At 41.8% G+C, this 245,325-nt stretch overlaps 7 protein-coding genes and 2 long non-coding RNA genes across 33 annotated transcripts; 3 read left to right on the plus strand and 6 right to left on the minus strand.

Moving 5' to 3' along the window:
- Window positions 1–11,378: 11,378 nt before the first annotated feature.
- On the minus strand, window positions 11,379–55,683 carry LOC105354674 (uncharacterized). Of its 5 annotated transcripts, none has more exons than XM_020705685.2 (14): window positions 55,504–55,683; window positions 48,360–48,511; window positions 19,964–20,090; window positions 19,772–19,882; window positions 19,246–19,440; window positions 18,984–19,161; window positions 17,144–17,327; window positions 16,928–17,025; window positions 16,402–16,764; window positions 15,192–15,284; window positions 14,933–15,094; window positions 14,447–14,634; window positions 12,783–13,006; window positions 11,379–12,195 (listed from the first exon to the last, which is right to left on the minus strand). In XM_020705685.2, exons 1-14 carry the CDS (start codon window positions 55,681–55,683, stop codon window positions 11,583–11,585), a joined length of 2,868 nt encoding a protein of 955 aa, XP_020561344.1. In that variant the 3' UTR covers window positions 11,379–11,582. The 5 variants fall into 5 exon arrangements, with proteins under 5 accessions (XP_020561344.1, XP_011477087.2, XP_020561343.1 ...); XM_011478785.3 differs by having other exon boundaries at window positions 15,192–15,281; window positions 18,984–19,164; XM_020705684.2 differs by having other exon boundaries at window positions 18,984–19,164.
- LOC144994630 (beta-scruin-like) lies at window positions 41,832–48,462 on the plus strand. Its single transcript, XM_078953323.1, has 4 exons — window positions 41,832–42,068; window positions 45,926–46,069; window positions 46,416–46,549; window positions 48,332–48,462. Exons 1-4 carry the CDS (start codon window positions 41,920–41,922, stop codon window positions 48,364–48,366), a joined length of 462 nt encoding a protein of 153 aa, XP_078809449.1. The 5' UTR covers window positions 41,832–41,919; the 3' UTR covers window positions 48,367–48,462.
- On the plus strand, window positions 55,011–122,677 carry kcnt1b (potassium sodium-activated channel subfamily T member 1b). Of its 14 annotated transcripts, none has more exons than XM_020705669.3 (35): window positions 55,011–55,172; window positions 57,927–57,981; window positions 58,570–58,734; window positions 86,813–86,851; window positions 92,476–92,555; window positions 94,017–94,122; window positions 94,447–94,503; window positions 94,610–94,658; window positions 94,829–94,888; window positions 97,496–97,570; window positions 97,820–97,903; window positions 99,163–99,257; window positions 100,926–101,106; window positions 101,346–101,510; window positions 102,498–102,634; window positions 103,023–103,086; window positions 103,335–103,443; window positions 103,525–103,633; window positions 104,536–104,685; window positions 104,773–105,008; window positions 106,484–106,697; window positions 108,167–108,272; window positions 108,407–108,579; window positions 109,296–109,367; window positions 110,631–110,765; window positions 111,012–111,123; window positions 111,198–111,299; window positions 111,396–111,479; window positions 111,555–111,683; window positions 113,114–113,408; window positions 116,133–116,195; window positions 116,392–116,442; window positions 118,734–118,745; window positions 120,072–120,156; window positions 120,528–122,677. In XM_020705669.3, the coding sequence occupies exons 1-35, from the start codon at window positions 55,106–55,108 to the stop codon at window positions 120,646–120,648; spliced, it is 3,837 nt and encodes a 1,278-aa protein (XP_020561328.1). In that variant the 5' UTR covers window positions 55,011–55,105; the 3' UTR covers window positions 120,649–122,677. The 14 variants fall into 14 exon arrangements, with proteins under 14 accessions (XP_020561328.1, XP_078809436.1, XP_020561339.1 ...); XM_078953312.1 differs by lacking the exon at window positions 55,011–55,172 and adding an exon at window positions 55,776–55,950; XM_078953311.1 differs by lacking the exon at window positions 55,011–55,172 and adding an exon at window positions 55,822–56,245.
- A 2,078-nt stretch (window positions 122,678–124,755) lies between these two features.
- On the minus strand, window positions 124,756–129,058 carry LOC144994629 (uncharacterized). Of its 2 annotated transcripts, XM_078953320.1 has the most exons (9): window positions 128,748–129,058; window positions 128,580–128,675; window positions 127,792–128,319; window positions 127,584–127,721; window positions 127,422–127,505; window positions 127,289–127,345; window positions 126,489–126,572; window positions 126,353–126,418; window positions 124,756–126,281 (listed from the first exon to the last, which is right to left on the minus strand). In XM_078953320.1, exons 1-9 carry the CDS (start codon window positions 128,908–128,910, stop codon window positions 124,927–124,929), a joined length of 2,571 nt encoding a protein of 856 aa, XP_078809446.1. In that variant the 5' UTR covers window positions 128,911–129,058; the 3' UTR covers window positions 124,756–124,926. The 2 variants fall into 2 exon arrangements, with proteins under 2 accessions (XP_078809446.1, XP_078809447.1); XM_078953321.1 differs by lacking the exons at window positions 127,289–127,345; window positions 127,422–127,505.
- A 514-nt stretch (window positions 129,059–129,572) lies between these two features.
- On the minus strand, window positions 129,573–153,294 carry camsap1b (calmodulin regulated spectrin-associated protein 1b). Of its 6 annotated transcripts, none has more exons than XM_078953307.1 (19): window positions 152,891–153,291; window positions 151,644–151,810; window positions 146,371–146,633; window positions 142,588–142,749; window positions 141,348–141,428; window positions 140,450–140,509; window positions 138,079–138,220; window positions 137,710–137,849; window positions 137,516–137,612; window positions 137,306–137,429; window positions 136,908–136,993; window positions 136,586–136,673; window positions 134,238–136,488; window positions 134,031–134,167; window positions 133,731–133,945; window positions 132,972–133,074; window positions 132,773–132,885; window positions 132,090–132,208; window positions 129,573–131,244 (listed from the first exon to the last, which is right to left on the minus strand). In XM_078953307.1, exons 2-19 carry the CDS (start codon window positions 151,807–151,809, stop codon window positions 130,948–130,950), a joined length of 4,644 nt encoding a protein of 1,547 aa, XP_078809433.1. In that variant the 5' UTR covers window position 151,810; window positions 152,891–153,291; the 3' UTR covers window positions 129,573–130,947. The 6 variants fall into 6 exon arrangements, with proteins under 6 accessions (XP_078809433.1, XP_023813969.1, XP_023813971.1 ...); XM_023958201.2 differs by having other exon boundaries at window positions 137,273–137,429; XM_023958203.2 differs by lacking the exon at window positions 140,450–140,509 and adding an exon at window positions 141,035–141,067.
- A 1,169-nt stretch (window positions 153,295–154,463) lies between these two features.
- ubac1 (UBA domain containing 1) lies at window positions 154,464–162,073 on the minus strand. The gene is made up of 10 exons (XM_078953322.1): window positions 161,615–162,073; window positions 159,373–159,493; window positions 159,215–159,288; window positions 159,029–159,136; window positions 158,854–158,956; window positions 158,288–158,396; window positions 157,910–158,195; window positions 157,703–157,789; window positions 157,326–157,464; window positions 154,464–156,349 (listed from the first exon to the last, which is right to left on the minus strand). The coding sequence occupies exons 1-10, from the start codon at window positions 161,750–161,752 to the stop codon at window positions 156,234–156,236; spliced, it is 1,281 nt and encodes a 426-aa protein (XP_078809448.1). The 5' UTR covers window positions 161,753–162,073; the 3' UTR covers window positions 154,464–156,233.
- A 977-nt stretch (window positions 162,074–163,050) lies between these two features.
- notch1b (notch receptor 1b) lies at window positions 163,051–214,670 on the minus strand. Of its 2 annotated transcripts, none has more exons than XM_023958197.2 (34): window positions 214,230–214,670; window positions 213,669–213,750; window positions 198,850–199,112; window positions 197,267–197,605; window positions 195,607–195,729; window positions 195,290–195,523; window positions 194,779–194,934; window positions 194,437–194,622; window positions 192,865–192,978; window positions 189,016–189,129; window positions 188,688–188,921; window positions 188,505–188,615; window positions 185,771–185,963; window positions 185,516–185,661; window positions 185,323–185,436; window positions 184,497–184,616; window positions 183,346–183,498; window positions 182,845–183,073; window positions 182,310–182,511; window positions 182,079–182,232; window positions 181,806–181,990; window positions 180,450–180,582; window positions 179,840–180,097; window positions 174,362–174,474; window positions 173,678–174,249; window positions 173,168–173,602; window positions 172,912–173,060; window positions 169,054–169,267; window positions 168,712–168,799; window positions 168,420–168,582; window positions 166,753–167,051; window positions 166,482–166,629; window positions 165,618–165,715; window positions 163,051–165,532 (listed from the first exon to the last, which is right to left on the minus strand). In XM_023958197.2, the coding sequence occupies exons 1-34, from the start codon at window positions 214,285–214,287 to the stop codon at window positions 164,192–164,194; spliced, it is 7,521 nt and encodes a 2,506-aa protein (XP_023813965.1). In that variant the 5' UTR covers window positions 214,288–214,670; the 3' UTR covers window positions 163,051–164,191. The 2 variants fall into 2 exon arrangements, with proteins under 2 accessions (XP_023813965.1, XP_023813964.1); XM_023958196.2 differs by having other exon boundaries at window positions 168,420–168,585.
- On the minus strand, window positions 176,410–177,333 carry LOC144994631 (uncharacterized). The gene is made up of 2 exons (XR_013658218.1): window positions 177,245–177,333; window positions 176,410–176,605 (listed from the first exon to the last, which is right to left on the minus strand). It is a non-coding gene; the product is annotated as an uncharacterized LOC144994631 (long non-coding RNA).
- On the plus strand, window positions 177,371–178,366 carry LOC144994632 (uncharacterized). Its single transcript, XR_013658219.1, has 2 exons — window positions 177,371–177,461; window positions 178,171–178,366. It is a non-coding gene; the product is annotated as an uncharacterized LOC144994632 (long non-coding RNA).
- Window positions 214,671–245,325: the final 30,655 nt, after the last annotated feature.

Below are 245,325 nucleotides of genomic sequence, written 5' to 3' on the forward strand. Positions count from 1 at the left end.
AAGCATGTTTGTTGGATTAACATCACTCTGACAGATGTCTGGCTGTTTGTTGCATTATTTTATTAAACTGGTTTGCATCTTGCTAACAGGGAGGAATGGGGGCCTTTACTGGGCTTGGTGATTTAACTGTGGTGTTTAGTATAATGTTAGTTGTCTGTGGAATTTGTTAGCGGATGTTTTTGGATGGTGAGCTAAATCTGAAAACTCTTTTTAGTTTTCTTTTCTGTGTGGAAGCTGGCACTTCTGTTCCAACAGATTGTTTCTAGTGTTTGTTACTGATTGGCAACCAAATGAACGGTTATAAATGATGAAGGAGAAGTTCATCTCCTGTTTTTCCTTTCAGGAACTTCACAGCTGCGAGTCCACTTCACTTTTACTGCAGATGCCCTTCCTGACCCAACCACCTGCATTTCACTCGAGTCCGGCGCATGGAAACACTGCAAAGTTTCCCCATGTGGTTGTAGTAACTAACAGCACCTGGTAGACACAGGTGGTCCCCATGCAAGGACAAACCAGACCCCTCCTCAGCTTCTGAGCCAATGCCTGTATACTGCATTCACACCGACGCGGTTCCTCGCAGTCAGGCGAGAATGATCAGATTCTCCTCCAAGTTGATTTTGGGACTCTGCCTCTGCTGGCGGCATCCTCAAAACGTCACAGGTCAGAGCTGAATCCCTAATTGGTTTACACAATGGCTCATCTTCACCATGAACTCCGGATGCCTAAAATGCGCTGCGCCCGATGCTCAAAACGAGCCACTGAGCGCCTCTGTACATAACATTCAAACTGGACGCCCCCTGAGGCGCGAATCGTGTTCAGTGGGAGCACGACTTTAGTCAACAGAGGTTCACCAAGCGGGGTTTTGGGTTGTCCGGCCTCGTAGAGAGTCACAGCAAGGCTACATCTTAAGGGGAGAGAGATATTTACTGGAGGCTACATGCGCGCCTCGCACAGATCTGACCATTTCTTCCCCGTAAGGACAGTTACAGGAATCGCTGTACAATCTTAGGACAAAGGCCCAAGATCATGTTTGTCCATGATGCCAGACCTCTTCGGGAAGGCTCATCCATTATTGAGCTAATTCAAAACATAAAAACACTTTCCATTTGTTTTTTGTTTTTCAAGAAGCAGGTGACCATCTGATCTAAAATGAAACATTTTTAACAGCTTTTTGTTCAGATAGACATGAATGAAACAGAGAAAGCAGAATTAAGAATTTGAGACCTTTTTTTAGATCAGCGGAAATAGAGCTGACCCCCCCCTTCACGGAGCATTTCACAGGGTAAATTTGCATTTTATGTGTATTTTGACTCATCCACTTAGCTTTGTGGGATTTCCAGAGTGGAGGATTATTCATCACAAACCAAGGTCATCAGATTCTGCAAGGCCTCCATGTTTTTGCTCAGGACTTTCTGATGAGCAAACTGTGAGGACGAGTAAATAAAATAAAACATAATCATCCATACTTTCTTATAAAAGCGCTGGTCTTTAATAAGTGCTGATGTAGACAGGCAGACATACATGATCAGACTTAACTCTCAAAGGATTTACCCATGAGTGCGTTCAAGGTTCTTTCCAGAAATGTTTCATGGTGGTCCGTGACATAAAAATGATTTAAGAGCTTTTCATCGGTGGCCTCTGGGACAATGAGTCTGGGAGCAAATGTGGTGCAATTGTTTCACTGATTTCAGTGGTTCAGCGAGTCTCCTTCCAGCTTCTTCTCTTCTCATGGTTTCATAGAAATGATGAACGGCCGGCGATTAACATACGCCTACTTTTCTTTCTAAAGGAGATCCAGTTTTTCCTCAGACACTTTTATGACTCGACTTTCTTGCACTCATCGCTGCCACGATCAGGTCTGTAAATGTTGTCTGGTGTGGATATCTGCTTTGACCCTTACGTCAGTCAGGGATGGGTACGATACAAGTCAGCCGTTTTTTTTCAACCAACGTCAAAATACTATAAAAGCTAGTATCAGGTGTTGGAGAATTGGGTCCAGATAGATCCAACAAGAGCATTTCCTGCTCTGTTCTTCAGCTGTTTTGGAAATTACAGGCAGACGTTTAGACTAGTATGAGATCTCTTTGTTTTCTGTGTTCCTATCAAAGGAGGAACCTGGTTTGGGTGTTTTTAGGCACACTTGGATCCATTCTTTTCTGAATGTAAACATTTCTCAGGCTTCTTGCATTACATAGGAGCTCAGAGGAAAATCGATGCAGCTAAAGTGTGTAACTGTAGTATTTACAAACCCGTCTTGTCAGTTTGAATGCCAACTTCAAAAATGCAACTCAACTTTGCAGAAATGGGATTTACCAACAAAACTGCAGTAATGTGCCTGAACGCAGTCTTCTCATTCTGTCTGTAGCCCCGACTAGATGTGGTAATTTCCTGCTCCTTACCCCGCGGAGCTGCAAAAAACACAGGCGCCACTGCCAAGTTGGAGGTTTTGTTGCAGTGACATTTGAGCGGAGGATCAAACCGCTGATGAATAATCCATATCGAGAAGCTGCTCTTTCTGCCAAATGTCAAACAGCAGTGGGAGCCATTGTTCAAGAAACAGACTCAAACTTTTCATTCATCACTACCACAATGCTTCCAGCACAAAGCAGAAAAATGTGCCGACTCAGACAACAACCAAAGATCTCAGGTGGCAGCTCTGGCTTAAACAGCTCCCCGGGCAACTCGCCCAACATGGCGCCCCCTGCCCTAACAAGTCTTCCTGTTTTTTTTCCAGGGATACTTATGGAAAACAAAACAATACAAAATTAACAATTCAATGGAAAAAGGACGTTTGTTTGGGGAAACAGTAGATGTTGCCTCATTTGATCGTGTCGAAATCGTGACGAAACCAAAATGGAAAACAAAAAAAACTTTACAAAATGAAAACAATTACTTCTGGGTGTGTGTGTGTGTATAGGTGTGTGTGGGTGTGTGTGCATAGGTGTGCGTGTGTAGATGTGTGCATGTGTCTACACAAATGTGTCTTATTCAGAAGAATTTTGCACTAGAAAAAATAGATAGATCCCACATCTAAGTGTGAAAACATCAGCTGGATAAATCAGGAAGGAGATGGCCAAACCGAACAACACCCATGCATCTACCCATCCATCCATTCATCCATTCACCCATCCATCCATTCATCCATCCATCCATCCATCCATCCATCCACCCATCCATCCATTCATCCATCCATCCATCCATCCATCCATCCATCCATCCATCCATCCATCCATCCACCCATCCATCCATCCATCCATCCATTCATCCATCCACCCATCCATCCATTCATCCATCCATCCATCCATCCATCCATCCACCCATCCATCCATCCATCCATCCATTCATCCATCCATCCACCCATCCATCCATCCATTCATCCATTCATTCATCCATCCATCCAATTAATCCATCCATCCATCTATCCATTCATCCATCATCCATCCATCCATCCATCCATCTATTCATCCATCATCCATCCATCCATCCATTCATCCATCATCCATCCATCCATCCAATTAATCCATCCATCCATTCATCCATCCATCCACCCACCCATCCATTCATCCATCCACCCACCCATCCATTCATCCATCCATCCATCCATCCATCCATCCATCCATCCATCCATCCATCCATCCATCCATCCATCCATCCATTCATTCATCCATTCATTCATCCATCCATCCAATTAATCCATCCATCCATCTATCCATTCATCCATCATCCATCCATCCATCCATTCATCCATCATCCATCCATCCATCCATCCATCCATCCATCCATCCATCCATCCATCATCCATCCATCCATCCATCCATCCATCCATCCACCCACCCACCCATCCATTCATTCATCCATCATCCATCCATCCATCCATTCATCCATCATCCATCCATCCATCCATCCATCCATCCATCCACCCACCCACCCATCCATTCATCCATCCATCCATCCATCCATCCATCCAATTCATCCATCCATCCATTCATCAATCCATCCATCATCAGAACTTGCAGAATCCCTTTTGGCATCACATGGTTGCTGGAGCCTATCCCTGTTGCTGTTAAGCTAAGGCATGGTAAACGCTGCTCCAAGGCTGGCATTTCATAAGAACTGAGATGGACCTTTTTATGCTTCATCTCCTCTAACCTACAAGCTGCAGCATAAACAGATTAAAGCTGAGCCTTCAGGCTGCTCTTATAATCAACGGTTTTGTCGGCAAGCACATTCATGAGATCACCACCACCAACGACTTCCTTCTCGATTTGTCTCACAGCAAAAGCTAAGTCAACAGTTTAAGTGAGCTGCGGAACTGTGCCTGTTTTTTCCTCTTTCTTTGTCTAAATCTGGCAAACAGTCTTTCTAATTAGAGAAGCCGGGCAAACTTTCCATGCCTGCAGCACCTCTGCCCGTCCCATAAAAACTGTTTTTGAAATCACAAATATGAAGGGAGTTGATAAAACAAAGTTTTCTGTGCTCTCGGTCAGCCTGGCTTAAAAGGAAACGAGCACATGAGACCCCCCCCCCCCCCCACACACACACACACACACAGACACATGCTTCCAGAAACACAACACCTGCCATTCTTTAAACAGATCAAACACAGAAAACACACTTCTGGCCCTTTTTTTAAGAGCTTTAACACTCACATGAATAGTTATTGCACCTAGCTTTTTGTCCATTCTTTGACGAGGGGGGGGGGGGGCGCCTTTTAAAAACATTCCACCACACGGGTGACAGTCTAATTATCCAGAACAAAGTAAACCAACACGTTAACCTATTCCGAGCTGAGGCTCTTATCTGCAATGCTTTTATTCTGAAAGTCTAAAGAGGTTCGAACCAAGTGGGCAGATTCTGTGCGTTGAACATTTTAGTCTGACACTTCAAGGTTTATGTCTCCATGACTGGACCCTCTGCTTTGACGTGGTTTACATTTCTTTTATTTTTCTATTTTAATGACTTTCTTGTTCTTTCAGAAAGGTCACGACACCAGAAACAGCTCCCCAACTGGACTTCCCATTTAAAGAAAAGCTAGTGTTTCACCATTTCCTGTCGCTGTTGGTGATGCCTCTTGGTACGGTGGTCCAGAAGTAAATCACATCAACGAATCCCTCGATGAAAAAACATCAAAACGACAATTTAAAAAGCAAATAAACGTTAAAAAAAGACTTTAAAAATCAAAACAAATTCCAAAGACCAAAATGTAATTCCAAAAAAACAACCTTTAGGAAAAAAGTACTTTATTCAGTACACCACAAGTATTCTTAGGGTATACTACAAGGGAGACAGTATTCTTGAAGTTAACTTTTTACTCGCTATACTTTTACTCAAGTACACCTAATAAAAGAAACTAACCCATGTGCTACTTTTTTGCTGATAGAAAATACAATTTCAAAGAAAATCATACAACATAATAAAGAAATGTTTCCAGAAATCAAAATAAAATAATAAAAAGGGCGAGAAAAAAGAAACCAGTGAAGAGGGTATTGTAGGATGTCACTGATTAGAGGATGACTTTTGTCCACCTTTTTTAAACAGGAAGTTATTTGGCAAAACCTTCCTACAATAGAGATTTAGTAAAGCTTTCTATTGATCATGTTTGACTGATCAACAAACTCTTTTCCACAGTTTGAGCAAACCATCCTTCTGCTTTCCCTCTTCTTCCAAACCTCATCATTCGGTCAGTGATGTCTCATAATACCCAGCTTTTCTGGTTTCTTTTTTTGTTTGATTTTGTTTTTATATTCATTTTCATTCATTGGAAAATACTTTTCTGAAATGTTTTTTTTTTTGGCTTCTGGAATTTTGTTTTGATTTCTAAAATTTGATGTTTTTTTTATTATTTGACATCCTTTTTTAATTGATGTGATTTGAGCTTCTGTGTCCAGGATCCTCTCCAAGCTTCTTTCCTCTGAGTCAGATTTTAGTATTTAGCTTTTCCAGCATTTTTCCTGCATTTTTGTCTTTGTTGGACAGATTTGAGACCAGAAATTTGATTTTCCTTTTTCAATAAAAAGCTTATTTAATTTTCTTGGAATCGGTAGAGCGGCAAAAAAACTAAAAATAGGACAAAATATTTTCTCAAAACCAAAAAGTGTACCCTGTTCACTATTAAGTGTTAAGTGCTAAGAATTAGAAAGTCAGCAACAGAGCTTTTCTGTTTTAAAGTCAGTGGAAATGGACACTTGAGAGGATTGTTTTCTGACTTATGTCTTTGGTCAGAGTCAAGTAATTCAATTCCCAAGACTTTTCATTTTGCTGCAGCACCACATCTCTCACCTGAGAGGGCACTCTGGTGTGACCGCTGAAGCTTTTCCTGCTTTCACAGACAGAGAAGAACTTTATAGTTCTTCTGTACTTATTATTGGTCTTACTTAAAAAAAAATCTGAAGAGTGATGCAGGTACATTTTTCAGTTTATTTTTGGAGCAGCCCCTGTAGATGCTTTGCAGAAACCTTCAAAATGTTTTATCAGAATCAAATCAGAATCAGAATCAGCTTTTATTGGCCACGTATAGCGCATGTACAAGGAATTTGTCTTCGGTGTCTTGTGCTCTCGTGCAAACTAGCAATGTATAAAAAAGTGTGAGGGGGTCAGACAAAAGAAGGATAAATAATAAAAAAGAAAGTATTATAAGGTAGGAATAAATAAACATAACTAAATAAGAAAAGAGTCTAAGTAAAATGCAGCAGTAGTTCCGGTGTGACCGTTTCTGTGGTTTTGTTCCGTGTTCTTGAGTGGTCCGGGGTCAGGAGTTTATTAGAGTGACAGCTCGGGGGAAGAAGCTGTCTTTGTGGCAAGTGTATGAGGGGCCGTATGAGACATTATTTATTCTGAACCATTCACATTCATACATTCTTGCTCTCACAGTCATATATACTCTCTTTCGCATACATATATTCTCTTACGCATACATATATTCTCTCTTGCACATACATATATACTCTCTTTCGCATACATATATTCTCTTACGCATACATATATTCTCACTTGCACATACATATATTCTCACTTGCACATGCATGTATTCTCACTTGGGCATCCATATATTCTCTCTCTCGCATGCATATATATTACTTTACACATACATACATTCTCACTCTCATTGTCACTCTTAAAAAAGAATATATGTATGGGAAAGACAAGTATATATGTGCGTGTGAGGAAGAGTATATATGTGCGTGTGAGAGAGGAGTATGCATGAAACGGAAGTGACTTTGCATGAAAAGGAAGGCACTTTGCATGAAAAGGAAGGCAGATGATTTCTCGTGCTCTGATTGGACGAGAGGCCGCCACCTCCTATTTTGAACAGACGCTAACATGAACCAGCAAGAAGGAGCCACGGTACAAATCGCCGTATTCGCTCACTCTTCCAGAAGGATGTTGTTTCCATTCCTTATGTAGTTTCTTTTTGGAATAATTTAGTTTATCATTTAGAATGTAAAAAGATTTGGAATTTACCAGCAAAATACTTTTTAACCAATAAAGTGAAAGAAATCTCATTCAAACTAATCCATAAATTCTATCCATCCAAACTATATCTGCAAAGATTCAAAAAAGATATTGATGTTGCCTCCTCTTTTTGTCAAGAACACCCTGAAGATGCTGTACATTTATTTTGGTCATGTCCCTTTTCCACTACTTTCTGGTCTAAAGTTTGTCATTTCATTTCCGCCCACATTGACCCTGACTTTCGCCTGTACTTACAAAATGTTATGTTTGGCATCACCCTCTGTCCATCTCGTAAAAAAAGAACAGTTGTACTTCATTAACCTTTTGTTGTTTTTATGCAAATGGCACATTCATAAATCAAAAGTTACGAATCATACTCCTCATTTCTCAATCTTTATCAATGAGTTCAAACAATACATTAAGACAATAAGAAACTCTGATAATAAGAACACCATCAAAACATTAGATCTGTGTGTTAGTTTCAATATATCTGCATAAAATGCATTAACCCACTGGCTTGTTCCTTCGTTGTTGTTGTTCACTGTTTAATATTGTTCTGTATTGAATTTTTACATTCAATAAAGTTTGAAAAAAAAAGAAGAAGGAGCCACGGGGGTCCTGCAGCAGGCCATCGGAACCTTAAGAAATATTTTATCTTCGCCTCACCATTGCCTTTTTTAAGACATGACAGCTGGTTTTCCCACATTTATATGTAGTTATGGATTAAAAAAAAGAGGAACTTGTTTTAATGTAAATGCGTGTTCCGGCGTCTACAGGAAGTGTCGCCCATAATTCATGCAAAGGCTCATGGGGGCTAGTAATAAGGTGGATACGGGTTTTCTGTTTCGGTGGCGCTTCTATTACCATTATTGGTATTTGAGACATTCTTTTGTGCCACTTGAGGTGAAGATAAAATATTTGTTAAGGTTCCAATGGCCTGCTGCAGGACCCCCGTGGCTCCTTCTTGCTGGTTCATGTCTGTTCAAAATGGGAGGTGGCGGCCTCTCGTCCAATCAGAGCACGAGAAATCATCTGCCTTCCGTTTCATGCTAAGTGCCTTCCTTTTCATGCAAAGTGCCTTCCTTTTCATACAAAGTGCCTTCCTTTTCATGCAAAGTCACTTCCTTTTCATGCAAAGTCACTTCCGTTTCATGCATACTCCTCTCACACGCACATATATACTCTTCCTCACACGCACATATATACTTGTCTTTCACATACGTATATTCTTTTTTGAGAGTGACAATGAGAGTGAGAATAATTGTATGTGTAAAGTAATATATATGCATGCGAGAGAGAGAATATATGTGTGTGCAAGTGAGAATATATGTATGCGATATAGAGTATATATGTATGTGCAAGAGAGAATATGTGTATGCGAAAGAGAGTATATATGACTGTGAGAGCAGCAATGTATGAATGTGAATGGTTCAGAATAAATAATGTCTTATACGGCCCCTCATACGAGTGGTTTGGGTGACGTTGTCCTAAAGTGCCGCCCTGACGGGAGGAGGCTGAAAAGGCAGTGTCGGGGATGAGAGGGGTCTTTTACCATTCTGCCAGCCCGCTTCCGGACTCTGGACCGGTACAGGTCCTGAATGGGGGGAAGGCTGGAACCAATAATCCTCTCAGCAGATCTGATGATTCTCTTGAGTCCATTACTGTGGTGTCTGGTAGCTGATCCAAACCAGACCGTGATGGATGTGGTCAGGACAGAATGAATTATTGCCGTGTAGAAGATGGTCAGCACCTCCAGAGGCAGGTTGAACTTCTTGAGTTGTCGCAAGAAGTACAACCTCTGCTGAGCCTTTTTCTGGAGTATATGAGAGGTCCACTTAAGGTCTCGTGAGATGGTGGACCCTAGGAACCTGTGTGAGTCTGCTGAGGGGACAGTGCTGTTGAGAATTGTGAGTGGGGGAGGTGGGTGTAGGGGGGGTTCCTCCAGAATTCCACTGTCATCTCCTAATTTTAAGTGGCCCGATGGCTGTGGTGTCGTCTGCAAACTTCAAGAGTTTTACAGAGGGGGCTCCTGATCTGCAGTCGTTTGTTTAGAGGGAGAGAACACACCCCTGGGGGGCGCCAGTGTTAAGGATCCGAGTGCTGGATGTGGACCGTCCCGGTTTCACCTGCTGCCTCCTGTCGATGAGGAAACTGGTGATCAGGTGGGGAGAGGCACGGCGAGCTGGGACAGCTTGTGGTGGAGGAGCTCTGGGACGATGGTGTTAACCCTTGTGCTATCTTAGATGACCCCACCCTTACTTTGACATGTTCTTCCTACCATGACAAAGGTGGATAAAGGTGGAAAGATTTCATGTAATCCATGGACACCAGTGAAGATCACAAATCACTGAAAAAAAAAGGTTCAGAGCACTGTCTAGTGGGTCTAGATGACCCAACTCCCAATGTTAAAGTGCCTAGGATAGCACAAGGGTTACGTGCAGAGCTAAAGTCCACAAATAGGACCCGTGCATAGGTCTCTGCAGTCAAGGTGGTGCAGGATGTAGTGGAGAGCCATGTTGACTGTGTCATCCCCTGACCTGTTCGCTCTGTAGGCAAACTGCAGGGGGTCTAGCAGAGGGTCTGTGATGACCTTCAGGTGATCCGGCACCAGTCGTTCAAAGGATTTCATGACTACCGAGGTCAGGGCGACTACTCTGTAGTCATTTAGTCCTGTGACTGGGGACTTCTGGGGACAGGGATGATGGTGGAGAGTTTGAGACAAGCAGGGACCACACACATCTGCAGGGAGCTGTTGAAGATCCTGGTGAAGATGGGAGCTAGCTGGTCAGCACAGACTTTCAGGCAGGATGGAGAGACTCCATCCGGTCCTGGAGCCTTCTTGATCTTCTGCTTCTGGAACTATGGACGCACATCTCGTTCACAGATCCTCAGAGCAGGGCAGGGGGCAGGTGTGGGGGAGGTTGGGTTGCAGGTCGATCCTGTGTGATGGAAATGGTGGCTCAGGGGGGAGGTGAAGTTCTTTCAAATCTGGGAAACTTGTAAAAATCCAGACGGATGGAGGAAGTGATGTTGAAGGACTTGTTCTTTGAAAATTCGCTGACAGAAACTTGTAACACTGTGGGATTTCTTTAATAAATGCATAAGCAGGCCGACAATGGGCTCAGTGATCACCTGTAACAAAGTCCTCGCAGAAGGAGCCTGAATCACAGCGTGGCTCTTGTGTTCCAGCTGATGCTCAGCCAGGCATGATGGTGCACATCTGAGCCCACTGCTCAATCCTCCATTACACTTATCAGAACAAAAACACAAGAAATAGGCTGAAAACCGTCTTTATTTTGATGCATAAAAGTTGCAAAAAGGGAGAAGCCTAATGAGCTTGATGTGGAAAAGCAGGGTAACTTCTGCAGATGCAATCGTCAAGGTCTCATTTATCTGTCATCCTCCTGCAGGTTCAGGAAGCATCTTTATCGGGGTTCCACAGAGAGGAATTTACAAAGACTGTAAATGTTTCAGCTGAATCACTTCTGGCAACCCTGAGAGGAGCAGATAATTACCACTCTGACAACCTTTGATCACAGCTCTGCTTGTTCACAGAACATCTGCGTTGATGGAACCATGAGATGACGGCTTTAAAATCCAGATTCTTTTTTTTTTCTTCTCCTTTTCATGCTCTGGCTGTGAATTGAAGCTCTGTCTCGGAGACAAGACCTGTAAAAGGAGAGAATTTGGTGGAGGGTAGCCTTCTGTAACAGTCCTCTGATTTTGTGGAAGCGGTGAAAGGTGATGGCTGCTGAAATGTTCTGACAGGAACGGGCCATGCGTGGGAGCAACATCCACTTGTAAATACCATGGGTGGAATGAATCACAGTTTTTTTTTATATATATATAAGAAGATGGAAAATGATTGAATAAAATGACTTGATGCTGGCGTTAGCTCAGGAAGGTAGGTGTGGAGTCAGGACGCAGAATGTGAAGACCTCGACACACAAAAGAAAGGTGTCTTTGAAAATGCCTCCAGACCGCAGAGCGACCTGGAAGCAAACACGCCTCCTACTCTCCCAGAGATGAAGCGTTTGCTGGCCACGCTTTTAGGAAGGAGGAGACCTTGGTGTGAGCTCATGTGACGGTCAGATGTATCCTAAGAATAAACACTTGTTCAGGTCCCTGCCTCAGCCTCTGCAGGAGTCCTGTACCTGCTCCTGTATCCTGCTCATCAGTCCTGCACTGATGCTGTTCTCCTCCAGGCTCAGGTGGCTCAGCGGGGAGTGCGTCCTGCACAGCAGCGCTCCCATGATGTCATTTCCTCCCACATCGCTGATGTCGTTCCTGTCCAGGTCCACCTGCCGCAGACTGGGGTTCTCCTTCAGCATGTCTGCCAGCAGCCGGACTCCGGGGTCGCCCAGATTGTTCTCATCTAAGATGATGTGAGCGAGAGCGCCGTTTCCTTTCAGACTCTCGAAAAGCTCCTTCCAGGCAGCCAGGTCTGCGCTGCTGGTCTGAGCCAGGCCCAAATACTGGAGGTGTGAGTGGGATCTCATGTACGATGCAATCACCCTCACCCCCTCACTGTTCAACCCATTTCCACCAATGTCCAGCTCCAGAAGAGTGAAAACCTCAAAAGAGCTCCACCCAGTGGGGAGCTGCAGCATCACGCCCTGCTCCGAGGGGAAAAGCAGCGCTTGATGGATGGAAGCTGCAGTCGCTGCGGTTTGCTCCTGGAGTTCGGCTATTCCAGTCAAAAGGGTCAGCAGGCCGTGGTCACGCAGGCGGTTTCCAAATAAACTGCAGGGCGACAAAAATAAATAAATAAATAAATAAAGATTTCTATGAAAATGTTCTCACACTGGATAAAAAAAATAATTGTAATTGGTTTCCTTTCTAATCGTTGCCATGACATTTTCAGGTTAAATATCAAATCCTCGTAAGGAAACCCTTTAGTAAAATCTGCTTATTACCAGAGAGTTGGACAGGAAGAGCTATGCTGTTCCCACAACTGCAGGATGGAAGGAGCACCATCAGCAGCAGGCTAGCTTAGCCAGCACAAACGCACATCCAGGTGGTCAACCGGAGTCCGCAGCGACCCAAAAACACCGCAGCAATAACAAGCAGAGCCTTTCCCTCTGTTAAAATAATGTCTACATTCAACAAAGCCCCAATGTTCAGCTGGGTGCTGTGGCTCATGGCCACTGGCTTATGGGGTGGTTGCCTGGCAACAGCTCATTGCTGGTGAAGAAGCCAGCGAGTCTTTATGTTAAGCTTGCAGTTATGAGAAAGCTGCTAAACTTCTCGTATCTTTATGAAAGCAGGGTGTTTTACTGAGTTTTGATGAAACAGAGCTCCTACAAATGTGGGTAAGGATTTTGACTTACTGCAAGCCTCTAATGTGTGGCTTCACCCTCAGAACCTCCAGCAGGATGTGGGCGCCGTACGGTCCTATGGTGTTGAGGTTGAGGTTGAGCATCTTGACCTGGGATGGGCTTCCCTTCAGCACCGTGGCCAGACTCAACAGCAGGTCATCTGTGAGGCCCGTGTTCCTCAGAACCAGCTGATCCACCTCATCAGATGTTTTCAGGACGCTCATCATGGCATCAAGCTACGTTCACAAGGACAAAGGATTCAAACGGGATCAGCTTAAAGGAAATGGAAAACAAAATGGTACATTTGAAAAGTAGACGTTTTGAATTTGGAAAAAAAAGAAGACGTAAATATTAAAAATGGATGCTGTAAACAGTTTTAAGGTCAAAAGTACACAATGTAAACTTGAAGGAAATGTTGAAAATCTGAGATAAATTGTAAATTTAAAACAAATAAAAGGTAAGCTTAAAATAAATATCAAGAATCAAAAAATGTACATTTAAAAATTGAAATAAAAAAAACTGTAATGTGACCCCGAAAGGGAACAAACAGTTCAGAAGATTAATGAATGAATGAAAAAAAAAAAAAACTAAAAAGAAATGAAAAAAAGCAGCTGTTTTGTGTTTTTAACATTATTTATTTAATCTCTCCCTCTTCGCTTAATTTACAGTTTCTTCTCAGACTTTTTGTTGTCTGAGTTCATCCTAATTTTACGTGAGGCTTGGAGCTCATTGGAAAATGGCAGATATGACATCAGCAAAACCTCCGTCACCCAATCTCAAACATGTCTCAGTAACCAATGGGCTCAAAGTCCCACCCCCACGTTTAAATCAAGATCAACTCCAAAAACAAAAATCTGAATTAAGGACTGACAGCAGGGACAGAAATGACGATGTGCTCTTTCAAATTTGTTTACATTTTTTTTAATGTACAAACTGGTTTTTCATTCACCTTATTTGACCTCATATTAAACCTGCTAATTTTGCTAAAAACAAAATAAAAAAAAGACAGAAAAGCGAGCATTAAGGCCTCCTTTCTCCTCATTTATTCTCAGATCACAGATTCTTTCAGTCTATTTTTTTTTTAACCCTGACCTGGAGGAATTCAGAGTCTCCAGAGAGACAAACGGCTTGGCTGTCGGCCACATTCACAGTTCCACTTTAGCCGACTTTGAGGAATTTTTCAGGAACGTTTTGAGTCTTTTTCTCCGTGATCACTTGGACAGAAACAAGCGCCTGCCCTGCCAAGATAAAAGCCTGCGACTATTTGTTATCACTGTGTGAGGAGCACCAAAACGCTAAAGTAATCTTGCAGAAACTAATTCTTTTGAACAAACTTAGGTCTTTATTTGTCAGGGAAACAGGATAAAAAACAGAAATATACACACACATAAATATAAATAAACATATGTAAACCAATTCTCAGATGTGAATTTCTAACAAACTCCCGCCGCTCTGCAGTAACTATGTCCTAGAAAATGACAGTTTTTTTATTTCGACTAAAACAACATAATCATAATTGAAAGACCGCTGGGAACGCTTTGAAAATTGTTCAGAAGATGATCGGTTGTGGGGACTTTAAACTCTAAAATGAGGATGCTGAAAGACTGTTTGACTCTGATGTGCAGCTCACGGCAGGGAAAAAGATTCGCCGTGGTAAATCTGGGTTGGATGCTCACCTGTGCCTCCAGGTCTTTTTCTTTAACAGGCTCCTCTTTTTTCTCGCTGTGGCGTGCCGTGTCCTCTTCCTCCTCACGCTCACCGTCAGCTTGCACAGGGTTGTCACTTTCTGCACTGAGCTCCACATCTGAGCTCTGGGCTTTGGGGCTCGACGAAAGACTTTTCTGAAGCCGGCACCTTTCCAGGACTGGCTCACAGAGAGAGGAAGATAAACAACTCAGCTGCAAATAAAACTGTCTGATCTCACTTTGTGCTTTTGTTTGAGCAACAGAATGAAGCCTATCTGCAGAAATTTATGCATGCAGGAAAGGATTTCAGTTCGTCGGATCTCTCCAACTTGTAATCAATCTTCTGCCAAGCAGACACTGGTCCATGGACGCTCCTGCAAATTCTGTCTTTTCTGCAGAAGTCTATTATGTAAATCAGCTGCAGCGCTCTGGTGAGCCCCAGTTGTGATCCTGCTGTGCAGAAGTTTCTTTACTCACTGCTTGCCTTCAACCGGTGTTTGTTTGGGCCTCGCTTCAACGCTGCGCTCATTTCCACGCACTCCTCATAGAAATCCCTCAGTCTTTCCCCATCTCTGTTTTTCCCTTCTGCCTCTTTTTCTTTGTTCTCCTTCGTCGGCGCTTCCTCATCCGGCAGTGGATCTATAAAAGGCACACCCATGTTGTTTAACATTTTCTATTTCCACAGATTCTGTTAAATGGAAAATTCACTGAAAAGGATAGAAGGTCATCCAATTACCAATATGGCCTCCTTTCTTTTCAATAACAGTCACAAGCTTTCCATTCATGGAGTCGGTCAGTTTCTTGATCCTGGTTGGCTGCAAATGTCCTGCTTCAGAAAAGCCCAAACCTTCAAAACTGTACGGCTGAATAGCTCCAATATTTGCTCACCAACCTAATGTCAGGTTGGTGTTGTAAGTGGCTGTAAGCTAGCGCCACAGCAAGTGAACAAAGGGATGTTGGGAAGCTAGGGCAGGCTGTGTGCCAACAGTCCCGCCCACAACTCAGAACAGAGCTCCTGCCGCTCTGTAGAAACTACTGTATGTTCTAGAAAACAACATTTTTTGTGTGTTTTAGCTAAAAAAGCCATAATCATAATTGAAAGACCACTGAGAACGCTTTGAAAATAGATCAAAAGGGGTGGGACTTAGCTGGCCATCCATGCAGTCGAGTACTTTGAAGCATGTGACGGAGCGTTGCTTTACTAAAAGATGTCCATTTTTTGGGGGGACCACAGCTTAAAGAAAGTGTCTTCTAAAACTGTCAGTATGTCTGCGAGTTGATTTGGGGTCCATTTTCAACTAGCTCATCTTTAACAATACCGGCCCATACTAACACCCCACCTCCACCTTGCTGGTGTCTGAGTCAAGGTGGAGCTTTGTGTTGTAACTGATCCAACCACGGGCCCATCCCATCTCATTGGTCCTCAAAACCTTGATAGTTTAGGCTCGGTTTTGATGTTTTACCGTATGTGTCTTGTAAAGAGATGCTCGGTTTTTGACCTTTCTTTGGCCGTGTCTCTAAGAACTGAACATCTCGTACTTCTTCACACTCCAGTTGCAGTTTTGGAACATGGCGGCACTGGAGGAGAAAGGCTTCCTGGTGGCTTCACGTTTAATTCTTCTGAAATCTTTGGCAGCTATTTTATTTCTTTTCATCTTTTTGCGACTGGGTTGACAATTTGCAGCAAAACGTTGGTTCTGTGATCACGCCCTAATATCTTTGCTATTTAAAAAGTGCTGCATCCGTCTGAAAGACTTTTTTTAAATTTCATTTTGACCCATTTTACCTGATGAGAAGACTCTACCAAATAATTAAATGCCCCTCCTTTGGCCATGCCCTCTTTTGTTACACAAATCACTTGTCACCTGATGTGCTTTAAATCCAATACGCATTCCAGTTTGTGTACACAGTGTGATGGGACAGAAGCCAACCAAAACAGAGCTCACCTGGGTTCTTGTAAGCCTCGTCTGTTAGCGGGACTGCAGCATTACCAGCTGGTTTTGAATCTTTTCTGTGTCTTGTCTTCTCTCCAAATGTCTCCGTCACTGTTGACCCCTCAGAGCCTTTTCTGTCTTGGCCCCCGTCCCCCTCTTTACATCCAGCCGCCTTGTCTTTGCTCCCCCGCTGATTACTTTGACCTTTGCGTCTTTTCCTTTCTGACGTCTCTTTAGTTCCAGCTACAGCGAGGTCTTCACTGTCAGTGGATGCTCCAATGCTTTCCTTGATGTGTTTTTTTGTCCTTCGTGCTGATTTCTTCACAGGCTTGGCTGGGATGAAAAGAGGGGACGACGGGCACGAATCGACGGCCCCTAGATTCAAAACCATGAAATCAGAGTGGAGAAATGCTGTGTGGGGCGTTTTGACCTTAAACTAGTTCATCCAAACCAAGGACTGGGCCCAGAGTCAACAATGTTGCTGAGCAAGCTTTAAGAACTAATGGAAAATTGAAACAACAATTTCAAGGCTTTGTACCATTGCCAGTTTTCTTCTCAAGAGGGAGAATTACATTTTCCTTTGTGCCGTTGTTCAGCTGCTGGAAGGAGCTGGATTTGTTTCGAAGGCTCGTACATCTGAAAAACAGGAAAAAAGGGCTTTCATCCAGACACATTTTCACCGTGTGGTGCGGTCTCAATTCATTTCCTCCATTTGCCACAAATGGGCGAATGTCCGAGTAGATGAAACCCCGACCTGTAGCAGGGCGTCCCACCAGCCAGCCAAGTCAGTCTGAAGAAGCTCTTCCTGCCCTGCTGAAAGCCGGGAGCATAGCGGTACTCACAGCAGGAGCTGATTCTGGTCACCATGATGCCGTTAATGTATATGGAGGCACTGAAGGGGTAACCGATGTGCCTCTGAGACACAAACTGGAACTGTTCTGAAAGACAAAGTACATGTTTTGTGCTCCATTTAGAGCAAACTGGACGATTTTACAATGTGCTCTACATCTCTTGGGTTTTTAACACATTATTGTGGCATTTTCCTAATGATGGAGGAAAGATAAAGAAAACTAGGCTTACATTGGATTTCTGAGTATTTCTTTATCCAAATCTTTTTGACTCAGGAGCAGATGAAAAAAATGCTGTTGAAAAAGCTTGCAGCAGTGACAAAGGTGCTACGATCAGCTCCATTCTGATGCATCCACTTGTAGATGGCTAGATGTCAGCTCGAATGAGAAAAACAAAGACGTTCATAGATCTATTTGTCTACTAGTGGATGTATCAGAACTGAGCAGAGCAGGGAGCTTGTATTGTATTGTATGAGCGTATTTTCTACGTCTTTTTCAAACAGCATTTTTTATTTTGCCTTAGCAATTTTTTGCTCCCGATGTTACGACAGAGCTTAAGGGCCGGTGTAAAACAGAAAAATTAATACATTTATGAAATAAAGTTGTAAAATTGTGACTTTTTTTCTTGTAATATCACAACTTTATTTTCATAAATGCATTTACTTAAGCCATGCATTTAAAAAAATATGTATAGTCGGTTGTGTGAATCTCTGTTAACATTATGTACCGACTGAATCCATCAATGCAGCCATTTGTGGCGGCTTGCGTAAATGACGCGCTCGCCGGAAACTCAATGAGAGTCAAGAATCTTTTTCTGAAGAGGCACAGTTTCCTGCAAATTCTTTTCAATGTCCTCATAATCACAATAAAACAGTGTTGAATCAGTAAACTTAGTATCTAGACTTCGTATCTCCTTATATGTTGAATGAATGCTGAAGTAAAGGCTTACAATGTGCTCTACATTTCTCACACTGAAACACAATGTTGGTTCCTTTTTGTTGTTGTTTGCTAGGCAAACAGCCTTTTTCCCCATAAATGTACGACTTTAATCTAATTTATAATGTTGCAATAACTTTTAACTTTGTAATAGTAATTTTCTTTTACTTTGTTTTCATAAATTACAACTTTATTTGAGCACATTAAGGATGTTTTTTTCTGATAATATCTAAACTACTTCCTTTTATAAACTCTACCCTAAAAAATCGTCATATGATTCACAACAATTTGAAAAAAAAAAATACTCAGAAATGCAATTTTGAGCTTTTAAAAAAATCAGAATCACACTCTATCTATCTATCTATCTATCTATCTATCTATCTATCTATCTATCTGTCTATCTGTCTATCTATCTATCTATCTATCTATCTATCTATCTATCTATCTATCTATCTATCTGTCTATCTGTCTATCTATCTATCTATCTATCTATCTATCTATCTATCTATCTATCTATCTATCTATCTATCTATCTATCTATCTATCTGTCTATCTGTCTATCTATCTATCTATCTATCTATCTATCTATCTATCTGTCTATCTATCTATCTATCTATCTATCTATCTGTCTATCTATCTATCTATCTATCTATCTATCTGTCTATCTATCTATCTATCTGTCTATCTGTCTGTCTGTCTGTCTGTCTGTCTGTCTGTCTGTCTGTCTGTCTGTCTGTCTGTCTGTCTGTCTGTCTGTCTGTCTGTCTGTCTGTCTGTCTCAGTCACAGAAACTGTTTTGTTGGGACTTGCCGCCGCGAGTGATCAGGCCTTTGAAGACACAAATGTTCTCTCCTCCGGTGACTTGCTGAAGCACTTTCAGCTCATCTCGAGTGACCTCTGAGTTTGATCCTCGATGGCGTTGACCCAGGTAGGTCATGGTCACCGTCACATTGGATTTCTTGGCTTCTTTTTTTGCTTTGAGGTGGCTCTGCTATAAAAGGGACAGAAAAACATGTAAATTTGTTTCAAAAGGAACTAAAAGAGCTCGGTTTACTCCATCTGTTAGTTAGACCTGTTTCCCTGAGTGATCTCCGGTTCTGTGCGAAGCAACGGACGAGAGCGACCCTCGCCGCTTGTCGTACAGGTAAGGGCAGGACTGACTCAGAGCCCCTCTGATGGAGCTCAGACTTGAAGCTTTAGTTGTGATGGCTGGAAGATAAAAGTGACCTTTTCCTGGTCTTTCAGATCCAACTGTTGGTTCATCTAGCTGGAGAAAAACACAACATGCTGCATTCAGCTAACAAAACAAAAACTTGATTTGTTTTCTGCTCAATCATTTTGCCCACTTTGCATTCCACATAAAACAGATTTAGGTGACGAAACACATTTATCTGTTCCAAAACCTGACCATTTAAATCCTGGAAAAGGGTTTAAATGTCCTCAGACAAACTACAGGGAGTTTATATAACTGATGCTGAATTATGAAACAGTTTAAAAGGTTTGTATTATAGCTTGAATGTCAGAGTGTTCAGAAATAGGCGGTAGGGTCTGAAATAAATGAGAACTATTTTTGCTATAGATTTTGCTCCAGTTTTTACCTTGTAGATCTCCACTGTGTCTGGATTTTCCAGCAGCAGCAGTTTACTCTTTGCTCTTATCAGACTGGCGATGGACTGGACCATTTTATCATCTCTTGGCAGAGCTGGCATCTTTAAGAACAAAGTAATTCATCTCAGAGAGAAAACAAGAGGTGATGAAAATAAAAACTACAGGTAACGTGAAGCTCTTACAGGAGTGTCCCTGCCTCCTCCGTGAACTCCTCGGTAAAACAGATGCTGCAGCACAGAGCTGCTGTTTCTTCGGATTTTCCTCATTGATGCTTTCTGATATGGTTCCATTCCCAATGGATTGTTCTGCCTAGAAAAAGTACTTGTATCATACAGTAGAGCTAGACACAACTTCATTAATTTATCCTTTGGAAGGGGGCAGCAACAGTGTCGGTGAAACCAAGCATGGGTGATAAATGAGGTTGTGAAGTATTAAGTCTTTCTCCAGCCTGTGCACAAGTTTTCAGTTAGGACCTAAATTCCTATTATGGTGCCTAATATCTGGAAGGAAAAAAAAAGAAAAGAAAAAAACACCACCTAAGGAAAGTCTATACAGAGGTGACACTGATCTTTGTTTTTCCACTCTGCTCTGACAGGCCTCTATTGTTCTCCTTCAGCGGGTTGGAGTACCTGAAACCTAATCGATGCGGCTGCAGCCGCGTCATCTGCTGGACTTCTGGAAAACGAGACAGCAGGTAGGCAAGCTTCCCCTGAGATCTTCACACCAAACTCATTGGTAGAGATGGACAAATGTGAAATGCAACTCACATCCTCAATTCTAATAGACGTTGTAGCGCCATCTGGTGGCGGCAGATGGTATTACAGTTTTTTTCAGTGGCTTTAGTACAATTCTCAGATCAGAATTGAAGTTTGCAAATACGTGTGTGCATTTCTCAAAACAATTTGTACAAACAGCAAAACACTATGGATTTCTTGCAAAAGCCTGTAACTTGCTCAAAATCTTTAGTTCATCTCTCCAAACTAAGTCTTTATGTCATTAAACATGTCAGTGCCATCAGAACGACAAGTCCTTGTGTCATTGTCTACGAACAAGACAGTCAAATGACTTAGTCATGTTGTCAATATAACTGTGTACTTTAGAGGGAGGTTCTGATGGAAACTATGGCTAAAGTTTGGATGACAATTATTGCAAAATGTAAGTTACATCTTTTTTGTGTGATTGCAAGAGACTGGACAAGATTCAAATTTACACTTTTATTGTTCATATAGTAATTTGTTGACAGACCATGCCATACCAACATAGAAAAAACCCACTGCAAACAGTAACACAAAGGGAAAAGAAAGATAGGACAGATAGGACAATATTCTGTCCAACAGTACAGGCAGTGCAGTAGGAATTGGTGTGGTCTTCCTACACCTCTTGTCGTTCCTGTATGTTACGTAGGACACAAATTCTCATCCACATCACAGCGAATATCCTCTCTTGCAATGCAGCAAAATATGTTTGTCACATTATGACAACTTGGTCAACCATTTTGCAGTTAATGCAGAGTGAACTATATAATACATTTTGATCCACATGACATAAACATTTGATAACGTAGCAAAGAGCAGAGAATTGTACATAATCATTTGCATGGATGTACCAAAGCAATTGCAACTTGTTCAAAGAAGTGAGAAACTGCTTATATGATGTGCACAAGTGACATCATGATGTGAAGATTGAACAAATAGTTTTGGGAATTTCATTCTGATCTGAGAATTGTACTAAAGAGACTGAGAAAAACTGTAAGAGCAGACCTGTTTGGCCTGACTAACGGCAAAAGTGTAGAGAACATTTCTAAACCTACACGTCTCCCAACCCCTTCATACTACTGAATGAACTCATTTCTGCATCTACAGAGGTCATTCAGGGCTTTTACCAAATGTGAAGTTTTGGGAATTGTAGTTTTTGGTGGATTTTAGAAAAGATTTTGATTTCTTCTCTAGTAGTGAGGAGGAGATGCCAAAAACTCAGTCAAAAAGATTGATAGGATGTGGAGGATCAATACAAAAGTTACAGGAGAAAATCACCATTTGTTTAATTTTTCAGGTAGATTTTGGATTGTTTTATTTTGATTGATGTTTTTATTATTATTGTAATTTTTATTTAACTTAAATTAATTTAAGTTATTAAAACTGCTTCTAGTCTTTCATTTCACAGTTGAGCTAATAGAGGTCGTGTCAAACTTTCTGACTGTTTTCCTAGCAAATTTATGGATCTATTTTTAAGAATGATAGATTTGTCAACTTAACATTGGCTGATCGCTTAACACAACTTTATCTGTTTTTTCCCCTCCTCAACTAAATTAATTTTTAATTTTTAGATTTATGTTTAGCTTCTAAAAATACAGTATTTTTCTGGGTATACATTGTAGGTTTTTGGCCAGACAAACGACTTATACTCAGCAGACACTTATGTGTTTTGTTTTGTTTTTATCAATAGAGGCTTTTATATTTTTTCTTTTCCCACTAAAAACCACTAGAGGGCACTGCAGGTGTGTGTATGTCAGTATTTGCTACTGACAGCAATGCAGAAGAAGACAAACATGGAGGAGAATCTGATTGTTCTCCTCCTGAACTTGATGATATTTTTTTTTCATTTGCATCAGGACATTATTATTATTGTTTTTATTATTTCCTAATGCGGACTATAGCAAGTCTTCAAGCTGGGTTGCAGAGACACAGAAGTACCGCTGAAAGCGCCGTCATTCAGATGCAGCTGCTGCAGGAGATGGTAAAGTTCACAGAAAAAAGGAATGAATCATGTCACCAAACATGGACACATATTTACCGGTGCTTTTGTAAACCTTTTCTGTGCACGTAAATGAGATATACAGTCAATGCTTAGCAATGGAGCGATGAGGCTGAATACTCGTCTCTTTCTCCCAAAAGTGTGACATATATTCCAGTGCGCTTACATGTGATTTTTTTTTCTTTGTTATAATGCTTTTATTTATTCATTTTACTCCAGACTGACTTATATTTCCATCTTTGTCAGCTGTTGGTCCGGGGTCTAGCTTTACAGCAACCACAAAAGTGTCTATGACGAGGAGAAGAGCCGTTAAAATCGTGTTTTATTGCTTTCAGTTTAGTTTTTGGAGTTTGGAGGAAGAATTTCAAAAGTTCTTTTACAGATGTGTTAGCTGAAAGGCTTCCCAACAGGATGTTTGGGATTTAAACATAAGTAGTGTTGACACTAGTGGTCCATGCAGCCTGTTAGCTGAGCCTCTTCCTGACATTTTAGGATGTTTGTCGACATGCTTGGAATTATAAGTGTGTGTTTACAGGCCAGGGATAATTTAAAAAAAACAACAATCAGACACCATGTGCCCCCACATGTATTTTTTCTGCAATGTTTATTCCAATAATCCAGAAAGTCTATGTCCCACAGAAATAATGCTAGTAGACGGAACCGGTGGATTGTCCCTAAAATGGGGCTGTGCTTGTTTTACAAAGTTCAAGTTATGATGTGTAGCAAACTGATATTAGCCCTTAGATTGGTATCATCTTGGTTTGACTCAAATGTTGTCCCGTTTTAGCTAAAGGAGTGCCGTCCCCGCCAGAGGGGCTTTTTCTAGGAAGGAAAAAGAAAACCACATCTAATCTGCTTCGTCAAGGAGAATCTCGTGTATCTGAAACAACTAGAGTTTAGTGTTTCAAATACAAAAGGAGTTTATACAAATATACTCCAGGTTCATCCTGTGCAACACAAAAAGAAGATACCATCTATTTGTTCAGCTGCTGGACCTGATCAAGACTAAAATTCTAATGATTAATTTTGTATTACAGTTGGAAAAATATCGAAGCATTTAAAAAGGGAAATGTCTTATTAAATGCGCACAAAGTTTCTTCAAAACTTCTTCAAATACTGGAAAAATAAAGTGAAACTTTTTTTTCCAAACACAGCTGAAACGTCCACAAAGATCTGAATGTTTAGATTTGAATTATTTTCAAATAACATTGAAGGAATTGTGGTCGCTGAAGCGCTTTCACCCTTTATTTAAAATAGCAACTTCTGCTGCAGGCTATTTTCATGAATTACTATAGAAGAGAACAGTATTGTGCATAAAGAGCAGAGCGTTGTGAAGTGAAAAAGGCTGAAATAGACTGAGGCATGCCAGGATATGAATGAAAAAAAGGATCAAATGAGAAAAACAAGGACGAAAACTCCTAAAAAGAAGAATAGTTTTGATTAATAAAGTATTTTTAGTATTGAAGAGGAGAACTGGTTGGCATTGACTTGCTTCCTCTCCCCTTTAATGACCTGTAAAGTCACATTTTAATGCTTGTCTAATTAGAAAAGCATTAAAATGATTGAACTTTAGGATGTGATCTCTCAGATTTACTGGATTTTAAAAAGCACACGCCGCTTACCTGTGGCCTCGTCGGGGTCTGGAGCTGCACGTGGTGATCTGATGCTTCCACAGCCGCTGAGCTCCTGCTCTCTGCCAGCAGGTGACACCTGAGCGGCCGACACCTTTGGCCCCGGGGCCTCCATCGCCTGACTGCTCTTCTACATTCATCTTTTATGACCTGTGCTCTGCAGCTCAACAGCACGTTGCTTACAGGGTTTTCAGCATCTGTCAAGTCATTTCAAATACTGAGAACGTTTTTTTATAATAGGAACAATCTATAATTTGTAATAGGAAATCTATAAAGTACTACTTTAAAATATTACTTTACGATCTGAAAAGATAAAAAATGTCAGACTGGACTAATCCTTTTTGCCACAAGGTCATCAAAATGATTTATTTATGTAGTTATTTGTTTGGTAATTTGCGTCATTATCAGTTTTCCTCTTGAGCTGCCGTGACGGGTCCGTTTCTCCTCAGTGAGATCAATAAAGTTTAATGAAAGCAATAAATGACGTGGGCGGAGTTTGGGATGGAAACGTCAGCCTGATGAACTGAAGGTCAATCATCTTTGGTTGAGGCGTTTTAGAGCCAAAAGTGCTCAATGATCATTTTTTTATGCACCAACGTCTTTTCGCCAAAAATATCCTTCAGTAGGTTTTTTTTTTCTGGCACTCACTTCACATTTTTCTCTGAAGTTTATTTTAAATAGTCTATTTATTCATTTAATCTGTTTGTTTGCTGTTTTAAGTGTTAATTTGCAGCAGTTTTAGGTTGATGTCATCTAATTATTTCATGTCTCATGTGACATCTTTCTTTTTTCCACAATACATATTTAATGACTGTCGTACACGTCTTCTTTACTTTTTCTTTTTTGTGGTTTCTTTCAGTTTGTTTTACGTCTCTGTGATATTGAACTTTTTTATTTGTTGTTGCTGTGATTGAAGCTTTTCTCTGTTTTTCATGTTAGGAAGCACTAAATGCAGAAACTCTGCATTTATAACTGAGGGTTTTTAAAGTTCTTAAAGGTTCGTTCAGATGCTAAAACTGAAATAATGTTGTTAAATACTCAAAACAGTCAAAGAAGAAATCTGAGATCAAAGGCTTGACTTAGATTCACTTTTCGTTTTAGAGATGATTTATAAATGTGTCAGTTTTGTTCTCCACGAATTAAGACAGATTTGAAAAAGATTTTTAAGTTGCAACCGGTAGGTAATCAAAACAACAAAAATATATTTAAAGAATAATTAAATAATTAATTAATAATTAAATAATTAAATAAAAATAAAGAAAACAAACAAAATGATTGTATATCTATGTATTGATACATCAAACCTTGTCAGGATCATTATTCATTTGGAGGAAAATTAAAAAATAATGAATTAAAAGTAGACACACAGAACCAACATATTTACATGCACATATACACGGTGCCTTTATATCATCATTATAAATACTTGTATTATAGGAAATGACAGATGTTCTTATTTTTTAAGGTGGATTTGAGATTCAAAAAGCTGACATTTTCATTGAGTTATTGACCCAAACTGTAAATGTTAAATGACGTATTCAAACTCCTCTGGTGAATAAGGTCACCACGATGAAACAAACCGAATAAAACCGACATTTCAAAGCGTTTGGTCCGTGCAGGCGTCCCGCCGCTTTTCTTCTATAACACGCTTTCCTGCCATTCTCCACAAAGCCCAGCTCTTTCTGTGTCTCCTCTGTGAGCTGCCTGTGCACACGCCTCGGCTCCCTTTCAAAAAGCCAAACACACATGGACTGCATGCCGTGTCCTCTGTACAGTGACACGTTTGGGGGGGGGTATCAGTTTACATCCATAAACTGATAGGGGGTCTGAATGCGTTTGGCTCGTCAGCCATGCATTTCCTTCCTGCCACGTCCACTGAGGCGGTGTGTCAGTTTGCTCGGCACATGCCACCGTCCCCCAGAGCTCGTGGTTTGACGCCCTGCAGGCTGTGGGCGTGGGCTGCACCCAGCAGGAGGTGGGGGTTTGCCATTTCTCTCCGCTCAGCACGTCTGAGGGTCAAGATTTGTAAAAGTCGTCAAAGGTCAGGGTGGAAACATGGAGGATGGATATCCGGGAGTGATGCTGAGCTTTGTGGAAAAGTCTTTTTCTGTTTCAGCTCAAAACAGCACTTTATGTCAACTTTAACCGAGAAAGTGTGTTTTCTGGGGGGAAAGACTGTCTTCAGCACCAGCGGGGCTCAACGAGCCTAAGTTTTGGGTCTCCCTGTGCCGGCCCCCGGCCCGGATGACATCCAGGGTTGAGTCAGGAAGAACATCCAGCTTGAAAAACTCACCATCTGTCAATCAGCTGATTCCCCTCATATCAGCAACCACCAATTATGATATAAATCGAATCGTTGTTTAAAATGCATCTTTACACCTGGAACAGGTATGCATATACATTGATTCATATATTCAAGTTGATTTTACAGATTTTATTATTTTAGATCCAAATGTACGGAAGCCAAAAACGGCCCGCCCTACTTTTTTTATTTTTTACCGTTTTTCTTGTGATAACACACTTTGCTGCACTGAGACGCAGAGACTTTATGTGTTTTAAGTTTCTTTATTTTGTGGTGAAAAACACAGACAGTAGAAAAAAACCTCCCCAATAGTTGTTTTATTTAAGTCTATGTTTTATGCATCAGTCGATCTTCGTTCCTCAGATTTGTCCTCAGAACGCCGGCCCCCTTTATTTCCCTGAAACCCCCGACAACCGGTTGAATGACAGAAGCGCCTCTGCCTGTGGAACCAAAAGGACGCATCAATTTATAACTCATTTAATGTAATTGTGTTCGACATTTTCTCCGACAAACTGCTTTGTTTTGCCCCAAAGTATATTGTATTGAACTGATTTGGGCTGTTTGGGTCTGTTATTGTCCGGCGTCTGAGGAGCACAGCTCTGATTATGAATCAAAGGATTGCAAAAAATCAACAAAAAAACGTTGGGGGAGCATTTCTGTTGTTGAGAGCTGTTGAGAGCTGGGGGCATAAAACAGATAGAGATTTGGCGTTTCAGTGGGAAAAGGAGAGAGGGACGCCACACTATATTCCTTATCGTCATATTATCACGAGGAAACAAATTGTCTTTTTACTAAACGTGATAACGAGATACCGGATCTCGTTATCACGAGAAAACGGTCAAGAAAAGAAAAGTAGGGCAGACTTTTTTTGGCTGCCGTACTGATTACTTATTTTATCAATTTAAATTAAATTAAGTTTAAATATGAATTCTGTTGTTCATGTTGTGTTTGGTCTTAGCAAACCCAACAATTCCCCTTGAAAAATAAAATCAATCAATAGATCAATCAGTCAGACACTCTGCATTGGCCTCCAACAGCTCATCTCATAATTTTTCCACAGCTAGAATGAAACTTTCCTCTGAAGACAGGATGCTTTTGAGGAAAACTATGAGTCTTTAATTAAAATTACATTAGAGTGCAAAGTTGTGAATGTTTCGCAAATCAGGGAAATATGTAAATAATTAGCTTTTTCACTCAAATGCATGCCCAATATTAGCTCCGAAAACAAATGGCAGGCATTAAAATCTACTGCACGTCCGTCGTTTGACCACCAGAGGGTGCCATAAGACCAGTCACAGTGTGTGACTGTGCAGGAAGTTCCTCTGGGACTTGTAACACCTCCACCTCCAGTCCTTCCAGACATGAATACTCTCAAGCACTTCAGAGTGAGAGGAAGCGGTTTGCAGCCCTGCATCAGTTTTAATGTAGCGCTTCATTTGTTTTAACGTTTTAATCAGCGGCTCATTGCTGTGGGAATTAATTTTTTCAGAAAATGAGTTGGGAGGGAGAGCATTTGTGAACACTTTACTTATTAATTTGACAGATTATTCCCGGTGTCCCGCGGCTCTCAACCCCTCGTGGGTCAAAAGCAGCACAGCTTTCTGCAGATTATTTCCTTTCAGGTGACCTTCACCTTCGTAAATTGTCATGGACTAACGTGTCAAAGCAATTGCAAAAGGGTGCATTTTAGGATCATTTTGAGGAATTGTTGGGCCAGAACTACGGAAGCCAAGAACAAACTTCACTTGTGCCAATTTTCTCGTGATAACTTCATCCACTATCTCGTCATCACAAGAAGAAGAAAAAGGTTTTCTCATGATAAACGACCGAGTCCTGAGTGACACGCAGTCTCTCCAGCTGCACCTCTGCTGTTTGATTCTGTAACCGTGTCGACGGTCTGATCCGCTCATCTGGTCACTGATAAGATAGACAACAATCCCAGGATCACTAAACTGTAGCTGCCTGCATAGCCGGCTGCACAGCCGTCTGCGCAGCCGCAGCCGGGCCAACGGTCTCCTCAAATGGCGATGACTGATTTGGACATTGTTGATGACCGACAACATCAGATAAAGTAATCCATTCTAAACTCATCAGTTCTTCTGGAATTCTACATTTTCTCTAAAAAACGGATTTGTTTTGCTGCAGATTGTAGAAAAAATAGATGTGTTCTTTAACTTTCTCATTATTATGAGAAAAAAACTTTTTTTGTTGGGATAACGTGATAGTAGAAGTTAAAATTAATTAAATAAATGAGGTCGTGAGCTTCCTTCAATTCAATGAAGAATTTTAGCTTGATGGCCCATTAATAGTTCATAAAAATATATATATTTTTCATTTACCCTCCTTTTCCACCAATTATTTTGTTTCTTTTGCATTTTTTGTAGCAACACCTAGTGATCCAACACACCATCCACAAGATTTTAGACCAAAAAAGTACAATTTTCTTTGCTTAAAACTTTAGGGAATGACTGTGTTCTTCAAAACTTGGTATATGTTGTAACTGGCTGCAGCTTCCTCAGGTTTTACAGTTGATTAACCCTTAAACACGCGTCTCTGACGGCACAGCACATGACCTGACGTGGCCCGTTCCATCTGTGAGGAGCAGCGGGGAGCTCTGCTCTCAGACGGGGACCGGCACGGCCACATGGCGAGCTGTCACCTCCTTGACAGGGACACAGACTCTCACAGTCTCTGAGCTGTAACTCACACCGTTTGAGCAGTGGAAGCACCAGAGTCAGAAACGTTGGACGAGTGTGAGGTTTCTCCAGAGAACCCTGGCTTTACCATGTCCTTGCTGTGTTCCTGTCTCTGCTGCTGAAGACAAATGTAACAAATGTCTTTTTAATTCCAAATAAATGATTACTTTATGTTGCACGTTTTTACTTTCAATGTGATTTTCAGACGTTATGTTGATAAAACGAACAAAAATCTTTAAGGTTTTATGATCAATTTTAACTTCATAACAAATAGTTTATGGTAGTTAAAAGGATTCTGAGTTGGTAACCAAGAAATTACTCTTAAAGTTTGATCTAGATTCAGGACAATAACAGCAATTTATTTTCTAAAGATAAACTGAAATAACAAAGCATGTTCAGTTGATCATTTTGATCATTTAAGTGTCTGATAAACTTCCAGGTTTCGCATTTTATTTTGAAGTGCTTCCTGTTGTGTTCATTTTGGCTTGAATCATAATCTTGATTGCTGTCTGCTTTATTGTTGGATTGTTGTTCTTGATGCATCTGTTTCTCTGGAAGTCAGGCTGTCGACCCAAACGTTGTGTTCTCCTGAATGCCGCTTGAGCGATGCTACGCCATGAACTTGATCACATTTTGGTCTGGACTCCCGCTGTAGACTTTATCGTGTCTGTGGTCTCTTGGTTCTATGAAAGCTGTGGTGTGAAGCAGTCATAAGAAACCACAAACGTTCCTCCTGTTCCCTTCTCTGCCGGCTCTATTCCTTTCAGAGGGTCAGACAGTACTTTATTGTGGTGTTAGTGAAACTTTGCAAATTTTTGTTTTAAGCTCATTTGGATGAACTTTTCTGGCTCTCCTTTCCTCTTTAGCATAGAAAATGTCATTTTTCTAAATAAAAATCCAAATCTTCTGATTAACAATGAGCAACTTCCCATCCCATCATTTCAATTCTTTCTGGAACCTCAGATGTTTTGGTTTGGATCTTGAAGGGAGAAAAGTTCTTGCTTTAAAAAAGAAACACTTTTTCTGCTTTAATTTTGACATTTCACACAAAGATTTGTTGTTTCTAGTATATTTTTGTAAGTGTTTCGTAAGAGAATAGGGTTAAAAAGCGAAAAGAAATGCTTTTACTTTTGGTCCTGAGCCTTGGACAATAATGGTGCAATCAGTCCACGGCACCCAGTTCCTCACCCGTTATTATAGCGACAGTTTTTGAAATGTCATATTTCAGTTTTGTTTTTTACTAAAATGATCTATAGCAAGTCAAAAAATGTCAGTGAATTCAGACAAAGCTGAATGTCAACAGTAAGGAGGCAAATGGAAAAGAAAAGACGGTTTTGTTGAGGAAAAAGACTAAAATAGAGGGAAAACTGCAGTTACCGAGAAAAAGAAAAACGTAAAGACAGGAAGAGGCAAAAGTCAAACGGAAGAAAATCATAAGAAGGAATCAGGAAAATGTGAAAATGTATTGAAAAGGTGCAACATCAGAATCTTTTTCTGCGTTTCCGTGTGCTTAAACATAATTTGTGAGATGCTCTCTATTCAAGGATTAGCACAACGCTCCAGTTTAGCTGATGTTTGCACCTTTTGTGAGAAGCCGTGTTGCTCCTGGTTTATGGCGGCATGTGGGCCGGCTCTGTTCGGCTCCCCTGAAACATATCTGGGAATTCAATGAAGATGTGAATGTGATTATGGAACCCCTGAGTTTCAGGAATTCACTAATGAACGGCTGCTTCCGCCTAATCCAGACCAGCACACCTCAGCTCTCCACGGCCTGTGAGACGCTGACAGATTACCAAGGATGTGATTACAGCCATAATCTCAACTGTTCATTTAGAAATCCATAGGGATCATGCAGGAAGCCGAATTCAGCGTCTTTGTGGTGTTTTAATAAGAGGGTTATGATTTGGTTATGGGGGAGGGAGAGGAAGCCATGAGGTTTCATAATTATGCACTCTTCCCTGAAGATGGAGGCCGACATGAGCAGCTGTCATGATTTATGTTGGATTTTTCTTTAACACCAATTATTCCTGGTTTGTGTGATTGAAGAGGCAGGTCACCGGTTGTAATTTTCTCTAAATTGGTGAAAATAAAACCCGCCGCCACAAAGTCACGGGCATATTCTGTGTGATTTGCTGTTACGAACTTAAAAAAGCAGATTATTTTATTCAGGATATTGGTTTCCTCTGCGGCTTCTATCACTTTAGGAATAAGCGGATGATTGCAGGAGCATTTGTCATTTTCAGACCTCAGATGGTTTCTCTTTGGAAATCGTTAACAAATAGTACGTTTGGTTTGTCGCTATTTGAATGCGACAAAAGAATAAATACTTAAAAACTGTGTATTGTTTAAGTGAGTAAACAAAAAGTCTCTTATATCTAAATGTTATCTTCCAGTGGGTATGTCATATTTAACCCTTTATTTTTTTTTTCTTCGTGTGAAGGCACGACTTCCCCACAGCTTATGGGGGCCTCAGTTGGCTGGCAGGGGTCATGGACGCTCCACCACCGGTTCAGTTGTGTTTGTTTTCCCGCTTGGAGGAGCAGCCTGTTTATTCTCTCTTGTAGGAGCTTCAAATAGCCTTGCTGTCCTCCCTCCAGGATATGAATACATTGCTGCAACCGCAGCCTGTGTGGGATGGTTACACAATCCTGTTGTGGCGAGTTGATTCATTGTCGGTAGTATTAATGTTTTCAGTCTAGACTGTTGGCAGCTTTAGTTTTACCAGCCACTTCTGATATGGCAGATTCATCTTCATCCACACTGAGAGGACGAGGATGAAGATACAAGTCCATTCATTCATGGTTAGACGGCCTGTCTCTTCAGCAGAGGCAGAGGACCGTAATCTGTTACTGTCAGGCCTGAATTTGCAGTAGTTCTGATTCAAAATGGTTTTTCCTATTTTGTGTTTTTTAGTTTCCATTGTTATGAATATTTTTTGATGCTTTTGGCCTTGACTGAAACTTTTTCTGTTTGACTTCATCCAAGTTGGGAAAACACTGGACTGACATGATCATGGATGGGAAGATGGAAGCTCGGTCTCCAACCTGACATGATGCTCTGGACACGTCTGAACAGGAAAGAGCTTTGAGGCAGACCCAGACAGCCCTGCAGACCCGGAAGCCTCTGCAGAAATTAGACTTTATTTCTTAATGCCATCTTTAATAGAAACTGCTTCACAGAAAGACTTGGCAATAACAAGAACTGAACATTACCGTAAAACGAAATGAAAGAAACAAAAAGAAATGGTGAAAGTGGAGTTGATGCAAACAGAAGAATGAGCACGGTGGTTATAAGAGCTGAGATTCTAATTCCTCTTTGGCCTCTTAAATCTAGGCCAAAGAGGAAAAAAATTGTGAGGGATTTAATTAATGAGTGAAATTTAAAAGAATTCTTACAGGAACATAGTCTTTAATCCCGTTTTTGACAAAGTCCAGTTAGTTTTCTACATTTATTTTGGTTTCATGATAAAATCTCCTTTTTGCTGTTGTCTAAATTAAATTTAATTATTTTAAGTAAAAGAAAAGAACCTGTCCAACAACTTCACATGGAAAATATCAATGTACATTCAAATACAACGCAAACAGATACCTGTCAATCGAAATTTATTCACACACATATGGGACACAAAGTGCTGTGTGTGACCCAAGTGCTATGAAATACAAACACATCAATTTAAGTAATAAGTAATGTAAACGAGAAACAAACAGCAGATTCAAAAAATTAAAAAGTGATTTGAAACTTTTTTTTTCATGAAAACCATAGAAGTGGAAGGAAATATTAATGATAAAAACAAAAACAAATAAAATTCTAAAAATATGCCCATATGTATATATATTTTTATTTTTTAAATAATAAAATATTTTTTAAAAATGACAAATAAAAAAAGTTAAAGACAACTAGATTAAAAGATAAATGCTATAAATGTAAAGATAAGTGGAGAGATTAGAATAACAAAATACATGGTTTATTACATATGTCATAAAATGAGAGAGAAATAATATAATTAAAGTCAGGCTATATAATACATGTTAAGAAGTTGATGAAATAATTCCATAAAAATAATTTAACATAAAAAAATAAAATAAATTATGTCAAGGTTTCAGAATTGTATCAGATAAAATAAGTAAGTTACTGGAAAAACAGCCCCTTACATACCTGCAAACCAGAAAGAGGCAGAAAAATAAGAATGAAAGGCTGCTACATATTTGTGTTATTGAATTGTGCGTTTTATTAGCATCCACTGCAGTGTGTGGCGTGCTGACAACAATGCAGCACATCTGTCTGCTTCCTACGTTCAGGTCCTCCACATCTTTTCCACCTTCTTGTTGTGAGGCGACAGCGTAAACTCAGGCTGTTCAGATGAAACATTTTTAATCATGAGCAATAAAAAAAGCTTGGAGGAAGATAATGAGCTTCGGTTTTTCCTGTTTTATGGGGCATTCGGGTTCTCTTTTATTGTGCTTTTAGAAACATTTGCTATAAAATAGTCGGTTGCTCCCTTTAGAGGTTGATGCAGCGAATCCACACAAGCCATTTGGTTTCAGTTTCACACAACTGCATTTCAAATACAAAACTAAATAAAAAAAGAGAGAATTCCTTCCAGTCTGTTTACAAAGCATTTGTTCCTATGGCATGTGAAAAAAATCATGTCATTTCTTTTTCCCATGTTAAGGCGCCGCCATCCCTCCGCTGACATCCCCCACTTGTTGCGCTGCATATATCTTCCCGCGGTGAGAGTGGCTGACATGTTAAGGCTGATGCTCAGTGACACAGTGCTGTGCAGCCAGCTTTTATTGTTATTGCATGTGACAGGCAGGAAATCTCCAGGGACAGCTGCACGGGGTAGAGTGTCATTCGCAGGCTGGTTCAGGGAGGAGTGGGGTGGTATTTGACAGGACATGCGGCTGTTGTCCTGTCCGTCTTCTGTGCCCAGTTTACAGCATAAATGTCTGATAGGGTGATGAGAAAAACCCTTTTAATTCTTAAACTCCTGGAGGTTTCTTTGTTTCAGCGTTCATGAGTGAACTGTGGTGCTTTCACACTAATTAAGGTGCGCTCACACTGACTGTGCTCACACCAGACTTCATTTCCTTGGACACTCATGAGTCATCTGAACCCTGGTGCTAACCAAACCAGTGAATCAGAAAAGAAAGGCTTGCAAGTGAAGTGAGTCCCGGCTTTGATAAGTTATAGTCTGACCATTTTAGTGAATCAAAAGAACCTTCAAATACAATCAAAGCCAAAATTTGACCAGGCAGAAGTCATGAAAAAAATGGTGGAATTTCTCGTTTATTAATTAGATAGTGAATATAAAAAAGGTGATTTGAATTTGATCATAGTCTGAGGACTAGGACGACTTCCTCTTGCTCTTTTTTCTAGTCGCAGTTCGTTCCAGGATTTCCAGACAGCAGCAGCTGATGTAAATTCTGGATGTTTTTAGGGTTTTAGGCCACGTTAGTCCAGATCACTGAAGAGTCTGAATATAAATCAGACCAAATAAAGATTCCCCAGGTCACTGAGGCAGAACAGGTGGACGATCTCCCTGTACTTTTGTATAGATTTATAAACAGGAAACTAACAACCGGTTTAAATTTCAACAATTTAAATATTTTACAGCATATATGCATGCAAAAAAAGTAAATGAAAACTAATGCTTTTTTTTAAAACACCATAGAACTGCAAATTCTAAAACATGGTAGCATTTTGTGCACAACTACACACTCTAATGTCCACTCAAAACAGCCGCTTTTTCACGCAAACACACATTTATGTAGATCTACACAGACAAACAACAAATACAGGCAAACACAAAGATGATCTACACACACTTGTGTCTGCAGGACCATCTTCCTGGTGCTGCTCTTCTCTCAGTATGACATTAACGTCAACTCCCCCCTGTCGATCTACATAGCCAAGAGGGGCTCGACCTTCTTGGCTACAGTGGTGGACAAAACTGTTGGTACCCCTCAGTTAAAGAAAGAAAGTCCACAATGCTCACTGAATGACTTGAAACGTTCAAACTAATGAAATAGGGCTGGGGAAAAATGATGGTACCCCAGTGACGTGCGGTGAGGTTGATGGCTGGTGAGGCACTGACGTCATCTGTCAGATTTACAAACATATGAACCATACTGAGTAACTTATTCACCATTTGATTGACAACAGTTAACGTGTTTTGTTTAAAATATAATTTCAACATGTTTTTTTTCATATAAAAACTGCAGCATAGAAAAAAAGCACAAACCTTATTATCGTCTTACCTTTACTTGTAAATAAAGTCCATACGTCGCTCCTTCTGAAGAAAATGACTTGCCGCTTGCTATCACTTCTTCTGTTGTTTTTTAGCGTCATAATCTCAGGGCTCACCGGCGCCCCCTAACATGAGGCACGAGAACTACTGGCCTCACTCAGCGGCTTTTTTGCCGGCGTTTAGCGCTCAGCACAAGAAACACGTCCCTCACATACAGTTATTTATAAAAACAAACACTGTACATCATATACATCTGCTAAATTATGTAAACTCAGCTCATATGGTACAAGTGATTGAACCGACATACAGAGAGACAGCAGTACCGTCTAACTGCTTAGGTATTGCGCAATCCAAGGTGAGGCTCAGCGGGCTGGTGCCTCATCGCACGTCACTTCTCAGTATCTGAACGGCAAATGCGGAAATTCAGCGATTTTGAAAAGAAAAAACACCCAGAAATGGTATATTTAAATGGAAAATGACTGCAAAGCACAAATTACTGATTAAATATAATAATTGAATTTATTTTTTCTCTTTTCTTCCCATAATGACAGGTGAGGCACAGCCTCACCTGCCTCTCCTGACTGCACGACACTGTGGTACCCATAACTTAATTTTTGTTGAACAACCTTTTGAGGCAATCACTGCAATGAAACGGTTTCTGTATTTGTCAATGAGCCTTCTGCACCTGTCCACAGGTATTTTGGCCCCCTCCTCATGAGCAAACTGCTCCAGTTGTCTCAGGTTTGATGGGTGTCTTCTCTAAATGGCATGTTTCAGCTCCTTCCACTGATGTTCAATGGGATTCAGATCTGGGCTCATAGAAGGACACTTCAGAATAGTCCAACACTTTTCTCTGAGCCGTTCTTGGAGGTTTTTGGCTGTGTGTTTTGGATCGTTGTCCTGTTGGAAGACCCATGACCTGCGACTGAGACCAAGCTTTCTGACACTAGGCAGCACATTTCTACCCAGAATGCCTTGATCATCTGGAAATTTCATTTTACCTTGCACAACTTAAAGACACCCTGTGGCAGATGCAGCAAAGCAGCCCCAAAATAGAACTGAGCCTCCTCCATGTTTCACAGCAGGGACAGTGTTCTTTTGGTTGGATGCTTCATTTTTGAGTCTACCAACATAGAGCTGATGTTTCTTACCAAAAAGCTCCAGTTTTGTCTCATTTGTCCAAAGGACATTTTCCCAGAAGCTTTGCGGCTTGTCAACATGCATTTTTGTAAATTCCAGTCTGGCTTTTTGATGATTTCCTTTCTACAGTGGTGTCCTCTTTGGTTGTCTTCAATGAAGTCCACTCTGGCTCAAACATCCACGAATGGTGCGATCTGACACTGATGTACCTTGATCTAGGAGTTCACCTTTAATGTCTTTGGAGGTTGTTCTGGGCTCTTTGGATACAGTTCCAACTCTCCGTCTCCTCAATTTGTCATCAATTTTCCTCTTCCAGCCACGTTCAGGGAGGTTGGCTACGGTCCCGTAGGTCTTAAACTTCTGAATAATAATTAAGTCCAGATATTTATGATCCTGACCTTAAAGGAGTCAACAGCACTTTGAAATTGGTGATTTTATGACGATGCAGTTTAAGAAAGCAGCGAGAGGGGACATGTTTACGGTTTATAGGAGACATTCTGGTTGTTTTTTTATTTCTATTCAATGAAGACTTTAATAAAACTCCAATCTTCTGAGTTTTTCAGCTTTAATTGCTGAATAACTTTACAAGCTCCTGAAGATAGTTTGAGGAAATCTGCAGACTAAAGCATGGGTCTCATAGGGGACATTTATAGAGTAGAATTTTCTGAAGTATATCTTACTGTTACCACTTCACCTTAATGAAGCTTTACAACTTTTTAAGCCGGGATATTTACAGGTTCTGTGTCCTGCTTTAATTATGAGGTCTTCCATTACTGAAGAACCTTTCCTTCAACCTGCCTTCTCAGTTTTGTCTGCAAGAACAAAAAAAAACAAAAAAAACTTTAATGAAAAGTTTGTATTCAGACATTCTTCTTTGATAAAATGTAAAAATCTTTCAGAGTTACATAAAAAAATATGTATATATGCCTTCAAATATCGAATTTACTCGTTTTTTTCATGCAGATAAACTCATCTTCAAGAAATGTCCTCTACAGTTGTGACAACACTGGATTTCTATGTGACATGTCCTTCGACCTTCATGTGATGAATCATGAGAGCAACTGGAAGGCTTTCTGCTCCACAGATATAAATAAAGACATCCATGGGTAAATGTCGTCATGCGAGCAGAGAAAAGAAAGAAGCAACGAGATCCGTTGGAGATTTGCAGGAGGGAGCTGGAAGAAGATGCAGTATCTGGACCCCTTCAAAGGAAATGTGCAGAATAAAGTTCCTCCAGAACAAACAGTAATGTAACTCAACGGCATGCCCCCCCCCCCCCCCCCCCTCCCCCTGTACCCCCCTGAATCCTGTTTGGGATTGTAGAAGTGCTGCTGTTGCAGGAGATTTGACTTCACAGAGCAGCTGCGTGCATAGAAAAAACAAAATCCTTCCACTAAAGTGACACCAGCATCTGCTGTGGTGGAAATCGAAAGATAAAAAACCCAGATTAAAAAATAGAGTTCAGATCTGATCCTGCCATTTTTCCCGCAGTGTTATTAAGTAATATAATGATATCTTTGTTTAGAAAGCACTTCGACACAAACTAAAATTTATTCTAAAATAATAAAACACCTAAAAGTCAAAGCAGAACAAAGTCATATTTGTCCAAATGCTTGAATATAAGAATGAGTTTTTGGTTTTCTTTGTTTTATAAGTGGATAGTGAATGATGGTAAGTGATATATTAATACAGAGAAGGCTTCATGTTTTGTTTTTTTGAGCATCGACTGCTTTTTGTCTCCTTGTCTTCGTTGTTTTCCATTTTTCTGTGAAAGGATCTGCTCAACTTCCAACCTGCAGACTCCACTTGGCATCTTCTTCCTGTAACATTTACTGAATTATTGCTCCCAACTTTTACCTTCTTTTACCCCAAATTCAGGGTCCATGCATATTGTAAAATATGCATCAATGTCATTAGAAATTAGTGTCCTAGCAACCCCCGACGCAAACATGCCCAAAAATAAATGACACGAACAAAAGGAAACAGTAATAAGTAAAAGTCCCTTTATACGGTCATAAGAACAATTGAAAGCAATGGCTGTCAGTAGATAAAGTGCTAATAGTGAAATCTTTGCATCTTTTTTCTCACTAGATATTCACAGAAACACTGAGATCCTACGAGGAAGTGAAAGTAGATCAAATGTCCACAGGTCCTGGAAGTGATGGCTGTCAATGATCTTTGGCTTCAAGCTGATGTGGTGGTGGTGGTGGGGGGGGGGGGGGGGGGTGTTGTTGCTAAGAGGAGAAGGTTTTTTTTCCACCTCCAGAGTAACGAATGTCCTTCACAGCTGAACGCTGGACTGTCACAACTGAAGAGTAAGCGTGGACAGCCAAGTGTAGGGTGCTGATAAGCTACAAAACGACAAAGAGGACAGTTTGTGTGACTGCAGAACCTGAGCAAACCACTGAAGAGATAAAGCATGGGGGGGCACGACAAACAAGGGTAAGCCCCTAATGTTACCATGTTGATCCTGAAAAACCGTAAGAATGTTTTGCATCATGAAATAATGACAGTTTAATCACATCCACGTGTGTTTTTGTGTGTCCTCCATGGAGGAACCAGAAAGCTGCAATATGCAGATGACAGCCAGGTCGCCCGCTAATCACGCCACCTCGACCCCTTCTCCCATCAGTACTCGACTCGCCAAGCTCCCTGCAAACGAAGCCCAGGGTGACGTGATGTTCATGGGTCAGTGGCAGCCTCACATGCAGAGATTATCTGCGTGTGTGTTCTTCAAAACAGAAAAATGTCAAGGAGACCCCTGCTGCTGCAGGCCTTTACAGAAAGGTGGCTTGCAGTCGGCATCAGCCAGGTGTTTGCACCTCTGCATGTCTGTGGGAAGCTGTGGCCAGGCTGGGATCAGGAAGGGGAGTTGAGACAGGGTTAACCAGCCTTGCAGCTGCTAAAACCCAATTTACTTCAGTTTCAAAGACTTATTTCCAAAAGAAACTCATTTCTGCAAACAAGCTAATCTAAAAATGAACTGGAACACAATTTTTGGGGGGAAAATACTCTGTTTTTCAGACTAACAAACTAAATAGTGAACTGAAATTACATCAAAAGCGCATTTATTTTACATTATAATTCTAATTAAAGCTGTGAGCGGAATGTATCGTTGTAGGCTGCCCTCGCCACCCCCTCGCTGGGTGAGCGGGTGCTACACTTCCCTTTCTCTGGTCAGAGCTGCATGGGATTTCTTTAAATAAAACAAACACTTTTTTTTTCAATGTTAGCTTTTCTGTTGGTTTTATCTGCATAGCAACCATTTTAATTTTTAGTCGCCTGGAGGAGCGAACTTTTCGGTTTCCTTGGCAACAGTGATTTTGTGTTGACCACGCCCACATTCCTGATATGTTCACATTGTGTGGCACATAGGTTCATTTAGCTCGAGCCAACGACCCACGTATTACATTTTCATAATGTTTGGTACGAGCAGCAGGGAAACGCCACTATTGAGAGCTTGCACGCTAACAGCATTTATCTTGCCAGTGATGCTTAAGGAGCTAGGAGGCAGTAGATCAAAATTTCTAGGAGAAGTTTACATTTGTAGCTGGTAATAAAGTATTTTTTTTTCTTTTTGATATTCAAAATAGCGGCCTCTTTACAAGGTCAAAGATCAACCAAACTTTGGTTGCTGACTTAACCTGATGACATTTCTGTAAAATTATGCAAAGATGGCTCCAACAAAAGTTTTCTTTTCCCATATTGCGGGAAAATGTGAACATTACCAAATTTCACATTTTGCCTCAAAATAGCTGCCAAGTCATAGCTCCCATAAAAATGTTAAAACTTCCTATTGCATGTTCCCAACACGCGTGTTTTGGTTTTGTTATTTGATTTCAAAATGTATGTTTTTTTGAGCCCCATTAGAGATTTTGCTCCCAGTCATTTTTTTGGCCGTTTCTCCCACTGTGATGTCATCATCTTTGGGGGGTGGGGGTGGGGGGAGGGGGGGGTTGTGCACTAAGCCCAAAATTCATTTTCACCAGTTTTTAGGTGCGTGCAAATTTTGATACATTTTTTACTTTGTGGCGGGGGTTCAAAAGTGCAAAAGTATTATCAAAACAATCTGGTCCTTCAGTAGGAGTGTTGTGGGACATAAATCTGCTGTATGACTGCATACTTAGTCTTAAACAACAAGACTGATCCCTGATCAAACTCCCTCAAAGGAAGTGAGCATCAGCCAGGTTTTATCGCTCTTCAGAATGGAGCCATGAGTTGATTTGAATGGTGCACAATTTTTAAACCACCACAGCTTCCTGGTATCCAAATATATACTCAGCAACACATTAAGACTTTGTCATGAAGATACATTTTGGTACAGACCCTTTTAAGACATTTTCCCCTCAGACTTTCTTGAATTTTTAATTATCAATACTAATTGCCTGTATCAGGTGTGATCTAACAGGTATGTTTGAAGAGGTAGCAGGACGGTGGGCCTTAAAGCTGTAGGAGAAGCTTCAAAAATGGACTCTGTTTATACATTTCCCTACGAATGAGAAAGTGGACTGGAACTGCGATGACGGGACGCCAGAAACCTCGGGACGGGACGGACACAGAGCCTTTGTGGGTGGGGCTATGTAGTATGAGGAGGGAGCTCGACACAGAGCAAATAGAAAGAAACTGAGCTAATAAGAACGTTCATCCCAGGGTGGTACTATGAGCAGAACTCATAGTCCTAATGCTGTAAGCTCAGGTGGGAGGCTAAAAATAACAGCATTTCACACAGATTCATCAGGTGATAAACTTTGTTCCATGAAAAGTTTGCACTCTGTTCCCCATATTGGTGTTTGTCAGGGATCCAACATGTATGAAACCAGAACTATTACAGTTACATGAGTCCTATCAGTCTATAGTATTTCTTCAAAAAGGGTGTGATGCTCATTAAATGGGAACATCTGCTTCCCTTTTTGATGAACCCAATTAAGGCCAGAAAGTGCACTCTCTGTGCTGTAGTGACTGGAGACCACTGTGGTCATCTTTTACTGTAATTGCTCCAATCTGTTTGGGGCTGTTGATGTGCTAAAGGGGATTCTCTGTTAATAATTAATGTTTGACTTGCTGGCAGTGCGTGTGAGGAACAGAACCGGTGTTTTGAAACAAACGTTTAAAGTGCGCTTTTGAGAGCAACAAAATGAAGAGCGAATCTTTAAGAAAGGAGCAGAGAAGCATGAAAGTGCTGCACAATAAACCCAGAGGGGCAATGAATGCAGAGCTTCTCTACAAAGAAACAGTTATGGAAGTTTCAGAATGTAATATTACTGGAGACACACATACATGCAGACACAGCAAACGTAATAGGATTGTATTTAGGAACGTGTTAATTTACTTGATCTTTTTCCTCATTGTTTCAGTTGGTGGATGCATGCCGTCCAACACGTCCTTTCTGCTTGAGCGGTTTTGTCCTGACCTTAACGAATGGAGATCGACAGCACACGTGTTCAACAATCGAGCATGTGTAGCTGTTGGTGCACTGGATGGCAGGATTTACACTGCAGGTGGGGAGGATAAGAGGTAAGAAAGGTTAAAGATCCGTCACAGCGTTTTTCCATTTCCCTTTAAACACGCCAACTGATTTTAATCTTCCTGAGTCAGACAGCAGAGCTTCCAAAGGAGGAAGGCTTACTCTTTGCTAGCACCCTGACCATTCTTTGAGTGATCTCGAGTTCATCCAGGAGTTTTGTGATCCACCTTAACATCGAACTGGTGACTCTGGGATTTTCGTTGAGGCTTTCTGGGGTTTTTATTTTACTTCTTACTAGCTATGTTGGGCTGAAAAGCTGAAAGCAGACACCCCGGAGTGGGCAGGTTTTCCAGAGGAAAAGGTTGATTCACGAGGGAAGAGGCCATGTAATTGAAACGTGTGTCATTCTGTGACATGAAAGAGCTCTCAGTTAGAGCCGTAACCTTGGATCCGAGCGCTGAGGACAGGACGAGATCCAGAGAAGAAAAAGTTCAGACCGAAAACCAATGTTCAAGCTAAGATCCAATTTGCATGCGCTATAAACTTGCATTAAGACGAAAAATAAAGTCCCACTTTTAAAAGGAAGGGTTTCTGTGTCATTTGCAGTGACTGTTTATGAAAACTGAACTGAGAGACCCCTCCCCCCCTGGCGTTCCAAACAGGAAGCACCCATGGACTCTAGTAGTTCTAGCTATAACCTGACCAATCAGATTCCTCAGTAAAAGTAGGTGGAGCCTGCTGGCTCCCACATACAAATTTCAAAATTTTTGACACCCTGCGACAGACTAGCGATCCGTCCAGGGTGTCCCCTGCCTTCACCCGCAAGTGGCTGGGATAGGCTGCGGCGTCTCCTTGACCCCGAAAAAAGAAGAGGAATGAATGATTGACAGATTTCTTGTATCCCTCTTTCAAGTGATAGTGGTGTGGACTTCCAACAAGCTGACTCCTGATTGGCCAGAGTGGTTGCCATAGAAACACAGACTCAGACCAACTCGGGCCAATTACTGCTTACTGATGACATCTGGCTCCAACATGACGGCATCCGTATTGTGAAAAAATGCTGGCTGGGTTGATTTCATCTGGTGGGGGCAACTTTGGTACAAAAGTAGAGCGGGTGGACCTCTGATCTGAGGATCGCAGGTTCAGTTTCTGCCCTGCCCGACTAAACGTCGAGGTGTCCTTGTGCAAGACAATGAACCCCACATTGCTACTGGTAGTCTTAGATTGGCACCATTGTAAGGCACTGTGTGCGTGGGTTAATGGGACTGTGACTGTAAAGCGCGTTTGGCCACAAGGTAGAAAAGTGATGTATAGTTTAATTTGGTTGATGAAGTAAGCCAGTTTTTATGGGTGACATCACACTAACTCAGTCCAGTTCTACAATACAGTCAATGGTGCTTTGTGAGTGGATGCTAGTTGACTGTGTTGACCTCCGTAAATGTTATGGTCTTCATAAAAATCCTTGATGTCCTCCTGTGATAATTTAACTCAAATATCTACCAAAAGGTTCTTTTGTTGAGTCTGATTCTCCTATTTGGTATGAATTAAGGTTTAGTGGTGGTTTTTATTTCGCTACATCACGTCAACACGTCTAATTGTCAAGTCTGTGATAAAGTTGCAGTGGGATTTCTAATCCCATTTTCATTTTTTGCTCTTCCCCAAGAATTAATAAAAGTTACTATTAGAATAGATTGTGATATAATACACGTACGACCCACTACTTTCTGGATCCTCAAAGGTAACATTATGTATTCTAATAGTTATTAAAGAAATGCATAATAGATGATTCATTTGATCCCAAAGGTGTCCTCCCTCCTGCTACAGTCATTGGGAAAGTTTATTACTATGGGTAGGAGTCGTCTTGTGCACCAGTTTCAGCTGCAGCATAAATGAAGAAGCATCTGACTCAAGATAATAGCATAATTTCATTAGATTGTGGTGTAGAGAGTGTGTGAGTGGTCACGTCTATTGCTTTTAGATCTTTAGTTTCCTTTGCAGAAGCCCTTAAGTTTTCTATCAATCTTTTCTTCTTTTTTTTTGCACAAAGCCAATTTTCTTTATCAGCTTTGTCAGTTTCTCTGAGTCACCATCGATGATGAGACTGCACTGAACTAATAACTGCCTATAAAACAAATCAGATCTTAAAATCTTGTTTATTGTTTATTGTCCCGGTATATCGCCATAAAACTAAAAAAGACTTTGTATGTTTGAAAAAACCAGCAATGAGGCTGTTTGTCAAACCTGAGTGTTACTGCAGCCTTTGCAGATCGTAACGAGGATTTTGAATCACATTGGACCTTTTAAAGAACAAATCTTGTTATTTGGTGCTGGAAACCATTTTGTCTGTAAAGATTATCGGTTATCCAGATCATGTGGTCACAAGAACTTGTTCTTCAGGGACAACGGCGTAAAAGAGCCAGTGAGAAAACAAAAGAAGACCCTTCAATTCCAAAATAAAAGCATTTAACAGACAAAACCGGGAGTCTTTATTCCAAATATAGATTTACTGTGAGAGTTGTTCCCACAGACCATAATAATAATTCAGAGGATTCAGCAACCAGTTGTTGCTAATAAAGTAGTTCAAACGGTAGACTCATGTTTATTATGATAATTAGAATTATCAGTTTTAGTGAATGTTATTTAGTTTTTTTATTTATCCGTTGTACCGTAAAAATCGGATAAGGCTGAATTTGGTGTCTGATTTTGTAGCTTCCACTTTGACAGAAATGGGATAAGTGGAAATTTACATCACATTTTAATGGTTCCTACATTAAATTTAGTGAGCAAATAAAGTTCTAAAGGCAGCTGCAGATATTTTACAGAGGATGAAGATAAGCTTTACCCTTAAAATTTAAGGGAAGCTGTGGGCTAACAAAAAAAAAAATCATACGCCCACTTCAGTCTCGCAGACACCAGTCTGTGAAAATATGCTTTGAATAATTAAATTGGTTTTTGTCCTGAAAAAGGTTGGAGGCCACTTTTTTAAAGGATCGTATAAAAAAATGTTTTGCTCCTAATTGTGGTAGCAAGAAAGGAGGAAGCTTCTTTAAGCAGGAGAGGATCCTGCAGATCAACCTTTAAAGTCCAGTAATCCTGAAAACCAGAATCCTGTAATAATAACTCCGTGTCATAATAATGTATCGCACCATTGGGGATTCTTCTAAGAAATGGAAGAAAAAGGATAAAACAAACAATAATTATAAATCTTTGCTACAAAGACTTTTCATTCTGGTCCAATGTTTCTTTATAACAGACAAAATAAAGGAAAGATTGACATAAATCCTGGTTTCTTCTACAGTGCATCTTTACTTGACTTTTCATGACTTTTTTAGTCAAATGATCAGCAGAGAGGTTTGACCTTTTGCCATCTAAATGCACAAAACCAGACACTTTTCATTTTTAGTGAAAAAATTATCTAAATGTGTTCTTAAAGTCTGATACAGTTGGTTTTTAACCTACATCCACTTTTCATATACATTCAAAGTGACTTGATCAGCCTTGAACAATATGATAGACAGCTACATCCTAGTCACTCTAGCCTAAAACATCGGGTCCTAATTGTGGTTTGATGCCTGCAGCTCATCTCTTAGAGACGGTTTTTGTAACACGCTCCCAAGGTTTTGCCAATTAGGGGGAAGTGGTTGATCTGTGGTCCCACTAAAAGCTGTATAGTTTATATTTGAACAGCCTTTCAGGCAAAATGAATCTGACTGGCAGATGTTTATGCAGATGTCAACAAAAAGTTCCTGCATTTGTTTGTATCTCTAAAAGCTCACAATAGACGCTTCAGACATAGATTTGTGCAGTCAAACCGTGGTCTTTTTCATCCCTGTAAGTACTATTACCAGCGGCTGATGTTGCCATCCAAACCCCCCTGACCCCGGCCCACGCACTCTTTGATTTGCAGGTACAGCCCAGACTCAGACTGCTGGAGTACAGATGTAGCACCCTTGAGCAGCCCCCGCAGTGGAGTATGTCTGGTGGCGATGGATGGGTATCTGTACGCCGCTGGAGGACATGATGGCTTTACTGCCGTGAATGTTGTGGAGAGGTATTGTAGAGTCTGTGCTTTTTTGGTGTCAGCGCAACATTTTCACCACTATTCCTCAGAGAAAGACAGTCTGAGGGTGAAACCTCTCTGGTGGTATCATAATTTAAGGTCTTGGGGGTGCCTAAAACAAGCTGATTGATATATTGGTTATTTCCAAAAAGAAATGCTACTTAAGAAATCATCACAAGCAGAAATGCTATAAATAAAGAACATTTTCGCATCATTAACCTGGTTAAAAGAAGTTAGATGCATTTGTGTTGGGCTCACAGACCAGAAAAAACAAAACTGATTGCATAACACGCTGCATATATAATGTAGTGACTGCAGGTTTGTTCATTTGCTGCAGGTATGATCCACAAACAAACAAATGGAGCATGCAGCCACCAATGTTGACCAGAAGAAGCCTAGCGGGAGCTGCTGTGCTGCAGGGCCACCTGTGTGTGATTGCAGGAAATGATGGTGAAAGCGCTCTAAGCTCAGGTGGGAGGCTGAAATGCCCGGCAAAAACCTGCTGAATCTCACATTTCCCTGCGCTGTCAGCGTAATTCCCAAATCCCCTTCAAATTAATGATGATAGAGTTATGGGAAAGTAAAGATGGGAGGTATGAAAGGAAGAAAAGCAAGAATAAAATGTGGAAAGAAAAGCAGGAAACAACTGAAAAATAGAAAAACGGCTCACTTTCAACACGAGAAGCAAAGCTGACAGAACATGGTGACAAATGCTCAAAACTCTATGAAAGCAACACAAAACACAATTCAACAACCCATTTGTCATATAAAATTATAATCAGGAGTTTGTTTTGTATCATCTGCCTATAAATAATGTGCAAAAAGTGATCAAATAAGCCTTTTATTAGAAAAAAAGACTGTATTCTTGAATTTATTGTTGTTGCTTTTTTTAATTAAAAACGTTTTTTTTTTTCAACCATCTTTGAGTAAGGATTTTGTTTTGCAAGGCTGGTCTTATTGGAGAGGATGCCATCTAAACATGGTGGTCTGCAAAAAGCCACAATGAACTAAAGAAATTAAAACTAAAATATAAAAATCAAAATAAAAAAAGACCAAAAAAAAGATATCAGGCTGGATGGACAAACAGTTGTACAAAGATAGACAGATCTAAAAAATGCTGCCTCAACCGGGCACAAACCAATGCCCTGCTTGTGCCTGTCCCAAGCCCGGACAATGTAGTGGCTAGAGTCAGGAAGACATAAGTAGATCAAATGAGAAGATAACTATATGGGATAGATGAACCAATAAAATAATAGCAGGTTTTTATTACATTTTAGGGGCTCGGAAGGATCTGACACCCCAAACTCTCAGCACACCCAAACTTGCCCCCCGATAGTCTACCTGCCCTCCAGAGTGGGACCGACTATATTGCCTGATTTTTTCACTTTGCTTCTCATCTTATATACATTTCTGTCAGACAATCAGACAAAGTATGACATAATATTTAATAAGTGTTTGGCTGAGCAGCGGAAATTAAATCAATACAAATGAAAGTCAGAATTTATGAGCCTTGAGTTCAGTTTCACATAAAGTCAATGGAAAGGAGTTTTATGACAACACTTAAGCTATTGAATTTATTTCTGAGCACGAGTCATACTGTAAACTTAAAGAACATTTTCTGATTTAACAGCCATTAACTCTGTGTGTTCAGCGTGGCATTCATTTCTGCATGTTATTTCTCTTCCCGTAGGAGGACGGACACTAAATGGCATTTATCCATTTATTTCTGATTGATAGACAACAGCAAACAGGAACTTGATCATTTGCCCTGATACGTGCGATAAAGTTTTTTTTTTTTTTAATGGCATCAAAATGCTAGTCTGACCTCTTTGTCTGGTGCATCTGGCATGAACTCGCATGCGCTCCCCCACTCCCACACATGTTTCTGCCCGCTGACCCTGCCAAAGATAAACACCGGCTACTCTGCGCCGCTACTTGTCACTAAACATTTCGGTCTGTGAGAAGCATTTATCAGCAAAACTCTCATAACCTTTTCGGGTTCCCACCAAGTTCAGAGTCTATATTTGTCATGTTTTCACCAAACTCTGGAGTTTTATCCAGGAACAACAACAAAAAAGAGCGGGCGTTCCCATCAGTGGCCCTTTTTTTTTAGATCAGTGCATCTAGAAAATCAATGAAGCTTGTTGTCTTGGGCTTAAATAGCCACTGTGTTTGTGTAACTCATATACTGTGTGCAGAATTGAATCCTTTATATATATGTTCCACCTCCTGACACCTCCGAATCTTTCCCAGTGGAGCGCTACAACCCTTTAGACGGTACCTGGTGAGCGTGCTCCCACATGCTGGGCCCCAGGGAGGCAGCTGGCTGCGCCGTGTACCGGGGACACATCTACGATGCCGGGGGCAAAGACGAGCTGGACCTGAAGCTCTGCTCTGCAGAGAGGTTGGACCCGTGTGGGATGAGGTGGAGCCCTGTGAAATGCATGAGAAGCAAGAGGGAAAATGTAAGTAAAAAGAACTGATCTGATGAGCGCTTCAGTTCATCACTGAGTCATGCTCACATGGTGTTTAGTTCAACAGACACAAGATAAATAAAAGGACAGCAATATAGTCCAATATAGTCTAAGCAATATAGTCCAATATAGTCTACTTCCTAAGTGTTATTCCAATAAACATCGAAGCTTTGACTCTAAGTTTTGCTTATGTTCAAACGAATATAAAAAAGACTCTGAAAACTTTATTTCCTTTTCATTTTTGGCCGAATGGAACTAAAATAATTAAACATGTTCAAGCCGCGAGCAGCGTTGTATGGCTTCCCCTTTTGACCCACCACCACTGGCTGAGCGGCTGCCCCCCCCCCCCCACACACACACACACACACTTTTCCTCCTCTTATTTTGTCTCCATGGTCATAGCTGCATGTGAAAGACTCCATTTAACCACTGTTTTTTTTTTTTCAAAATGTTGGCTTTTCTGTTGGTTTTATCTCCATAGCAACCATTTCAGATTTTGGTCGCTTGGGGGTGACGAACAGATCTATATCATTTTTAGAAGAATCTGCTAAATTAAATTTTCAGATTTCCTTGGCAACCGAGGTTTTTGTTAACTACGCCCACATTCCTAATAGGTTTATATTGTATGTCATGTTGTTTTATTCAGCTTGAGCCAGGGACTCATGTTTTTCACATTCCCACAATATTCCAGTGAAAAATGTGTGATCATCTGGGGGGCACCACATTTGCCAGCTTGCCACCCTAACGCCGTTCAGAATCTGCAACTTCTGAATCCAACATTTTTCCCCCAAAAGCTTGAAGTGTTAGGAGGTGACAGATCAAAATCCCTAGAAGGTGTTGGAATTTTTAGAGGATACTAAAGAGGATTTTCTTGAAAATTCAAAATGGCAGCCTCCTACCTGGGTGACTGTTGTGGACTAAACCTGGTGACTTTGTGAAGATTGCTCGAACAAACATTTTGTTTTCCTACATTATGGAATAATGGGAAAATCCCCAAATTTTGCATGTTTTTGCAAAACATGGCCGCTAATCCATAGCTCTGTTGGCCATCCCATAAACATTTTAAAACTTCCTGTGGATGACCCACAAACACGTCTTGGCTTCATTTGTTGGGAAAAAATCTTTAGAGCCCCTTCAAATATTTTGGCTCCGTTCATTTTTTGGCATTTTTTCCTGCTGTGATGTCACCTTTCTTTGGTTGTTTGTTTGTTTTTGGAGGGGGGGTCCCTGTGTCGTAAATACATTTTGATCAGGTTCTCGGTTTTTTTGCTGGGTGTTGCTTCTGTGAGTTGAAAATACTACAAAACAAATCGTAAACTATTAGCAGCATCAGTCTCAACCACGGTCCATTTATGAAGATGCAGCTTGCAACAAGTTGAAGACAAGCAAGAAGGACATCTTTTGGAAATAATCTTTATTAAAAAGAAATATATATATTCCTCATGAGTAACACCTGATATGTTTGAGGAGTGTCAAAACTCTGATCATGCAGCGGTCAACACCTGTTGGATTATGAGTTAAACATTCTCCTCAGTTGAAGTGTTTCTCAGAAAGAACAAATCAAACAGAGATGTGTTTTGCTAAAAGGATACCTTTGATTTAGTTTGTCAACCCTTAAAATTCTGTTAGACTTGAGCAGAGAAAGGGCCACAGAGATTGGTTTTAGTGCAAAACACAAGAACATTTAAGGAAAAAAGACCAGATCTATTTATTTTTATGGATCAAAATGATGGATGTATGTTTACTTTCAACTGCAAAGTTGAATTATCAGTCAAAAATGAAGTAGCATCAGTGATGGAGGGCATCACTTTGCCTGTGCTAGCTAAAGCCCCGGAAACTGAACACGCCTGAAATTGGTGCTTGCATTTTAACGCCGTCTCCACAAACAGTTCCTGTGGTGCTTCACCCAGAAAAATTCCCTTTTTTGGGGTCAAATGTTTCACTACAGCTGCCTGCAGGCTCCATCTTCCCCCAGCGCGTCACAGCATTACTGCTAATGAAGCGTGCAGATTTGAATAAGTGCTATTTGCCAGCTTCAAATCTGTCATGTAAACATGATGAATACATTGTTTTTTTCTCATTTATTTATACACCTTCTTTTAACTACTATTGAATTTTGATGAAGCTTCAGTGAGCAAAACAACAATTTAGTCATTTTGTTTTAATTTCACTCTTGTGTTTTATGTTTTAGATGTCTCTTGCAGTTTTCAGTTGCCTGTTGTTGGCTGTTGGAGGACATGATGGAGTTTCTGATCTGAAAGCAATAGACGTTTATGACCATGAAACCGACTCATGGAAGTAAGACGTCATGACGTTTTCTTTCACCATTGATAATTATTTTTTTTAGGTGATGGGTTTGTACTTAAATTCCCCCTCCAATCATCTTTTGATCTCTTTTCAAAGAGTTCCCAGTGGTCTTTTAATCAAGAATATGTTGTTTTTAAGCAAAATTTTCTTGGACGTAGTTTCTGCAGAGCGGCAGGATTTTATTACATATTCACCTCTAAAGTTGTGGGTGAGACTGATGGCACAGAGTAAGCCCTCCTCCCCTTCCCATCATCCATCTGTTCACGCGCTGGATGCATCAGAATGGGACGGAGCATGGATTTTGTGGCTTATGGCAGCGGTCCCTAACCCCCCGGCCGCGGACCGGTACCGGTCCGTGGGTCATTTGGTACCGGCCCGCACAGAAAAAATAAAATAACTTACATGACTTCCATTGTATTTATTTCGGAATCTGAAAGATGTTTTATTTTGAAAAATTGCCCGTTTCTCTGTTCCATTCGTCTATGTCACTCTTGACGCAGGCCAATTCGCTCGTCTCGGTCACGTGATAGGATGCCGTTAAAATAAAACCCAGGAAATGGCAAAACAGGCTAAATGGGGTTGAGCACGGTGTTTGTATTTGCCTACGGGTCCTTTCATCTGGCAGTTATGTTGTTTCACCCTTAGTTATTTCTTCCTGTTGTGTTTACTTCTTTTTAGCACCATGAGTGTGGGAAGGGGAGAGGATGATGACACCTGTGTGATATACAATGTTTAGCGTGTCAAAATAAAAGTGCAGAGTACGTCTTATCACGTGTCTCTGCCTTTACTGCAGCGTGTGTTCGCCACATATAACATACCGGTCATAAGAATTTTGCCAGACAGCAGACATTTTGCCAAGTCCGTGGCGCAATAAAGGTTGGGGAGCGCTGGCTTATGGTATTTTTTCATCTGCTCCTGATTCACAATGATTTGAACAAAGAAATAATCGGGAATGAAAATTTAATATTCTTTAAATATGTTCTCCGTTACCAGAAAATGCCACAAAAACATTCAATTCAATTCAATTCAATTCAATTTTATTTGTATAGCCCAAAATCACAACAACAGTCGTCTCGATGGGCTTCGAAGTAAAACATGAAATCAAAAGGATCACGAATACAAAGAGTTCAATAGAAAAATACTAAAATGAACTAACAAACTGACTAAGCTATACTGGTATCCCTGCCCTTAGACCCCCCTTCGCGGTAAGGAAAAACTCCCAAAAAAACCGGATTCCGGAAAAAACGAAGAAACCTCAGGGGTGCCCACATGAAGGAGGGATCCTCCCCCAGGACGGACAGGCGATTTACCAGAAATCTTAGAGAAGAATTAACTTATCTAAATCTACAACTACATATATAAAAGTCCAGCAGACGAGCTTCATCCAGCCGTGGTTGTGGGGACAGTCAAAGGCGCGAGTCGAGCCGGAGACAGGAACCACAGCCAGGTGTAGGAGCAGGAGCAGAGACGAGGTAAACGGTCAGGAACAGGAGCACGGATGAGCCAACTGGAGTCTGGAAGCACTCCCACTCCCCAGGAGGGGAGAGGAAAAGAGGGACAATACATGAATCGCACTGCACCAAACAGAGGCATGGAGAACTAAATGATAAATTATGATCAAGAATAGAGGAGAGGAAGGGTAGAAGTAAAAAAGGAAAGAGGACAGAACCCCAGAGCACCATAGTTACCCCAGCTTCAACTTCTAGCAGCCTTTTAAAAGAAATAGTTATTATTAAGTTTAATTTAAACAAATTAACATTAAGTTAAATAATCTCTGAATACTAACTAGTCTGACAATAAGCCTGTCCACAGAGGAATGTTTTCAGTCTAGCTTTGAATGTAGAAACTGAGTCGGCCTCTCTTCCATGAGCTGGGAGTTTATTCCATAAGACAGGGGCTTGGTGGCTAAACGCTCTACCTCCAACCGTACTTTTACTAATTCTAGGAACCACAAGCAGTCCTGCATTTTGCGAGCGAAGTGTTCTGATTGGTTGGTAAGGGACTATGAGGTCCTTAATATAGGACGGGGCCATTCCATGTAAGGCCTTATAGGTTAACAGGAGGATCTTGAACTTAATTCTAGAATCAACTGGGAGCCAATGGAGTGAAACTAACACAGGAGTGATGTGATCTCTTCTGCTGGTTCCAGCTAACAATCTAGCAGCTGCGTTCTGAACAAGCTGGAGACTTCTTAAGGAACTCTTAGGACACGCTGCTAACAAAGAGTTACAGTAATCCAGCCTCGACGTAACAAATGCATGGATGAGTTTTTCAGCATCACTCTTAGAAAGTATATTTCTGATCTTAGCAATATTCCGCAGGTGAAAAAAGGCAGTTCTACATGCCTGAGATATGTGAGCCTTAAATGATAAATCCTGGTCAAGTAAAACCCCAAGGTTTCTAACTGTGGAATTGGGGGCTATACTTATGCCATCCAGGGAGACTATCTGAGCAGACAGAGTATCTCTGAGGTTTTTAGGACCAAGTATAATGACCTCAGTTTTTTCTGGGTTCAAGAGGAGGTAATTAATTGTCATCCAGGTCTTGATGTCACTGATGCAGGCGTTCAGTTTCTCTATCTGGTCATTCTGGTCAGGCTTCATGGATAAATACAACTGCGTATCGTCGGCATAACAATGAAAATTAATGCTGTGTTTCCTGATTATGTTTCCTAGGGGTAACATATAAAGCGTAAACAGGATCGGTCCCAAGACTGAGCCCTGTGGGACTCCATAGTTGACTCGAGTGCACTGAGAGGAATGGCCATTTACATTAACGAACTGATACCTATCAGACAGATAGGATTTAAACCACTGGAGAGCAGATCCTCTGATCCCTATGTCCTGCTCTAATCTATGGAGTAAAATACCGTGGTCGATAGTGTCAAAGGCAGCACTGAGGTCCAACAGGACCAGAATAGAAAGTAGTCCCTTTTCTGAGGCCAATAACAAGTCATTAGAGACTCTAACTAGTGCAGTTTCCGTACTGTGGTGAGGTCTAAACCCCGACTGAAAGTCTTCAAAGTGGCTGTTGTCCTGTAGGTGGCAGTAAAGCTGCTTAACTACAACTCTTTCTAGGATTTTAGAAATAAACATGTTCAAAACACTATTTTTCATTGGATTATTTCTTCAAAAAAAATATCATTCTTGTGAATTTTGCGCCAAAAAATAACAAAATTCAGTTAATGAAATTAATTAGCCACATATTTTTACAGATGTCTGGTTTTTTTTTGTGGAAATTATTACGTAGCATATATTGACTGTCAAAAACCAAGTGCTTCTTGCATCAAGACGGACTGTTTCCTATAGCCAGACAACTGCATGGAATGACTTCATGATTCATCCAGCAGGCTCATGGACTGCTCCTATATATTATATATGCCTCTGGCTGCTCACTGAATCAGAGTGCTTCACTTCCTGAACCTCTTCCCTCATTCAATCTGTTTTTAGATACTTTGGGAGCCTGAAGAGCAAGCATCCAGGCGGCATAGTGGCTGTGCTGAGACCCAACAAAACGCTAATATGAATAAGCACGGATAATAACGTGAAAAAAGTGTCGGAGCTGCTGTCTAATGGATGCGGGTTTCAGTGGTGATGCAGGAGCAGCACAGAGGCTGAAGAGTTCTCCCTAAAATTATACACAGCTGCATTAGTCACAGATGACAGCTAATTCTGCTAAATGACTCCAAGCACTACATCAAAGCACATTAAAGGTGACTAACTTAAAATTTAAAAGTGGGTTTTGTACCTTATGAGACTTTTAAAATTGAATTTTCTCTTTAGATGTGTCTGAGGTCGATAGACTTTAAAAAAAAGATTTGAAATGATTGAAACATTTTATACATCAAGAAAAAATATTTGTTTTTTATTTAGGCTTGTTTTTTGAGTAATATCAATCCACAAGAGAGGGATTTCCTAATTTTTAAGTGAAAATAAAAGTTATAAATATATATTTTCCTTCCTTTTTTTATTTGTTAACAATCGTTGGTGTTCAGGGTAACAAATAAAGCATTAAAGGACACAGACATCAGTGGGAATCCTGATCATCGGTGAGCTACGCAACTGTGTGAAATCCCACTGTTGGCATGGGAAAGCAGAAGTGGTTGTGTGGGCTTTAACATGATGACGCTCAGAGCCCTTTCCCCCTGGAGGATAATGGGCTGAAGTGTGGAGAGGCTGAGCCACAAAGCAGCACCGCTTCTCCAGAGGAAGCAGGGAACTGCCGCTTGTCCTTCTGTGCCAACAGAATGAATATTTATTTCAATTTAAGGGGGACAGTAGTTAGACAAGTGGCAGAAGACAGAGCCGTTGCAGGTACGTTTTAGGAGTAGATTACCTATTTGTGATTGTCATGACTGCATGCTAACTGGATTTTTCAGGGGAAAAATATAAAAAATTGAAAAATTAATATTTTTCAGCCTCGTTTGGACATTTCTTTGGACCAAAATTAAGCAGGCTTAATATAATTCAATATGCTTCTAAGATTGTGTTTCAATAATTCGTTTATTTATGCATGTGGACTGATACGTCCTTTTTCAGAGGATCAAGAATATCTATATCAGCCTGATCTTATTTGACCAAAAAACACACAAAAACAAACCAACAGACATCTGAGATTGACTTGAAGAGAGTTTCTTCGCCTCACCACCAAATCCAGCTGAACTGTTTCAAACTTGTCCGGTAGATGGCGAGACGTAAGTGCGTTTGAATCCGGGCTGAGAAAAACAGCGGCGTCCTCCTGCTGTGCCGAAAGGATGAGAAGATGCTGATGCTGATGCGGAAGCGCGAGAGGCAGGAGGACCGCACGCGCCTCGGATGTCCTCATCTTTAGACGCGTCGGCGGGAGGACTGCAGCAAGGAAAGCCACGAGCTCCGGTGCTCCTCCGTGCTCAGGCGCGTTACATAAGGGCAGCGGATGAAGGTTACTGTGGAGCGGATGAAAGGAAGGCGCGTGGAACCCCGAAAATATGCGCCCTGCTTCCGCGAAGTGATGTAGTTCGGAGACAGGGACCAACAAAGTTGTTGCTAAGCGACGGGGAAGTCCTGACCCGTGTCTCGGGGCTAGCGCAGTGATATTTCCATCAAACTTCAGGTGTGTGGGAACTTAGAATTTTCCAATCACCACTTCCGTTCGAGTCGCCTTGATTGACCTGTAAACTGCCACTTCGACCATTCCGGGGCCAAAACACGTGAGAGGTTGGAAATGACAGGGCTGGAGGGGATTTTCCCCATCGGTTTAAAGAACTTGGTGCGCTGGATTCGGTGTGCGAAGGATGAGGAGGCTCCGGGGGTACACCTTTGGCAGGGGCCGTCGTGCGCGTGACAGCCAGCTGTGCGAGCGCGGAGCTGTTGTTTAGGATGATGGGACCCCACAGCCAGGTACACAGGTAACCAGCAGGAGGGCGCACGCGCACCTTTAACCTCCACGCAGGAACCCATTCATCCCCAGAAGAACATAAAACAAAAATATAAGACTTCGTTGTTTGTAACCTCAACCTTGATTCCGTGTTTTCTTCAATTATTCTGCATCTGAAAATGTTAAAAAAAAATAGGCTGTTTTCATAATTTGCTTTTCTGGTTAAAACTCATGCAAAGTGGCCAATTTTCATTTTATGAATGTTACATATTTATTAGTATCCACTATTCCTATTTTAAAACTTGTGATTTAAGCTATGCCTTGCCATTTTAAAATAATCTTTAATAATTTGATCATCTTCTTTAAAGACCTACTCCAATGAAAATGGTAATTTTGGTGTTTTTATCGTGTTCTTGTAGCATTTTTCTCATGATGATGGACACATATGAAGAAAATTAAAAATTAAATTGCATTTATGAATATTTCTTTGTTGTAAACCAGGAGCAGATGAAAAATTCAGTTTGAAAAAGATCTTATTTGTGACGTAGAAAAATACGTCATCGGAGCTTCCTGCTCAGCTCCATTCTGATGCTTCCACTTGCAGACAAATAGATCCATGCGCGTCTTTGTTGTCCTTGTCAGATGTGGAATCTGATGGATAGCTCTGATATTGCTGAGGGCCTGTAAGCTAGCAGGAGAGAGTGTAAACAGAAAGCTCTCAGCAACGGGAAGAGGAAGAGGAGCGGGGTTTCTGCGTAGCAATGGTCCCGCCCACAACTCAGAGGCAAACTTCTAATGAATTACTGCCGCCCTGCAGAAACTATGACCTTTTTTTTGCCTAAAGAGTGCATAATCAAATTAAAAAGAACACTGGGAACGATTTGAGAATAGATCAAAGATTTTTTTTCTTTGAAATTTCTTTGTTATCTATTTAGAGGAAGAAGTTCTTAGTTTTCATTGTAAAGCTTTTGTTTTACTGTTTGTTCTTGGTTCAGTTCCTTCTTCTGATGAAGGACAGGATTTACGAGATGATTTGCTTTTTTTCTGCCTTTGTGCTCTGACTAATGAGTTGGGGGAGGGGGATACTGCTGTTATTAGTGGGCCTTCCATACACTAATGTGATGACCACACACAAACTCTTTAAAATGTAGCAGTGTTTCTTCATGTAAAGGGTTTCACTGAAATGAAAACCATCTTTGCAGGAAAAGAGTTCGACAGAATAAAACATGCCCTCAATCTTTTCATTAATTGCAATTTGGGAAAACGTGCATGTGTCGTGCACATATTATTATAATGTGTCCCACTTCTAAAATAGTTTCCTTGTCTGTGTTTTGTTTCTTGGGTAGCAAATAGGCTTACCCAATATGTTTGATTGAAGAATTCACCCTCAGCGTGTTTGCTCAAATTAAAACCGTGTGCCTTTAATAAACAAAAACTGTATTCAGTTAATAGCTGGCAAACCCGCCAGCATTTCTACTTTCCTCAGAGTGAACTCCATAAACATGTAGAAATGCATTAACAGTGTAATCCTTTTTTGCTTAAGGAGCAGCAAACTCTGAAAAAGCTTAAGCCACCAAATTGGCTGTAAATGTAATTATGGTGCATTCTCCCTAATTCTTAGAGGTTTGATTTTTTTTTAACGCTTTAATGAATATTAATGAGGCTCTAAACTGCCCTTCCCTGTGTTTTTCTCCTCTGTCAATCAAATCCAGCACAAACTTCAGTCATGAGTCCCCCACGGCGATCATCGAGTTCCCATGGTGACAGGTAACCGAAGCATTTCCCTACATGTGACCCTACAACATACAAACACCTTCTGGTAAATTTCCAGAGCATGCCCTACATAGTGCACTAAGTAGTGAGGGAAGTTGGGCTCAACCATAATCTGGATTTTACACTTCCTGTTTCTAAATTACCACAAGTTGCTTAAATTAAATGCTTTTTGATGGTGATGCAAATATTGTTTTTTTTGCTGGCTCTGTGTCATTGTCTTTTTCTTGTTTACAAAAAACTTTTTTGACAGAGTGTTGTGTTAAATTAATAACGTTCATGAAACGAATGTAAACAGTAGAGCACATTGTGTAATTTTGTACATTTCTTTCACAAATGTTGACAGATTTCATCTGGTAAATATCTGCTCTATGCACTTTCCAGATCAATTACCTTTTAAAAAATTGATAAATCAGAATGTAAATGAAAACTATTACATTTCATTTAGTGATTTAAGTGATTATGCCTTTAAATCAACTAAAACACATTTTTTGTTTGTTTTTTTGCTGCAAGTTCTAGAAACAGTTCAAATGTTGTACGGACTCAGATGGACAGATGCTGCTTTCTCTCCCTGTTGTCCTCCAGGCCCTCCGAGACCCTGCAGAAAAACAATAGCAGCAACTCAGGTGTCATCCTGGACATCTCCACTCTGAAGATGGCAGATGTGGACACAGAGGTGCCTCCTCTTCCACCCCGCTACCGCTTCAGGGACTTGCTTCTGGGGGATCAGACGTTTCAGAATGATGACAGGTAGGAGGAAAAGCACTTCATGTTCTTCGGCGTGTGACCCACCACTTAGATATTCCTGGATGGGTCTATGTATGCGTGTGCACACAGCTATCATGTTTTAATCCTCCTGGGGAAACGCTGTGAGTCCCCTCAGTGGAGCTCGACAGATGTTGTTTGTTTTTTTGCTAAGGAGGAATAAAAGAGCAAAAAAAATTACACAACGAAGATGCTTTTAAAGATGTCAGAGTTCAGTATACGTATTTTTACAGGGTTTTTGAGGTACATGAAGTCTGTGATAACAGTGTTTTATGCAGTAGTTTCCTCCTCTTCTCACACAATGAGTATAACCTTCTGACGTGTTAGCATATAATCTATCAAGGGCATTTTTTTTACCTCCGAGCTGCAGAGATTTATATTTTACTGCCCAGATTTACTGCTCACTACAACTGGAGCTCTCTCCCTGCATTCATCCCGGTGCTCGCTTAACCACAGAGCGGTGCACCTGTGTCTTCCCAGCTGAGCTCCGGGGAAAGTTGTTAGACTCTAAAAGCTAATGCGGACACTGATAAAAACCAGGAAGCATAACATTTTCATTCTTTTCTACTAAAGTCCAAGTGCTCTGACGTACGTTGGTCTTTAGCCCGAGGTTTGTCTTGCATGAGTTTGAGGCAAATTGCCTCAACCGCTGCTGAGTACTCAAGCTTTCCATGGAGCTGAAATGGAGCTCTCTTATGGTTGGATAAGCCGCCGCATCATACATGACATGCAAAAAAGTGACCAGAGACCTCTGCAACATGATGCTGTTGTTATTTCAAACTTAAAGTTACTATTTTTTCATGATGAAATGTGATCAGTTACGCTACAGAATCTATAGAGTGATCACTCGTCGAGTCGTTATTTAATATACGACCGTCACACAACATGTCGTTAAATTCTCACTCCGATCGTCCTTTGATTTACTTCAGAAGCATTCACAGTGGTTTTTTAAGTATGACGATGCCATTTTGGGGCAAAATCCAAAAAACCTATTGATTTTCTTGGACACAGTTTCTGCAGAGCGGCAGGAGTTCTTTAGAAATTCACCTTGATGAGTTGTGCGCTGGATCATTGGTGCGGACCAACCCTGCCCCCCTTCCCCTCTGCGTTACTGTTTACACCTCTAACTTAACATTAGCGGTGCAACAAAAAAGGCGAGCAGTATCGGAGCTATCCAGCCGTCCAGTTCTGATCCAGACTCCAGCTCAGACGAGGAAAACACAGACGTTCATGGATCTGTTGGTCTGCAGGGAGATGCGTCAGAACGGAGAGGAGCAGGGAGTTTGTGGCTCCGCCCAGCGTATTGTCTAGGTCACAAATATGGTCTTTTTTCACCTGCATCTTTTTGTCTGCTCCTGATTCACAACAATTTGAATAAATACTCAGAAGTACAATTTTCAATTTAATTTTCTTCACACCAAAAACACCATTTTCATCAGAGTGGGTCTTTAACACATCATAATAAATATTTTAAAGCAGTTAACAAATATTTAGCAATTCACTGATACTTAACTACAGGTTGTTTGTTATCTAATAATAATTAATAAAGTACGGCTATGAATCATTAAAAAATAGTAACAAGTCACTTATGACTCACTAACAGTTAGTTATCTTTTGGCTATAAGGCAAATGTATGAGTCATTAACAAACTGTTATTAACTGTTAACACACCATTTTAATTCATTAAATACAAGTTTATTAAGGATTTGTTAACTAGCTGTAACAGATATTTATTTTAAAGTGTTACGAACATTTTTCGTAAATCGATCATTTATTTTCTGAGCTTTTAATCTGCTAAACTTTTACTTTTCTTCATTTTTGATTGTGTTTACTGTTGGGACCTTCCAGTCATGCATTTCACACCTGTTGGTTTGCACAGGTCTCATCTGTGGAGGTGGATTTTTTTTTATTTAGATTAACTAATCCATAGCTTATCAAAAAAAAGACATAACCAAAGTGTGTACCGTAATTTCCAGACTATAGAGCGCACCTGATTATAAGCCACGCCCATTACATTTTTAAAGGATAAACCATTTTGTACATACATAAGCCGCGTGTGCCCACATTGAAACATGTGTTGTAGAATGAGGATGTGTATGTGCTGAAACGGTCGCAGTGTGTTTAGAAAAAGGAGGGAGTGAGCGCTCTCACTCACTCTTGCACTGCTCCAGCTCCTTCCTCCCACACCTGCAGCGCGCTGACACACACACACATACTCATTCTACAACACCTATATAGTTTGTTCATTAGTTATATAGTTAGTTGTTACTGTTATTTGTAAATAAAGAATACTGCATTGTAATTATTACTTGTACCTGTATTCATTTGCGACACGGCCACCGGGGGATCTTGTGTTGGGGGGAGGGGGGGTAAAACGCGACACCTCAACTCCTGCTGCGTCATCACCACGGTGATCGAAAATCCCACACCGTCACAGCTCTACTCCAAACAGTGCCTGGCTGTGACGGGGCAGCAAGATGGGAGTGACAGCACTAACAGGGCTGGTTAAAAAAAATACAAAAAAACATACCGGTAAAAGTCACTGGGAGAAGTAAAAAAAGGTCAATGAGAGCAGCAGTAACTTATAGGCCTCTGCGCGGCACCCGCCTCCTGTGCACTGAAACCATGGAAGTCTTCCTCCTCAGTGTTGGATTGGAATAGCGTCAGATATTCTTCACTACGTTCTCTCAGTCTCTCCTTCGTTGTAGTTGTCAGAGTCACTCTCATCCTGAGGTAAATTCTCTCCTGTTCTTGCGCTGTCATCTCCGTCACACAGCAGACCGGCTTTTCCAAACCCGTTGGTGATGATGGATTTTTTCACACTGCTTTTAACTTGAAAGCTGCGTCATATGCATTTCTTCTTGCATTTTCCATGATGAGAATCTGTTCCTGCTATTCATTCACAAAGCAGGAATTTACATTAAACTTGCGTCTTCCTCAAATTATGTACCGTATTATCCCTGTCTCACTCTTAGCCTTTCTTCTCAAAAGTAGCGGCTTATAATCCGGAAAGTGCGGTACTGAGAATCCTAAATTTGGTAAATGAAGCCTTCTGTTCACAGTCTGTCATTCATGTTTCATTTGCGAGCCCCCCACAGAGTCTGTGTGGATTCCCTCAGGAAAACAGTAGAGTTTTGACTCAAAAAGCCAAAGCTTTGTCTCTGGTCCAGCTTAAATGGCCTCTGTTTTGTATGCAAGCATGAATGTGTATTTTATATGTTGACAAAGTTAAAGGGTTTGAAAGACAAAACTAGTATTATTAGCATGTTTTATACCAAGGTCTGGGTGAATACTCGATTCTAATTGGCTGCCGGGTGTGGATTAAAAAGTGATAATCAGCTGATGCTTCATCTGGTTGGATCCTTTCTTTGTTTGTCTTTTTTTTTTACCTGAACAGAATCATTCCAGCCTCCTGCTGTGTTTCTGGCTCTGTTGGGTTTAGGGTTTCTGGATCCGCTCATTTAAAAACAAAACAAAAATGTTGTTCAGATTTTGTCAGCTCATATTAAACGGCTGATCTCTGCATGCTTTCACATTATCCTCCGTCCCTAATGCCAGCGAAAATCAACAGACAGTATCTGACCATCGGACTGGAAATTCAAATAGACCGTGTAACTGGGTCTGTCAGACGTGGTTGTGTTCGATGATGAGCTACATCATGTTTTTTGCTGCCTCATGAAGTGTGAAGCCGGAAAACAACTTCACCTTAAGAGACCTGCAAACCTGCACAGACACACTTTTGCGTTTGCTCATTTGTGTTTTTCTGCAGAATGATGGACATATCTGGGCTATGAGCATTATAGCATAAAGGCGCCACAATTTCACTAAGTGAGGTAGTTATCAGGTGAACAAAAGCAACAAAAATCTATAATGAAGGAAGTGATTTTGTTCATTTTCTTTCCTTACTTTTGTCTCATAATTTAAACAATGGTAAAACAGGTGGTGTAGGACACCACCTCAGTTTATTATTCATTCCTCGTAATACAGTTAAAAAAAAATCTGTTTCAACCCTTGTGCTATCCTAGGGTCTTTACCATTGGGAGTTGGGTCATCTAGACCCACTAGACAGTGCTATGAACCTTTTTTCTTCAATGATTTGTGATCTTCACTGGTGTCCATGGATTACATGAAATCTTTCCACCTTTATCCACCTTTGTCATGGTAGGGAGAACACCTCAATGGAAGGGGGGGGGTCATAGTATAGCACAAGGGTTAAGGAGAAACCTCTAAACGCTAACTATGACTTTTTTATGGTTGTTTTGATCGTTGTTTCTTCTCATTGGATCACAAAATAAGGGAAGATCAGGCTGGACCTGCTGTATGTGACCTGCTGCTCCACCGAGCGGCTGCTGTCAAGAGGATCTTCTGATCGTGGCAATCACATACCTTCTAAGTACTGTCTACACGTTATAGCCATCCCATCCAAAGTGTTGAAAACTAAGCTGAAACAAACACAAGGTCAGATAATGTTTGTTAACAAAAAGTCTCCAAAATCTCCAACCACTGCAGACTACTGAATGAACTCCTTTCGGCATCTACAGAGGACATTTGGGGCTTTGCAACGATACCAAATGTAAAAGGGTGGGGCTCTGAGAATTGTAGTTTTTGGTGATTTTTTTTTTTTTAAACGGATTAGATTAAATGACTTTTGTCGGGGAAGATATGAAAACAATAAGTCCAAGTTTAGTGTAATGTACAATAAAATAAACACAAATTTACACAATATAAACTACATAGTAATGAAATATAAAAATATTAACCATGAAATAATACTAATGACAGCAGTAGTTACTTAAGAAGAAGAAGTTAAAGTGAGAAGTGACAAAGTAGCAGGGGTATCAATCCTAGTCAAACCAGGTGAATCCACTGGTCAACTGTGCAAGAGTCTAATGGCTAAAGGGAAGAATGGGTTTCTGAGACTGAAGGTGTTACATTTCAGACTCCTGTACCTTCAACCTGAGGGGAGATATGTGAACGGTCCATGTTGAGGGTGGGTGGAGTCCTTCAGAACGGAGGCAGCCATCCTGTGGACTCTGCTGCGATACTCTGACTGCAGAGAGGCGGTGGAGCCCTGGTGATGCTCTCAGCCGTCTCCGCCACTCTACACAGACGTTTGTGGTCCATCACAGTTACTCTGCTGCACCACACAGTGATGTAGTTGGTCAGGAGGCTCTCAACTGTGCATCTGTAAATGTTACAAAGGATGCAAAGTATCAAGAAGTGGAAAGCAGTGCTTTCAGTACCGATCATTTCTGTGTTGTTGGTTTTTTATCATCCTTTTGATCCTCCAATCCTTGTTCTTCTGTTCATTTCCTCGTGCTGCTGCTGAACTGTGAGGTTGGAACCGTTCCTTTGGGTCGCCGTTGCTCCCAGGGTGGGGTCTGGCAGCGCAGCGATGACGAGTCTGTGTGGGTGAAACAGGCGTGTGAGTGTGCATTTCATCTGCAAAGCTTTCTGCGTTTGGACTGTTGGCACTAAAGGAAGCGCACCTGAGGACGAATTTCTCACTCCGTCAGTCAGGGGACCCTCCACGCTTAAAGTCAGAAATGGAAATGAGCCACAGGATACTTGAACACGTTCTGACCGCCTACATATCCAATAGCAGAGGAAAACAGAAGAAAATGTCTGGCACTTATCCCTCCCACCTGGCGTCTAATGATGTGGGGGTTTTCTCTCTTCTAATCAAGGCAGGATGCTGATGGAAGTGTTCTCAACAGAGTGAGCAGTGTTAATTGACCGTTTAATCAGCTCTTAATAACCTGTTGTGTTTCAAACTGTGTCACTTGAAGCGGCGAGGCGGCGCTGACACAAAAGCCTCCGACGTGTCACAAACTAACCTCTCGGTTCAGTGACTTTAGGGTTTTTATTTGGTTGCACTGAGACCGGCTGACACTGGTTTGTCCGAGCTGCCTTTGTGGCAGAAATTATAGCAGCAATATGAGGTCCGCATTGTTTTTATCTGAGGGAGTTTATGAGGCTGGGAAGATGTAGAACAGAGAAAAAGGGAGAGATGAGGAGCAGATGAAATAGATGAAGAGTCAGGGTTTGTGCAGATGACAGTTGAGAAAAAAAAGAAAATGTGGCTGCAGTGAAGTTTCTCTTGTTTTTGAACAGCTTGAGATCCCCAAAACTGGGAAAATTAAATGGCTTTTATTTTAGAATTTAAATTTTGGGTCCACGCTGCACGACCTGGGTAAAAACCAATCCAATTTTTTTCATGCAGATCAGGACAGAACGTTCTTAAAAATTAGGTTTTCCTATTTTAATCTTCTCTCATTACTTGAAGCTTCATCCATATGGAGCCAAACACTGACCGAAATATATGGATCTTATAGCCAATCACAGTTGAGCTCGCACCTTTCACTGACTCTGATTGGTTTAGACCATGATATTGACATGATGCGTGTCTGCTGTTGAACTAGAAGAGGACTTCCCAGAGTCCCAGACATTTCTTTTCACACCTTGAATGGCCCGTGACTTTGATAAGTCACGTCCATGACAAATTTAGGTCACATGTTCTAGAGCAGGGCTGCTCATTTCTGGTCCTCGAGATCTACCACCCTGACTGTTTTCCAGATCTCCAAGTCCTGCTAGCTGCTGATTAGCTCAATCAGATGTCTCCACATTCTGATTGAATGAACACACCTAATCAGCAGAAGGCAGTGCAGTATTTAAGCCATCGATTCTGCAAGTTCTCCCACAAAGATGAGAGGCCTGTAAGGTTGAGAACTGAAGACTGGCTAGTCCACTCCAGGACCTTGAAATAAGATAAGATAAGATAAGATAAGATAAGATAAGATAAGATAAGATAAGATAAGATAAGATAAGTGTCAGATAAATGCATCTAGACATTAAAGAAAAACACAATTATAAACAACAAACCACAACAAGAATCAAGTTTCTCATGCACGAGGGAGAGGAGCAAATGTGTTGGAAAAGGTCCACCACGTTTCTCTTCTCAAAGGTCTGCCTCTCCCTGTGCACCTTTTATTAAGAACACAAGAAGGAGGTAACATTTTCAAGACAAAGACAAAAAGTTCATTAGGGGGTGTCGTCAAATGACCCTTTTGGTTGGAATCTAACTTCAAACAGTATCCCTTATCAGCTCAGGACAGTGTGTCGTAAACCCCTCATCCTGGGTGAGGGATGAGAAGCAGATGAACAAACACACAACTGTTTTCAGAAGAGGTAAAAAGGTCAATCTGAGTTAACATTTAAACATACATTTAACCAAATACATTTAAGCAATGATAATAATAAAACAAATTCCTTCACAATAAGATAAGATAAGATAAGATAAGATAAAAATCCTGGTGTTTAGCACCAGGTGGTTAACTTCACACCAGCCAACAAAGTCAGCGATGACCCCCCCTGTACTCCTGCTCGTCCCCCCTATTACACAGCCCACAATGGCACTGTCATCTGAGAACTTCTGCAGGTGACAGTGGTGGGAGTTGTAGGTGAAGTCTGATGTGTACAGGGTGAACAGGAATGGGGAGAGCACAGTCCCTTGAGGTGCCCCCGTGCTGCAGACCACCACATCAGACACACAGTCACGCAGCCTCAAAAAACTGTGGTCTGTCTGTGAGGTAGTTGATGGTCCAAGCAGCCAGATGTTGGTCCACACCTGCAACCACCAGCCTCCTCCTCAGCAGTGATGGCTGAATTGTGTTGAAAGCACTGGAGAAATCAAAAAACATGACTCTCACAGGGCTCCCAGGGGACTCCAGGTGAGACAGGGCCCTATGCTGCAGGTAGATGTCGATAAATACTCCTTACGAAGCCACTCCCTCGTTACCCAGGCAACAGTGAGTTTGGGATCGTTGTCATGCTGAAAGACCCAGCCACGTTTTATATTCAATGCTGATGGAAGGAGGTTTTCACTCAAAATCTGACGATACATGGTCCCATTCATTCTTTCCTTTACACAGATCAGTCGTCCTGGTCCCTTCACTGAAAAACAGCCCCAAAGCATGATGTCTCCACCTCCATGCTTTACAGTAGGTATGGTGTTCTTTGGATGCAACTCAGCATTCTTTCTCCTCCAAAAAGTTATATTTTGGTTTCATCTGACCATAGGACATTCTCCCAATCCTCTTCTGGATCCTCCAAATGATCTCTGGCAAGCTTTAGACGGGCCTGCACATGTACTGGCTTTAGCAGGGGGACACGTCTGCCACTGCAGGGTTTGAGTCCCTGGCGGCGTAGTGTCTTCTTGATGGTGGCCTTTGTCACTTTGGTCCCAGCTCTCTGCAGGTCATTCACTAGGTCCCCCGTGTGGTTCTGGGATTTTTGCTCACCGTTCTTGTGATCATTTTGACCCCACTTGGTGAGATCTTGTGGGGAGCCCTACATGGAGGGATATAATCTGTGGTCTTGTATGTCTACCATTTCCTAATAATTGTTGATTTCTTTACACCAAGCTGCTTACCTGTTATAGATTCAGTCTTCCCAGCCTTCTGCAGGTCAACAATTTGGGTTCTGGTGTCCTTAGACAGCTCTCTCTTTTCTCGGCCATAGTGGAGTTTGGACTGTGACTGTTTGACGTTGTGGACAGGTGTCTTTTATATTAATACAGGTAATGAGTGGAGGACAGAGGATCCTTTTACAGAAGAAGTCACAGGTCTGAGAGCCAGAAATCTTGCTTGTTTGTAGGTGACCAAATATGTATTTTTCCACCATAATTAGCAAAATATCTAAAAAAAAATCCGACGTTGTGATTTTCTTTTCTCATCTTGTCTCTCATAGTTGAGGTAAGTTGATGAAAATCACTGGCCTCTCTCATGTTTTTAAGTGGGAGAACTTTCACACTTGGTGGCTGACTAAATATTTCTGCCCCACTGTACATTTTAACAACTGTGTTAACCCTTGTGTGGTGTTCATATTGTTGTTACTCAGCCAGTGTTCGTGGGTCTGGTGGACCCATTGCATGTTGTGGTTTTTAATGCCTCACAATCAAACACTATGATGTTAAAATACTTGACAGATGTTTACCTCATCCAATTACAATCAGTATATTTGGTTAATATTTGCCCTTTACCTTTGTTAGATCACATTCATTACTCATTATTTAAAACGTGATAAAGAAAATCAATTAAAATCAAGATATGAGTGGAAACAAATTTTCAAGTGAAGCAAGGGTTTTTCAAAACTACTGACTTTTATTTATTTGAATACAGAAACTGAACCCATTCAGGTGCACAACACAAGCTGAACACATAGAGTAAACCTATTAGTCAAGACAACACATCAGCCCCATTGAACACATGGCCTTCTAGCCACTAGCCTGTACAACACATGGGCCTGGCTGCTGACGGCCTGGTCCTGTGGCTGGGTGCTGATGGCTTTGTTTTGGAACTGGCTGATGCTCAATCAAATGGTAAATGGTAAATTGCGTATATTTATATAGCGCCTTTCTTCCAAAAAGGACAAAGCGCTTTACAGTCACGGACCCATTCACCCAGTCACACATTCACTCACACTCCGCTGCCAAACACAGGCGCCCGCCTACCACCAGAGGCAAGGTGGGGTTCAGTGTCTTGCCCAAGGACACTTTGACTCATGGGCGAGCAAGGCGGGAATTGAACCTGCAATCTTACGATCATGGGCCGACCGCCCTACCACTGCTCCACGGCCGCCCCAATCTAATCATCTTCTTCAGAGTCACTGTCAGACTCTGAACTTTCAGAAATGTGATCCTCTAATTCTGAAACCTCCTCTTCTGAATCGTCTCCCTCTACATCATCATCAAAAACGTCTCTCTCTTCTAAAATCAATTCCAGGGCCCTCTGCGCAGAAAGTCTTTTGGCCATTTTGATCAGTTCTGATAAGAAACCACACTGGCAAAGCTATATTTATAGTGTCCCGCCTCCAATTTGTAGCAGATAAAGAGCGAGATATTAAAGATTCCCGCAAGAAAGTCAAATGGTTAAATGTCAAATGTGCGGGAGAACGAGAGCAAACAGAGTTGATGCTTGAATTATTCCAACAATGTTGCAACCTCGTGCGGGAACCGCAGGTGCAGAAACAGAACTCACATTTACAGTGAATCTTTCTCTCTCTGCCACTCTCTCTCTTTCTCACTGGTCACACACACACACACACACCCACACACACCCACACACAGCAGGCCCAGACAGGTGGAGGACAGAGTGTAGGTACATAAAACATCAATTTCCACACTTCTATTAGCCCTGGGTCCAGTGGACCCGAACATCTTATATGTAATAGAAATGTGTTGGGGGGGTATACGGTGTTTGGTCATTAAAAATGTATTCGGATATATGTTCTTCACAGAAAATGAGCCAAGGCCAGTGAGTCTGAGTTTGAAAAATTAATTAATTGTATCATTTTTCGTTTGATAAAAAATGAAAATGGGTCCCACAGACCCGAACACCACATAAGGGTTAAAGAAGAAATCAAATCACAATGTGAACGTTTGGATCTAAATCTGTCTGGTTCCAGCAGTTTGACACCAGCTGTTTCAGTTCCCTCAGGAGTTTATTGACCCTAAACCTGTCGACTCTATTTTATACATCCTACAGTTGAGCCTCTGTCTGGTAGGAATGTTATTGCAGTGGTGGGTGTAGCCTGTCATCGCTTGATGTTCGTATCTGAAGCGGAGCGCTTTTCCTGGAGGTTCACCCCCATGCAGGCGGCAGCATCGCCACACTGATGCTGCTGCATCATTAGAAACGCATTTGCTCCCAGATGGCACTGAGCTGCCTTGTTTCTACTCTCTTCCTAATATAGTTCTTCTGACATCTTTTGCATTTCATCTCATTGGTTGCTCACCGTGCATTAGCAGTAAACTCTCACTCTCACATATATTTCCACCTTACTTCTCTAAAACTGTATCTCAATTTGCTCCTGATGCATCTTTAAACAAATAAACAATGTTAATAAAGTAAACACATTTAAGCTGAATAAGGTTTCTCTATATACTTGAGATTTTGAAGCAGTGGAAGTGTTAAAGCTTTAATGTTTAGATAGAAACGAAAAGCGACTCTGAAATACCTCTGATTGCCTCTCATGTGAAACCTTTAACGCACATTAAAAAACCCTCCCAGTGTTTAACCTCACAGGTTTGTGCAGCTCAAATGAGACATATAATGACACGTAGACCCCAAAGGGGCAATTATGAGGAGCTTTTCATGGTAAATATAGGATTTTTACTCTTCGGTTCTGGGGCTATTGCATCTCTTTGCATGTCTTGGGTGGATTTGCTGATTAACTCCTAGCTTTTGTCCTGCCAACATAATTAGCTCTGATGCAGTTGGACTGTCGGATTTTAATGAGCAGCCGTGTCGATGAGGATGTCAGCACACAATGAGGGATCCCAGCATTGGTTTTTTTTTTGTGTATGTGTGTTTTGTGGATCCCACAGTGTCACTCAGAGGAGTTTTGTGGAACTGCACAACAGATTCAAATGAATGCACTTGAATACATTTTGATCATGCAAAAGGCTTGACTGAAACAGTGTCATTTGTTTCTTTGTTGGCATTTGTTGAAGTGCAGCACCGTCTTTCTCTCTTGGCTAGTTTTTACTGAGTTCCCTGTCTAAGGTAATTGGGTAAAACGTCTCATCACTGCTGTAAATGTGGTGTATTGATTACACATTTGTCCGATTGTGGGATAAAAACTGTTTTCTCAAGCTATTCTAAGCTGTTTTCATGACATAAACACATCAAACACCTGCAAATAAAACGGGTTTTAGATGAATGAAGGGTGTGTTATACCTTGTCTGCAACCTGAGCCTCCCTCATGCCTCCATTGTGGCTCTTAGGCTTTAAAGAAACATGTTAACAATGACAAAAATAATGGGTTTGTAGTTTTGGTAATTGTTTTTAGGTAATTATCCATCCATTCCTTGTCTTAACCCGCTACATCCCTTTCAGGGTTTCAGGGATGCCAGAGCCTGTCCCGGCTACTGTTGGGCGTAGACCCTGGACAGGCCGCCGGTCTGTCGCAGGGAATTACTTAATTATGTTTCTATTTTTAACATAACTGATCAAAATTAGGCCAAAAAGGAGAATATTATCATTGAAATAAGTATAAAGTACACATTCTTGTCTTCTGCTGCACAGCAGGCTGTAGTTGGTGTTCAGATGCAAAGTTCTTAAAGTATATAATGACATTTACATGTATAGAGTAAAGAGGACACACTGAAGTCATAATGACAGAAAATTCCATGTTTGGCTTTCTTACACTTTTAATTCTAGTTCATCTGCAGCAGCAGGAAGATCTGATTTGACACATTTTATTTTGAAAGGAACTAGTTTGTGCTCCTGTCAAAAGTAAAAGAAGTCAAAACTTTTCTATTCAGAAAAACACTTGAATCAAATTATAACACTGATGTAATGTGATTACTGTAAAACTTATTTTATAAATGAATGACTTAATGGCCACAAAAGCATTTTTTTTTCTAATAAACAAAATGGGACTTTGCGGCTCTAATTTGGTCTCAGTCAGTAAAAACTGGACCAAATGTCTCTTATAACTCTTTCCTCTTTTGATCTATTTTAAAATCGTTCTCAGAGGTCTTTTCATTATGATTATGCCATTCTTAGGCAAGATAAAAAAAAACCGTGTTGTTTTCTAGGACATAATTTGGCATGGAGCAACCCCGCCCCCCTTCCCCTTACCGTTGCTTATTTCTCAGAGCAGGGAGCTTGTGGCCTGCCCAGCGTTTTTTCTGCATCATAAATGAGCTGTTTTTCAAACCGCATTTTTTCGTCTGCTCCTGATTCACAGTGATTTGAATTTAGAAATACTCAGAAATGCAGTTTTAAGCTCAATTTTCCTTTTGAATGTCCGCCATCATCAAAAAAATACTCAAAATCTTCATAAGAGTGGGTTTTTAAAGGTTGCATGAAATCAGTCAATTTTACTGTCTAAGCAACACATTGACTCTTACTTTGTTTTCAGGGTGCATCTTTGTTTTAGCAGCTTTTCTTTCCTCTGCCATGAGCCAAACTGACAGACAGTGCAGCTGCCGTGAGCACAGGGGCAAATTTAAAGGTTAGCAGTTTGGACTGCTCATAAATTCATACCCTTGAGGTCTTTGCAGTCCGCAAATATTCTACGGAAGGAAAATTTTAGCACAAAAAATAGAGACAAGGAGCTTGAGAAACTGGATTTGCTGCGAGGTGCAAGAGTTATGAATGTTACTGAAATCGTAACAATTTCCCCTTGAGGAGAAGACAACAGCGCAGTGGTGGAGTCATTAGAGTGGTTCTGGTTAGTTCTGTCTCCTCACATCAGGCTGGCCCCTCATTCAAACGGCTCAGCAGGTGAAACTGTCTGCCTTTTATTAGAAGGTAGTTAGTTGCATCAATGTCTTTCCAGTCTATGTGTCAAGTTGTCCTTGAATGTTCAATCTCAGCCCACGCCTGGTGTTTTTCTTTTTCACATAAAGACTGCACTGGAATCCCACAAATAACTGTGTTGTTGCTGCAATAAATCTGAATGTAGGAACAGAAAAAATTTGATCTTTTTTTCCAACCTGCTTGTGGGATTTATTTACATTCATTTATTAACAGATATTATTGGTCAATTCTTATGAAGGTTTCTGTGAAATGACCACATTTTAATTTTACAAACAATGAAGGTAACACTTCTTAATGTAGTATGGTGGCCGACTTCATCAGACAACGTTTGTCTTTTTAAAATAATCTCGTTTTTTTTCATATTGTTTTTATAGAATAAGTCATTCAAGTTATAAACTGGCCAATCAGATGCCTGAGTAAATGTAGGTGGCGCCTGCTGGCCCTCACGTAAAAAACAGGAGATTTCCTTTCAAGTGGTAGGAGTGAAAACCTCCACTAAGCTCCCTCCTGATTGGCGAGACTCGTTGCCATAGAGATGATGACTCAGACCAATCACTGGCCCCTGGCTCCAACATGGAGCATACACCAAAAAACAAAAAAGGCGACTGAATTGACTTTAATTTGGCTGGAGCCAGAAGTAAACCGTTTTCTGTGGACGATGTCACACTCAGTCTAGTTCTCAGATGCCTTCAAAGGACTAAATCTATGAAGTAAAATTTCAAAATACACTTTTTAAATGTAAAGCATAATGAAATAATGTTAATAGTTCATTCCCAAAATATGCTAGTAGGAGGCATAGTTTAATGAAGATTATTAATGAAGATTAATAAAGCTGAATAAGACATTGCAGTATTTTTTTAGCTAATATTAACTGATATTCAGCCTTTTCATACACTCACAGTAATATTGAATGAAACTGAAAATGAGTCATTAGGAAAAAGTACTGCTTGTGAAGAATGTTACTTTAAAAACATTCTGTATTAGTGGCCTTGTGGTGGCTTGTCGTGCCCTGAGACTGGAAGGTTGTCAGTTCAAATCCATGGTCGAGCCATTCCAAAGACTTTTAATAACATGTAATTTGCTTGACTGACACTCAGCATAAAGAGGTTGGATGGGGGTTAAACAGCCAAATGGTCCCTGAGCACAGCTGTGTCTCCAGATCCCGGCTGCCCCGGGGAATGGGTTACATGTGGAGATCAAATGTCACACAAACCCAGAAGAGTGAAAACTGTTGGGACTTCCATCCATCCATCCATCCATCCATCCATCCATCCATCCATCCATCCATCCATCCATCCATCCATCCATCCATCAATCTCCTGAACCTGTTCACAGAGTCGTTGGGTTGCTGGAGCCAAACCAGCTGCTGTTGGGTGAGCGTGGAGTACACTCTGAACAGATCGCAGCGCCACACACTCCCACATTCACCTGAGAGACACCAATTAACCAACGAAGCATGTTTTTGGACTGTGGGTGGAGAAAACCCCCACATCCACAGGGAGAACATGCAAACTCCACACAGAAATGACTTTACAGGACTTTCACTTTTTTTAAATTAAATTATTTCTTCAACGTTTGGCACATGTCGTCAGCCAGACTCATGGTGGTTTCCAACAGAACATAGAGTAGTGTGGAGATTTGATTCTTAATCATCTTGTCTGCCAGGAGGAGAGCATGCTTGTGTGTGCGTCAGGTGAATGTGCAGGTACACTCTTCTGGGTAAACCTGCCAAAGTCAGAGGCTGAACTTCATCCTCCTCCTCCCTGGAAATGCTGTGCGCAGACTGACAGCTCACCCACAGCAGCACCGATTCTCTGCCTTAACAATCTTTGACAGAAGAGCATCGCCATGTATCTCAACACGGGCCTGCAGTTTTATCATCCAGCAGTGTTTATTAGCTGTTTTCTGGCCCATCTATGTTGTAGGTCTGCTCTTAATAAAGAGAGACTAATCACTAGAAATTTTACTGTGAAATATTGTAAACGTGGATTGGTTGGATGTAGATGTTTGTGATGTTTTAGGAGATAAGTGTTATTTTGTATTCAGAATATTCACATTTTATGACATATGATGACATTTTTAATAAGAATACACCTGGTTGCTGCAGCTCAACAAAGTCTAAGCAATTACAGCAATTACTGCTCCAGGCCTTTATGCATTTATATTTATCATTTTTAGTTCAGCGTTCATCCACAGCTGATGCTTAATGATAGGTGAAAAGGCTTCAGTCCTCTGTTAGATTTCTGCAAACGTTTTTCTAAGCATTAGCTGATGTTGTGTAAAAAGATTCTCTGTCAGACCAAAACCAAATGCTTGATTTATCATAATTATTGTACTTATTTATATGAAACGGGTTACATATACATGTCGTTCATTTTCAACATCATCATTAGAACATTTGTGGGGTTTAGTTTTAGCTTTTAAAAGGTTTTGTCACTTAAGAAACAGATCTGTAAGCATTTCGGGACAAAGCATTACAGTGAGTGGATAAAAATTGTACATTTTATTAAAATGTGGACATATGTTGGTAGGAATGTAGACAAAAACTGTTTCCTTTTAGCTGCAGTTGCTGTTTTCCTTCAATGTTTGATTCGTGTTACACAAGCTGCAGTTCTCACTGTGACCACTAGGTGACTCCATTCTCAAATATTTTTTTTAAAATTTATTTTTATTATTTTTTATAATTTCTCCCAGATTCAATGTACAGTAGTAGTTTACTGTTCTAAAACATAGCTTATTCTAAAATTATTGTTTTTTAATGTATTGTTTATCTCATTTAAATAGTTTAAGATATAGTTTATGGATAATTCAGCAAACAGAAGCCCACATCATAACAGCAGATAATTATGATGAGCAAAAAAATTATTATTAAAAAAAATTGCCCTGTGTGTCCAAGAAAATAAAAGAAGTTAGAGTAATTCATTGTTTTGTATGAATTTAGATCATGCCCAAAATGACCTTATCGTATTTAGTTTATGTGGTGAAATATATTTAAATTACTTCTAAATTACATACCTGGTTTCTGTTTTCTTTTTGATAGGCAGAACAGAAAATAAGAATATTTTGTTTTAAATATGTATCCTTTAAAAAAGTTGCCATCCTTCAATTGATGCAACTAAAAAAGCAATTAAGGCATGTTGAAAAAGACCAAAACCACTGTGGAAAAGTGATCATATTTCAGTGTGTAAGTGCTGGTTTTGTTACAAGACCTCGCTGTTTGCCATATAGCAGTTTGTAAACAAAAACAAATCATTTTCACTTGCGGTTTGTCTGAAATAAAAGTGCTGTTTCAAAATACCATCTGCAATCTATAAAAACCAAATACTCTCCAATAAACCCAGCGTGCACGTATACCGTGATCAGACCTGCCATAAATCATACCTTGTGTTGACAAAGTTTGCCTGAATTATTTAAAGTTGGACAAAAAAACAGCAACAGTTATAGCAACATGGAGGCTTCTCAGAGTCTCAAGAGGCTGCAATAACCAAAGGAGAAGACACAAAACAAACATGTAAACCACATTTCCATTGATTAATGAAGAATGTTGATTCATTGGACTTTCACCAGGCATTCAGGTTGTGAGCAGAAGCCTGCCTTCCCAATTACAAAGTCACTATTAGCAGACCATTTCATGGGTTTCCTGGAGGCTGAACTCACAGCGTCATCTGCAGAAAACACTGAGTGTGCTGTGCTGATCTAAATGAATTAGTGAAGCGAGCTCTGCTACTGTTGTGACTTTGACATTACACTGAAGCAAACCGCCTGTGGGAAACATGCTGTGTGGCCGTGAGCATGAACAGTGTTGAGTTTATAACTCCAGTGACTTTTTTAGAGGGTTGCACGGTGGAGCAGCGGTTCGCAGTGAGAAGGCCCTGGTTCAAATCCCAGCTATGTGTAGTTTGCATGTTCTCCCTGTGCATGCGTGGGTTTTCTCTGGGCACTTTGTGTTTCTCCCACAGTCCAAACAACTTGCTTCTCCGGTTAAGTGTCATGGTTTCAGTTTGTTGTGTCTTGTTTTTCGCTTTAGTTCTTGTCCTGTCTTGTTTGGTTCTGTTTCCTGTTTTATTTTGAAAGGTTTCCTGTCTTGTCTTGTTTCTTGAGTTTTACTTCCTTTGGTCCCCATCTGCCCTGATCGTGTTCACCTGTGTCTTGTCTGCCCTGTCTGTATATAAGTCTTGTCTCTGCCTTCCTCCTGTGTTGCTCCATTATTCCTGTCTGGTGTTCATGTCATGCCATGTTCCATGTTTCTCGTCACGCCACGCCACGCCACGCCACGCCACGCCACAGTGAGTTTTTGTATTTTGTTCTGACATCCTGCTCTACAGCGCTTTTTGTTTGTTTTTTGTATATTAAACCCACTAGCCCTGATTCTCATGCCTCCGCCTCTGCATCTGGGTCCAACCGGCTCTCGAGCCACCCTCCACCGTGACATTAAGTGTTCATTGATGACCCAACAGTGGCCGGGATAGGCTCCAGTCACCCCGTAACCGGAAATGGATTCAGAGGGTTAAGCCTTGGTCACAACTGCCCCTGTGGGTGGAAACCAGCTGTCTGGGGGTGAAAATGGGCAAACTGTGCGGGGCATGTCGGTAATTTACTACATAAAATGCATGAAAAGACAGAATTGACGTAGAACTGGACCAACAAAACTCTTCAAGTGCTGGAAAGGAGATCTCACCCATTTATGAATAAAAATTCTCATCTAAATGAAACATTAGAAATGTGATTTCAGAGATTTAAAATAAAACAGAATGAAACAGACAGACAAATGTGAAAACTTATAAAGAGATCCCTACATGGATGGTGGATCAGTGGATGAAAGTGATTCTCCAAGATGAGTCTCCTGGCAGAAAGATGATGCTGTTAGCTGCAGGTCCGTTAAAGGATGAATTTCCACAAATTTCCACAGTCATTCAGAAAAATTGAGGCAGCTTGTCGTGGTGAGGACCAGAGAAGCTGATTCATTTCCCTCTTGCTGCTGAGAGATCCAGTTCCTTCTCTTGAATGATGTGAAGGCAGAGAACACGCCCTTTTATTGCGAACACACCAGCATTTTATTCTATAAATCTAAATTACTAAAGGTTACGGACAAAATCCAATAAAATGCAATGCAAATAATTTGTAAAGTGATAGAAAAACAACTTCCACGAAACTGTTTAAGGAAAGAGAATATTTACAAAAAAAGAAAAATGACATCCTTTTGTAAGGACAACACAAAAGATTGTCTGTCTGTGGGGTGAGGTGGTGGAATAACAGAAGAATTTAAAAAAAAAACTGAATAAAATGTTGCACTGTTTACAAATATATGTATATATTTAGGATATGTATAATTAGAAATTTAGAAAATGAGAAGCTTAATGCAACACTGACAATCATGATGTTTTTTGGAAATCCTTGATTCTTTTTTCTTTAACTTTTTTTGTCGTTTTGCAGAATTGTTATGTGTTCAACATGTAAAAATGTATAGTGGGAATTCCTACGAATTTTCTTCTACCCACTCCTTTTTTGATCATGTCATCAATTTGTGTTTATCATATTTACTCTGAAATTAAACCATTTAATTTTATGTTTGACGTGAGGCCAAAACTTTCTGTCCAACCTGATTTATTACAGTGAAAAAAAAAGGCGACCTTGGGAGCATTTCGGGGCAGACAACTCTGGCAGGCTTTCCTTCGGCTACTCCCCTAGGGCGGTTCAGTTAATCAACTCACCTGTGCAGCGTCCTATTTAAGTCCAGGTGTGTAAGCTGTTCATCCTTCTTTACTGAGCCGCTGCGTTTGTCGCCCCACCCTCCTCCCACCTGTGAGCTCCGTTAGGGTAGTTATTACCCAAAAGTTTATGGAAATTTGTCTCATGGAATTGCACGGAGTCTTATGCCACGCTAAAGGAATGTGAAATGCCAACTAGAGTAATGTGAAATGCCAACTAGAGTAATGTGAAATGCCAACTAGAGTAATGTGAAATGCCAACTAGAGTAATGTGAAATGCCAACTAGAGGAATGTGAAATGCCAACTACAGGAATGTGAAATGCCAACTAGAGGAATGTAAAATGCCAACTAGAGGAATGTGAAGTTCAAAGTTAAAGGAATGTAAAAGCAAAACAAAGTATGTGAAAGCAAAAATTAAAGATGTGAAAATAAATATCATTACTACTGCATGAGTTGTGTAGCTGAAATGGAAAAATGCATGAAAATATGCAGCAACTCTACTATTGAATCATTCAATTTTAAATTAAAGAATTTTTTTCCCATTTATTCTTTTATTTAAAGTGTCAAATTATCATTGTGTGTGACAGTTCACACACAAACAAAATCCCATCCGTAAAATTACACCTTATCAATTCAAATATAATTTCTGCACCATGTTATTTAAAAAAAAAAAGTTTATCAATTTTATTTGAGTTTATAAAAATGAAACAGAACTTTTTTTAAGAGAAGGGTTGTAATTTAGATAGTTCGTTTTTATACAAATAATTTTGTTTTTCAAGATTTAAGACAAACTGAATAAAATTACCATTTTAAGTAAATAGGAAATGTATTCATTTTGATCCAATTTATGGTCATACCAGATGATTTTGTTAAGGCCATAGTCATTACATTGATCCATAAAAACACTAATCACACTCATAAAACCGATGAATTGATAGCTAAAAAACACTCTTAATGTTCGATAAATTGCATAAAATGTTTTAATTCTTTAATCATCATTGTCAGGAACCTATGAAATTCCATGTAATTATTTTGCCACCTATTGGTTTAGATGTTTATTAGCTATTTAGGCTATTTATTAGTAAAGTACATGAAATTAATGATGAGACGGAAAACTTTCCAATTTGTATTAGATGTTTTTCTAAGAGAGGAAAGTTTTCCCTTAGATGATGAATTATAGGTTAACAGTTGTTATTTTCTCTACATCTACTATAGAACGCTTCCTTTCCTTCTGAGGGCTCACAGAAGGAGGAATAATTCACTCCACTGCAGCCTCTGGGACATAATGGGGCTGCACAGCAGGTGTCTTATGTTTCCATGCAAACCAGAGCGAGTGCCGTTCAGCCCTTATTTGTTTGTGGTTTCTCATCAGTTCATTTGTTTTTCAAATGAATATCTACAATGAAAAAAAATGAAAAAAATGTCTGAAGTGTTTTGTTATTAGTATGTGACTCTTTGATTTATTGCAGACAACACAGTACATACAGACTTTCCCCACCATTATTGACTCATCTGGACATTTCTGATGGTGTGCACACGCAGTAACTTGCAGTAATGTTAATGTGCAATGCCACACTCTAAGGTCTTAGGTCCTGACAGGTGTAAAAAAAGAAGCCTCCATCAATGTTTTCTGAAATCCAACCTTCTGCAGTTTGACCTGGCTGGTACACCCCCACGTGACCCGCCCCTGACCAAACCGCCACTGATGACAGGTAAACTGTCATTCAAGTCCCACTCCGATCATCTTTTGATCTGTTTTCAAAGTGGTCTTTGAATTATGATCATGCAGTTTTTAGACAAAATCCAAAAAACCTGTAATTTTCTAGGATTTCTGCAGAGCAGCTGCAGTTCATTCGAAATTCAGCTCTGAGATGGGACTGCTGGCGCGGAGTAATTTCTACCCCACTTCCCATTATCCATCTTTTTATGTGCTCTCTCACTGGCCCCTCATATCCCCAATCTAACAATACCAGTGCAACAAAATGGCGAGCAATAGGTTTACCAAACAGGATTCAAATGGGCTCAAATGATGAAAAAATATATGCCTTAAAACTGTTAGAAATTGACGAATAAATAAAGCTGTCTTTTTTTTTAAACATGGACAAATCCCCCCCCCCCCCCCCGCAGGAGTCATGGCTGTTTCAGGAAGCTGCAGATGAAACGTTTCCATGTAAGCTCTCTGTGTTGATGATCACTGTGTCTACATGGTCTACATGACTTCGGTGCTGATGGTGGACTGATGGTCAGGTTCGGGAGGTTCTGACTCATAGCCTTAACTTTTAACATCCTCCTTATGTAACTTTTTGAGGAGCGCGTGGTGGTGGTGGCGCGCCGCGCGCTTTACGTTCCATCGTGACGCCGCGTGCATCTCGGACGCGCCGGTGCTTCTGGAGAAGGAGGATGGAGAAGGACTCGAACCCTAAAGGAGAGGCTGACGCTCCGCGTGCGCCTGCTGTGATGCGACAGGGAGGGAGCCGCTCCCCCTCCGCCTCCGCGCGCCCCCTCTGAGACGCGGGATGCGGTTTTTTGGCGGTCCTGGTTCCGACGCCCGGACCGCCGACATCATCGCCGGAGACGACACTCATCATCAGCGGGCATGGCGGGCACCAAATTTACGCCTTCACCCTCGGAGATCGACCCTGACGTGAAGACCGACGCGCAGAAGCCCCCCGAGCCCACCTGGGTCAGCCCGTCCAATCCGCTCCGGAGCATGGGTTCTCTCGGGAGCGATGCCGGCCAAAGGTATCTGCTGCAGACCCGCAGCGCGCGCACGTGCACTCCGCCTCCAGCTCGTGCAGCATCCTTAAGACAACACAGCGCTGCGTGCGCGTGCTGCTTCTACACTTCCAAACAACGTGGCTCGTAATTGTCCAGACTTGAAATTTACATTTTGCGCGGAGATCTGAGTTTTTGAGCGTTCCTCTGGATTTCATTATTTTAAACATTTAAGTAGCTGATTGGTGCGTTTTGGTGTTTTCTGTCCACACATGGGTTCAGCATCTTGTCCTCTCATCATGCTGGTCGTGGCTGCAGTCTGTGCGGATTACATAAGTCACTGGATGCTGCATTCCTATTATAGTTTTATGAAGCTGTCCTCTTTGGAGCTTCAGTGCATTTTCCAGATTCTGCCAAGGAAGTCATTTTTTCTGAATGGAGAGATTGGGATGAAAATGCAACCTTAAGAGACCAGACTGACATACCTTCACACTTTGATGACCCCTCATAATGCAGGAATATGCCTGACAGTGTTAGTAAACATCTAGAAACCCTATGTGGTTGATGAGGGATCTAGTTTAGCAGCTACGGGGACATATGATCCAGTTTTCTTCTACGAAAGGGAGAAACAAAAACATTTAAAGCTGCTGATCTGCAGCCATTCGGCCGGCGCTCCACTGTGCTGGTTATGTCAGGTGGAGGAAGCTGAAACGGAAGGGTTATGCTGGTATGGCAGCATTTCAGAAACATGCAATGCAATATGTTGGTGCTGCAGTGGGTCCCTAGATTCAGATTTAGCTACTAATTGACAAATTTTACCAAACACTACTGCAGCTTAGTCCTTTTGCTTTTTGTGCTGATGATAATTGAAAATGCCAAAATGCCTGTCCCAGAAACGGAGGCAGTGACTGATCCTGATTTTATTCAAAGATGCATTACTTACAGATGTCTACACTCAGTCCTGATGTGAACTAAACCAATGTGCCTCTGATTTTCCTTTGGGCAACACATTCATTTTTGATGTGGCTGCACAGAAAAGACCTGGACAGGCGGTTTGAGAGGATTTGTAACCTTTGTAGAAAGCAGCTAAATTAGATTTAAGAAAACATCAACATACTTTATTGATCCCTGTGTGCAAAATGGGATTGTTGCAGCAGCTCAATTTAACGGAAAAATCAGTGGGAATAACAAAACGATCTGGAAAAATCCAGACTGATAACATATGTTAATTAAAGCTACAAAAATAATGGCACAAAATGTGCACAATCATTTTAACAACTCTCAGAAAATGGAAACAACATCAATCAGAGCAGATGCAGCGTTAAACAGTCTTGCGGAGTGAGGCAGTCTGTAGCGGTCCTTGTGACAGCGAAGCCTGTTGGAAAAGGTGCTCTGCTGTCCAGTATAGGATGGAGAGGATGATCAGGATTATCCATGTTTGTTCAATGTCCTCCTCTCCAAATGTCCAGTTAGCAGGTAATTACAGAGCCAGCCAAACTGATCAGTTTGTGTAGTCTCTTTGTGTCCCTGCATGCTACGCATACGTGCGTTTACATAGACTTTTTTTGTGTGGACGTGATCATTTAAAGCCGCGGTTCCAAGCCCCGGTGTAAATGTAGCTTTATACAACTAGAAAAGAAACAAAAAAAACAGTTAAAACCTGTTAAAGACGGATTTTGAAGTTTTTTATTTTATTTTGAATGTCGTTTTTTTGAAGCCTTAGTCCGAAATATGGGTAGATAAGAGCTTTTTGCAGGCAAGCAGCGGTCAAACCTGTACGTGAACAAAATATCCAGGTCGTAGACCACTTGGTGAACCTGTAGAGAGAAAATCCTCATGCTCATTTTGCCTGACAGATGGTTGCAAACACATACAACACATCAGAGCAAGTAAAGGGGGGTGAAACGCAGGCGCGTCGTAGCAATTTTTCATGTTTCAACCCCCTCCAATCCTATGGACTACTCAAAGAACCGGTGAGTGCTGTTGGCGTGATAAGTGCGCGTCTCTTGCGTGCAGCCTGACTGTTAGAAATGAGGAAATTAGACAAGTTTGTGTTGACATCTTATGGACATCCTACAGGGGCTTGTGTATCACCTTTACACCCTGTGTGTGCAACATTTGCGCGCGGTCAGTAAGGAGCCAGTGCTCACACCTTACTAACGACTAGAGTGTGGCCTAAGGACGCCATACCACACCATCACCTGTACATCATAAGTGTTGGGTTAAAACAACCTGCAACATCATAACAATTCAAAAAGGAAAAGAAAGACAAACAGACCAAGATACCTTTACGAGGAGAGCAGACAGAGATCTACCCAGTAAACAATCTCTCTCCACTCTGGCGCATATTCTGCTGCACTCCCCTTTTAATAAGTTGTTTTGGGTTTTCCCTAAGCTACACATGCGCTGAGCTTTAAGGCGGGGAAACAGATAAAAACACAGCTGCAGCGCTATCAGTAAACATTAATTGCAACATGTCCATCCTTCCAGTCTTCTCACATCATCTCCGGACCTGCAAAGCCTTTTCTCACGGATAAGCCAACACAGAGCGTCCTTCGATTCATTTTGGACACAGCTAACACAGATTCCTAGGAGCATGCTGAAAAGACGCAAAGATAATCGTTTTCTCCCAAGGGTGTCACCTCCACCTTCCTGTGAAACAGAGTTGGACACAAACACTTCTGCAAACATGATTATATCACCAATATATAGCTAGGTGATGCATAAAATAAGCAAATATGAGACAACTTATATACATTATTCCAACAATAAGTGCGTGGAACTTCCGTGATCCTAACAAAAACGTCTTGATACACTTACCACACGTAGAAACAATGGTACGTTCCACTTTCATGACGCCCCTTTAAAGTTGTCGTACGCTCCCTTGAAGATACAGCTGCTCCTCCACAGACCCAGACAACCCAAAAACCTGCAGCATCTGTACAAGTCAACCCCCCGTAAGGGTGCAAGGGACTGAGGCTTTAGACAGTGGTAAAGTAGACAGTATCAACAAATGGAATTATGACCTTATTTGGATGACAAAATAAAGCAACAACTCTGTGTGCGGACATCAGTATCAGCAAAGAAATCAAAGTTTTAAAAGCATTTTTAAGAATTATGATGACATTGATGCAGTCAGTCAGTGAGATGTAGAGCAGCCGCAGTATCCTTAATAAAAAATTAGATAAAAACATGAGTGAGGAGTTCGTCCTGTGAATGGATGCTGGGCTGCAGGTGACTGATCAACCAGTCAGCTGACAGCCACTGTACTCACCAAAGCTTAACACTGCCTTTGGGTACCACTGAGTGTATGCTAATCTAATACACAAAACCATCAAATGGACTGGGTTATAAAACATAATGTATCCATTGGCCAGTTGCCCATGGCAACCAGATATGAACCGACATGGTTTCCGGTGTTGAAATAGGGAGCTTATTTAGGAAATGGATGAATTGCTGGGTGGGTTTGTTTAAACCTTTTAAAAACATTGTGTTTTTTAAGCTAAAAGGACCACTGTTAGACAGGATGCTGAGAGCTTTCAAAACTGTGAAATGTGACCAGCGTGGGATTTGTGTCAAGCTTGCAAGAGAACACGAGGAAGCAGAGTGAGTACAATCAGTGTACCGTCTGCAGAATGCAGCGATTTTATTTGTTAGAGAATCCAGGAATCCCCTGGCTGTTTGTGTGTGGAGTTTCATCTGGACAGCATCAACATGTAAACGCGGGACGCTCTTTATGACTTCTTCAATAAAAAATATTGGCTTTTGTTCAATCTATAAAGACATGTTCATATTACAAAAGAAAACAGAGTTAAACTTTCATTAACAGAAGTTTATATGATGTAAAAAAATGATTTATCCCTATTTTAAGATTTAAGATTTGTAAATGTGAACAGATAAACTTCGTTACAGTTTAAAATAGTTTTGCAACTTTCATGCTGCATTAAAACTAACATTTATGTTTCCAGCAAATTTATAAAAAATCCGTTAAATTAACTATTAATTATAAGAAATCATAAAAGATTAAATTTACTACTTTTTACTGATCTACGTCTTGACTGCTCCACCTACAACATCGTCTGTCAGTCTTGCACGTTTCGATGGTAAAATGTTGGTTATTTTAAATTTTTTATGCAACTGCCGTTAATATTGTAAACATTGCCAAGAAAAGGTTAAAACTGTGGCTGTTGAAACTTTGCAACGTGGCATGTTTTTAAAAACTCGTTGCTTTTGATGTTTTTTTAAACTATAATTTTTATTGTTATGCTTGTTTTAACAATTCTAACACTTTTTATTAATTATAAATCCTGGATTTTAATAACTACTTTTTCTTTTAGTAATTTTAAATAAATTTGTTTTAATTTATTGATTCTAACTATTAAATTATGTACTTTTTATCCGTTAGTTTCAAATTATTTAGCTGTTTTTTTAACTGAACGATGCCCTGTTTATTAGTTGCTATTAAATTTTATTTTTTATTCTTTTAAGGAATGATGCACCAACCCCTAAGATAACTTTTTTTTGTTCAGCTCAGCTCTCACTTATGCTGTTATTATTATTGTTTTATATTTAAAATATTATTGTATTTTATTTATTTTATTTATTTTATTTATTTTATTTATTTTATTTATTTTATTTATTTTATTAATATTTTATAACACTTTTATAATAATTTATATACATACATATTTATTGGTCTTTTAAGTTTGCATTTAGTCAGTTAGCAGATGCTTCTTTTTGTCAAAGCGAGTTTCAAATTCAAGCCAATGTGAACTTTACACCTGCCTTTCCGGCCTGGGATTTGAACCACTGACCAACTGGCTGCCAAACAGCTGATCGACCCTTTTAAACCGCATTTGTGCAACAGCAAATATATACGCTTTTCGAAACCTTTCTTTAAGTATTTTTTTAATAAAAAATAAGTATCTAAGAATGTTAAGAGTAAAGTCCATATGTGCTAAAGATAATGGAGCTGGAGAAAGGCTTTGTTTGCTCTGCCTTTGTGGAAAGCCTGCCCCTTAACAGGCAGATAGCATCTTTATAGTTGTTGATTATGTGCTGTCAGACATTAAAGAGGCAGTAAATCAGACCAGGTGAGATAAAACAGCAGACTGTACCAATTTCTGATTTGTGTTTGTCTAAAATAAATGTTTAAAAAAAAAATAACGTAAAACTATCAATATTAGGATGTTGAGATAAAAATTAAGAGGAAAATATTGTACGATTAGGGCAGGATTTACTATAAAAGAACCTAGAAATAATTAAAAGTTGAAACGTGTTTGAGAAGGATTTTTAGGCCCTTTATCCTCTGGGTTCGGAGAATTCACCCGTTGACCGGTTAAATTTACCCCGCTCATCAAAAATGATGAACAGGAGCACGATTACCCAAATGGATTTTATTTACGTTAGAAACCAAAAAAAAATCTCAAATGAAAGATAGTTTTTTTAAATATTACGTCCATTACTACGGTGGCCCAGAAGGGTCACAACACAACACAATAACTTACTTCACAACACATTAACTCACAACCCATGACAGCTTAACTAAAGATTATTATTTTGATTAAAAACAAAAACAAAACATAAAATCCATATATTATCTGTTAAACCTATAGACGTCTAATAATACTTAAATAGGCATGATGGCACATTTACAAGGATTTTTTTTTTTTTACAAAAAGTGTAATTTTTTTTTGCAGATTTTAAATGTGAGAAATTAATCTGTACATTCAGAATTCTATTATTATTTGAAACACACTTGGAGAGGACTTTTTACCATAAGTGCCAAACGTTTTTGTCACTTGTCAGTTAGTTTGTTTGTTGGTCATTTTTGGTTATTGAGACAAATGTTGAGTCTGTCTGTCGGTTTTCCTCAGGGGCCATCTCAGTAGAAACCCTCTAGACCTTGATGCTGTGTCCACTGGTCTCCTGTAGTTTGCATTGAGTGTTGTATTTGTTGTTTAGTGTGCCGTACGCAGGATTTTACTCACCTGATGTTGGTCGCTGCTACATCTCTGAAGTACCGGTTTGTTTCCCATGAAACTCGGGTGAAGCCGCTTCATCTGAACATGGAAACTTTTGTTTGTATGTCGAGTCAGAACAAGAAGACCTTGGTGGAGAAGTCTTTGTTCAGTGTACTGATACACACCTTTAACCATCCGTGTTACTCTTTTTTATTCCCCCAAAAGGTGATTCAAACCAAAACAAGTGAATGCATGGAAGTGCCTGACCCACCTTGTACCTCCCTTTGTTTTCCGGACCCCCTCCCATCCTAACCTGTACCTATCTGTGTCCATGTGTGCCGCATCCAGGTATCAGGAGGAGTACAGTATGGACTCAACCAATGCCCAGTAAGTCTCTGGCAGCATCATGCTTGCATGGCATGGATTGTGTCTGCTCTGGTAACGGGACTCCACAGAAGCCATGTATGCTGCACGGTTCTCTTTGGGTTCTGCTGACCACATGTACCGGTAGATTATTGACATACATCCTCTCCATCACCTGCAAAGACTCCGAGCTCTAATTATGGCTACCTTTTCACCATAAAAACAGCTGATCTATAAAACATGTTTATTATATGAACACTGGTGGTAAAAAGGTAGTTTCCACGTTTTCAACCTAATTTATTGACTGAATGTGCACGACTTTCATATGTGTCTGATTATGAATAGTGTGAGACCCGAGCCTGAAGAATCCCTCATGAGAAGAGATGTCAGAGCTTAAATTTAGACTTTTTGTTCACAATTTTCTACGTTGGCCTAAAAACATTGAAACTTTGTGTTCAGTGAGTATACCTGCATGCTATCGTCTGTGAAGAACATTTCGATCAGTCTTTCAGCAGGTTTGATCATTTTTGTTGCAGCTTTGAAAAACTGAAAATATGAGGTCATTTTGTTAGAATGCTCTGCGGTGGTGTGTGTTTTAGAAATTAGAGAAACGAATGGCTGAAAAGCTTTTTTCAATGACTTTCATTGTCAGCTTGTGGCTAAAAGGTTGGCTCTGCTCTCTAGAAAAGGCGTTGATGGAGCAAGCTGGGCATAAAACCTCTTTTAGTGCGTCCAGGCCCATCCCTGCATTGGTTAGTCCTAATACATCAAAGACCCCATAGCTCAAAAATGATCGCAAATAATGAAGATTCTACTTGTGTTTGTATGAACTTTAATACATTTTGTGGATTTTTGTTTGGTTTCAAGCTACCGCTAATCTGAAGCAAAAAATTGGATGAAAAAGCTAAATAAGTAGAAATATTTTCTGTGACGGAAGCATTAATTGTACATGAGAACTGGACTGACTGGCCCCTCCCCCCTGGCATTCCAAACAGGAAGTACCCGCTGGCTCCAACAAGTCCCATAGACTTCTATAAAGAAATACTCAGCTGTTAGTCAGTCGTTCTATTGGTCAGAAGAACCGTTCTTGATCTGATACCTTTTTTTAATGATCTCTATATTATACTTTGTTCTGTAGTTCAAGTTATAAACTGACCAATCAATAAAAGTAGCTGTAGACCCCACGTGCATTGTAAAAAACATTTGACAGATTTTGTGCAACTGAATTGACTTCATTTGGTTGGAGCCAGAAGTAAACCATTTTCGGTGGACGATGTCACACTCACTCAGTCCAGTTCTCAGTTACAGTCAGTGGAAAGAAACCAAGAATATGTTTATATTTTCTACTTGTTCCATTTGAAGGATAAAATACAGGACTTTCTGCAAACCAGAGACGTGTTGTTAAAGGTTTTGAATAAGATGGTCATTAAGAAATGCAGTTGACAGAGTGTATAGTTTTGTATCAGAAACCATCAGTGCAGAAAAACTCATCAGTAGAAGCTCCACATTCGACTGTAAAAACATATTAATCTTGTTTAATGTTAACCCTTTACTTGCAATGAGTTTTCTATCAGTACTGGTTTGGGTGCTTTTTAAAATGCTGCTGAAGTTATGATTTAATGCGTTACTGGAACAGCTATGGCTCTAAGGCGCATCTTTCTGTCAAAAAAGTCTATGACACCTTTTCCACTAAAAATAGGCGCTGGTAGCTTCATCCAGTTTTTTTTCTTCCACCTGAACTCAGTAAGCTCTGTTCCTGTCCCTGATATACTGGGCCGATCGGTCAAGCAAAAGCCCGGATTAGACTTTATTAAACTCTTGACACTCTCCTAATATCTTCTCATGATTTAATTAGGTCCTCAAGGTATTTCCATGATCGGTCCTTCTAATTTTAATTCACCTGTTAGTCAACAAAAAACAAAGACCAATTCACTAAAAACGTTTGTCCAAAATCAATCCAATGTGTCTTTGTCCTGACAGAGTGGAAGCATATGGGGTTTTAGTTTAGATTCTTTTTGGATTGGAGAGAACAGGTTACCAAGAAAATGCCTTCCAAGCTTCAAAGCATCAATACTGAATCCCTGCCAAATGTTTTTTGTGCCTACGAGGAAGTAAACACACCATGAGATGCTCTTCAGTGTGTAAAATGATAGTCAGGTTATCCTGGAGGTCAGCTCTTTCTTTGTCATGTGTCGGCAGAGCTGCTGCTGAGGTGGATCCTCTTCAGAAAGTCTTGGAGTTTTATCTTCACCTGTGGAGCCGTTGGAGCTTTGCCGTCATTAACGAGAATATAACGTCAAACGTGATCAGAAAGATGATTGTTTTTCTGTGTCAGTTGTTTATTGCCTGACATAAACAGATTATAAACTGTGGAACTACGATTAGGTGAGTTTTAGGTTTGTTTGTTTTTTCAGATATATCTCCTTATAGCTGCTACTTTATGAAGTTTTTTGTTTTACTTTGTCTTTTCAAAATGGATCAAAGCTAATCAATCTGTGGAACTCTGAACTAGAGGCGCTCGTTTTAACATCAATGAGTAATTTATTGTTAATATTCTAGAAAATATTTTATGTTATTGTTGAAATTAGACATGATAGTCATATAAGGTAGCAAAACATTTTGTGGTTGATATACTTTGCTAAAACTTTATTAATTTAAACTAGATTTTATGTGGTTATAGGATTTCTTATTTCTCCATACTGTGTTTTCTACAGCAGCACAAATGTTTGTCTGTTTTGATATTTTGCTTTTTATTTTTGCTCACTTCTCTATTCTCAAAGGAACATTTTTACCGTCAAGCTTGAAAAGCGTATTGCATTCAGTTAAAAAATTCCAAATAAAGGTGTTTTTTGTGCTTTATCCCCCACTATTTTTTGTTCCATTTTGTTTCTTAAATAAAGTATCTCTCAAACAATTTGGAAGAAAAATGATGGAGAATACTTGTGTCCAAAAACTCTAAAAATATTTATCTCCAAAATAGACTTTTTTCTTCTTCTATAAAATCTGTTTATAAATCTGTCTATAAAACCTAATTAATCTAAACAAAGTGTGAATTAAAATGAGTCAAACCTCTATTTAGATTTAGAAATTCTTGCAAAAATTGACACCTTCTGCACTGTATTCTTTTGGGTTTCGTGTTGAGTTAAACATCGTTTTATATTTAAACTTTTTTAAACTGTCATTAAAAGCTTTTTTAGAGAAAAATTAAGCCAACAGAAAGATTTACAAAACCAGCAGGACTGTCATAAAGTGAGCAGGACTTTAGAATTTCTCTCGGGACCTTAAAAAGTACTAACCGCAGCTATGAATCAAAAACTGTGAAGTGCTGATTCAAAGCTGAGTTTTAATAAATGATCTCATAGTTTCTCATTTTGCATAGTCAGATAGATTATCTAGTGCCTGTGCAGAAATGCTGCATGGGTATTTTCTCTGCAGACCTGTTTTCTTTTTGAGTTGCTTAACTTGCCATGGTTCCATTAAAGTGATTTTTCTCCTTTTCATTACCTGTTTTAAGCTTCTGGTCTACACTTCATCTTTTGCTCACGCTTTTCTTTTGCAAACATGCAGTTTCACTTGAGCTTGAGCCCCATGTGCTCATCGGTATGCCACCTACAGGAACAGAAACTGTGAAAAACAAAGATGCAGTTTTCAGAACAGACGTTTTTAAAGTCTAAGCCTTCATATTAGACACTGTGAAGGGGGCGGCTGGTGAGAAATGTTCTATTTTCAGCTTTTATTTTTCTTTTGTCTGAGAATCAGGTTTGTCAAAAATACAAACCTGCATGAGGACTGTGTTTCTGAGGTGGATGTCAATAAAAACTCAGACTACCGTGTGGTTACGTGTGGTTCCTTAGGGTAAATGTTCTTAATCTGGTCTGCAGGAAAGCAATCAAACTTCATTTCAACGTCTTAAACAAGGGAACACGTTTGATGAGTCGTTGGAAATATCCATCTCTGACACACATCCATGATGCTGGAGGATCACAGTCTCCTTGTGAATGGATGATGATTCTCTCGCTCGATTACAGTTTACAGCTTTGATCTAAATAGATTTTATTTTCTTGAAAGGAACTATGTCTGTTTGTATTTAAAGGAGGATGGTCCCTAAATCCCTAGGAAACAAACTGCAGTTTGCTGATGTTGATTTCCTTCCCCGTTGTTGAAAAAAGCCTGAGAAAATTGGGATGGAGCACTTGCAGCTCGGTTAACTGTCTCAGTGGCAATAAAGTCAAAGGTGGAAGGCAGCGTATGGCTCCTATAGGATGTACCTTTCTTCCAACGGCACTGTGTCGACATATACACTGTGTTCCTCCCTTAAGGCCTGGCTGCTGTAATTGCCCTCTTGCTTCTTCTTCCCCCTCTGTTCCAATACTTGTCTGTTCCAAAGACAGTGTTCTTGTCAGACATGGAAGGCTTTAAGGTTCCCTGCTGTGACCACAAAGCTATCATTACTTTCTCTCTGTGCTCATTAGTGACAACAAGGAGGAACATTATAGTCCAACACTTGTATTTATTTAACCAACCCTAAATCTGTCCTGTTGATTCTCATGTTTTTTGCATTTAAAAGGATGTTCCAATGTTCTGTTAGAGTTCAGTGTAAACCCAAATATTAAGCTCAGTGGATTCTGTGACATCCCTAAATGTTTATGTGCATTAGGTACTATGAGCAAATATTTGACCAGTGAACCTAGAGTGATAGTATTGTTTCAGCTGAGCATTTAGATCCACAAAGCTGAGTTTCTATCGTGTTTTTTTAATGGGAACATGTAAATCAGAACACATGTACTTTTAGCAGAACCTTATGGGAAACGCACATGTCTTCTCTTCAAAGAAACTCCACATTTTCCACAGCGAAATTACAATTAATTCAGTTTTTTTCAAAGGATTAAGGCTGAATACGGAGGCTCACCTGCCGTCTTTTAAAGCTTTTGTTTGTTTGCAGAGAAACATAATCCACTATTCAAACACTAGTTCCTTTTTAACCTGACTACTTTAGCTTTTAAGCTACTTTAACTTCTCTCTTTAATAAACAGCAATATCTTTTCATTGATACAATTTAATTTTTGTAAGGTTTGTTTGAGCTTTTAACCCTTAAAGCAATACAGATTATCCAAGAGACACATTTTGTCTCTGTTTTTTTAGTTTTACAGTCTGTTTCATGGTCTTTAGGTTTCTCTGTTTCAAATGTAATAAACACAAAAATCATTAAATACAATTTTTAAGCAGAAATGTACAGTTTTTTCTAATTTTTAAATGGAATTTCTGGCTTTTGGTAAAAATCAAAAGTAGAATTCAACATAAACAAATTCCTTCAAAGGGTGATAAAGGGAAACGTTCATCTTTTCCTGATTTTCCTTTGTTTTATTCGTGTACTTTAAAACGCAATTGTGTTTTTTGGTGTCATCTGTTTTAGAGCATGTGTCCCTTCTGGATTTTAAAAGCGTTAATCACCCAACTGGTCGTTCTGTGAAATGGAACAAAAAAAACCTGAAAATCAGCCAATTGCAGTTTAAAATTAAAGAATGTGTCCGATCTTTGATGGTTCCTCCCATAATCATTACTCCTGACCACACGTGTTAGCATGGTGAATGTGGATGCATGCTTGCCTGTAATACGTCTGCTCTGACATGTTGTGGCTCCTCCCACAGGGTGCAGGTAGAGTTCTATGTGAATGAAAACACCTTCAAGGAGAGGCTGAAGCTCTTCTTCATCAAAAACCAAAGGTCAAGTAAGTACATGACGCATCTTGTCTTCCCCGAGCAAACCTCAGCAGAGGCACAAAGTGGAGAAACTGTGGTCAGGGATGGTGGGTGTCCAGTTTCTGCATCAAGATTAGCTGCTAATGGGAAGTTGTTGTGGTCCATTTGCTGCAATGAGGTAGCTGTTGGTTTTACGTCAAACTCACACTTATCACACGCGTTTCCTGCTTTTGGGAAATGATAAGAAGAAGACGCCGGTGTCGTTAACAGATCCTCAACTTTGACGTGGCAGCACTGACTTTCCCTCATCCGCCCGGTAGCATCTGAGGCCAAAGCCAGCCGGCTCTAATGAAAATGTCACATCTGGCTCCAGGCTTTGGTCGTTCCATTCGCTGTTTGTTTGTGTAGCTTCCAATGATCTTAACCTTGATGGAGGCTTCATCTAAAGAGGCCACGCCAGTGAAGGTTACATAGCTGCTGAGGTTGATTGGAAAGGTTAGTGACACCCCCGCGGGTTCTACAAATGGTTGTTGCCAAGTTTTCCAGCACATTAGGTTTTACAGGTCAACCTATCTTCCTTTGTATTGTTCAAAGAGAGACGTATAAATCTAATAACATTCGCACGATTCTTAGGTTTCCTGTGTGAAATCATCAGTTCTTCTGGTGTAGACTTTGAGCATGCGCTGCATCTGCCTTCTGTTGTTCTTGAGTTATTCTTGGAGCCTTCAAAAAGCCAGTGGAAGTCCCATGTGACAGAGTTCATGAGCTGTGCAGCTTCATTAGATAATCTTCAGGACTCTGTGCATTTATGCCTTTAAAGAAATGCTGTTCAAGACGTCTTAACTCTTGAAACATTTAAGGTTAGTTTCTCTGAACTGCCAGCAGTAGCCTCAGATTTAACTTTAAGTTCTTTTAGTAAGTTGAAAAATCTGTGATTTAGGGCTGAGCGATTTTATCGATAAATTTGAACGTCCTGTTTAAGACATTGTTCGAAGTAAGGTCAACCGCAGGTAAAAACAGAGGAGCTTATTCCCATAAACAGGAAGTGTTGCTTCAGTTCCAGTTTGGTTTTGTGACTTCAGAATTGGAGCTACAAATCGCACGCTGCAAAATCCGCTCGAAGGCTGTTGGGTTTACGACAAATTTGTTTTAATACCTAAAACTTTCTAGACCCTGTCGAGAAGGAGAAGGGTTTTCTTTACGAGATGCTCACAAAACAGCCACTAGATGGTTTTATAAATATTTTTAGCTCTTTGAGTTTAGGGCCAACTTCCAAATGATATGTTAAAAACTTTAATAAAGTTTTTGTGAAGTGTATTTGGTAAGTATTCTATCATTTGCATATTTTATCACAGAAAGTAAAACTCAATGAAAATTGGAAATCAAATTTGGTGTGAAAATATCTGAGATTTTTTTTTTTTTTTGGGTCATATCACTCAGCCTTACTGTGAATAAAAATAAATCACTGTGTTCGTTTTCTGTCCTTACAGGTTTGAGAATCCGTTTGTTCAATTTTGCTCTGAAGATTCTCACCTGCGCCCTCTACATCCTGAGAGTGAGTCTGGATAACCCCAAGGAGGTCAACAGTAATCCATGGTCAGAGTCACACCTAGAATTTCATCTTATCCTTACTAAATGTTAGGAAGAGGACAGAGGGCAGTTATGTAGAAATGTTTCACTCTTTTCCCTTGAAACTAAATTGATTTGACTTTTTTTTCCTTGAATGAGGCTTTTTGCAAATCCACTTAAATCATGAGCTACAAGTATTTTATTTATTTACTTTTAGATACGATTTAATCTCAGTTAACAGAACATGATATTTATTACGAAGGATTCCTCCGTTTTTTTTCCTTTTATGAAGTTTTAGCTCCTTTTTCCTTTAATTGTAGCTCGGCTGAATTCTCTTGTGTGTCTCTGCAGTGCGATGTGTCGGAACAGCAGTTTCCTCAATGCGACAGATTCACGAGAAATCAACTGGTACGCGTGGACAGAGTTTCACGTTTCTGTCTCAAGTGCATGTAATTGTAAAAAAAATGCTGTGAATCTTGAGGAACTGATTTGTTTTTTTGTTTTTTTTTGACAGGGAGCTCATTTTCTGGGTTACCAGACGGGAACCTGTATGGGCAATACAGGTGAGTGTCAAATCCTGCCGCCTGTGCTGACCCCGCGTTTACCTCCACCCTAAACCTCAGCTATAATTAATCAGACAAAAAAATGATAATAAATGCGCTGGCTGAGAAGCCAGAGGAGAGGAGTGTGCAGGTGAAAGGTGCATTCATCTTCCTCTCCCCCTCTGCTGCAGGTGACAGTGGCCTTAATCAGTTTTTTGGAGACTATACTCATAACATATCTAAGCTACAAGGTAAGAGGCTGTTTTACACGGATGCACATAATTGATCTCATTAATGTGTTGAAACAAACTTCAAAGCACGGCCTGTTTTCTCCCTTCAGTTTACGCTTAGATGCACGACCCCCCAGAATTAAAGATCCAGTTTTTATTTAACAAGTCTTGTTTGGTTTATTGTATCCGTCTCCTGTGGGAAGTGAATTGAAAACTAACCAATATTTAACCAAAAAGCCCAATCTTGTTGGTAAGTGATGAAAACCTATTGGTTAATCAAACAACCATAACATCCTGTGGTGGTAGAAAGGCCATGTCGTGTGGAAAGAGATCATTTTCAAAGAAACTGTAATTGCGCAGCTATGAAAGCAGATCCTTTTACATTCAATAAAAGGCATCAGCAGACTACGAGCGGCGTTTCATCAAAAAGGTAAAAGCATAAAGGAGCTGAGGCCACAGGGACTAAAATGCTCTTTAATGCTAATGCAGCAAAAGGGCCTCACTTTACCGGACCCAACCGTGAAGCTGTGGTTTGATTAATCTAGATTTACTCTGTCCCACTGTGAGAGTTCAAAGGAAATGATCTGTAATGAGATTCAGGAACAAGGCTGGTTGGAGCAGAACCCTATTTGGGGAATTTAATAGCTACAGGAAGAGAAATGTCACAGAAAAGTCCAGCATCAGTCTACATGAGCATCAGCGAGGAGAAGGGAGCAGCAGTCAGGAGATTTAAAAGATGCTGCATCAAAAGATGCAACCTGAAGGAATGAAACAAAACCTTCACTCATTTCACAAAACAAATTTAAATTTTCTCTGTAAAGTGTCTTAGCAGATGTTTTTTCTTAGTTTATAGATCCTCACCATGTCTAGTTCTGCCATACAGATGATAGGATTCTGTTCTACAAGGCAATTAGACCCTAAAGGTTGATCTTGACAAGAAGATGCGTCTTCCCTCATGAATTAGGGTTTATTTGAAAAAATAAAACTAAATTCTCCATCACCAGTTAAAGCTATTGACTGTATAGGAGAACTGGAGTGAGTGACTGAGTGTGACATCATCCATAGAAAATGGTTTACTTCCATCTCCAACCAAATGAAGCCAATTTAGTTGCCATTTTTTTTGCAATATGGATGCCGCCATGCCGGAGCCAGACGTCACCAGTGAGCAGTGAGTCAGTCTGAGTCGATCCAATCCAGAGTGAGCTTGTTGGAAGTCCAAACCCCCTACCACTCGAAAGCGGGCTCTGTCAAACAATTTGTACACTGAACTACATCTGATTGGTCAGTTTATAACTTAAATAACTTGAACTACAGAAAAAACAATGATTATCAGATCCAAAATTGTTATTCTAACCAAAAGAATGACTGAGTAACAGCTGTTTTGTTCTCTATAAAAGTCTATGGGATTTTGGCTTCTTGCTGTCAGCAGGTACTTCCTGTTTGGTATTCCAAGGGGGAGGAGTCACTCAGTCCAATTCTCATTTACAGTCAATTGTTAAAATGGAAGAATCCTGACCCAGGGTTCTCTCCTTCTTTTTCCATTCCATCATCCACCCCAGAGGAACAGAAACACTCACTGGAGCTCAGGTGCTATCTCACCTTTGCACAAACAGTTTGCGTGACTGAATGAAATGTTTCACATGTGTTGGTCTGAATGCATAAGTAGGCCTGTGTGAATGTTAGTGGTAGTATGTCCAGGTAGACTTGTTTGACTTCTGGAGCCAACAGGTGTGTTTGTAACGTTTGTGTTTGTCGACAGGCCCCGCCCATTTTAGATTTTTCATGCATCTTACTAACTAACATCTTACACTACTATAATCACCCCTCTACCCCCCCCCCCCCCCCCCTATCTGTCATCCTTCTCTCTTCTTTCCTCTTCTTTTTCGTCCGGTCCAAAAAAAAAAATTTTTACAAATATAATTAACATGAATAAAGTTTAGCTGAAACTACAAAAGGGGTTTATTTAAATATACATCTGGTGTATCATAAGATTCATAACCCCTGTTGTAAAAGTAAAATATGTCCAACACAAAAGGCTTTCAGCTCTCATCTGTTTGCTCAGCTGCTGGACAGGACAAGTTAAAAAAAAAGAAAAGAATCCTGAGTCAGGTCTTTTCCTGTGCTAAAAATAACTATTTGATTTTTGTTTTAAGGCTGTGAATAGGTGTAAGCAGAAAACTGACTTTTATTCACTTTAGTCTCTGATCATCCACTTGGCTTTGGCTTCATTGTTCTGCTGCACCTATACGATAAACAGGTTTGGCTCCTTTGTTGTTAGAAAGTGTCTGAGTTTTACTCACTGAGGGCAATATGTACACAACATGTTATTGTGGAAACAAAGATTACACAAGCGTTAAAGGAAACCCTTGAAAACAACAACAAATGCACAAGAACAATGAACAATGAATAAAGTTTTCATCAAAAAAATGAGTCATCTTATGTGGATTTATATTTCAAGAATCATCAGCAGAAGCAGCAAATGTTTCATTCATTTTAATGACTGTGAGCAGCAGTCAGACTCTGTGATTGAGTCCATTTAACACACAAACAAAACTATGACAACCTCTGCCAAAGCATCAACAGTCGTGACGGTAAACCTGTGCTGAGTGCCTTGAATCTTCCTTCCAGGGGAACATTTGGGAGCAGTTTTTCCAGATATCCTTCATATTGGAGATGATCAATACCGTGCCATTTATAATCACCGTGAGTATTTGGGTAATTTTAAAGTTTGTCAGTGCCGTGTTAGCCTTAGCACTTATAATTGTTTCAACGTGAAAAAGCGATGCAGTTGTGTGTAAACCACTTAGTTTTATTGATTCTCTAATAACAACAGAGAAACACAGGAGCATTTGCTCTTAGTAATTCTATGAATTATGGATTTAAAATGTTGTCTTTTGAACTTCATTTAAACATTCCTTACACTGACTTGTTTTTCTTTTTTTCTTTATTTAGATCTTCTGGCCTCCACTGAGAAACATATTTGTCCCTGTATTTCTTAATTGCTGGCTTGCCAAAGGTGCCCTGGAAAACATGATTGTGAGTCTGCAGCTACACTTCAATACAGTACACACAGCAGAGGGAGTGCTTGCTGCTTTTACAGACTTAACCACAACAGATACTCATGCCTCAAACTAAAGAGCAGTCTGTACTTTTGATCCCTACAGAAGAAATGCGTCTTTTTGAAAAATAGAAAAAGGGAAATCTGCAGCAGTTTATGTTTGCCCTTTTGAGGTCAGGCCAATACTTTAGCCTGTTGTCTAATTATTTAATCGTCAAAGCAAATTCAAACCATTTAATTTCTGCTTAATAGGTGAGCTGGCTGAGGTAAGGAGGATGCTGTCAGGTGACTAAAAAGTGGTCCTGTCTTTACATTATTCAGCAGACCTCCAACATTAATAGAGTAAATAAATTGTCGGTTGATCTTTATTGAGATTGATGACACTACATTATGAAAATACCTAATAGATGCAGCACCTGTGCATTTGTAAATACAAAGTTGTGATTAATAACTTGCAGAGTAATAAAAAAAAAATGACTAATTTAAAAAACGCAGAAGCAAAGCCCAGTTGATGAATTCTGGAGGAATATAGTTGCTACATGATATTCTCAGCAGTTGGACGGCGTTCAACCAGAGCAGTATGTGCTCTCGCTGTGATTCAGATGAGGCCGTGACAGAGCAAAGATTCATGCCAGAGCGCTAGTTGGCAGATGGAGGAATCTGGAAGCGAGCAGAGAGGAGGTGGCAGGCAGGCAGGCAGGCAGGCAGTACATGGCTGCTGTAATAAGGTGTGACTGGAGACGAGTCGTGAGCCACTGCACATCCAGGAGATCCATGAAATGAGCTTCTTGTTCGTCCAGCTCTGCGCCTTTTGGCCTTCTTGGTGTAAAAATAAACTATTAGGAGTCCAATGTGTGTGATTTTTGTCTTAGTTTTAGTGGATGGAAGGTGTGGGGTTCATTGTGCCCACAGAGAAAGGTGCAGAGGTGAAGTCACTGAAGCAGTGCTGACATGGCTCGGAGCTGTCAGCGCAGGAATTCAGTGTCAAATCATGTTTGAGAGCCAGGATGGTGGGAAATACTCTGATCCCAAAGTATCTGACAGTAAACTCCAGGATGAGAGACCACTAATTAGCTTTGGAGCTCACAATGTGACCAATTTGTCCGAGCAAAAGACTAAATGTGTTCTTCCTCCGTTTTACGAATGTAGAGTTTTATTTGAATGATTCATAACCCAAGTAAAGCTGTGTTTGTGCATCATGAAAAGACTTGCGTAACAATCTCTTCTATGTCTCCAGAATGATTTCCACCGTGCCATCCAGAGGACCCACTCTGCCATGTTCAATCAAGTGTTCATCCTCATCTGCACCTTGCTGTGTCTGGTTTTCACAGGGTGAGTGAACGTCTGCTATCCCAGGGTGATGGCAGCTCCCTCTGATAAAGTGGAGTGAAGTGGGGTGGGGCACAAGTGTCATTCCCCCCAAAAGCAACATTTTGCATGTTTTTTATTAAGAGTTACCTCACATAAATCAGTAGATAAACAGACATATTAACTTTAAATTCAGTCTCAAAGGATTAGTCTTAATTGCTTTTTATTTCATTGTTTAAAAGTTACATGGAGATTGCTTTTGTCAGTGATTCCTCAGAGCCCAGTTGCTATGACAGATAATTCTGAGGCCTCCAGAGCAGGTGAGCAAACAGATACGCACCTCACCTACAGGTGTAGCTGCTGCTCTGCTGCCGACTTTACAGACAGATTCTGCTGTGAGGGACAATCACTTCACAGATTTATCTTTGAGGTCTTGATCATTGAAATCAGATTTTTGAACTAATTCCTGGTGATGAACTTCATAACAGACCTGTACCTCATCTTTTTATTTATCGTAGACATGTTTTAATAATATATTGGTCCACTTTGTCCAAGCGCAGAACAGTCTATTTTTATTTTATTTTTTTCAAATCAGTGCAGTTAGATGGAAGAAAAGGCTTAAGCTATGCAGGAATTCCTTTTCCAAAATAAAAACTTCAGTTGAATCTTCAAAAAAAAATGTTAATTTTATTTTTAAGGTGATGTGGCTGCGCTGTGATGCGCGTTAACACGGCGGATAACACTGTCGTCCATTTTTAGTTTAGTTTAGTTTAGTTTTGTATCATAGTTCAAAAACATAACATCATTTATGACACAAAATGTGTATTTTATGAGGAGTCAGTGAGGAAGGAGAGAGAGGCTATGGGCGTGACAAGATTACAAAAGTAATCTGTTGTTACTTTACAGTAATCCCTGTTTTTTTACTGAAATATTGTGGAACATGAATCTTTGGCTTAGGCTGAACGAAACGATATGACATATAATTTTATATACAATATGCAGCTGGAAAGCTGGATGTCTCAACTGGTTAAACACAGGAAATCAGGGTTCGATTCCCAGGGGAGCCATGAGATTCATCCAGTTTGGGTTCTTGGACATGAACCCTTCGTGTTGCTGCCCACCTATATAGCCACAGGACCCCCTGTGTCGGTCCACGGCCCGGATAAAATAACGGGTTATGTCAGGAAGAATCCAACAACAACATGTGTTCCCTTTAAGATGCTCAACCCAAAAAACTGCAGCACCCAAACGGGTCGACCCCCCTAACTGTGGTCTTTGGCCCTGGACATGGACGTTCTCACCAGCTCTTCATTGTTAATCGATTCCCATCTTGTTAAACAATTTATGCCTTCCTGTCTGTAGTTCTTCGTCTATCTTCTTGAATCCCAGCCAACACTCTCCACCTCCTCGTCCTCCTCGTCTTCACACTGTCTGGTTACACAACCCTGTTCTCTGCTTTTCATTAAATCTCTAATGCGTCCAGAAAAAGAAACGCAAATGAATCACTCCACACAGCAAAAAAGGAACCAATGGAACAATCAATCGTGCCACTTCAAAATAAGAGACGCTTTTGCTGAATTGACTTCTTGGTGGAATTGAACCATCAAAGCTAAATGTCTCAATGACAAATACATGTTTGTTTGTTTTTTGTTATATCAGTGAATCCATCTGCTGTTGTGTTCTCTCCTGCAGAGCTTGTGGGATCCAGCATCTGGAGAGAGCAGGGAAGAACTTGTCCCTGTTTGACTCTTTCTATTTCTGCATCGTCACTTTCTCCACTGTGGGCTACGGAGATGTCACGCCACAGATCTGGCCCTCACAGCTGCTGGTGGTCATTCTCATCTGTGTCGCTCTGGTGGTCCTTCCACTGCAGGTACGGATGCACCAGCTCCAGAATCCTGGAGCTGGTGCCAGAAAACAGGAAATGTGAAATCTAATCGGAGGTGTTTTTGGCTGCAGAGTTCGGTCAAATTCATGCTGGTTTACAAATGAAATGTTCTGTCAACTCTTCCTGAGTTGATGAAGAGTTAGCTGTTTCTGCAGAGACACATAGTGAGAAATCAAAAATGACCCTTACAGTAATTATTCTACCTGATTTCACTGTTTTGTCAGTTTGAGGAGCTTGCGTACCTGTGGATGGAAAGCCAGAAGTTGGGAGGGAACTACAGCCGGCATCGGGCGCAGACGGAAAAGCACGTGGTGTTGTGCGTCAGCTCCCTGAAGATCGACCTGCTGATGGACTTCCTCAACGAGTTCTACGCTCATCCCAGACTCCAGGTGCTGCAGCAGCATTTCATTTTAGGTTTTTAAATGAAAGGTTTTCTCCTTTCCAAAAGGAATGATTCTGTCCCGCAGCCGTCCTGGACTGAAAGGCTTTCTGACTGCGCACCTTGAGTGAAAGTTTCACCTCAGTCACAAACTGAAAAACTCACCAGAGAAACTGAGAAACTGTCATTAAAAAAGGGAGAATTGAACAAATGAAACCAAAACTCACACGGCGAGGATATCCAAAGGAAGACTTACGTCTTGGTGGGCATTTTTGTGGTAAATTTGGTGATTTTCACAAAACAAAACTTTTGTTTCAACTTTTGTTATACACAGAATTTCACACCTGGTTACGTCTACAACTACAGCCAAAGTTTCCTTGACCTTTGACCTCAGAGAGCCTCCTATCTTGAATTGAAAAAAGAATCACCTTTAGCACCTTCTACAAATTTAACCGCCTCCAAGGGATTTTGATTTACCACCTCCTTATTCTTTGAGCATCACTGGGAAACCACTGTGGAAAAAAATGTCAGTTTTAAATGATATAAATTTTCAACGCCGTTAGTGGAAATGAAAAATGGCGTTCCCCTGTTGCTCACACATTTTTCACTGGAATATTTTGGATTTGTATTCCATGAATCCTTGGCTTAAGCTGAATGAAACAAGATGAGATCAAATATGAACATATCAAGAATGAAAACAAAAAACAACAGTTGCCAAGGAAATCCAAAAGTTTACTTTTGCAGATTCTTCTAGAACTGCATAGACCTGTGAGGGTTTTAAAAGACGGAGGCGGGTAGCGCCTGTGAGCAATATAATGCTGCTTTAACTGGATTTATGTTTTCTCCCTACTAAAATATTCACTTTTTCTTTATTTTGTTGTTGTCTGTGCTGATGAGGGGAAATCTCATTTATTGTGTAGCTCTGAGTTTACCAATGTTTTTTTTAAATAAAGAATCCCAAAACAAGTTTTTTAATATAATCTCCTCCTTTTTGCAGGATTACTATGTGGTGATCCTGTGTCCAACTGAGATAGATATTCAAGTCCGGCGTATTCTCCAGATTCCTCTGTGGTCCCAGAGGGTCATCTACCTGCAAGGATCTGCCCTGAAAGACCAGGATCTGATGAGAGCCAAGTGAGGAGAAGCTTTGGACCTTACAATCAGAACCATAAGGTTTAAATGCTGGTTATTCATGGGTTTGATGCAGGATCTCCTGGCAGCTCATAGTCGCTATAAAGCAGTTTTTTACAAGGTGCTACAGGAGTTGAACTTTTATTGATTATCTAATGAAATTAAATTGTACTTCCTGGACTAAGGAAGAGATTTGATGGATGATTCTGGAATTTCTTTCAACCTCCAGTTTTCTCAATGTCACTTGTAAATATGACCAGACAGTAACTCCATTCACTGTGATGTTTACCTCATGGATTTTCTGCTACGATATCATGATTTTCGGTAAATGGTAGTAAAACCTTCCCTCAAACGTACATGTGTTCTGTTTATGTTTGTCCTTATTTTTCAGGATGGACGACGCTGAGGCCTGCTTCATCCTGAGCAGCAGGAATGAGGTCGACAGAACCGCCGCTGTGAGTCATGCGGATGCAGTCTTATCTAATCACAAGCAAACTCCAATATAAACTTAATATACAGTGCTACTTCTCTTAACGCTTCAATTATTTTCTTATTAGCCAAGGAATTTAGAGATATGTGAATTGTATTGTAATTGTTGAATATGGAGCTCATTTAACAGACAAAAGTCAAGGCCCATAAAGTTGAATTTCCACGCATTAACAAGTCACTGGGTCAGTGTAATGAGGCGATATTTTTTCCACAGGATCATCAGACCATCCTGAGAGCCTGGGCAGCAAAGGACTTCGCTCCAAACTGTCCTCTTTACGTCCAAATCCTCAAACCTGAAAACAAATTTCATGTCAAGTTTGCTGGTGAGACGATGAAAAACCTTCAGAGGTAAAAAATAAAAACATCCAGGATTTTTTGTTCAAGATTCTGTTGCATTTCCACAGACCATGTGGTGTGTGAAGAGGAGTTCAAATATGCCATGCTGGCCCTCAACTGCGTGTGTCCGGCCACGTCTACCTTAGTCACCCTGTTGGTTCACACCTCCAGGGGGCAGTAAGTACACAACAGTGTTCTGGACACGTATTTATGAATCACAACCCATAAATATATTTATTCAAAGTTGACCGCAGCGAACGAGATGTTATTTTAGCCCCAAACCATTTTAAATAAACCCGTCTAACACATGATTTGTGTTAAAAACGAGGACATTAACAAATGTCAAACACTAAAGTGCTTTTATGTTTCATTAGTATCTTCACAGCAGGTAGGTTTTCAGGCTTGTGCAAAAAAATGAAATAAAAATGCTTGTTGATGTCTGAAAAGGTCAAATTTAATTTCCGGCATTAATCAAAGCAGAGTGCTTGATTAAGAACTGCAGACCGTGTGTTTGTGTGAAAACGGCAAATTTAGCAGGCAGCAGCTTTTTGTGCAGGTAAACTAGTGTGCAGCACGGTGAGTTATGACAATAACCTCCTCAAAGGGAGAATCCGTGTTTAACAGCCATGAAAGGGGGAGTTGTGCGTTTAGGGAACGTGTCTGAGCATCTTGTTCATCATTGAGGACAAACTCAACCTCGTTGAGTGGTTTCCTTCCCCGTTTTTTTTTTATTTTAATGCGTATTCTGTAGAAATGAGAGCAGTTTAGTGTTTATTGAAGCGTGAATCGCCTGACAGTTTTCATCGACAAAAACTGCCAAAAATATTTTGACCTCTAAGCTTTTTTTGTTCCGTTCATCTTTGCCGGAGAAAAGTGGGTCAGAGGACTTTTCAGTTATGGCCTGTAGGGAAATGTGAAAGGCTGCTATGAATGCAGGAGGCTGGGCTCCTTTCTGTCTGCACTGGAAAAACATCCTGGATCTGTTCAAAACAAAACACCAGGAACTATTTTGAACATCGTCTTTTTTAGGAACGTTTGTTAACACGTCAGTATTAAATATTATGATGATGCTTTCCCAGAGAGGGGCAGTTGTCCCCGGAGCAGTGGCAGAGGATGTACGGACGCTGCTCTGGAAACGAGGTCTACCACATCCGCTTGGCTGACAGCAAGTTTTTCGGAGAGTACGACGGAAAGAGCTTCACATATGCCTCCTTTCATGCCCACAAGAAGTGAGTCAGTCCTCCCTCAAGTTCCCAAAAAGAACTATGCCAGCGTAATATTAGGATAGGCCTGAAGCTGTTCTCGTGGCCGTTCAGGTATGGCGTTTGTTTGATCGGCGTGAAGAGGGAGGACAACAAGAGCATCCTCCTGAACCCAGGACCGCGCCACATCATGGCTGCCTCTGACACCTGCTACTACATCAACATCACCAAGGAGGAGAACTCAGCCTTCATCTTCAAGCAGGAGGAGAAAAACAGCAAGGGTCTGCCTGGCACTGGCCTCTATGACGCCCCCTCCAGGCTGCCCGTGCACAGCATCATCGCCAGTATGGGTGAGACTAAACGACAACAGCAGAAAAGCAGTCCAGATCCGACAGGAAGTTCCTCTGAGGAGAAACAAGAGCAAATCGGAAAGGTGGTGGGATTCCAGAAAGGTTTTCAATTAAGAAAAAAACATATTGTTACTAAATTCTGGAATCCCCAAATAATAATGATATATTTTGAAGGAGAGACACAGCAGACAAAGCAGCACAGTCGCCCTAGAAATACACATTAATTGACATAATCAGGACGGAGCAAACAGGAAGTGTAATATCACAAGGAAAAGTGAAAGTTTCAAATTAAAACATCAGGTGAGTCCTTCAGGTAAAAACCTGTGTCTAGTAGAATGAGCGCGGTTAGAGCGCTCAGCCTGTGGCTTACTCCTCACGCCTGCATAGCAATAGCATAAGCAGACGTCGTTTTTATCATTTTGATGTTGTGACTGAGGCTTTCTGATAACACGTCAGAAAAGCAAAATAGATGCATTTCCTGGAGTAACCTGTCTGTTTCTGACTTGTTTTTTGGCTGACATTGTTGAATTGTGCTCTATTATTAACTTGTTTTTCAGCATTATGCATGATATGTCTATATCTGTGGATGTAAATACATATGTCTGCATCAAATTATAGTTGATCTGATGTTTTGTTTAGAAAGGATTCTGCTGAAACACACAGAACCTTAGTATTAATAGTAATTTTTAATTAATTTTTCTTTCTTTTTGTTTTGTTTTTCTTCTCAAAATGACAAAACAAACCCGCCTTGTGACAAAGCCTTGCTTTAAGATCTGGGCTTTGGTTTGGCTGATGTGCTGCATTTTTTACTGTCTTCCATTCTGACCTCAATTCACTGCAGCGATTTGAATATTTTCCTGCACAGTTACGGGGCTCATAATGCATCGTCCTGGATTTCCAGACACTCTGCCATCCGACGGTTCATTATCCAGTCCATGACTTCAGGGCTTCTAAGTTTTATGGCTGCAGAACAAGTTTGAACTTAGCTCAAACTCCTAATTGCCATGTATTAGAACTTGCATATGAATTCAGCTAATTGCTGAGTTTCTGCTCAGAATTGCGTGGTTTAGCTTTGAGGTAAATTTGCCGGGCCGTCACCTCCTGAGAAAAAGGGCATTTGTTGCAAATGCTTTCTGCTCTCTGGCTGCAGAGCAATAGATTCATTTTATTAAAACATAATTTTGTAACCATTTCTAGATTGGCTGAAAACAATCATTAGGATCATTACTGCTCTTTTACATTTCCTGGAAACAGGAAGGGGCGCTCGCTCTAATCTAATTGAAGCTTTTACCATTTGAACCTTTTTTTTTCTGCACAGTTTGAAAAACTGAGGTTGCATTTATATCATCCCAGGAGCCAAACACATTCTGAACAAATCCTCTCTTTCCTAACATGTACATCGGCTTGCGATGGCACGAGGTTTCCTATAAGTCACCCGCTGCTGCCTGATGGTTGGTCGGGCTTCATTTTTGTAGGGACTGTGGCCATCGATCTCCAGCACCCCGATCCTCCAGAGGAGAGCAGCAAGCTGGCTGTCCCTGCAGAGAACGGCGCCGGAAGCAGAAGGCCCAGCATCGCACCTGTCCTTGAAATCGCAGACTCCACCGCCATTCTGCCCTGCGATCTACTCAGCGATCAGTCAGAGGACGAGACCAACCAGTCAGACGAGGAAGGCTCTGTAGGGTCAGAGTAAGTGGCGAGGAGCTCCGCAGAGCTCAGCTGTTTCTAATGTGGGGATGTTGTCTGCTTTCAGTGGGACTGAGCTCACCTCTCCTGTTTCATGCCTCAGTTGTTGTAGAGGGAGAGATGGATGGCTTTGAACTAAGCATGGAATGAGGGTGTCATGATGCTGTAAGCTGCACAGTGGCAGTGATGGATGTGGGGTGGGGGGCCAGCACTTCTCATTTCATCCTCTCTGTACCGCTGCTCTTTAAGTTAACCAGAAACAGTTGAGATCTGAGGATCTCTGAACTTGTTCTTTGCAGCTTTTGTGAAATTAAATCACTGAAAGCAAAAAATGCTTTTGAGCAGCACCTGTCCCCAACATCAGGGAGTTCTTGAAACACTGGACATGTTGATGATCCTCCTAATCTGCCAGCTTCAGCCACCACAGGACATTCTGCTTGAGTCATCTTCATTCTGCTTGAGTGGCGATGACGGCTCGCTCTGCAGGAAACTGCAGAGGGACAAAGAGTCCCACAGAGCCATCATGTGGTGAATGGATGGTAGCTGGCCATGACAGTGACATTATCAAAGAATACAACATAGAACCAGTTTTACAACTATTTAAAGACACGTTTCCCGTTGAACTTGTGTCATTAGAGTGAAGTGACGTAGTGAAAGTTAGAAATAGGATTCACTCAAATTTGATTGAAGGGACTGTAATAATAAAATGCAACAATAAAATACAAATGATGCAAATTTTGTTTGTTAATGAGACTGTCAGTGTAAGCAACATGAAGGTAAAAAAAAAAAAAAAAAATGTTTTAAAAACTCTCACAAAGACCCCAGTAACAGGAGTAATGTGATGGAAGTAAAAAAACAAAACAACTTTTTACTAAAAATAACCAAACGTTACGGAAACCAACGTCTGTGTAAACACAGAATAACTGTCAGCTCTGGTCTTTGCCAGCTTGGTGGGTCTCATAGAAGATAAGGGTTTTAATTCTGCCATGCCGATGGGATGAGATGGACAGTACAATGAAGGAACGTCTGCAATGAAAGATTGCAGGGAAAAAAGACAAAGATATAAAAGAAGACAGAGACAGAAAACACAATCCAAAAGTTAAAAGATAAAAGTCAGAATTATGGCCTGAGCCGTAACGGAGCATGAGATGGAGTTTCTGTCAACAAAAGATAGGTAGAAAAGGGGGAGAGTCATAAATCTGCTGCTGCTGAGGAGTGATTGACCGTAACGGTGTCGGTTCCCGCCCATTAACAAGATGGCCGTGAGAAGCAGCTGATCACTTATCAGTGCTGTGATTTAAGAGCTGCTCCTTGAGTTCCCCTCAAACTTTATTTCTATTGAGCTTTATGTAACTAATCACAAAGGAAAATGGTCTCAAACGGTTTTTGCTGACTGCCAATCCCTTCTCTCAAGATTTTAATAACTTGTTTGGTCATGCAAGTGATTGTGATCCTGTTTCTGAACCTGCTAGGTTTGTGAAGGGTTACCCTCCAAACTCCCCGTACATCGGCAGCTCTCCAACGCTGTGCCACCTCCTTCCACAGAAAGCTCCCTTCTGCTGCCTTCGCCTCGATAAGGTGAGTCAAAGACGGACGCGTTAGATTTATATAACCCCACCTGTCTCCATCATTTTTTTTCTAGATGAAGCAGAAAGTGATAGTTATTTAGGACAACAGAAACTCCCAGACTGATGATTTCTGTCTCCACGCAGGGCTGCACACATAACAGCTTTGAGGATGCCAAGGCGTACGGCTTCAAGAATAAGCTGATTATAGTGTCTGCAGAGATGGCTGGAAATGGTTTGTACAACTTCATAGTCCCTCTACGTGCTTATTATCGGCCCAGGAAGGAGCTCAACCCCATCGTGCTGCTGCTGGACTACCCGTGAGTCAGTCGGCCACTCTTTCAGCCTGATCTTTGTCCTTTTTAACCCGTGAAGTGATCCAAATCTATGCTATACTGCATAGCAAACAGTAAATATGTGTTAATGCACAAGCTTATATAACATGTTCAACATAAAATGCTCTGTTTTGTATTTATCATTATTTTTGCTGGATGTTTTTGTGGTCTCCATCAGAGATTGTTTGTTAAAGAGTAAATTAACTAACTAGCTTAATTTGCTTTCACTAAAACAACATATTGTTTTCTTCATAAAAAAATTGCCCGACAAACTAAAGAAATCAAACTTAATGAACATCATGTTTTTTTTGTTATTACAAATTGCGTTAGAGTTTTGTGCTCTTTTAAAGTGAAATGACTGTTAAATTAATAACAGCCTGTTTCTTTCTTGAATAATTGTGTGTTTCTGTGTGTTCTGGTGAACTTGTGGTGAGAAAATAAACTGCACACACACACACACACACACAGCTGGGAGAACTGGCCAAGTGGCAACCTCAGGCGTCTCCATAGCAACCACTTTTTGTGCATCCTACTATTGCATAGAGGAATTAAATATTGATTTCCCTCGTGTTCCGGAGCCGACTCCAGTCCCAAACCTCGTCAGGGAGCAAACTTCAGGGATTTATTTAAACATGTTGTAATTTGTCTCTGGGTTTTGGGACGGTTATTAGTTCTCCATTCTCCTTTTCCGCGTTCTGCAGGCCGGACAACCACTTCCTGGAGGCCATTTGCTGCTTTCCCATGGTTTACTTCATGGCTGGAACCATTGATAAGTACGTCGTCTGTGTTCACAAAGGAATCGGCCAGTTCGTGTTTGTCTTCACCTTTTAAACGGTCATCCTGATCCTGAGAGCTAAAGACGGGAGATGCTCGACAGTGTAAACTGCTGTTGTCATGGAGATTTGAAAAAGTAATGATATTTATGCACCCTGACTCAACAGGGGAAACTGTTATGGAAGATTTCTCATGTCGTCTTAATTTTTAAATTCTTTAAATGTCAATGAATTTAGATCCAATGTTCTTCATTTACAACATTGTATTGGAAGCTGCAATGTTTTTAACTGATGCTATTTATTTTATCATTTTATTTTAAATGGCTTTTTTTTATTGTACTTGTTTTTTTCTAATGTGTTTGCACTATGAATAATTTATTTTATTATTTATCTTATCCTCTAACAAAACTTAACTAAACATAGGGAGTCTGTAGGAATAACCAGGAGTGACAGACGAAAATACAAATGAATTATTATTATTATATTAACATTATAGTGATTATTTCTGCAGAAGAAAATGAAACATACTTTACAAACTTGTGTATAATGTTTGTTGGAGGAGTTGATCCGTGAACATTTAGTTAACTTTTTGAGAAGATCTGGTTAATGTTTTTATAATAATCTTGTTATTGTAAAGATCTGGTTACATTTTAAGAAAATCTTGATAACTTTTTGAGAAGTTCTGATTGACGTTTTGTAGAAATCTAGAGTTTTTGTAAAGATCTGGTTAAAGTTTGGTTTTTTGTTGGCGTTTTGAAACACCACTGGCTGAATTGTGCTTAACAGTAAACATATTTCAGATGAAAGTACATTTATCCCTTTCTTCCTAATCTTTTAGTAATCTTTAAGTATTTTTACTTCCATTTTAGCCTTTGAAATACATATTTGTTAGTATTTTTGCAATCCTGATTCGTTATATAACTTGTTGTGTTACAAACGCTGTGTGATGTTGAGCAGATAAAACCCCCATAGAAATGTTATTTTTGACCATAAACATCATCTGAGATCTCTGAGCAAACCTTTCTCACTTTTATATATCTCTGACTGTCTTTAAGACTTTATGCCAGAAAAGTGGAGGAGATGTAAATGTAATGCGGGGGGGGCTGATTTTGCACATTAAGCTAGATGTGAATTATCTGCATCTCTAATTTTTTAAGGTCCTAAAAACTAAAGCCCACGGCTGCAACTGTTGTTGACCTTGAAAAGTTGTGTTTGTCGTATTCTGTCATTCATTATTTCATGATCTGTCTTTTAATGTGCCAGTTTGGACAACCTGCTCCAGTGTGGGATAATCTACGCTGACAACCTGGTGGTTGTGGACAAGGAAAGCACCATGAGCGCAGAGGAAGATTACATGGCGGACGCCAAAACCATCGTCAACGTCCAGACCATGTTCAGGTGACAGATGGATTGGAAATCCCATTTATTTGTTGTTGCCAGTGCAGCTCTGAAGTGACCTTCTACATTTATGGGATGAGCATCATATCTGAGGAATTATGGTTCCTCGCCTGCACAAAGAATGAGCTTATCTCAAAGACAAAGCACCCGTGCCAAAGTGTCGACGCAGCCCACTTATTTAGTACGCTGGATGAAAGGCATTTGTCTCCGCCTCCTCAACATCCTTCTCTTTTTATCTCGACTCAGGCTGTTCCCCAGCTTGAGCATCATCACAGAGCTCACACATCCATCCAACATGAGGTTCATGCAGTTCCGAGCAAAGGACTGCTACTCGCTCGCACTGTCCAAACTGGAGAAGGTATTTGACACATTTGCTCTTACATACAAACAGAGGAAATGTTGGTTACAAACATTTCTTTCTGCTTTTTCCAGATAGAGCGTGATAAGGGCTCCAACCTGGCCTTCATGTTCCGCCTGCCGTTCGCTGCAGGCCGAGTCTTCAGCATCAGCATGCTGGACACGCTGCTCTACCAGGTGGGAGACGTTCAATCAGCTCTGTGACCTCATCCGTCTCCACATGATTGGTTTTTACCGTATTCGTCTGCATCTTAATTCTCTCTCCTGTGACAGTCATTCGTCAAGGATTTTGTGATCGCCATCATGCGACTTCTGCTCGGCCTGGACACCACGCCGGGTTCCGGTTACCTGTGTGTGGTACGTGGGAGGGCTTCCACATCCGTGGGAACGCTTGCTCGCGCCGACGGCCTGATCTCTGTTCTCCATCCTCAGATGAAAATCACAGAGGAGGACCTGTGGATCAGAACCTACGGCAGACTCTTCCAGAAGTTCTGCTCCTCCAGCGCAGAAATCCCCATCGGGATCTACCGCACCGAATCACACATGTTCTCGACCTCTGAGGCAAGATGTTGACCTCTGATCCCTGACGTTCTTTTCCTTTTCTCTTATCACACCAGTCCCATTTTTTTTCCAGTTTTCATTATTCTTATTTATTATTATTATTATTATTATTAAGTGCTTTATCTTTGAATCGCCATTCTTTGATCATTTGCTCATAAAATACTGAAATGCAATATTCCACTTGCAGGTAAATTCTTGCCCGATTCCTAATTTTCTCAATGAAAAACTTCGCAAGTTTTTAGAAGTTGCTTGCTCGAATTAATTTCCTGCTTTGAACCTCGAAACATAAAATGGTAAAAACAACATATTTACCATTTTAGATGCAGGTTTTGGAGCTTTAGAAATGCTTTTCTTCGCTTTGGATGCCCCCATCTTTCATTACCTTTTCCTGTCTTGGGTGTTTCTTTTGTCTTTTTTTTTTCAGGCCAAGGAAATTAAAAAGCAGGTAAGATCCAGCGGCTCTTCACTTCGCTTTAAAGTCTGCCTTTAAAGAAAAAATCCATCTTTTTTTGCAAAATCAAACCATTTCAAGGTTTGATTTAAGGAGCTGTCGGCTTGTTTGAATGGTATGACCTTTAACTTAAAATGACTTCACAGAACAACAGATCTGCAGTCGCCCAGATTTTGCTCTGCAACGTTGAACGACAAAATGTCTAACCCGTTAGTTCTGTTCATGTGGGCGCTTCTTGCATGTCACTGGACATTTTTGCTAAGTTCCCAGCGGGCATGTGGTTAGCATAACCCTTGTGCCATCCTGTGGGGTCCAGACGACCCCACTCCCAACGTGCACGTTGGGAGTGGGGTCGTCTGGACCCCACAAGATAGCACAAGGGATACTGTGTTCACTCCGTGTCGAAAAAGGTAAAATGAGTTGTTCTTCCACAGCTCTATTCCAATAAATGAAAGACTTTGGGTCAAAGAATTCCCGCCGGACACAAACTGCAATTATCGATTCCTCCTCCGTGATTAATTCTCAAGCGAATTAAAATGGATGCCATCCATACGTCTCTATGTTGTTCAAAATTTCATCACGCATTTAATGGACGCAAATCTTGTTTGTAGAACCCTTAAACGGCCACAGAGGCCCGAAACGCACGGAGAAAAGAGAAAATTAGAAAGCCAAATCGTTGTTTGTGTGTGCATCCCATGGGTTTTTTATACACGTGCAGCACTCATGCGGTCAGAAAGGGGTCAGAGCTCGCACCTCAGTGATGACCAGAGTGTGGCGTGAGGGCACCGTACGACGGCATCACCTGTACGTCCTCTCTGCGAACCAAAACCCCCCAGCAGGCCAATCAAGACTCAAAGATAAACAAACAATGCCTAAGATAACTAAAAAGTGAATTATGCATTGCAGTGAAAGTCCACCATTTTTCTATGAAAGTGCGTTTTTCCGTTTTCATGCTCACGTTGCTGTTTCCGGCTTACAGTCGCAGGTGTCGGTCAACGTGGACCAGGGCGAGGAGCTCCGTGAGCGAGGAGACTCCTGGAAAAAAAAGGCTCAGAGGAACTCCACCACAAGTGACCAGTCGGACCACCCCCTGCTGAGGAAGAAGAGCATGCAGTGGGCGCGGCGGCTGAGCAGGAAGAGCAACAAGCCAGGGAGCAGGGCAGAGCGCATATCGCAGCAGAGACACAACCTCTACCGGCGCTCCGAGCGCCAGGAGCTGTCCGAGCTGGTCAAAAACCGCATGAAGCACCTGGGGCTGCCCACCGTGGGATACGGTTAGTGGGACGGCGCGCCCATGGCTCGCCATCGCATCCGCTTTCAGCAACGAGTTGAAAGAGGCAACTTTTTCAACTTTGATCTTCATACTTTTCATGAACGTGGCGTGCTGTTGATAGGAGTTGACTGAAGCCGCAGGTAAAACTGCAGCTCAGAGGCAGAAACCATGGAGCTGGTTGACTTCAACCTGACTGAGTGTGCTGTGAAGAGAGCAGCAAATCATAGAAACACTTCGTCGTGTTGGATTTCCCGTTGTTTTGGATTCAATGTTTCATTCTTTTAGCTCCTGTATTACATTCTTAGGCCAATCTTTATAAATGTTGGTATTTACCGTAGTTAGACCACCACAGGTCAGAGCTTTTGCCTCACAGTAAGAAGGGCCTCGGTTCAAGTCCCGGCTGGGGGACCTGAACCAGAAAAACACCAATGGGGGGCCTTTCCGTTGACCTTCAACAGGTCAACCCGGCCTTAATAACATTGAAGCCAATGGGTGGCGCTGCGAAACGTGCTGTTGCCTTCAGCCTGACCTCTGAAACTCCTTCAGCTAGAGAGCTGACATTTGATCTGCATTGGTATATCGCTCTTGATCAACACGTTTTAAGCTTTTTTGATTGTGTCTCCTGAACAGTACGTCTCAGACTGACGTCACTATCCAGGGCGTTCGCCATTTTTTGGCGGTGTCCGAAAACCAGCAACACGCGGACTAGGTTGTCGAATGCAGACCACAATGGATTGCGTTAGAATGATTTGTCATTGGGAAAAAACTATGCTCAGATTTACTTTTTTATCATCGGAACACAGATTTATAAATTACGACAGAATTTTGGGGCCAGTTTACCAACCATTTTCTTTTTTTAAATTATGACTTTTAAGTCTTAAATTTGCGAGACAAATAGTTGTAGATTAATGAGGAAAAAACTCCAACGCTGTCAGTTTATCAGAGCCTAGTTTAAAATGAAAGATGTGGAGCCTTTTGTGAAGCTTTATTTCTTTAAAAGCAAAGAAATTCTGAACCTTTTGGTGACTCAAAATCAGATTATTTTCAGTGTAGACGGCGTTCTGGGGTTCGGTGTTGGGAAAGCAGAGTGTCATCTGTAAAATAAGGAGCTCAGAGACACGTTTGGGTGTAGAGGACCACTGCAGCCTTTATTTTCCTTTTCATCCACATAACCTGAAGTCCTTTTGTCTCATCACGTCATGAACCTGTCATGCGCAGAACACCAAAGTGTAAACAGTGTTCCATACGCCGCCTCCTCTAGATGAAACGTTCCATTTCAACATGAAACAACAAAGATGAATGAAAATAATCTGTTATATTAGCATTAGAACATAGAAAATGCCAAAAAAGTGCTCCTCCTCCTCAGACGAAAGCGTCACACAGACGTAGAGATCTGGTCTTTGGTGGAGGAAGAAAGGATGAAGGTGGACATCTGCAGGGACACCGACATCTTCATCAACGGCTGCAGAGATCCTGCAAACCCCCCATCAATAAATAAAACATTAATAAATCATAAATCAAACAAATGAGCTTCCAAACATTTGGAACGTTATCAATAAACATTCAGCTCACCTGTTCAGCTGAGTTTAGTGGGTCTGCTCTGCTGCTGCGCGGCGTTCACCTGCTGCTGCACTGTATGCTCACCTCCACTGTAACCCTTGTGCTATCTTAGATGACCCCCCCCCCCCCCCCCCCCTTACATTGAGGTGTTCTCCTACCATGACAAAGGTGGATAAAGGTGGAAAGATTTCATGTAATCCATGGACACCCGTGAAGATCACAAATCATTGAAGAAAAAAGGTTCAGAGCACTGTCTAGTGGGTCTAGATGACCCAACTCCCAATGTTAACGTGCTTAGGACAGCTGAAGGATTACTCTCGTAGTTTTTTTCTCATAAATCTATGACTTCAAATCTCGTAATTTTACTTGTTTTTTTTGGGTGGCCCTAAAACTCAGTTGTAATAAATAGCCTTCATAAAACGTTTTACATTTTTACTTCAGCAAATGGGTGACATCATATTTGGCGTTTTAAAAAATAAATAAAAAAAGGCGAGCATGTTTCTGAATTGGGTTAAAATCCAATGGACAGGCCCGCACTAGTCTTAGTCTTTTGCTCATAGAAGTTCCTATGAGTCATTAAAAGAAAGAAAGAAAAGGTCTACCACTTTGCTATGACGTCATCATTTGTGTAAAAACGCTGTTTTTGCTCCTTAAACAGTTTTCTGGTAGCAGCCGTTTAGGAATCGTTTCTTTCCAGGATTTGTAATTCTAATGTTTTTGTTTCGTCGTTGCTCTCTGAGGTTCTTCTCAACCAGCTCAGGTGTTTCTGCTGTGCTAGCATCCTCTGTGTTCAAACCGTTTGGTTTCATCTCACTTCCTCTGAAGTGACAGCACACTCATTAGAGACCCTCATCCAGTCCGTGGGATCGTTCCACAAACTCAGCGTGAATGAAGATCCAACGTGGAATTCCATCACGTCCTTCTCGCTTCGCTTCTGTGTGCTGACGCTCCACAGCATCCCCCTCCACGGTGAGCGCGGTCATGGGACGGCGTGCCGTGACCGGAGACCAGCCCATCGTCTGGCGGGGATTCTGTGCTCACCGCTCTGCATGGCTTCTTTGCGTTGCTTCCACTTTCTCAAGTGCTGTTTGAAATCCTGTGTTCTGCGTCTGCTTGATCTTCTCTTTCTTCTTTTTCTTCTCCCCCCCATCCCTTGGGCCCGTAGAGGATGTCTCTAACCTCACAGCCAGCGATGTCATGAATCGGGTTAATCTAGGATATTTACAAGGTAACTTGTGTGCCGTTTGTGTCTCATTAACATCCAACTGTCGAGTGGCTCCGTCCATCTTTAGAGAAAGGAGCCGATCCTTTCACCAGCATCCAGGGACGACCTGCAGGGCATCAGATCTGCAGCAGATGATTTTGTAGACTAATGTTGAATGGAGAAAGGAGGACTGACGTTAACCGTGAATGCCGTTGCTTAGAGTTGCAGGACATTTCAGAGCAGCCGTATTCAGAGGGGACCAGGCCGGCAGGTTAGCTGGTTGATCCCACTATTGAACCCTTCTGCATGAGTGTGAGTGTGTGTTCATGTGTGGTTCCTACCAGGGCTGGGCGACGAGGCCAAAACATCCGGGGTTTTTATGTGTTGGATGTATTAGAAAGCGTCTACAGCTCGTAGTTAGTGGTCGTTTTCTCCCCTTTTATAGCTCGGCTTTTTGCTTTACGGTACCGTTCTCGCTTTATTTTTATTTTTTTCAGTTCGTACACGACGGGTTAAAAGACCCCCTCCCATCATCTTCTGACCTATTTTCTTTATTATTAATTAAGCGTGGTCTTTTAATTAACATTCAACCATTTTTAGCCAAAATCTCCCAAAAAATGTGCCACTTTCTAAGATAAAGTTTTTGCAGAGCAGCAGGAAATTCACCCCTGAGTTGTGGGCGGTACTGTTGGCGCAGAGCAATCAAGCCCCCCTTCCCATCGCCCATCTGTATACGTGTTCTCCCTCTAGCTCACAGCCCATCACTCCTCCAAGCTAACATTAGCGGTGCAAAGAGAAAATGACGAGCAACATCAGATCTATCCAGCCGTCCGGTTTGGATCCAGATTCCAGCTCAGACCAGGAAAACAAAGACGTTCATGGATCCATTTGTCTGCAGGTGGATGCATCAGAAAGGAGGGGAGCAGGGAGCTTGTGGCCCCGCCCATCTTGTTCAAACATAATTCTTTAAAATTTGTTCTGATTCACAGCGATTTGCATAAAAAAAGTGTCCTGTGTTATCAGAAAAATGCCCCGAGAACATGTCAAAAACACCACTGTCATTGAAGTCGATGTGGCAGCTTAGAAGTCGCCTTCTGTCGTCCCAGAGGAACTTCAGTTGAATAGAAAACACGGCGTTCGCCCCAGAGAACAGGACGTTTGACGGAGAGAGTTGAAATCTTTGTGGTGCCGCCCAGCCCTGTTTCCTCCCAGAGTCAGTGGTGGAGCAGCAGCCAACCGTTCACCGTCTCACCCTGTTATCTCTGTCCTCCTGGTCTTTGCTGCATTGTGTTCCCGTGAGGTGGCGTCCCAAATGGCTCCAGTCCTGCAGGGCATCAGAGTCTGGCTTACAGAGTGAAGCGGGGTGCATTGTGTCTGTGGATGGAAGGCGGAGCTCTGCGCCGCCGGGCTTCTCTGCCGACCTCTGACCTTTACAAATGTCACCAAACCTCTTTCGACCTCATGCGGCAGTCACTGGTGCTGTTTACACTGTCATAAAAACTGCTGACAAACTCTCACCCTCTCACCTCTCAGTCTCACCAAAGTCAGTAAAATAAGCAAAAAGAGGAAGTGAGAAGTCCAGAAAACTAGTTTTAGTTCTGAACTCATCATTGAATTCATCCAGTGAGTCGGGGAAATCAGGCGCACCCAAATATTTGACCCTGGAGAAACCACGGGGTCAAAGTTCTTTTTATACTTTTATCTCTTTATTTGGGGCTGGTGGTAATTGCTGCTACCCAAAATGAACAGAATAAATTGTCAAATTAACTGTAAAAGCCCAGAAGAAAATCGTTCTTGGGCTCTTCAGGTTTAAGAAATCACTGATGCAAAAATCATTCTGATTCAGAAAACTTTTTTTTATTATTAAATACGACTTTTGCTGTAAAACCCTAAAGAAATCCAAACAGAACGCAGAAGCGCTCGGAGTTTCATCAGAACCAAGATCTGCTGTTCCATAGGATGGGTGATCCGTTCTTTCGTTCTGCTGCATCCGGCTGTGGTTTTTTAAGAGCGGGAACGGACATCTGATGGAAAATCGGAAGAATATTTAAAAAAAAAAATGATTGTGGACGAATAGTTTAACCAAAAAAGTGTGAAAACTGTAGAAGATCCAAAAGTGTGACGGAGGTTCTGTGAGACCCTGAAGTGCAGCAGCAGAACTTCTTCTTCCCCCTCACGGCGCCGATGGGTTCTGCTTCACTCTCTGTTCGGTCCCAGTAGCTCCGCCTTTTGTTCCAGTTGGACGGATGCTGGAGCATGTTCTCCTTCTTTGTGGGTGTGTCACATGTCACCTCGGGGTGGTGTTGGGGGGGGGGGGGGGGGGGAGCTGGGGTCTGTTGGCATGGCAACCTGCGGGCCTCACCATCCCTGCTGGTCCAGTGTGGAATGGCCGGACGTTGTTGCCGCGGACGCTGCCTGCATGTGAAGCTGCGCATGGGGGTCCCGTTTGAGTCGGCGGGCAGCATGTGCCCCCCCCCCCCCCCCCCCCACACACACACCTGTTCACCTGTCAGTAACGGCTAGCCCTTCTGTCTCTCTCTCCCCCCGCCTGGCTTTGTAAAGAGCCACAAGCAGGTGGGTTGTCATGGAAACACACGGCCCTCCTTTCTGTCCTCCGTCTATCACAGAACACAAGCAGGAACCGCAGACGCACACAAACGCACACAACGGGCTGTTTCATGTCATCCTCTTTAAATTGCAGGATTATTTCAGTCCCAAAAACTATACGTTAACTCTGGATTCTTTTTAAAAAAAAATTATGTAGCAAAGAATCTCAAATCAAACTTTAATCATACCACACTTTTTCATTTATGGTAAGTAAGGGTTAATGGGAGACGAAGTGTGCGTTATTACATTTTATACCATGGTCCGGGTGAATACTCAATTCTGATTGGCTGCTGGGTGTGCGTTAAAACCTGATAAGCGCACGGTGAAAAAAGAAGTTCCGGTCAGCTAGCTTAAATGTTTCGTATCACTGCGCCGGCTTCTTTAAAACAACCTTTAGCTTCATCATTTGGACAAAAACAAGCGGTAAGAGGAGAACTTTCTCTCTGAACTGATGCTTTATTCAACCCATGGGAAAGATCCACACCCAGCATCCAATCAGAATCGAGTATTCACCCGAACCATGGTGTAACACAAAATAAATTAAGAAACAGTAATGAAGTCCTTTTAATGTTAATCCTTGACCAATAATTTATCAGTAAACGTTAAAGCCGCCGCTGATTTGCTATTTTTACGTCAAACCGTGAACCTATTATGAATAAATGACAGGACAGAAAGAAGAAACGTACCTTAATCTTGTGGGCGTGGTCAAGCTTGGCCTCCATTTCTGCTTATAGAATTCAATTCAGTTCAATTTAATTTTATAGCCCAATATTACAAGAAAGGTCGTCTCAATAGATTTCAAACCAAACATTCAAAATCCCTGAAAATGACTTCAACAGACAAACAGCTGGTTAAAAAGAAGTGAATTCTGTTCAAAATAACCTTTTACGTTTCTAAATAATGGTTTATTTTTGCTTCTTGCTATTAAAATGTCCTATTTAGTTTATTTGTTCGCTTGTTTTGCATCATAAATAAATCATGCTAATTGATCCTTTTTAAAATAATAAGTTACATAAAAGCCTCAAATTGATCTTAAAATTGCACAAATGTGATCTGAGAAAACAGTTTTTTCCTTCCAACTCCAACATAAATAAGTGAACATAAATATCCTTCCATAAGCGTCTGTTTCTGCTCAGGATAAACGTTGGTTGGTAGTTTCAGCAGCAGCTTTTCTTCACGGAGGTGTGGGAAGTTTCTGAGGCCTGCTTTTGTGGCTGATGAAGACTCACGGAGGAGGAGGATGAAGGAGGGCTCCGGAGGCGCTCTGAAGTTCTCCTCTTCCTCTGTTCGCAGACGAGATGAACGACCACCAGAACACGCTGTCCTACGTCCTCATCAACCCTCCGCCCGACACCATGCTGGAGCTCAACGACATTGTGTGAGGGCGCGCTCTTCTCCTCGCCGCCAAAGAGAAAGAGTCTGAAAGGAAAAGATTTCTGATTCACAAAAAGTCAGGATTTGGTTGAGTTTTGATTTCAAACAAAAAGATTAGCAGGTCTTCTCTGTCCATAGATTGTAAGTTGACAAATCTGCCTCCATTTTCAATGATGGAGATGTAAAAAAAACATCAATTATGGTAAATATTCTTTATTCATGTGTGAAAAATCCGACTGAAATAAAAAGTCCTTCGCTCTGAAGGCTTCAGCGTCAAAGACGTCAACAGCTTCAGCTTAGAAGCTTTAAAATCCAAGATCTCCGAAAAGCAAAAGAGAAACTGAGATTCTGATGGTGCTGGTTCTGTCCTTGCAGATACATCATCCGGCCCGACCCGCTGGCACACATGCCAGAGGACTCACAGGTGGGCCCGGCCCACAGCACCCGGAACCAGCAGGACTTTGGCGCCGAGACCCGAGACGAGACTCACCTCTGAGCGGCCGTGGTATCTCTGACGTCAGAGGGGGTCCTGAGGGACCTGATGCAGCCCCCAAGGATGCATGAAGAGGGCCTCCTCATCATCATCCTCAACAAGCCCTGCTGACTCACCTGCGACCTGGAAGCTGCTCCTGCTCTCGGTTTGTAGGTCAGGCGTCCGGCTCGCCGCGATGCTCCCCTGCAGCCTCGTCTGCGGCGCCTCTCACCTCCCCCCGTCTTTCAGGACCAATGGTCTCTGAAGACACACAAACTCATCCCGGGACGCAGCCGTCCTCCACGGTCTTTGTTGGAAAAGGCCGTTGAGGTTTTCCCTCCGATGTCGTTCGCTCCACGTTTGTCTCATTTTTCTAGTTCTGCTGCTTCTCGATGGACCGTTCAGATGGAGAAAAGCGTCACACTGAGGGTCAGAAAGGAAGTCCAGATCTGACTGCTGTCCATCAATATTATCTGTCATTTATCTGGAATGTTCTTGGCTTGTTTACACAGGTTCCATAATTTTGACCACATGCATTTTTGTGCTCATTCCGCTGTGGAAGCTTCCTTCAGAGCGATTTAGAAGGAAACGAATCCAGATTTTCATGCTGAGCGAGAGTTTTCTGTTTCCTCCAGTTCATGAAACAACAGTAGATGAAATATTATTGATCCTTTACTCCAAGGATCTGCAGGTCAGAAATATTCTCTGATGGAAACGATGAGAGTATTAAGAAACACAGCATTGTTGAAACGTCTGGAGAAATTATTTGAGACAATAATTTTGCTGGATGCAGGATTTTTTTTTTGTTTTGAAGAGGCTTAAAGGTTTTCAGTTGGTGAAAGGTCCAGGCTGGAGGTCCGGTTCTGCTGTGTGATGCAGATGCTGCTCCAAAAACCTGAGGTGACCCTCGTCGCCGTGACCGTTCTCAGACTCCACCAACATTTGTTTCATCTTTAAAAATGTCTGTTCAGCGCTCGCCTTCCTGTTCGCCTTCCTGTTCTACAGTTTTAATTCTGCAGCGAGCATCAGACAGAGGACGGGACGTCTTGGTTTTCCAGGTTTGTTTCTGAAGTCAAGCTGAAAACAAATTCTTTCTTCTAGTTTCATGTTTCAACATTTCTTGTGTTTTGAAGTGAAGCTGTGTGTTTGTTGAACTGGAATCCCTGCGTTCAGTTTTCATTTAGCAGAGGGCGGTTAAAAAAAAAAAACAGCTGACTTTTTCTCTGATTGGCAGGAATCCTTCGTGCTTTTATGGCTTTGATGAGCTCATGTTGGCTTTGCAGGAGCTGCTAGTTGTCTGTGAAATGAAGTGGGACCAGGATGTTTTTCTTCAGAAAAAATGTGAGGAAAGTCTCTGCCCCCGCCAAACAAAAGTTTCTCCTAATTGAGTTTGAAGAGGGTGAACGTGACGTGCTTCTCTGCCAGTGTTTCTTTTGTAGCTGTACAGTGTTTGCGGGTTTGTGTCATGAAAGTGAAAAGGACTTGAAACTGTTTTTGCACTAAGCTCTGCGGTGACGTATGCAGCAACACGACCCTTTAACCCACTCACGTGGGCAGCATCCAAGCAGAACCTCACAGACGGGACGGGTCGGGAATTCGGCAGAACCTGTAGATGTTCGCAAAATCTGGAGGAGGAGATTTAGGCGAAGATGAGCTCAGGAGGAGATGATCTGAGAAAAGCTTCTGTCGATCTGTTCAGATCCTGAGATTTCATCAGCACCTCCCAGAAAACGTCTAAGACACCCAACAGGGCATGTTATCGCTAGAGCGCATGTTTTCTGACAATACAAGCTTGCCAAGAACTCCAAAACGTCGCACATTTAGGACATTTACGTCCACGTGAGACAAAAACACACATGCTTGCAAGTCGGACCCTTTCTTTAATACCTCCTATTTATAGGAATGGAAACGTGCATGTTGTCTTAGTGTGACCAAAATTATGTTTACCTTCACTTTTTCTGTCAAGATGTTGAATTGTTTTGTACTATTTATTATGGGAAGTGTTTTCTGCACACAGATAGGAACAAATAAATGCTGCATGCAGCCACACACACTGAGGAGAGATGTCTTTATTTCAGCTCTGTAGGATAACCAACACAAGTGACTTTTACACTTTATTTACATCAGCTGTGCCTTTTTATGCACTGTTGACCTACTTTTTGGGTTTTATTCATTTTTTGCCAGATTTCTGTGGTTCCGTTTAATGTAACTCTGTTTGTGGATTGTAAAAAAAAAATCATGTTTAAGTTTTTGACTTTATATTCACTTGCTCCTCCGCCCCCACTGACTGGAGCAACGGAACAGATAAGAGCACAGAACAGGTGAACACAGGTGAACGTCGGTCGATCAGCTCACGGTCACATTTCCTGATAGTTCTGCCTCCTTTACGGCTGTTCGAGCTATTTAAAGTAAGGGTTAATAAGATAGCACAAGGGTTAATGCACACCCAGCAGCCAATCAGAATCGAGTATTCACCCGGACCATGGTATAACAGCAGATAACTGCAATCACACGAATTTACGGTTTTCTCAAGAATCGAAACTGAGATACAGCGGCCAATCAATAAAGCAAAAAGAGAAGCACTGATTGTTGTTGTCACTACAGGCAATTAAAATCTTAACGATGTGTGAAAGAATTATTACAACTCGGCCCCGAGTCATTTTCTCTGTTCGATTATTTTATTTTTCATTCAACCCTTGTGCTATCTTACATGACCCCCCCCCCCTTCCATTGAGGTGTTCTCCCTACCATGACAAAGGTGGATAAAGGTGGAAAGATTTCATGTAATCCATGGACACCAGTGAGGTTCACAAATCATTGAAGAAAAAAGGTTCAGAGCACTGTCTAGTGGGTCTAGATGACCCCACTCCCAATGTTAACGTGCCTAGGATAGAACAAGGGATAAATGCAACAGGAGAAGTGAGCGCTTTTTCTGATGAGATGTCTCTGTCTCCAGATGCTTTTCCCAATAATATCCAGTCTGCGTTAATGCTATAGTGCCAGTAGGGGGCGCTGCTTGCTCAAACACCGGGCAGTAAACGGCCGGTAGCCCCCTGTGTTCACACCGGGACAGCAAGCTAGCAGGGAGCATTGTTTTTACTGACGATACCATATTAATCCTCTAAAAGAAGTATCTTAATTTGAAGATCTGTGATGATGTGTAATGCACATGCATGTCCACTAGATGGCGACACTTTTATTATTATTATTATTTGCACAATTGAGACTGAAATATTGATAGTTTCATGTAAAATCTTCAAATATCTAATTTATAAATTTGTTTTTTAAACAAAAATTGTCTTATTGAAGTTGCCATGTTGATTTTCTGAAAAAAATTGGTTCTTCTGTGGAAATTGGAATTAGAAGATCTGTGGACATTTGCAGTGCAGACAAGTGTCCACTAGATGGCAACACCCGTAAACATTTTCTTGCAAAGTAAAAAAAAATGTTTTTGCAAAATTTGGGCTGCAAAAAATACTAGTGGAAAATATCTAGAATGGCTAAAATATGCATTTTTTAAACAAAAACTGTCCTAATGAAGATGCCACATTGAGTCACTGAAAAAAGGCTCCTAAAAGATCTGTGGAAATGTGTAATGCCTATAAGTGTCCACAAGACGGCGACACATTTTTTGTTCTAACATTTAGGCCAGAAAAGAAGTTCCACCTTTCCTGAATAAGCCTTACGTACCTCATCTTGACATTTCTTGTTCGACTAAAATTGTCCAATCAAGGATACCATACTGATTCTCTAAAAAATAGATTAGGGTATTAATTTGAAGATCTGAAAAATTGGAACCTAATTTAAAGCTCAGCGTAAATTTTTTATGTCCATTGGTGTCCACTAGGTGGCGACACTTCTGATCCAATTTTCTTTCTTGTAAAATACGCTGAAAACCCTTCTAACTTTTTGTTTAACCCTTGTGCTATCTTAGATGACCCCCCCCCCTTCCATTGAGGTGTTCTCCCTACCATGACAAAGGTGGATAAAGGTGAAAAGATTTCATGTAATCCATGGACACCAGTGAAGATCACAAATCATTGAAGAAAAAAGGTTCAGAGCACTGTCTAGTGGGTCTAGATGACCCAACTTCCAATGTCAAAGTGCCTAGGACAGCACAAGGGTTCAAAAGAGAATATAAAAATGGTTTTAATGTTGTTGCTTTGCACAATGTTATAAGTAATTTCACATTTCCTGGTTAATTAACAAAGAAGCTCAAGCTCTGCAGTTTATAAAGTTTATTTTCAACCAATAAGTACACGGCTTTGCAGGCGTGCTGCATTCTGGGAAATAGAGGCGTACTCAGGTTTTTGTGCCTTCCAGTCGCTGCTTGTTCAGTTTCGTCTGCTTCCACCTCTCCCGGGTCCAGCGGCCGTTGTTGTGCGCCACCTCATGCAGCAAGTTCAGGAACACGTACTCGTTTCCGGACAGCAGCGTTTCGTCATCCGGCGTGGTGCCACCAGAGGGCGCTTTGGAGCCGGCAGCCGTGTTCGCCGCACTCTGCTTGGCGGGTGCAGCTTCAACCTTGGAGCTTTTGCCGCTCCTGTGTGCCCACTTCACAGCGGAAGTCTGCTGACGTTTTATCCTGATCCCATTAGTGGTTCCTCCTGCAGCTTTTTCAGAGGGCTCCTCTTCCTCCTGCAGCTCCTCTTCCTCCTGCAGCTCCTCTTCCTGCTGCAGCTCCTCTTCCTGCTGCAGCTCCTCTTCCTGCTGCAGCTCCTCTTCCTCCTGCAGCTCCTCTTCCTGCTGCAGCTCCTCTTCCTGCTGCAGCTCCTCTTCCTCCTGCAGCTCCTCTTCCTGCTGCAGCTCCTCTTCCTGCTGCAGCTCCTCTTCCTGCTGCAGCTCCTCTTCCTCCTGCAGCTCCTCTTCCTGCTGCAGCTCCTTCTGATGGCTTACATTTTGATTGTTCTGGTCTTCTTCACTGTGAAGATCAGGCCCAGCAGGAGGCTTTGTCTGCTTCACAGTCTCCTCAGCTGCTCCCCCCGTCCACACAGCAAACTCCTCATCCTCCTCTTCCTCCTTCTTCCTCTTGCACCTTGCCTGCCACTGGGCTGCAGTTGGAGGCCAGGTGGAGATCCTGCTCATGACCTTCCTGCTCTGAGGACTTAGACCTTCAGAGGACTCTTTGTCAGGACCGGGTTTATTGTGCCCCCTCCCGATGGTCAGATAGGGGACCACGTCTGTGCTGATGCCAAGATGCTGCTGGTTCTCCACCAGGTCTCTCCTCTCTTCTCCTCTCTCGTGCTCCTTCAAAGCGTCCATCAAGGTGAGACCGGCCAGGTAATTTTGTCCCACCTCAGTGACGGATGCAGGGTTTTGCTTTCTGTCCTGTGGCTTCGCAGCGACCTCACTCGACCCCTCAGTCTCAGCCTGGAGGGTAACCCGATCTCTTCCTGAAACCCCGAAAGGAGCGGTGAGGATCACCGCATGGGCGGACCTTGCTCGGTCGCCACTGAAACATCTCCTGGACGCCACCTCTGGATCTCTGAGCTCAGAAGATTTTGAGGAGAGGCTGACGGTCGACCCAGACACGTCCTGCTTCCTCTGCTTCTCCTGGTCCTCTTCTGGACATCCAGGCATCACAGTTTTGCTGCAGCGTTTCTGTCGGTGCATCGCCACCAGGAAACACACCACACACACAAGAACGCTCAGCAGCACTGCAGACAAACACAACGTCATTTAGGAACATGGAAGCTCAGCGTCAAACTTTGCAGAAGAACATACACACCAATGATGGACACGAGCGTCCCAAATATTTTAGAGTCTGAAGCCAGAGGGGGAGAGGAGGCCAATTCTGAAGGGAGACATGATTCACAGATGAGGGACACCTGAGAAACACCTGAGAGAAGAGGTGAGGAACGCACCGATGGATCCCGACGGTTTCAGGGCCGTAAACGGCATGAAGCTGGGTTTGGAGTGGACTGATGAAGATGAAGAAACGTGAATTCCTGACAGATCAACAAGAAATAAATCATAAAGTTCATTAAAATTAACCTCAGATGCCCACAAACTAAAGCTCGACTCCTTTACGTGTTCAGTGTGTGACAGTTCAGTTTTGCTGTGGCGCCACCTGCTGGTACAAAGTGTCAATTTCAGATTAGACTGAAGAAAAAAAAACAACAAAAAAAGTTTTTTTATGACAAACATTTAAGTTTTGAAGTTAGTGTAAAAAAAGTGTATTCAGAAGAAGAAAGGCTACATTATATACAGTTTATTATTAAATTTATTATTATTGTTTATTATTATATAAAATGTTGCTATAATAGTTGTAATAGCTGTATACTTTCAGAAGTACAGCTGAGTTGTGCAGCTCCAACAAAACTGACAGTAACAAAAATACAAATCTTCTGCACTATTCAGTTTTACCACAAGATGGTGCTGTTTTGTCATTTATAGCATCTTCATTTTTCAAAACTCCTGCAGAGATCAAACCGTATATAAATCGATGTTCTGCCTCCGAAGGTTCAAAAACATTTATGTTTCAGAAAAAAGAAAAGTAATTCAAGGTTTCTAAATGTTTTACTGCCACCTAGTGAAATAAAATCATGTTTTAGAAAAGAGAACTAATAGTTTGTTCCTCTAAGGGGGGGGGGGGGGGGGGGGGGACAGAGGTTCTGTGTAGCATCTCTGCAGACAGATGGTGTGAGGCGGCGTTCACAGGTACCAGGGCTCATGGAGCTGCTTAAGGTTCTCGGCGTCCATGAGCTGGACGTCCCTTTGGCTGCAGGAAACATAAAAAGATGCTCCTAAATGAGTCAGAACAGAACAGAACCGCTCACAGGTCCAGTCAGATGTACCAGAGGATGCTGAGACGGTCACCAGAGGATCGGACTCGGTTCTGGCAGAATGTTCTGATGCTGAAGGAGCAGAGCTGATGAACTCTGGAGAAACCCACATTTCAGACTGAAAGAAGCAGAGGTGGGAGGGGCCACATGTGCCAGTGTGGGAGGAGCTCGTACCTGTGGATGTGATGACGGTTGTGGGCTCCGTCGTCGACGGACACACGGTCACGTTGAAAAGGGGCTGACCTTTCAGAGTGGGCGGGGTCTCACAGGTCACCTGTGTGGGTTGGACCAGCACAGATCGGTTCTGCAGGTCTGAGAACAGAAGAACCTTCAGGCGCCTGAACGTCAGCGTTCACGTCAGCTCTGGCTTTGTGTTACAAACCTCTCACAGACACGACAAAGTCTTCAGCGTCGCACAAACAGGCCCAGGGGTTTCCATGGAGACGGATGGACTTCAGAGACCCCAGCGACCTGAGGAGTTGTGGCGAGAGCCAGGTCAGCCGGTTCTCGGACAAGTCCACCTCCGTCAGCGAGTCCAGGCTGCTGAAACTGTCAGGGTTGATGGTTCTGATCCGGTTTTTGTTCAGCCGGAGCTCTTTGAGGCTTGTGAGTCCGTGCAGTGCAGTCGCGTTCACAACTTCAATCTGGTTTTCAGAGAGGCGGAGGTGATGGAGGACGGCAGGATCTCCGAACCATTTTGGGTTCATCTCTGACAGACGGTTTCGGTCTAAGCTGACAGAACTGAGCTGCAGGGCGGAGCTGAAGGCGTTCTCAGAAATCTCTGTGATACCCGACCCGTCCAGGATGAGTTCGGTGATGGAGCTGAACCCGTTTCTATGAAAGACGGTGGAGTTGATTGTCCCAACGTTCTGCAGCCCCAAGTACAGAACCTGGTATCCTGGGCTGAACTCTAGGAAAACAAAGAAGTAGAAGAACTCAAAGGGAAAACTCTCACCGTGTTTCAACATTTGGATTAAAACATTTTCATCAGAACCAAACTAGACCGGATTTAAGATGAAAAGCTGCACAGATGACCAGCAGATGAGGACGGTCCTCCATCACTAAAGCCATCAAGGTGGGGGGTCGACTCCACTTTAACCAAACTTTCATGCAGTGAAGGATTTTGATCTTCGTGGGTCCGAGCTCCAAAGAAACCGACCGGTCCAATACCTGCTGGGATGCTGCGACAGATCAGGACTCCGGTGACGTCTGTGCAAGTCAGACAGAACCGCGCGTGTGCCAAAACCAGAACCAGTGCCGCCGCTCCTGACGGGAAGCAGAGCAGCTCTGGTCAAGATTCCCAACTTTTGGATTTTCCCTTCAACCAGGAGGACTCACCCTGCATGTTGAGGAGGAGGACGGGCAGCACGTCTGAGGAGAAGGTTACTGGTTTCTTTAGATACCTGGAGGAGCAACAGAAACGGTTGCCATGGCGAATGGAGGTTTGTTTTGTGTTGGCGTTGAGGCATGGACGGCGCGGCCATGGCGGCCGGTGAAGCATGGGCCTCTTTCCCCCGCCGGGGGCCTCGACCAGTACTCCTAAAATATGAATAATTAAAGGTCCCTAAGGTCGCCGTACATAAAAGTGAAAATAAAATAAAAGCAATAGAATGCACAATAAAATACACATATAAAATAGACCAGGAATAGGAAGTTATGGGGGGAATTAGACAAGTTATCGTATATCATTGACTGTATAAGAGAACTGGAACGAGTGACCCCTCCCCCCTGGTGTTCCAAACAGGAAGTTCCTGCTGGCTACAGAGAAATAAACAGCCGCTGATCTGTAGGTCAGAAGAACCGTTCTGGATCTTTTTCTGGATCTGGATTATTTGAAACGTTTGAAGTGGTAGGGGTGTGGCCTTCCAACAATCTCACTCCTGATTGGTGAGTAGTTTCCATAGAAACTCAGACCAACTTGGCTCCAACACGACCATTTTTCTGTGGACGACGTCACACTCGGTTTCAGAACAGTCGATGATCTCGATGCGATCGGACGCCGGGAATCCGCCCAACACCAGGAGCTCTGCCTGATGCTTTTATTTTGGAGGAACAAGTGAATATTTTGAGTATTTATTTAAAGAAAATATAGAAACACCAGAATCATGCAAAGGAGAAATGCTGAAAATGGAAAAAAGAAATAAAGTCATGAGAAAAACAAAATAAAAAATCGTGACTTTTATTAAGTTGAAAACTGATGTCAGTGCTTTCATTGTAAAATAAATAGATGGGATCAACAGTAAAATCCGCACGGATGAGAAGTCCACAAGTGTAGCAAAAACGGTGAGCTAATACAATCTTTTAGTGAACATAAAAATACTCTGGTACAGATCTACCATAACCCCCCCACAAACACCCAAATGCAGCAAATCAGGAGTGGAGTGGTTTTTGGAGACAGCAGTAGTGTCAGACCGGCTTCAGAGCTCGGCGTGAAGCGGTCTGCAGGGAAAAGTGCTCGTGCAGCGCCCGTTCTGGAGGCCCCCGCTTCCAGGAAAACAAAGCACTTCCCCCTTTGCAGTGAGAACACAGACAGGCGTCCGTCAAGGCTTTGGGGGAACCTTCTTTAATGTCGGTACACAACTCAACCACAACGCCGCCGCGCAGACACAGACCCCGCCCAGCCGCGGGGATCAAATACTGTCATGGGAGCGGGTCGGAGCGGCGTCCCTTCACGGCGGCGGATGAAGACGGCAGAACAACACTGAGGGGAGGGGGCAAACAAGTGTCCATGAGTGCGCCGACTCTTCAGGACAATCCCAGCGTCCCGGTGGACAGAAACCACAACGAAGCTCTAAAGGTCAGAGAACAGCCGGCATGATGGGAACACAACGCGAGAATGATGTACCAAAGCTTACGCCCCCCCACCCCACCCCCCAGGCACCCTTAAAAACAGGATGTTTGAACCCAAAAGTTCTTTTAAAAATAACCCTTGTTGATGTTTTTTGCAGTACACACATCCAGTGCTACACGATCAGCATCTAGTTTAAAAAGCGGTTGAATAAATTAAATCAAGTACCACGATGCGCGAAAAGGCCAAGAGATATGAGAGAGATGTGTCCCCCCCCCACCCCCCCGCCCCACCCCAGGCTGGAGAAGACGGTCCGGAGCTGCGGGTGCCCGGAGATCCCTGGTGAGGCAGAAATCGGCGATGCCAGTCTGATTTGAGGGATGTGAGCGTTGACGCGGGGGGCGATGGTTGCCGGGACAGCAGAGGAGTCTGGAGTTCTTTGGGGCTGTACAAAAGTGGGAGTCCAGATTCATCCAAAGTGGAGATGCGTCCGGAACAGAAGGAAGAAGAACTGCTGCGGCTGGAACCGCGACGGCGCCGAACCAACAGGTTCATCCGGGGAAAAGGACCAGAATGCCACATGCTAGCTTCAAAGATTCGGATGAAAGGATTCTGTTTGGGTCGGGATCTATCAAACGCCGGCGGAGATGCTCAAGGGCGCCCGGGTGTGAACTCTGAGAGCTTCAACAGTTCATTCAGGAAACAAGCGAGACGCAGACAGGAAGACGGCGGCACATCTGCATCCACCTGCTACTTCCCGCTCTTCTTTGGCACGGTGCCTCTCTTGGCTTGCCACAGGTGGTTGTGGATGGTCAGGGCGTCCACGCTGACGGACACCGTTTTGGCGGGGATGACTGTGAACTGCTTTCGGTCCGAGTTGTACTTGTACAGCTTGTCGATCATCTTCTTGCTGATGCTCTTGGGCCCGGTGCCCGTCAGCTTCTGGATCTCCTCGGTGTCGGGGAAGTAGGAGTAGAGCGCCCGGAACTGGCAACCGCCGTCCCGGAACAGGATCATCAGGTGGTTGGACTCGCACTTTTCCAACTCCTGGACAGGAAGCAGATGGAGGGAAAGGTGAGATATCCGACCGCCGTAAAGCTATTCATTTATTTTTGTACCAAAACAGTCTATTAGAGCCATGAAAGCAAAAGCTTCTCTAATAGTAAAAGTACTTTACTGATACACAGCATGTGATTGACAGCAGACAGAATTCAAATGGTAGGGGTGTGGCTTTCCAACAAGCTCACTCCTGGTTGGTGAGACTGGTTGCCATAGAAACGCTGACTCAGACCGATCGTGATGACAATAGCGGAACAGGGATTTGTTAAGATGATGAGGAGGAATTATATCTTTAAAAAAGTATTCATCTAACTTATAGTGCTTCTAAGGAAAAAGAGCAAAAACCTGTTGAATAATTTAATGTAGAAATGAAAACTAACATCCAGTTATTCTTGTTTAAATGGATAAAAATACAGCCGTTATTTCTCATTTCCAATGCAAAAGTTTGTTTTTCTTTTCTAAGACATCACGCACACCAGTCACTGAGATGTTTCTGTTTTAAAATGATGTCATGTTTAGAAAATCAACATATAAGGAAAGAGTTTATCTGCAGTTTAGTTTCATCTGTGAGCTTTTGTTCGTCCGCTGTGATAAAATTCTAGTTCTTCCTGCTTTGAGATGCAAATCCTCCGGAGACGCTTTGCTTATCTCACTGCGCTTCAGTGGACGACTGAAAAATCTCTGCTTTGACTTTTCCATCTGCAGATTTGAGATGAGCAGGTTATCTGCTGTTCCACAGCGTAAGGCAAAGGCTGGCAGCTCTTAAGGAGTCAAATAACACGCTTTCTAAAGCTTCAGGCGTGCCTTCGGTCCATGTGGAGGAGCGGACTCACCTCCAGAATCTGGTTCTTCTGGGGCTCGTTGACTTTGCCAGCCAGACAACAGTGAGAGATGGCGTTGTGGATGATGGGTTTGTTGGATTTGGCACTGGGCTCCTTAAAGAGTTTGGGACCTAAAGAGAAAGAAATCAAACCCAAAATTCATCACAATCATTTTTACAACAATACAACACATTTTTTAGTCATTACTGGTCTTTTTTTTCTTTTATTTTGTGCGTTTCACAGATGGGCCTTGCAGTAAAGTAGAAGACATAAGAGTGGAGCAGCTGCACAGATGGTTATGTTTTAATGTTAGGCCAAAATATTGAAAAATCTACAACAACAACAACAACAACAATGACACAGCACCTCCATTTATTAACGGTGTCACGGTTCAGGGACTTGGATTTGATAGTCACCAAGTGCCCATCCCCCTTTAATTCACTCAAGCACCAACCATTAGAAAATTCATCATTGAGGAGAAATGACTGAATACAGTTTGTGCCCGGATGGACACCGAGTCTTTCACATATCAGAATAGAGCTGCACCACTTTGACATTTGGCACCAAGCCTCTTCCAACCGTAGGTGGGGGACAGCCGCTAGTAAACGGTAGAAAAAGAAGCAGCCCCTCCCTGCTCGTCTGGTGTGAACACCAGGCGCTACATGCACATTCAAGCAGAGACTGTGTGGATTCACCCGTGTATTCAGCCATGGAGGTGATGGAGGACGCCGTGGAGCCGTTGTCCCAGTCTCTCTCTGCGGCTCGGCTGTTGTTCCGACTTCCTGGAAACGACTCCACGGAGTCGCAGCTGGACACACACAGACCAACAAGTGTTTCACGTCAACACAAGATTCAGATCCGAGTTCTCCACACCAACGTAGGGGAGGAGCTTACCGCTGAGAGCCCCCGCCCCCAGAGTTGACGCTGTCCGCCTCATTGGTCGCCGCGGAGGCCAAAGACAGACTGGAGCCCGACTGAGCCGTGATCAAGTTATCAGCTGAGGAACGGTTGCACATGTTAATGTGTCCAGACACTCTAAACATCCCTTATTTTAATCTTTCTGACATTTTTTTATATAACTGCATCTATTTAAAAATGACAGATATAAATGGAAACAACGGAAAATACAGAAACGTGTCTCAGAATAATTGGAATCATCTCCAGCTACACTAATGGCAACAGCAGATTTAAATGGAGCCAGAGGTTTTCTGCACACTTGTGTAACACAGATAACTGAATGTAATGAGAGGAATCAAAGTCGTTCCCTGCCTTCCCTCTTACGCTACATTCACTGAATGTGATTCCTGCAACCAGCAGTGAGTCCAAAACCAGCAAAGAATCAGGTCGTTGCCGTTTGTTCTCCTCCTGAACTTGATATTGATATTTTTCTTACTTGCATCAAGACAATAACAGAAGGTCGTCTAATTTTATTCATATTTTTTCCCCCTACCAAGACTAATGCTCTGAATGAGAAACGTCATTGAGCAATGCCTCTTTAAAATAAATAACCCTGACGGGATTTGTGTCTTCCATGTAGCAATGAGGCTAAAGACTTGGATTTGACGCACAAATCGCAGCATAAAAAACCCCGCCGGGTTTGTGGCGTTGCGGCTGTGGGGAGAACAGAAGCGTGGACGATGTGGACCTCCTTACGTGTGGAAGGGCACTTGGAGAAGCTTTCGATGGAGGATTCCTCTCGGAGGACGGCCTTGTGTTTGTGTTTTTGCTTGGGTCTGGGGGTTTTGGGTTTGGCCAGGCCTTGCTCCTCAAATATCTCCTGCTGCTTCCTCCGCAGATACTCCTGTTTGATGAGCTCCCGCCGCGTCTTCTCCTCCTCTTTACGCAAACGGTCCTCCTCGGCTTTCCGTCTGGTTTGGAACAAAGACGAGACGTTTTCTGTTTGAAGGATTTCCGTTGCTACAGAAGCAGAAATGTTGAAGAAAAAAAAATGACCTGGCTTCGTCTCGTTTGAGTTCAGATTCTGCCTCTAGCTGTTGTTTCCGGAGTCGGGCCTCCTCGGCTTTCTTCTGCTGCTTCAACAGGAACGCCGCTCTCTTCTTAGCAAGTTCATCCTCAGCTTTCTGTTCGTCCTGAAACAGAGGAGAGTTTCAAGCTTCTCTGCAACAATCAAGCACATTTTTTTCTCGTATCGTCAGGTACCTTGAAGAAAAATCCCAAACCAGACTTCTGCTCTCCATCAGCCTCTTCTGCTGTTCCATCCTCAGCACCCTCATCTTCCTCGGGGGCCTTCAGCTCGGACAGATCCACTTCTATTAGATGGGTCTTGCTGCGCTGCCCCTCCTCAGACGGAACGTTCTCCTTCCCAGAACCGTCGGCGGAGTGGAGCTCGGACTCTCTCGGGGAGCTCTGTGGACCTTCTACTGACACTGAAGTCAGATCCACTCGGGTCGGCAGCCGCATGTTCGCCTCGTCGTGGAGGCGGAAGGTGGCGGTCCTGGCGTGGCCGGACCCCGGTCTGTCGATTGTCGCTGCAGCTGTGGGGTTTCTGGGGCTGTCGGGCTGGTCTGTCCTGGGGGACCTGCCCCCAGATAACTGCCTCGGGTTCGGTAACGTCTCCGACCTGCTCTGGGTCGGGGTCCTGGAGGTCGGCCGGCTCTGCTGGCTCTGCTCTTTGCTTATCTTCAGTTCTGATGGTTTGGACCTGGAGCTCTTGCTTGAGGTCAGTTTGGGGGGTTTCCTGGTTTGAGACCCCCCGGCACCGGAGTGGTGCTCCACAAAATGAAAGCCGCCCCCCACCTTGCCGTTTTTGTCAGTGGGGTGAGGAAGGGGCGGAGCAGCGCCCGACGGGGACTGCGTGTTCTGCCGCATCAGCACCTCCTGCTGCAGGGACAGCTGCATCATCTGCTGCTGGATGCTGCCGATGGCTTCGTTCAGCAGCTCGATGGAGCGGCTGCATTCGTTCAGGTCTAGCTCCTCCTCCAGGTAGAAGCTTCCACCGTTTCCTCTTTTGTCCGCTCCCAAAGCCCCCAGAGAGCCGGCCTGCTCTGCTCCTTTCTCTCCTCTCAGGACGTCAACGCAGGTGTCGTCTTTGCTCAAAGCTTCCTTCTCTCCGTTGAACTCGTCTTTGCAGATGTCAGCCTTAAGCGGGTTGGGTAGAGTGTCGCTCTTCCCGCCGCCTTTTTTTACGATGTGCAAAAACGCGGCTTTTCCCAGCTTCTGCCTCTGTCTCGCCGACAGCACTTCCATCTTCTTCTTCTGATGCTCGATCGCACGCCGCTTCTCCTCCAGCTGCATGCGGAGCTGGATGATCTCAGACGCCAGAACGTTGGCGCCACCGTCGCCTGCACGAGCGCACCCTCCCAGCGGAGAGGAGGGGCTCTGGTCTCTTCTGAGCCTCCAGGAGGAGGCGAGCGGCCCGCTGCTCTCTGACCCGTCCGGAGTGGTCCTCTGGGAGCTGGAGGCACTGGAGCGCAGGTCGTGGTTGCTGCCAAAGCGCTGCTGATGGGCTTTCCGCTCGGCAAAGGAAGTCATCCGCACGCTTCCACTGGCAAGGCTGCTGGCCTGCGAGTGCGTGCTGAGACAAGGGCTGGAGCGGCCGCTGCCGCCGTTCAGGTCTTTGTCCTCGTGCTCCTTCAGATTCAAGTCCTCTTGAAGCTTGGCCGACTCTTCCTCTTCGGCCTCCTCAATGTACTCCTTCCTCGGACAGTGTGAGCCTTTTGTGGTGAGAGCTTCATCCAGATCCTCTTCCTCCTCATTAAGGTCTTCCATTTCAGCCCCGTACTTCTGTTCCTCAGAATCAGAATGAAGGTAAAAGCCTTCTGCTGGCTCCCTGGAAGAGGAGGAGGAGGAGTCGACACTGCTGGCGACAGCTGGTCTGAAACCGGCCGGCGGCGGCGGTTCCACCAACTCTTCTTTCTCAAAAGTCTGGTTCAGTCCGGAAGGAGCTTTCCTCCGAACAGCTGCGGCAGATCCGTCTCCTCGCCGGAAAGAGCCCCTTTCTGCAGACCGAAGCACCTCGCCGCTCTCCTCTTCCTTGTTCAGACATACAGACTTCTCTTTAGCCGTTTTCAGAACGGCAGGCATTAGCGGTTCAAGGTAAAAGCCATCTTCTGCGGGTTTGGAGTCCGAGGGGGGTTTGGGTCCTGCTGGGGCAGTTTCAGCCAGTCTAGGCAGGACAGACGCATCGGTTCTGGTGACGGCCAGCATGGCTTCCTCCTCGCCCTCCAAGCTAACGTTGCTCAGCAAGCCGTGGCCGTTCACTCTGCGCAAAGCAGCGTGTGGCGGTTGGTGGAAGGACGTCTGATGTTTGGGGGTGACGTTGGCGACACTGGAAGCCAAGCTGTCCTTGCTGATGGAGCGAGCCAGACTCACGCTGTCACCAGAGGCGCGGTCGGCATCGCTGTCTGTGGCTGAGTGCAGAGCGAAGGGGCTCAGCGTGGAAAGAGGTCGACTGGAAGACAGCAGGAAGAAAAGAAACCATCTGTACTAAACACAAAATGTATACGTTCACAGAAAACACAAGTATAGAATTAACATATGGCAGATACCTTTGCCTCTTATCGGGCCACGCCACACCTGAACCTCTGGAGTGATGAGCATCCATCTGAGTCAGGGAGTTTGAACGGTTTCTCAGACCTGCGCAAGAAAAAATGTTTTAGCAAAAAAGGAGACAAAAGGGAAAGGAATAAGAGGAGAGGGGAAAAAAAGGCACAAAAAGAGGAAAAAACAAGAAAAAAGGCATTAAAGGTAGGTGAAAAAGAGGGAAGGGCTATGATAGGAGGGATAAACTATAAGAGTACCGGGAAAAAGAAGGAAAGACTGTAAGAAATCCTAAAATAGGGAAAAGGAAGGAAAAGTCATTTAAGTGACCTGAAACGTCCTCTCCTTGCTGCCTTTGTTGCCGCTGCCTCAGGGGTAGGAGTGGGTGAGAGGGGCTGAAGGTTGGACCCCCCTTACTAAGAGCACAAAGAAAAGCAAAACTTGAGCATCTCGCTCAAAATGTCTACAGAAGATTTCACAAAGATATCTGTATGTTTTTATCCAAGCATTCAGTTCCTACAAAACAAATATGTGGCTAAAGCCTGCAAATGTACGATTCTAAAATATGTACATAAAGGGAGGAAAGCTGTTGAGATAAGATGAGACCGTAGACATGTTTGTGCATCTCCCCGTGTCTATCTGCTGAGAAGATCAGGATAAGACAGACTGTGAAGGGAAGGTGAGGAAAGACTTACAGGGGCTCAGAGTCTGCAGGATGCAGGAAGTACCTGTTACAGACTTCAGGGCTGCTCTGGTTGTCGGCCACGCCGGGGCTGGCCAGGAAGCTGCGCTTGGTGGCGTTGGAGATGGGCACTGATGGACGGGCACTCTTGGGATGAGCGATGGCTCGCGCTGCACCAAAGATTAAACCCGATGACTATTTCACCTCAACGCCTCTCAGAGTAACACAAGACTTGCTTGCATGTGATCATGCTCACCATCTTTAAACTCCTGCAGATCTCTGGGCTGAACAAACTCAGGTTTGACCGTCTCAAACCACCAGAAAAGTTCAGCGATGAACACCATTACATTATGCTACAAACACAAAAAAATCAGGCAGGACCCCTCAAAAAAGGAGATTTGTTTTTGTATTTGTTAGATGTATCTTCGTAGTAAATTCATGTTTGTTTACCTTGAGCACAAGGGGTGAGTAGAGCATGTCTTCCACAGTCAGGTAGCAGCTTTTATTCAGGTATTCAGTGGCAAATTCTCTGAGAAGCTGGATGTTGTACAGGCAGTCGGCAATGGAAGGAACTTCTTTCAGGCAAATGTCTGCTCAGACAGGCAGAGAGCATGTCGGTTCACCACACAGCTCAATGATCTGATAACTATAAATGTCAGACTGGGAGGACTGGAACATGTCAGTCATGTGTGAATAACTCAAATAGCCTCACACGCCAATGTTAGATGATGTGCAACAGCGGAGGAAGTTTGCTGCAGAAAACTTTTACAGGCTGGCATTAAAACCAGCTTGTTAAGGTGAGCGTGTAAATCGTCGTACCCTCCAGCTTCATGATGTCTGGGCAGTAGTAATGAACCACGGCGAGGAGCGCAGCTCCATCGCAAACGTCCCTCATCAGGTCTTCCAGCAGTGGGAAAAAAGGCAGCTGGCGTCCTGAAGAGTGCTCCCGGCGATACCGTACCTAACCAGCAGGGGGAGATGGTCAGGCTTGAATGAAAAGGAAGCGCCTTTAACAAATAACACCCCCTTACCTGGAGATGTTAGTCTATGCACAGATTTTTCTCTCTGCTTTAACGTTTTGCTCAATTACAGAATGAACCAGGTCAAGGTTCTCCACAGCAGCTTCGGAGACATTTTTTTAATTTGCTCTCAATTCTAAAGTCGTCTTCATCTAAATAGCAGAGAGAAAGTCCAATGGCAGATCAACACCGAAGTGAGGGAGAACCCTTAAGACCTGGGGAACTGTGAGAAAATGAGGTGAAGGTGTTGCAGCGCTGACAGGAACACAGCAGAGCGACAGCCTGAGTCCAGCACCGACAGCTAAACCGCACGGCCAAACAGCGCCGTGAGACGGAAAGTGGGGCGAGAACTGGCCCACTTCTTTGAACATTTCCTCATGAGCCAAAACGGCGTCAAACTGATGCGGAAAAGATTGTTCTGAGTTACTGATCGAAGTCAAGAGCATGAATGAAGCAGCTGTTCATGGTAGAAGCTATCCAACCACTACAGGAACAAACACCTCAATCATCTAATTCCACTGTAATACTGCAGATATGAAGACATGCGTTTGATGCAACTATTCTCTGAATACCAGAACTGGATGAGTGTGATGCATTAGCAGAAAATGGCTTAGTTTTAAACTTAAGAGTAAATGTAAAATTTAGAAAAACCTCAAATATGTAATGTCAAAAATATGTACATTCAGAAACATTGAAGGATAATATCGGAGGCCGTCGAGCGATGTAGTATTTGGGAATAATAAATAAATATATAACCATATGAGCTACAAACATAATACATGAATCAATTACGGTAATTGTTTTCACGATACAGATGCCGCCATGTTGGAGCTACACAGAGTCGATTAGCAGTGATTGGTCCGTTTCTATGGCTATTACTCTGGCCAATCAGGGGTGTGCTTGTTGGAAGGCCACACCCCCTACCACATAAAAGCAGGTTACTTGAAACCTGTCAAAGGTTTTGAATGTTGGAAATAGGGGCCAGCAAGCTCCGCCTACTTTTATTGAGGCATCTGACGGGTCAGTTTGTAACTTGAATACCTGGAACTACAGAAAAATATCATGAAAAAGATTAGAAATAAAATAAAATAACATAAATAAAAGCCTTCAGTTATTTGCTCTGCACAAGACTAAAGCAAAACTGAGCTACAACTCACTGTTACAAACTAACAACATGACTTCATAGATGTGTTCAATAACTGAATTAAGTGCACTACATGAAATTATCCACCATAAACATCCTAAAAACAACAGACTGAAGGAGCTAATAGCAACTGCACTGACAACTTTCATGACAATACTCTCCTGAGAACCAGCACAACAATGGATGACCTCTGTAGACTCCATCAAGTGTGCCCAAGAAGAAAGACAACAACGTCCTTATTTACGCCGATAGGCCTCAGAAGAGAACTTAAAATGAGTCAAAGGACACAAACAGCCCAGGAGGACATAAATGAATGTTCTGGTTCTCAGAAGGATAAATGGGAGAGCATAATTCTGCGTCCACACTGAACACCATCTGCGTATCAAATTCAACTGTTACCCGTTTTGACGCACATAAAAGTCGCGGCCCGATACTTAAATGCGGGAGAAGCTGCCGTCAAAGATTTTTAGATACATTATGGAGGACACGAATGTCGCTGACCGCTCAGGTTCGTTGACTGTGAGGAGCTCTACAAAAGAATTCACGTCTCCGTGTCTGGGTTTATTAAGGCACGGCGAGCTTCACCGTCTACTGAATGACGGCGCTTTCTCTGTGCGACCCAGTTTGATGACCTGCTGTCCCGCATTAGTCCGTCCAGGGAAAAAATTAAAATAAGAGTAAAATTAGGCAATCATTTCAGTATTGTGTCCATACAAATAAAAGTTCAAGAGAAGAGCAATGATGAAATTCTCCTCCATGTTGGTCTTGGACTCCACCCACTGATTACATCATCACAGCGTCACAGGCCAAAGCTGAGTCCCTGATTGGTTGACGTGACAAATTCTTCGCCAAACTTCATATAGTTGATGCTTTGAAAACATTGTGCCCCGATAACACTGGCTTGACATTGAAACTGGACGCCCCCACCACACGAATTGCGTTCAGTGTGAACTCAGCATATCGACCAATGACGGGCCTTTTTCTAAATAGCAAAGAGTTCTCCTCCCTACGATCACAAACATTGTACCGATTCCAAGGGCTCCTGTGGGTCCAGCATGCAGTGGGCCGGCTCAGGCGTGACATCAGGCTGACACACACACGCACACACACACACACACACACACACACACACACACACACGCAGAGCAGAGTTACTGTCAGAGGAGCTCATCGGAAACAGGAGAGGAGAGTGACGAAGCAGATCGGTGGGAAGAGGTGGACTGGGTTGGGTCTGCAAAGCAAAGGGCGTGGATTTGCTCGCCGTTCTCACTGTCTCAGCAAATACCACATGGACTTGTGCACAGAAACCAACATCCTGCCGAAGCTTGAAATGAGGCAGCACACAAAGCTGGGTTGAGGAAATATCTATGGGGTCACGTCACAACAGTGGGAGGAACTTTACACCTCTGTTACATATTTGACACAAGGGGGAAAAACTCAACAAAAAGGGTCCACTTTCTCCCCCTCGCTGATAATTCCTGGTCTACAAGCGGCACAGAATGAGCTTGAATGAGCCATGGTGGAGTGTGCTCGCACATCAACACAAAACTAAGCGTGCAGAGGATCGGGGGAGTTATGCGTGTATGGGGGGGGGGGCTGGCATCCAACTTACAGGGACTAGCTTCCAATACCATTTGGAGGGAGACTATCCAGTTTGCAGGGATAAGAGGGGAGGAAGGGACAGGTGAGAAACAGGAGCGAACAGATCAACAGGTCACAAGCAAAAGGAGGGGAGGGTGTCTGCTTCCAGAGTGACTCAAAGAAGCAAAGATCTGAAAAAGAACACTGACAGACATTTCACAGGAAGAACTAAGGAGGACGTTGCTGGTTCGAATCCCATTTTCAAACAGAAACGGACAGAAAGTCTGCAGTACTTTGTTTCTGTTTGTTACTTTTCTCAATGCAGCAGACGGGATCGGCTTTACCTTCTGGTGACTGGGAGACTCCAGGGGGTGGTGCTTGACTTTGTGCTCCCTTTCTGTCGTCTCCCTCATTTTCATGTTCACCTGCAGAAGATACGTTACATCCAGTTAGTGGTAAACCGTCACCGCGCTTTAGGCGATCCCTCAAGGACTGCAGAGACTGAACCCAGTTCACAAAAAAAAAAAAAAGAAAAGAAAAACTTCCCATCAACTCCTCTGACCAATTGCCTTCTCCTAGCATTCTGGGAATTGAAGTCAAATCACCGTACTTCACTGTTTTGGTTGCTAAATGTACCTTGTAGTCCAGAAAGTAAACTACACAACATAATCAGTGAGAGTGTGTGATCTAAATTAATTTAAAAGACAGAAAACTAGGAGGTCTGTGAGGAAAAGGCCAAGTCTAGAGTAAATTCATCTTTATTTTTGCTATATCATCTCTGTCATGTGGGTGAGCATTAAAGTCGGATTCTGGCAAGGAGAGTTCAGATTTCCAGATATCATTTTTTTTACATTAACTATTTTACCAATTTTACCTAAAATTTGAATGTATAAAAAACCAAATCTGTTTTGCAAAATTGCAGACTTATGTAAAAAGTGTTCATTCGCATCCTTTAAAGAAAGCAAAACCCACAATAGTCAAAGTCAAATAAAACTTAAAAATAACACACACAAAAGAAAAAATACAGAAAATCTACCAAAACCTGATGTTACATATAAAAATGAACAAATGAAATTTGTCTGGGCAGAAATTTTGTTTGAAATGAAAAAAATGTGTCATCAAGATTACAATTTTAAAAGCTCCAATAATCAAGGTTTTTTTGAACGTTGGAAGCGAATAATAAAAAATTACAAATTTATTTCATGTGTGACAACCAATAAAATAGTTTTTTTAATCTGCTACATTAGCAACCTGTAGATAAAAACATTAGACTACTCATTATAATCTGATGTTTCCTAATACTAAAAACCCATTTTATTGTAGTTGGAAGAATTCTTTTTTCCATTAAAAAGCATGAAAGATTCATTTGATTCCTTTTAGTGCTGGAGGCCTTGAAGACATTAAACGGAGAACAACAGGAGCCTAACACACTGCTTTCCTTTGTGCTTCACTCACACACTCTTCTCTCAATGAGATCAACATCACTACTTTTCATGTGAAACCCTCAAATGGCTGTAAAAAAGAATAAGCTGCTTTCATGTCAATGTGCTGCTGATTCCTGACGTTTCGTTTGTGCGTTGGAACCTTGTTGATCCAGAAGACCATGGCGTCCTCCAGGTCAAAGGGCAGCTCCTTTGAGGCACTGAAGGTGGAGAAGCGTTTGACAGAAGCCACCACCTTCTCAATGCTGATCATCTCCACCGTGTACGCCATCATCAGGGCGTCAATCATTGGCATGTGAGCACTCTGGGGGAGAAACAGGGAAGCGGGGGGTTATTCAACATGTTAAGAGCTTCAAGTCCAAACAGAATTCAGGTTTACCAAAATAAAACAATGTTATAATCTTTACGTGATGTTGGAAAAGATCAGTTTTAAAATTGGTTTATTCTGTATCTTAGTGGAAGAACTTTTAATGTGGCTGTCGGTTCCTCAAGCGCTGAAATTTAAAAAATGACTTGTGGCGTTCCACAGGGTTCTGTACTAGGGCCTATTTTATTAATTTTATATACGATTCCTCTTGGGAAACTTATTAATCAATTCAGCCACATCTCATATCATCTCTATGCAGACGATATCCAGCTTTACTGCTCTTTTCCTCCCCGGAAAATGATTACTACAAACTCCAACATTTGTTGACTTGCTTAACGAGCATTAAAACATGGCCGAACAATAATCATTTAGACTTAAACACCCAGAAAACATAAAATCCCTTCCATCAGACAACGCCTTGGGTCTCTGAGCTCTTCTGTCCCGTCAAGCCTCAAAAATCTTGGGGTGTTGTTTGACAGGTCTTTGTCTCTGCAAGGTCACTCAAAACAGATCATAAAAAACTACTTTTATCATCCGAGGAACGTGTCAAAATCAAAAAGTATTTGTACTGTATTCTCTTGATCTGACCTGGAAACAGTTATCCACGCTTTTCATTTCTTCTTGTTTAGATTACTCCAACTCTCTTTTTACCCGTTTTAACAAACGTCCCTCCCCTAAACCGTCTTCAGCTCGTCCAAAGCTCTGCAGTGAGGCTTTTAACAGGAACCAGTAAACGGACACACATCACTCCTGTTTTCTGCTTTACATTGGTTACCAGTCAAATTTGGAATTGATTTTAAAATTCTACTTTTAGATTTTAGAGACTTGCACGGTCCAGCTCCAGCGTACATCTCTGACCTTTTAACCCTTTACTTACTCTTCAGCATGATCCTTGAGGTCTTCCAACCAAAATCTTTTAAGCGTTCCAAAAACCCTGCTATAAGACTAGAGGAGACCCCTGGGGGGGAATGCCTTAAATGTTTCTAATAAGACATTTTCTAACAGAACAATCTTGAAAGGGCATAATGATGATGATAGATTAGGAAATATTCTCACATATGTTCTTAAGGGAAGAAAAGTCAGATTAATCTTGGATTATTATATGGTTTGAAAATCTACTATCAATCAATAAAAGAGTAAATCTTTGATTCAGCAGCTCAGAATCGTTTAATTCAATCTGAAGGTCCTCTTTGGGATTTCTGGGTTAGCAGTCCAAACAGATTTCAGAACGACAAAGTTCTGTTAAACCAACACACAAAAAAAAAACCTGGATTTAATCTGGATCTGTGTTTTTTGCTCAATTAATCTTGAAAAGTGTATTTTTCTGCAGTCAAGAACCAAACAGAATAAAGCTCTCTGTTGTTCTCCTCTGAACTTTATGCAACACTCTGCCGATCTAATCCAATTGGTGTTGGAAGTACGCAGAGATTAAGATCATTACTATAATGAACGAGGCTTGAGGTTTCTCCACAACAAGACCGACTGTGCAGAGAAAATCTTTACAAAATAAATGTTCCCCAAAAAATAAATGAGATAAGACCACACAGGAAGAGAAGACGCATACACAGAAGGTTACTTTTCTCTCAGATACTATTACTAGTTTTTTATTATCTCACAGAGAAAGGTTCACTGGGATGTAAAAGAAATATTTATAGTCTGCTTCCGGCTCATTTTTAGAATACCTGATTAAAATAAATATCTCCAAATAAACACTTGCTTGAGTCAAATACGTTTTATTTTTCCAAGTTTATTTGTATAAAAATTAAGATTGCTACCTTCAATACAGCAATGCTACAGTCCTGAAAGGTATTGTCTGGATTAACAACAAAGGTTTTTGTTTAAAAGGCAGCATTTTTACACCAGACAAACACAAAAGAAAGATTTGTATCGGATAAATATGCATAGCAATAATAGCTATGCACAGCAAATTAGCGTGAGATGTTAGCGTAAAAGGAGGGGGATCAGTTTCTACAAATCAATAAATACACAAAGACAACAGTAGCCTGATGTGCTGTGTTTTTTCTCCCCCAACACCCTGCCAAATCCCCATGAAGACCAGGCTGCCCCAAGCTCTGCGAATGCGCATCGACAGACGCCGCTTCCACGCTCACATCAATGGGTTTGAGCCGACCCCAGATAGCAGGTCGCTTTTCGAGGTTTTATAAACACCCAGCTGTTGTCCCAAACCAAGTCAGGAGGCGGAGTTGTCTGGAAGCATCCCCGTCTGGTACGGAAACACGCTCAAGAACACATTACATGAAAAGGAAATGCAGGTTGCTATGGAAACCACATGCCAAGTCAGCAAACGGGGGGAGGAGGGACCCAGCAGTGCATCACTCAGGATTTTCCATCCCTCACTGGGCTTTGTGTCCGTCTGTGGATTATTTTGACAGACCGCTCAATGCCGGCGCAGACAAACATCACTTCCTAACCCGTCCGCGGACCAGAGACCTTTTCAACTCTACAGCTGGTTACCATGGCAGCAAGAGGGAAGGAAGGAGATGGCAGAGCACAAGCGAGCCTGTTGATGTTTATCCTGTCCAGTGTGATGTGATCTCAGAGACTTGGAAACAGGATCTCATCGTGACATGGAAATTATGATCAAACTACTAACTTCATCTGACCAGATCCAAAAAGATCAGGACGAGCAAGCAGTTCTGAAAATAAGATGGCCGTGTGTATCGGATGACGAGCGATCATTTGTTCTGATGATCATCGATGAGGACTGCAGTTTTGTTCTTTGGTATGGTGAATATTTATCACCATGTTAAATAATCTCACTTGGACAGATAAACTATAAATACGGTAACTACATGGATACCATGTCTTGCAAAATCTTGTAATATGCCAACTCTATAAATAATTAAAGTAGAGCATAATAGAGGTGGGATTCTACATAAACCTGCTTGATCACATTCCCTTCCAAGCACTTTATGAAACATTATTTGGCAAATAAAGACTGTCCTGAACAGAAACAGTCTTTTTTTTTTTTTTAGAGAAAATATAAACCTTTTTTCTTAGAGGTTTGTAAGTAAATACCTGGTAACCTGGTCATGACCATCACTTTTTATTTGCACCCCTAACCCCCCTGTGTAGGTCATTGACCAAGACAGTCCTGGACAGAGTAGCTTTACTAATGTCATCGTCACAACCGTCATCCACCTTCAAATCTCAGCCTTATTTACACAGCAAGCATGATAGTCAAACTCCTGCTTGTATTTGAATAGAACTGATAAAGCTGCGGTGTGTCTGCTCCACCAAACCAAACACACGACTAAAGCTCTTGTGTAAAGTAGTCGACACAGACTTGAGGTTTCAACAACACATTCCTCCGTCCATGTCATTTCAAATCACTCAGAAGCTTCTCAGTGCATCAACCATCCTGTTGCTCAGACTAACGACAATGATGATGATGATGGGAACACTTCCTGCAGTGATTCATCAGATGGAACAGGCAATGCATCTGAACTTGTTTGTTTTCTCATCTTAAAGGAAATCCACACCACAACCCAGCATCGACTGTCAGTGTGGACTCCTGGTTGTTTTATCACCACTTACCATCTTGATGGGCATACTGGCCAGGTCCTCTTCTGTAACCGGTGTATCGTCGCTCTCAACCACATAAATGCCCTTCCTGGCCAGAGCCTGGATGACGGACAGGTGGGACTGAAGAGAGGCCGCCTGCTCCGTCTTGAGGATGAGGGCGCAGACGCGGCAGTAGAGCTCGCAGGAGAGCAGCAGCCGGATGACGGGGGGCTTGATGTGTTCCTGCTCGTACTGGTCTGTGTAGAAGGGGTCCCTCAAGTCCTCTGGAATGTGGTCTGTGATGGAGACATGGGTTCATTATTCCATTATTATGGCACTGAAGGACCAGGATGCACCTATATGACACGTGGAGTGAGTATAGCACCAGTACTGGCCTTTCAGGAGAAAGAGAGCAAAGCAGGCGGGAAAAGCAGTGAAAAAGATAACTGATGTCATCAAGCTACATTCACAAACGGAATTTGAGCAGTTCCGCTTCAATGTTAAGTCAATCTACCGACGCAATCAGGCAGGGATCCTGCTGCACATTCTGAGCGTCTGGCGTGGTGCCGCGTCAACAACCAATCAGGAACTCAGCTTTGGCCCATTAAGTGTTGCTGATGTGATCACAGGGTGAAGTCCACAACCAACTCAGAGGAGAATCTGATCGTTCTCCTTCTGACCTTTATGGTCATTTCCTTATTTGCATGGAGACATGAAGAAAAAATGTCTAATTTTACTTTCATTTATATATTTTTTCCTCCTCAGACTAATGCAGGACAGCCGGTCATCAAACTGGGTCAGAGACAGAAGTACCGCTGAAAGCGGTTGGCATCCAGACGATGGCGGGAGAATCTCTGAATGATGTCATGAACCCAGATATGGAATTGTGATTATCAATGTGTTTGTAGAGCTCTTCAGAATAAATACACCTGATCTCTCAACGTGTCTTCCATGCAGTTACTGGAACTGAGATATACAGTCGATGGTTGGTTGAAGCAAATTCGACACACGAATCGCGTTCGGTGTGAATGCAGCTTAAAACTGAAAAACAATGCCAAACGTGGAACAACTTTTCAATTAAAGCAGCAGACTTGCACAGTTTGAATCACGCTGTAGGCGTTTTTCTGTGTTTAAGAAAGTAAAACATGATAACGGTGCAGTATTGGCAGATATGCAACAGGAATATCTTGGTATCAGAACTGCGAACGTGGTATCAACCCATTCTAACGGAAAATATGAAGCTTTGCTGTGAATAAAATATGATCCTGAATATGAAACCTAGAACACAAAGCAGATTGAGAAGCTAAAGCTCAGACTGTGACAGGTTTAACTTCTTTCTCAGTCAACAGGCTGCAGGAATGCAGCAAAGCAAAAAGCAGAGAGGAGGTTTTTCAGGTGTGAAGTTAGCAAACACTGACTAGAGCCACAAAAGCAGAAAAGCACCAGCAGGGTGGGCTTTGTTCTTTTGGATGGTGCAGTAATTCCCCAAGCCAGAGGAGAAGCCCAAATAAGGGCAAAAGTCAAAGCCGCTGACATCATGGAGTGCAAACTAAATCCATAATGTATTAAATATATCAACAACTGTGCTTTTTAAAACCTAACCCGGGACAGCACAGGTTTGCTGTAGAGCAGTATTTAATCTGCTAGAGAACTAAAAAGCATTGTGATTTTGTTCTAGCAGCCCTTTTCTTATAATCACCGGGTTTTCAGGTTCACTTTTACTGGTACTCGTCTCGTAATTACATTTAGTCAAGAGATCTAACATTGTAAAATGTGTTTTCTCTGCAAAAATGGTCAAATACCCAGGATATTTGTGTTTTTAGATGCATAAGAATGTTTAGCATTTTCATGAAGTAAATAGCTTCTACCTGCAGCCTTCATGTTGATTTCTGCACACAAGCTGCTGTGCATCACCATGAATCTATCACAAAATAATCCACATGTTGGGTCCTTCTGAGAGAATATGAGCACACAGTATAAAGGAAAAAACAAAGGGGGTCTCAGCGTGGCTCATTTTTATGTCTGGCTTCATTCTAGACAGTAATGGGATGTGGCAGCAACCGCCCCGACACACACAGACCTTCAGCAACCCAGAGACGGGGTGGATCGGGAAAACGTGGCCTGGCAACAAGACCCGGGGTGGGCTACGACAAAATCAGCCGGCCGTGAACGATTCTGTACCGTGATCAGCGCATAGAGACGGTGTCAGCAGTGTGCGCGCCATCATGACAGGTTCAAACGCTCATCACCGTGTCGCTAAGGCTGGGAGCAGCTGTGAGGAAGTCCGCAAATGCAGAGATGAAAACCAAAGACGTGACAGCAAAGAAGAGGCCAATGAATACACAGAAAATCCATCTGAATCCATGCAAATCTCTACAATCATCACAGGGTCGTATCAGGATACCATCATGAAACTAGCTTTTCTTCTGTCAGTCAAATCCCAATCAGCTCAGCTCAGCAGCGGACACCAACGGGGAAATAAAACGGTAGTGATTTATGGACCCCCCCATGGGGAACGATGACAGCAGCTGCCTCCCTTTTGGTCTGTCAGCTTCCATTTCCCAGAAAGGCTTCTAACCCCCTCCCAAATAAACTCAGGAACATCATTTCCGCATTTCCTCGTGTGCTCTTCCTCCACATCTTCCAGCCTAGTTAGCCTGTTGTGACAGACAGCAGCATGATCAAGTAAATGCCTGGAAGCCTCCAAAGGAAGAACGGAAGCCAGGACATCCCACTGAACGTTGGAGCACAGAGACGTACAAAGTCAGAGGAGATCACAGTTTTATCATGAACATGAAAAACCAATGAAACTAGAAAGCGTGTCACTGTTTATGTGTTAAGTGATGACCTCAAACATTCAAAAGACCACAAAAAACAAATGTTATCTCATAAAAGTCACAGAAATAATGAGTAGTCATTTAAACAGAGCCATGAGTGATGCAACCGCCATGAAAGCCACTGCTTATTACTGAGACCCAAGAAAACAACAGAGCAATGCAGAATTCAATCATTCAATTGGTGGGAGGCCTGTTAGACACAAATGTCATCATCTGCAGAAGCAGAGGGGAGGGTCCATCAGGTCTGGGACCACGTGACGCAGGTCAAGCATGTCATTCACACGTGTACTAATCGATGGATTGAGGGGGGAAGACGACACAGACAAGACTAAAGGCCTGTTCACACCGGGACGAATTTCGCCGGCGATTTTCGCCGACGTTTAACGCCTCGTGACTAAACAAAGGGCACCAATGAGAGTGTGCACACCGACGCGAAAAAACGCCAGGCGTTAAAGCGTCGAAAAAAAAAAACGCCTCGGGTTCGTTTTTTTTTTCGACGCGTCGCGTCGAAATCTACTCGACCAATGAGAACGGCGCTTTTGCTCACGTGTCTGGAGCTTCTGAAGTTACAGTAAAACACAACTTGGGGGCGCTCAAACACAAAACTGCCTTGCTGAGCACACATACCAGCGAAGAAGATAGACGCCAAGTAGCGTCTACACTGCCGCGAAGCAATAATGACGGACATTCTAAAATATCCCCGAACCAAGCACCAGTTGGAGCAACTGGTGCTTGAAATATTCATGTTTTCTTTGTTTGATTCTGACAAGCGCGTAAATACTTGCTCTCTTCTTCTGAGTGAAAAGCGACTTTAAGAAGCGTAAAGTTGCGCAGCGCCACCTTGTGTACAGGAGTATTTCTGTTTTACATTAAGCGCCATCTAATGTCAGGGAATGAAATTGCATGTTCACTCCACTCATCGTCAGCGAAAATCGCCTGGGTGTGAACACAAAAAACGTGACGAAAAACGCTGGCGAATAACGCCTGGCGAATATTCGTCCCGGTGTGTACGGGCCTTAAAGCTGTAGACCTATTTTTGAGAAATAATAATTTCACTGTACAGGGAACTCTCTACAGCCTCACGGTCCGTTTGTAAACCATGACGGAAGGTTAAAAAAAGCTTTAGCTGAAAAACTGAGCAGACACCCAGCAAACACAGAGCAGTCTTTTATCAATTAACATTCCAGCAAATGCTAATTGTTAGTCAACCTCTTTTTCCTGGAGATCAATTGGTAAAGAGTGTAGAAAAAGAAAAACCTTATAGAGATTTAACTTAACTTGCCAGCACAAAAGTCTGTACACACACTTTGTAGGCATAAGTCGCTTAAAAATTACCTTTCCAAGTGAAAACATGACCAGACACTAAAGTAAAGTTCAAACTCTGGGCAGGGATTTCATCTTCATCTGGCAGAAATCTGCTTAATAGTTCATACGTCAACTAAAATTTGCTTCTGTGCATGTGTTTGTGTGCATGTGGATGTATGGCTTTGAGTTTTTGCACGACATGCTTTTGGTACTCAATCATATTTACTTAGGTAATTGCCGTCAAATGTTAAAAGCAAAAACAAGAAGATGCTGTTCTACGAGAACACATTCTGTCAAACAAAGAGAAAGAAAACTGTCCAGAAAGTTTAGTTAGAATCAAAGCACTGATACAATCTGAACGGTCGGCACAGAAATCAGCATTTTCAATCAGAACAGGTCACTGAATGTTGTCTGTTGGCCCACAGTGCCTCCAAGTCTGTGTAAAATCCCACTGGCTCACAGCACTAAAGCGGAGGTTGCAACGATTGCATACCTGTGTGAAATTATAAGAAGCTGCATGATATGACGGCAAATAAGACAAGCTGTGTTAAAGATATGTAAAAGTACTAGAGAAACACCACATAAGCAAAGGTTACACTACTGTACAGAAGGATATTTTACAAATGTAACTGTTGGTGAGAGGACTGAGCAACAGCTTCAGGATGAACATGCAGGTCTGCTGAGTTTCAGCAGCTCCTGCTCCATCTTTCACCTTCTTTAGGAATTCTGCACGGATGTCTTAGTTTCTGAAGAATTATTGTTTAGATGTTTGTAGATCTCACATTGGAAAAGGAAGATTCTTTAAAGTATATAGTTGCCAACTTTCTTACAACACAAAGAAAGGCAAAAGCACCGATGCTTGAGTGAAAACATACACCAAGTTTCACAGAAAGAAACTGTTTTGTCAATAAAAAAGGGGCGTAACCTTTGTGATGTTCCTTAATAATCGCTCTGATCGTGTATTTATTAGCCTCTGGTTTTTTTTGTGCTGTAAATTTGTTGAAACTATTATTTCCTAACTGGAAAAAAACGTTTTATTGAAATAATTATGCATTATGAATACATACTTAGTTTAAAAGCCATATTAGCAGTGCCTAAAAAACACGAAACAGGAAACCTGTTTTACATTTGCAAAGGATGAAAAAAGACAGAAGTTTAACTCACCGATACCGAAGGCTTTGGCAAACAGCCACCGTAGGTTGGCAGCTATTTTGGCCCTGGCGGAGTCGTACATTTCCAGAGGTACCACATCCATGGTGCCTTCTGCAGCCCCAGGAAGCTCCCCTTTTCTCCTGGTACCGTCCCCGCCAGCACACAAGTCAACATCCATCCTTAAAGACAAACATCATCTTTATTAGTATTATTAATAATATTATTATTATCATCTTCAATGGCAGAATATGAATCTTAGAGCGGCTTTTCCTGAAGTTATGCAAAGAACTATTGTTCTATGGAAGCTGACTTCAGCAGCGTTACATTGCAGTGGTCCAAACAAGTGGCATCTTTGCACACACATTACAGTAATTAAGTTAAATGCCTAATAGCAGGGTGGACACAGTTGGTATTCACAGCGACAGAGAAAAGCTGTTGTGTTCTAAAGGGCGGTCTGGGGACACTGAGCTGAAATTTACCCCATTTGAAAGATTGAAATGTTATGTTGATAACAAACAAACAAAAAAATCTAGTCAACTATCTATACAAACATAACATTGAAGGTTGCGAACCAAAAGTGCTGTAATCTAGTGCACATCCTCATGACGTGTGTAGGATTTGCTTTAAGTCTTTTCTTTCTATGAAGAGTACTTTGTAATAAAGATATCAAATATTCACTCCAGAGTAGTGGTCCCTAAACCAGTTAAAATACTGTTTCAAAACAGCTTCTTTGGTGAATCATTTCATTTTATTGCTTTAATGTCTTGAAAGAAAATATTTAAGTTGCTTCTCTAAATATATATGTATATATATATTGACAACATGCAGAGTGAGATTAAAAGTTTATGAACCATCCCTGATTAATAGAGTACAAATAATAACAGTAGGATGAGTGGATGGGGAAGGGGTCTTAAAACAGCCTCAATAAAACAAAATAAGTCTTTTTTTTAGCCTGATATTCGTTCTATGATGCTTCTAATAATAACGGCCTTAAATGTGGCTTAATGCATTCAGTGGATGAAGAAAATGATACAAAATAAATAATTTAAGTTTTTTATTATTTATTTATTTTTTCCTTTTTATTACTTTAAAAAGCAGCTGGTTTTCTCGCATCTCTTTCTATTCTAGAAGGTCGGTTTGGCTGCGATTCGGCCCCACGGAGAAGCGGTCAACCAACGCCAGCTAACCGTTAGCTTGCTAGCTGTCCAGCCGCATCCATTGGACCCGTGAATGACGTTAGCTAGCCCGCAAGGCATTACCTTGAAAGGTGCGGTGCGGTTCCGAGTCTCCTTCTTTCTTGCCGGGATGGATCAATTATCCAAGGACCTGCCTTGATGTGTGGAGCCCCGCAGCGCAGACAATACACCAGCCACGCATCATAGTCAGCTAATAACGCTAGCAAGACGGCCAATCTGTCAGGTCTCCTCCCAGTAGCAGAACCCGAATCGCGGCCTGCGTGACACCCGCTCCGCGGCGCCCTCAGGTAGAGCCAGGAAGAGGTGGGCTCTCGGTGAAAAACATGGAAGATTCCTCCGTTTGGGGGAAAAGAAAAACCTCTATCTCTGTTTTAACCGCGTCATGGCAAACACATGATTTACTATTTCTTTTGGGACTCGAAGTCCACCGCGCGCGCAGGGAGTGTATTCGCGCTTTGCCAATAGAAATGAAATTTCGATCCAGTCTCTCCAAGCGCGCATGCGTGATTGCCTTCCATATTGTTTATAGTAACAAGAGGCAACAACAATGGAAACTCGAGTTACTTCTGTGATCATATTTCTTTTTTTAATTAAAATTTTAAGTTTTATATACATAGCTAGCAGACGAGTTCTTTAACATACTGTACATTTAACCAAGACCTTCAAATAAATAAAAAAACGTTTGTGTTTCTTTTTTATTTATTAAATGTATTGTAATTTAAAATGAAACAAAAAACCTGTTATTTAATTTAAACCATTTTCTCCTGTTAATAGAATTTGGCTGTATAATAGGAGTCTACTTTTTGTAATCTGGACCAACAGCGACACCTAGCGGTGAAATGTGGCACATGTCATTCACTGCTGTTCTTCCAGTCACGTGGTCTCCATTCAGTCATTTTAAAGGATGGATGTCAATTTAATGTGTGGCATTTTATTTTTTACTTCTGAAAACAAAATCAGATTTTTTTCTTAAAGAATTGAACATTTACACTGGAAGAAAAAAAACGTGAAGATGTATTTATTTTTGAATGTCTCCCTATTTTAAATGCATTAACTCATACAGTGATTAAAAGGTTTTAATTTAAAGCTTGATGGCTAATTTCTTGATGGTATTTCTTATATTTTACTGACTGAATTACCCTGAAACAGAATCAATAAAATACAGCAACAAAAACAAACAGATTTAATGTGAGATGGAACTGGATGCCAGAAGCCATGAGGCATTTGCAGACAGTAAGTAAATATTGCATAGGTTGTTGAAGTGGGAAATTCCTGCATGACAGCGGAGTAAAGGGGGGGGGGGGGGGGGGGTGACAACAACCAGTGACTCCAGCATTTCTATCTTCAGTGTCCTCCGGGAATCCAGCTCATTGTTTCGGCCGTTCTGAAAGCCGTCTGCATTGGCCTGCAGCGTGCACAACGTTCAAATGTTTCATTCAGAGTATTTCAGTGCAGACAGGCTTTTGGAGACACGTCTGGAGCTCACGCCTCGTTCCAAGCTGCTGCGCCGCCTGAAATCCCGCCGTGATCCATCAGTCCATGTTTTGTAACAACACCTTGAATCCTTGATTTCTTCACATTGGTTGATCAGCTTCAAGATGAGTTAAAAATGCTATAAATAAGACCAAGTGACTGGTTTGGCTTCAATATAAATATTGTAATAAGACATTGCTTAAACAGACACGTCACTCTAAAACATTGAAATATTTCAAATATTGCATTTATGAAACCAGGTCTTGTGGCGCTCTTCTCTGTGAGGAAAAGTTCTACACAGTTTGGTTCCAAATGAGCTGAGCAGGGTTTACCACAACAACAATCTGGGCCTCCCTGAGCAGAAACTCACAGCAATACTACACTTTAAATATTGAATAAAAACACTCATAAGCTTGGTAAAACACGCCACTCTCCACTTCCGTTGTTTTCGTTTTGTTTAATTCTTGGTTCTAGCAGAGGCAAAGTTCTCCGAGGTCTGGTAGCTGGAGCGGCCAACGCAAAAGCTAATATCGTATTATAACACGCTACTCATTTCAGTTCACACGCTTCTTAGATATATGACTTTACACAAGTCCTTCCTATTGCACAGAAACACAGTTTTTCCAGTGGGTGGATGCAATGAAAAAGGCAAATTATACATTTGTTTTGGTTTGACATGTTTAAAAAAAATCTCCACTGGTTGTTATTTGTTACTTCTTGAACATAAACCAAAAATATTCATTTAAATTAGTAGAAGAAGAAAAAAAAGCTCATCCTTTTCACTTCTTTAAAGACCCACTCGGATGAAAATGGCGTTTTTGGCGTTTTTAAGACGTCCTCGTGGCATATTTCCTACGATGGAGGACAAAGATAAAGAACATTATGCTCAAAATTGCATTTCTGAGTTTATCTATTTTCAAATTGTTGTAAATCAAGAGCAGATGGGAAAATGCCGTTTGAAAAGGAACATCTTTGTGACGTAGAAAAGGGCCACAAGCTCCCTGCTCCGAGCTCTCAGGGGTGGGGTTGCGCCGCGCCAACGGTCCCGCCCACAACCCCGAGGTGAATTTCTGATGAACTCTCGCGCTCTGCAGAAACTATGTCCCAGAAAAGAGCACGGCTTTTTTGGTTTTCCCTTTAAAAAAATGGCATAATCGTAATTGAAAGACCCCTTTGAAAATAGATCAGTAGATGATCAGAGTGGGTCTCTAACCTCTCACGCCACCTTCAGTGCTGCTGCAAGCGACCAGATTGGCTGCAGGGGGTGTCAAGACATTCAAAAACACGCCAATGATGAACATTCGTGTCTGATGTCATTAACTCTGAACGCAGACAAACTTTAGAGTCAACCGTCTGCTAAAAGGCCAAAGCGTGGAATCTGTTTGAGGGGGTGATGGGTAATAATGCTCTCATGGAGGTAAAAGTCTGATAATAATAATGTAAGCCACTGGGATGAGGAGGACTGAATCAAACCCTCTGATAATGGAAGAAGTCTTCCCACATTCCCCGCTGATTCAAAATCATTTAAAGAGACAGACAAAAGCAGAAAACTGAGTTAAATCCGACAAAATGGGTCGTCTTTCAAGTGTAAACATTAAATTGGTTGCCGTCTGTTTTGACGTGAAGTGATATAAAACAAATCCTGTCTGTCAAACTTAGAAACTATATAGAGGAAAACTGACAATCTTGATTGTAACCGTATAACAATAAAGTTAACATTTGTTTTGTAGAGGTGTTTTTTATTTTAGTTTAATAAATAGTGTAACATCTGAACTTATACTTGGACTCTCCCCACTTTCTTCACAAGGCCAAAAAGAAAAGGATAATTGTGTCCGTGTCTCACGCATACACACACACACACAACCATACAGCATCTCAGTGTGATCACACACACACACACACACAGACACACAGTCCCACCAGGCGGCTGGCTCTATGTGCGGTTGAGTGTCTGGAAGATTCTGGATATCTGGAGCATGACCGGACCGGTCTCCGGGTCGTTCATCCACTGGGTGCTGTTCAGTGGGTTTTCCAGCATGTCTTCAAAAGCTGTAAAAGATAAAAACACGCTCACTTTCTGAACTGACTCACTGTCAGCTCTTGCTTATTCAGATCATGGCTTGTATATAAGAACTGGAACGAGCGACCTGGAGCCAGTAGGAAGTACCTGCTGGCTCCAAGAAGTCAAACTCCCAAAGACTTCTACAGAGAAATAAGCAGCTGTTCCTCCATCGTGACATTTTGCTGTAGCTCCAAGTATTCAAGTTATAAACTGACCAATCAGATGCCTCAATCAGAGTGGGCGGAGCCACACATCCAACAATCAAAATGGTTGAAAGATTTCGTGTACCTGGTGGTAGGGGCGTGGCCCTCCATCAAGCTCAACCCTGATTGGTGAATGGTTGCCATAGAAACAATGACTCAAACCAATCACCGCTGACGTTTGGCTTCAACATGGCGGTGTCCGTATCAAAAAAATAATAATAATATTGCGACTGATTTGGTTTTATTGTGGAAGTATGAGTGATGTCACGCTCACTCGCTCCAGTTCTGACATACAGTCAGTAGTTCTGATCAGACCTAGAGTTCACATTCATCGTTTATTAGCAAACAGGCTAAATAAATTAGCCTTTTTGGAATCATCTGGATGGAAATGGATTATATCAGAATAAAGCTCTGTCTTTTCCTTTTTCCCCAAATTTAGTAATAACCCCAACTGAACTTTTCCTCCTTGTGAAATTTTTTTTTTTTTTTTTTCGGTGTGAAAAAGAAAAGGAAAATAAATATCTGCGAAATGAAATGCATTTTCTGCTAAAGTGTTCCAGAGATTTTAAATAAAGTTGTGTTTTTACACAAAAACCTCCCGAGGGATCGATTCCCTGAGCGGTTTAATCTGAAGCTGATCAGACGCCCACAAAAAGAAAGCTAACGCTAAGCTAACGTGTTTAAAAATGCTTTCAAGAGAAACTGTGGCAAAAACACAGATCATCTAAAATTAAAACCGATCAGTGGGATTGGATGATACCTAGCAGGGTTTTGGGATTGGTTAAGCCCAGCTGGACGACCGGGTTTTCCAGAATCGCTTGGAAGAGCGGGCTGTTGGTGTCGATGCCTTTGTCCAGATCTTCAGGAGAAGGTTTTCGGTCGCCCAGCAGCCACTCGCACTGCAGGAAGTCAAGTGTGGTTAGAATAAAACAAACCGGTAAATCTATACACACATATCCTGAAACATCAAACGTTTCAGCTGGAAGCAGCAGCGTCTCTATCAAACACTGAAGAACAGCAGCTTTCCATGAGGATTCTCTGTTTGACAGAGAGTCAACTTCACTTTTCTACTGAAATGATCAGATCTGATGTGTGTGAGGGGGGAGGAGGTGCAGTGACATTGTTGTGGATACATACAGCAGCGTCCTGTTGGTTGTTGTTGACCCTCAGAGCATCAATCACCTCCTTCTCACCAAAGCCCATTTCCATCAGAGCCACGACGGCCTGAAGGGGAAAAACAGCAGCCTGAACGGGAGACTAAATCCACAGACGACTGAAACTATGAATAAATACAAGATCCTGTCAAAATAAAAAAACCTTTTCAGAGAGCAGAGACTGTCGTACCCTTGAATCTGGTCTGAACTCTCTTTTCCTGCGAATCCTCTTGAAGATCTCCGTGAGTTCGTCCTGCCTGCTGCTCTCGTCTGAGCTGGACTGGCTGCGAAGGAGGTTACAGCAGGCGGCGGCGGACGCTGAGAGTGCCGGCGTGGCGGCCGCTGCAGCCCCGGTCGCAGCTCCCGACGCGGCCACCACCGCCGCCCCCGACGACTCCTGTCCCGGCAGCGGCGCGTCCACAGAGGGGTCGTCCACGTGTTCGATGAGCCACTCCATGGCCTGGGTCACCGACATGCTAAAGCAGAGACAATCAGGACGGTGGTCCAGCCACACACAGCCACTCTGTGCTACAAATGCGTGTTTATGCTGTTCAGAAAACAGAATTACTGGTTCAGTCGGAGAGCTTTGATGGCTCTGCTCTCAGGGAAACCCATCTCAGCGAGCTGCTGCAGCGCCGTTTCATCCACGCGGTCCTCGTCGTCTTCATCCAACATCGCTGTGACGAAGAAACACCACCTTTAGTGCGCATATCACTCTCAGTAAAACTCATGAATGGCGAGCAAAAACTGCTGACTGAACAGTTTCAGAAGGAAAACGTCGGCTCAGATGTTCAAAGGACCAAATTCAGGAGAACTGACCGTCCGCGGCGTTCCCTGCTTCCTCACAGGAGTTACCGTTTAAAATAGCTCCAAGCTGTCATCTTTGATTTTTACAAAACCGACTCCCTGCACACTTTTTCACACGTTCCTCTCTTGTTTCAAATCTCAAAGTTCAAACCTTCGTAGAAAAATACGTCCAGGATTTTGGAATGAAGGCAAAGATCTGAACCCGATCAAAGATTTATGTACATTTGGGAAATGTTTTGTTCTCATTTAAAAAGACTTTTCTGTCTGAAGTCACATTCTCCAGCAGCAACATTAGTGTACAGGCGTGACAGGAAGCGTCCGCCTCACCGTTGGCTTTCTTGAAGAGCTCCACAGCGTCGGGATTCAAGGCTAGAAGCTTCTGAGCAACTTCGATGAGAGAAACCAGGATTTTCCTCAGCTCGGTTTGAAACTGGAACAAAGAGCGGAAGCGTAAGGCGGCGGGCGGCTGCAGACCCGGAGGCCGTGGAGTTTGAACGCTCACATCTCTGATGTTGTGCTGCGTGACGGTGCGGTCCGTGTGCCGTGTGGGTAAGCTGGCGGTCGCTTTCAGGATGGCGTCTTTGTCTGGAGCTTTGGTGTCCTGTTTCTTCTGAGAAGAGACGAACAAAAAAAACTGCTAATAAGGAGCTTAACATGCGGAGCCTTTTCATAAAAAGAAGGCGTTTACCTTTTCATCTGAACCAACCTCTGCCGTCTTCGGAGGCGTCGGCGGCGGCCTTTTCTTTATGAGCAGCAGGACCTCTGAAACCAAACGCACAAAGCAGATAAATGATGGGAAGTCAGCAGCAACGGGAGCGAGAAGGTTGCAAACGTGACGCCGCGTACCTTTGTCCTTGAGGTTTTCGTCAGCGACGGTTTTGGCGTCCGTTAGGACTCGCTCTGTAGCAGCGTGGATGAGCTTGTGGTGGGTGAGAGTTTTGGGGTCTTCTAGACTTCCATGAACGTACTGCAAAATCAAACAACGAAAAAACAAACAGAAGAAATCAAATGTGTGTATCTGTTGAGTACATGTATATTTGTGTATTTATCATTCTAACCTAAAGGGTCAATGGCGTCTTCTTATATAGCGCTTTATCATTACAATAAGACCCAACGCTCTTTAGTCACAGAACTACTGTTTATTATGTTTATTACCTTTTCATTCAATGGACAGTAATTATTCTGTTAATATTTTGATTTACAACAGACTTTTCCTAGATTACTGTATTCCACATATTGTGTGCACATTTGTGTGCATGTATGTCCGTATAGTTTTTGCATCTTGACATCTTTAGTCTCATTGTTCATGCGGACGGTGACAATAAAGGTTTTCTGATTCAGTGGCAGCAAGTTGTGGAGGAAGTCAACTCCAAGCTGACGTTGTCTTTTCAAATTAAAAGCATTCATATCAAAACGCTGCTCAAAATGTTGTTTAAACAAAAGGAAACCCAAGCAATTTTTATAAGGTGTATTTGAATATTACCTCATTGGTTTTTTGATTATTTTTTAATGATTTTGTTTTCTCTACACCATGTTTGTCATAGAAATAATAAATAAAAACTTTATTTTTTAAGGTGCTATACTGATCTTTAAAGAAATTAAAGTGTTTTTTTTACTATATTGCTTTTTAATTTATTCTCCAATTTTCTTATTATTTATGTTTCTGTCAGGGTAACTAGGATTGAAAGTTTCCATTTTACACAAACTAAATTGACGGTTTTTGTGGAGAAAGTAAAACGTACAACGAGGATCATCTTTCAAACTACATTTAACTGCAGCGTTTTAGCAACAACAACAAAACGTTTAATAGGGAATAAAATCAAAATAAGAGAAACTAGATTTTTTGGCCAAATCAAAACTTTCTCCAATAAATTTGTCAGATGAGTCGCACAACTAATAAGTAGCACATAAAGCACAAATAAACCACTAATAAAACCACATTCTCTATTAGAAATTTTAAGACTGACCCACAGAATAAAAAAAATTCTTTAAAATCTTCTATTTTGTCCAAATAGTAAATTAAAACAAATAACAATTCGTCAGATTTAATGTTGGAGCTTGAGAATAAGTTGTTTTTCCAACACTTCTATGATTCTATATCTTTATTTAGGTTACACCTTCTCTGACGTCCGTTCATAGCCATAAATCCAGGACTTCATTTACCATCACCTGGAAAGGACAAAACAATGACTATATGTTTTATAAATTCAGGTATGAAGGAGTTAACATTCAATATTTTCTATTATAGGATTTAACTCACCGATTGATTATTCTGTCAGTGTTTCTTTCTTGTATAAATGTTTGATTGATCAGGCTTGTGGTATTTTTACTAACCAACACTGTTTTATCTTCACTAAAACCCATCTTCACGCAGTGACAAAGTTTTTCTGGATGCTGAATTCTTCCAGCAGTGAAGCTGCCGTTACCGTGGTTACCGTGATCAAAGTTACCCATTTACCAGCTGCGGATGTCGGTCGTTTTTGTCTTTTTCCTGATATTTTCTAAATGTTGTTTTGCTCTCATTCATTTGATGCAACAACGAGATTTAGTTACTAACTTTAAAAAAAAAAAAAAAAAAAAAACCTTTCTTCACCTGGAAACAACTGTTTGATTTGACATAAATATAATCGAGTAAAAGTCCAAATTCTCCAGGAATAAAAAGTATAAATAAATAAAAACCAACGTTTTGTTCACCGAGTGGAGTGAATTTGAATTAAATAAAAGTTTCTTTCACGATAATTCAGTGGGTTGGATGGGAACCCAAGAGGAGTCAGTCAGCACAGAAGTAATAGGAATCTAAAGTATTAATAAAGGAGAAATAATAGACCCCCGTTGAGTTCCTGCCAGGGCCATATAAGGAGAGGAGAGGTGAGCGGGGTAATAATAGAGCAGGACAGAAAAGGACAGTTTAGCTGCAGAAGCTGCAGAGAAGCTGCCAGCCTCTTCAATTATAAATAGCAGAGTCTACCCAGTTACTATAAATACACAGCTGGAGACGGTTTACCCCGAGGGCAAAGAGCAAACACCCCGGCAGGGCAGTGACACGACAAAACAACAAAGTAGCCCAAACAACCTCCAACAAACCTACATGTTTCAAGCACTTCTCCTTCAGTTTCTCCACCGTGGTGTCCTCCGTGACTTCCTCCAGCCACTCCGCACCGTCCATGGTGCAGATGTGGATTTTCAACACTTTCCCCGCGAATATTTTCTCCTCCTGGACGAACATGGCTGCCGCGGTCTTCGGGGCCCGGCGACGCTGGCGAACGAACGGCGGTGGCTGTCTGCTCCCCTCGGCTCGTCCCAGCGAGCTAGCCTGCTAGCCTGCTAGCGCGAGCCCCCAGCTAGCCGCCGTGGGTAAATCCACCAACAACCGAACGGCACCGATCAGCTGGCGGTCATCTTCGGACTCTCGGACCGGCGACAACCGAGGGACGAGCTCCGAGGCCGCCAAGCTGTTTGTTTTTTGCCGCTAAGCACACAGGGCAACAACCAGCGAATATCCTATTTTTACTGTAACGTTTGAACTCTGACCCGCAACTGTACGAGTGCTGGTGCATTATGGGACTTTGAGTCATTATTTAATCTGGACTTGTTTAAGACTGTTATCGAATTTATTGGAAAGAAAGGTTAAACGGGAATCAATTAACATTAATTAACAGTAGTTCAACATTTTTAACTATTTCAACAGCACCTCAGCTGTTTTCAACATTATTTAAACACTAAATCAACCGCTTTTCAAAATTTCAAATAGTCCTTTTACATCATTTCACCTGTCTTCAGCATCCTGTAACTGTTTCTGAACAGTATGTTTGCTGTTAACACAACATTTCAGCTGTTTTTACACTACTTTAGCTGATTTTCCAGCACTATTTTCATTGTTTTATTGTCAAACAGGATTTCAATTGCTTTTCCAACTGTAGTTCAACTGTTTCCCCTGTACTTTAACTGTTTTTCAGAAATTTAAACTTTTTTTAAGAGCAATTCACCTGTTTCAACAATACTCTAACTGTTTATGATCAGTCATTAAACTATTTCAGTGGTGTTTCAATACTGAGTCCTTCATTCATCTGCATCTGAATTTTACTTTATTTTTACCAGAGTGAATAAAAGGTAAATTGTGGCTTTTAAATTCATGCCACTAGATGGAGACATGGAAAAAATATCTTCACAGAGGAAGATGAGGAGAAAGAAGATAATCTGTGAGTCTGTAGGTTTTGAATGACCTTTAGTTTCTTCGGTTACCTGCAGGTCCCGCCCACAAAATGGTGATTTAAAATATCAATTTGACTTTTAAAATAATTTAAAGATACCAATAGTCATATACATTTATCAATCACTAATTTTAACAGTAAATTTGATTTTTTGCACGTGACAACCATGAAATCTTTTAATGAAAACGGATTATTTGCTTTGTTCATTTGCAAATAAAAATTAAAAAAAATAAAAAAACGACAAGAGTACACAACGTCAACTAAACACTCATTTAAGTTTCTTTTAGGACTACAAAAACCCCAAACTGATCACTTTGAGAATCGCAAGTGCCATTTATTATAACAAGACATTTTTACAGGATAAAAATCAAAGTAAAAAACATTTCAGGAAAAGTCAAATTTGACAAAGAAAACAAACATTTTGCTGTTTTTTTTTTTTAACAGCTTGGATTTTTTTTTGAGAGAATTTCACAAAGAACATCATGGAGAACTTCACCAACAGTTTTCTCAGTGATTTTATGGTGATTCACAACTTCATATGAACATTTTAGAACCATACTCTTTATCTAATCAAATATATTTAATCTGCTTCCTTTCAATTTTTTTATTTGCATTGGGGGTTTTAATATACAAAATATATATTCTCCTATACTTTATACTTTAGAAAGCTACTGTTGGTGCAAATCCCATCCAATCCACGTCCAAGTATTCGATTTCTTAAACAAAATCTTGCTTACGAGGGGAATTTGAAGCGTATTTACAGAAGGAAAAACAGCCATAGGCTCAAACTAACCGGAGGGATGGAAATACGGCATTTCCTGTTTCCTCTTGGGGGAAAAAAACAAAAAAACACACCAACATGGCGACCAACGGGCCGGTTCTCCAGCGGGACTTAACACAAGCCTGCCTTCACTGCCAATCTCCAAGATGGCCGTACTCTGTACAACGTATCACATCCACGAATGCAATAAAAACGAATGGCTGCTCCACCCGTCCGGCAAAACAAAAAGGGAAAAGAAAAAAAAAACACATTCTACTCAAATTCACAGCGAGCAGCAACTAATATTTCCCGACATTGTAACACTGAAACTGAAAAATGTGCTCTAGTTGAATCAGGGTTTCAGATCATACAAAAAAAACAACAAACAAAACAGGGATGAAGAAATAATATACAAAAAAAGCAAAGACTACAAGTTTTTGAGAAAATAAATAGCCAGTGTGTAACGCTGCCCCCTCCAGGCAGAAGGAGGTACTACAGGAGCAGCGACTGGACTAACGCCACAGGCGACAACAAGCAGGCACATAAATAATAAGGAGACATTAATAAATAAAAAGTAAAAAGGATGCAGATGTTGTTAGTATAAAAGATTATAAAGTCCTATTAAATCTTGTTTCCAGCTCGGTTTTATTTAAAACTATACAGCTGCCCGTGCGGGCGTCACACTACCAGCCTCCTATTTGAACTGCTCTGGTAGGTGCCCCATCTGAGACTGCATGCTCGTCGCTGGACTCGAAATGCCCTCTGACCAGTCGGACATGTTGGAATGAGGAGACGAGCTGGACCACTGGTCCGGGGAGCCGGGGGACGGGGTCAGAAAGGGGTTGTCGGGAACCTGCACCTGATGGTTTGGAGTGTTGTCCATTGGGCCTGAGTAGCTGTGCTGGGAGGGCGGGGTCAGGAACTGGGTGCTGGGCATGGACTGGTTGATGGAGGAGGGCATGATCTGGTTCTCCTGGGGGAGGATGGTGTGGATGGGTATGCTGGAGCTGCCAGAGCCCGGCTGGAGCTCTGGAGAAGTCAGATCGCCGCTGATGAAGTTCTGGCTGTTGGTTGTGTTTGAGTTCTGGTGCTGGAGCTGGAGGTTCTGCTGCTGGAGCTGCTGCAGGTTCTGGAGTTGCTGGATCTGCTGCTGCTGCATCATGTGGACCGGAGGTCCCAGTCTGGTGCTCTGGATTCCCTGGTAGGTCATCATCTGGGACAGGCTGGAGCCGGGGTGGCCGTTGTGGAGCGAAGTGGTCATCATCCCGTGCTGTGCCCCCTGGTGGGGGCCGCCTCTCATGGGGTTGAACTGGCCCGTTTGGCTCATGGCGCCATGCATTCTGGAGAGCCAGTCACACTGGCCGTTCATTGACCCCTGACCTCCAGAGCCGGGAACCGGAAGGTGGGTCAGACGGGGAGGCAGCGGGTCGAACTGCATCCGGGCCAGCTCCTGCTTGTTTGGCATCACCATGTGGCCGACAGCCAGGTGGGGGTCAGACATCCCCTGCAGGTGGTTCAGGGTCACGGACGGGGACTGCTGGAAAGGGGAGGTCATCATGGGGGGAGAAGCCACGTCAGAGACGTAGCCATGAGGAGACTCCAACGAGTCCACCGGTGACAGAACCGCAGAGCTGTCCAGTAAGTTCACAGACTTCCCGTCCTGGGAAATCTTCTTCTTGACCTTCATGTCTTTGCTGTCTTTGCAGCCGATGCCCTTGGCGCTGGGTTTGCGCGCCTTTTTGCCCTGGCCCTGGCTTTGAGGCTGCGGCTGCTTCATGCTGCTCAGGAAGCCGTTGGGAGAGCAGAGAGGAGGGGACAAAGTCGTGCTTAGGGAGCCTCCGTGCATCGGAGGACTTCGTACCACGTTGTACTCGTCCATCAGCCGCACAATGTCGTGATGCATCCTGTCCTGTGCGATGTCTCTGGGTAGTCGGTCCATGTGGTCGGTTATTTCTCTGTTGGCAAAGTGCTCCAACAAGACCTTTGCGGTCTCGTAGCTCCCTTCCCTCGCAGCCAGAAACAGAGGAGTTTCCTCCTGGAGAGAAGACAAAAACAAACGGTCAGGTTTCCGGTGTTGGTCATTCAGCTGGACAGAAAACGGCGGGAGACTCTTCCTGAACCTTGTTGTTCTGCATGTCCTTGTTGGCGCCGTTCTTCAGCAGCACGATGGCCGCCTCCACGTTGTTTACCGCTGCGGCCCAGTGAAGAGCGGATTTACCTGGAGGGACGAGAACGGGGACGTTAGGCAGAACACGCTCTTTCAAAATCAAAATCCCCCTTGACCTTTGAGCACAGAGGTAAAGCCTCTTTCAAAAAAAAAGAAAAAAAGGTCAAACCCGAAATAAAAAGGTCATAGACCGGCTCAGTGAACCCTGCTCGTCTCCAGAGAAAACAGAGCTGGGTGTCATCAGCATAGCAGGGGAATGCTTCATTCAATTTCTCTGAAGATATTGCCAAGGGGAAGGAGGTTGATGATAAAGACGAGCGGGTCTAGGACAAAGTCTTGTGGCACACAAAAGGTCAATGGGTAGGGGTGAGACCGGAAGGAGCTGAGTGTGGCCAGAGGGGTAGGATTTGAACCAGTTTTGAACCAGTTTTTAACGACATCCCACTTGGTGGCCATAAAAGCCTCAAGGGATCTGTAAGACACAACCTCCTCTCTACGGCCCCTCCTCGGGCCCGGATGACCCAAAAACCTGCAGCACCCCTACAGGTTGGCAGCTAAAGCCTAACCCTTGTGCTATCCTGTGGGGTCAAAATGACCCCACCCTTACAGTGACGTGTTCTCCCTACCATGACAAAGGTGGATAAAGGTGAAGAGGATTTCATGTAATCCATGGACACCAGTGAAGATCACAAATCATTGAAGAAAAAAGGTTCAGAGCACTGTCTAGTGGGTCTAGATGACCCCACTCCCAATGTTAAAGTGCCTAGGATAGAACAAGGGAAGTTCATGCAAGCAGCAAAAAACAGTGAAGTCTCACCAAAGTCATCAATGGCGTTCACATCAGCGTGACAGTTGATGAGCTCCTCCACCATGCCCTCCGCAGCCAACCTGGCAGCCAAGATGAGTGGAGTGGTGCCGTCATGCATGCGGGCGTCCAGATCCGTGGCGCGGTTCCTTATCAGAATCTGCACACACAGACAGGAATATGTTTCTGGTATTTTTTTAGTTTCGAGTCATTTCCTCTTCCTGTTTGAATGAGACTAGAGGGGAAAAACCAAAAGCTGTGCCTTGAGCACCGAAGGACCCACCTGGAACACTCCCTGCGCGTCAGCGGCCACCGCGGCGTGCAGCGGTGTCCTTCCCATGTTGTCCTGGATGTTGGCGTCGGCGCTGGCCTCCAGCAGGCGTTTGGCGGCATCGGAGCGGGCGTAGCGCGCAGCCAGGTGCAGGGCCGTCTCGCCGGTGCGGTCGGTCTGGTTGTGAAGGTTGGCGCCCTGGTAGATGAAGTCGTTTATGACGTTAGCCGAGGCGTCTTCCTCCTCCTCGCTGTTGCCAGTCTCCAACCCCCCTCCACTGCAGGATGCAATCATCAGGGGTGTGAATCCATCTGAAGGGCGAGAGCCAGGAGGACATAAAGGCGTGTTAGTGTGCTGTCAAAGTAACTGAAGGGAGCGTCAAACAAATCAAACGGTGTGATAATTCTGCCCGAGCCGAATCGTGACAGCTCCGTCCGTCTCTGGATAATTCATTCGGATCAGGGGAGCTTCAGAGGGAACGTGAAGCCGGGGGGATCGGGCTGCTAAAGCTCGACTGCTGCAAAAACCAAGCGTTCATTTCTTAAGAGAGGCCGCTCTGTCAGTTCGCTTGGATAGCTTTTCTCCTCTTCAAAAGAGCAGCAAGCCCCAGATCCCTCAGATTTGGTCGATTCAAGCGTATCGACCCTCAACCGGGGGGAAAGTGCGCGCTCACACGTTGGTAAACCTGCTTCTTTGATTTTTCATAGCGTTTCCCTCTGGGATTTTTGCCACTTAGTGCAAAACAGTTTTTATGCATCTGAGGCCTTCATTGGCGTTTCTGATATGAAGTATTCAGACAGAAAGGCCCATTACTGGCCCAATGATTAGGCTGATCAGGAATCAGTGTTTTCCCCGAGGCACCGGGCCGCTTTGAAGATGATCCTTCACCCCGAGGACACGGAGCTTCAGCAGCTCCTCCGTGCACGACTGCACATGCACTGGAAACACAACGACACCTCAGAAAAGGTTCGCTCAGAAAGGATAAAATGTGTTTCCCGTTACGGTGCTTCGTCCTCCTCGCGGGCTGTGGAGCTCTTCCTCTCAGTAGTGGTCGTTGTCACGGGAACAGCGATACTTAACAAACGCTCTTTGGTTCGTTAATAAATACATGAACTTACAGAGAAAGATTTAAATAAAGAAGTGCTTCATTTAAATTGCTAAATTAATTTGCAGCTAAATAAAACATGCTCCACTCATTAAAAATAAGATTATACATTTATGAGAGTGGTGTAAATGGTTAAAATGAGGATAAACATTTTTTAAAATGTTGATGTGAAGCTTAAGAACATTCTGGTTTGTGCAAAATCAGAGAAATAAACAGAAAAATAACATTTTATTGTGAAAATCCTTCCACACAATAAAAACTCAAAGTTTCACCAAATATATTTGTTTTACTTTATATTTTATTCTGTTTTGAGATTTATTTATTTATTACAAGCAAATCTAAGTTGTCTTTTTTGGCACATGTTTTCTAAAATTAGCTAAATTAAAAACATTTTTTACTTATTAACTTTAGCACATTTTATTTTTACATTTAATTCGTTTGAATTTAGACTTGGATCATAAATATCTGCCGCATTAAACAAGCATTTTCTCCACGATTTCAGCAGAAATCACGCATAGACAACACAATTATCAATTTGTTCGATTTGAGGGTGATCAGCGGTTCAGTCACCCACCTGGTCCCCTCACGTTCACGTCCATGCAGTCGTTCTCGATCTCGCCCTGGGGGGGAGTGGGAGCGATGGAGGGGACGCGCAGGTCGGCAGCGTCCAGGTGCTGCTGGGTCCACTGGCGGTGGTCCGTCTGATCGTCTGCATCCAACGCCGCCTGCTCGTCAAACTGCTAAAACACCCACACAGAAGTCATTCGCAAATTCAACCAAACTCTTTCCCAAAATAATCCGTTTTTTGAAATTTGATTTAAAAAAACTGTAAATTCTTAGGAGAAAAGAGAAGTTTCCTGTTGGACCTTGAAGTGTTTCACGTCGGTGGGTTCGTCCTCCCCCCACTCGGTGGGCACGTCGTCCATCAGCGAAATGTGCGAGTTCTTCAGCGGCCTGCCATGAAGCAGAAACCTGGTAAAAATGTTTCTTCATCCGAGCCGCCAAACGTCAATGACCACAAACATAAGCGTTGGTTAAAACCTTTACCCCCCCCCTCCCAAGGGTTTAATTAATTCCCACCTATTGTAACATTACTGTTAATGGTCCGAGCGGACCCCCTCCCTCAGTCTGAATGTGACCCATCAGCTGCATCCTTCAGGACTCAGGACAAACACTTCCACATCCACAAGGACGGAGCGCCGACTTACTTCAGCCCCACCGAATCCTCTCCAACCGGCTCGCGCCTTTTCTTCTTGCTGGTTTCCGTGGTCTTGAAGCCCTCAGGAAGCCAGAGGCGCCCGTGCTCGTGGCGCCGCTTCCGGGCAGCCACCATCCCCACTCCCAGGAAGGCCAGTACGGCCACGCCGGCGAGGACTAGGTAGATCGGGTAGAGTCCCTGGGCGTTCTTGGGCTCCACATTGCCTGGCAGGGAGACAGACAGCATGCTCAGGAGGGGCCGAGGCGGGGGTCCGGTGCTCCTGCGCCCCGCGGTTCCCGCTCAAAAACGCAGAGCAGACGCCGGCAGGAACTCATCGGCCATCCCCACCACGAGCGTCTACAATCTACGCGGTTATAATCAGAATTGCTAACAACTTTTCATCAAAAAGAGGGGACGGGGCGTGATAAAAGCAAAAAAAAGAAAAAGAAAAACCCCAATCACCTCCTCCTCCTCCTCCTCCTCTCCCCTTTTTCAACTCAGAGTACCAAGAGACAACTTTACCATTTCTTCTTTAAGAGAAAAAAGAAGGGGGATTAATGAACTTCAAATTACTGCACGCGCTTTAAGCTGTAAAGACCAAGGATTTATTAGGATTTTCAAGATAACAAAGACTCACAACTTCTAGCACACTCCCGATCAATTTTTCCCTTTCTCTTTTTTTCCTGCTAACGATTTTGAAATGATAAACTCCCCCAACCTAAACCCTCAGAGATACATTAAGTCCTGGTATTACATTCAGCGAGGTGAAGGTTGCAGCAGCCCCTCACACAGTGGGATAAGGCGTGTGTGTGAGTGTGTTATCAAAAGACGCATACGTCTGAGAAAGAGGGAGATGGAGACGCGTAGATTCGGCGAGTGAAGGGGTTGGATGAGTTGATTTATGGCAATTAACCATTTTGGAGCCTGAAGCCATTGGATTTGCACACAGAAGGAGGGATTGATTGTTTAGGCCATGAGATTCAAAACCGCGTTTGTTCACGGCTGCATAACAAATACACAATCAAAGAGTGAACACCCAACTGGAGGCACACACTTCCCGTTTCAGCGCCGGGGCGGAGACGCCCGCGCCAAACGTGGAGGTGAAGGTTAGAGCGTTCAAGAGCCACTCCAGCTCAAATGGAGTTTTGGGTGTTTGAACATCTTTTTTTCTGATAACAGAGGTCACATTTAAAGAAAATCCAGCTTAAAAATCGCATTTCTGAGCATTTCTTCATTCAAATTATTGGGAATCAAGATTTGAAAAAGATCGTATTTGTGATGTAGAAAAAATGCTGGGCGGGGCCCCAAGCTTCTTGCTCCGCCCCTTTCTGATGCAGATCCATGAAGGTCTTCGTTTTCCTCGAATGAGCTGGAATCTGGATCTGAACTGGACGGCTGGATCGCTACGATTATGTTAGGTGGTTGGGGGGGGGAGGTGAAATTCTAATGAACCCCTGCCGCTCTGCAGAAACTATGTCCTAAAAAACGATTTTGGCGGCATAATCATAAGTAAAAGACCATTTGGAACACTTTGAGGGAAAGAAACCAGGATTTCTATTTTTTATGTTTACCTTAATCACTTTACACTCTGCTGCTAAAGAAAGCTGCGTTTAGCTTTAAAACTGAACCAAAGCCGTTTCAAAGAGTTTCAATTTTGATTGACATGAACTCGTGGACGTCTTGACCTTCATCTCAGATGGACTCCAGGGTTGTGTTTAAACTGATCTAACCCACCTCTGTGTTTGATTTGGCCGCTGAACAATATCAGAGATGCAGCATCCCCCCCCCCCGTGACATTTTAACAACCCTTCTACACCCTGTGGCCCCATCTGAACCCCTCTAAAAATCTCTGTCAAATAGAACAGAAGACAGTATTCCCTTTCTACGTCGCACTTCACCTTTTGTGGCCTCACCGATTCTTTTAGTGCGATTAGTGCTGCTGCTTTTTCCCCCCAAAAAGCGCACCCTGTTCTGTGTCCTGATTGGCTGGAGACCCTGTCAATCAATCTCCTCTGTGAACGCATGCAGCTCTCGTCGCGATCAGATCTTTGTTTTCCTTCTAAGAACTTTTTTTCTATGAACTCTGAGAGTCGAGAGAAAAGTCTGAAAATGTTCTTGTCTGTCTGAGAAAAGCGTTGAAAGTGTGTAGTGGGTTTCATTTTTAGAACGTAACTCCGGCAAAAGGGCGAGGGACCGCTGCTGTACTGATGACATAATGCTGCAGCAGAAGAATTTGCCTTCACAGCTGTGCATGAAGTTCAGCACAAACTGTGAGATCTCAAATGGACAGAATATATATACTTATATATAAGAATCAAAAACATAATGTAAAAGTACAAAGTGGAACTTTTCACTCTGACATTTTTGAAGAGCACGCCAACATGGCTGACCATGTAGACCGCGTGATCCGACTTTTCTCACGGTTAATGTTAGGAACCATTTTGGCCGACTAATGTCCAAATTCCCCACTCCTCACACACGACTTAACATTTATGAGGAACACAAACAGTGTGATAATAAAAGAAATCTCTACCGTAGACACGTTTTCCCTGAACTCAACCACCTTAAAGAACATAATAATGTTACTTTTTATTAATAGAACAGTTTTAACAGGATGCTCTTTAACTCAAGTCCAACAAAATAAATAGAAAACTACTAATTCAGTCAGACGCACGCTCACTGCTTTTTTTCCTAAACATCACATATGATGAAGTAAAATCCTTTCAAACACGAACATTTTATAAAGAATACTTCTGAATCCACTGTGTTCTGAGGATGAAAACGTGGATGCTTTATTCAAAACATACATCCTCGAAATGACTAATCCTTCAAACGCAATGCATTGTGGTCCATGTTTGCTAACCTAGCATGCATTGAAGCATTCTTCTGGGAAGTTTCAGGGATTCTGTAGATTCTGCCCCCCCGACAACGCACTAAGTAGTGAGGGAATCCAAACAAAGCTCCTGCCCCGCCACTGGACAGTAGTTTTGCTCCATCAGTCACCAATAATACATCATAAATAGATTTAAAATAAAAAAGTGCAATCATTAGATAAAATGTTGCAAATGTAAGTTTTCATTTATGCTTTCATTTGTGGTTTAAGGTACATGCAATGGTTGAGCCTTTTGAAGGCTGTGATTATATATACCGATATATATATATATGTATATATGTATATATATATATATATATATATATATATATATATATATATATATATATATATATATATATATATATATATATATATTTGTTCTAGTTTTACTTTGTAGCTGCACAGAGCCTCAACACAAAATCTATCTCACCGTCGATTCATCAAAGACAGTAAAACAGAAACAGAAAACCTGAGGCTCATTAAAGTATTTTTGAGTCTGAGCAGCACAAACGCCGAACAAACAGCTTCAAAACTCCAAAAAGTAGCTTTTTGAAATATATTTTGCTCATTTAAAAAAAACACTTTTTTTGTTCTATCGAATAAATTCTATTGAAACAGAAGCATAAGAAGGCAAATTTTAAATCAAAGGTAAATGAGTTCACATTTGTGTTATTTTTTAACCTGTAATTCTATGTTTAGATTGCACTGCAAACAACAGTTCATTAAAGTATCATTGCTTTATCCTTTTACTACTGTCAAAGTCTGAAAAAGTTCTTAACTTAACTGATTTAAACAGAAAAAACACTTAAACATCAGAATCTTCTGCTGTATTCTTTCAAATTCAATACCATATTTTGAGAAACCTATGGAAACGTAGGGAAAAGTTTACAGCAAATCATGGAGGTAAAGCCCAAATGATCTTTTTTTTTCTCTTTGCAGGTTTTCCCTGACAGGGCTGTAAAGGCGGTAGTGTTCTTCAGCACTAGTACTCACTGTAAACGGCTTCGATGGTAAACGGAACGTCTAATTTGCCGCTGGACTCCAAAGCGCCAAGAAAGGCGGCGGCGTCTGTGGTGCTCTGGAAACATTCGCTGGACTGCTGGAAGCACTGCCGGTTGTCCATCTCCAGGTGAACTACGGAGCTGCAGATGGAGAAGATTCACTAAATGTATCATCTAACCACACGTTCTTCTTCTTTTCCTTCCCACATTTTTACTTTAGATGAACTTGTGTGGATTTCTCTCCTCACCCTTTGATCTGCAAATGATCCAGCTCCCTCTTCGTCCTCCTGCTGCTCCCCACAGCTCCGTACAGACTCCTCTTCATCACGTCCAGCACCTCGGCAGGAGCCTCCATCCAGGAATCCACCGAGCGCTTGACGTTGTACTTCTTCAGCTCGTGCTCGTCGCCGTAGTACGGATAGACCATGACCTCCCCGTTGGAATCCCTCCTGAACAGCACGTTGGTCCGGAGGACGCGGCTCAGCTCGCGCAGGAAGGTGGAGGACGTGTTCAGGAGCTGCTCCGGACGGATGTGGACCACCAGGACCAAGCGTCCCACGGCCAGCTTCTCTGGGAGGTTCTTGGCGCAGTCGAGGCCGTCCCACTCACACTCGGCGTTGTTGCAGCCCTGGTCGCAGTGGTTGTCGGCGTAGTGATCCCTGCAGTACTGGTCGTACAGCGGGCTGCAGGAGGACGACACAGGCGTTTAATGCAGGTCTCGCTGTGGAACATACGTTTCTTGAAGAAAGACTTCTTACTTGCACTGTCCTTCCAAGTTCTGGCAGTCGAAACCATCGTAGAGGCAGCCCGCGTTGTCACACTGCGAATCGCACTTCCCGTCGTTGAAGTAGCGCCAACACTGCAGCGAGGCGGAGCAGTTCTTCCAGGGGTCATCAAAGTTGAGCGAGCAGTCGCCGTTGTCCCAGCCGCACTCGTGGTTGTTGCAGACCGTGTTGCAGTACTTGTTGTGCTTGTACGCCTCGCACTGCGGGATGCCGCAGGAGGCCGTCACCTCGGGCAGCGTCGGCACGCTGCTGCCGACGCCCCCCGGGAAGCCGTTGTCCAGGATGTGGCAGAGAAGCCCGTTGAACTTGAACGGGCAGATGCAGCGGTAGTACGGCGCCTCGGGGGTTAGTTCGCACGTCCCGCCGTTGTAGCACGGGTTGGAGTTGCAGGCGCTGTCTGTGGGATGCCGGCACTCGGGTCCAGTGAAGGACGGCGGGCACAGGCATTTGGGACTCTTGTGACCAGAAATGCAGGTCCCTCCATTACGACAGCGGAGGCTACCACAGGTTTGAGAGTCATACTCACAGGTGGAGCCGGTAAAACCCTTCAAAATAAAAGGCGAGGAGTAGACAGGATTTAGGAAACACTGCCAGAGGACCAGCAAACATTCAAAGAGCTGAAGGATCGGTACGCCGAGGCTGTATGCGTGAACTCACAGGAGGACATCTGCAGATGAAGCCGTGTGGCGTGTTGCTGGCCACCGCGCAGGTCCCTCCGTTACGACAGGGTCGACTCTTACAGCCGTCAAACACGGTGTCGCACCGCTGACCTGCATTCACACACGCCACGTGGTTAGATCGCGACGCAAACACATTTTCACTTTGGATTTTATGATTTTATACCATTTAAGTTAATAAACTCAGGTTTTTTTTCTGCAGACTTACAGCAAAAGCATAAGTAAAAGTATGCAAGTAAAAGTATAAGGTGGTATTCTTAAGAACTACTGAAAATAGTGAACTGTGAAAAAATCATTTTCCCCTAATCTTTTTAAAATTTATGCCACAATTCCCTCAATACACCCTGATAGGGCGGGACTGTCATGTGATCTGGATTTTAACAAGTCCACAAGTCACCCATTTACAAAAGTTAAAACCTACAAAATATGAACATTTTACGAAGATTATTTATAAATTCACTGCATTCTAATGATGAAAACTTAAAAAATAAAATAATAAATGCATATACAATCATTCAAATGACAAATCATTGAAATGCAATGCATTGTGGTCCATTTTCTCCAATCTACTGGTTTTTCGCAGACTACTGGGAGCAGAGGATTTTGTAATTATAAATTCAGACACCCACAAAAAATGTAGAAAACCACCTGGAAAGTAGTGAGACGGCAGAGAATTAGTCGGTAATCAGGTTAAGGATAAAGTTCTACTGGATATATTAAATAGACTTTTGGTTTAGTCTAAAACCACAAACATCTGAGGTTTCCGATGCTGTTTAACTGACCTATGTGACCCTTGTGTCAATGTCATTCAATTACAAATAAATAGTTTTGCACTGGTCTACACAAATGAGTATAACAGTAAAAATAACATTTTCTTTCCAAAAAACAAAATAACCACATTTTTTATATATATAAAATGTATAAACACATTATATATATATGAAATGTGTTTTATTTATTTTATATCTGTGAGAGGTTTGGATGCTCAACAGCAGTAGGTCTGTTCGTTTTCTGAACTAAACCTTAATCATTCGTTCAAACAAACTTTATCCAGACTAACAAACATCTATTTAGTTTATAATGCGGCTGCTCTAACTAGTAAAACCACAAAAAAACAGCAACATTGGGTTAAAAACGACAAACTTTTTAATTATTGTCTCTCCAGCTTTATGTTCGTGAACCAAAGATTGTCTATTTGCAAGAGCTCTCGGTAACGCTTTCTTTTACAGTACAGTACTTACAGTGTACTTAAGTGGTATTTACATGGTACTTATAGTGTAACTACTGGGTACTTTCAGGGTACTTACATGGTACTTTTTATGGAATTTACTGGGTACTTACAGTGTGTTTACATGGTACTTTCTATGGGACTTTACTGGGTACTTACATGGTACTTTTTGTGTCTACTCTGTACTTACATGGTACTTACTGTGTATTTATATGGTACTATTTGGTTCATACCTATGTGGTACATACTGGGTATTTATAATATGCTTACTGGGTATTTACATGTTGTGCAAAGGTGTCTTTTATGGTACTTACCACATGTAAGAACAAGGTAAGTACAAATAAAGTACCTTGACCTTTAGGTCTGCACTCGCTGCACGTTTCATGGTATTTACCATGAATTTACCACAGAAACTACCCCTTAAGTACACTGAAACTGTAACTGTAAAAGAAAGTCAGCCCTATTTCCACTCTATTACATGGTACTTTCATTACTAAATACCGGGTATGTTAACTTGAATAGTACTTGGTACTTACCCCTTAAGTACAATGAAACTGTAACTGTAAAAGAAAGTCAGCCCTATTTCCACTCTATTACATGGTACTTTCAGTAGTAAATGCTGGGTATGTACACGTATTACCATCCCGTACAGTGTACATACACACTTGGTCTTCTGACCTCACCACATGAGACAATGCTAACCTGTTGGTAAGGGTAAAGTAACTACATTGTAAAAAAAATATACTGGCCTGATTACTTCTTGTAACATGAGGCAAGTTTAAAGAGAAACAAGACAGCAGTGAAAACAACAATCTTTAATATGATACGTGTCTGCAGCATACAAAGTGTCATCACAATGAAATAGGTTTTAAGTACAAAACAGTACAAAGGAGCATTCCAAAAAACACATTATTGGCCTGAGGGTCGTGCTTTTTGTCCATCAAAATTCCTTCAGCAGAGTTTGGTAACGGTGCAGGACTTCTTCAGGGTTTGTAACTGCAAGAAAATTCACAATATGAGCTCAAGTGAACATAAAAAGCATAACGACTTTGATGAAATACAAAATAAATTTTACTTATTTAATCATTTCTGTAATGAGTTTGATAAATCTCTATGAATTTTTTTATCGCTTTGACTGTAATGCTTGAAATTAATCAAGTATTATCCTCATTTAAAAACATAATAAATTATTCACAACTTTATATTTTAGTTACATAAACAAGAACAACAAAAAAGAAATCAAAGAAAAAAAATCAAAATTGCCATAAAAAATCTAATTTTATTTAGACAAAGAATGACAAAAGTAATGTTTTAATTGCCAATTGCTGTGTGTATTTCTTCTTTATAAATATTATTCGCACCTACAATTTGCATTAGCATGAAAGACATTGCAGTGTAAAAGAAAAGGAAAAAATAAATAAATAGGCAATTTCAAATTCAACACAGTTATTCACAAAAATATGTTTTAATTTTCAAACAGTTACATTCACTGTTGGGTGGTATTGTTGTCTCTATCATATTTGAAAATAAATAAATAAATAAAAATAAAATCGGCAAAAGAAAAGAAAATGGGGAAAAGGCAGTTAAACTCTTCATTAATGTAAATAATATGTCCACTTGGAGGATTTAACTTACTTTAGCTTACTCTCCTGTGACTTCACGGATTCGTCTGGAATGTCTTCTTCGCCATTACTGATCTAAAGCGGTAAAAAGACGGAAGTACGTCATCATTATTTTAAATAAACGCCTTTCTTTGTTTTTCCCAGAAAGACGTGCGCTCAGTCAAACGAGCACAGAACAACAGACTTTATCATTTAGGCTACGTGCTTGTTTTACAGGTGCCACTCTCCTGGTAAGTAACAACAATGTTTGTAGATTTTCATTACAAACTTTGAAAATGTATACATGTAATAACTGAAATTAGGTACTAAGGTAGACAGTAAGGTAGACATGCTCTTACGTCACGTTTCAAACACAGAGATAGTGGCTTGAAATCACGAGGTTAGCTTCTTTATAAAGTTTTATCAGTTTAAATATTTACATTTAATTTATCCAATATTTTAAAAAAACAAAAACACTGGCTTACCTGCCAGATGAAGAGAAATTCAAACTGTTGCGCGCGCCTCGAGGCTCTCCGGATTAATCCACGTTCACTTTGGGGGTAGTTGTGCTGCATTCAAGTGCGCTGGGAATTTGCAACTTTACTTGCCCCGACTTACTTAACAAAAACACACACTCGGGGTGTTTTTAGTATTAAAAGTAAATATTTAGCCTTGTTGTTTTACATATTTTCCTGACATTATATAATATATATTAAAACAAGTTCATTTTTAGAACAATATTTAAAAAAAGTTAAGTTGTGAATAATTTATTATCATGTTTTTAAATTAGGATAGTACTTGATTAATTTCAAGCATTACAGTCAAAGCGATAAAAAAATTCATAGAGATTTATCAAACTCTTTACAGAAATGATTAAATAAGTAAAATTTATTTTGTATTTCATCAAAGTCGTTATGCTTTTTATGTTCACTTGAGCTCATATTGTGAATTTTCTTGCAGTTACAAACCCTGAAGAAGTCCTGCACCGTTACCAAACTCTGCTGAAAGAATTTTGATGGACAAAAAGCACGACCCTCAGGCCGAAAATGTGTTTTTTAGAATTCTCCTTTGTACTGTTTTGTACTTAAAACCTATTTCATTGTGATGACACTTTGTATGCTGCAGACACGTATCATATTAAAGATTGTTGTTTTCACTGCTGTCTTGTTTCTCTTTAAACTTGCCTCATGTTACAAGAAGTAATCAGGCCAGTATATTTTTTTTACAATGTAGTTACTTTACCCTTACCAACAGGTTAGCATTGTCTCATGTGGTGAGGTCAGAAGACCAAGTGTGTATGTACACTGTACGGGATGGTAATACGTGTACATACCCAGCATTTACTACTGAAAGTACCATGTAATAGAGTGGAAATAGGGCTGACTTTCTTTTACAGTTACAGTTTCATTGTACTTAAGGGGTAAGTACCAAGTACTATTCAAGTGAACATACCCGGTATTTAGTAATGAAAGTACCATGTAATAGAGTGGAAATAGGGCTGACTTTCTTTTACAGTTACCGTTTCAGTGTACTTAAGGGGTAAGTACCAAGTACTATTCAAGTGAACATACCCGGTATTTAGTAATGAAAGTACCATGTAGTTGAGTGGAAATAGGGCTGACTTTCTTTTACAGTTACAGTTTCAGTGTACTTAAGGGGTAGTTTCTGTGGTAAATTGATGGTAAATACCATGAAACATGCAGCGAGTGCAGACCTAAAGGTCAAGGTACTTCATTTGTACTTACCTTGTTCTTACATGTGGTAAGTACCATAAAAGACACCTTTGCACAACATGTAAATACCCAGTAAGCATATTATAAATACCCAGTATGTAGCACATAGGTATGAACCAAATAGTACCATATAAATATACAGTAAGTACTAAGTAAGTACAGAGTAGACACAAAAAGTACCATGTAAGTACCCAGTAAAGTCCCATAGAAAGTACCATGTAAACACACTGTAAGTACCCGGTAAATTCCATAAAAAGTACCATGTAAGTACCCTGAAAGTACCCAGTAGTTACACTATAGGTACCATGTAAATACCACTTAAGTACACTGTAAGTACTGTACTGTAAAAGAAAGCGTTACCGAGCTCTCCTCGACCCAATTTATAACATCCCTAATCAGAGAACAGTTCAAGCTTCTGAAGAGTGTGAGGCATCTTCACTAATATACAATCTTTGCTTTGGTGAACAGTTTCTCCGACTTTTGGAGACCCTGAGAGAGCCCTGTCTAAAGTTCAATACAGTTAATGGGGATTAAACATTTGTAGTGTAAGAAAGTTGCACAAATAAAAGAAAAAAGAAAGGGCTATCAGCATTTCAGAGTTAAAAAAAAACATTTAAAAGTTTTGGAAAATAGCAAAATTTTACAGTAAACATAAAAATATCTTCCTATTCAAGGAGCAAAAGCTCGTCAGTAAACCTATGAAGGAAGACGAAGCGTTTCTTTGAGCAATTTGAGAAATGCTGTCAAGCATTCTGCAAAATAGCAGTCCTAGAGGATTTTGAGCATGTTGAGACTGTTTCCTGAGCTGGACATGGAGCTTTTCTCCGTTTACGACATCATGAATGTCGTTTGAACGTCTCACCACAAGCACACGTGGACTTCTGCCTCTGCCGTACCTGTGTATCCGGCGCGACACTCGCAGCGGTAGTTGTTGGTCAGCTGGATGCAGCTGAGCGTGCCGCGGGGGTCGCAGGGGTTGGACAGACACTCGTTTACGTCCCCCTCGCAGCGCTCCCCCACATACCCCGAGGGGCAGATGCAGTGGTAGCCCCCCACTCTGTCCACGCACTTGCCCTTGTTGAAGCACTTGGGCTCCTTGGTGAGGGGGTCGGTGAAGGGGCTGCAGTCGTCGACGTTGACCTCGCAGTGCACGCCTGAGGGGACAGACTGTGTCAACTCTGCAGCAGGACAGGTGTGCTGCTTCCGGGTCACCTGTGCTTAAGGTGGACCAACTTCACTTTTTGTGAGCCGGACAGCAGAGCTGCTCTCGGTTCGAGTGACCTGCAACAAATGGCCTCCTTCATGTCTGAGAGAAATCAATAGTGTATTTGACAAGTAGAGGAAGAGTTGGAGGCAAACTAGAAGGTGGGGTTTTTGTGCTGTGGGTGCAGTTAAGCCCTAATTAATGAAGCGTGGAGGAGAGGAGGCGAAGCCGGAACGGGGGGGGGGGCAGTGTGGGAGGTGTGTGTGTGTGTGTGTGTGTGTGTGTGCGGGGGGTCTGCTGACCTTGGGTTCCTCTGGGACAGGAGCATTTGTAAGTATCGATCAGGTCAATGCAGGTGCCCCCGTTCTGGCACGGCTGAGAGAAACATTCATTGATCTCCACCGAACAGTTGGTCCCCAAGAAGCCGGGCAGGCACTGGGGGGGGGGGGGGGGGGGGGGGGACAAGTGAAGAGGAGAGGAAGAGGAGGAAGAAAGAAGAGGAAGACAGCGGGACAAAAAAGGGGAAGTGACCTTGATCAATGCCTGACATGAAAGGCAGATATTTTTTTTGTCTATCTGGCTGTATTTTAGGCTGAGGGAAGATTAGCAAAACCCAACAGTTCACTTTCTATTTATAACAAGACTCTTCATCAGGAGAAGTTAACTCAGCCAGAACGCAAGAAACCTTCACTTCTTCTGCAGAGCAATGCATGCTTCATTCCAGAAAAAACAACCCAGTCATGCTCTGTAGACTCCTACCTGCTGTTCCGCTCAGGAAAAAAGGGAGAAAAAAAATCATGCAATAGTTCATTTAAAAGGAATATTACACATTTAAAAGCATCTTTGCAAATCCTCCTGACAAACAGCTAAACAGGTGCTAAATTTGTCTCCATAAAAACAAAGTGAAATAAACAGAAATACAATGCAAACAGAAATGAAAATTCGAAATAGATGAGTTTACTGATGGGTAAAACAACCGGCTACAACCAAATAAAGTCAATTCAGTCAACGTTTTTCCCGCGATGCGGACATCGCCAGACGTCATCAGTGAGCAGTGATTGGTCCGAGTTGATCTGAGTCAAGGTTTCTATGGCAACCACTCTCACCAATCAAGAGAGCGCCTGTTTTTGGAGTCCCCACCCCTACCACTGACGTGGTACGTTCAAACATTCAAACGTTTTGAATGTTGGACATGGTGGCCAGCAGGCTCCACCTACTTTAATTGAGGCATCTGATTGGTCAGTTCATAACTTCAATAACTTTGACCACAGAAATATAACATTAAAAAAATGAGGATTATCAAGAAGATGTTATAAAAACGTAGATCCAGAATTGTTATTCTTACCAATAGAATGACTAACAGCTGTTCATTTAGCTATAGAAGTCTATGGGATTTTGGTTTTTTGGAACCAGCAGGTACTTCCTGTTTGGAACGCCTCACTCAGTCCAGTTCCCATCTCCAGTCAATAGTTGTGGGGCACCATATTAAAATTTGAGTTGCTTCTTAAAGCAGATACAAGCTGATGAGCCAAAGGTTTTTCTGAAGGACCAGGAACCACTGCAGCCAGGTGATCATTTAAGGTCTTTGAACTGTTACAAACATTGCTAACAATACAATTACAATTTAAAAAAGCCAAACAAATGTCTTTTTTTTTTACCTTGCAGCTGTATCCACCCAGAAAGTCTGTGCAGGTGGCGCCGTTCTGACAGGGGTTGGGCGTACATTCATCCACCTGCTCTTCACAGTAGCTCCCGGTGTATCCAGCCTGGCAGTGACAGCGGTGAACGTTTCCTGCGTCCAGACACCGGCCGGCGTTTCGACACAGCTGGGTAATGTCAACCCCTACCAGAGAGGAGGGAACGGAACGCTTTAGGGGGAATCCTTAACCATTTTCACGTGCAGTATATGTCTAAAGCCTCTGCCTTACTACCTCTTTGTTTGGCCGCCACTTCACAGGAAACACTGGGCACATCACAATAAAGGCCTGTCCAGCCAGTTTCACAATTACACCTGTAGGTTGTGCCGCTTTGCGAGCAGGAGCCCCCATTTTTACAGGGCGAGGAGTTGCACCAATTAACCAAGTCCTGAAATGTACATCAGATTTTTCAGTCTTTTTCTGCAACGGCGTTTAGAATAAAATGAGGTCTGTCTCTGCTCTGACCTGACAGTTGAGCCCCGTGTAACCGTGCGGGCAGGTGCATTTGTAGGTGCCGTAGCTATCCTGGCAGGTGCCGCCGTTCATGCAGGGCTTCGAGTCACACTCGTTGATGTCATGCTGGCAATAGTTCCCGGTGAAGCCTGGCGGGCACAGGCAGGTGAAGGCGTTGATGCCGTCCACACAGGTGCCGCCGTTGAAGCACGAGCTGCACGAAAAGACTTAACGGGTCAGAACAAATCTGACAGTGTACACAAATAAAAAGATTATATATCATAATTCATTTGTTTACTCACACAGTGAATAAACCAACACAAAGGAAATGTTCAAATGTATATGTAAATTTGACAACTACAGGAAACAGACTCATTGATAATCCTACATGAGAGAGTGATGCGTTCAAAGTCAACCTGAGTTTTTAACCACAGGGGGCAGCAGTGTGCAAGAAAACAAAATCTACAAAGTAGCAGAAAAGGAACCTGTTGACCAGAGCTGCGCTACGTTCGACACCCATCTCGTCTCCTCCTGAGTGAGCGTGTACCTCTCTGTGCAGTCAGGGGTGTTGTTTTCACAGTTTATCCCGCTAAAGCCGGCCGGGCAGGTGCAGGTGTAGCTGTTGACGCAATCTGTGCAGTTGGCTCCATTTTTGCACGGGCTGCTTTCACACTCGTTAATGTCCTCCTCGCACGTTGTGCCCCGAAACCCCAGCAAGCAGGTGCACAGGAAGTCGTTCACCTCGTCCTTACAGAGGCCTCCGTTGTTGCAAGGGTCTGTGGGAAGGAATGTTAAGACTTCACTGTGAGCTTCTCTGGTTGGCACGTTTGCCATCGTTCCCCTCTTTGAAGAATAATAAGTGAGGAGAGATGAGCTGAAAATCAGACCAAAATTCTCTGTACATTAAGCTGATCAGTCCGATCTACCCCCAAGATCAAAAAGTGGATCAAAGTTAAATCTAACTCCAGAACCTGACAGTTTAGATTTGATCTTTGCAAATTGTTCTTGACAAACCAGACCAAACAGCTGTAACCCCCCCAGGACTTACTGGGCTTGCAGTCATCCATATTGGCTTCACAGTTGCGTCCGGTAAAACCCGGTTTGCAGCTGCAGTGGTAGCTGCCCAGAGTGTTCTGGCAGGTTGCTCCATTGAGGCATGGGTTCTTCACGCACTCCTTGATGTCCACCTCACATGTCTGGCCTAGACAGGGTCATGAGAGGGCAAACTATAGACGTCAGATCGGGTAACAGGAACAGAGTTCTTGTTACTGTTTCAGAAATGTACAACGTTTGCTACACCCAAGAAAATATGGTTAAAAACACGTTTGTGCTGCAAGTTTCCAATAGACATAAAAGACACAAATGTTGTGGATGGATGGATGGACGGACGGACGGATGGATGGATTGAACAGTGGATAAATGAATAGATGGATAGCCATGGTACAGCGGTAGGGCGGTCAACCTCTGATCGGAAGTCTACAGGTTCGATTACCTTGCACACCCATATGTTGAAGTGTCATTGGGAAAGAAACTGAACCCCACATTGCCTCTGGTGTTTATAGGTTGGCGCCAGTGTTCTGCAACTGAGCCGCCTCCAGTGTGTGAATGGGTGAATGTAAATTTACCACTTATATGATGGATAAATGGGTCAATTGATGGCTGGATTATGGATGAATAGGTTGATGAATAAATACATGGATGGAAGTGTCTAATTTATTACACCGTCTTTGTTTTGACAGGAAAGTCTAGTAATAAAATGAGCAGAAATCAGACGTGGACAAAGGCTGCATCTACTTTGATTCCCATAACGCTGCTTGTGAAGCCAATAGTGTCTTTTTGAAAATCTCAGGTAACTCAAACAAAGAGTGTTCTGTAATCAAATTAAAAGGTGGTTTAACAAAATTATAAGAGAAAGTACAAAAGCAAACTAAAGACTACTATGTTGTACTTAAACTTAAAAAAAGTAACAGATCTGAAGGTATTATACTTTATAAAGCTACATTTGATAAATAGCCAATTTTGATCTTTTTTGATATCAGTGAAATGTTTTATTTTCATGACTTATGGGTAATATCAGCTTTCAGCTAAAACTGAATATATTTTAAGACAGTTGCTACAATGGGACTTTGGGAGTTTGGTGTTCTGATCTTCTGGTACCAACCTAAAAGCCCCCACAGGTATGCAGACACAACAGCTCACCTTGCCATCCTTCGGGACAGGCACAGGAGAAGCTCAGGTAGTCCTCCGACTCACGACACACTCCCCCGTGTTTGCAGGGTTTGGAGTGACAGGGGGCCATCAGGGTTTCACAGTTTTCTCCTGCGATACGACAAATGAAACTGCGTTGTATCATAGAGTCATGAGCTTGGAGAAAACCCAAACCAAATGGACACAGAATCATCTTTCAATCAGTCTTATCAGAAGATAGTAGCCAGGCTCTGTCAGAGCAGGAGGCCTGCGGAGACATGTCTATCTGTTTTCACAGCACACAGATCTTACAGGAAGCCAGCTCCAGTTTCCGGCCATTGTGAAGCCATTTGCTGTTCTGTGAGACAGGAAGCAGGCAAACAGGAAATGTGTCAAGCGCCCCGTTCCCAACCCAACACAAGCAAGAAGCTTTTTGTTATTTAAAGTCAGGTTGGAGGGTTTTTTTTCTTTCTTGCAAAAACCATTAGAAAAAATTCAAGAAAATCTGCCGTCAGCCCATCAATCACTGCTTGTTTATTGAAATAATATTTTGACATGACATGAAATCACTTTCCAGCTCATGTCGGGGACGCTTCTGTATCACAGAGGAGCAGATGGAATCCGAGGGTTTGGAGTCTGAGGAAGTCTTGCAGCTGAACTTTACTCGACAGTTGTTTCATCAGCGGCACGTTTTTCCTTTTTGCCAATTCCTTTAAGAGCACAGTATGTGGAAAATGCCCCCCCCCCCCCCCCCCCCCTGTACCCAAGCAAGAACATTCCAGAATACCAAAATAAGATATGGCTGCAGTATTACATAGATTGAATAATATTTTCATACCGGTGTAAGGCAGGACACAGTTGCACTTGTACCCTGCGACATCGTCGATGCACGTCCCCTGGTTGAGGCAGGGATTGGAGGCACATTCGTTGATATTTGTCTGACAGTTTGGTCCTGTAGTGAAAGCAGACCACAAGTTACACACACACACACACATCCTTTAGACACACTCTAGACAAACATAGTTACTGACCGGTGAAGCCCATGCGACAGGTGCAGACGTAGCCGCTGGTCATGTCCTTGCAGGTGCCTCCATTCATGCACGGGTTGGATTCACACTCATTGTTGTTGATGTCACAGTTTTTACCACTCCAACCAGAGTCACACAAACATTTATAGCTGACAGGAAGACAGTGATAAAGTCAGTCTGATCCTGGATGAGTCACAAAATATCAGGGTGGAGGTTCACTTTGGCTCTGCCTTTGGTGTTTGTTGAGCTTTTTCTCACCCGTTGATCTTGTCCTCACAGTGACCGTGGATACAGGGATTGCTGAGACACTCGTTGACCTGGGAGAAGCAGGTGGGATCCTGGTAGCCGTCTGGACACTTGCAGGTAAAAGCATTGATGCCATCGATACAGGTGCCGCCGTTACGGCAGGGGTTTGCAGCACACTCATCAATGTCAATGTTGCACATAGTCCCTGAAACATCACATACAGACTCTTCTTATCCAGAAGAAAAGCAGTAAAACGCAAATGTTGAACAACAAGAGGTGAAAACAGGAGCCATGTTTCCAGCTAGTATAAAACATGGAAACATTCACGTGTGATTAGTTGATCTGACTAATACAGCCAAAATCTAAAAAAAATGTTCCAGTCAAAACAAAAGTTTTGAACTGGAAATACTTTATTCTGCAACCTCAAGTGAAACGATTTTAATGCAGTGTATCACTTTTATGTTAATTAGGTTTATCTTTGGTCTAAACTAAACTCAGAGCAACAATAAAACAAAGCACACCAATTACCCAAAATACCAATACACACAGAAATTCAAAACTTTGTAGTGCAATAATATCTTTAAAAAAGCTCTACAAATGTTGATTGTTTATTTGGTTAATTTGTAGATTGATTGGTGTATTAATTAGTTGGTTGTTTGGTTAATTGGTAGGTTGGTTGGTCGGTGTATTAATTAGTTGGTTGTTTGGTTAATTGGTAGGTTGGTTGGGTGGTGTTTGGTGTATTAATTAGTTGGTTGTTTGTTGTAATAATTAGTTGGTTCTTTGGTTAATTTGTAGGTTGGTTGGTCAGTTGGTTGGTTGGTGTATTAATTAGTTGGTTGTTTGGTTAATTGGTAGGTTGGTTGGTCGGTGTATTAATTAGTTGGTTGTTTGGTTAATTGGTAGGTTGGTTGGGTAGTTGGTTGGTTGGTGTTTGGTGTATTAATTAGTTGGTTGTTTGTTGTAATAATTAGTTGGTTCTTTGGTTAATTTGTAGCTTGGTTGGTCAGTTGGTGTATTAATTAGTTGGTTGTTTGTTGTAATAATTAGTTGGTTCTTTGGTTAATTTGTAGCTTGGTTGGTCAGTTGGTGTATTAATTAGTTGGTTGTTTGTTGTAATAATTAGTTGGTCATTTGGTTAATTGGTAGGTTGGTTGGTCGGTGTATTAATTAGTTGGTCGTTTGGTTAATTGGTAGGTTGGTTGGTCGGTGTATTAATTAGTTGGTTGGTTAATTTGTAGGTTGGTTGGGTAGTTGGTTGGTTGGTGTATTAATTAGTTGGTTGTTTGTTGTAATAATTAGTTGGTTGTTTGGTTAATTGGTAGGTTGGTTGGTCGGTGTATTAATTAGTTGGTTGGTTAATTTGTAGGTTGTTTGGGTAGTTGGTGTTTGGTGTATTAATTAGTTGGTTGTTTGTTGTAATAATTAGTTGGTTCTTTGGTTAATTTGTAGGTTGGTTGGTCAGTTGGTTGGTTGGTGTATTAATTAGTTGGTTGTTTGTTGTAATAATTAGTTGGTCGTTTGGTTAATTGGTAGGTTGGTTGGTCGGTGTATTAATTAGTTGGTTGGTTAATTTGTAGGTTGGTTAGGTAGTTGGTTGGTTGGTGTTTGGTGTATTAATTAGTTGGTTGTTTGTTGTAATAATTAGTTGGTTGTTTGGTTAATTTGTAGGTTGGTTGGTCTGGCAACTCTGAATAATTTCTGGTCGTATCAACTGTAGTGAATCCAGCCTAATGTTGTTTTGTTCTCAGAGATGTCCTCCTATAAGTCGAGTGTAAAAACAAAACTTCATGAGCCACAGTTTTTTTATGGAAAAATAAACTGCATCCACCGCTTTCTGGTACAAATACCCTATGTTGAAGCATCCAACCATGAAGAACAGAGCTCTTGCCAGATACATGGAGGAGGAAGAGAAGATAGAAAAACGGGTGGAGACGCATGGTGGGTCTTCATCCTCGATGCAGTAAAGTAAAACATGTTTGTACAAAAACTTGTCTATGATTGTTGTCTAGATTTTTACTATTGGTGTCAAGTTTCTGAAGAACTTCTGTGGTACTTTGTGTTATTTATCATCAGAAAGATGATCAATTTGGATTTGAACTTTAGATTTATTGCAAACAAATCTTCATATTTAACCTAAAATAAGATGAAATACCCAAATAACCTTTGGCTGGTTCAAAGACAAAAACGTTTGATGCATTATTTGAACAAATCTGACAGCAATTTAAGCGGCGACACACACAACCTCCTCACACTGTCCTTTATACAGCACGGCTATGAACATATCGGTTTTCAGAAACTTTGTGGGCCGCTTGAAGCATTGAGGCCGTATAGAACTGTGCCACAGATAGCATAAAGGCGGCCTATTTAGCTGTAGAACAAGGGACCAGCTTCCGAGCTTTTAAAAGCTCAACTTTCAGGAATCTTTCAGGGAATCTTTTCTCCTGCTCAAATCCCCCTGGCTCTGTGTGCGTCTCTTTGTGATGGTCGCAGCTTGCGTGTCCTAACAGCCGCCGGTTGGGGACAGGGTGGAGCAGGAAAGTGACACCGCCTTTAACTTTTGGAGGAGTGTGCTCGCTCGCTCGCTCGCCATCTGTCACCCCCCCCCCCCCCCCCCTTTCAATCAGGTCCTCAACTCTTCTGATTGGACCTTCAAACTCTCAATTAGGCTTCTGGAGATGCGGTATTGTGCCGTCACACCGGAACAGAATAATAAACAGTACTTGTATGGGTCTGAATATTTTACCTGTGTATCCAGGTTCACAGGCGCATTCGTAGCCATTGATCCTGTCGATGCAGGTTCCATTTTTGCAAAGATTATTCTTGCAGTCGTCAATATTGATTTCACAGTTGATTCCTGGAGGAAACGCGACTTAAGTTTCAGCATGAATTTTATGATAACAAACAAATATAAATCTGCGCAAATGACCTCCTGTGCCCTTGGGACAGCTGCAGATGTAGGCGTTCGGCCGGTCCTGGCATGTGCCTCCGTTCCTGCAGGGCAGACTCAGACACTCGTTGATGTTGGTCTCGCACAGCCGACCGGTGTATCCGGGTGTGCAGTCGCAGCTGAAGGAGGCCAGGCCGTCCTTGCAGGTGCCGTAGTGACACGGGTCAGAGGAGCACTCGTTGATTTCTGTCTCACAGTGCTGTCCAGCATAACCTGGGCAGAGATCGGATTTGGTCTGGGATTATTTATTGTCAACATACCTGGTAGTTTTTTTTTTGTTTTTGTTTTTGAATAGAAGGTTTTGTACCTTCGGTGCACTCGCAGGTGTACTTGTTGGGTCCGTCCGTGCATTTGGCGCCATTTTTACACGGCGTGCTGGCACACTCGTCGATGTCTGTCTGGCAGAGACTCCCGGTAAAGCCTGGCAGAAAGACAGGAGGTTGTTACTGAGTGTGTGTGTGAGCGTGTTTACACAACTGCGTTCTCAACATTTTCAACCAGTAGCACTCCTCAGAACCCTGAAGCCCCTCAAACTCACAAGTCCAAAAGGAGAAGGGGAAACAGTTCATTGAAAAGAGGGGAGGAATGGGGGGTGGGGGGGTGGGGGGGTGAGAGTTTGGAGGCCTCCTGACCAAGGGGTAAGAAACAAAGGAGGGCCTGTCTGCTCAGTGCAGCGCCAAACAGAGCTGGTTGCCTCCTTTGTCCCCCAAAACTTCTCCATCATAATGTGCATTCTCTCATCTTGCTTTTGCCCCACCGCCACTACTACCCCCTTCCACTCCCTGCCCTTCTCGAAATAAAGAGCCAATTTGACCTTTAACACGGCACTATTCAGACCCTTGTGCCTTCAAAATCTGCCAGCAGGCTTCCTCCTTCTCCTTGACATTATTCTCAGCTCAAGTCATGAACTGTAAGGACGTTTCCTGCTGAAGCGACAGCAGCTGAAACATTTCTATAGTCGCACAACACAACAACACAACGACAGGCAGATGTTTGACTTACCGCGCTACCGTTTCACATAAAGTGAGGATCTTAAATTCTAATGTTTTGGGTTCAGATTATGTTAACTTTTCTGCCATCAACCTTTTTTTTTCTTTTTCTCACCATGTTTGAGTCTACTTATTAATTTCCGTCATATTTCTGCATTTCAGCAGTCATCATACTGACATGTGATAATTTATTGATTTAAGCCAGTGCTGACCGCTTTGTTATGCTTCTAATGATTTAAAAAAGGGCACTTCTTACAATTTCTTCTTATTTATTGATCAATATTCTAATGGTTAACTGGTTTAATGACAATTTGAATGTGAATCTTTTATCTTTTTTTTTCAGATTTTGTATTTTTTTATGGAGAGCAATAATAAACAACAAACAGGAGTGTTTGTTTGTAATGGGTCAAGAATTCACAAATGAAATGTATAATAGCCAGTGATTCATAAAATTAAAATGATAAAATCAAATACTACTTTGGTACACATTTTTCACATCTGTTTTTTTACGTAACAAATGAGTTAAAAAAAATAAAGATACCAGTAATATCAAATAAAATCTGCTCTGACGGGTAATAAATACAATCATTTGTGTCAAATTTGGTACATTTGTCTTTTTTGAATTCTTAATTGGTAAAACAATGTTTTCCTCTTAAATATCTCTTAGACAATTTCAAACCATTGGTCTGGCCGCTCTGCGTCAACAGTTCCCCCCACAACGCAGAGGGGAGTTTCTAATGAACTACTGCTGCTCTGCAGAAACTATGTCCTACACTGTAAACAAGAGCATTTGTGTCAAATGAACATGTGAAAAATAAGTAGATGTATTCAAAATAAGGACGTGGTAAGTTGTTTTTACTTGGCACAAGCTTATAGAGCCTGCACTTGTTTAAAAAAAAAATACGAATAGGACTTTTTTGTTGTTACTGCTTCCTGATACATTTAGGAAGTAGTGTAGATAAAGTGAATTGGCCAATTTGAACAGGTGGCCTGTTCAAAGTTCAAATTTCAATGCATTAGTGAAGTTGCAGCCCAAGTCTGTAAAACAAATTGGGCTGCAGTTTTTTTTCTACAGATATTTTCTATGTAGCTGACAGTATTTGAGTTACATCTACTCAGTTTACATGCTATTGGTGCCAAGTCACTTCATTGCAATAGAATAGAAAATATTAAGAAGACTCACTCAATAAGCATGTTGTGTTTAGACTGGTTTGAGAGCTTTTATATCTACTCAATATTTAAAAGTGTAAAAATGTTCCACTTGTTTAATTAAGTAATGTGTAGTTTTCGTTTTTTAGAGTGTAGAAAACGACACCGGTTTCTTGATTTTGGTTAAAATCGGCATAGTCTTACCTAACGGACCAAAGGGAACGCTTTGAAAATAAATAAAAACGATGATCGGAGTGGGACTTTGGGCGACTGTTGATAAAAAGTGACTTATGCATAGGTCAATGTCGTCCACATGTTTCTTTTACTAACTCGCAATGGCTTTTTTCCTGTATATCAAACCTCTATGTGAAGGTCATGTAAGGACTTCAGTATTTTACTTAGCTCTGCCTTTATGCTTAAAACATCAGACTTAAGGAGAAAATAACTCATTTTGCAGACAACTGTACCTTCTTCCTTTTATCTTTTTCTTTTACAGCCGACAGGAAGCAGACAAAAATAAAACATTTAGAAATAAAAGGTCTCTCATCTGTCAGTTTTGAGTGATTTGTTGCTTGTGTTGGTGAAACAGAATCAAAAACACAGTTTTATGCTTTAATGTGGACACATTAAAGCATAAAACTGCATAAGCATGTTAATGTGTCCACATTAACAGTGTTTTGAACAGTTTTGTTTTTAATAAATAGTTATGTTCATTAAAGGAAGTGTTGAACACAACTGCACGCTAATGTGAATAAATACAAATCAAGTTTAGATTTTTTTTTACCCAAAAACGTACAGTTTCTAGTTGGCAGTTGTCAGTCATCCCTGCTGCAGATCCCAGAGATACCCGGGGAGATGAACACGCAACGTTCCTTCACAGTTCAGCCATAACACTCCATAATACCCTCCTGACTGAAATGAAAAGCCTCCAAAAACCCCTGTGAAGGAATCTCTTAACCAGACGTGCGCATGCATGCATGCATGCACACACACACCCACAGACGTGTGAAGGTGGACAGATGCACGTGCGCGTCCCCCTCCAGACTGCAGGAATCAGGCATTTCAATGGCTCTCCGTGGGGTTTCCATGGCTATTCCATGTACAGAGATGAGCGGGGGGCTCGCCTCTGGAACAGATTTACATCTCAAGCAGGGCGGTTAAACTCCCTCCCTTTCTGCTACCCTTCAGAGTAACGGTCCCCCCCAACAGCTTCACCTCCACGTTGAGCGGCCTCCCCTCCCAGCTCTGTGTCAGTGTCACACAGTTTTTTAGTGTTAAGCTCCTCTGTTCACTTTTGTTTATTCTAAAGACTTCTTTCTCAGATGTCTTTTTCTCTTGCTTTTCTTTTTCTCTCAACAGGAGGAACCCGGCCTCCTCTCTTTGATCCACCCCACTTTGCTATTTTCCTTCCCGAAAAAAAGAAAAAAACAAAAAAATCACTTCCACCTCAGTGGCTGCAATGCAAGAATGTACAAAAAATAAAAACAAACTGTTATTCAAAGACTCACTAGTAGCACTCCTTCTCTCCTGAACGACGCTGCAGACACTTCTGCTTCAAATAATTTTAGGAATTTAAAAAAGCAGCAGCTAAAAGGAAATCTCCTCCACATAAAACATTTGTAGTTTAGCAGAAATACTCTGACCTTCATCACAAGCTTTGTCACGTCCCAGTTTCAATCAAAAATCTTCCTCAGATCCTCAACTTTTTGCTCCATCATCAGGGTTGGTAAGAAACTTGTTCAAAAACTTCCCGGAGCTTTTCCCTACAGATTTCTGTTTTTTTTTTTCCAACCTCTCCCCCTCGTGCTGCGGTGTTTGTGCGGCGCTGCCCGGGCCTGCGTAAGCCCGCCTCAGGGCCGGGATTAGCGCCCCGTCCGGAGAGCTCTTTGTGTGTGTTTGAGCGGAGAACAGAGGGAGCACAGCGGAGGTGGAGAAAGATCGACCTCTCCACCCTCTGGCCCAGCGCCCCCCTCCCTTTCATCCCCGATTCCCCTTCCGCGGCCGGGCGGGAGCCTCACCTGTGGGGCACTCGCAGTGGAAGCCGTTGATCTTGTCGATACACTTGCCGCTGTTGAGGCAGGGGCCGTTGGCGCACTCGTCCGTATTGATCTCGCAGAATTCCCCCTCGTAACCTGGCCAATTAGCCAGAGAGAAACAGGAGGGAGATGCTTAGACGGTTTGAAACTGTCAAAGCTGCTAAAAAAAAAGACTCAAAACACACAAAAGGCCACTGTAAACAGACAAAATTTGATTTAGGTGGTTCCTAATAAATAGAAGTCACTGCCTCAGATGTAACTAAGAGAGAGCAACTCACTTCTAAAGGCTTTGCATTCCCTCTTTCTTGTAGTATTGATTTAAATTGATCAGTGCTTTGTACCCGAACTTTTACTTTCTGTTAATTTCACAAAGGCTGGAAAATCCTTGCAGGTTCTTTCTGACAGGATCTACAATACCCCAACCAACAGAAATCCCCCACTGATCCGTCAGATATGCTGTGCTATTGTGTACAACAGAGAAACGTTTCATCAAACAATTTATCATACAGTAAGGACAAAAGGTTGTATTTTATGGAAATCCCCTTTCTTCCAAATGTATTTTTAATTGTTTTGTTTTGATATTGATGAGGGCTACAAAAAGGGCCCTCAAGGCCCAAAGGGCACTAATTGAGCTGAAGGATGCTCCGCCTACAAAACCATCAGAAATCACACACACACACACACACACACACAAACTAGGCTATATGTCACTTTTTTAAAGAATGATCACACTTTGTAAACACCAGAGCTTCGGCTCTAGTGTTGGTGTTGCATTTGCAACAATTATGCTCAATCTGTTGCAACACTTCACACGCATGTAAAGCGTTGCAACTCTTTACATTACGTAAAGTGCTGAGTGGGCTTTAACACTTTAACATCGGAGAAGTCGCAGGTGACACCATAGCTTGTCTCCTCGACCGATGGCGCAATCAACGTAAATCATCAGGTTCTGATGGGGAGAAAAGCAACACATTACTTTAGTCTTTGCCAAACAGCGTGGAAGCCGATATAAAAAGCGTCTTTTCGCCGCAACAGAATCTGCTGATTTACTGAGTTTAAAAACGTCACTGCTGTGCAGTGTTGCATTTCAGCACAGGGCTGCTTTTCTCCACTTCTGAATTGGCTGGAATGACATTAGCTGCATCAATGGTTGAAGAGTTTTTGTAGCCTAAAACATGTAAACACTGGAGCTAAAATACATGAATTGCATAAACGATGGAAGAATTCCGGTAGTGCAAAGAGGTTGTTTTTTTTTGCTGTTGCCATCAATAGCTCCAGTATTAACCTTCCTCCCTGAAACTGAAAACGTATTTAAAAAAAAAAAAATTCAGCTGTAAACTACCATAAAATGAGCTTCAATATCTTCATTAAATGAAAATCTGTTCCTTCTGTGGTTACTTATGAACAAGATTTGGTTGGTTTCTTGCTGACCAGTTTGGGACATAATCCTACTTTCATTTTTGCTGGATTGTTTGAATCTCCAATAAAGAGGAAGGACAAAAAAAACAGACTGGGCTGTACTTTCGGTGTCATTTCTGGTTATAGGAGTCTCACCTGGCATGCAGATGCATTGGAAGTCCCCTATCTGGTCCAAGCAGGTGGCCTCGTTCTTACACGGGTTTGATATGCACTCATTGACGTCCATCTCGCAGCGTGGCCCGACATAACCTCGCTGGCACTTGCACTGGAACGAGCCCTTAGTGTTTAAGCACTTCCCTGCATGCTCACATGGGTTGGGACCTGTTTAAAGAGGCCAATCATTGATCAATACTACCAAACTATCAATACATGATCAACAACATGAAATCGTTTAGTTTGGTTGAACATTGTTGCACAAAATCAGGCAAAAGTTTCAATTTTTGACAAAAACTGTTAAGGAAAAGTACTTTGAATTACCCAAGGAGCACTCGTCCACATCCTTGTCACATGAGGGTCCAAAATACCCGGGGGGGCAGGTGCAAAAGTGGTTCCCGGTGATGGGGTTGGTATCGCAGTTAGAGCCTTTCTGGCAGGGATTACTGATGCAGGCGTCGTCCAGCTGACAGAGGAGGCCTGCAGAAGAACCATCGATGAGGATTTTTACCAAACATCTGCTACAGTGCCAAACCCCAAAATGTTCAGTTCAGATTTCATGCTTTTTTCTTCTTTTGGTACTTTTATAAACTCAGGAAGCAGTTTATAAAAACGACGGGTTAAAAGACAATTTAGGGAAGAAAACGTATTTATTTGTTTTATTGCGTTTACAAAAAAAACATATATTAAAAAAATGTATATTCTGTGAGGTTCCTCAAGCAGTAGAGGAGCATATTCTGTATTAGCATGATCATCTAATACATGGATAAAATAATGTGCAGCATTTATATGACATAGAAAAATAATGTGCTGACAGTTGAAAGGGAAAACTCACCGGTGCGGCCCTTGGGGCATTCGCAGTAGAAGGAGGCCACGCGGTCGTGGCAGGTGGACCCTTTGTAGCAGGCGGCGTCGGCGCAGTCGTCGATGTTCTTGCTGCAGTCGTTCCCGGTCCAGCCGTTCACGCACACGCACTGGTAGCTGCCGTACGTGTTGTGGCACGTGCCACCGTTTTGGCAGGCGTTGGGCATCAGCTGGCACTCGTCGACGTCGTCCATGCAGAGCTGACCTACGGGGCGACACGGAGGGGTTGGAGTTCTGCTACAGCATCAGGTCTGGAGTCATCAGCGAGGGCATCATTTCTGCACAAACCTGTGAACTCTGGTTTACACTGGCAGTTATAAGTGTTGACGCCATCTACGCATGTGCCTCCATTCTGACATTCGTGACCTGGACAGTCGTTAATGTTGCTGCTGCAGTTTTTTCCTGTAAAACCTGACAATGAAAAAACCCTTTTGTTACATATTTCCACTTTGGCAGAACATTTCAAATCTTCGCTTTTCTCCTCATTTGAAGAGAAAGAAAAAGAAAAAAAGAATTCAGTCTTCAGTTAAATGTGGTCAACTGTTTCCCTTCCCAGGAAAGAAAGCAGCTGTGCCCGTGTGAAGCTGTGGCAACGTTGGTGTATAATAGCACCCACCCAGTTATGCAAGAGGCCACCCCTGCATTGGGTATCGGATATGTTGCAGTGCACAAAAAGAAGCCAGTGCAAGTCATAACTGACTTTTTTACCAATAAAAGTACATTTTCCTACATATTTATCTCATGAAATTGTGAGAAATGCAATCACCATTGAATAAAAAAAAGCCGCTTTCACAGTCAAAATTAACTCAATTTAAGGAAAATTGTAAAAATAATTTTAAGAATCTTTGAATCATTTTAAAATTGATATCAGACAGACTGTATATGAGAACTGGACTGAATGGCGAGCCAAACGGGAAGTGCCCTCTGGCTCCAAGAAGCCAAAACCCCATTGACTTCTACTGAGAAATGAACAGCTGTTACTCAGACATTCTATTGGTCAGAACAACCATTCTGGCTCTGATGCCTTGTTCAACATGTTTATTTTTTCATAAGCAGTAGTACAATTTATTCACGTCGTAAACTGCCCAATGAGATGTCTCAATGAAGGTAGGTGGAGCCTGCTGGACCTTACGTCCAACGTTTTCTCTCGAACCTGCTTTCAGGTGGTAGGGGGTGTGACCTTCCAACACGCTCACTCCTAAATGGCCAGAGTGGTTTCCATAGAAACAAAAACTCAGAGCAGCTCGGACCAATCACAGCTTAATGACGACGTCTGGCTCTAAAGTGGGGACGTCCATATAGGCAAGCAATGGCAACTGAATTGACTCCATGTGTTTGGAGCCAGACGTAAACCATTTGCTATGATGACACGCTCACTCAGTCCAGTTCTTATGCAGTCAGTGGTCCAAACACATCTGCAGAAATAAAATTCACAGAAGCTGTTCCCCCAAGGAAAATATACACAGGTACTGTTACCAATGCATCAACCCCATATTCTGTCCCCACCCCCTCCTACAAAATCTATTTGGGCACATTTAAATCAACAAAAACAAAAGTCAGTCTATGTAAAGGTGAGGGGATCTGGACCAAACTTTAGTCTACCATGTGAAGCGGATGTTGTCCTTTGACCATTTCCTCAGGATAAGGCTCCATGTCTTCCTGCTCCGCTTCGTTCACACACACAACAAAGCAGCAATCACACATGTATGTACACACACGTATGTACACACTGAGAACACAGGCAGGAACAGCCCTGCCTTCAATGACTTCACTGCTCTACAAACAACAACAAGGGGCTTTGATGGTTCAGGCATGACGTCCTCCAACCACATAGTTTCACTAATATGAGAAAACCAAAACACAACTCAAATATCCATCTTTTCTAAACTAAACTCGCTTCATGTTTTCCCATGAAGGACAAAAGAGTTTGGGATTTTGAATTCATTACCTGGCACACAGGAGCATTCATAGCTGGTCTCTCCCTTTTGAATGCAGGTGCCTCCGTTGAGGCAAGGCGACGGGTTGCAGGGCAGGTAGCGCGTCTCACAGTGTTTCCCATTGTACTCTGCTGGGCATTGGCATCTGTAGCCGCCCACTTCGTTGATGCACAGCCCGCCGTTTTTACAGAGTGGCGGTTGAATGTCGCACTCATTGATGTCTTGTTTGCAGGTTTGTCCAGAGAAGAAAGGCGTGCACGTGCAAATGAAGAAGGACTCAAACAAGGAGCAACGGCCACCATTCGCACATGGATTTGAGGCACACGGGTCGGCCTTTGAGCAGTCTTCGCCTGAGCAGAGAGAAGGAAAACAGCATGATATTTTGGAAAATGTTGCTTCCCTGTGTGAAGTTAAATCTATTTGAAATGAAATGATGATGGGAGTTTGGTCAATGATATCTTGTTAAGCCTTGGTCGTATGATAGAGAGGAGTGGCTGCAACTTAAGGGTATAGTGCAGGTGTGTCTTGCAGTTCCCTCAAGGGACTTCATGAAAATGGAACGTACCATTGTGGTGCGAGTGGCAATTGTATTGTGGTGTATTCGTAAGGCTAATGGAAGTTCCACGCGCTTATGACCTACGGCTGAAGCTGTTGTATGGTGTCCGCACTCTTGTCGTTCCCGCTGCTTTCTGATGCAGCGGGAATGTTCTACGCATAGGAGGCCCATAGGATAAACTACACATTGTCTAATTTCCTCGACTCTTACAGTTAGGCTGCAGTACGGAGCGCACACGTATCATGTGAACAGAAGTACGGGACTACATACATGGTGCAGTGCAATTCATGTACTGTCCCTCTTTCCCACTTCCCCGTAGGTGCTTCCAGATTCCAGCTGGCTCATCCGTGCTCCTGTACCTGGCCGTGTGCCTCGTCTCTGCTCCTGCTCCTACACCTAGCTGTGGATCCTGTCTCCATCTCACGCACCCAGCCGTCCCCTAACTTCATCTGGATGACGCTCGTCTGCTGCACTTTAAATATGTAGTTGTAGAGTTAGATAAGTTAGTCCATGAGTTCTGGTACATCGCCTGTCCGTCCTGGGGGAGGATCCCTCCTTCATGTGGACACCCCTGAGGTTTCTTCGTTTTTTCCGAAATCAGTTTTTTTTAGGAGTTTTTCCTTACCGCGAAGGGGGGGTCTAAGGGTGATGCCAGTTTAGTTAGTCTGTTTAGTATTATCCTATTGAATTCTATGCATTTATGATTCTTTTTGATTGTATGTTTACTTTACAATTACCGGTACAACGCCCATTGAGATGACTGTTGTTGTGAATTTGGGCTATATAAATAAAATTGAATTGAATACACAGTCCACAGGATTTGGGGGTATAAAAAAATGAAAAAGCTGTGCGACACGCCTGCGTCTCACCTATTTCCCACATACTCAGCCTTACGTGTTGTTTAAGTGTTCACTACGACCTTTCATCCGCACCATGCCCGTAGAAAAAATGTACAACAACATTTTTTTTTTTTTATTTCTGCCCATTTTTTAGACAGTCTGTATCCACCGATTCGGGCAGCTGTGACTAAAGTTTTACCTGCCAATCCAGGTGGGCATCGGCATCTGTAACCCTGGAGACCCTCTGGCTCACAGGTGCCCTCATTGCGACACGGTGAACTGAAGCAGGCAGTGTTTATGGGCGTCATGCAGCGGCGGTCCGTGAAGCCCAGTTTGCAGGTGCAGTTGAAGTCCACCGTGTTGCCTTTGGAGACGGCTCGGCACGTGCCGCCGTTCGCACACGGTGAATTGTTGCATGGGTCATGAAACTGGCACCTGCTCCCAACGTATCCGTCCCGGCACCTAAAGAACGCAAGAGGGAACATTGAGCTCCAGGCTTTGAAAGCAACACACAAAAAATATAAAAGAAATGCATAAAAGACCCTACACAATTTAAAAGTTTGCATTGACCATGAGACCAGAACAAAAGTAGTGGAATAAATCTAACCTTTTGCAAACAACAGGTAGAAAATTGACCAAAATAATCATCTAAATACTGAGTCTTATATTAAAGATGTTTAGCTCAACCCTTAATTCATCCTTCAATCCTTTAAAATGAGCAATAAAAAGACAAACTGTACTTGCTATACCGATCCAGCAAATGCCCAAGAGTAATACATTCATTTATTCAACTTCTAATCTGCCTGTTCCCGTTCGGGGTCACAAGCTGCTGGAGCCTATCCCGGCCACTGGCGGGCGAAGCCTGGGGACACCCAGGACAGGTCGGCAGTCTGTCGCAGGGTAGAGTAATACATCACACTAAAATAAAATAAACTCTCCTTTTCCAATTCAAGATTGGAGATTTCTTTATTGTCATTTCAAAATGCAAGAAATATTGAAACAAAATGATGTTTCTCATCAGCTTTCAATCAAAAGCAGCGCTATTACGAGCGTCAGAATACTCGGATTTTCACAACCTGTTCCTAAAAATCGAGCACTTCCAAGATCTCTGTTTCACAATCTTTATAAGTATTGTAGAGTATACTAAAAATACACACAGCCCAACGAAAGGAAACCCTACACAAGTAGATGGAGAGAACATGCAGATAGATAGGCCATGCATAAGAACTTCCATGCATGCCTATAATTGTTTTTTTAAATCATCCTAAAAGTTCATCCATCACTGACGATTTAGATCAATTCTGTTGATAAATAAAAGATTCCTCCAAATATTATTTAGCTTTACGTTCAGTAAAGACATTTAAAGAGGCTTAAAATACCCGACAGGAGTTGATGTGTGGTTCAGCCCTGAGGCGCTGGCAGTAGTACGTCCCCAAACATTCCCAGGGTGTCCAGCATGCATTTGTGTGCTGTGGGGGTCAAACTGTGGCCCCCTGTGTGGCAGTGTCAGGCCTGTGTTTAGACAGGGTTTCCCTCTCAGGGGATTATGCAGCCTTGGGACTGTGGTAAGGAAAAGAAAACATCTCATGCTAGGCTGCCTGCTGCATAAACAGTAGTGGAGAGTGGTGGCATGTCCCAACACCCAGAGCAGAGAGCACCCCACCTCAGCTGAGTGTTATCTGGGTCAATCGAGAAGGTTAGAGGCCTCTGGGTCAAATTGGTTACAGAATCTCCCATAGTCAGTACCCCAGTAAAGTAATAAAGGAAAAAGAGAGGACTTTAAGTCTGTCACACCATGCAAACAGTTATGATTATAGGGCTGGAAGGTAAATAAAAAGCATTAATCAATTTTAATAACCCTTGTGCTATCTTAGATGACCCCCCCCCCCCCCCCCCCCCCTTCCATTGAGGTGTTCTCCTACCATGACAAAGGTGGATAAAGGTGGAAAGATTTCATGTAATCCATGGACACCAGTGAAGATCACAAATCATTGAAGAAAAAAGGTTCAGAGCACTGTCTAGTGGGTCTAGATGACCCAACTCCCAATGTTAAAGTGCCTAAGATAGCACAAGGGTTAAAAAGTAATTAAATCCACAGGATTTGGAGAGGTGAAAAATCTGTATGACACGCCTGTGTCAGACCCACTTACTTAACCTTACGTGTTGTATACGTGTTCCCTACCACCTGTCGCTCACAGCATGCTTGAAGAAAAAAACGTACAAGAATATTTCCCCTGTATGAGCACATCGAGCGGTCTGTGACCTTGATCTTTTTATTGGGGCCACAGGTTTCACCACTTTTCTGTCTTTATTTTTCACTCGGAGACAATCTGTATCCACCTGAAAGGGCAGTTCTGACTGAGGCACAGTACACACTGGGTAGTACCTAAGAAGTACTGAACCACAACCACAGTCTGTTGGTCAGGACACTTGAAGGTAACGTGAATACAGTGATTCATTTTAAACATAAAACAGATCCTCCATATCCATTCCCCTCCCACAAAGACCTAATGTCTACTTTATCTAAGTTAGAGACTTGACATGATTTCATTCAGTTAAACAGGTTGTAAGTGTTTATTTAGCACAGCAGCATCTGGCTCTACTCCTGAACCTCCTGTCAACAATGACCCCAAGCTTTTACTGTAATAACACACATATCTATTCATGGCTGCTAATGCATCCCTACATCAATCGTGTTTATTGTGTCTGGTCTGTGTGCAGACTAACAGAAGTGTATTTAAAATACTTTGCAATGGAGTAAACATGTTCTATGGTGACCATGACAATGATATATAGTTATAAGTTATTTTCTAATGAGCTGATGTTCCTGTTGGAACATTTTATTCTTTTACTTTTGTCTTGAATCATAATGAATATTTTTGTTAAAACACTGATACCAACTATACTAACAGGACAGTAAAAGTATATTTATGATAGTAATGTAAAAATGGGGATACAGTGGTCCCTCATAAATATTTTAAGGCAGCAAACCCCCATCACTTCACACTTTATACATTTATATCAGACAGACATAAACATTTTCACACTTTTCTCTTGTTTAAACTCTCAAAGTTAAAACCTTCATCGAAAAATAGGTCCAGTATTGTAGAATGAAAACAAAGATTCAAAAGATTCTGTATTGATTGACAATGCTCCACAACCAATCAGAATGCAGAACACCATTGCAGGAAAACAATATATAAATAAGCATGAAAAGCTGAACTAAAAAATCAGCAAAATATTAAGACCTTGAAAAGTTAAACACAATATAGGGTGGGAACACTGTACCCTTCATTAAAATTGTAAAATAGCTTGTTTTTGGAAACCAACATTCTGTCAATATTCATAACTAAAGCAAAACAATTCAATGAAGTTCATAGTGTCTCCAAGTTGGAAGTGTGGGCTCGCTTTCGTATCTCCACCGCCCACGCTTCCATGAACCGGGATGAGGGGGCCTTCCTGCTCTCTCACACCTGGAGTAACATCCTCCAGCAAAAAACGGACATCAAGGGGCGGAGTCACTTGTCAAAGTCTGGCAAGTGACTCCGCCTTAGTCACAATCATCTGTTTTTAAAGACGTCACATCACCACCACCAGGTGGAAGGTATTCCGCCGAAACATTTTAGGTACGTTTGACAAAAACGTGTCTGAGAAAAAAATAATTTAAGAAGACTGTTTAAACCAAAACAAGTATTTGGGGAAGTCTTTAGGACACGCTTTCCCCAGTGTCTCCCCAAAAAAGGGCAAATATTTGCTGAAATCTACTGAGCTTAAAGGTTTTTTGAGAGAACCAAGTTCAGTATCATTTCAAGAGTAAAAGATATTTGGTGCGTCACCTATACACTGATGGGTAACAAAGTTAAAGAAACTTTCCTCCTGATGAGAAAATGTTCGTACTCTCAGAAATTTCCACCTTAATTCCATCGAAATCATAGCTTTACATTAAAAATATTCAAAATTATTTCCAATAACTTACAATGACATCAATTCAGTCATACAGAAGACAGCAGAGTCATGAAAGAACTGTTTAAGGGGGGCAGTAAGTGCAGATATGACTGCTAGAAGGCCAGTCGAGCTCAGCCCCAGCAGTGGCGGCGGCCGCGGCTGCCGAGGTCGTGAGGCGCCACACGAGCTCGCTGGAGAAAAGCTGCAGGGAGCAGGTGCGCATGTTAATGAGGAGAGAGCAGCTGCTGGCCCAGTCGACCTCCCCCTCCGCCTCCTTTCTCCATGCATCCCATCCTACTGCCCGCTCACATGCACAGCACCGAAACCAACCCTAAAGTTCTGACATCTCAACTATCACTAAAGGATCAAGTCAAGGATAAACTGTTTTTGTTCTACTTTTAACTTGTTTTGCGATGTTCTCGTGTAAACTGCATCCACTGCTCTCCGGTGAAGTTGAGAAAAGGAGTGTGGCAGGAGGAGAAACAGGGGCAAAGAATGAGTGGCTCCATTGTTGTCTTTTTCTCTCCACTTTATTCTGAGCTGACCACAAGTCGGGCGTATTCAGCTGTCAGACCTCTCCTCTGTCTTCATAAGATATCATCTTCTCTAAATCTTTATTCCTGAACTCTCCCTTTAGACTTATTGATTTGACCTCCTCAGTGTGAATCTGGCATCAAGGTCCTCCATAAGCCCTCCTTACCTCCAAAACTCACTCACCCCTCGTCTGCTGATCTGCCTTTTTTCATTTCCGAGACACCCCACTAAGATGTCGTCAGTCTCCGCTGACTACAGCTCACTCCTCTAAAACCTTTATTCTCCAACTGGCTCTGCAACTCTTTTCAGTGGTCTCCAATGTTTGGGGCCAAGCGCGAGGCAAAAGAAAAGCGTAAAACACAAAACACACACAAGCAGCGCGACCAACAATAGAGTCTGAAAGAAAGGGAACTGGAACAGGCTTGGTTGGGTATTCAAAAGCAGAGAAGCAGTGAGAAGCAGAGAAAAGCAGCGGGCTCCAAAGGATTTTGTTGTTTACTCCAAAGAGTCTACGGGCCTGATTCTTAACCTCAGCAGACTCTTACTTCAAAAAAAAGGCCTTCCCCGGTTTTTGAAACTGGTATCTGCTCTTGCAAAACAGCTCAGCACCTCACACCCAGGTCCAAAAGACAAACAGACAGAGCCCCAGCACCCTTACCTTGGAGCACGTGGACGCTCTGTCCAAACACACTCCAACCGAGGTGCAAGCAGTAAGTCAACTATAGCACACGCTGGCCAAGAATCCTAACAGTTTGCTCTTTAATTTGGCATCATCCCGTCAAATGCACACTTGGCAGAAAACGGCCTCATTGACGGCCTCAACGAGAGCTTAAATGTTTAAAATAGGCGTGGAAGACAAAAGACTCTCAACAACTTCTTTTATGGCGTCTTTCCTGTGTCCAAAGCAAACAGAGAGAAGGCAGCTGCTTCAACAAGAGAAATGTGCCGGTAAGAGGAGCAACATCTCAACAGCAGCAGGTAGACCGGGCAGCTGTTGAAGGTAAATAAAGAAGACATGAAAAGGCGGGCACAAATCAGAAGCTGAGCAAATATCAGATGTGCAGGGCGCTATCAAATAACTGCAGGGCAGCAGTGGAATTATGTTGGTGGAGAAGACGAGGAAGTTAATGCCCCGCAGTCTTCACGGTTTTCTTTTGAAGGCCCACTTCTGGCTCGTTTCCTTTTCAAAATGCTGCCGCAGCAGCGCATGGCAACAGGTTTGCATCCAGTCACCGGCTCGTGTCTGCAGCAGATGTTGAGGTGACATCTGACCTGGGGCCAGGCATCCCTCTGAAGGGGTTTTTCCTCAGTGACACCCCCAGACTGCCATCTGCCATCTTTCTGAGGTCACACACAGATGGAGAGACGTGATATCCGGGACACACGCGCGAACTGTACACAAATAAAGAATAAGCATGCAGATTCTGGCAGCTGCGTGGATCTCACTTTGAATGCGTTTAAGAAGCTTAGGGAATTAGGTTGTGCATTTATTCAATTACTGTGCCGTGTAAATCTCTGTGGGATACAAGGTCAGTGCCTGTGTTTTACATTTATCTTTAAATATCTAAATAGAAACATCTTAACAAAAAAAGATTATACATGCAATACAACAGCGGTGTTTCAAGTCTACATGGTCATCTCAAACTGACAGAGCAACACTATGTGTAAGGCTGCCATTGGGTGGAAGCAGAATTAAACAATATTATATATTGTTCCAGCTATTATTTTTTTTATTATTTATATTGTGTTTTCTGTTTGTTTTTGTCAGAGTGGGAGGTCTTTTGTCTTCTGCCATCCTGTTTGCAGGTTTTCCTTAATTGCCCAGAGAACCTGATGGGGCGAAGATTGGAATGTGGCCATGTGTTTGTACTGATTATGTAAGCTTTGGCCCTTGTGACATTTGTTTGTTTTTTGTGAATGGTTGTTTTTTTTTTGTTTGTTTTTTGTGGTTAAAATAAATCCCAGATAACTTTGATTCCTGTCGTATTTGGTGAGAAAGTTTGAGCCACTGAGGCATTTAGTTGGGGGCTCGTCCGGGATTTATTTTCTTTTTGTTATGAACTGTGTTTAAAGGCATGTTTTCTTTTCTTTGTTTTGATATATGGCTTGGGGGGAGGGGGTGTTATTTGGGTTTTCTTTGGATGGTTTGATTAACCTTTTTAATTGGGAGATTTTTTGAGTCATTTAGGCATTTAATTTGTTCTTTTACAATCCACTAAACTGCTGTGTAACAATATTTCAAATGCTTCTTAAGAGCTAATGCACATTTTTTTAATGAATCATTAATTTTAAATTCTTTTGTTTCCTAGTAATAAGAATTTAAGGAATGGGTCCAAAATATCAACCAGCACTCACGCACACACGCAGACGCACACATACTAAAGAGTAAAATATAAGAGGGAATTGGATTCATGAGGCCATGGTTGTTGTAATTGTCCTGATATATAAATAAAACTCTCTTTACCTGTGACATCTCTGTGAAGAACATTTGCATGACTTGCTTTTCCTGGACTTTTTCTGACTTTCTGCCTTCCACTGACTCTTGCCTTAAGACTTTGGGATGATGCCTAAAACTCCAAATCCCAACTAAAAATATAGTGTCATCAGGTCCAAATTGTGCTCATGAAGCATGCTTATGGCCTAAAACCTGTCCCTCCTGCCCCCCACCTCCCTTTCTCATTTCCTGTCTGTTTGCTTCCGTTAAGTCCCCGTCAGCCCAGTCTGATCTGTTTTAAAAGCTTGGCCCAAGGGGAAGGGGCCTCTTTTTCCCCTAAACTTCCCTCTTTTTCATCAGCATGGACAGTGGCTAACGACAGTGACAACCAGAGAAAATCCACACAGAAACGCACGTTTCAAACGTATACAAATGCATTGTTTCTAACCGCATTAAAGCAAGAAGCAGCTGATCCAAAGCTGCAGTGTTAGATCAATCCAACAATAAAACTGCCGGGATGAAAATAGTTTCAGGAAAACCACAGGGGTGATGTTTGCTGTGGAAATGAAGCCAACGTTGCTGCAGAAATTACAAGGGGGGACTGTCCACCTCTTGGCCTCTGCTTATGTTCATCCTTCTTTTCCTTCCTCTGTAATCACACAAGAGAGCTGACCTGGTCAACCCACATCTGGCAGCTCTCATTAGAGCAACATGCTTTTGAGAAGATCACGGACGCAGCCCGTGGGAAAGAACAGGCTCCCCCTGGGACCAAACACTTAGCGTGTGAGTGTTTCTAGAGAGTCCTAATAACTTCTGCCATTGCCTCCTTTACGAGCCTGGAAACCACTTAAAGGCCATCCGGGTGTCTGAAGGTGTAGCTGACATCAGGCTGTTGGGTTGTTACGTTTACGTCTCCACTCTAAGACTTGAGCATTACAGAGAAAAAACAATGGCATGTCAATTCATCCTGCCGACACCACATGAGGTCATTTTATGGGGTAAATGGTTTGACAGTGTGTTTATTTCTCTGGAGAGAAAACTATATCTGCCTTAAATATAAAGCAGCTTTAGACACTAATATTTTGTTCAGATGAATCAGTTGATCTTTATCTACTACTCATATTTACTCATCTACCCTAGTGTGCACCGAATTGACAGATAACGGTTTATTTATTAATTCATGGAAAGCTGCCAGCAGAACAATTTCATGCAAATAAACCAGCGACAGTCCCAGAGCGGACGTTTGAAACTCTAGGAAAAAGACTGTACAATTAACCTTAATGGACTTGCACTGGTACGGGTCAACCCTGATACGGGTGCTGGTGGTTTTTGGGCTGCAAGGGCCTGTGGAGAAAGGTGTGGCTGCATCTTTCAGCAAGCAGAGGTGTGTCTCACAGTCCCCTTGAGGCTTGTACTACCACCTTAAGGAATGTCATGACACCCCCTGAGAAGTACGAGTGATGCTGTCATACGGTGTCCTTACACCACACTCTAGTCATTAGTAGGGTGCGAGTACTGGCCTCTTACTGACTGCGTACGAATGCTACACGCATGAGGTGTTCCATTACACAAACGTGTCCGTGGTATGCCCATCGAACGCCCACAGGGCGACTCTTTACTAACAGTCAGGCAGTATACAATGAGCCCTCAAGGGGTGTGCACTTATTTCTTGAACAGAATTAATGGGCTCCTTGCACAGTCCTTGCAATTTTTTTTAAATCCATACGACATGTCTGCGTCTCACATACTTCACCCTTACTAAGTGTTACCTGTCGCTCGCAACATACCCATAGAAAAACATGTGAATGAACCTTTTTCCGGCTAGGGCCTTACTGAGCAGTCTACCACCTTGGTATTTCCTGCAGACCACTTGCATATCCTGTACAGGTTTGCCCTTTTCTTGCCCACATACAGCCCTTGCTAGCTATAAGAGCTGTGGTGACAAAGGCTTTGATCAAGAAAATAGTTTTCTGAAGGTCTATGTTTAAACTGAAAACTATCACTGTAATTGTCATTAAATTACTTCATGACTAGTAGAGTAACGGAAGAAAAAGAATTCATGGCTATTCTTGGTCAAAACGATATTTTCCACTTTTCCTAAAACCAACATTCATCTGCACAGGAGACGGGTCCAAGTATTATTAAAACTAAGCAGCATCTCTAAACTTTAGCCATCGTCTGCTGCAGTCACTAAAGGTTCAGTTTGACCATTTTGAAACCATCCTGAACTTTGTTAGGGAATGATCTCCTGAAATCCTTCTTTTCCTCTTGAGTGACAGACGCCTCGGTTGGTTTCAGAGCTACAACCGGCCAAACAGACAAAACCTTCGTGTCTCGTGAGCGACTATAAACTCAGGCAGTGAGAGTGACTGAAGGACAAAAGCACACCTGGCAGATAAAGTCAATCTGTTTATGTCTGAACCTGAATGGACGAACGCCACAAGCACGAAGCATGGTGCAGTGTGGGCGAGCGCATGCCCCTCATAGTTGTTGTATTATAACCCACAGGCAGGTGGTCTGGCTGGAGAAGAAATGAAAATGAGGAAGTCTTTCACTCACACATGCTGACCGTGAATAACTGCGATCAAAGGCGTTGTCATTTGTCTTGGCATATGCCAAACAAGGAGGCTCAAATATCATAATCCCCTGCTTGGGGATTCTCGGCCACAAAGTCAGTTCTTATGGCCAGAAATCTCCTCTCACCCGTCAGACTCTCGCTAAAGGAAACCCAACACTGGTGACGGCGACCGTATAAAAGACTTGCACTATGTGCCTCTCGGTGTGTGATGATATGATCAGATACGGCACCTTTTCTTCCCTTGGGCCACACCGAGGCTGCTTCCTGACTCTGAATAGCAGTGCGGGGGGGGAGAGGAGAGCATGCGGGAAGTTAGGATGGACTCATCTGACTGGAGCACACAGAAGTGCCATTGAAGAATGTCCAGAATCGAGAGACAAGGGCCCACTTTCATGGAGGTAAACCATAGCAGAGCCACATACCAGCTCAGATAATAACTCATCAATTAAAGTCCTCAACATATTTTCCATATGGGCCAAATAGTCCTTATGTAAAACGTCAAAATTAGCCAAAAATGGCTATCCTACACACACAAATGCAAATGCAAGAACATAAAAAAATCCAGATTGTTTCCATTTTAGTTTTTGTCTGTTCCTTCATCAAAGGTAATTTTTCTCTCATGGTTTCCTTTACGTGCATGTAGTACTGGTGATTGCAACAGTATATTTTTGGATGTACTACCTTACATAAGTCAGTAGTAAATTCCATTAAGATCCTTTATTAAGTAAGAGGTTTGTGTTTGCTTGCATTTAAACTAGGGAAGTAACGAGTATCTAAGTACTCGGATATCTACGATGTGTTCCAGAAAAATCAAGTATGAATATTTGTGACATCCAAGATTTTTGAACTTTAAAAATACAGTCGACTAAAGTAAAAATACCCTTCGTTATAAGTAAATAAATCTTCAAAGTAAAGCTATAAAGTGTTTTTCATAGGTGCAAAAAAAATGAGACTGAAGTTCAGTTTATGGAATTCTTTTTAAACTATAGTCGACAATTTGAATGAATAAAATATATTGAATATGAAATAAAAGCACTGCAAAAATCTGTGACGTCATATGACTGTGCAGGAATGGTGGAGAAACCGTACCAGAACGTTTCAGCAAGGTGTTCATCCAAAATGTGGACATTTTTTTGTTTTTCTACTAAAGAAGAAAAAAAAGTCAGTTTGTGTTGTCAGTTTAGACTGTCAGTGTTTTCTAGTTGCTCCATTTTTACTGAACAACTGCTGAAATTTTTTTTACTGAAATCTGCTGGAGCTGTTGTCAGCTAAACTTTGATAGAAACACATTTTCAGGATGTGTTGGTAAATGATCCAAAACAACAGGTTTTGTTTACTGCTGAAGTTAACCAGGACGTTGACAGAAAAACGTTTGAGCTTGACATTGTTTAAAGTGATGAACAGCATTTCTTTCTTTCTAAATCTATGTTTTTATCTTTTATGTTTAGTTGATTCTAATCTCCTGTTCTAAGCAAAGTATACATGATTTAGATGATTAAATACATGTTTCAGTTTTCATACATCCAGTAAAAAGACATTCCTACACCAACCATTCAGACATAATGTATTAAATGGTGGTTCGATCTGTGAATCGCTGCTATATCTTTTTTAAATATCTTCTTGGTGTAGCACCTCAGGTCTTTGGTTAGGGTTGCGGTTTATCAGTCAACTCAATAAGAACAAAAAATTTGAGGAACGAATAAATTTAGCCTAATTAAAGAATTACAAACGGGCCTTTTTTGAGCACACCTGAGCTTACTCTCCTTCAAGGAGAAAGTATTAGTTGCTCTGTTTTGAAAGCATTTGAACCAGCACCCCATCAGTAACGTGGACAGTCATTTCTGTCCTTTGTACTGGACTGCACACGTAAACCCTTAAAGCATCATCACATTACTCTCCCATCAACGTGCTGTCAAAGAAAGTATGCCGTCTCTTAGCGGCGTCCGTCCTCGCCTGTCATCCAGCCGACCCGCTGTCTCTCAGCCCCGCAGGCACAAAGAAGCTCTGCTGTGAGCTGCTTTTGGTTCTGACCATCCATTGTGCCGCTGGAATCTGCAACTCACTGGTCTTAGGCCGGACTGGTCTCGCTCTGTCACCGCACTCTGGCCTTGCCAAGCCTCCACAGTAAACGAGCGGCCTCACTGAAGCAGTCTGGATGTCACTGTGCCAAGCCAGATATTATGAGCAGATGGTATTTACGGTATGTCAAGTGGGTATGTACTGGACAGACTACAAAGGACAAAAGCATCTGACACCACTCACTTAACCTCAACCTGACACTAGAGTTCAAGCGTGGCAGCTGTTTGGTTAAGGTAATACCAAATCATGTATGAGGACAAGTCAGGAAAAATAAATCCTGTTTTCCTTCATGAGGAAACCATAAAATACTGCCCAGTTCATGTAAAACGTATACGTGTTAACCAACATGCCTAACAACGTCAGACCTTTAACACCATTAGCTAAAAACTGGATCCACCTGCCTGGAATTACTCTAAAGTTCCTCTGATGTAGCGGCCAGCTGCAATGCTTCACCAGCAAGAAGATAAATCTGGTGTAGAAGAAGCTGCTTCAGAAACCAGGTTTGCCATGAAAAAAGCATAAATACAACTTGGTTTCTGTTTGCATCAGATTTTGATTTCAAATTCCAAGAATTGCTCGATTACATTAAGGTGGTTTGAACCCAGAAATAAAGAAAGCTTGATAGAAATTCATGAAGCTTAAAATAACACCAGGATACAAGCAGACTCCAGTTAAAATCGTAACATATATTAAAGATCCTCCAACAACCTGTTAGTTAGTTCACCGTTTTACTGGGGTGCCCAAATCTACAATTCCAAAATCCAGAGCTCTGGAAATTTCCCAGAAAAAAAACCATTGTGCATCAATGCTCACTAGATTGGTAATAATATACCACAATGCATTGCGTCTGGAAAATTTTTGTGAAAAACAAATATGTATTTTTTAATAAACCATCACTGTTTTCATCATCAGAACACAGTGGATTCAAAATGAGTCTTTGTAAAATGTTCATAGTCATTAGTTCTTTTACTTTGGTAAAAGGGTGACGTAAGGTTTTGGCTTTAAAAAAATAATACATTTACCTGGAATCATTAAACTCTTGCATTATAGGGGATGTAGTTTTCCAAACCCGTAAAATATTGACTCTGGCCATTGACTGTATTTGAGAACTAGACAAAGGCTGTGTCCAAATTCCCACTCTAATCCCCAACTACTAAAAAACTACCGTATATAGTGCGGGACTACCTAGTGCCCCGGATTTGAAAAGCACTTCGGACGCCATGCTCACTACTTTTTTTTTTCAAATGGCGAATATGTTGTTACTGAATTCACAAAGTGAATTTCTAATCGATGCGAGTGTTATAAAACAACTATTTATGAATCCACTGTATTCTGGTGTTGAAAACCTTGATAGTTTATTTAAAAATATATTTGAATAATTTTTTTTCGCAATTATTATTTAAACGCACTGCATTGTGGTCTATATTTGCCGATCTAGTGAGCATCGATGCACACTGGCTTCCCGCAGAGACTTCTGGGAAATTTCCGGAGCACTCAATTTTGGAATTGTACATTCGGACAGCACTACAAAATGGCTAACGCACTATACAGTGCACTATGTAGTGAGTAGTGAAGGAATTCGAACACAACCTAAGTGAACTCCCCCCTGGTGTTCCAAACAGGAAGTGGCCCCGGGCTCCAAGACGCCATAATCCCCATTGCCTTCTATTGAGGAATAAACTGCTGTTACTCAGTCATTTATGTGGTGCAAGTTATAAATTGACCAATCAAAGGCCTCAATAAAAGTAAGTGGAGCCCCCACATCCCATGTTCAAAAGGTTAGATTTTGTGTAGCCATCTTTCAAAGAGGTAGGGGCGTGGCCTAACAAAATCCCTCTTGATTGAAACATTGACTCAGAACAATCACTGCTTACTGATGATGTCTTGCTCCAACATGGCGGCGTCCATATCAGGAAGAATTAGTGACTACATTGGTTGGAAACCATTTTCTATGCGTGTCGTCGCACTCACTCAGTCCAGGTCTCAGATACAGTCAATGACTGACTGTGTTTTAACCATTTTTCTACTTCTTTCATATATCACTTTGGATAAAAGAGGACACTTTATAGCTAGAAACTATTGTAAATACCTCCACATGCATCTACAGTACATCAATATTCTTCTGAATGTGGAGCTAGGATTTTGTTTTGCAGGAAAAGCAGAGTCAATGCGCGTCATCCTCCGAGTCGCTTTGTGCTAACTTGGCTTTCCAAGTTAAGGAATTTCACTTGCATTCAACTTTCTGCCACAGTAACTCGACCAGAAATAGACAAACAGAAGCTAACTTAGGCTGAAAGCTAAAATAAAGATTCATTAACAACACTGAAGTCATTGAAAAACCTTGAGTAAGTAGAAATGTGTGTTTAGGTCTCTTAACTCACATCTGGATCAATTTACAGATCCTGAAAAGCATTTAAAAAAAACTGAATTATATTTATAAACCACAACTACAATCAATGGGTTTGTTACTGGAATTTGATTAAACAGTCAAATCCCAAAACACACAAGGACATTTTTTTTATAGTTTGTCCTCTGCACCTCCTCAGCTGTGACAGTTACCATAATAAAAACGACCAGATGACACGCTCAGCCTTGTCTGCGCTTTTCTGATCCACATGGAGGCCCATCTCCATTTTTAATAGGAGAAGTCTGAGGAGTAGCAAGGCACAATGATGGCTTTGTGGCGAGGTGGCGTGCCTGTGTGTGTGTGTGTGTGTGTGTGTGTGTGAGGGAGGAACGCAAGACCACACCAAATTAAGATGTGGCAGGCGGCCACGATGGCTGCCCACTTGTTGCGTTTTTGACCGAGCTGGTTTTTAATCCAGCCACCACCAGGCTCTCCGTTGAAGCAGCTAGTTGCATAATAATCTGGGCATCCGTTTTTATATTTTATTCCCCTTTTAGAGAAGAGCACAAGTGTGTTAGTTAGCAAATGAAACGTGCAAAAAACAAAAACCTTCCTCCAATAATTTCCCCCATAAAGACATGTCTCCTTCCTTAACCATCTGTCCAGGTTCAATCAGAAAGAGTGAGGTCCATTGAAGGAGGGGACAAAATCCCAGGAGGTGGGAGGAAGCGGCAGGAGGACGGGTTTGAGGGTCTCTCTGGGAAGCCTCACCCAGATTAGTCACACAGAATTAATCGCAGCACAGAACAATGGTCGCCAAGCTCCTGGCAAACCCAGCTGTCGCTCCGTGAAAGAAAAGAAAAACAAGATTTAGGGCTACGAGACTTTGGCTGGTGAGTGAGTGTGCTGGCGGTGTCCCACACACACACACACACACAGCACACCCTGTCCTCATCAGTGTCTGCTCCTTTCTTTCTCATCACCCTCTGACCATTTGCCTCCCAGAAATAGCGATGGTGAGAGCGCCCACCCAGCGGGGGCTCCTGGTGTCAACCAAAAACTCTCACAGTCATTACAGATTCCACAACATGTTGCACTTACTTGCACTCTCCGTTGCCATCTGGAGTTGCTTCACACCTCCCCTGGTTCAAACATGACTCAGTGGGCATGGAGCATCTCAGACCTGCGAATAAGCAAAGTGTACAAACATCTGCGTTTCTTCCAAACCTGAGGCGGTCGGTGCAGGAAAAAATAAAGCTTTATTCCTTAGACATGACACAGTCATTACTGCACAGAAGTCTCTCCACCCAGTTAAATTGTCTATTTAAAATTGAATTGTGTCAGCTGCACTAAAAGTGTGTAACATTTGCAAAGGTAGCCCAGCTTTGCCATTTCCATGAGAGGTTCTCTGACTCCAAGAAGAAGAGAAAAGGTTCTTTAGGAGTTTGCTGGAAACAGCAACAAACTTCATGATTTGAGTTGTGGGCTTAAGAAAAACGTCTAGAACAGGTGCAACAGATGACAGTCCACCTGATGAAAGCGTGTTTACTGCAGCTGCAGGAGCTTCCACGAGGAAGTCACAGAATGTGGAGTTGATGAGTTTCAATAAAGTTTTGAACTGTCTGAGTGTGAAGGAGTGAGGGAAAAGCGGCGGCTGCTCACCTCGCGATAAGCCCAACAGCGACAGCAAAAAAGTTATTTTCACAGACAGAATATGCATTCCTCCTGCTTTGACCAGATTTTACAAATCCACGCGGGTTTTTTCATAGATCCGATATGGTATTTCTCTCTTCCGACAGGTAAAAAAAAATACACAAAATAATGTAGATCCAGAGAGCAGAGGGAGGCGGACGGAGATGCTGTCACTTCAAGTCCCGGGTTGGAAATGATCCGAGGAGGGCAGGTCTCCATCGGCGGCTCCAGTCCGCTCAAAGGGGGCGGTTTTCCCGCCCCCCGCAGTCGCAGGCGGGCTCCCCCCGCCTCAGGAGGAGTTAGCTGGAAGTTGGTCTGTTTTTTTCCCACGGGGGGAGCGCTAATTAGCATCTTTGGTTAACGAGCCGCGCGGGTTTCTCCCCGTCCCGCCACAGGAAGTTAGCTGCGGTTAGCTTCCGATTGATGCTAAAGGAAAACTATTATGACGTTTTGAATTTAAATGATATGCTTAAAAAAGCTTTAGATTACAAATATATAATTCATTAAAAAAATATATTTTTTTGTTGTTTAAAATATATTAATTGGTAAAAACGGAGAAGAATGTTGTTTATTTTATTTTGAAAAATTAAAAATTTTATGTTAAAAAATACAATCAAAACTTTAAAACCTAAGTAATAAACATTTTACACAATAAAAAAACAATCAGTATTTATTACCTTTAGTTTTTACTAATTCTGCATCTTTTTTATCACAAAAAACCCTCAAAGTCAATTGCAAAACAATAAAAAGGATAGGTTTACCTATTTAAAATAAGTTTAAAATATGGATTCCAACTAGGAATCTATATTTTTTATATATATAATCAACAGGTGTGCAGACTTGTAGAAGCTTGCTGCTGTGGACCAACCAGTTTAAAAAAAATAAAATAGAACAATGATCTTAGAATGTCATTATTACTATATTTATGACAGAACAGGAACACTTTCACAGGACAGGAAAGATTATTTTAAGAGGAAAAGACCCAGGACAGTGTTCCATTTAAAAAATAAATAAAATGCAGTAAATTCACACAATTTGTGAGAAAATTCAGGAACATATACTAAACTGTATTTACATCTGAATTAACGTATTAAAATTGATCGTGTTCTTGTATTTGGTCATGCAGCAAAACATGTAACTTTGAAACTAAGGAAGACACTATCGTAAAACGTTTAATTTAAATCTATAAATATGGAATCAGCAAATACGAAGGCATGACGTGGTTTCATCTGGCTTGCATTCAGAAAACAATTGTCCAGTACTTAGTTCGTAAAGATTTTTATCTGTTTTTCTTGTTTTCTGGTTCACACAACAGGACAAAGCCTGGGAACCCAGGTGAGCAGTTAAGATTTCCATCATTGATAAATAAATGCTGACGCTAACTTTTACAAGTCTGCTGCAGTCAGTAGATGAGAGAGCAGATTCCCTTCAGGTGGTTTGCAGAGCAACCTCAGGTGTCAAACGCACAATCCTCTGTGAAACTTGGCCAAAACTGAACAGCTCACAGAGGATGTAAATAAAAACGGAATCAATTTTGTGGATTTTGTCTCAATTGTGTTTGGATAAAATCGTTGAAACAAAACGGATTTTTTAGAAATATCATTGTTTTACAGTTTCCCCTTCACATGCACTTCATGTTTCTCCTGACTCATTCAGAGTAAACAAGTGTGATATTAATGCGGGACTACAAATATACATTGAATAGTAGCTGAATAATTTTCATCGATGGCCTTTCTCCCTTAGCATAACGGGTCCAGTTTGAGTCTTTAGATGTTTAGAGTCAAAAAAGATCAATTCCTTTCATTTCAAAGTCTGTCTAACCAAGTGTGTCAAACTTTCCGTTATCAGGTCAACAGTTTGAGATGTTCCCTCCCGTCCTTCCAGGCGCTGGAGTTGCTGTTTTGGTCACACTTCTTTGTTTTTGCTGATGGAAAAAGCCACGCTGGAAATATTCTTCTCAAAACATGTTCAAAATATAGAATACAGGATGTTTGTAATTATTATAAGAGGAAAAGTTTGCCCATGGAACTAGTAGAATTAGTCTTGGTAAGATGTCATAAAAGAAGTTGTCATGTCCTGCCCTTTTAGGACAAAATGTAAAATGGAAATTATATATAAACACTTTAATTTAGGTCTATTGTACTTGTTATTAGAAATATTATCTCCTAAATTAAAGATGTACTGCTCAAAAAAAGTTTGTGTTTCTTTAAAGGACACATATTTACACACTGACATACATGATTATACTTTTTCCCCAAAAAGTATTCTATTTTATGCACTACAGCAGTCCTACTATCCCTATTTTTAGACCATGAAACAAGATCAGAATTTTTAGGATTTTAAGATGAACTTGTCAAAATGATGTGTAAATTATGAATCAAAACAAATTGTTTCATTAGAAATTTTAACTTAAAATAAGATGTTGTCAAGATCAAACTTTCCAATAAGACATTCTAGATTTATTGTCTTAAAACAAGTCGTTACATCTGACTGAAAAGTTAAGTCAGTTTTTTCTTATATCAAGGGTAAAAAGATATTTTAACTAGAAATACGATTTTTTTCTCGTAAATTTACAGCTTAAAAGTCGCAATTTAAAAAAAAAAAATTGTTTGTAAACTGGCCTTAAAACTCCATTGTTTAGATGTATTATAATGTTCATTTCTCATAAAAAGAAACCTCAAAGCGGTATTTTGATTCATTCACACATATCCCGTCTGCTACAAGCCCCGCCCCCAGGCTAACACAAACACCAACTTTCTCCGTGAAGCTAGCGGTGATCGGCAAAAGCTCTTTCCTTTTATATGAACAATTTTCACAATCATCTTTGCAAAAGTTTGGATACAGTTTGTTTTAATGGGCAAGACGCAGAGAGGACCGGCTCTAAGTTGACATCATGAAATGGGCGACACCCACAAGGAAAGAAAGGCGGAGCCTCAGAGATTGAGTCGTCTTACTTCCGGGTTGGAAAAGAACTGATATTTATTCTAAAAATTGTTCTTTTGTGTGTCAAAGGTAATGTTTTATCACATACATGAATATTGTTAACTATAGGCTTATGAATAGCATGGCATAGGCCAATGTCAAACCTGTAATAAGATGCACAATAAAATGCACAAAAGTTTAACTTCTAACTTTTCTTTGTTGATTTTGGGGATGTTGGGACACAAATATTTGGGGATATTTATCATTTTAGTTTAAATTGATCTTTTTTCACTGTAAAAACATTAAACAATCATCCTTTAGTTACAAGACGGTCCTCATGACCCGTCTACTAAATTCAAAGTCAAAGTAAGGGACTAAAACCCTCCAATGTAAGGTTCAGCAGTCAGCTGACCATGGATTTTTGGAGGAATGTTTACTGATGTCCTTTATTCATAGACCTTACTTAGATTTACCTGACAATAATCTTTAGCAAAGGCTTCACAAAACATTAAATCAATAGACTTGCTTTCCAAATCCTTTAACAAAGTGGGATTTTTGTGCTCCTTGAACTGAACTTCTGGCATTTAAATGATAACAAAGCTGGTCTTTATTTGGATATTGAACAATTCACTTTAAAACTGGCATTTTTTTTGTTTGTAAAATCTTTAATAACGTTGTCATCATGTCTATTTTTTACCCTGCAATGTGAAGCATGAATCTGTGGACAAAAGAAATTCAGGTTGCAAACAACAGAACATACTAAAAAAAATTGAGGAATTGTCTTTTTTCATTTGCAATAAATAAAGTTTGGAATTATGCACATTTGAACATGTTTAATGATTAAAAAGAGAACTGCCATATTTTAAACAAACAAAACAAAATAAGTTATTCCAGAGAGAGAATTTGCATCTTTATTGGCCTTCAGGTCCAGATTTACAGCTTCTTTAGGGTACAGAAATGTACAGATGACAGGGATTTACCTGTCTTCAGGTGTTAACTCGTTTTATCAGTGCTGACCTGGTTTTCGTTTTGTAATGAATCTCCAGTGTGATTCAACTGTGAAGTTACAGGTAAACCATTAGTAAGAATGAGAAAAAACCCAAATTGTTGGCCATGAAGGGCTGAATACTGAAAGTTTAATGTTAAAAATGTGACACTAAAGGAGGGGAAACGTGTCCAACCTACTCTTTATGTCCATATCAGTGATTATAATCAGATTAAAGCCATATTATACGGGTATTGTCATGCAAATGTATGCGTCTGATTATGGGATAACGCCCTTAATCACCTTTGGTCAATTAACTAAAGCACTTAAATCGATTTGGCTGTTTTTGTCCGCCTGCTGTTTGGTCTCAATAGCATCTTTGTTCTCAGCATTGATGCTCCAACAGTCTAATACCAGGCGCTGCTCGACATGTTAAATATCAGACTTTCACACTCAGTGGGTCAGAGTGGACACACTTTTTTAGTAAATGTTGCTGATTATCACCCAGTTTAAATAGATTGACCTCATTGCTACACTGAGATCACAAATACTCCATGTACTTGTCCTGATAACTAATAAAACGACTCTTGTTCCACTTTTGTAGGTGAAACCTATCCAGTTTTGAGCATAAAAACAAACAGAGTTTAACTTAATTATTTCCATGTTGTTTATGTTGATGGGAAAATGCGATGGTGCTGTTAACTGTGTGAGATTGTTTTAGGTAAGTAAACAGGATTTGTGAGATTTTTATCTTTATGGTGTCAATCTGGGGTTTGGGTCTGTCCCCACAACTGGTGCAGCACAGATGGAAAGATCTCATCCACTACATGAGCCCTAAAAACAGAGACAGCTGCTCAGGACTGGATCAAATACTATAAAATTACCACGAGCTGGTTGTCCATGCAGTGGCCCACATCGTCTGACTGACGCCTGACGTTTTTCTCTGTGAACAGTAAGAACACAATGAATGACACGCATTGTGCTTTTCTAATACTGTCCTGGCTTTATTTTTCCTTTAAATGGATCAGAAACCTGTAAATCCAGCACATGCCCAACTGTCCTAATGTCACGGTTTATACTAGGCACGTCCAAAGTCCGGCGCATGGGCCAAATGCCGCTTGTGTTCACATTTCCTCCAGCCTTCAGACTCCTTTCATAAAATCAGATACGGCCCAAAGCTTTTTCTAAAACTTTGCGTGTGATTTTAAAAAATGATGTTTGAAGCTTTTGTAAACCTGTGGCAACACCCCGTCACAGGACCGTCCTGTAATAGTTTGGAGCTCATTTCTAAAATGTCAGCTGTAAATTAGAAATAAAAGTTGCCAGCGATGGAAGCCGCTTCCAGGACAAGTAGAGTTTTTGTTGTAAAATATGACACAACTGTGTTTGTCTAATGTGCCAAGAGACCGTAGCTGTTTTAAAGGGGTTTGATATCACAAGGGACTACCAGAGAAGACACGCCAACTACGACACGCTAACTGGGAGCGAACGGGGCAAAAAGCTGACAGTAATTTAGGTAAAAACGTATTTAGAAGACTCAACCACAATATTAGAATCCCTCCAGAGAATCTCAGGTTCTTGCAAACATTTATATCTTTATCTAAATCAAAGTCACAAACCAAAATGATTTCAAGTTTATATAATAACACGATGAGGAAGGCAAAACACATAAAATAAATAAATAAATAAAGGGAGTCTAACAATTTCATAAGAAGAAAGGTCATTTCAGCTGCAATGGGTCACAACCGGCTCAAATTCTTGGCGTGAATTCTGCTGGAAAGACGTCACTCCGGTTCAGAAACGGCATCAGAGCAGTGGAGGTGAATGCTGGAGATGTGGAGGCAAAGGGGCTTTTCAGACATTCTGGAGCTATTCAGTTATTCAAAAATACTGGGTTAAAATGAACTTGTCTTTGTTTACATTTGAAGCTATGTATCTTTGTAACTAAACGTGCATATTAAGGCAATATGGATAAAAACAAAAACAAAGAGAAGGTAAACAGGAACCACCAACAATAGAGAAGTGGATCTCTATCATCATGATATCTACATTGTGGAAAAACTTTCATTCCTAATTCTCATTCAGACAGAAAAGGTTTTATATAAAAAAAAAAGAGGTCAAAATGCACAGAATATGTTAAACTTGTTCAAACAGACCTTTTGTAAAAATTAAGTTCTGGATTGTCTGACTTTTAAAATGCATTGACAATTTATGTTGTGAGGTAAAAATGTTTTTCTTTCTCTGTTCTTTTCTTTTTTGTCCCTTTGACTTTTCATGTTGCTGGTCGATTTTGACATAAATGCATATTTTGCACCGCAAAACTGAATGGGATTTGCCATTTAAAGAAAAACAGAATTATGGATGTATTTGTTTTTCATGGGAAGAAATGAAAAGTTGGAAGAAATTGCTTCTGAAATTGTTCATTTGCATTTTAATACAATTAAAATAGTTCAAAGAAGGCAGGCCTTGAAACCTTGGAGACCCCCGATTTACACTATTCACAGTCCCTGCAAACACAACAACAATCCACCGAAACACAACGTACCTTAAACCAAAAGTCACGTGTCGGTTTTCCTTTGTATCTGTAATTTTTTTTTCCGCGTTTTAACAGTTTTATCGTTAGTCAATTAGTTATTGACTAATGCATTTTTATAGTAACACCTTAATTTTAATTTCTTGTTTTTTCCTCTTTTATTAACTTTTCAGGCCAACCGTTGTTCTGCAACTTGTGGATCAGCATCTAGAAATACATCCTGACGAACATCGATCTAAAAGTGAGTCAGAAGTGTTTTCTTTTGACAGCGTCTCTGCGGTGGGAGTTTTTCCCTGACTGGGGTCTTTGACTCCTCTGACAGCCGGCAGTGACACAAGTCTAACTAGGATGTGATCATCTAGTTAGTTTCACCTTTTTAACATTGCTCAGCATGAAAGCCCTTTGGTGAGAGTGGAGTGTGGGTGGGCAGCAGAGGGATGAGTCTGTGCATGTTCCTGCAGCACAAAGCCGTTCAAGTCCTTGAGGCCTGTTTTTGTAGTGCTATTGTAATGTGACTCAAGGGCATCTCTGCCTTTAAACTCCTCAAAAAGGAAGAAAACTAAAAAATTGTAAGAATTCTCTGTACTTCTGTTTGTAAATGTGAGTTTTTTTCTGGTTTAAAAGCTGTTTCAGCCGTACCAGAAGACAGTAATTACACGCTCTACAGCTGCTAATGCTGTCACTGTTTTACTGTTTTATAGTTTTATAAAACAAACTGTAATTATATTGTAGGTAGAATGAAAACATCAGTCCTGATTTATGCATTTATTCCTAAGAAGAGGCCGATGTTTTAACCATTTTCTCGTCTGTCTTTCCCTGAGTTTGGATCCTGCTGACTTCCTGCCTTCCTTTCTTTTGCAGGATCTCCGTCTGTGGGCGGGAACAGACCGTTTTGTTATTTCGTCGTCCTAATCTAAAGATCTGCGAGGATTCAAAGTCAGACTTTCCAAACCCAGAAATGTCTCCCGTGTTCAGCGTATCCAAATATCCGGCAATCCCAGAGATTTCAAAAAAGCACACATCTGCTCATTGCTTGTTTCATTTCCCAAAGAAATATCCCGACTCACCGTTTTTTGAGCTGCATGAGCTGTTTACTGCTGAAAACTCAAAGGCCCGCATGCAGAAAGCTCTGGAAAAATGTGTCTCTTAAAGGTCAAAACCTCACATTTCCCAGGAGATTCTGACCAAACCGCTTTATGTGGGTCAATGAACGACCACAACAGGAAGGTGCCAGTCATAGAAAACGTTGATTTACCACTGAGATGTTTGCTTTAATTTATGTCTGTTTATGTTGCGTGGAAGGAACAAGCAAGAGGTCTTTCTTTTACATTTTTAAAAGGCTAACACAGCCTCCTAAAAAAAAAAGGAAAAATGGCATTCGTTTTCATTAATTTTAAAATCTTTCTTTAATTTTCGTGGTAATTTTTTCCCAAAGCAATTTAAAAAACTTGTGAAAGTAAAATAGATATAGGGTAAAATGAGTTATATTACAATAAAAATGAGTTTAACAACAGCAGCAAGTTGTTTCTTGTTGTATTCTTATTACTTTTCTTACTTATTATCATCTGGCCTTTAGCTATCTTTATTTGAAAGTGTGATGCAGGGTTTGATTGCTCCTTTTTCTGTTGTGACGCAGAGGTTTAGCTGGTAACCCTTTAAAAAAAACTTCTTCTTACTTTTTATTCCCGCATTTGAGGAAGTCAAATGACTAATTCGCTTTCAAAAAATGTTTTCTTTTCTCTCTCTCCACAAAACAAAGTGTTTCTGTTGAGGGAAAGAGGTCAAACAAACCTCCCATCAGCACCGACAGATCTCATCTGTGAGCATGTGTCCGAAGCATACCTGAGGGAAGGAAAATGGACCATTGTATTGCAGCCGTATTATTTCCTTAGTGTTTCAAAGGTGGATTAATGTATCCTGGCGTTGCTGTATTGTTCTTTTCAAGGAGGAGGTTTATTAACTTTAAGGCTGACTTGCAGTTTGTGGTTCCCAGAGCAAAGAAGTGGAGATGCAGGGTGGGGTGGGGAATGTTTGGCTCCTGCTTTCCTGCAGTAACAAGGTTATGGGAAGCTGATCGTCTGGTGTAAAAAAAAACAAAAAGCTTGAATAAGAAAAAAAAAAACTCAACTAAAGAAGTTTCTCTAAAGGCATTCCTGATCTGTGAACGTTTAAACATTTTCTTCTTTAAAGACAGCAGAACATTTTAATGGATTTTTTCAAATGAGAGCTTCTTTGTCATGTCAGAACATACATGCACTTTTTCTGGGTGTCCCTTATCCGTCTCAAACTCGTCTTTTTTCTCTCACGATCAGCTGTTGACGCAAAAAAAATACACTTGAGTCGCAGTAAACTTTTTATTCGTTTTGCATACATGCTGCAGTATGAGGGACTGTAAGCTAGCAGGACAGACTGTGAATAGAGAGCTCTCAGTAACGGGGAGGGAAGCAAGTCAGAAGTGAAATATCTATTGAGCTCCTGTTGTTCTGCAGAAACTATGTCCTGGAAAATGACATTTTGGGTCAAAACGACAGCATCGTAATTAAACGACCCCTGGGAACGCTTTGAAAATGGATCAAAAGATAGTTGGAGTGGGACTTTAAAAAGTAATAAAGTAAATAGAGGTTTTATGACTCATTATTTAAAGAAATTATGTAACTTTTCCTAAAGGAACTCTAACTTTAGAAAAAGTGATCCTTAAGTTTCTGCTGATGTTTACATTTGGGCTGTACATCACTAAAGTAAAAGGATTGTCTTATGAGTCATTTTTGACCCGTGGGACAAGGGAAGTAAACAAATAAGGTCACACAAGGGTTCCCATTAATTTGACATTTTTTTGTTTGTTCATTATAGCAGAAATAAACAAAAAAATCAACTAAATTTAAGCCATAATAACATTAATAAAAGCAATGACCAAATTTGACCCGATGGATTTTCCGGGGGAGAAAAACAGAGGAAAGCAGCACTCATCCTTTTTCTATCTGTCATTTTGGGAAGGGGTTCTTTCAAAATAAGATGTTGTGCTGAAGCTTGACTCCTAAGAAAGGCCATTTGGATTGAAATGTGTGACATTGATTGAAAAAACGGTAAACTTGACTCTCATAAAGATTTTTTATTTTTTACCCACAATGCACTGTGTGAAAGCTACAGATCCACCAAAACAAAAGTTTTGTCTCTGAAAACGTGTTCAACTGATTCCAGTGAAGGGAGCTGCTGAAGGCCATCAGCAAAGTGTTTTTTTTGTTGTCATTTTAGTGTCGCCTGCAGCTGCTTCCCAGTATTGTGGCACCCATCGCGCATGTGGCCGTGTGAGCACAATGTTTGACAGCCAGACACAGCAGGCCACTGGTTCCCCAGCCGGGGCTGGAAGAGCCGTGGGAGGTCCAGAGACCCCGGTCCTGTTTTTGGACACAAAATCACAAACAGGAAGTTGCTCCAAAGCGGTCACACAGCGCCTCTTCCTCCCTTTGTTTACCAGGAGATTGAATTAAAGTCCAACACAAGGTTGTCCCGGCGTTTGCTGCTCCAGCCTCATTCCACGTCGGCGGTCGGTGTCAAAATGCCCCCCCCCCCCTTCACCTCAGTGTGTTGGTCGACAAAATAATCAATCGTTTCTACAAAGATTTTTTCAAGTCAATATTTTATTTACTTCCTTTTCAAAGATTGTTGTCTTTTTTAGTCCGTTTAGCTTTTCTGATTTTGTTCACACCAGGGGGAGATGTTCAGTCATCACAGCTGGTTTCTGTCAGTGACCCCCTCCCCAAAGGTTAAAGCTCCACTCTGATCATCTTCTGATCCATTTTCAAAGCGTTCCCGGTGGTCCTTCAGTTCTGACCGGTGTCGTTCCCCAGGACATAGTTTCTGCAGAGCAGCAGTTCATTAGAAAGTCACCTCTGAGTTGTGGCCGGGACCGTCTCTCCCACTAGCTTGCAGCCCCTCGGCCCCCCAATCAAAGACGTCCATATTTGTCCGCAGGTGGATGCATCAGGATGGAGCAGAGCAGGGAGCTTATGATCCCACACAGTGTGTTTTCTATTTTTTAACGTATCTTTTTAAGCTGAAATTTATCATTTTTTGGACACATTAACCCTAAAATTTGTAATTCAAGTCTTACTTTTTAGGTTAATTATGGTCTAGACATGGTTGGACTGTTGCTTAACATAGAAAATCTTTGAGGGAAATGTACTTTAGAGATATAAAACTCTTCTTTTGAACATAACATGCCAATTTTAGGACATAATGTTTCTAATAACCAGAGTAACAGATTTAACGTTACTCATTTCATGATTTCAATAGTCTTCGAAGGCAGGATGTCACAATTTATTTTAAGAAATCTTACAAAGTTCCTCTGGCAGATGGAAGACCATCTTATTGTCTAAAATTTTACTGTGTTTTGAGAAGGATTAAAATATTCCATGTCCCCTTTTCCTGTATTTGAACTCTAAAAAAACGTTTGAAATACTTTATGAACATTTATAGAGAACTCATGTGCTCAACCAAACTGTGCGAGTGAGCGCTCAGCTTCATAGATGAGTAAATAAAGACGTCAAAACCCTAAGAACAAATTGGTTGAGTGTGTTCCAAAAAAGTTTTCTGTCCTGTTTTCTTCCAGCACAACCTCTGTGAACAGCCATCCCACATGTGAACAAACCACACGGCGCAGAGCTGCCTTTGAAAAACAGGCATTTATCTTGTTGTGGCTTAAGATGTCGGGAGACACACCTCCAAGCCAACGTTCCCAGGCAGAAAACACCATTCCTTTGTTCCCTAAATATTGGATAATTACTGGACTCCCCCCCCCGCACGCTGCTAAGCGTTAAGTTTAACATCCCTCCGTTTGCGCCGTGTGAAGTCCCAGGCTCCACGCCGGAGCTATTTTCAGAAGAACGTGTACATTAACGGTAATATCAGAGGCTGTGATTACAGGATGAAGAAGCTTCTCAAGGGGATTATATGTTACTTAAAACATTATCATAGCCCGGAATAAATCTGTTTTAGTGAGTTTGGGAAACATGCGGCCTTTCCCTTATTTGGATTTCCCAGGGGAGAGTAATTCCACCTCACTTCCATGACTTCCCTCAGCTTTCCTATTTAAATGAATTTGTTGAAACTTTGTTTTATGTATTTTACTGTAGAGGGTTTCAGCTCTCCTCTGCTTTGTTCTCTTTCCGTCTTTACTTTTCAGATTCTGAGTTGCGTTTCTCCATCATAGCTACTGACCTCTCCGATCCTCAGCCTGATTCCCAGAGGCGACTTCAGCCGCTTTAAATAGTTTTTTTCCATCACAATTCCAGTGGAAAATAAAAACTGCCACAGCTGCAGTAAAACGCAATAGTTCTGAGTTTAGAGGCGCTTGCACTCTCAGACGAAATATTTGATTTCTTTGAAATAAAAATCTACATTTCAGGCACAAATAATAAATGGTTGCCGCCATTTTTTTCTCAGTGCAGTCACCCTGTGATTCTTAAAATTAAAGTTTGAATCATTTCCTGCTCCATCAAGAGTCACTTTCCCATCTGGACCCCCCCCCCCCCCCCCAGGTTTCCTTTGAATGGGGCAGCCCTTCTTCTGGATGGTTTTTATTGACATTTTCCCCTTTAAAGTTGAGCGGCGAGGAGCCAACGGCCACGGACTCATCTGGGTCAAACCGGAGGCGGAGCCAAAGTGTTTCTCTAAATTTTTTGTGTGTTGATGAACGGAGCGTTGTGCTGCTCAGACACTGTTTGCATGAAAACAGGCGGAGGTTTTACTCTGATGTTGGTGCTTCATCTGGGTCTGATGGAAACCGAGAACTTTGGAATTTTGCAGAACTTCCGGAAGGAAAGTTGGCGTGCTTTCTCAATTAACAAACAAACTTTATTTGTCACATACACATTCATACAAACTATAATATGTAGTGAAATAGACTGTGGCGATGTTCCTGTGGCTGAGCTGGCTCCTGGTATGAAGAGATTCCCAATATACTGACCCAATAGACCTAAGTTTGTTTTAGAAGTTACTTATATAAGTTTTTAACGCATGTGGGGTCATGAGGTATGAAGAATATTGTTGTCATATTGGGTTAAATAAATAAAATGGCTTTGAATTTCATTGAATGAGCTGTGTGTTAGAGGCAGGTTTGAAGGGTGGGTTTGGGTTTTATTTGATTTTTCTGTGTCTGTTTTTGTTTTTCATTGTAAAACGCTTTGAGCTGTGCGATGGATGAGAAGCGCTTTTTATCAATAAACTTTGATTTGATTCGATAAATGACAGAGTTAAGCTCACAAAGTGCGAAAAGTGTCCGTGTGTTATACGAAAGCGTATAAAGTGACAATACTGTGCAGTTATTGTATGGAGCAGCGAGCTTCCTGTTAGGAAAACAGCAGGAGAACGGAGGTTTGAGCGTCTGGGAGGCGGGGCCAGGGAGACAGGTACTAGGTGTTCTGGTTAAAGGTCCAAATGGCCGGCGGGGAAGACTCTCCTCCTCATCCTCTCTGTGTTTGCCTTCAGGGAATGGAAACGCCTTCCTGACCTCGACAGAGAGACGAGTCTGTTGTTGGTACGACTGAGGTCCTTCAGCATCTTCTTTGCACCGGATGCAGCGCCGCTGGTTTTTGATGGTCTCCAGGTCGGGGAGCTCGGTCCGGATGGTGCGCTCGGCGGATTGGACCACCCTCCAGAGAGCTTTTCCTGTCTGGTTCTGTGCTGGTCCCAAACCAGGCTGTGATACCTCCTGTCAGCGTATGTGAAGAACGTCTTTAGCACCTGAAACATGACAAAGTAAAGAATGCAAGAAATAGCCCAGCAGATGTTTTTAGGCGAACGTACTCAGTCAGTTAAGATGACATCAGAAGATCATGCAATCCTCTGACCCCCCACCGTCTGCTTCCTGGGGTACGATCACATAAAAAATGAATATTTATTACACTGAAGTCCTCATAGTTTGACCTTTTTTTCGATCGAATAAAGGACGTCATTTTCATTTGAAGACCACTTTAGCAAAAATGTTGTTGGACTCTTTGGTATTCATGCTTTTTTCTTCCCAAAAAGTTTGTAAAGCTATTCAGAAAAAAGCCTCCTCTACATTGCTTAACCCAAATCATTGTGGTTTTTTTGATGGTTTTAACACAGTTTCTTGCCTTTATTTTGTTTTTTTATGCGTCTGTTAGTTTCCCGGGGTTGTCATCCATCTGTGTGCTGATGGATGTCCAACGCCAAACCCCCAGCAGTAAAACGGATGATGGAGACCACACAGCGGGAACAGAGTGGCTCTGCAATCCTGTGGGATTGTGGGTAAAAATCTGTGATCCAGCCATGGGAATGACACAGCTCCACATCAAGTCTGCAAAGCGGGATTTCTGATTGGCCTGGACCAGTCCGAGGTCACGACCGGACCTGAAGGGGACTTTCTGCCTCTTCCTCATTAGCAACATGTTTTTCCTCATCATCTGCAGAGCTCACATGCATTAATGGTGTTCCTCCTGTTCCCATTGCATATCTCTGCAAGACAAACATTTGCTAGATAATGAGTGGTTATATGAGACTTTGATGCTGTCGGAGTTTATTGTCGTTAGACTGAATCTCCTCTCAAGTATTGAGAGTTTGGACAATATAACTGTAAGACCCAATAAAAATATTATGAGCGGCTCTGTGTGCTGATTGTTTGTGAACCTAATCACATAATTGCAGTTTGTGTGAGAGAAGGAAGGGAGAGGTTTACTGCGCCTTCACATGTGGGACGCCTGCATGAGAACAGTGGGAGTTTGTGACACACAACCACACAAAGAGCGAGGAAAGCAGGAGGTGGAGCTATACGGCCCTTGAAGGGTAAAGAAAAGAAAAACACAATTATGCTGATATTTTGCATAAAAAATTAGAGGTTGCAGCGGTGGATCAAAACTCTGCATGTAAAGTTTATGTAATTTATTTTGGAACTTTATTCAATACTGTGACAGTTGAGATGTAATGGGTGACCAGCCAGTGACCCGTCCAAGGCTGGTGACCCATTACAGGCTGGTGACCCGTCACAGGCCGTCACCGCCCTTTGACGGGTCATCGGCCTGTAACAGAGTCACAGGCCGGTAACAGGGTCACCAGCCAGTAACGGGTCACCAGCCTGTGACGGGTCACCAGCCTGTGACGGGTCACCAGCCTGTAACGGGTCACCAGCCTGTGACTGGTCACCAGCCTGTAACGGGTCACCAGCCTTGGACGGGTCACCAACATGTAACGGGTCACCAGCCAGTAACGGGTCACCAGCCTGTGACTGGTCACCAGCCTGCTACTGGTGGCCAACCTGTGACGGGTCACCAGCCTGTAACGGACACAAGAGCAGCTAAAAGCAAGTTGGGGTCACCTCTTGCGTCCTGACGTCTTTGGTTCTCTTTTCTTGGCCCAAAATTCAATTTTAATGTCAGAAATATTAAGGTGGAACAGTTGGACTGCAGACCAGGTTAGGTTTTAGCAGACAGTCAAGCTCTTTCAAGAAAACTCTCAATTAGGGCTCTCCTTCATTTTTCTGTCCACTCGAGGGTGAGACCTGCAGAGGTTACGTCCTCACTGTCACGATGAAAAACACAGCCTCTCAATGGTGGCAAATGTGTTTTTCTCTTGAGTTCAGTTAAACCTGACACTGAGAATGTGTGGGACCTGATCAGATTAGGATTTTACACCTACAATCCAAACTGCTGATCAGGTTTAACTAAAGTTCAAAACAATGACTCATCATAAAGGGATGTTTGTTTCCTTCACCTGGACAGAAACACGCTGAGCTTTCACATTTAATGACTCCATTAAAAGTTTGCTTACTTATGTTTTTGTTCAAAACGAAGATACAGTGGAAAGTATTTTAGGAGTTTGTTACATATTACTAAACATCATCCTGAAAATTCTGTTCAATGGAAAAAAAATTACTTGATTAAATAGATTTAGCAGAATAAAACTGACTTTCTCTAAAAAATAATGCTGTCTTTCTGACATTTGTTGGAATAGATTTTAAGTGATTTAATTGAGGCAATAATTTCATTTGTAAAAGCTGTTCTTTTTGTGAGAATCTGATAAAAACATAATAAAAACAAATATTTCAGATGATAAATGCAATTTCTTTAAAAATGAAATAGCACATGATTTATTGTATTTCTGAATTAAGAAAAATGTAATTCTCAGTTTGAGGATTATAAGTTATCAGTATAAAATATATGGAGGTATGTTTGTGCCAAAACTCAATTTCAATTATAAGTAAGACATTACAAAGAGATTTTCCTTTTTAACTTTTAACTTTTCATAGATATGAAAAATAATTACTTGTGTGATTTGGCACAAATGTGCCTCCATACATTTAAGATCTGATTAGTATTCACCGGAGGAGCTAAATTACAAAAGGGGTTTATTCAAATATACACCTTGGGTGTGAGAAAATTCATAGCTCAACGTTGTTAAAGTAAAATCTGTCCAACACAAGAGGCCTTCAGCTCTCATCTGTCTGCTCAGCTGTTGGACAGGACAAGTAAAAAATATAACCTCCCATTTTTGGAAACATCATGAATAAATAACTATTGTTTTAGTGTGTCTTTTTTCGCAGTAAATGGAGTTCAGAGGGTTGGGGTCCATGTCTGTGTTTGGCTTTTGGGCCACGTTTGTAAGGCAGTGCCCTGCTGTGTTTTAAGCGCCGAGGCGAGACAAGTTATTGTGATTGAAAATTGTTTTGATTGCACACATTTTCCAGTTACCTGGATGGAAAAGATGGCTTCCTGTGACTTCAAATTCCCATCAAATCTTCACTTGTTGACACCTATTAGCACTTGTTATGACCTGTAGTCATAATGTTTGCTGCACAGACATCATGAAACCAAACCACCTTCAGCCTCCTCACAGACTCTTATCAGTCTTATCAGTTTCCCACACTGAGCGTTTATAGCGTTTCTTTGTGTGAGCTTGTTGTGTAAATGCTGAAGCCGGGTGATGGAGTGTGTTTTTGCAGACGGCGCAGGAGCTGTCACAACCTTTCCCTGGTTCAGGTTTATCTGACACCCCGTTTCAGTCCGGCCGACGGTTCGTTTCCCTCTTTCAGCCCTGCAGCACGGAGGGAAAAGTTGTTAGCCGTTGTTTACCGTATCTTTGCCTCGACGCATAAAGCTGTTGGTGAGATTTTCTTCTTGGCAGTCGCTCTGGGAAAAGCCCTAGAGCAGGGAAGGATGCTTCCCGTGTTCGGACTGAAACCCTGCAGCTTCACATTTGCATTTTTTGCTGTATTTTGTGTGACAACAGGCAGGTGGGCTGCAGGAGATCCTATCAGCGCTCTTGGAGGATCCACCTCTGGCTGCGAGGAGACAGTTGATCACATCTGCCAGAGAGCGTGTTTATGTTTTCATCTGCACAAAGCAGGGACGGACTTTGCATAACAGCGTCACGTGTTTGTTTAGAAGGATTTTATCTACAGTTTGCCTTATTTCTCCTTCATAATTGTAAACAGAACAGGTTTGGAAAACTCCAGGGAACCTGAAGCTTTCTCATGTTTTAGGCATTTAAGTCCTAACGGCAGGAGATGATAAACAGATATAAAACCTGCTCAACGATTTTAAGCAAAACAAAACGTAGTTGTTTTTTTTTCAGCTTCCACTTTGAGTTCACTGGATGGAGGAAAAACTTTGTGTGAATCAAAATTTAAACAATCGAGCATCTTAATGAAAACTCAGGGAGAAATAAATTACTTATTCAGCTTGTAGGTTTGTGCATTTTTATTTAAAGAATTCATGTTTTTGTGTTAGTGAAAGGTTACAGCAGAAACTGGTCCTTTAAAAAGTCCCTTTAGCACAAAAAGTTGTTAAGTTAGTTTAACTGATTTTTTTTAAATTAAAATTTATCTCATTCCGTGTGAGTCATTACCAGGGGGTAACACGTATTTGAATCATTTTAGGTTAGTTTTAATTCTTTTTTTTTTAATACACACTAATAACGAAAGTCATTCAACCATTTTCAGTTAATAAAAGCGTCCATTTAACAGAACTTAAGTAAAAAGAACATGTTTGACAAGGAGACAGGTAGAAACTGGTCTGACGCATCAGACCTATGTTCAACTATGACAACAGTATACACACACAACTCATAATCAATATATATGTGATGCTATATATCAATATGTCCAGCGCATCATTACCTGATCATACATGTTGCGTACAACCATGGATGTCACAAGAACAGGCAGACGGCTGGATCCAGATCAGCAGGTTTATCAGCTCAGCTAAAAGTCCACAAAGCTAAATCAGGGTCAGGCAGGCGGGGGTCAATAACAGGCATGAGATTATCAGAGGACAGACGGGGCAGTCAGGATCCAGGCGAGAGCGGGGCAGGCGGCGGGCAAATCGAGTCAGAAAAAGAAGATCAGCTCCAAATGTAACGTACTGAAGGCAGAGTAGCACAAAAAATACTTCACACTGAGTGAGGCTCAGTTCAGAGCTTAAGTAGACTGAGGTTGATGGAATGAATGAGAGTCAGACGCGTGGCATCCAGGAAGGTTAGGTTCTGAATGTAGTTTACCTGTGGTTACTGTGATGCAAAATCTTTTTATTGTTGTTCCAGGTTTAATTGCTTGAAAGCTCAATGTCCTCCTTAATCTTAATCCTCCATCTCTTGTGTTTATCTAACATATATTTTCTGCTCTTCTTTTCACTCATGCAGGTAGAGAAACAGAAAAAAACGGGGTTTGTCTGTTTGTGTTGTGTTGTGTTGTGTTGTATTGTATTGTATTGTGTGTGAAGACTTTGGGAAGTCCCAGAGCTTTTCAAGCTGCTGTCTTTGTCAATGTTCAAACTGCTTAATCACGTTTAAGACAAATGTCACCTTGAGATTACATCTATTAAAATGTAAAATTATATCTAGAAAAAATTGTGTTTTTGCACAAAAAAAAGTGTTATTGTCATTTTGAGGATGAAAAACGGCCCTGAAACATCACTGCAGGAAACAGCAGGTGAAGTTTGCAAACGTTCTTTTTTTTGACGTCCCGTGAGGATCTTAAATGTGGAGCTTTTACTTCTTAAATGAACAGAAACCAGAAATGATTTGACATGCCGGCGAAGCGGATTTCAAGATTCTTTTTGAAGAGCTCAGACTGAGCCTAGCGCCTGTCAACACGTCATCTGTCTCCTCTAAAGAACACGGCAGGGATGGATGACGAAAATAAAAGGCACCAGACAGATCCAGAGTTTTATTTTGGTAGGGCTTTAGACAAAAACTTGTGACAGCAACCTGTTTCCTACCCCGTGAGCGGCCCCAGCCGGGCTTTGAGGAAACCTGAGCGTGCTTTGAAACCGTTTGATGTCCGTTTTTTGTGGACGTTTGAAGAAACTGGATCTCCTGTAAAACATCAGCTACTGAATTCTGGGTAACTGTTAAGTGCCGTCATGGCGGGAGAAGTGGGGCAACCGTTTGATTCAACCCCCCAGCGGTCCACACAGGAAGTACATGCTGGCTCCAAGATGCCACTTGATATATTTTCTGTGCTTCAAGTTATTTAAATTATACGCTGACCGATCAGATGCCGCCATAAAAGTAGGTAATAATATGAATAAAAAATGCATTTTGAAAAAAATCTCAAAGCGCTACATCCTACAGCAGCAGTAAAAACAAAAAGGCTTAAACGTCTTTGAGCCTTTTTTTGAGGTGTCAAGGCTTCGTGGGGCCCTGAGGGATTCTGGGAGGTTGCTCTGGAGTCGAGGAGCAGCGGCCTGACAGGCTCTGTCCCCCGTTGTGGTCCGCTTGGTCCTTGGTTGGTGAAGGGAATGAGTGAAATTTGAGCAGAGGAGTCGTGAAGTGGCGTGCGGGGAAAGGAGCTCACTTGATCCATGGACGGATTGGTAGGTGAGGAGGCAGAGTTTGTCATGAATTCTGGAAGGGATGGGCAACCAGTGAAGTTACTGAAGGACAGGAGTGACGTGGTCACAGTGGTGTCCCCCCGTCAGGACCTGGGCGACTGGAGTGTGGCCTTCCAACAAGCTCACTCCTGATTGGTGAAAGTGCAGACATAGAACGCGCATTGAAAGCTAAACCAGGTTAAACTTTGACCAATCAGGGACTTGGATTCGGTAGTGACGCATAGATGGCGTCCCTTTTTCAATTCACAGAAGAACCAAGTGTTTGAAAATCGATCACGGACGAGAAATCAGAATTGAAACCAAGTCTTTCATATATTGGAATAGAGCTGTGAAAGAAAAAGTCTGGAGCAAGATTCCACTTTGACAAATTTGGCACCAACTGTAGGGGCGGCCATGTGTTGGTAAATAGTAGAAAAAGAAGAAGCCCCACCCTGCTTGTCCAGTGTGAACACCATGGGCTCTAAACTTCTGTTTCTCGTTTTATCCAGCGTCACATGCCGAGTGTGTCTGTAGCTTCACTGTTGAAGAATGATGTCTCTCAATCAGTCCAGTTTTCTGATACAGCCAACAGTACGGTGGCCGAGAGGTGCAAGACACGCTTACGTTTAAGATACAGCAACAGCAAATCCCAGTACCAATGAACAAATCACGAAACACAACAGCAAATACTGAAACACAACAGCAAATCACGAAACACAACTGCAAATCACGAAACACAACTGCAAATCGTGAAACACAACAGCAAATACTGAAACACAACAGCAAATCACGAAACACAACTGCAAATCACGAAACACAACTGCAAATCGTGAAACACAACAGCAAATACTGAAACACAACAGCAAATACTGAAACACAACAGCAAATCACGAAACACAACTGCAAATCACGAAACACAACTGCAAATCGTGAAACACAACAGCAAATACTGAAACACAACAGCAAATCACGAAACACAACTGCAAATCACGAAACACAACTGCAAATAGTGAAACACAACAGCAAATACTGAAACACAACAGCAAATACTGAAACACAACAGCAAATCACGAAACACAACTGCAAATCACGAAACACAACTGCAAATCGTGAAACACAACAGCAAATACTGAAACACAACAGCAAATCACGAAACACAACTGCAAATCACGAAACACAACTGCAAATAGTGAAACACAACAGCAAATACTGAAACACAACAGCAAATACTGAAACACAACAGCAAATCACGAAACACAACTGCAAATCACAAAACACAACTGCAAATCATGAAACACAACAGCAAATACTGAAACACAACAGCAAATCCCGCAACACAACAGCAAATACTGAAACACAACAGCAAATCATGAAACACAACAGCAAATACTGAAACACAACAGCAAATACTAAAACACAACAGCAAATCCCGCAACACAACAGCAAATACTGAAACACAACAGCAAATCATGAAACACAACAGCAAATACTGAAACACAACAGCAAATCATGAAACACAACAGCAAATACTGAAACACAACAGCAAATACTAAAACACAACAGCAAATCCCGCAACACAACAGCAAATACTGAAACACAACAGCAAATCATGAAACACAACAGCAAATACTGAAACACAACAGCAAATCACGAAACACAACTGCAAATCACGAAACACAACTGCAAATGCTGAAACACAACAGCAAATACTGAAACACAACAGCAAATACTGAAACACAACTGCAAATCACGAAACACAACTGCAAATCGTGAAACACAACAGCAAATACTGAAACACAACAGCAAATCCCGCAACACAACAGCAAATACTGAAACACAACAGCAAATCATGAAACACAACAGCAAATACTGAAACACAACAGCAAATACTGAAACACAACAGCAAATCACGAAACACAACTGCAAATCACGAAACACAACTTGCAAATCGTGAAACACAACAGCAAATACTGAAACACAACAGCAAATACTGAAACACAACAGCAAATCACGAAACACAACTACAAATCACGAAACACAACTGCAAATCATGAAACACAACAGCAAATACTGAAACACAACAGCAAATCCCGCAACACAACAGCAAATACTGAAACACAACAGCAAATCATGAAACACAACAGCAAATACTGAAACACAACAGCAAATACTGAAACACAACAGCAAATCACGAAACACAACTGCAAATCACGAAACACAACTGCAAATCACGAAACACAACTGCAAATCGTGAAACACAACAGCAAATACTGAAACACAACAGCAAATCCCGCAACACAACAGCAAATACTGAAACACAACAGCAAATCATGAAACACAACAGCAAATACTGAAACACAACAGCAAATACTGAAACACAACAGCAAATCACGAAACACAACTGCAAATCACGAAACACAACTGCAAATCGTGAAACACAAAAGCAAATACTGAAACACAACAGCAAATACTGAAACACAACAGCAAATCACGAAACACAACTGCAAATCACGAAACACAACTGCAAATCATGAAACACAACAGCAAATACTGAAACACAACAGCAAATCCCGCAACACAACAGCAAATACTGAAACACAACAGCAAATCATGAAACACAACAGCAAATACTGAAACACAACAGCAAATCACGAAACACAACTGCAAATCACGAAACACAACTGCAAATCGTGAAACACAACAGCAAATCACGAAACACAACAGCAAATCATGAAACACAACAGCAAATACTGAAACACAACAGCAAATACTGAAACACAACAGCAAATCCCGCAACACAACAGCAAATACTGAAACACAACAGCAAATCATGAAACACAACAGCAAATACTGAAACACAACAGCAAATACTGAAACACAACAGCAAATCACGAAACACAACTGCAAATCACGAAACACAACAGCAAATGCTGAAACACAACAGCAAATACTGAAACACAACAGCAAATACTGAAACACAACAGCAAATACTGAAACACAACAGCAAATCACGAAACACAACTGCAAATCACGAAACACAACAGCAAATGCTGAAACACAACAGCAAATACTGAAACACAACAGCAAATACTGAAACACAACAGCAAATACTGAAACACAACAGCAAATACTGAAACACAACAGCAAATACTGAAACACAACAGCAAATCACGAAACACAACTGCAAATCACGAAACACAACTGCAAATCGTGAAACACAACAGCAAATACTGAAACACAACAGCAAATACTGAAACACAACAGCAAATCACGAAACACAACTGCAAATCACGAAACACAACTGCAAATCATGAAACACAACAGCAAATACTGAAACACAACAGCAAATCCCGCAACACAACAGCAAATACTGAAACACAACAGCAAATCATGAAACACAACAGCAAATACTGAAACACAACAGCAAATCCCGCAACACAACAGCAAATACTGAAACACAACAGCAAATCATGAAACACAACAGCAAATACTGAAACACAACAGCAAATCACGAAACACAACTGCAAATCACGAAACACAACTGCAAATCGTGAAACACAACAGCAAATACTGAAACACAACAGCAAATACTGAAACACAACAGCAAATCACGAAACACAACTGCAAATCACGAAACACAACTGCAAATCGTGAAACACAACAGCAAATACTGAAACACAACAGCAAATACTGAAACACAACAGCAAATCACGAAACACAACTGCAAATCACGAAACACAACTGCAAATCATGAAACACAACAGCAAATACTGAAACACAACAGCAAATCCCGCAACACAACAGCAAATACTGAAACACAACAGCAAATACTGAAACACAACAGCAAATACTGAAACACAACAGCAAATACTGAAACACAACAGCAAATCACGAAACACAACTGCAAATCACGAAACACAACAGCAAATACTGAAACACAACAGCAAATCCCGCAACACAACAGCAAATACTGAAACACAACAGCAAATCATGAAACACAACAGCAAATACTGAAACACAACAGCAAATACTGAAACACAACAGCAAATCACGAAACACAACTGCAAATCACGAAACACAACTGCAAATCGTGAAACACAACAGCAAATACTGAAACACAACAGCAAATACTGAAACACAACAGCAAATCACGAAACACAACAGCAAATACTGAAACACAACAGCAAATACTGAAACACAACAGCAAATACTGAAACACAACAGCAAATCACGAAACACAACTGCAAATCACGAAACACAACTGCAAATCACGAAACACAACTGCAAATCATGAAACACAACAGCAAATACTGAAACACAACAGCAAATCCCGCAACACAACAGCAAATACTGAAACACAACAGCAAATCATGAAACACAACAGCAAATACTGAAACACAACAGCAAATCACGAAACACAACTGCAAATCACGAAACACAACTGCAAATCGTGAAACACAACAGCAAATACTGAAACACAACAGCAAATCATGAAACACAACAGCAAATACTGAAACACAACAGCAAATACTGAAACACAACAGCAAATCCCGCAACACAACAGCAAATACTGAAACACAACAGCAAATCATGAAACACAACAGCAAATACTGAAACACAACAGCAAATACTGAAACACAACAGCAAATACTGAAACACAACAGCAAATCACGAAACACAACTGCAAATCACGAAACACAACAGCAAATGCTGAAACACAACAGCAAATACTGAAACACAACAGCAAATACTGAAACACAACAGCAAATACTGAAACACAACAGCAAATCCCGCAACACAACAGCAAATACTGAAACACAACAGCAAATCATGAAACACAACAGCAAATACTGAAACACAACAGCAAATACTGAAACACAACAGCAAATCACAAAACACAACTGCAAATCACGAAACACAACTGCAAATACTGAAACACAACAGCAAATCACGAAACACAACTGCAAATCACGAAACACAACAGCAAATGCTGAAACACAACAGCAAATACTGAAACACAACAGCAAATCACGAAACACAACTGCAAATCACGAAACACAACTGCAAATCATGAAACACAACAGCAAATACTGAAACACAACAGCAAATCCCGCAACACAACAGCAAATACTGAAACACAACAGCAAATCATGAAACACAACAGCAAATACTGAAACACAACAGCAAATACTGAAACACAACAGCAAATACTGAAACACAACAGCAAATCACGAAACACAACTGCAAATCACGAAACACAACTGCAAATCATGAAACACAACAGCAAATACTGAAACACAACAGCAAATCTCGCAACACAACAGCAAATACTGAAACACAACAGCAAATCATGAAACACAACAGCAAATACTGAAACACAACAGCAAATACTGAAACACAACAGCAAATCACGAAACACAACTGCAGATCACGAAACACAACTGCAAATCATGAAACACAACAGCAAATACTGAAACACAACAGCAAATCCCGCAACACAACAGCAAATACTGAAACACAACAGCAAATCATGAAACACAACAGCAAATACTGAAACACAACAGCAAATGCTGAAACACAACAGCAAACCACGGAACAAATGACAGTCCTGAAACACAAACATAACATTTAAAAAATCATACACAATTGATTTGCTGTTGTGTTTCGTGATTTTATTTTTTGTTTTAATGATTTGCAGTTGTGTTTCGTGATTTGCTGTTGTGTTTCAGTATTTGCTGTTGTGTTTCGTGATTTGCAGTTGTGTTTCGTGATTTGCTGTTGTGTTTCAGCATTTGCTGTTGTGTTTCGTGATCTGTTCATTTGTACTGGGATTTGCTGTTGTTGTATCTTAAATGTTGCACCTCTCGGCCACCGTACAACAGGGGCAACAAACAAGTTGACCCGAGTTGGTTGCCGGGGTAACGAACCGGCTAAACCGACTCCAGATCACTCCTTAGACCTCTTCTTTTGGATATAATGAATGACGCAGACTGGTTTTTTGCTTTTTCAAGTCAAAAAATTTGGCATGAAAAGTCTAGAAAGTGAACAATGAGGTCTGTTTAAAATGTTTTCTACATTTAAAGAAAGAAGTTCAATTCAAGCATTGGAGATCTAGATTCTCCTGAAAGTGTGAAGTGTGGAGCGCGTGTCGCTGAAACCAAGTCATCGTGACGGAGTGGAGCAGCAGCTGCAAACCTGCGATGACGGCCGCGCGCCCGGCTGCCGTCTGGAGCATGCACACGCTGCCAACAGCTGCATGCGCATGCGTGTGCGTGTGCGCAGCCGCACGGCCTTCGCAGCTCAAACACTCGGACAGGATGCCATTGTTAACAGCTGGTTGGAGCTTTACAGCTGCTGCGTTTTCAGGCACGCCAAGGGAAGAGAAGATAATGCAGCGTGGCAACCCCGACTGTCAAAACTGTGAAGTAAATGAAACAATGCGGCACACATGGACACAGTTTTCTGCAAACGGATCCATAAATCTGCTGCAGAAGTTTGACAGAGAAAAAAAAAATGGAGTAACAGTCACATCAGCCATAAATGAGGCTGTGTGTAACAAACACTCTGATTTAAACAGCTTTATTCTTGGTAAGATAATGATGGCACAGATAGTAAATCTGTCTTTTTCAGTGAAATTTGGAGCCAAAAAAAGTCAAATTTCAACTCAAAATGACCCAACTCCCAATGTTAAAGTGCCTAGGATAGCACAAGGGTTAATCTGATTTTAACACGTATTAATTGTACATCCTTTCAATAAAAGATGCACTTTTTATTTAGATAAAAAAGAAAAAGTTATTTTCTTGTTCCAACCATCCATCCCTCAATTCAACCATTCATCCATTTATCCATGGATGGATGGATTGGATATTGGAGTTCATAAATGTTTTGAGTTTTTGTTTCTTTCTTGTTTACAGTTTTCAGCTAAATGTGACACATTAATAATCTTCGTCTCACTTTTGTTTTTTTTAATTCTGATTTTCAACAACAAAAATGAAGATTAAGAAATTGATTATCCTTCTTTTTCACCAGATAAAAATGGAATAAATCAATCTTTGCTACAGGACGCAACATGAAAACGACGTGAAACAAACAGTTTTAAAATAAAAACGTTCAAAGGAGACCAAAAACATCAAAGATTGCTCTGGGTTTTGTCACTCTTGAGTCAGAAAAACAGTAAAAACGCTCTTGCAGTTTTATGAGGCCAAAGCACAAAAAGATTTCTGATGAAAGAGTGGAGAGTAAAAATGAAAAGACGGAGCTCTGGAGAGGCAGAGGCCTGTGGAGGAGATCCAGCCGTGGAGAAGGAAAGGATCAGTTTTTCCAGCAGTCTGTCAGCCGCAGAAAGCTGTCAGGAGACGCCTTTATCTCTCCTAATGCTCCGAATTACACCGGCCTCTGGAAAAAAAAGCTCCGTCTCCGTGCAGCCGGATCAAACAGATCCGCACCGGAGGCCCTCCCCCCTCTGAACAGATTAGGACCCTGTGAGCAGTCCCACATCTGAAATGTTCACTGTGATGCCCTTGACACCCGTCAAGGGTGGCACCGAGAGCCTCAGAGGGCCCCGGAGCCACGCCCACGGACCCCAATCAGAGCGGATTCAGGGTGGGGGGGCAGCCTCCTTTCAGGCCTCTGGAGACTCCTTCATGTCTCTGCTGATGAGGGAGCTTGTTTGGGTTCAGGTTCTTGCTGGGAGTCCGAAATAGCCGAGGAGGACTTCCTGGTTTGTTGGGAAACAGAGCTTTGGGAATGACCATCAGGAAATGACATCACATCCTCTGTGACAGAGGAAGCGCAGACCACAGCAGAGCCAGAGCGACCCTCCAGGACATGGAGATGGTTCTGTTCACACAAACGTATTCCAACCAGAATCAAAAAAAGGCTTCATGTCTAAAAAAATGAGAGGAAACTGAGTTAAAGCTGGTCAGTCCTCTTCCTTTCTTTTGTGTTTTCTTCCCGTCAGCCCTTATCTTGGACTGATTGGAGGGGGCGGGGCAACAGCCTGGACAGACCCCCCCACCTGAGCACCACCTGGCATAAGAAACAGGTTTATTTAATCACCTGCTCGCGGTGCTCCGGCTGCACTAAAACCTGGTTTTCCTGGTCTGGATTTTGATCTGAGGTTGAAGTAAATCCCGTTTCCTGTTTCCATCAGGACTGTTTGGTTTACTTAAAGACCCACTCCAATGAAAATGGAGTTTTTGGTGTTTTTATCATGTTCTTGTAGCCTTTCTCTGATGATGGAGGAAAAAATACGAAGAACACTAGTAAATAAAGAAGGGAATGTTAGGGGGGTAGGAGGGTGATCATTAAAGGGGGGTTAATCATAAAGCAGCAGAAAGTAACAAGTTGCTGGATTTTTATGATCATTAGTGTCTCTCTGCTCCATTCTGATGCATCCACCTGCAGACAAACAGATCCATGGATGGGGGGGAGGGGGCTGCGAGGGACAGTAAGCTGGCAGGAGAGAGTGTAAACAGATGAGTGATGGGAGGTGGGGCGGGCTTACACAGCCTGTGAGTCCCGTCCACAACCCAGAGGTGAATTTTCTAATGACTCTGCAGAAACTTTGTACCAGGAAACGACACAGATTTTTGGATTTTGGCTCAAATGTCATCGTTCAAAGAACAGCGGGAACGTTTTGAAAACAGGTAAAAAAAACTGTAGGTAAATGTTTCAGGAGAAGGTTTTTGGTGCTTTTCGGTTATAAGCGACCATCCTGTAGCACCTATGTCTTAGTCCCAATGCCCTCACAGGTGGACTGTCTGCAGGGGAAACAAGATCAAACCCAAACTTTTCATTTTTGTGCAGAAACACCCCAGTTTCAGTTGAGAGTTCTTGCTTTTGTCTAAAGCATTGCATGGAGTTCTATTTTCATGACAGACAGTTGTCCACATGGAAGGCCGTTCCCCACCGCAGCACCTGTTGCCCCCGCCAGGTAAGACGGCGCTGATCCAGCAGCTCCGGGACATTTAGAGCTCTGTGACGTCTGGATCTCTGATAACATTGTCCGTGGCTCATGAGCCAGTGTGGGCTCAGCTTGCGTAGGAGGTGAGGGGGACAAACAAAGGGCAGTTTCTGCAGCTGGGTGGTGTTCTGTCTCTATCTGCCCCCAGGGCAGGGCTTCCCTGTCATTGACACCCTGATACCAGAGCAAAAGGAGAGATCTCGCCGCCGCCTCTGATGTCGACAAGCGGTCGGAGTTTGAGTCACTTGTCTGCGTTTGTCTCAGATGTTTAGCTTTGTGGAGGAAATCTGGTGAGTGTGCTTTGTAGAATTGGAGTGCCCTACTTAAAAACCCCCAAGTAAAACCACCACCGCCCCCCTCTGGCCACGAAAGGTACTGAACAGACCAGGTACAACTACTGTAGTCCGGTTTTTTGTTGCAACTCTTGTGATTAACTGACTATTTTTTGGAAATAAAAAGCACTTTGATGACATTTTCCTTAAGTCACAGATTAAACTTAATTTCCAGAAAATTAAAAGTGACAAAAAAATGTGTACCTTAAATATAAGTTTTTATTCCTATTATTATCATCTGACATGCTTTATATCCAATTGTTTGACATCACGAATAAAAAAACAACATTATTTTGTAACGTAAGTAAATAATTCAAACTTGAAAAAAACAAAACATAAAATTCTGCTTGTTTATAACTTAACTTCAAATCCCTTCCTAAAGTTGAAAAGAAAAAGACAGCAAAGCTAAAACTTGATAGGTTTTAGCATTAACCCTTGTTAAATCATCACAAAAGCCAACAGCCAAACGGTAGCAACATTTTCCAGTTAAGGATTCTTTTTAAAAGGAAAGTCTGCAAAATCAGCAAAAAACGTGGATTTACCTCACTGTAGATGCTTCCTTTTTCTAGTTCTGAAAATAATAGATTTTTCTTCCTGAGTTATGCTAAATCTTTATAAGAACTCCATTCAAACTGTCTTAAATGTTTCTTTTGCGGGCCAAGAATCATTGGAAGGGGCTGTGTTTGCATACGGGCTGCAGAGGTGCGTTCTGGGCAGTTTGAACCCAGATGGCAGCTGTGTCAACACCACGGCCCGCGCCTCATCCCTGTTACCCGACTTTGGGTTACTCAGGCCACAGATGAGGCTTCAATGGATCCTTGAACACTTTCACTTCAGAACGTGTTGAAGAAGAAGAAGTTAAAGTAGTAAAACCCTCCTTTGCTCTGTAGGTGTTCAGTTTGTCCTCAGACAGCGGGATTTATGTGAAATCAATTCCCCTTTTTCAGATCCCCATGATCCGCTGCTTCACTCCAGGAGTCAACAGGACAGAGGTCACTCAGGGTCAGCGCAGGGCCATTATACATCCTCACACAAAGGACGGAAGTCAAATTGTCAACCACTGACAATAAACTCTTGTGGATTTATTAGTTAAGTCGGAGCCTTTTGTGCATTAGAGGCTCAAAGTCCTCCATGGACACCGCTGCAGGTCCCTTTAAAGGGAGCAGAAATACGCAGAACAGTAAATTCTTCCTGTTTCAAGCCTTTAAAACGTCTTTGCAATGGTGACGACTTTTAACGAGTTTTTGCGATGCAAAGACAGATTGACAGGCTTATCTCCTCAACCGGTTCAGCTGCTAAAGTGGCCTGAAGGTCAGAGGTCATCTGGAGTGTTCTCACGGGTCAGTCACAGTTCCCTTGAGAACATCAGTTCTTTTGAGTCAAAGACGAGAAACCTGGATGAAGGTTTCCGCAGAAAAAGCCAAAATAATGCTGACACATCTCATCACCTGTGGATGCAAAAGCTCAATACTATACATGTCAATCTATGTGATGACATCATCGATGTGACTCTTAGCGGATGATGAGTTTATCCGTCTAAATAAACTTAGATTGTGTCCAACGGGTATGATGGGGGGTCTTCAGAGAGGTCCACATAAAAAAAAGGACTAAAAAAAGATTTTCTCTCTGACTCTCATATGTCGGGGGGGGGTTGTTCTGATTCTAACTTACACAATGGTATCAGCTCGCCGCCTGTGCTCCCACATCCACTCTCTGTGTGCCGCTTCCTGGGCATTCGGCGTTGTTGATGAACTGTTTCAGTGCAGAAACGTTTAGAAGGAACCTGAACGCAGCGACGGCGGCCGTCTGCCTGCAGAGCTGAGCTGCTTTCAGGGACGGGGGGCAGACCGGATGGGGCCAACCAGGAGGCAGCTCTTTCATGGGAACCTTTGGCGAACCTTTGGAGCAGAAGGCACAGAAAAATGAATCAAAAAAAGGTAGAAAAACTCAAATTTACGTTCTAACATGTCAAACTAGCACTGTTTTTTTTTTATGGATTTATTTTATAAACTCTCTTTGCATTCATGCGTTTAAATAAAGTTTTTTACAGAGTCCACCAGTCATCTTTGTGTTACAAAATACAAGGATTATGAAAAAGCTTTTACTCTCATCTTCACGTCAAGCCTAGCTGGAAGATGTTTGCATCATTGATCCTATTTGTTTCCTGCTTGTTTCTCACTGTGTGAGGGGCAGTCTGAGCCCCCCAGGGAAGAAAAGGCCTGCACCTGCTCCTGACAGGAAGAGTACAGCATGTCTGAACAGGAGGTGAAGAGGGCGGCGAATCCGTCGTAGGGAAACGCTCTGATCTTATCTGACCTGACGTCGTTGAGACGAAACCACGCCAAACCTGTATGCAAACGACCATAACCACACAGGGAGGCGGAGCCACGGCTGGTTGGTTTTCATTTTTAAGTTGAAGTACAACAAAAAATACTCCGTTTTAACCATAAAGTAAATAAAAGTGTAAAAACATATAATGACCCCATGAGTGGTTCGGATAATTGA

This window comes from Oryzias latipes, chromosome 9, assembly GCF_053564925.1.
Source record: "Oryzias latipes strain Hd-rR chromosome 9, Olatipes_Hd-rR_3.1".
NCBI lineage: Eukaryota > Metazoa > Chordata > Actinopteri > Beloniformes > Adrianichthyidae > Oryzias > Oryzias latipes.

Bases quoted from the DNA above. Each gene is read 5' to 3' on its own strand.
- LOC105354674 (XM_020705684.2), bottom strand. From the start codon at position 55,683: ATGAGGACATCCGAGGCGCGTGCGGTCCTCCTGCCTCTCGCGCTTCCG. The intron at 19,441-19,771 runs GTAAAAACTGGA...GTTTTTCTCCAG, and splicing joins ACACAGTGGAGATCTACAAG to CTAGATGAACCAACAGTTGG. The intron at 13,007-14,446 runs GTGAGCATCCAA...TTGTGAACGTAG, and splicing joins AAAAAGACCTGGAGGCACAG to CTTGATGCCATGATGAGCGT.
- notch1b (XM_023958196.2), bottom strand. From the start codon at position 214,287: ATGCATATTCTGTCTGTGAAAATAACTTTTTTGCTGTCGCTGTTGGGC. The intron at 169,268-172,911 runs GTGAGTACTAGT...TCTCCCTGCCAG, and splicing joins TACCATCGAAGCCGTTTACA to GCAATGTGGAGCCCAAGAAC. The intron at 167,052-168,419 runs GTGGGTGACTGA...CTCGCCCTTCAG, and splicing joins CGTGAACGTGAGGGGACCAG to ATGGATTCACACCCCTGATG.
- LOC144994630 (XM_078953323.1), top strand. From the start codon at position 41,920: ATGCCGTCCAACACGTCCTTTCTGCTTGAGCGGTTTTGTCCTGACCTT. The intron at 42,069-45,925 runs GTAAGAAAGGTT...TTTGATTTGCAG, and splicing joins GCAGGTGGGGAGGATAAGAG to GTACAGCCCAGACTCAGACT. The intron at 46,070-46,415 runs GTATTGTAGAGT...CATTTGCTGCAG, and splicing joins GCCGTGAATGTTGTGGAGAG to GTATGATCCACAAACAAACA.
- LOC144994629 (XM_078953320.1), bottom strand. From the start codon at position 128,910: ATGCTTCACCGGCCGCCATGGCCGCGCCGTCCATGCCTCAACGCCAAC. The intron at 126,573-127,288 runs GTACCTGTGAAC...TTGATCTGTCAG, and splicing joins AAGCAGCTCCATGAGCCCTG to GAATTCACGTTTCTTCATCT. The intron at 126,419-126,488 runs GTGCGTTCCTCA...GTCTCCCTTCAG, and splicing joins GAAACCGTCGGGATCCATCG to AATTGGCCTCCTCTCCCCCT.
- kcnt1b (XM_020705669.3), top strand. From the start codon at position 55,106: ATGAATATTTATTTCAATTTAAGGGGGACAGTAGTTAGACAAGTGGCA. The intron at 99,258-100,925 runs GTGAGTGAACGT...TCTCTCCTGCAG, and splicing joins CTGTGTCTGGTTTTCACAGG to AGCTTGTGGGATCCAGCATC. The intron at 111,480-111,554 runs GTACGTGGGAGG...CTCCATCCTCAG, and splicing joins GTTCCGGTTACCTGTGTGTG to ATGAAAATCACAGAGGAGGA.
- camsap1b (XM_023958201.2), bottom strand. From the start codon at position 151,809: ATGGATGTTGACTTGTGTGCTGGCGGGGACGGTACCAGGAGAAAAGGG. The intron at 132,886-132,971 runs GTAAGCTCCTCC...GTGTGTGTCCAG, and splicing joins GGGGGCGGGGGCTCTCAGCG to CTGCGACTCCGTGGAGTCGT. The intron at 131,245-132,089 runs GTGAGTCCGCTC...CTTCCTGTCCAG, and splicing joins AGAAGAACCAGATTCTGGAG to GAGTTGGAAAAGTGCGAGTC.
- ubac1 (XM_078953322.1), bottom strand. From the start codon at position 161,752: ATGTTCGTCCAGGAGGAGAAAATATTCGCGGGGAAAGTGTTGAAAATC. The intron at 159,494-161,614 runs GTAGGTTTGTTG...TTGATTTTGCAG, and splicing joins AGGAGAAGTGCTTGAAACAT to TACGTTCATGGAAGTCTAGA. The intron at 156,350-157,325 runs GTATCATCCAAT...TATCTTTTACAG, and splicing joins CAATCCCAAAACCCTGCTAG to CTTTTGAAGACATGCTGGAA.